This window comes from Puma concolor, chromosome A2 (genome assembly GCF_028749965.1).
Source record: "Puma concolor isolate L17-30 chromosome A2, mPumCon1.1.hap2, whole genome shotgun sequence".
Classification (NCBI taxonomy): Eukaryota; Metazoa; Chordata; class Mammalia; order Carnivora; family Felidae; genus Puma; species Puma concolor.
This window is the reverse complement of record NC_141668.1, coordinates 157,504,061-157,734,712: the sequence shown is the minus strand read 5'-3', so window position 1 is coordinate 157,734,712 and position 230,652 is coordinate 157,504,061. Positions and strand designations below refer to the sequence as shown.

The window sequence follows — 230,652 nt, the reverse complement described above, 5'->3', positions numbered from 1 at the left end:
GTTGAGCAACACATCCAGTTGGCCCTGAATGTTTACGAATTCAGTCACCTCTCTGTACATGCACAGCCTCCTGTGGCCCTGAACCCCCCCTAGTGGCTCCTGCCTGGTATCCTGGCTTCCTGCTTATCCCACACAGATACCAGAAGGAGCCTGCTTGCTGTCCTCCCTCTGCTCACAGCCTTCCATGGCTTCCATCATGCAGAGTAAAAAGCCAGCTTCTCGCTGGGACTCAACCTACCCTCATGCTCTCCTTTCCATCTTGCTCCCATTTGCTACACTGGCCACCTCACTGTGCCTCTAGGACCCCTCCCCCCACCCTACAGTCCAGCCTGAGGGCCTTTGCAACTGGTTATTCCCGCTGCCTAGAATGTTATTCCCCCAGGCGCTAGCAGGGATCGTAACTTCCTTCAGACTTCACCTACAAATGTCACCTGCTCGGTGCACCCTTGACTTTCCCATCAATCTTTTTGTTAGTCTGCTCACTGTACCTCCTACTCATTATTCCTGACCACGCACTCTGTGTGGGCAGGGGTCCGTCCCGCCCATCAGACCAGGAAGAGACAGGCCCAGCATGTGGGAGGTATGAGGCCTGCCTGGTCTGGTCAAGTATTAAGGCCCAGCTGGAGGCCAGAGACATGATTAATGCTGCAGCTTGCCCAGCAGGCAGAGGAGGACTCAGGGATGCTCAGAAAACTATACGTGTCCCCAGAGCCCTGATGGGCCTGTGGTGCAGCCCTGGATGTTCCAAGTCCCCCACCCCCGCCCTCCCACCCAGCACTATCTGGTCACCATGGCAGCCATCAGTAATGGGAGAGGCGCCCCCGCCCACCAGCCCAGTCCCAGATGTGTAGAGTTTCATCTTGGCGGGACCAGCTGGAAGGCCACCAACGGGTGGGGGCGGGGCAGAAATGAAAGGTGGCTCCTGGTGCTGGCAACTGAGACCTGACAAGGGGCTGCTAAGGGTCCCCTTCCCTGTTCCACCTGACGGCAGGCCTCTTCTCGCCCGAGGAGCTCATCCCCAGGCCATCCCTCCCCACCCCTGACAGATGCCTCTGCCGGGGGATTCTTCTGTCACTTCCCTCCCCTGCTGAGCTCCGCACCAGGCAGGGATGGGACAAGGGTGGGCCCTGCTGCTGGGGATCCCGAGCTCTACGTCCCGTCCTGGCAACCAAGCACCACCTCTGAGGTAGATGAGGCCAGACTCTGGCAACCCAGTATCTTATCTTCTTCCTGGAGAGGCCCAGACACTGACCTAGGGACAAAGAGCACAAAGCCCCGTCCAGCTCGCAGAGCCCAGCGCGGCCTCCGGGGACTCTGCATGGGCTGTTCAGGCGGCCTTGAATGAATGCTGGTCCCCCGGGAACCTGGCCTGGCAGCTCCTTCCAGCTGTTTGGGTGGATACAGCTCAATGGTGACCTCATCTAAGAGGCCCAGCCAACACCACTCCCCTGCTTGCCTACCTCCCTCTCTCTAGATAAGAGATTCCAGCTAATTCCCTGGCTTTCTCTTATGGAAGGGTGCTCACCATGGATTTCTCTCTCCAGGTAGAGAGCTCGGTGCCTCAGCCACTGTGCCCTCCCACGCCCACAGCCCCAGCAGCAGCAGGTCTCAGTCCTGGCTGAGGACTCCCCACAGGGCAGCAGATGGTTGGGTGGGGTTGTGGGGGGGGGGGGGAGGTATTTGCTCCCTGCACATACCCTCCCCATGTGGCTGAACTGAGGCCGGGGCACTTCCTACCTCCCTCACCACCTACAGACGACACCTGGATACGGGTTTTGAGCCCAGAATGCCCCTCGTAATGGCTGTGACCACCCTGTACCTCAGTTTCCCTGGATGCCAAGTGAGCTTGGGAGACACGGCTGTGCCACTTGTAGCTCAGCATCACAGGGTGGCTGTTCAAGGGGTGTGCACCTGCTGCTCGCAGACCCTGGTCTCCAGGGCTCCCCTCCCAGGAAAAACCCTGGGTGACAGTGCCCAAGACCGTCCCTTTCGAGCCATGGTTCCCACATGTCCCTCCCAAAGTGGCCAGAGCAAACATGGATCGGGGGGGTATACCTGTGGTGGAGACATTTATTGACAAAATGGGGCCAGGCTAAGCTTCTGGCCAGAAAACGTGAGAGAACAAGAGGATGGGTGCCCAGCAGGGCGGGTGCAATGCCTGGCCTCGCTGTGCCACGGCCCGGGAACTGCGTCAGGGGCCAGCCTCAGGCGCTGGGAGCGTACTGCAGCACCAGCCGGTCAAAGTCATTCTCCTTCAACACGGATTGCGAATGATGGGCGCAGAAAGAGAAACAGAGAGAACATGAGTTGGGACCCCAGTCACGGGCCTTCCCTGGCCCAGCCTGAGGGGGTCTGGGGATCTGGGACACACCGCCAGCTTGGGCTCACCTTGGCCTGGTACTCCTTGATGAAAGGGTGGGACCTGTGTGCATCCTTCAGCTGGGACAGGTAGCGGTTTGTCACCTGCAGGAGAGGTGAGGCGAGGTTAGGTGCTTAGGGGCCCCCCAAGTGGCTCTCACACACAGGGCAAGGGGAGGGGTGGGGTGGCGACCTCCCAGCTGACACCAAGCAAGAGCCGTGGTCTCCCATTACCTCTATCACCCCACCCCGAAATCAGGCTGACAGAGGACCATCAGGGGTGGGGCGGGGCGGGGGCGGGGGGACCACCTGGAACAGCGCCTGGCACAGAGCCCAGGCTTAGCACACAGCTGGAGGATGTGCCACAGAGTTCAGGGTGAGGAGACTGGAAGGGACCAGGGACCCAGGCCCCAGAAGAGGGCGGAGGGCCAGGAGGAGCACAGGGCAGGTCAGGCGGGACAGGGTTAGGAGGGGAGGTGGGTTTGTTCTGGGCACACCGTACAGAGAAACCCCAGAGATCTTGGTAATGGAACCTGGACCCTAGGCAGACCCCTTGCCCCCAGCCTCACCCCACCTCCCTGGGCCTAGCCCTGACTGCACAGGGCGGGGGCATCTGTCTTCCCGAGACCAGGGGTCCATGCTATTTCTGGGGTGAGTGAGAGTCGTCCTGTCTGTGCTGCACTGCCCTAGCTCTGGGGGCCCTTCCACAAGGGATGGGTGACTGACAGGAAACCCTGGGAGGGCCCCTGGCCAACTGGGCCAGTCAGTCCTCCTACCCTCCCTGCCCTCCAACAAGGTGGGCTCACAGGGATTGTTCCCCTGGGCCCCTTTCCTCTGTTCTTTTGCCCACCCCCCACCCAGAGGTGGCACAGGTGGGGGTCCCAGCTCGGCTCACCCTCTGAGCCACAGCCCACTAGTTTGTAGGGCCCATGGGAGCAGCGGCCCTATAACCCTGGCCAAGGTACGACCCTAGGGGTGCACCACCAACACCAACTTCCCAGGGCCCCTCAGGCTGATGGCAAGTGACCCCCTCCAAAGGAATGGGTTTCTGCCCGAGATCCTGAGCTTCATCTGGAGCGGGGGCCACATCACAGAGCCCTGCTCACTTCAGGATGTCACCGCGGGGGCCAGAAAACATCCCCTGCCCCGGAAGGTCCTACCTCAGGGGGCTTGCCCAGGTGCTGTGACAGGACGATGAGGTTGATCAGTGTCTCCGGGTGGCCACTGTCCTGCAAACATGGGGGACACCAGGCGAGCAGGGTCAGCTCCCCCAGGCCTCCAACTCAGCCGGCCTGGCCCCATATGAGGCAGAAGGATGCCTTCCACTGTCCCAGGGTGAAGACGCGACCCACACAAGGTCACACCCCCAGAGGCGGGGCAGGGGGTGCTGCAAGACCCAAAGTGCGCCCACTGGCCACCCTGCAAGGCAGTGACCTCGAGGCCCTCGAGGGAGCCCCAGCCCCTCCCTACCTCCCTGAAACAGCGGCTTCCCCTCTGTGCCTGCTGTCTCATCTTGCAGACTAGGATGGGACAGAGCCCCGTGGCTTATCGCTTGTGGAACGGGTGTGTTTACCATACCAATCTCAAAGTAACAGAGCCCAGGCCAAGACAGTGTCCACACCCTCAGAGCCAAGCTGTCCCTCTTGCTGTAAAAATGAGGTCTAAGACCCGGGGCAGACCCCACCCGTGCCTCCTGCTCTCCAGGGGCCTCGGCAAGAAGCTGCCGGGAAAATTACCAGAACATCCAAGCGGCTGACCTCACCCCACCCGCCCGCGCGGGGCTCCAAGGCAGAGGGAACCCTGGGAACTGGCCCAGGACCCCCTTGGCCAGGAACCCCAGACGGAGCCCCTGGTGGCTCTGAGGCAGGGACACCGCAGGGAGCCCTGAGGGGCACATGGAGCAGAGACACGGCAACTCGGACACACAGCGCTGTGGGCTCGAGGACCCCAGCCTCCCGCACAGACCGGGCTCCACTCCGTGGCTGCCCTTCTTTGGGGAAACTCCCCTTCTCCCGGCCTTAGTCGCCTCGCTGCTCTAATGGGGGACGACGACACGAGCTCACAGGAGCAACATTCCAAAAGGAATGGGGAGAACGGTCAGAAGCATGGGGTGGCCCACAGGCACAGGGTTGAGCGATGCCATGGAAGACCTACGGCCATCAGGGGGTCAGGGCCATGGGGCAGCAAGCCAGCCCAGCTGGTGTCTCAGAGAACGAGGACAGATGGGTGTCATTTGACTGGGGACCCTACTGCCCTCTCCTTCTGGGGCAGAGACGCCCCACCAGGCGGGCCTTCCTGACTAGCCCTAACTGCATACAGAAGTCCAGCTATAGTCAGACCCTGTCAAGGAGGCGTGGGGACCCGCGCAGGCACAGGGCAGGGGGCGGGGCCGGGAGCTCCGCAAGTGTGGCCCGAGGAGCACCTGACGCCCGTCCCTGATCTGCACATAGCCTTCCGATGGTAACTCAGCTCCTCCCAGAGATAAAGGAGAGAAGGCCTCCTACCGGTGTCCATTTCTCGTTATATCAAGAAATGTGTTCCAGGGGCGCCTGGGCGGCTCAGTCGGTTGAGCGGCCGACTTCAGTTCAGGTCATGATCTCACGGTTTGTGAGTTCGAGCCCCGTCTCGGGCTCTGTGCTGACAGCTCCTGTGTCTCCCTCTCTCTACTCACACTCTGTCTCCCTCTCAAAAATAAACATGAACAAATTTTTTAATTAAAAAGAAAATGTTTTCCAAAAGTGGGAAAAAAAAATCGATGTTTCTACTGATTATAAAAATAACACACGACTTCCGATACTGGTTGGGAGAAGACAGCTGGGGCTACCCTGAGAGGACAGTGCCCTTGGTCCCTCTTCTAGACGAGGACAGGCCAGGCAACGTCTCCCAGTCTGCGGCCTGCTCTCCCCTTGGTGATAAACGGCAGGTGTCTCTTTCAAGTACAGGCTCAGGTGACAATCACGTCGAGGCCCCCAGACCAGGTAGTCAAGGTGACAGAGAGAACATTTGCTCCGCTCAAGCCAGCGGAAGCCCAAGCTGATGGGATCCCTCGCATTTCCGAGAGAAAAGAGAATCAACGTTTTCAGTTGCGATCCCAATTTTTAGCTGACCTGGCATTAAAATACAATCCCACGTGAACACAGCACAGGCCCCCGGGGTCTCCCTCTGCCCAGTGTGCCTCCGAAAAAGCCCGAGCCCCGCGCCGCCTGCACCAGGAGCCGGGGTGTGGGCTGGGCCCGATGTACCTTGTCCAGTGCCTCCTGCAGCACGCCTTCGGCGGCCTCCCAGCGGCCCTGGGCCATGTGGCAGGCCGCCTGCCCGTTGAGCAGCAGCAGGGTGGATGAGCACTTGTCGGCCATCTCTTGGAAGATGTAGTAGGCATCCTGCAGCTTGTCACCACCCTGCAGGGACGGTTCCAACACCACTGGCTCGTCACCCTGCCTCCCGGCCCGACCGCTGCCTGCTCCCTCCTAGAGCAGGATGCCAGCACTTCGCCGAGGTGATCCCGGTACGGGCGGCCCCTCTCTGTCACCGGCAGTCCTGACCCCAACCACTCAGGTTCTGTCTGCCTGTGAAAGACGCAGCAGCACTTTCGTGGGGGAGCCTGAGACCAAGATGTGCTTGTGGAAACACCACCAAGCTGGCACAAAGAGTGGGCAGGGTTCACCCTACTGAACCGGACAGATGTTGGAAAGCGGCCTGGGTGAGGCCTCGGGCCCCCAAGGGCAGTGCAGGCGCACGAGGATGGGGAACACATTTTAAGAAACCCATACAAAAATGGCTCAGAGAAAGGAAGCCCAGCGCCAAAAGCCTGAAAAGAGGCCACTGCCAAGAGATGGGGGCAGACGTGCGGGAGGGAGGGAGGGGCTGGGTGGAGGGGAAGGTAGGAGGGGGACACTGGCAACTGCCCAATGCCAAAAGCCCAGAGAGCAAGCTGAGCAGGAGCCAAGCCCCGGGTCAGCCCCATGAGGAGGCCACACTGCCAGGGTGGCCCAGTCAGTACACCAGGTCTGGTTCCAGAGCCTCCCAGCTCATCCGCTCTGGCTCTGGCTAAGCCACTCGGCTAGGAGGAGCCGGGAATGGGGTTGGGATGAACAAAGTGGGAAATGAAATGTGCAAGGGGTGGGGGGCTTTCCTGGGGGATGGGCCCTGGCTCCAAAGGAAGCAGAGATCCGATGTGTCCGCAGAACCCCACACCGGCATTCTCCCCACGGGAGCGGCCAGCACTGCAGGCAGGGGATCCTCCCAGCTCTCTGATGCTCCCCCCAATCCTCCAGCACGGCCCAGGGGCTCACCACAGCCAGATTGACCCATGCCGTAGCCAGCTGGGTGAGGGTAGCATCCTCGTCCTGGTCCTGCATTTTCTTCAGCTCCTTCCTGGGGACACAGGAAGGGTGGGAGGGAGCCCCCCGCACCGCTTGCTCGCGAGGCACACACTGGTGCTGGCTCCCGGCTCTGGCCCGACAGCCCCCACCGCATACTTGTGAAGCCCAGCCCAACTCTGCAGATCCCACTTCCCACGTCACATAAGGAAACTGAGGCACGGACAGCTCCACCCCTCATCCCAGGCAACATCCTGCAGGGGTGGGCAAGTAGATGACAGTGCATCACCACAATGGACTAGAATTAAGTACTAGGAGAAGCGATCACAGCACTAATACTCTGGGCCTCGGGAAGGGCGCAGGGAGGGTCCCCATGCTAAGCGTCCCCAGCAGGCGGAGGCCTGGCTTCTCGAGAGCATGGGGTCCCGATGTGGCCTGGCCCGCTGCTCAGACAGCCTTAAGAGCCCCAGGTGGGGCCAAACAGAGGCTTACCGGGCGAGGTCCAGGCGGTCCAGCTTCAGCAGGATCTGCACGGTCATGGCCATGCTGCGGGACACAGCGGACAGTCAGGAGGCACCCTTGCCACGCTACTGCGGCGCTCACTCCGTGTGGGCGCCACCTCCGGGAACATTCCTAGGAGAGCTCAGGCCACCGGCCCTGCCTCGCAGAGGGCGATGCTGGGCAGAACCGGACTCAGACCCAGACACTGCACGCTGGGCCAAGCCTCTCACCGCTTCCTGGGGCCCTGGCTCCCACATTTCACCACTGAGTCCGCTCGGGGCTGGAGCTCTCGCCGGGTCCCAAGGTGTCCGGCTCTGACTATCCTGAGGCTAGACGCCATGTCCGCACCCCACTCCTGGTGTAAAGGCGACACTGACAACTGCCAGATGCCGGGAGCCCAGAGAGCAAGCTGAGTAGCCAAGCGCAGGGTCGGCCCCCAGAGCAGGGTGTGAGTTCGGTCACAAAGGTGCTGCGGGGGCGGGGGGCGGCTCTTACCCCCTCCGTTACTGTACCCATGGCTTCCCTCTGCCTGACAGCTGTGCCCACTGATGACCTACGTAGACACTTGTTCCCACCTTTTCCCACCAGCTCGTGACCCAATAGCCAGCTCAGCCTCTGCAGGAGTCTGAGGAACAAGTGCAGAGTCCGCTGCCTTGTAGGCCGTGCGCCGGACCTACTTCTAAGCCACCGTGAATCCCTTTCTGGACTGACGGGGGATGTAAACAGATACAAAATGAATGTGTGGGGACCAACCAACAGAGGGACAGCAGGCAGCAGAGTTTACAGAGGACGGTTGTTGCTCCCTCTGGGCCAGAGCCCTGGACACAGCAGCCTGGACGCGATGCTGGCCCAGAGTCACCCCCGGGGCGGGGGGGGGGGGGGCGGCTGCGCGCTGCAAGGGGCTTCAGCACCCCAGCCCTGGAGTGCCCCGAACGGTGGGCCAGCCTCAGGGGAGGGCCTGGGGGGACCTGGGGAGGGCAAGGAAAGGCCAGGGCCCAGGGCCCAAGAACACAAAGGCTTCATGTGGGGGTGGGGGTGTAGAAACCACAGGCAGAAACAAAGGTGCTTTCTACTCTGCCATCGGGGACAGAGGGTTTCCAGTCCCAGGAACCGTGTCCTTGGGAACAGCGGTCCAGTCGTGCAGAAAGGAGTGTCTCCTGGACCGAGAACGGGCGCTGCTGCCTAAATGGGAAGCCTGGGCCCCACCAGTCTCTCAGGGCAGCCCCCACCGTTCCCATGACAACGCCAACGAGGCCTCGAGTCGCCTGGAGCCCGGAGGGGCCGCTCAGGCCTCCAGGCCTTCCCCCAGGGACAGGGCGGACACTCACCACTCGAGGCCGTCCCCCTGGTGCAGGGCACGCAGGGCTGCATCCGGGTTCTGGTCATGGAAGTAGATGGAGGCAGCCATCAGCAAGAAGGTGGTGTCGGTCACATCCACGCTCCTGCTCATCTCCCGGTCCAGCTCGGCAACAATCGAGTCCCTGTAACACAAGGCTGTTCAGGGCCTGCAGGCAGGGGTGGGCAGCAGCCTCAGCCCCCGCAGGAGCAGACGGGTCCAGAGAGGCGGAGTCAGGCCCCCAGGGGAACACAAGAGCTGCAAGTGTCTCCGGCGAGCCCCACTGGGTGCCAGCTTCACCGCCTTCCCACAAGGCACTTCTCACCCTCACACAGAAACCGAGGCTGGGTGGTTTCAGGCCTGGTGAGGGGACGTGCTGCAGGACGGGCCATGTCCACAAAGCAGCACAAATGACCGCCAAAGCCTACGGCTCTCCTGGCCCTCAGAGTTGGGGGGCTGTAGTGTCTACACCACCCCTGGACGTGGAGGGACAGGCTGACTCGCCAGAGGTGGCTTCTTGGAGACTGGAAGTGACACAGATGAATCTCACACCAGTGACGTCGCTGCCTCTTCAGTGAGGCCGGCTGCACTTGGCAGGTGGGCAACATGCTGGACTGGGGGCCGGGCTGGGGTCAAGGCTTAGCCGAGGATCAGCCAGTTCCCCCACAGGCCACAGGACACCCGAGCCATGATCTGCTTACAGAAAACAGTCAAGACCCCTCGTTTCAAAAGGACGCTGAGCAGTGGACAAGAGAAGGGAAGCAAGGGCCAGGACCCGAGTCGCTGTCGGACAAAAGCTGCTGTCCAGGGTCCACGGGATCTCCGCAAATGTGTGCGTGTCACGCGGGCTGCGGGGGGGGGGGGGGGGGGGCTACTGGTCAAGGATCTGTGTCTGAGGGCCCCTGGAGATGGTGACATGCCAGGTGCCCGACAGACACACGACTTCAAATCAGAGACTATGTCCCGCTCTGCACACCTGAACCGCATACAGGGTGCGACACAGAGCTGGTGTGGAGCCCTCAAGGCCACCGCGTGAAGTTTCCTGCCTGGTTTGTGGCACCGAGAGGAGACACGCTGCGTGCTGTTACTGTGACGTCAGTGTCGTGACGCTGTTACCCTGACAAACCATTGTTAACCTTCTGGTTCTGGTGCTTTCTCCACAGCCTGCTTGCTGGGCTAAGGGGCAGCAGTTTGTGCTGCCAGGATGGACGCAGCCTGAACCACTGTCTTCCTGAGGCCCTGCTCCGACAGGGTCCCAGAGTCCCCTCCTCTTCTGAAAGGAGAATGGCGCCTGTCATCCCGGCTCATGAGGTGCAGAGGGAGACATGATAGCCTCAGGGAGCCGCCTGTCTTGCTGTCCTGGGGCTGCCGTCACAAAGCATCACAAGCCGGGGGGATGAAGAAAACAGAGACGGACTCTCACAGTTCTGGAAGGAAGAAGTCCGATAGCCAAGTGTGTGCAGGGACGGTTCCCTCTGAGGCCTCTGAGGGCAAATCCATCCCGGGCCTCTCTCCTGGCTGCCCACCGTCCTTGGCATCCCTTGGCTTCTGTGTCACCCCGATTCTACCTCCCTCTTCACACGGCCTTCTCCTCTGTATCTTCTCCATCTTCTCTCCGGTCTCTTATGAGGACACCAGTCCCTGGATTCAGGGTCCACCCCATATCCAGGATGCTCTCAAGATCCTTGACTAGTTCTATTTGCAAAGAACTCATTTCCCATGATGCTCCATTCACGGGTTCTGGGGGTCAGAACCTGGGAGCCCCCATTCAGCGGTCACTGCCGACAAGTATATCCCCCTGAGCCTCGCGCTTCAAGGGCGAAGGAGCCCAATCAGAACACGGGACATGGAACGCTGTCTTCTGTAAGAGCAGTGGTGGGGGTCACAGCAGATGGTCTCACCCATGCCTGGGACCCAAAGACTCGGGCCTATGACAGTAGCATGGTCATCAACGAGGTCATAATCAGGTCCTGGCTAAGAAGTTCCATCGGGCAGAGGTTGGGAAAGGCCCTTCTCTGAAGCTCCTTGCCGCTATGCGGGATGCTCCAGGGTGGTGGTGGTCTCAGGGCCGGGCAATGGGGCAGGGGAAGACCCACAGAGCAGAGCGTCTCCATGTCATGGGCTAGGCTGCTGCCCTATCTCAGGCACCCCCTGGGGAGCACTTTACCTTCCTGATCCGAGGGGGCCTCAAAACCAACCATTCCTGGGGGGGCGGGGAACGGAAGTGCAGAGGAGCCACGGAGCCTGCCGTGTCATGCTGGTGCTCCACGCAAGGGAGAGGCGGGGCCACATGGCTCCCCCCTGCAGAGCCGAGGCAGGGGCAGACCCAAGCACCTGGGCAAGCATCCTGCCAGCAACAGACGGAATGGCTCAGGCAAATGCCCAAGCGGGGTAGGAATGTGCTTTCACTGAGGTTCAGGGAGGTGAGGAGGTGGGGAGAGACGCCCCCCCCAGCCCCCCCCCCCCCACCCCGTCCTCACCTCTGGCTGTCGTTGGCCAGGTACTCAGCGAACATGCGCACGGCCTGGAGCTCGGGGGCTGAGGAGGGCTTGATCTCCTCTAGGACCACACCGTACTTCCTCTGCAGTGAAGACAAGCGCACCATCAGCTTGGCCCGCTCTCCCTGCGGGGTCGACACCTCAGTCCCCAGGAACACATGAGAGCTTTTCAGGGCTCTAGCATCACCCTGGCAGAGCCCCAACACCTGGAACCAGCACCCACCACCCCCAGGGACCCCTTAGCCTATCAGGTGCTGGCCCTGCCACAGCACCTGCTTGGAGCCAATACAGTGTCCCTTGTCACCTGTCAGGCCACAATGCCCTCCACTCTAGCCGAAGACCCTGGCTGCTCACTGTCCAGCCCCCAGTGCTGAGGTGACAGGGTGAGGGCCCTGGCAGCTCTGGGCGGGGGGGCGGGAAACACGTCGCCCAGGGGCAGGGGGTCTGGGCATGCACTTCTATAAACTGGGACATATACCTCTCCCTGCTGACACTCAGAACTGGTGGTGGTGGTCACTGCGGGGAGGGGAACTGGAGTCAGGGGTCCATTTTTCATCACACTCCTTTCCAGGTAGTTTTAATGTTTTTGCATCCACGTAGAGGTGTTTGTTTTTTTTTTTTTAAATGCAGGTATACATCCCAGGGAGATTCCAAGGTACACCGGGGCAGCCCCTCTGCTGGGGGCCACACACACTGTTCACCCTCAAGGTCAGGGGGGAGGGGGGGTCTTGGCCAACAGGAGGGCGGAGGTCCCATCAGGCCCCAGAACACTCCACAGAGGGAAAGATATGAACAGAACCAGGAAACCACTGAAGGCCTGATGTGAGGTAGAGGCAGCTGTGAAGCCATGTGCCACAATCCAAGGCGGGGGGGCAAGGGACAAGGGAGGCTGGCTGCCTGTGGGCCTTGGGGTGGGGGTGGGCATGTGGGATTCTCTTTACCATCTACTTGATTATTCTGCAAACCCGAAGCTGTACCGAACAAATGAAATCTGATTATGTAACAGAAAAAAAAAAAGAAAGAAAGAAAAGGGAGAAATCACTACCCTGGCCCCCCGGCCTGGTGAGCCTATAACCTTGGGAAATGGCCACCTACTTGTGGAGGCCACAGCAACTGCCCCTGCCATCCTCTGTCTGCCACCCCCCCCCCCCCCCAGGACTCTGTTCCTCTCCTGTCCCAGGGACACCGGAGGTCACGGCCTGCACTCACCTGTGCAAGGTATGCTCTGTACAGAAAGACATCCCTTTCCACGTCTCTCCCTGGGCTTGATGGCTGAGGAAACAGAGGCCGGTCAGGACACTTGGGAGTTGGGTGCCAGACAGGTCTTCAGTAGAGGCCAAGAGCAGGCAGCGTCTCCAGTGGATTCCAGGCCTGAGTCCCAGCCCTGATCTTGTCCCACACGACCACCACCCCAGGAAGGGGCTCAATCCTCACCCCTGTTCGTCCAGGTGAGGGAAAGTGGAGCACCCACTCCCGCTGCACAGCAAGGGGCCAGGGTGGAGCCCACACCTTTAACCGCGGGACACATGGCCACTCATACCGACAGGGGCCCCCAGGGTGCAGCAGATTGAGACAGAAGTTGCTCGATGGTACACGTGGTCCAAGATGTTGGGGGGAAAGGCCCTAGTGCCTGGGTTTGTAAAAGTAGAGAACACAGGCCCACGAGGGTTCCCATCCAGAGGTGGACGGGTGATTCTGCAGAACTGATGAGACCCAGGAGATGTGCAAAGGGGACTTTATTTTTTTGTAGCAAATATTTCTATGGGGCATGTTCCTGTCTTGTTTTTGTCCCCAAACCCTCTTTAAACACGCAAAAGAGAAGAAACAAAGGTTTGCTTCACTCAGAGGGCCTCTCTAGGAGAGCTCAGCTGGGCTGTCCTGGTGCAGTGACATCGGTGTCCAGCCTGGGCCATGCCCCCCAGCCCCACTACCGCAGAGCTGGGGAGGTGACATCACACAGTGGTCACTCTGGGACTGTGTCCCCAGCCAGGCGACGAAGTTATGGGGAGGCCGACCAGAGCCAGGAAAAGAAGAAGGCTCACAGGACTTGGGCAGAAGCCGTGTGCGGAGGGCTGGGCAGACCTCCAGGTCTAAAGAAACAAAAATGGCATCTTTCTGAACAAATGCTTCTCAGCCGTTTCCTGCTTGGGGATAGCTCGTCAGAATGACCTGAGAACAAAGCCAGGAGGCCCATACCCACCAGTGATGGCCAGCTCGAGTGGCCACTCACCACTCCCAGATGGCTCAGAGGCGCAGCCAGGCCTGAGGATGAGTGCCATCGGGGGGCCAGGGATGGGGTGGGGGCTACTGTCAGTATGGTCACACTGGACCTTCAGCTTCTTGAGGCTGTCTTCACTGCTCTGTCCCCAACACCTGGGCAGTACCTATTATCTTGCAGGCACTTAAGAAATGTCTGACAGAGGAGCACCTGGGTGGCTCAGCTGGTTAAGCATCAGACCTCGGTTCAGGTCATGATTTCACGGGTTCGTGGGTTCGAGCCCCGCATCGGGCTCTGTGCTGACGGCTCAGAGCCCGGAGCCTGCTTCGGATTCTGTGTCTCCCTCTCTCTCTGCCCCTCCCCCGCTCATGCTCTGTCTCTGTCTCTCAAAAATAAACATTAACAAAAAAAAAAAAAAAAAAAATGTCTGACAGGGCACCTGGGTGGCTCAGCCGGTTAAGTGTCCAACTCTCAATTTCAGCTCAGGTCACGATCTCACAGTTCATGGGTCCAAGCCCTGCGTTGGGCTCTGTGGTAATGGCACACAGCCTGCTTGGGATCTTTCTCTCCCTCTCTCTCTGTTCCTCCCCTGCTCTCTCTCTCTCTCAAACACAAATAAGCTTTATTAAAACAAACGAACGAACAAACAAAAGGAATGTCTGACAGATAAGGGAAAGTCTTAATGGCGACACAGCACTACATCTAATCACTACATCTATAAGGGCAGTGACCCACCACGTGTTCTACCTGGGGCCACCTCAGAGCTGGCAGAGCTTGGGGTCACTGTAATGAATTGCCATAAACTGGGTGGCCTGAAATAGCACAATTATTCTCTTAAGGTCCTGGAGGCTAGAAGTTCAAAGTCAAGGTGTCAGCAGGAACACACTCCCATCAAAGGCTTATCCTAAATGCCAGATGATCTCATCTAGAGATCCTTTATGGAATTATACCTGCCATGATCTTTTTCCCAAATGAGTCACATTCACAGGTTCTGGGTGAACATATCTTTTGGGGGATACCGTCTAACTCAGCACAGGCTGCCCAAGAGGGTTTAGGTGGCCCATGGACCACATCAAATGGCCCAGTGGGGACAGTATTCCCATTCTGGATGCATCAGGGAGAATGTCATAGTTTCGGGCCAGTGCGTGTTTCCCACGTCCCCAAAAAGGAAGCGGCTCCCTGGCTCAGAGGCTGGGCTGCGGCCTGCCTCCACCCGCAGTGACCGTCACCTCTTGTTTTCAGTCATTCCCTTAGTACAGGAGGTCACACTGGTCCTCCCTTTCAGCAGCGACGGAAAGTTTGCACGTTATGACAGGAGAAGACTCGAAAGAACGTATTGCTGTGATGTAAGCAGAACAGACGCACGAGAGGAGCCAGACAGCAGAGCATGAGTGTGACACTGAATTTCACAGTGACCCTAGTGAGACAGGTGCCATTGTTCCCGTTGGACAGACAGGGAAACAGGCGCAGAGAGGTACAGCGACTCAGGCCTGGCTGCAGAGAGTCGTAACAGGGCCAGAGGCTGAGCACGGGTCTGTCTCAGTCTTCTTACCGTCTATACTACCCAGCAAGGAGGCGGGCACACAACTGTGGTGGTGAGCCGAATAAGGGACACCCCCACCCCCCGGCCCCGGCCCAGTGAAGTCCGTACCAGGCCCTGGAATCTGTGAACAGCTTACATGTCACAAAAGGGACCTCACAAAGGTTATGGACCCTAAAATGGGAAGAGTGTGCCGGGTTACGGGGGAGGGCCCAGCCTAATCACAGAATCTTAATGGCAAGAACTTTAATAGCAGAGAATAGACAGAAATAATGCAGCAGCAGGAGAAATCCAAGCGAGCCCAAGTGTGAGAAGGATTCTGTGGCTGGTTCTGACGTGGGGAGACCACATGCAAGGTTGAGGACTGGAGAGGGGCCTGTGTGAACTAAGGCTGACCCTGGGGCTCAGAGCTAGCAACCTGAATGAGTCTGAAAGCATATGCTCCCCTAGGACCTCCAGAAAAGACAGAGCCTGGCCAACACCTTGATTTTAGCCTGCTGCAAGCCATGGAGAACTTCCCACCTGCAGAAACCGACCGAGAGATAATGCATTTGTTTTGTTGCAAGCCTTTGTGGCCATTCATCATGGCAACATCAAAAAATGAATATAATCAAACAAGTGTTATTTCACATGTAACAGCTTCCTGAAGCCATTTCAGGCGTTGTCCCCGTTATACAGATGAATGTCAAGGAAACCAGGTATACCGTCAGAGGTCAAAGGTCGGAAGCAGGAGAAAGGAAGCCTTCCCTCCTTCAAAGTCCAAATTCCTCCCAAGCCTCTGGCGGCCTCAGTGAAGAGCTCTGCCATTCCTTTGCTTGGTGTGCCAAAGGCCTCCCACACCTTCAGAATAAAATCCAAACCCCAACTGTGGCTCCCAAGGCCCTTCCTGTCCCCCTGCCCACTTCATTCTCCATCCCCCCCCTCGCTCACCCCACTTCTGCTACACCGGCCTTTTATGCTTTGACTACACGGCACTCATCTCTGCCTCGGCACCTTTGCCGCAATTTAGGGGGTTAGATGCTTCTCAAGGTTAAGTCTCAGGTTCAAATGACAGCCAGTGAGGCTGACAGGCCACCAGGGGCTTACCGGACCACTCCCACCTGGAGCGGCCTCCTCCCCACCATTTTCCAACTCAGCACTGTTTTGTTTTGTTTTTTTTTAAGAGAGGTGTATGTAGGTTTTTTTTAAGTTTATATATATATTTTTAAATCATCTCTACACCCAACGTGGGGCTTGAACTCAGAACCCTGAGATCAAGAATTGCATGTTCTTCTGACTGAGTCAGCCAGGCGCCCTTCGCTCAGCACTCTACCTCACCTTGCCCCCTTAAGCGCTCAAGCTGTTATTACATATTCACTCACTTCTTTACTTGTTTAATCTCTTTGGAACACTAGGCCATGTACAAGTTAAAAAAAAAAAAAAAAGACTCCGTTGAAAATAGAACCACGAGGCCAGAAGGGGGCGCTCTCAAGCCCTGACATTCCAAGTCAAAAGCAGACCCCAGCAAAAGAGAGGTACCATGATTCCCCCCAAGAAGACTACACTTTAGTACCCCCACAGGAGAACAAAAGATCTCCTCCCGGGGTAACTGCCTAGCCAAGAAGAGACTGTCACAACTCAGGCAATGAAAAGCCACTACACTTCAAGCTCCCAGTTTACTCCAAAGGATTTTCTGTTTATAACAGCCCCTCTCAACTCCCCCCTTTCCTCTGTGAAAAAGCAGTCCTCTCCTTTGATCTCTGGACATGCCTACGGTTTTGCCATAGGTTACATGTCCCAAACTGCAATTCTCCCTTAATCCCCAATAAACTCATTTTGCTTATAAAATAGATGAGTTTTCTTTTTAAGGTTAATAACCATGAGGGCAGGCATGACCCTGTCAAGTTCACTGCTCTTAAAGACTCGCCAACGGTTCACTCTCAAAGTGTCTGTGACGTCCGTGTCCCTCCCTAAAAGTTCCTGCTAAAGGACCTGTCAGGCTGGGCCCTGCCTGACAAGGCTATTTTCTAGCTCTCAAAAGGCCAACCTCATTCCCATCACTATCCATCACACCACCCCCTGACTTCTTGTTTATTTGCTCAGTCACTGTCCCCCTTGGGAGCCTGAGCTTTCCAAGAGACCTCGGAGTTTTGTCACTGCTTTGAGCCCAGCACGAATACACCGCCTTGACCCATTGGGAAGCTCAATGAGGAATGAAAGAATGAATGGGCAAGTACGGGGAGATATAACCAGGCTGGTGGGGCAGGCAAAGTCGGGGAAAACATTTCTCTCTCGAGCGGCGGTGCTAGCCTTCCAAAATGACAACAAACAACAGTCCCTGCTTCACGAGTAACGAGGGTACGGTGGCACACGTGGGCCCTCCCCAAGCGAAAATTACTACTACTATTATTATTAATACAGTAGTACAAACGCCTCCCTTACTCAAATGCCTTCCATGGCGCAGAGCAAGCTCTCGGAGTGAGAAGTATCACAAACTGTCACGGCTTTGAGTTTTGTCATAAGAAAAGGGTAATTCCTCACAGCGCTCTGAAGAGATACGTGGCGGGGGGGGGGGGGGATGCCGCGAGAAGAAGGAAGATTTTTAAAATCAGGGCGCGACCAGTGGCCACCAGGAAGCGGCTTTCGCCGCCACCTTCCCTCGCCTCCAAGCGGCCGCACCTTCACCCGCTGAGCCTCGTTAATGCACTGCTGGTAGCTGCCAATGTAGAAGGCATTCTTCACGTCGAACAGCTCGTCCACTTCCCCGGAGCCGCCAGAGGCCGAGACCGGAGCCGGAGGCGCCATATCGCTGTGGTCCCAGTCGTTCCCCTTCCGGAGGGACACGTCGGACGGAAGCAGGGATTCGCTGCAAAGCGCTCTGGGAAATGGAGTTTACTCGTTCCGGCCTGGAAATGAGCCAATGGGAGACTTAAAGGGGGGGGTTAAAGGACGGGAGTCGCACGTGCGATCCGCAGGGCATCTCGGGAATTGTAGTTTGACTTGATCGCACGAGCCAGTGGGACTCGGGGAAACATAGTAAGCATGTGGTCGAGGCTGGGAATGGCAGAGTGAGCTAGAGGGGGTGGGACCACGCGGCAGACTACCCAATAAACTATAAGGTTTCCGTGACGTCATCGGTTCGCGCCGGAAAGCGCAGCTCAAGCGAGTGGTTCACCCGGAGCTGGCGGGGAGGATGGCCGGCTTCGCTTCGCTGGGGCTGTCATCGTGGCTCGTGGAACAATGTCGGCAGCTGGGTTTGAAGCAACCCACGCCTGTACAGCTCGGCTGCATCCCCGCCATCCTGGAGGGTAAGTGTGGCCCCGCCTCTTCCCCAGGAAACCTCCCCACTCCTATCGGCTCCCTTTCCTTCTCGCAGCCTTTGCTCGCGCCAGTTCCGCGAGTGGAGGGATAAGCTTGGACGTTACCGGCGAGCTTGGATCCCAAAGGTAGACTGGACGGTGTTGGCGTTCGGGCTGCACAGTTCACTCCCTGTGTGTCCATACACAAGTGATGTAATCTCAGAAACTTTCGTGACCTCAGAGCACAGGATGAATCGATACTGCTGGGAAAATTTGGTTGCGGTACCATCTTAATTTTACAAATGGACTCTGAGGTTGTCAAGATTGCTAGTAAATGCAGAACTCTGGTCCGGTGAATACTCTGCTCCCCACTCTAACGGCCCAACCCAGTTTGCCATGAAAGAGATGCCCTTAGGAAACCTTAGGAAGTGACGAGTGGAGGGATTAAATAAACAAAAATGAAGGAATAAGTAGGGGGCCTTAGGATGCAAATTGGATGAGGGCATTCAGGTTTTCCCAAACTCAGATGCTCTGTGAGGGGGTCAAAATGAGATCGTGGCATCTTAGGTCAGGTGGATGTAGATTCCAGTCCAGCCTGCTACTCACTGGCTGTGTGTCCTGGGCGCATTTCTGAGACTCGTTTTCCCTTTCTATTCAATGGGAACAGTAATAGTCTCACCCTCCTAGGATTTGTCAGGATGCCTAGGATGTAAATGGCATGGGCCAGTATGGGCACATGGTAACTGCTCATTAAACATTGACTGTTGCAAACTCTGCCCGATGGAACATTTGTCTACACCTGGGGTGTGTTAATGCCGGTTCGCTCTCTACCCAGGTCGAGACTGCTTGGGCTGTGCCAAGACAGGCAGTGGCAAGACAGCAGCATTTGTCCTGCCCATCTTGCAGAAGCTGTCTGAGGATCCCTATGGCATCTTCTGCCTTGTCCTGACACCCACCAGGTGAGCACCCCACAGGCCTCCTGGGTGAGTTAACCATCTGTGTTCTCTTGGACAAGCACCTTTACCTCTCTTAGCGTGCTTTCCCTGTGTTTAAAATGGAGACAGAAATCATGCCCGCCTCTCACGGGAGGTATAGAATTAACAAGGATGATGTATGAAGACTGCTGAGTACAGGGCTTGTCTTACAGCAAGTGGCTGGACAGGAGCTATCAATAGTCTTATAGCCTAGGATATAGACACATCTCCTGTTCTTGGGCCAACAAATATGGAAGCTGACTTGGTAAGTCCTGTAACAGTCTGTAGGAGAGGTAGGCACTGCATGCTGTGAGGGTGTGGCCTGGAGAAGGGACAGTGGAGGAAGACTTCATTCATGGGGTGCCTTAAAGGGACAAGTTTGGGGAAGGATATTCTATAGGCAGAGGGAACTGCTATAGTGCATTTGTGCAGAGGTGTGAGAGAGGCAGGGAGCAAGTCGGCCTATGAGAGACAACTTGAGACAAGCCCAGAATGCCAGGAAGAGAGTTAGAATCAATTCTATGGGTATGTGAGCAGAACAGGGCAAGATGGAGGATAGGAAGTGGGCACATGGGCCAGGGAGAGGCCCGGGCAGAGATGGGGTAGAGAGGAGGGGACTTGGACATTGACCAGTCCCAGGGAAGAGGGGACTGACGCTTAGGTTTCAGGCTTTGGTGATTGTGGTGTCGAGGCCACTGCTGAAGAGGAGAGGCCAGTTTGGGTGGCACTGGAGGGAGAAGAGCCATGGGGTGTTGTGGGTCTCAGCTTGGTGAGAGGGCAGGGTCCACAACAGGGTTCCAGTGTAGTTTCCGAGCCTTTATCCCAAGGGCACTGGGAGCTATGGTGGGTGTGTGAGCAGGGGAGGACCAGTTGGGAGGTCTGAGACATACACATGGGAATGGGAAGCAGGCACAGAACCCCCATCTAACCCAGCCTGGCCCCTTCACATCCACAGGGAGCTGGCCTACCAGATTGCAGAGCAGTTCCGGGTCCTGGGGAAGCCTTTGGGCCTGAAAGACTGCATCATTGTCGGCGGCATGGGTACAGGGGGCCCAGGGAGGCTCTGGGTAGGGGACCCCTGCAGCCTCAGACCCCCCTGCCCAGACCCACCTCTCATATTCCACCTGCAGACATGGTGGCCCAGGCCCTAGAGCTGTCCCGGAAGCCACATGTGGTCATCGCCACACCAGGGCGCCTGGCTGACCACCTCCGTAGCTCCAACACTTTCAGCATAAAGAAGATCCGCTTCCTGGTGAGTCGGTCTGGGGCACTGATTCATCCATTTAGGACATGTGTCTCACAGGCCATCCAGTAGAGCATTAGGAAAGGGGTGATTAGGACAGCTGAGGGATCAACAAGAAGGGGACTAGCCAGGGTGGTTGGGGACAGGGCCTCTCTGAGGAGCTGAGATGGTTGAGGGTGCAGATGTCTGAGAACCGGAGGGAGAATGTTTCAGGGCCCCCGTCCAAGGCTGGGCAGGAGGCGTGTGGGAGGCAGGCCAGGCTGGGCACGTGATCAGGCCCTGGCCGGTGCCCTCACCCCAGCTCCACTACTCCCTGCCCCCCGCCGCCTGTGCTGCAGGTGATGGATGAGGCCGACCGGCTGTTGGAACAGGGCTGCACTGACTTCACTGCGGACCTGGAGACCATCCTGGCAGCCGTGCCCACTCGCAGACAGACGCTGCTCTTCAGCGCCACACTGACTGACACGCTCAGAGAGCTTCAGGGTCTGGCCACCAACCAGCCCTTCTTCTGGGAGGCTCAGGCCCCGTGAGTCCACAGCCAGGTTCCAGGGGGCAGGGCAGGCAAGGCATAGGGTTGGGGGTCACACTCAGCAGAGGTTATTGCCCACGGATGGTGTGGGGCATGGGCTCCGTTCGGCAGTAGGGGAAACTGAGTCCACCCATCCCCAGGGTGCGTACGGTGGAACAGCTGGACCAGCGCTACCTGTTGGTGCCTGAGAAGGTCAAGGATGCCTATCTGGTCCACCTGATTCAGAACTTCCAGGATGAGCACGAGGACTGGTCCATCATCATCTTCACCAACACGTGCAAGTGAGCATGGGCAGGTCTGCCCCTCTCCTCCCCCCAGATCTCCTCCCATAGCTCTTTCTGAAGGCCCGAGAGGTATGAGGCACACAGCCCGTCTTGGCACTCCAGGGCCTCTGCTCAGACCAGAGATTTCAGAGGATTTGCTCAAGGAGGCCCAGAGAGGTCAAGCAGTTTGCCGAGATCTCCCCTCGTGAAGGTGGAGCCAGGATTTAGGGCTTCTCACACCTGCTCTTAACCAAAAGGTCTAGGGGCCTCTGGCCCTCCCCGGAAAACCCCTGCAGCGGCTGGGAAGGCCTTGGAGCAGCCTCTCCTCTGTGTCTAGGGGTGTCACTAAGGCCTGGCATATCAGCTCCAGTACCCAGGGCTGTCCTCTCTACAGTCACAGAGGCCTTCAGAATCCTTTGAAGCTCCTGGGGAGATTGTCGGGAGGCTGTAGGCTATTCAAGCATGAGCCAGAGTAGATAACGCAGTCTACATGACATCGAGGAGACCTCCTAATTGGCTGCTGCCCTCCAAGAATGTATTGGCTACCAGAAAAGTCTGGATGTAGGGCCGGCTCTCATTGGTTTAGGCCAGGGAAGGGGTCGGCAGAGAGGACGTCAGCAGGCAGGATACCCCTCACCCCTGCTTCTCTTTTACCAGCCGTGCAGGGTCACCTACTTGTGGTCTTGGGGGTGCTGGGGCAAGAGTGCCTTCCCGAGGCCCTGGCTCTGCAGGGGCTGACAGTGTGTCTTTCCCACCAGGACCTGCCAGATCCTGTGCATGATGCTGCGTAAATTCAACTTCCCCACCGTGGCTCTGCATTCCATGATGAAACAGGTGTGGGATCAGGCCGCCCCTGAGACCCCCACCCCACCCCCAGCCTTGCCCTGGAGACTCGTCCCAGCCTCAGGGCCTTTGCCCAGGCTCTTCCTTCTGCCTAGAATACTTCCTGCCACCCTTTTGCCTCGGTGTGGCCTTCTCATGGGTGAGCCCTGTGAGGGTGGGACTGTCCTAGACTCCACCCTGTCCCAGGCCTCACACAGTAAGTCCTCAAACGCTTGCTGAGATGCTGCCTGACCCCCAATTCTCTCCCCAACTTGGCACCAGAAAGAACGCTTTGCTGCCCTGGCCAAATTCAAGTCCAGCATCTATAGGATCCTGATTGCAACAGACGTGGCCTCCCGGTGAGTGGCCCCAGGGTCTTCCTTCCCATGTGTGGGACCAGAGAGAGGGCTGACCTTGGGCAAGAACTGGGGCAGCCCCAGCTTCACAGCTGTGTGACCTTGGGTGAGTCCCCATCTTGGTTTCCACGTGTGGACAGGGGCCTGGACATTCCCACAGTGCAAGTGGTTATCAACCACAACACCCCCGGGCTCCCGAAGATCTATATACACCGCGTCGGGCGGACAGCCCGTGCAGGTAAGTGGACGGGGCGGGGTGGCCCTTGGACAACTGTCCTTCCAACCTGCCCACACCATAAGAAACCAAAGTCACGGGCTGGTCGAGAAGATGTGGGGATATAGCCTGCAGGTGAGAGGCAGTGCTTAAAAGTTGGAAGAATCATCCTTTCAAAAGCAAAGGCAGGGAGTGCTCTGGCTTACGAGATTCTCCCCTGTTCTGTGGTCCTGGGCAGGTCATATCAGCTCTCTGGGCCCACTTCCTCCTCAAACGACAGGTAACACGAATGCTGCTCCAAAGGTCACGGGCCTCATCAGCTGTCAGTGCTGTTCCAGCACCAGTCACCCTCACAGAAATGAGGAATAGAGAAACTAGCGTGCACAGATCTGGGCCAAGGCCCGTCGAGGCTTATTGCCGACATAACTCCCTGGTAGCCACGCCCCAGAGGGAAGTCGGCCATATCACCGGCCCCCGTGTAAAGCCAGCCTGACAGGAGAGCTGCCTCTCCTGCTGTCTCCTCTGGGATGGACTTGCCCTCACCAGCTCACCAAGCTCTTAACTCTGTTCCCATCAAGAGGAGCCCTGAGCTGCCTAGCGGTCAGAACTTGTCTTTCTTGGCCCCTAGCATGCAGCAGCTAACTATGGCACGTCCTTGCAGGGCGGCAAGGACAGGCCATCACACTGGTGACGCAGTATGACATCCACCTGGTACATGCCATCGAGGAGCAGATCAGTGAGTAGAGGGATGGGAGTGGGGGAGGCGGGTGCCTCTGGGCAAGATGCCCACTCACCCCCTCAGACACCTGCTAAGCTGCTCACGTGAGCAGGCTTAAACGGCACTTTCCTTTCTATGCAATCCCAAATGAAGGCTTTTAGCCCAGTTATCAAAACAGAAGCTTCCCACAGTGGTCCTCAGCAGCTGAAAGCCACATCCGGTGGGAAGGGACTTAGGTTTCTCAGACTGGGGTGCATGGATGGTCCCTGTGGATGAGTCGGAGGCCCCAGGCACAGGGTCTGGATGTGTTGAACACCACCTCTCTTCCCCCACCAGGACGATTTAATTTGTAGCCCAGTCCAAGAAATCTATAATCACTGCACAGACTGTCCTAAAACTCAGAAATCTCTGCCCTTTAGAGGACAGTGTTTAAGTCACATCTACACCCAACATGAGGCTCAAACTCAGGACCCCCAAGATCAGGAGTCACACACTCTTCCGACCGAGCCAGCCAGGCAGGCACTCCTAAAGGACAGTGTTTTTAAAGAAAATACTTCCAGTCAAGTTCCTAGTGCCGCTGACAACAAAAAAGAACAGTCTGTCTATCTTCCTTTGGTCTACAATCCCCGTTCCTGCTCGCCTGACCCTTACCTGACATGACCTAGTCTTGCATGCCCCACTGCGTGAGGAGCTCACTCCAAAGCCAGAATCCCTCCCCCTGTCATGTCTGCCCTCTCCGCCCCTACAGAGAAGAAGCTGGAGGAGTTCTCGGTGGAGGAGGCCAAGGTGCTGCAGATCCTTACGCAGGTCAATGTGGTGCGGAGGGAGTGTGAGATTGTGAGTATCGGAGGCCTTGGGGCCCAGGGGCGCCCTTCGAGACAAGGGCCCCCGTGACGGCCTCTCCTTCCCACCCGCCAGAAACTGGAGGCGGCCAACTTTGATGAAAAGAAGGAGATCAACAAGCGGAAGCAGCTGATCCTGGAGGGGAAGGTGAGGGCTGAGCTGGCAGGGGGAGGGGAAGGGTTTCCAGGAGGCCGATTGCCCAGCTCAGCCACCTCCCGGTGTTCCCCCTGCCAGGACCCCGACCTGGAGGCCAAACGGAAGGCTGAGCTGGCCAAGATCAAGCAGAAGAACCGGCGCTTCAAGGAGAAGGTGGAGCGGGTGCTGCAGCAGCAGAAGGGTGGCGGGGCGGGCCGCAGGGGGCGTCCACCCAGGGCCCCCCCTGAAGGTCACTCGGCCCCAGCACCCACCCAGGACCAGTCCTGAGCCCTGTGTGGCCCCCGCCTGGCCAGCCTGGGATTCCTTCATGGAACCAAGGGTCAGAGGGGTCCTCCCCTCCCCCGGACCTGCTCTGTCCCCGTCGTTGGAACCCATGGACACCCACGTGGTGCACCGCACGGCTCTTCCCGCCCTGCGGCCCCTTCTCAGAGCCTCTGCCCAGAGCCAGGCTGCAGAGGAGGAAAGAATACCAGCTACAGAGCTGAGCTCAACTCCACACACAGTGACCCGGCTTCAGAGTCACCTCGGCAGGGGGTGGGGATTGCCATGGGGCCCCGAAGCCAAGATGTGTTGGTTGTACGAGTCACTAAATAAATGGGTCTCTCCACTTCCCCATCCGACTCTGTGGGAGTGGGGGCAGGGGAGGAGGGTTCAGCTGCTGGTGCTTCCCAAGTCCCCTAGAACATCATGTCGCCCCCACCGCACCCCAGTTCTCCATTCCCATCAGGCCAGGCCCAAAGCTTGGAACTACAGTCTGGCCATTCTGGCCAGGTGACCCTGGGTTTGAGAAGCCCTCTCTGAACCTCAGTTCCCTCATCTGGAAAATGGGCACACCAATGGCACCCCTCTCCAAACAGAGCCATCAGGTTCAGTGAAATGACTCCCATGTGTAGTGAACACTACCATGTTCTAGGAGCTTCTCTATCTGCTCACCTGGTGGGATTTGGGGTTTCTAGCCAGAGTAAAGGACGGGGGGGGGGGGGGGGGGCGGTGCTTAACCAAGGGCCACCTAAGGGCAAACCGGTCCAGACGTGAGTTGAGCCCGGGGTGGGTAGGGACAGCTATGCTGGGCAGAGCCAGGTTCCTGGCTGTGTGACCCGGGCATGCTCGTCAGGCTCTGAAACTCCCTCTCCTCACTGGCAAGTGGTTTACTAAGCCCTACACAGCCTAGAGGCGGCTGAGGTGCATCGCAGAGGAACCAGGTAGAGGGGTCCAGGGACGGCGGTTAGATGCTTGGGTGCCCGCACAACACACACAGGCACAGCCACTCTTAGAAATGTAATGTGGGCACCAGCACGCGCCCTGGGGATTCTAGAAATTCTACACAACGAAAAGCCCCAAGACAGCCCCTGAGCTGCGAGCGGCCAGGGCCAGCTGAGGCATTATGGCCAGGCCCTCCCCGGGCTGAGTTAGGCCCCCAGTCCCTGCCAGGGTGAATGGCCCACTGTGCCGCAGGCGGGAATCCTGCGTATAAAACCAGCTCCTGCAGGCCCCGGCTCCCACGCAGACCCCGCAGCCAGGTTCAGGGCGTGCCCTCTGCCAGGCGGGCTAGGCCCTCCCGCAGCTCGCTCAGCTCAAACAGCCTGACGTCCAGCAGCTGTGCGGCCCGGCCCACCTCAGCCCGTGCCCGTTCCCGCTCGGCCCGCGCCTCTTCCAAGCTGCGCTCCGTTGCCCGCAGCTGGTGCTCCAGCTCGGCGTTGCGGGTCTCCAGGTCCTGCAGGGAGACGATAGGCAGGATTTGAGGCCCCAACAAGCCTTAAGCGTCATCAGCCCTGCCTGGGGCATCCAGCCTCTGAGTGTCATCCCATCAGACCCCACTCTGGGCCGTGCCTTAGTCTCTTATCCTCCCTGCAGCTTCTACCCAAGACACTCCATGGGGCCCTTGGCCAATCTGAATGTCATGGAACTGATCACATCCCTCTTCTGCTCAAAACCCTCCTGTGACCCCATTAGGCTGGGAACAAACTCCACTCCCCTCCTTCCTCTCCTTATTCATTCCAACTCAGCCTCGCTGGCTTCCTTGTGGGTCCTTGACTATACTGAGCGTCTCCCCACCTCAGGGTCTTTGCACATGCCGTGCACTCTGCCCAGGAGGCAAGAGGGAGCATTTCCCCAACTTTCTCTTCTGGGTCACTAGAGCCTTTGACATCTTCACCTGCAGGACTCAGAACATGTCCCGTGAACATTTCTCAGATAAATTCTACAATGAAAGCCAGGCCAGGGGCGCCTGGGTGGCTCAGTTAAGCATCCAACTTCGGCTCAGGTCATGATCTCAGGGTTTGTGAATTCCAGCCCCACATCAGGCTCCCTGCTGTCAGCCAGCAGCCTGCTTTGAATCCTGTCTCCCTCTCTCTCCCCTCCCCCAAACTCTCTCATGCACTTTCTCTCAAAATTAAATGAACATTAAAAAAAAAAAAAAAAAAAAAGCCAGGCTAGTCAGACTTGGGTTCAAATGCAGTCTCCTGATCTCAGGCTGGGGATGTGTGAGGACTTGATGGGGTCAAGCATGGGAATTCAGCAGGGACTCAAAAACGGCTTGTTGAATGAAAGAATGTGAAAAACTGTGCTGATGATCATCCTTTCCAAAACACTGGCTGCAACTGAGGCTTTCCATGCACCTGGTCGTCCCAGTCCTTCACAACCTTAGGTAACTGTCTTCCTGATCCCACCTACGGGTGAACAAACAGGCTCGGGGAGGCACACAGCTGCCCAGGACCCATCGGGAAGGAAAGATCCCAGGTCTGTCCCACCCCCGGGGGCTGGCTGGCTCTCGACAGGCACCCCACACCCCCCAACCCCCCCGCAACGACACACACCTGCACCTTCTGCTGCGTCTCCTCGCGCTCGGTGGCGTCCAGGGCGTCGCGGGCCCCACCGGTCTGACTCTTCAGTGTCTGGATCTCCTAGAGAAGAGTTCCCAGGGTCTCTTCTGGGGTTCCTGGCTCCCTCGTGAGGGGTCAGGGAAGGTGAAGCCCAGGGACACGCACTCAGCCCTCACCTGGTCCTTGGTTTGCACTAGCGCCTCCAGCTGCTCCAGTGACTGGCCTGGCCCTTCCTTCTCACTGACTGAGGGTGGCTCCGCGGCTGCCTGGGCCTCCAGCTCTGCTACCTGTGTGGACAGGCATGTCAGCCCCTGAGACCCCCAGCCTGCGCTCTCCTGACCCCCGGGGAATCTGCCCCTTGCTCAGGCACACCTGTGACTAGGTACTCATCCCCTCTGATTCAGGCCACCAACTTGAAGCAGGCAGGACTTCAGGGTTTGACAAAGAGTGACATGATCTCAAACCCGTACTACAGAACAAGAAACTGAGGCTCAGGGGAACAGCCTTGAGATCACACATCCAGTCAGTGAACCCAGGACGGAGGCAGGGGCTCCACAGTTGCCCGGGGCCACTGAGCGTCTCTGGGAGGGAGGGGTCCCCTCACCCGCTGCCGCAGCCTTTCGGCCTCTGCACGCTGGGCCTCCAGCTGCTGCCTCCACTGGGCGGCGGCGGCGTTGGCTTCTCGCAGGGCGCCCGCCAACTTGTTGTTGCTGTCCTGCAGCGCGAAGAACTCGGCCTCCCACTGCACCTCGCCCACGGAGCTGCAGGGACGCGAGGGTTGGCTGGGGCGAGGCTGGGCAGCACTGCGTTTGGGGGCAGGGCAGGACGGTGCCGGAGGCGGGGCGGTGCTGGGGGCGGGGCCGTGGGTGGGGACTTCGCGGGGTAGCGTGATCTCGTCGGGGGCGAGGTGAAAGTAGGTGCCTGGTGTCGGCTCAGGGAGACAGACGGAATGGGGAGCGGGGTCAGCCCATCGGGGTGTGCTCAGAACGGGGTGAGGGTGGGGAGGCACCCGGGGGTTTAGAATTTGGCCGGGGAGGCGTAAAAGAGGCAGGGTTAGCCCCGAGGAGCCGGCGAGGTAGGGGCAGGGTCCGCCCCGAGAGGGCGTGGTCAAAGCGGGAGCCCGTTCCAGGGGCGAGGTCGGCTCCAGAAGGGGCAGGATCGGAGTCGGCCGCCTCTCCTTCCCCCGGCCTTGGGTACACAGATCCCGCCGCCCTTCGACTTCAGAGAAGTCCCTCTCCGTGCCAGTAGTCCTGCCACGCCCTATGCCCGGCCCTACCCCCTCACCCCTCGGACAGCATCTTCTTGAGCCGCTCGCGCTCTGCGGGGCCGGGGACGTCCGCGCTCTGGCTACGGAACAGTTTCTCGTCGCCGGGGCCGTTGGCGCTGACGAGAGGACTTGGGGGCACCTAAAGGCGTGGGCAGAAGCGGGGTCACACTGGGGGGGGGGGGTGGCTTCAGCCAAGGACCAGTCAGGTCATGGGGTTGTGACTGAGGACAGGGGTCCTTTCCAGCACTGGGATGGGAGCGCGCCCCTCCTCTCCTCTTCCACCCTCTCTGGCTCCCCATGGTCCCTGGACCAGAGTTCTGAGCACCGTACCCCCACCTTGCCTGCCTGGGCTCTCACCAAGCTCCCAGGAGCGCACTTGATGCCTGCTGGTCTAAATAAACCCACTGAGATATTCAAAATCTGCAAGGGGGTGGGGGCAATGTGAAATCTCTATGCTATTCCTTCACAGCAATGCCCTTCCCTGGGGCCAAATTTCAACATGCTTTTAAGATTCTGACAGGAAGCCTTCTACTAGGCTGAATTCATTATAAATCCCCCTCCCAGCCTGGACCATGAGCCCTGAGGGCAGGGACCAGCCTACTTTTTCAACTCCCTAACCCTCTTTCCCACACAGTAGGTGGTCAGTAGATCATGCTGAATAAATTAATAGGGGAAAGTGCCCCAGGGACAATTTTTTTACTCTACCCCTCTACTTAGCCATTTCAACCGTCAGGTTTTTACTCTGCCATCTAAGCTGATTTCTTTCTCTTCCTTCCTTCCTTCCTTCCTTCCTTCCTTCCTTCCTTCCTCCCTCCCTCCCTCCCTTCCTTAATGTTTATTTTTGATAGAGAGTGCGAGTGGGGGAGGAGCAGAGAGAGAGGGGGACAGAGGATCCAAAGCGGGCTCTGTGCGACAGCAGCAAGCCTGACGAGGGGTTTGAACTTGCGAACCCTGAGATCATGACCTGAGCTGCAGTCAGACACTCAACCGACTGAGCCACCCAGGTGCCCCAAGCTGGTTTCTAGGCCTCCCCTGATCTAAGGCTAGGCCAGCCATCCAGAATGTGCTCCTGCCACGTTTCCTCCAAGGCTTCTGCTACAGGTCTAGCTTTACACAATCTGTGAGCATATGGTCTTGGGCACGCGCACAGCACCTGGACCCTCAATAGCAGTTGAGTGACCGGCAGGCATGGGACAAGGAGTGCTGACCTGGTGGGAAGTGAGTCCCAGGGCTGGACTGGTGAGCTCCCCGCCATCCTGAGATTTCTCCCTTGCCAGCCTCGCTGCTTCCTTTACTTCCTGGAACTTCTCAGCAAACTGGGGTGGGGTTGGGGGAGGCGGGGGGGAAAGGCAGAACAAACAATCAAAGAAAACCCAGCCCCCTCTCCCAGAGCCCCATTAGGTCACCCTCACCCCCCACCCCCAGCACCAGCCGTGTCACTATGGAGGCGACTTCAGGAGCATCTCATGAACTAGTTCATCTCATGAACTAGAAGAGTGGTAAGAAGGCTTAGAAAATGTCCCCAGTGATCAGATTGAGTATCATGGCGGAGGGTGGGATGTTCACGGAAGTGTATTACATTGAGGCACCTTGAAAAAGGGATCGATCCCCTATTCCCCTCAGTCAGGCTTATTTCAGCAAGGAGAGCCTCAGGTGAGTGCTGTCTGGAATGCCTGGGACACTTGTGAATATCTTTTTATAACAAAGAGAAAGCAGGTCTTGGGCTCAGAGCCTCTTAGAGGCACCTGTAGCCAGTGGGCAAGTAAATCACCCTTTTCTCATTTTCACTGTACTTATGTTTACATTTACCACTTATACACCGGTTTTCCAGTTGGGGTAGGACACACTCACTGTTTTTCATTTTAAAATCAATGTCCTTAGTGTGAAAATACATTCTTTAAAGAAAATATTTACATACACACAGTCACTCGATTGGAGCAAAGGGTCCAGTGCAATTCATTGCGGTGGGGGGGGGTAGGGGGAGGGAAGGGGGATGATCTTTTCAAAAAACAGTCTAAGAGCAACTGAATACTCAGTGGGAAAAAATACTCCTACCTTATACCACCCACAGAAATTAATTCAAGACCTAAATTTGAAAGGAAAATTGAAGCTTCTAGAAGAGAAGAAAATCCTCACGATCTCATTAGGAATCAGAAAGCACTAACCATCCAGGGAAACAATGGATGAGACAATACTGAAGCCTCGAGACAGCAGAGGGTGGAGGGAGGCAATGAAGAAGGTAGGGCTAGGGTGTGTGAGGGAACTCTTAGCCCATCCCAGGCACCCAGAGAAGGGTAGGGTGTGTCCAAAATCGGAACAAGTGGCCAGCAGAGCTGAGACATGAGCCAGGGAACCAGGAAGGGACTTCCGGCTTTTTCTGATACCCATTCTACAGCTGGGAAGACTGGAAACCCAGTACCTCCAGGGGCCCCAGTATACCCAGAAGACATAGGCCCAGCTCCATCCCTCCCACCGTGTCATCCTACCAGCCCACCTGGGTCAGATGCTGCTCAGAAGCAAAGCCGAGGCCATAGACAGTGTTGGCACGACTGTCTGCCCACTGTCCAAACTTCTGGGAGGTTTTGGTAAAGGTCATGTTGGGGGTGACAGTGCTGTTGATGATGGCCTGGGGAGAGGTGGGGAGCAAAGTTCAAGGTTGATGAGACTGACGATAATAATGAATAGGAAACCCCCAGTGGATCACTTTGTCTTAGCTCCTCAGAGATCCTTGGTCTGAGCCATTTCGGGAGGGAGACTGATCCAGGGCTCCAACCCCAGCCCCCAGGCACCCCACAAGGCAACGACGAGACCCAGGCCTGTTGCTGAGACCCCTTGGGCCTGCCACCCCACCCAGGCCCTGCCAGGACCTTGGCACCCCCAATGCTGATGATTCGGTAGACATTGCGGGTGGCATCATAGAAGTAGGAGACAGTGAGCGCGTGCTTGCCCGCTGGGATCCAGTTCCGCTTGGTGGCCGGGTCAATCTGGAACACGTGCGCCCTTGTGCTGAAGATGGGCTGCTCCCTGCATGGGGAGAGTGTTCTCAGCAGGGCTGGGCATCCCCGGGATGGGGGTGGGGGTGGGGGACTCAGGGCCAAGCTGCGGAGGCAGGGACTCACCTGGCTGTGGACATTGGTCAGGCTGGGCTGGGTGGGCTCCAAGAGGCAGCCAGAAGGATGGCAGGAGGTGTGGTTTCAGCCTCTGTGGGGGACAGGGGGCTTGTGAGTGTCTCCCCAGGACAGGCTTAGGGAAACCAAGCGGGTCCAACCTCAGGAAGCACCACCAAATACATACACCATTCATAGAACCTCAGTCAAAAAGGTGAGAGAATCAGCAGATCACCCAGAGCAAAACGGCCCTGGAGGAAGCTCTCACAACACCTTGAGCAGGAGATGGCTCTCTAAGAGGAGCCAGGTGGCCCCTGATAGCCCAGTGTAAACTTCTCAGCATGCTAGGTACTGAAGTCCCAGAGAAACCCCCTCAATCTTGGGGCTGGGTAGAGAAGGGCCAAGGCCAACTCCCGCTTGGGATTTTCTGCCACATTCACTCATCACTCCCCAAACCAGGATCTCTATCAAAATGTAGGGCATCACCAGGTGCCTACTGGGAGACCAGTCCCCCCACCGAACCCACAGAGAGACACCTCGGCTTCCACTCTAGGGCAGACGCACATCTTGGAGTCAAAGTCCAAACCCCCAGGTAGCTCCCAGCCTAGTTAAAAAGATAAGATGTAGCCAAACAAGTTTACTCTGGTGCCAGATGGCCCATGACCACTCAACCCCAATACCATCCATGCAGGGCTGGGTGGGACCAAGGATTGGGAGAGGGGGCTCCCCAGCCTCTCTTGGTTCCTCCAGCCACAACCCCACAGAAAGCAGGAACAGTTGCCCTGGAGAATTCCCGACCCTCACCTCTGTGCCCCCAAAACCTGTACCAGGGGGATCTGTGGAGGATCCAGGAGGGACCTGGCGGAAGGAGGTGGCAAGGTGGGGGAAGGGAGGCCCCAGGGGAGCGGCCTCCTTGGACAGAGGAGGGATGCCCCCCCACCCTGTCCTGGGCAGCTGCTGCCCCGGTCACAGGGTCTGAAACCGGAGCCCCTGGGTGGGGGAGGGGCGGCAGCTCTGGCCGGGGCTGGGAGCGGGTCCTGGGTCGAAGCAGGGTTCCAGGGTGCAGGGGTCCCAGGAACACAGGCCCTTCCGGCCCTGACAGTCCTGCCGAGACTTGCAGCTTTGGGGAAAGTTACTCACCAACTAGTCACGTGCCTCAGACGCCTCCGGCCGCGGGGCTCCCGAAGGAGGCCCCGACCCCGCCCGGTGCCCAGGATCCCCAATCGCGTGTGGGGGCGAAGCCCCACCCCATGCGTCCCAGTCCGGGGGGCCTGATATTCAGTAAGGAAGCAGTTCCCATCCGCGTCAGAAGCGGGGCGCCCAATGCGCGCCCCAACTTCGGGAAGTGCCACCCTCGACCAGGGAACTTCCGAGACGGGCGCAACGCCCCCCAACTCCGGGTCCAGAACTTCGGGGACACATTCTCCGCCTCCTCCAACGCCAGCCCCAGAACTTCGGGGATCCCTCGCGCCACCTCCGACTGCTAAATTTCGGGGATTCCCTGCCACCCCTCCAGCCTCGGGTCCGGAATTTCGGGATCCCCTCGTGCCGCCTCCCTCTCCCAGGCCCGGAACGTCGGGGACACCGCAGTCTCCTCCAACGCCGGGTCCGGAACTTTGGGAACCCCTCGCACGGTGCCCTCTTCGACCCCGACTCCGGAACTTCGGGGCCCCTGCGCCCTCTCAAGCCCTGGAACTTCGGGGCTCCCCGAGCCGCACCCAGCCTCCGTGTCCGGAACTTCGGGGACCCCCGCGCCCTCCCCCGGCCCTAGAACCTCGCGGGCCCCCGCGTCCCCGACGCAGGCTCGGACAGCCGGGCTCACCCTGCGGGCTCGGCGCCCCGCGAGTGTCCGGGCGCGAGTCGGGTGCTGCCCCGCGGCGCCGACTCCCCGCAGCCGGGCGCCCCGTTCGCTTGCTGGCTCCGGGGCCCGCGCCCTCCGCGCCGCCCTCCGCGCCGCCCTCCGCACCGCCCGCGCCTTTGTCTGCGCCTCCGCCGCCGCCCGCGCCGCCTCCGGTCCCATCGCGGCCGGTCCCGACGCGGCCGCCGCCCGCCCCGCCTCCCCGGGCCTCCGAGGCTGCCCCGCAGCGCCCCCTGCCGGCCCTCCGCGGCGGGGGGGGGGGGGGGGGAGGGGGAGAGGGAGGGGCGGAAGCTGGGAGGAAGGCGGGAGAGGACAGGCGGGGAAGGGGTTAAGGACGGGGAAGAGGGACAGGGGGTGGGGATGGGGACAGAGACCCAGACCCAGAGATAGAAAGACCGGGGAGAGACACAGGAGACAGAAGGAGCGTGTGGCTTCATCGTCCCGTCAGGGGTGGCCTTGACCCTCCAGGTCACTGCTGCCCACGTTTCTCACTGCCTGAGGTCATGATCTGCTTTTGATGGGATTCCCTCTCCCCTTGACAGGGATCCAGGGGCAGGGGCCTCTCTACCGCACAGAGGTGGGTGCCTGCACACAGTAGGTGCTCAGTAGGTGTTACCAGGAAATGAAAGAGAAACAGGCAGGGAGAGCTGGAAGAGGCTGAGAGAGAGAGACAAACAGCAGGCACTTAATGAGGCTTCATCAGGGGAGCACCGTTCAGAATCCTTCCTGCTTGACTTCCCACCCAGCTCTGATCCCCAGTTGGGGACGGGCTTCTGTCCACCTGGTCTCCCTCAAGAGGATGGCTTAACAGTGCCAGCCATGGTCAGATTATCAGTACTGCTATGCTATAGGGTCCCAGAACCTAGGGCAGAGGGAACATTGGGGCCTGGTTGCCACCGAATGAGTGAATCCCCAGGAGGTCCTCGGGCCTGGGTCAGAAGGAGCCCTTCATGCACTTGCCAGGAGACGGTCCTTCTGGAGCTGAGCCAGGCTCAGCCTCCCCAGGCCCAAGTCCACCTGTGGGGCCCGCTGGTCAATCCTGTGGCTGCCCTTTCTCTGGACTCCTCCAAAGTCACACAGTGCCATTGGGTTCATGGACAGAGGCACGGCAGCTCCTCAGAACCAAGGCCCACAGTTCCCTAAAGTTCTGAACCTCACGTTTTGTTTTGTCTTGTTATGTTTTCGGTGCAAAAAAGGCGATTTTATTAAAGCAAGGGGGCCGGGATCCATGGGCAGAGAGCTGCCTGAACCTCATGTTTGAGCTTGCCGACCACCTCACCGGTTTTGTTTTTCACCTTCTTCGTCCCGTCTCCTTTCTCTGTTCCTTTATTTCTGTTTCCCTGACAAGAATCCTACATCTAGGCTGGTAGCTATCTTCAAATTACTTTTAGGTGAATTCCTGGTCATGTCGTTTCCGGACACTTATTCCCAGGCCAAGATCAGGGTTTATTTCGCTTCAGGTCTTTGCCCAACCGGATCCTTCCACCTTTCTGCAGGCATATACTCCGCCTTGTCCTTCCAGGCTCAGCACCACTGCCCCCTCTCCGCCTGGAGACTTCTCTGTCTTGGGCTTGGAGGGGGATCTCGCTGTGTTCTGCGCTATGCCCCCATCACTTTCTGTGCGACCCCTGACCTGTACTACCTGTTTATTACTTGGGTCATGACCAGATCTGGGCATTTTGGGGAGGGCTGGCCCATCCTGGAGCCTCAGCCTCAGCCAGTATGAGAGGAACTGCTCACCAATGCTAGGGAAACGGAGCCTGCGGCCTCAGTTTCCCCAGCTGCTTCTAACTTCACAAGGCATCTGCACAAGCAAAGGATTTGGCTTTGCTTTCAGGCCTGAAGCCACAAAACGCTTTGAACATTGTGGGGAACAAAGAAAATACCGTCTGTTCTGTGCAAAGAGTGACTTTTCCTTATTACGAAAAAAAAAAAAAAATTAAGTAACCGGGAAAGGTGCCGACAGGGCCAAGGCTCCTGGTAGCCACTCTGGGTGTGCCGAGTGCTGGCCGGCTGCAGGGCCACGGCCATGTGGCCACTCTGTGGGGGCGGCCAGGAGAGGGGCCCAGGTAGACTTTACCCCTTGTGTGGGCAGAAGGCAACGACATGAGAGAGAGTGGGAGTTGAATCACTTCCCAGGCCCCCCTCAGGCTTCCGGGAGGGGTTGGGCATAGACTGCCCCGAGCATGGCTGCCCCAAGCTGCCACCTCCACCCCGGCCTGAGACCTGCCTGGGGATGTCCTTACAGTGTAGGCAGAGGCCACCACCCCAGGGTGACTGATTATGAGCGACAGCTTTCCCTTGGTGCTGAGGGAGGATATCAGAAAATGAACTTCCTGTCACAGAGGGGACCAAGCAGAGAGCAGAACAAGTTTATTTGGCTCTAGAGAAGCTGCATTTGCAGAGTGGCTCTTCCGGGTTAGTCTCTGGCCTCTGCCTAGTTAAATCGGACCCACCTTTGGACTGAAGCTAAATTGCCTCTCTTCCCTGGAGGGTTCCTGTCCCACCAGATCAGGGGAAGTCTGTCACCCTTCCCCAAAGCCACATGCCCAATCTCATGGTATGGAGGACAGTGGCCACTTCGATCCGTTTATGACATGATTTGGTTCCTAGCCACCTCTTCTGTGGTTCTGTCCCGGCACCTAGAGCAGGACTGACCTGCAGCAGGAACTCTTTAAATGCTTCAAGGAGGAGAGGCTCCCCAAACCCCAGTATTGATCCTTGATGGTCTCCAGAGTCACGTGACCAGGGAGTGCATCTCAGCCCTGCCTCTTACCAGCAGTGTGGCCTTAAAGAAGACATTTTCCCTCTCTGTGCCTTAGTTACTCCATCTATAAAATGGGCATAAAAATGGTACTCGCTTCTGAAGTTTCCTGTAAGGATCCAACAAGTCTTTGTGTGCAAAGGGCATGACCCCAGGAGCTTAACAAATGCTGGTTGTTACAAACATTATATTTATTCTTGGCCGTCTGGGCATGTGGTTTTTGATCCTGAGCCAAATTCTTAAGATTTTCTTTCAGGGGTTGAAGAATCCCAACTAGGCATGAGCTTTCAAGGACAGAAGGAGGTCCAATGGCATGATGATTTCTAAATCTTTATCTCTGGGACCCTTATATGCTCCCCCAGCCACACTCCTCCTCTTTCTCCCCATTCCCCCAGCCGTGGCCAGTTGGGCCAGCCACCAGAACTTATCCTCCTGAAAAGCTCCTATTCGTCCCTCAAAGTCCCACCTCCAATACCCTCTTCTCTGAGAAGCCCTTCCATGTCTCCCTCTGGACCTTCCCCAACACACTCCCTCCTTCTGAGCCAACCCTGATCCCTATGGACTAGGGGTGCCTGTGTCCAGCTCTGACTCCCCCAGCCTGAAGGTACCTCAAGGGCGGGGCTGAAGCTTCTCTTGGGCTTGGCATCTCCCAGCATGGGGGTCATGGCGTAGGAGAGTTTGGTGACTCAATTTTGGTGACTTTTCATCACTTGAAAGTGATCCCACCTTAAATTCAGATCCAACTCAACTTATGCACAGGGACAAAGTAAATCCATTAAACAAGCCGCCTCCAGGAAGGCATGAAAGGGCTAAGGGGAGGGGGTCTGACACTGGGTTATGGACTTGAGCTCCCAGGACCTGGGAGGGGTGGGGGTGGGGGTGGGCAACACTTGAGCCCCCTCCAAACTCCAAACCTGGATCTGCGGTTTGGTTCCCACAGACCTAATTACCCTCATTTGCCACATGCACTAATTACCTCCGCGGTGCCAGGTGGCTGGGCGGGGCTGCCCCACTTCTGGGAGGTAGGTCGGGGCCCGATTATTTTTGGCTGTGTCGTCCTTGAAGACTCTGCCATCCTTCTGTGTGAAGGGCAGAAAGTGGGGCGGAAAAATTGCGGCCACATCAGTAGGGACGCTTGGAGACTTAGGGGTCAGGTTGGCCCAGGAGCTCCCTGAGCAGCGGGGTTTGGGTCCGAGGCCTCAGGGTCTTTGGTACCTAGCTGGAGGCAGCAAGACCTAAAGGGGCTGAGAATCATCCAGATCCATGGTGCACTGGTTTGGAGGCCTGTCTTAAATGTCCCACGGGTGCGACAGGGCTTGAGTAGGCAGTCAGATGGGCCTGAGTGCAAATTCTGACTTCCACCAATTTGATGCATGTTACTGAGCATGTGAGCTCCTCTCTATGCACCTTTCCTGACGGATCAGATGGGGATAATAATTCACAAAGAGTACTCTGGGCAGAGGGCACAGCATATGCAAAGGCCCTGAGGTGGGGATGGGCTGAGTATGCTGGAGGAACAGTGAGGGTCCAAAGAGGAGTGAATAGGAAGAGAGTAGGGGTCACTGAAGGCGAAGGAGGTCACAGGAGCCAGGTTAAGATCTCATAAGCGGAGATGTGGTGTGTGGGTTTCACGCCAAGGGTGCCGGGGAGCCATGAGGGAGTTTGGAGACAGAGAGGAAGGGACGTGATCAGATTTACATTGCAGGCTCCAGGCCAGGTTTCAGCTCTTGAGAGAGAATCCGGTATCTGTACATGTACAGAATGGGGACAGACCCTCCCTTTCTTTGAGCCTCAGTTTTCTTATCTGAGACAGAGTCCTGAGGCTCAGACAGCCCCAGGACACACTGGACCGTTAGTCAGGGAAGTTCCCTTCCCCCGAGCTCCCAAATTCCTACATGCCCTCCTCTCTGCCTGCCCTTTCCTCCTACTCTCCTTCTGTGGCCTTAAAGGAACAGCTGTGGGAACAGAGAGCGGGAAGCCGCGGGGAAGGCAACACGGAGGGGCTCCGGGGGCCGTGTTCCCGATTGGTGACAGCCCACATGGGGCCAAATGTTCTTACAGGAACCCGGTGACTCAGATGCCACAGCCTCCTCCCTCAGTCTGCTCGGGGAGGCCATTCCTGGTCGCTAGGCATAGGTGAGAATCAGCATGTGCCCCTCTGGGTGGGCCCCAAACCAGTCCGTCCCAGATGCATTGCTCGCTTTCCTGCTCTCATAGCTTCTCTGGCTCTGCTGGAGGCTTCAGTGGGAGAATCTGGCTCCTAACTGCCATTGGCCAAGGAGCTGAACCCCGTCTCTGAACCTTTACCCTTAACCCCACCACTGAGCCTTCACACTCAGCCCCACCTATGACTGGAAATGTCAGCTCTAACACCCTCTCCTTCAGGAAGCCTTCCCAGATTCCCTCCACTGCCCCAACCGGGAGTGTCTGTATCCAGCTCCGTCCCGGATGCAGACTGGGGGTTCCTTAGAGTCCTGGCCCAGCGCAAGGCCTCTCAGGGCCCCAATTGTTGTCCAGTGTGGGAAGGCTCAAAGAGACCCTGGGGGAGGAGGAATCTCCATGGCCCGGCCTTTAACTCCATTTTTATGGAAAAGGAAACTGAGGCTCAGGGGGCTTGCCCAATTAAAAACTGGCCAAGTGGAAAAGCTTGGCCTCAAACCCGGGTCTGAGAGACCAAACCCTGTTCTCTGTAGCTTTTGGAAGCTCATTCACTTACTTGAAAGTAGATTTGGTACAGTCTGGGCTCAGACTCCAAGGGTCTGACAGTCCGTCTCCATGGATGCAGGGGGAGCCTCTCTGGGGGTTTTCTTCTCTGTAAGATGGGGGTTCTTCATCTGTTAACTCATGCTTTTTTATTTTATTTTATTTTATTCTTATTTATTTATTTTAATGTTTGTTTATTTTTGAGAGAGACAGAGCATGAGCAGGGGAGGAGCAGAGAGAGAAGGAGACACAGAATCCGAAGCAGGCTCCCGGCTCTGAGCTGTCAGTACAGAGCCCGACACGGGGCTCGAACCCACAAGCTGTGAGATCATGACCTGAGCCCAAGTTGGGTGCTTTACTGACCGAGCCACCCAGGTGCCCCATTTTGTTTTTTCTTTAACGTTTATTTATTTTGAGAACAAGAAAGGGTGAGCGGGGGAGGGTCAGAGAGAGAGAGAGAGAGGAGAGAGCAAGAATCTCAAGCAGGCTCCAAGCTGTCGGTGCGGGGCTCAGACTCGTGAACTGTGAGAGCCGAAGTCAGACACTTAACCAACTGAGCCACCCAGGTGCCCCATAAGTAGAATGACTGCTGACAGCATTTTGCAAAGGAAAGAAAAACAGCCAAAGCAACAAGCAAAGATGGGTGGTCAGTGAAGGTTACTCTGATGCGGTAGTGATTCAGGGGAACAGCACGTGCAAAGGCCCTGAGGTGGGAATGTGCTCAGCTCCTTGGAGCATCATCATCAAGGAGGTGGATGTGACTGGAACAGGGTGAGTTGGGGGGAACCTAGTGGGGGTGGGAAGGGCATATGGGTAGGCAGACCCATAGGCTGGGTCACAAGGGGCCCTATGGGCCCCAGCAGAGAGTATGGGCTTTATACTTGGAGCACTGGAGAGCCACGGGAAGCTTTTGACAGACTGATTTTAATACTTGCCTTCTCTATTATCACAATGCAGAAGGTATCCTGGGCTGTGCTTGATAAACAAATGACATTGTTATTAGCATTATCATTATTTCTTTGGGGATGTCCACAGGCTCTGAGTTTATATCTCCCAGGGCCTCAGGGAGGAAGTCCATCTCAATAACCGTCTTTCCGCCTTGTCCAGCTTTCCTTTCTCTCCCACACATTAGCTCTGATGCTGGCCCTGGACGTATCGCTGCAATCCCAGGCCTTTGAGTAGACGGAAACATCTGCTTCCCTGAGCAGCCCCAAAGGAGGTCACAGAGGAACCTGCTGCCCCCCCTCCGCCCAGCTGGGGGAGGAAGACCACTGAGGGAAGGGTAAAAGAGCACACATTGGGCACCAACTGCATACACAGGGGAAGGCAGTATGTCCAGGCTGCAATCAGGGGCCGGGGGTGCCCGGGAGCACATGACCCCACACTCAGCTCTAGTGAGAAGGGTGAGGGACGGGAAGGCAAACCCGGACATACAGATCTTGGAGAATAGCCGCTCCTAGGGGTTGCCCCAGGGGGCTGGCCGGTCCTGGGGGCACCTCTGAGCCCAGCTGGGAAACTGCAGTCGTGTCTGCATCCAAGACAGGGTGCGGCTGGCCACGGGGACCTGTTGAGTCACACCCGCCGGTGCCCTCCACCAGCTGGCGGTCGTAGCGCCCTGCCATGGCCTCTGTGGTGTTGAGCACCATCAGGCCGGTTCGAGAGCAGACAGTCATGTGGGTGAAGGGGCTGGCCCTTCCAGAGGCACCTGCGGGGGCCAGGTTGGAGATGGACGGGGCTGCAATGTAGGCAGCTCTGTGGCCCCTCCACCACCGTGACATTCTACACTGGGGTCTCCGGGACGAAGGTGGTGGTGGGGTGCTGACAGAGTGTAGAAGCCCAAAGCCGAGCTCCTCCTCTCCACTCCCAAACCTACTTGTCCATCTGCCCACCCACCCAGCCACCCATTCACCCATTCACCACCCGCCCTCCCACTCATAAATAAACTTTAAAAACAATAAAGCTTTTAAAAAGGCGATTCCCAAAAAGGGTCCCTGTAGCAAGCAACCTAGGAGCACCTGGGTGGCTCAGTTGGTTGAGCTTCTGACTTGGCCCAGGTCATGGCCCAGGTCATGATCTCATGACCACCCATCCCCCCACCTGCCCGCCCTCCCACCGATGCAGGCATAATCCATGATTCGCCTCCAGCTTCCCCATCCGTGCATCTGTGCAGCTATTCTCCCACTTCTCAGTCTAGCACACTCATTCATCAAGCCCCAACTCTGTGTCCCCTCCTCCGGACTCTTCAGACAGAGCACCCGGCTCTTGCTTGACTCAGTGGAGCTGAGAGCGAATGTGTCTGACTTGGCCTCCCCAGACTGGGGCTCTTCGAGGGCCTGGGACTGAGGCTTCTCGGGGGCCCGGCGACACCAGTGTGAGGTGGGTACCGAGGAGAAGTACAGTGATTTCGGCCTGAAGCTTGTTGAGAAATCAGACAGGCCTCCACGTGGGCTGTCATGGAGGCACAACCACAGGGCCACAGGGAAGGAAAGAATCAGGCTTGGCCTGCAACCGCTTTAAGGGAGACAGAAGGAGCTCTGAGGGTAGACAGCTTTCCCTGAAACTTACGCACTGTGTGACATTGGGTAGGTTTCTGTACCTCTCTGAGCCTCAGTTCCTCCATCTGGAAATCGCTCCATCTCATCTTTTTTTTTTTTTTTTTTTATGTTTATTAAGTTTTGAGAGAGAGAGAGAGCACAGTTCGGGGAGGGGCAGAGGGAGAGGGAGACACAGAATCCGAAGCGGGCTCCAGGCTCCTAGCCGTCAGCACAGAGCCCGACGCGGGGCTTGAACCCACGAACTGTAAGATCATGACCTGAGCCGAAGCCGGACGCTCAACCGACTGAGCCACCCAGGCGCCCCTCTCTGTCTCATCTTAATTGGTACATTTTCCCAGACCTGCTCCAGGCCCCACTCTCGGTGAGAAGCCAGGAGGAGCCAGGCTGGAGGAAAGGAAGGGTGGCTGGGAAGACAGGAGGACATGTTGGGGGGTCAGGGAGGGCATGGGACACAACGTGTACGTTTTCCAACAGAAGCCTCTTTACATGTTTTCTTTCCTGAGCGCCGAAATAATTTTTGCTCGGTGGAAAAACAGTTTCAGAAAACACAGACATAATGTAAATAATCTAAATAGCTCCCTCGTCGTAGCATTTAATTTCCTGAAGAATTTTTATTACGCACTTATGATGTGCCTGATGCTCACTGGTAAGTTAAAAACCCACTGGCAAAAGAAACGAAACTCAGACGCGGTCCCTGCCCTTGGCATGGGTTGGCACACACCAGGTGCTCCCTAAATATCTGTGGAGTGAATGAAAATTTTAGAATAAAATCAATGCCCAGGGGCGCCTGTGTGGCTCAGTTAAGCATCCGCCTTCGGCTCAGGTCACGATCTCACGGCCCGTGAGTTCGAGCCCCTCAACAGGCTCTGCGCTGACGGCTAGGAGCCTGGAGCCTGTTTCCGATTCTGTGTCTCCCTCTCTCTCTGCCCCTCCCCCGTTCATGCTCTGTCTCCCTCTGTCCCCAAAATAAATAAACGTTGTAAAATCAGAGACTCCGAAGGAGGGAGTGCGGAGTGACTGCTTCATAGGTACAGAGTTTTCTTTGGGGGGAATAAAAATGTTCTTGAATCAGAGGTGGCGGTGGCGTGACACTGTGAATGCACTAAATGCCACAGAATTGTATACTCGAAAGTGGTTAGGTGTTTTGTTTTGGTGTTTTTTTTTTTTTTTTTTTTTTTAGTGTTTATTTTTTTGAGATAAAGACAGAGCATGAGCGGGAGAGGGGCAGAGAGAGAGGGAGACACAGAATCTGAAGCAGGCTCCAGGCTCCGAGCTGTTCAGCACAGAGCCCGACGCGGGGTTCGAACCCACGAACCGCGAGATCATGACCTGAGCCGAAGTTGGATGCTCAACCGACTGAGCCACCCAGGTTCCCCAGTGGTTAGTTTTATATAATGTGAATTTTATCTCAAAAAAAAAAAAAATCAGAGGAGCCATCCTGGCGTCCCCCAAACTCTGCTCAAAAGCCACCTCCTCCAGAGACTCCCCAAGCTCTCCCCCCATATATCTTCTAGCACTTTCCATTTGTCCTCTTATTGTCTTCATAACTCCCATTACTCCCCGGCATTGTTTCATTCATTTCTTTATTCATTCATTCACTAGCCTTGCTGGGCACACAGTAGGTCCTCAGTAATGACAGGTTGAGTAAATGAAAGCTTACGGAACGATAGTCACAACCCGACTGTTGGCTGTCCTGTCCACCAAAAAGGTCGGGCACGATATACAGCAGAGAGCGGGATCAGAGCCAGGAAAGGAAAAGCCAAATCCACCCAGAAAAAGGCAACTGGCAAGGTGAAGTGTGGGGCTCCAGGGGCGCGAGGTACAGCACACAGTTCCTATCTCCCCCTGCCTGTGTATTTCCCTCAACTTCTATGCGTATAAACAGCTGGAGGGCAAAGGAATTGTGTGCATTTAACCACACAGAGTGTGGGAGGTGGCCTGCAACTCTTCCAAAGAGTGGCTCCCCGAGGTAAGGGAAAGAAGGTGTCGTGGGAGGTGACAAACTGGGGGTGGCTGTCACTGATACTACCAGAGGGAAAATGCTCATTTCTAAAGCACCTACCCTGTGCTGTCACCAAGCCCCCGTGGGTGATTCCCCTTTGGCCTCACTGCAACCTCACAGGCCCATTTTGCAGATTAAGAAACTGAGGTTCAGTGCCGCCCTGGGACCCCAACCCACTGGTTTTTCCTTCAGCCAGCCCCCTCCAACCACTGCCTCTTTTCTGCGTCTCCCCTCCTGGACCAACTGAATCAACAACCCCAAACACTTCTCCAGAACCGGCTGTATGCTGAGCGTCCAGCCCGCATCCTCCAAGTTCGCCCCTCTCAACAGCCCACTGTCAGTGAGTAAACTGAGGCAAAGAGGCAGTTAAGACGCTCGCCAAAGCTGACAGAGCTGGGAAACGAGGGGCAGGGCTTTGAAGGGCGAGGTCGACCTGCACCCATCTTAGAGAGGGGTAAGCTGAGGTTCGGGGAGGTGAAGTGACGCGTCCGAGGTCACAAGCAAGAACGTGCAGGGGCAGATCTGGGGGTAAGGCTGTTTTCATGTCCACTGCATAGAGGGGAAAGGTGCGGCACAGAGATCAGCCGGGTGTCAGAGGCCGCGCTACTGGGGAGTGGACTTGAACCCAGACACTCCTGACGGGTTCTAGGGGGGCCAGATGGGGCGCGCCTATGCTGAGGCCTTGAGCAGGAGTGTGGGTTTCAAGGGTGGGGGGGCAGGTGGCGAAGTTTCCCAGAACCACAGGATTGCCCTTTAGTGGGCGGGGTTGGGTGGAGTCGCGCCTGGTGGGCGGGGCCTGGGAGGGGCGGAGAACAGGGGTGCAGTTGAGATTCGGAGAGCCGGCCGCGGGTGGTCGCGCACCAATTGCGGTGTCCCCTCTGACAACTCCAGGGAGCGGGTGTAGATGAGGCTGCCGGCCCACGTGGTGGTTCACGCAGTAGGAGAGGCGAGGAGGCCGCCGGGCTAAGCTCCTCTTCAGGGAAATGGGGCCCGCGATCGTCACCCCCTGACTGCGCTCCATTCCCCCTCGACCCTCTAAGCCTCCACATCTGACAAATGGCACGCCTTACCAGGGCCAGAAGGGGCCTTTCGTGCACCAGGGCTGGTCCCTTCTCTGCGCCCTGCAGGCTTCAGAATAAAGGCAAACATCTCTCCTTCACACCCTCTTTTCCCTCCACACTCCCTCGTTCACTCCGCTCCGGCCAGGGACATCCTTGTTGGTGCTCGCGCAGGGCAATAACATTCTCACCTCAGGACCTTTGCACATGCTGCTCCCTCTGCCTGAAGCTCCTTCCCTCAGCTCTTCCTCCTGACTAGCTGTTCCTTCAGGCCACTCAGTTCAAATGCTGCCACCCTGGCCAAAGTAGCCTCCCTCCCCCACCCCCCACCCCCGCCCAGTTTCAAATCCATGAGAGGAAAAAAGGATGTTGGGCCAATTGCACAGTAATACAAAAATGTATAAAATTGGGTCCATACCTCACCAGGTGTAGTAGGATAATTCCTAATGGATCAGAGATGTAAACACACCCTACAAGCACTAGAAGAAAATGTGTGTGTACTCTTCTGTCTGGGAATGAAGAGAGTTTTCCTAATGATCATTCGGAGCCCGGAAGTCATAAGGGAAAGGATGTAGGCGTCAGTGAACATGTAAAATAGAACAAAGGTTTTGTATGTCAACATATGTCATTATCAATGTGAGATGATGAATGAAATGGGAAAAATACTTGAAACCTGTATTACAAAGCGTTAATATACCTAATATACAGTTTCCAAAAACAAATAAGAAAATCAACTACCCTATGTAAAAAAAAAAAAAAAAAGAAAGAAAAAGGCAAGAAATCACAGTAAATAAATGCAATTGCCTTGGAAACACGCTGTAATGAGAAATACAAGTTAAAATTTCACAGAGAGTGCCCTCTTTGACGTTCTCTGTCTCTCCTTCCTGCTGCCTGGGATGCAGATATAATGGCTGGAGCTGAAGCAGCCATGTTGAGCCCGGTGTCTTTTGGACAGGAAGTTTCAGGAAGGATCTTGAATCTCAGAGGACTTCGTGGAACAGCCACCGTGCCTGCCCTGGACCACGTACCTCTGAACTCTTACAAGAAAGAAGTTACATTTCCATTTTGTCTGGGGGGAAAAATACATGGAAATAAGGGTGTGACCCTATATCCTGGGTGAAGCCATGGAGAAACAGGTGCTTTCGTTCATTGCGAGTAGGAATGTAAAATAGTCTAATGTCATGGTCAATGAAGGGAATGTGAAAGTGTGGAGCAAATCTGCATGTTCATTTGCCCTTTGTTTTTTGTTTTTTTTTTTAACGTTTATTTATTTTTTTGGGACAGAGAGAGACAGAGCATGAACGGGGGAGGGGCAGAGAGAGAGGGAGACACAGAATAAGAAACAGGCTCCAGGCTCTGAGCCATCAGCCCAGAGCCCGACGCGGGGCTCAAACTCACGGACCGCGAGATCGTGACCTGGCTGAAGTCGGACGCTTAACCGACTGTGCCACCCAGGCGCCCCTCATTTGCCCTTTGAACTAGCCACTCTACTTCCAAGGATGTCGTCCAAAGAGATGTGTGTGAAATGCTTGGTTATAACAGAGACTGGAAACAACCTACAGGGGACACTTATCAGGAACAACCAGAGTAATCCCTAAATATGTCACAAAGAGCAAAGCAGGGAAAAGTGCACGTAATATGCTATCACTTATCTAAAGGAGGATTACGAGTGTATATTTATTGCTTATACTTTAAATGGAAAAATAAGCCTCAACACTTAAGAAACAGGATGCAAGGGGAAGTCTAAGGAGCTAGTTTCTCTGAGTTTACCTTGTTTGATAAATGTGACTTTGGGATCACGTAAATGTTTTGTATGGTTATAAAACAAAATTAAATGACAGAGGGCGAGAGAGAGGCCAAATAAAAACCACTTGAAATAAAAATGAGACAAATTTGGGGTACCTGGGTGGCTCAGTTGGTTGAGCGTCTGACTCTTGGTTTCGGCTCAGGTCATGATCTCATGGTTTGTGGGTTCAAGCCCCGCGTTGGGCTCTGTGATGACAGCACGGAGCCTGCTTGGGATTCTCTGTTCCCCCGCCTCTCTGCCCTTCCTTGCTCTCTCTCTGTCTCTCAAAAATAAATAGATAAACCGTAAAAAATATGCTAAAAGAGAGAGAGAGAGAGAGAGAGAGAGAGAAATTAACCTAACCCTGGTTTTGAGTTGGTAATTTCATGCCACAAACAGGAATTACTTCAGATGACTTTAAAACGCGATCATTTGAACACCGTGCATGGTTCGCACAGCACATTCCCTGGTGAGCTTTACCCCAAGGACAAAAAGGATTACAAAGAAATCTTAAGCCGTTTTTGACAATTGTTAGTAATAATATTGATGTTGCTATTCTGAAACTACTGTGTTGTTTTGGATAAAGCAAATAAGTGATTTTGCTAATGTTCGCCAGCAAGATTTTCAGTGTCAGAGGAAAGGTACGAATATAAAAGCAAGGCAGTTAAGTAAAATTCTGCAATCCTAAGTAATTTTGGAAAATCAGTAGGAACACAGAATGGATTCTCTTCCAAAAAGGAAAAGCGTGCTTTGGGTCAGTCCACCAAGAAGGTCTAGAAACAGGGACCAGACCTGTAGCAGTGAGAACCCCTCCTGCCAGCTCTGGTCTCACTTCCCACGAAAGAAACCAGGGCTCCTGGGGGAAGAGCTGGTTCCATATCTGGGCAGGAGATGCTCCAGAAGAGCCTGAAGTATATTGTGAGACCAGAAGACAAGGAAGCTTCTAAAGGTCATCGAGGGCCTGTCAAAGGGGCAAACGCCGACAGGCTCCTCTAGCTAAATGTGAGACAAGTAAACCTGAATGAGAGTAAGAGCTCATGGGGTGCAAGCCCAGCAGATGTGTTAAAAATTCATGAATTCATGTTGATGCTCAAAGGAAGGAAGGAAGGAAAGAAGGAGGGAGGGAGGGAAGGAGGGAAGGAACAAGACAGGGAGGGAAGGAGGGATTTCCTGGGTGTCCGATGGAAGGTGCTCAGAATCCTCTCCCTTCTTTTTTTTTTTTTTCAACGTTTATTTATTTTTGGGACAGAGAGAGACAGAGCATGAACGGGGGAGGGGCAGAGAGAGAGGGAGACACAGAATCGGAAACAGGCTCCAGGCTCTGAGCCATCAGCCCAGAGCCCGACGCGGGGCTCGAACTCACGGACCGCGAGATCGTGACCTGGCTGAAGTCGGACGCTTAACCGACTGCGCCACCCAGGCGCCCCAGAATCCTCTCCCTTCTACAGTCTGGGCCCATGCGTGCCGGGCACTCCTCGGCACTCGGAAGCAGGAGTGTTTGGTTGCTTTTGCGCTCATCCTGCAGGGTGCACAGCCAGCCTGGACCCCCTTGTATCAGGAGGATTCTGGTTTTGACCCTCCCCGTTCTGTGCCTCTGGGTGGGCAAGGCCACCTCCCTGGAGCCTCAGCCCCCTGGGCCCATCCTCAGCCTATACCTGACAGGCCTGGAGAGGTGTCGCTGGACAGGTAGGGAAGCGTCTCTGGGCCTCAGTTGCCCCATCTGGGCTGCCATGAAGGGGTGGGGGTCCCCAAGGCCCCAATTCCCCATCTTCTCCCAAATTGGGGGTTCAGCAGGGGCCAGAGAGATGAATCATCCCCTCTGGGGCAAGGGAAGGAGGAGCAGAGAGAAGCACTAGGAGATCTGCAAACTAAGACCTAAAAGAAGGCAAGACTCCCTTCAGCATCGATTAGGCACCAACTGTGGCTCCCAGGCCTCCCAGCTCCCCAGTGATGACAGCAGCTGACATGCCTGGACCCTGCCCTGGCCCGACCCAGGTGGAGGAGGAGGGTGGGAGAGGTCACAATGATCACTATGCCTGTTTTTCCAAGAAGGAAACTGAGGCTCAGGGTGCTGGGGTTGCCCCGGACATCAAGCCAGCTGAGCGCAGGGCTAAATCCAGCCGAGTGTACCCTCACCCCTCACCCCTCACGCCCACCTGGCTGCTTCCAGAGGTGCCCGTGTCCAAACTGGGGAAGGTAGAAACAATCCACCTTGTAGCTGGGCCTCAGAAGGGGTTCTTATCATTTCTGGTCCCTTAGCTGCCTCCGTTCGTTCATTCGTTCGTTCATTCATTCATTCACTCACTCATTCTACAAATATATGTCAAGGCATAACTACCTCATGGGTTCTGGGCTGGGTGTGGGGGATATAATAAGCATCAAAGGCAAATATACAAACAAGGAGAGGTCACATGGCAATATGTACTGAGAAGGAAATCAAACAGGAAATGGGAGGTGACAGGGAGAGCATGGGGAGGGGGCTGTTCTGAGGAAGCGACATTTGAGCCGAGACCTACCCGAAAGAGGGGAAGGAGTCAGGCACACTGAGATCAGGGGGAAGGGTGTCCCAGCAGGCACAGCATGTGCAAAGGTCCTGAGGTGGAAAGGAGTTGGGCACGTTTGAAGAAAGGAGCTGGGTGTGTTTGAGGAGCTCAAGGAAGGTGCCGAGGCTGGAGCAGGGTGAACAAGGGGGAGAGGGAGGGAGAGAAGGCCAGGGAGACGGGCAGGGGCTGGGCCTCCTCCCAGGGCGGTAGGGAGTAAATGGGCTCTATTTTAGGATGATGGGAGCCACGGGCAACTTTTGAGTAGGGGGGTAACTTGGTGTGCTTTTTAAGTTCTCAAACGCTCCCTGTGGCTGCTTTTGTAGGGTGAAGGGACTAGGTGGCGGCAGGAAGCACAGAGTGTAACTGTGGCTCCATTCAGCATTGATTAGGCACCAACTGTGGCCCTCGGACCTCCCGGATCCCTGATCATCCCCAGACCAAAGATGAGCTGGAGCGGCCTTAGGGGAAGAGACAGCCTACCTTTGGGAGAAGGGGGGAGCAATCATGAGACATTGGCCGGGGCGGGGAATGTTCTGGAGGGTGAGGGAGGAGAGGAGTCTAGGGAGACTCTGGGATGTCTGGGTTTTTGATGAAGACTCTTCTTGATTTGGGGAGACTTGGCGGGGGTGGGGGGGCACTGGGCAGGTTTGAGAGTGGCCCGGGAGTCTCCCATCCACATTTCCCAGTGGACGAAGGCACTGGACCTGGGCGTGAGCTTGAACTTCCACTTGGCAAAGACACGCTGGATCTTCCGCACGGGGAATGCACACGCAGCTAAGACATCCACCTTTCCCCTTGGAAGAAGGCAGGAAAAGGAAAAAATAAGAATAGGTCGGGTCAGGGCAGGCAGGAGGCAGAGGGAGATGTTTCATGGTCCCTGTAGGAAGGAAGCAAGTTAGAGCTGGCCTGCGCCTCCCCACCCTGCGTCCTTTGGCAGCGCTCTAAAAAGCCACTGCATTTTGCTGATGGGGCAGAGTGTGCTCAGCCGGCTGGCTGTTAGGACGGGCCCACGGGGAATGTGGAGACTCTTCCCGTATTGAGTCAGACGGATCTGGGTTGGAATCCCTGTCCCTTCCCTGGTTATCCGTGTGCGCTCAGACACGGAGGGCCTTTCCAAAAAATTTCTCTGGAGCAACCAGACATCCATGTGGGCCAAATCGGACCGTGATCCCTACCTCATGCCCTAAACAAACTTTCAACCTTAGGCAAAGCCCTTTCTGAGTCTCTTCTGGGAGATCATCCCACCTTGCAGAGCTGTTGGCTTCTATGAGGCACGATGCGTGCGCGTAAGACTAGGGAAATCTGTATAAAGTCTCTTGATTGTACGAATATCAACTTCCTGGTGGTGATAATGTATTACAGTCACACAGGAAGGATGTTGCTATCAGGGAAAGAATTGGGTCTCTCTGTATTCTTCCTTTTTTTTTTTTTTTTTTTAACGTTTTATTTGTTTTTGAGAGAGACACAGAGACAGAGCATGAGTAGGGGAGGGGCAGAGAGAGACACAGAATCCGAAGCAGGCTCCAGGCTCCGAGCCGTCAGCACAGAGCCCGACTCGGGGCTCCAACTCACGAATGGTGAGATCATGACCTGAGCCGAAGTCAGCCGCTTCACCGACTGAGCCACCCAGGCGCCCCATCAACTTTTGACTGTTCTAAATAACACCTCTGTGAATATTCACGTCCAAGTTTTTGTATGAACATATGCTTTCAATTCTCTCTTACTTTTTACAACTGCATGTGAATCTAGCATTATTTCAAAATAAAACGTTTAACAAAAGGGAAGAAACAAAACACAGACTTGCCGGGGCACCTGGCTGGCTCCGTTGGAAGAGCACAGGACTCTGGATCTCAGGGTCTTGAGTTCAAGTCCCATGTTGGGCGTAGAGCTTCCTTAAAACAAAAAACAAAAAAACTTGCAATACTGAAGGATTAAGATCCCCTATCGAAGATAACAGAAAATAATAAATATTATTTTGTAAAGTGGGGGACAACCTTTGTGAAGATAGTAGAATGCATATAGCTATTTGGAACAGGATGATGTATGGGAGGGGCACACAGGAACCTTCCAGGTTGATCTGGGTGGTGGTTACCCAGGTGTGCCCATCTAAAAAATTAACCAAACCCCACACCTAAAATTAGTGCACTTCACGCATGTTCTTGGGTGTATGCCATACTGAAGTAATAGAGAAAAATGAAAAATGTAAATTTACATTTCACCACAAATTTGAAAAAATATTACCGGGGTGCCTGGGTGGCTCCATCGGTTACGCGTCTGACTCTTGATTTCGGCTCAGGTCATGATCCCAGGGTCCGTAAGATCGAGTCCCGTGTCGCGGTCCACACTGAGCGTGCAGCCTGCTTAAGAATCCCTCTGCCCCTCCCCCACTCTCAAAAATTAAAAATTAAAAAATACATTACAAAAAATGTGAAGGGGGGTAAGGCAGTCCATTTAAGGGGAAAAAATGAGGTAGATCTATGAGGAAAGGGGTGCACGTGCATTCACAACGCAGAGTTGGGAGACAAAACAATTTGCAAATAATAAGTAAAGCAGAATCACATTTTAGTAAAATAAAGTACACACACACACACACACACACAAACTTCTGCATCTGTGTGTTTATTCCTGGCAAGAAGCATGTCAAACTGTTCTCCAAAGGGCATAGTGGGGGTTCTCTCGTTCTTCCACAGAACTCTGTAAATTTGAATTTTTCACACTGAGCATATATTAATTTTTGTTGAGATATAATTGAAGGGTAACATTATATTAGCTTCAGATGTACACAGATTTAATATTTGTGTATATTACAAAATGATCACCATAGCAAGTCTAGTTAATTTCCACGACCACACATCCTTCCACAAATTTTTTTTCGGGGTGTCTGGGTGGCTCAGTTGGTTACGTGACCGACTTCGGCTCGGGTCATGATCTCGCAGTTTGTGGGTTCGAGCCCCGTATCGGGCTCTGGGCTGACAGCTCAGAGCCTGGAGCCCGCTTCGGATTCTGTGTCTCCCTCTGTCTCTGCCCCTCCCCTGCTCATGCTCTGTCTCTTTCTGTCTCAGAAATAAATAAAACATTAAAAAAAAAAAGATAAAAATGTCTTAGGCACAGGGACTACATTATCTCAATCTCCCCTGTGGCCTTGGAGGAAGTCAGCATGATTGTCATCCTTCCTGTTGTACAGACAAGGAAACTGAGGCTCAGAGAGAGGAAGCTACCTGTCCAAAGTCACACAGCCAGTGGGAGGAGCTGGGATTTGAACCTGAGCTGTCCGGGTCCAGGGTCTTTGCTCATAACTACTTGATGCTATCTTTCCTCTCATGAGCGTTCACAGTCTGAAAAACCATAAAACTGGAGTTTAGCAGAGCTTCTCTCCAGGTGGAGGAACAGGAAAGCAATTTCTCTGCTTTTGACTATTCTGCATTTTCTAAATCGTCTGCAGTAGATGTGAAGTGTTGCATACTAAGAAAAAGAAATTCAAATATTAACAGTTCTTGTTGGGGACGTGGTAGGTAATTTCTGTTTATTTTTTCTCTCTGCTTAGCTCGTCGGTTGCTTTTTCTCCAGTGGAGTCACATTACTTGGATAACAACAACAATGAAAATAATAAGCCCATTTTTCAAGTGCTGGAAGGCAGGGCCTGAAAATACCGACAGAGATTATCTCTGTGCTGAGCGATTATGGGAGAGGTTGTGACTTTTTCCGTTTGTTTTCTTTTCTGCTTCTTCGATTCTCCATCAGGAAATTGCCCAACATTTTTATAATTAGGGGGAAATGATCCTGTAAAACCCTGGGGGCGGGGCAGCTACCCTGGGTGCACTCTCTCGCAGGGACTGGTCTCGAGCGTGGGGTCTCGGCCCCCGTGCCCAGTTTGAGCTCCTGGGGACCGATGGGTGCAGGTGGGGGTCGTGGGCTCTGCATCTCTCGGAGGCCCCAGCACCGTGGATCTTTGAGCAGGAATGCTCTCTTGGAGCCTCTGTAAATGGAGGTCAGACTCTGTCACCACCCCCTCCCTGTGTTGGGGTGACGATGACATAAAGTGATGCGGAAGAAGGCATGGTTCCTCCCGGCCCAGGCAGCAGGTCAGAGTTGCCCCTCCCTGCAGTCCAGGGTTCCAGTCCAAAGCCGAGAAGCTCCCTGAGCTGCTGTTTCTGCCTCTGACAGTGAGAGACTGCCATGCAGCCAGCATGCAGTAGGCGTCATATTATTGCTCGCGAGAGGCATAGGGAGGATGCCCACTTACCAAGGCAGTGTGAGGATCCTGGTAAGAGAAAATATCTCTCTTGTAGGACATTGAAGAGGAAGCTGGTCTCGGGAGGGAGCAGAGGAGGCAGAGAGGAAGAGCCGTCCGCTGTTTCTGTGGGAACCGCTTCCCCGAGGTTTTTCTGCAACCTGAGCCACGCCCCCGGCCTCTGTGTGCCCACCTGCACACGCTTTCCCATGTGTACTCCATGTTCTTGCACCACCCCCATTACCTTGCCGCCTGCCGAACTCCTATTCATCCTTTAAAACCCAGTGCCGGTTTCCTAGGAAGCCTTCTCTAACCCCCCCAGGCAGGGCCTAGCCCCCTACTCTGGGGTCCCCCAGCCTCGATTCCTCCCTTCAGCCTAGCCCTGGCCCTGCGGGGCTGGGAGTGTCTGGGTTTGACTCTGCACTTCAGCTAGGGTGGGGTATCTTCAGGACGGAGGCCTTACATGGGTCCGGAACCACTGGGCCCCGGGGCCGTGCACAGAGCAGAGGCATCCATAATATCTGGAAACAAACGAGGCGAACGTAAGCGGAGTGGCACCAGATCCCGGAACTACCTTCTTTTTCGGGAAAAGTGCAAAGCATTCGTTTGTTTCCAGGCTGAATGTGGAGCACTGGTGACGCCTAACTTTGTAGCCAAGGGGAAGATTTGAAGGGAAATCAGCCTGCAGATCCCCTGCGGGAGTGGCTCTTGGGGACTGCCCCCAGGGGAGGCCAGACGGCCCGTGGCGGCAAATACTCCTGAAGCTGTCATGCTGTGAGAGGCAGCTGAAGTTTGGCTCAGCAATGCACAGCTCGATGAGATTTCTAGTACTGAGGGAAACGGGGGAATCAGAACAGTCCTCACACGAGGGAGATCAGGCCCACACCAGCAGCTCCACGGAAACAGGACACAAATGTGCCTGGTCACCCGGACCAGAATCCCCCCAAAATGCACCTGCACGGGAGGGTGGAGATACTGTGCTTGAGGCATTCTGGGGAATGCTATACGGCCGTGAAAAAGCGCCCTCTGCCAGCCCGCAGCCACGTGCAAGGACCTCAGGGTCATTACACCGGAGAACTGTTTCCACCTCTGTGCGATTCTACCCCAGGCCAAACTAATCCACAATGCAAAAATCAGTGATACACCGCCTTAGCCGAATGAAGAAGAAACATCGCATGATCCATCACAACCGATGCGGAAAAAAGCGTTTGACAAAATCCAACACCCGTTCGTGGGAAAAAATATTCAACAAGTAAGAGAGGGTGAAGCCATAAAGAAAAGCTCACGGCTAACATCGTAGTCAGTGATAAAGGATGGAAAGCTTTTCCTCTAAGATCAGGAACGAGACAAGTGTCTTAATCCATTCAGGCTGCTGTCACAAAGTACCATAGATTAGGTGGCTTATAAAAAAACAGAGATTTATTTCTCACGGTTCTGGAGGCTGGAATTCTGGGATCAGGGTAGCAGCAGGGCCAGGTTCTGGTGACCACCCTCTTCTGGGCTGCAGACGGCCATCGTCACACAGCAGGAAGAGGGCAAGAGGGTTCTATGGGGGCTCTTTCATAAGGACACCGATCCCACTCATGAGGGAACCACCCTCATGATCTCATCACTCCCCAAAGTCCTCAATTTCTCATACCATCCCATGGTGGGTTAGGATTTCAACATATGAATTTTGAGGGGGCACATTCAATACGGAACAAGACTGCCCACTTTCTATGATTCTATGCAACTTAGTTCTGGAAGTCCTCTCCAGAGCAAGTAGGCAAGAAAAAAGAAAGAAAAGGCATCCAACTTGGAAAAGAAGAAGGAAAATTATCTCTGTTCACAGATGGCATGCTCTTAATATAGAAACTCCTCAAGATTTCACCACAAAAAAACCTGGGAGAGCATTCAGCAAGGTGGCAGGATACAAAATCAACACGTAACAGTCAGTTGCATTTCTACACACTAACAGTGACAATCCGGAAAGGAAATTAATTCTGTTTAGAATGGCCTCAAAAGAATCAAATGCTTAGGAATGAACTTAACCAAGGAGGGGAAAGACTATACAACGAAAACCACAAAATATTGCTGAAAGACATTTAAAAAGACATAAATAGATGGAGAGACCTCCCAAGTTCATAGGTTGGGAATTGTTAAGATGATGATATTATCCAAAGGGATCTACAGATTCAATGCCACCCTATCAAAATCACAATGACATTTTTATTTTTCAGAAATAGAAAAACCCATTCTAAAACTCCTATGGGGGGGAGGGCGCCTGGGTGGCTCAGTAGTTAAGCATCTGATTTCAGCTCAGGTCATGATCTCACAGTTCATGAGTTCGAATCCCACATTGGGTAAACTCGAGCCCTGATTGGGGTGATCATGAGCCCCATTTTGGGTAAAACACAAGCCCTGCTTTGGGTGAGCCCCACTTCTCTCTCTCTCTCTCTCTCTGTCTCTCTCTCTCTGTGCCCCTTGCTCACTTGTGCCCTCCGCTCTCAAATCAATCAATCAATCAATCAATCAATCAATAAAACGCATATGCAGCCCTGCATACCCAAAACACTCTTGAAAAGAAGAAAAAGTTGGAGGACTCAAATTTCTTGATTTCAAAACTCACTACAAAGCTATAGTCATCAAAACAGTATGGTACCAACGTAAGAACAAATATGTAGACCAGTAGGATAGAATAGAGAGCCCAGAAATAAACCCTCAAATATACGCTCAAATGATTTTTGATAGAGATGCCAAAACCATTCAAGTTTAGGAAGGGAGAGTCTTTTCAACAAATGGCCTTGGGGAAACTGGATCTCCACATGCAAGAAAAAAAAAATGAAGTTGAACCCTTACCGTATGCCGTGTTCAAAAATTAACGCACAATGAAGAAAAACGAACTCAAAATGGATCAAAGCCTTGAACATAAGAGTAAAAATAAGAAAACATAGAGCAAAAGCCTCACAACTTTGGATTTGGCAATGGTTCATTGCGTATGACATATGTATGTATATATGCACGCACACACACACACACACACACACACATATATTGGAGTTTATCAAATCCAAAGAATTTATCAAAGCTAAGAACTGTTTTGCATCAAAGGAAACAATCACGAGTAAAAAGGCAACCCACAGAATGAGAGACAATATTTGCAAGTTATATATCTGATAAGGGATTACTATCCAGAGAGTATAAGAACTCTTAGAACTCAACAAGAAAAAGACAAACAGCCCAATTTTTACACGGGCAAAGAATTTGAATAGACATTTTTTCTCAAAGAAGATATACACATGGCCAATAAGCACATGAAAAGATGCTCAACATCATTAGTTATCAGGGAAATGCAAATCAAAGCCACAGCATGAAACCAACCATTAGGGTGGTTAAAATAAAACCAAAGGGAAAGTAACAAGTGTCGGTGAGCATGTGGAGGAATTGGAGCCCTTGCGTCCTGCTGGTGGGAATGTGAAATGTACCATGATGGAGCGGTCTGGTGGTTGCTGGAAACATTAAGCACAGAATCACCACGTGATCTAGCAACCTCACTCCTGGGCGTATCCCCAGAAGAACTGACAACAGGGATTTTAAGAGATATTTGTGCACTGGGTTTATGGCAGAATTATTTACAACAGACAAAACATGAAGGCACCCCACGTGTCCATTTATGGATGAATAGAAGTTTTAATTCACGGAGCGCCTGGGTGGCTCAGTCGGTTAAGCGTCCGACTTCAGAGAGAGAGAGAGACACAGAGAGAGAGACACAGAGAGAGAGACAGAGCATGAGCAGGGGAAGGGCAGAGGGAGAGGGAGACACAGAATCCGAAGCAGGCTCCAGGCTCTGAGCTGTCAGCACAGAGAACGATGCAGGGCTCGAACCCACGGACCGTGAGATCATGACCTGAGCTGAAGTCGGGCGCTTAACCGACTGAGCCACCCAGGCGCCCCTAAGATGGTGAAGTTTATGTCATATGTGTATTTCACCACCAGATGAACAAAAAATCATTGTAATAAAGAAAATTGAAAATTTTAATTGAAAACTTAAAAAGTAATAATAACAATAATGACCCTGCCTCGTGTGGACCCCCAGGGCCCCTCCTCACCGAGTTGGAGCACGGTCCCCTTTACTCAGGCGACAAACGCGAGACTTGGTGATGTCCTGTGTCCTATGATGGGTCAGAGCAGTCAAGGCCGGGACACCTCCCACGGGGGCGCTGTAAGGTGGCTGTGCTGTCCCCTGGTCTCCCAGAGTCTCCAGCTTCTCATCTGTAAGATGAGTGCCCAACGAGTCTGCTTGAGGCTCAGGAGCACAGCGCCTTAGGCAGGATCCTTCCATTAAATCAGTACAACCTCGGGCGCCTTGGGTGGCTCAGGTGGTTAAGTGTCGACTTCCGCTCAGGTCAGGATCTCACAGTTCGTGAGTTTGAGCCCCACATCGGGCTCTGGGCAGGTGGTGCGCAGTGTGCTTGGGATTCTCTCTCTCCCTCTGTCTCTGCCCCTCCCCTGACTGTGCTCTCTCTCTCTCTCTCTCTCTCTCTCTCAAAATAAACTTAAAAAAAAATCAGTACAACCTCTTGCAAGAAGCTGTGGTTTTCCAATTCTTGTCAGTCATACGGAGCAACTGAATGTCAAAAAGACAGCATTCCAGAGAGGGACTGAATTCTCTAAGACGCATCCGGATGAGTGTCCTTCACCCGTGTGGGGCTTTTGAGCTTTTTCACGTTCCTTAGGGGAGAGTTGACAAATTGCAGAACACTGGAGAAGGATCACAGCTCCTAGAAGAACTGCAACTTCTAAAAGAATCTGGAAACACCTTGAATCTAGTCCCCGCTGCAAAAGGAAAGGACGTGCTTGGCGGCAGCAGGTGAAAGATTTGTACGCTCCAGTCCAAGTAGAAATGTAAGAAGGCCTTATGGAAAAAGAAGAAGCTATACTTCAGGGTAGGGGCCAAGGGGCATCTGCCGCAGACGTTCAGGGTCAAGTCAAGGACCTTATACAGCCTGAGGGGTATCTCTGGCACCGAGCTCAGAATGATGGTTTAGCAACTCCCGTTCATACATCGCAGGCTGACCCCGTCCACCCCCAGGATCTCTTGAATCTGCCCTGTCTCTATGCCCACAGCCCTTGGCACAGGCCTTGCCATTTCCTGCCTGGACTGGGGCCCCGACCCCTGTTGCCCTCCCTCACCTCAGGGTGTTAACGGACCCATAATAGCCAGGGACAAGTCTTGCAATAGTTAGTGTCCCTAACTATACCTCTGCCTTGCTCCAATGCCTACTATGGCTCCCCATTGCCTGAGCTCCTTGGCTGTCCCCGGTGAAATATCCACTGCCTTCCCACAGGTACCCCTCATGCCTGCCCTGCTCAGTCTCCTTCTGGCTCCCTCTGCTCAGATGCAGCCAGTCACAGAATTCTGTGTTCTCTCCTTTGTGATGGGGCACAACATGGAAGGCTTCATCGCGGAGATGGCATTCTAAGAGTGGTTTATAGGGGTGGGGGGTAGGGGGCCACACCGATGGTTAAAATTATGCATCAACTTGTTCAGACAATAGAGCCAAGTTGTTTGGTCAAACACTCGTCTAGGTGTTCCTGGGAAAACATTTTCTAGGTGTGATTAACATATCTGATGGGTTGACCTTAAGGAAAGGAAGTTATCCTTGGCACTCCTGGGTGGGCCTTGTCCAATCAGTTGAAGGACTTAAGAGCAAAAGCCGAGATTTCCTAGGGAAAAAGGCATTGTGTTTAAGACTGCAACATAGAAATCCCTTCCTGAGTTTCCAGCCTGTTGGAAATAGATTTCAGATTTCTTACCTCCCACCATTACATGAGCCAATTCCTTAAAACGAATCTCTTCATGTATATAATAAACATATATTGTGTTGACTCCATTTCTCTGGAGAGCCCTGGCTGATGCAGACACCCAGATGCCTGACACTGGGGAAAGGCAGGGCTTGCTGTTCAGAGACAGGCTTCTCTTGACAAAGTGAGAGCGTCCAGAAGCAGACCTCAGCCACTTACCTTGGCCTTTCCCGGCTGGGCGCAGACCAGGCTCTCAGCCTCAGATGCTACCCAAGACACCTGCGGGCCAAGGACACGCATTGGAGGCCTCGGGTTTCACAGTCCTGGGCAGAGGCCGCCCCCAAGGTGCTGACCCAGCCTGCCACCCTCGACCGAAATAAACCCAGGGCAAGGTGCTTAGATCAGCCACTCCCCAAACCCCATGGCCTGATCCGGGTTGCAGATCCGGCCACTGTGGGCCCCGCGGAAAGGGCCATCTGTGGCCCCAAAAGGCCCGAGACGTAGACCAATTGACCTCAAAGAACAAAAAGGTCATTCTGGAGAGATCCAGGCAAGAGGAAGTGATTACAGCAGCTGACAGCGAAAGAACGCTTTCCAGTCATGGGGTCCTCAGGTCTCTCCAAGGCGATCGGAGGAATCCAGGACCTGTGTGGTCCCCTTCACAGGTGAGTCAGTGGGGGCCGATTCCAGCCCACATTCCTGATTTCTAAGCCTGCAGGGTTGGATCTCTCATCTACCCAATTCAGGGGACTACTGACAGCGGAATATCACTCAGCTGTAAAAGGAACACAACGTTGACACGCGCTACAACACGGATGAACCCTGAAAACATCGCACTGGGTGAAAGAAACTAGACACAGGAGGCCACACGTTGTAGGATCCTATTCATCTGAAATGTCCAGAACAGGCCAATCCACGGAGACAGAAAATAAATTAGTGATTGCCCAGGGGCTGGGGGAGGGGTGGGTGGGGAGTGACTGCTAATGGGGACAGGGTTTATTTGGGGGACAGTTTAGTTTTCTAAACTTGTGGTGATGGTTGATGATGTCTGTGAATAGCCTAAAAACCAGTGAGCTGTATACTTTAATGGATGAATCGAATGGTATGTGAACTACATCTCAGTGAAGCTGTGTCTAAAATGTTCCCCCAAATCTCTACATTTACTGAGTATCTGCTGTATACCAGGCACTGAAGTGGGTACTAGAATAGGGCTCAGAAGGGGAGGGTCATAGACAGATGACCACAGTGCTGCGGGATTTCCTCCCTTACAGCACAGAGAGGGGAAAGACGTAGCATTTGTGTGGACGTGTGAAGGATGGGCGAGGGCGTGTGTGCATTGGGTTTTGAAGAATGAATAGGAGTTTGCCAAGTTGAAGGTGGGGGGCTGATCGTGAACTCAACTTTATCAAATCTAGTAAACAGAATAAAATAATATAGCTTTCAAAATGAAAATGAAAACGGGTGCATCGTCTTTTGTCGATACGAACTGAAGGAGTCTTTATGTTTAAACACCTCGCCACTCACCCTGGACCACGCCTGGCTCACCCAAGCCAGGGTGATGTTGTTCACGTCCGCAGCAAAGACAGTGCTGTAAACAGCATTTCAATCTCTCCCTTCATTAGGAGTGTGGAGAAATCGGAAATTTGGGGCCACCCATACCCCTCGTGGTTGTCTAGGAGGATAAACAGGAGGTCAAAGACCAGGCCTGACCTAGAACCTTCCCCAAGACGCTGCCTCCTCTCAGCTAGGCTAGATTCTTTCTGGCCTCCTTTCTCCTGGTGTGGCCAGTGCATGGCTCTGGCAGGTGGCCATGGAGAGTGAGGAGGACGGACGTTCTGGTCCGAAAATAAATCGTAGCCCTGAATGGGTAAACAAGAAACTAGGGCGGAGGAGGGGGCCGGGGAGGGGCTGAGGGGAAAGAGAGAATTGTGCCTTTCCTAGGAAGATGAATGCAGCCTTCAGAGGCTGGCCTCCCAGTGCTGGGCTGGTGGCCACGTGCTCCGCCTCTGCTGTGCCCCCAGCTGCTCCCAAGCGCCTGGCACCCACTGTACCTTCCCTGCTGAGTCCTGACCCCTGGATGGGACACCTCTTCCCATGTGGACCCCATCGTCGCTCAAAGAAGTCCTTTCCTCGCACTCTCACTGTGGATCTTGTTTTTTGTAATCCCAGGGTGACCTTTGACCATTCACCGAGTGCAAGCTGCCTCCTCCCTATGACCCATTTTACAGATGAAGAAACTGAGACGGGGGTGGGATGGGGTGGGGAGGGCGGGTATTGGGATTCAACGGCGGCGGGGGACTCGAGGGGTCCTCCCCAGGCCTGATGATGGCAATTTTGAAGCTGGAGGCGTCTGAAAGGGTGAATGTACCGGGACAAAAGGGGCTGAGATGACAACATCTCAACGGTGAGGTTCTGGGTTTGGATCCTGGCTCTACCCCCTTGCTGGGTATGTTTCCGTTTCTCCTGGGATCAACATCTTAGTATGTACAGGCTTCTCCCTTCTCAGCGAGGTCACCCAGGCACTGCCCATCAGTCTAGAGTGGCCCTTTGGTCACTATGATTGGTTCAGAGACAGTCGTGTGCTCCAGGCTGAGTAAGTGAGATGCAATCCTGGCACTTCCGTCATAGCTATCAGACAACAGAGCTTTTTAAACGTTGCTTAAGTGGATAAGGGTCAGTTCAGAGTTTCCGGCTGCCATCTCGTCCGGCAATGAAGCTGACACAAGGACAGCAGAGCCAAGAGACGGAGAAAGATGCTACCCTGTGAGGTTGGTTAAGTCCCTTGATCCAGCCGAGCCTGAAGCTGTCATTGTCTATTCCATTAGCCACTTAGTTCCCTTTTGGCTTTATGCAGCTAGAAATTCTCCTGGATACAGCCTTTATTAGTGGTGTGCTAAAGATTGTTAAACCACCTCTCCGGGCCTCAGTTTCCTCATCTGTAACACAGGTTGTGATGAAAGGACGATGAAAGATGAAGGCAGCCTGTGTGGTGAGTGCCCTGTGCTGTGCCCGATGTTCTAAAACATCTGATGTCATCCAGGACACTCCCAGCCCACCTAGGCTCCTGCTTACTCAGACACTGGAAAGTTTTCTGAGGGACACAGCTGAGCCCAGCCATCCCCGCCCACTGCAATAATCCACCAAGAATGCTGATGACCAGAAGATGGAGTGAGTGGACAGCTCAGGTCCGGGCTCCGGGGGAAGGGTCACACAATGGCCTGAGGTCGAGGCTGCTCCGACAGAGCTTCATGGAGCGGAGGCATCACTGCACCAATGGAACTGCTTGGAAAATCCTTCCTGGTAACTGTATCGGATCATTTTGCCAAACAGCTGCCCATCCAGCACGCAGGGGCCGCGGCTCTGTTTCTCTTGGCCCACTTCGGGGCAGGAGAGGCATGTACAGGGGACTGGAGGACATGACACCCTCCCCCCTGGCCTCTAGCACCTGTGGCCTGCCCCTGGAGCAGAGCCTGGGAGAGGATTTGCGGGTGAGTGATTTTTAAAGAAAGCTCCGGGGCAGACAAGGGCGGGGAGTCTGTGCGGTGGGGGGGGGGGGGAGGGAGGGGTGAACACGAAAGGGGGTGCCTCCAGCAGAGTTCCTTTGGCTGCGGTTAAATGGGGGTAGGCATCCAGGGGTGTGCATGGCACAGCACAGTGCCTGCTTCCACTCCTGCCCTTCCAGATTACTCTTTTACAAGTATAAATTGAAGAAGCCAGACACAAAAGGTTACACGGTGTGTGATCCCATTGATAGGAAATGTCCAGAACAGGCAAATCCATAGAGACAGAAGGCAGAGTGGTTGCCAGGGGCTGGGGGTGGGGGACTGGGGAGTGATGAGTCATGGGCGCAGGGTTCCCTTTGGGGGTGATACAAACGTTCGAGATGATGACTGTACGATGTCGTGGATGTGCTAAATGCCATGGAATTGTTCACTTTGAAATTGTGAATTTGATTGTGGGTTTTATGATTAAAAAAGTATAAATGGGGCTATTCCCCTGCTGTGCTCTGAAGCCTCCCATGGCTCCCCATTGCCTCCAAACATAATAGATATTTGTCTCTCACCCCCCCCCCCAAACCCCTCAACCTTGACTCCCTCCCGCCCCTCCCTCCCACAGCCAGGCTCATTTGTACCCCAGAGCCTTGGCACGTGCCATCCCCTCTGCCTGGCATGCTCTTATTCATCCTCATGACATGTAACCTCCCAGACCGGGCGCCACGCCTTCGCTTTCTTTGTACCTTGGATGTTCCCTTCAAATCACTGACTACGCATCGTAGTTTCATCGTGGGGTTTTAGATGCTAGATAGAAAGTTCCCCCAGTTAGGCGTGTGGCAAACGAATGAATGAGTGAGTGAGTGAATCAACAGATAGAGGGAGGAAGGCAACCGAGAGACTCTGCCAGGGAGAAGCTGGAGAGACTTTCACGTAGACAGAGGTCCTGAAAGGAAGCTTTATATCCAGGTCGACGCGGAAAGAGACCGTCTCCGTGCAAATCTGGCGCTTTTTTTCCTCCGAAAAGCACAGCTGTCTCCAAAACAAAGACCCACAATTGCTGCCAGCATGGGCTTCGTCATTTTTACTTCCTTTGAATATTCTTCAATGGATTTTTTTCAAACCGCGCAGGCATGCATGTGCACGCGACAGGCGGGGGGGGGGGGGGGGGGGGGGGGGGGGGCGGGGTAGGAAACACCCCTCCCCCCCTGCCCCCGCCCACTTTCCCAGGTTAGAAGCTCTGTCTTCTCGGCCTCTCCGTGTCCTCCTATGTGGGGATCCTGTCCACATTTTACAAAAGTTTTGGAAAAATCACACCACCCTTTGCGACCGGATTTTCTCTCCCAGGGTGTAACTGCTTTGTTCAAAGCTGCATCACATTTCATATCGGAAGTTCCCTTAATTTTTCCCTTCCTTCCCTCTATTTGCTTTGTCCCCAGGATTCTGCCAGCACCAGCTCAGTGGGTTTGCCCTCAGTGGGTTTGCCCTTGCGAGGGACAGAAACAGGCTTTAAAAAAAAATTTTTTTTTTAATGTTTATTTTGGAGAGAGAGAGAGACCCACACAGTGCAAGCAGGAAAGGGGCAGAGAGGGAGACACAGAATCTGAAGCGGGCTCCGGGCTCTGAACTGTCAGCACAGAGCCCAACGAGCCCGATGCTGGGCTCGAACTCACCAACCATGAGATCATGACCTGAGCCGAAGTCGGACACTTGACCGAGTGAGCCACCCAGGTGCCCCTGCGAGGAACAAGGCTCTTAAAGACATCGGCTCAGATAGGTTGGCGGAAAGTCCGATGTAGGGTACAACCCCCTGTGGAAAATGGCTCGGCACTTCCTCGAAAGGCTAAATGTAGAGGTACCTCATGATCTGGCAATCCCATTCCTGGGGATAGACCCAAAAGAAGTGAGAACAGGTGTTCACACAAATCCTCGTACGCCCCGTTCACAGCAGCCCTGTTCGCAATTGCCAAAAGGTAGAAAGTGCCCAAATGTCCATCAATGGATGAACGGATAAACAAAATGTGGTCCATCCCTGCAGTGGAATATTATTCAGCCGGAGAAAGGAATGAAGCCCTGACACGCGCTACAACGTGGAGGAACCTTGGAAACGCGCTCAGCGAAAGACACCAGACACACAAAAAACCCACATAGTGTATGATTCTATCTACGTGAAAAGTCCAGAACAGGCAGAAAGTCCAGAAAGTCCAGAACAGTCCAGAACAGACTTAGGAAGGAGATTAGTGGTCGCCAGGGGCTGGAGAGGTTAGGAGAAATAGGGAGTGACTACTAATGGGCCCAGGGTCTCCTTTTGGGGTGAGGGGAATGTTCTGGAACCGGACAGATCTGGTCGCACGACATTGTGAATGTACTACCCACCACTGCATTGTTCACAATCAAATGGTTAATTTTATGTGATGTTTACACTGGTTAGAAACCAAAAGGTTGGGTGATCCCAGCAGGGAGGGGATGTTGCCCTCTCTCACCAACACAGGCAAGTATTTGGTGTTGGCAATTCTTTTTTTTTTTTTTTTTTTTGATGTTTTTATTTATTTTTGAGACAGAGATAGACAGAGCATGAGCAGGGGAGGGGCAGAGAGAGAGGGAGACACAGAATCTGAAGCAGGATCCAGGCTCTGAGCTGTCAGCACAGAGCCTGACGCGGGGCTCGAACTCACGAGCTGTGAGATCATGACCTGAGCTGAAGTCGGAAGCCCAACCGACTGAGCCACCTAGGTGCCCCTGGGTGCTGGCAATTCTCACATTTACTTTTTTCTTCTTCTCTTTTTCTTTTCATGTTTACTTATTTCTGAGAGAGAGAGAGAGAGAGAGAGAGAGAGAGTCCAGGGGAGGGGCAGAGAGAGAAGGAGACAGAGGATCTGAAGTGGGCTCTGTGCTGACAGCAGAGAGCCCAATGCGGGGCTCGAACTCACGAACCGTGAGATCATGATCTGAGCTGAACTCAGACGCCTCACTGACTGAGCCACCAGGGCACCCCGCGATTCTAAGATTGAGCCGGGCTCGTGGTCAGAGGGAGGGCGCTTCTTCTCGGCCATTTACTGGCTGCCTGCATTGCCGTCCTCCGAATTCCTTACACAGAAACTCTTCTCGGTGAATACAATCCTGACCCTTCCGCTATAGCTATCAGATGACAGAGAGGGAGGGCGGGAGGAATATCCTTATTACACAAATGAGGAAACTGAGGCACCAAGGGGTGAAGTGAATTTCCCAAGGTCCCCCACTGTGACCCTTGTACCACATCACAGGGGCTAGGTAAGGACTGGGGACCTTTATCCGTAGCAGGAAGAGCAAGCGGATGGGAAAGTGACAAGTCCGCAGTGACTCAGGACGGTCATCCTGTGCAGCTGACGTCTGTGAGCTTCGCAGTGTCCTGCCTTTGATTCTCAGAGCCCTGGTAGGAGACACTACTTCCCCTGTTATCAATGAGGAAACTGCGGCTCAGAGAGGCGCATCACCGGGCGGCAGGTCACACAGCACAGTGAGGACACGTTAAGACAGGGTGTCCCAGACCTCAAGTTCCCCTTTGCTTTGAGCTGCCTCCAGGCAAAAGAGCCAGTCATTTAGACGTGGATGTTGAAATCTCTAAGCGGAAACCTCACCGCTCCCCCGGGACCAGGAAACTCCAGGAACTGAGGGCGGCACTCCCACAAGGCCGACCTGAGAAATCTCTGGAGAAAACTGGAGCAGAGCAAAGCTCAGCTCGTGAGGCCCCCTCCTGGGGTCTGAAGGAAGTGGCTGGTGCCGGATGCATAGGAGAGTTGCAATTCCTGGAAACGGCCAAGTTCCCAGGGCCGTGAGCATGGGCTTGGTGGGAAATAGAAACGGCGTGTTTGCGTGTGCATGTGTGTGCGTGTCTGCGCGTGTCTTTGAGCCTGCACGCGCACACGTGTATCTCTGTGTATGTGCATGCATGCGTGCATATGTTTGTGGCTGCGCATGTGAGCACGTGTGTGTGTATGGGGAGCTTCAAAACCAGATTAGATCAGGTGGAAATCCTGGCATTGAGTGTGGGTCTGGAGTCAGATTGTCCAGGGCCTCAGTGTCTCCACTGAGAAATGGACCAGCTTCTGCTGGATGTGAGAATTAGAGTCCGGGGGGCCAGTAACTATCAGAAGATTGGTCACAGTAAACAGTCTGCTATGGGCTCTGAAGTTGACACTTGTGATCTCCTTTGATTCTCAAAACAAATCCAAGGCTGAGTTTATCATCCACATTTTCATCGACACTTAATTTTTTGTCATTCAAAAACCATAACAAGCAAAGACTTCAAGCCACACAGAAATGTATGCGGTAAATAGTGCAGATTTCATCCACGACCCAGCCCGCTTTGCGAAGGAAGTTCTGTTAATAGGCGGGTGCGGGTTTTTTCAGAATTAGTGACCTTGCATTTATATATTTGAGTTTGGGGGTGTTTGAGTGGCTCAGTCGGTTAAGTGTTTGAAACTTGATTTCAGCTCAGGTCATGATCTCACCCCTCATGAGTTTGAGCCCCACGGCGGGCTCTGTGCTGACAGTGTAGAGCCTGCTTGGGATTCTCTCTCCCTCCCTCTCTCTCTGCCCCTCCCCTGCTCACACACTCTCTCAAGAAGAAACAAACATTAAAAAATTAGAAAAAGAGTTTGTATTTATATTTCTAAGTAGTCCAATATATTAATACAGTGATGTAAATACCATAGAAAAGTGGCTTTTCAATCAATAGGGCATTCTTGACTCTCCTAGCTCATGCTTCATTATCCAGTGTTATGGATGAAGGAAATGGGGGCCCCAGAGTGCATAGAGCTTGCTCAAGGTCACCTGTTGTTACACCCCCAAGCTGAGACTCGACTAGAGTCCACCCGTCCATCCCAAGGCGGGTCCCATCTGTAGGAGGGAACTTTAGACAAAGTTCCCTTGCTCATTGTCCTTTCATTAAACATTCACTTAATGCTGAGGGTTTATTATTTTAAAAAAATTTTTTTAATGTTTATTTATTTTTGAGACACAGAGAGAGACAGCATGAGCGGGGGAGGGACAGAGAGGGAGACACAGAACATGAAGCAGGCTCCAGGCTCTGAGCTGTCAGCACAGAGCCCGACACGGGGCTCGAACCCATGAGCTGTGAGATCACGACCTGAGCCGAAGTCGGATGCTCAACCGACTGAGCCACCCAGGTGCCCCTAACGCTGAGGGTTTAAAGATAAGATGCAGTCCCCTGTGCAGGAGGCCCCAGCCTGGGTGACACAGAGCCGGGCAACCTCAGCTCAGGGCGGTCAGGGACAGGTCTGCGGAAGCCAGAGGGGCAGCCAGGTCTTGGTCTGGAGAGAGCAGGGTGGGCTGCCTGGAGGGGATGTGGGAGGCGGGCCCTGGAGGTTGAATGGAGGTCCCACAGACGTAGCGGAGTCTGGGGGCATGGTGAAGGGTCACCTACCTCCACTGATGGCCAGCTGGGCGTCTTAGGAGCCTCCTCAATACTTGACATTTATGAGTAGGAACCGATACCTGACCCTGGGGCTAAATTCTAAGTCCCCACCACTGGCTGGAAAGGCTGCTGCCTGTTGCAACACAGGGCTGCCCCCCCCCCCCCCCCCAGACGGGGAAACAGGGCGCAAAGGCTTTAAAGAACCGACGCAGCCTGGGGTCAGGCTCTTCCTCTTTCTGGACCGCAGTTTCCCCGTGTGTACAATGGGGGGACGGCGGGCAGAGTAGTAGCCGGGCGAGAATTTGACTCCAGCTACAGCACTGTCACCTGCCCTCCTCCGGGCAACCGACACCCGATCCCCCAAACACATGGGAGTTCCGCAGTTTACCCCTCTCTGGCTGACCCTGGGCCTCGACCCCGCCTCTGCCAAAGGTGGTTAGTTTGGAGGTGTGACCTTGAGCCCTCCAGCCGGCAAGGGGGCAGGGGCCGGGGGTACCATGACTAGGCTTGGGGATCCTCACGCGTAAGGTCTGCCTCACAAGGGGAAACAAGCTCAGAAACGAGACCAGCCCCTCTAAACACTCTCTCGATGAGCGTTCCTAGATTACTGCTTTTAACTCTGCAAGCCCAAGGCCCCATCTCACTGGAAAGAAACCAAGGCTCGAAAAGTCCCGCCGCTCACCGCCCGTGGGGAGGGTTGGCTGTGGCCTCCTCCCTGCTGGCGCATCTGCGGCCTTCAAGATCCCCCTCGCCGTGGGTGGGCATCAGGCAGTCATTGCAGAGAGGGGACATCAAGACCCAGAGGGCCAGGGTCCCCTCTGCCCAGGCCAGACAAGGTCACCGGCAGCTAGGTGGGCACCGGCTCTGGGAAGGTTGAAGTTGGGGGGGGGGGGCGGCGGTTGTGGCGGGAGTGATGGGCTCAGAGTAGGGGAACCTGGAGGAAGCAGAGAGGGGTGCACAGCTGGGTCCCCAAAGGGAGCAGGGCAATGGGGACAGGGTCTGGAGGCGTCAGGGCCCGTGCTTTATGGTTCAGTCCACCTGGAGGGCAGAGCCTGCCTCTTGCGGGGACCACAGCCCCCCGTATCCTGGAGAGGCAGGCACAGCTGGGGAAAACCAAAGTGCCGACAGGGTCACCTCAAAAACCACATGGCATGGGAATGCTGTGGAGGCAGTGAGGTGGGGAGACGCCGGGGAGCACCCCCTTGGTCCCAGAAATGCGATTTCTAGGGCTTTAGCCACAAAGAGTGTTCTGGGATACAGGAGCCAAGGCTTGGGAACGATTCAAATGCCTCTGGGTGGGGCACTTAAATAAATGGCAGTCCATTTGAGAAAGGTTCTACCTAAAATATGCCTGTGTATGCAGTCGTCTACATGTAAGGGATCCGAGACCTGGGTGCTGGGGGGTCGGGGAGACATTTTTCCATAGAACACACTTCTGTACCTTGTGATTTTGGCCAGGTGTTACTTACTCACAAACAGTACTAGAAGTTTCTACTCCCGTGAGAAGACTGGAGACCTCCAGTCGTATGAGGACACGTGTCTCCAGGCAGCAAGTATGCGGTCTTATTTTTTAATTTTTTTCTAATGTTTATTTATTTTTGACAGAGAGAGAGAGAGAGAGAGAGAGAGAGAGAGAGAGAGAGACAGAGCATGAGCGGGGGAGCGGCAGAGAGAGAGGGAGACACAGAATCCGAAGCAGGCTCCAGGCTCCGAGCTGTCAGCACAGAGACCGACACGGGGCTCAAACCCACAGACCGCGAGATCATGACCTGAGCCGAAGTCGGACGCTCAACCGACTGAGCCACCCAGGTGCCCCTCAGTGTCCAGCAGCACCTTCTGCTTTTGTCGGGGCCCTAGGGCATCCAGAAGGCTTCCAGGAGGGGATGCTGGAGAGAATGAGCGAGGTGGGGCCCTAGAGGCCGAGAATGACATATGAAAGGTCCCAGTTAGCTCTAAATTAACAAGAGAGCCGAGGAAATTTCACCTTCCAAACTGGAAGAAATCCTTCCCAGATCGCAGAGGCGAAATAAGCCTGAGGTCAAAGCCTAGACGGGTGTCCCAGGCTGGAGACCCACACCTCAGGTGTCCTCATCTAAGGAATCTTCAGTAGCCCCGGAGGTGAGAAGAGGAGCTGTCGGCCAGTTAGGGGCATCTGCTGGAGAGTTCTGCTCACCCCCTACCTCCAGTCTCCCAAGAGGGGGTGGGAAATGAGGTGGGGTGGCTGTGGGGTTCTGGGGGACTTTCTCAGGGAGGGCGCTAAAGCCCAGTCAGACACTGCCCTCGTGGGTGGGCTCTTGTGAAGATGAAGGCAAGGGAGGGACATTCTTGACTGGCAACAGCTCCCATCACGGTCAAATGGACCCCTGCCACTCCCGTGTGTCCTCCAGGACACAGCAAGGAGAAGGGAGGCTTAGGTCCCCACACCAGCTCCTAGGGGGCCGGTTTCACCTGCCCCTAACCGGCCGACAGACACCCCAAACCCTTCCTGGGCAACCCCCTGCGCTGGGCACAACAGCAGCCTGGCTCCTCCCCATTACTCTGCTGGCACGTGGAAGCCCCTGCAGGTCTGGTACGTGCCTGCTGTAGCCTTTGCCCTCACCCCTTCCCCCAAGGGCCAGGCGCTGTCGGTGGAAGAATCAGACACAGGCTGGGCAGCACATGGGAATAGCAGGGAGCTTTGCAGACAGTGCACAGGCCATCCTCAGTCAGGGAAAGCCTGGGTGGGCCCTGGTCTGACAGCTGGAACCCCGACCGTGGGAGCGGGTAAAGCCTGAGGGGACAGGAGAGTCACCGGCAGCAGGGCATGTCTCTCCGACACTCTGTCCAATGTAGGTGTTACAACATCTCTCATGTGTTCCCTGGCCAGCCAAGTTTTAAAAACACAACAGAGACCATGGAAAATTGGGTTTCCTCTACATTTATTGCAACTGCTAAATGATTAACAACATTCACAACTTCTTAGATTTAAAAAAAGGAAAGAAAAAAAAAAAAAAGAAAAAACCCAAAACTTCCATTTTGTAACATCACAAATGTCTTCTAGGTTTTACCAAGGACCAAAACGCTAAAATTCTCTATATGATTTCCAGTGATGGAAACAAGCCAGAGACAGTAAGCACCCAAAGTGGTGAGTTAGTACTTTCCGGATGCCTGTCGTCCTCACGGAAGAGACCCTGGAACTAGAATGACAGAAAAGACACTGTGACTTTGACAAGGCTATGCAACCACACACCACACTCGCACGCACGCTCCCCGTGAGCAGACTTCGCCAGAGGGAGCAAGGGCGAGCTCGGAGGGCCAGTGCTGGTCCCTGGGCTGGTCCCTGGCCGACAGCTGGCACAAGGACTCGCCACCAGGCTCCGCCCCGGCTCCTATGATACCACACCCACAGGAAAAGCATCGCCTGAGTGCTCAGAGGACTTTCCAGGATCAAGAAGGAGGTGTTCTCTTTGACGTGTGCTAAAGGCTCACGGGGTCAGCTCGAAGCGGGATATCCCCAGGAGAAAGGGTGGCAGGAGGCTGCGGGGACAGAGCTTATACCCTGGTAATTCCTAAAGCATTTTACTCACAAACAAAAGCGGAGAAATCCAAGAACGAATATACTAGCACAAAGTAAATATGATGGTCAGAGCTATCTATGCTGGAGAGAAAGAGCTAGAACCTATTTGGGGAGTGCATGCCTTGCTCAGGGCCGATGGGCACTCTGTGAAAGGCCAGAGGACAGAGGCCCTGTTCTCAGAGTTCCATCCATGTGCCCAACCCACAGCCAACAAGGAAGGCTACTGGAAGGATTAGGAAAGAAAAGAGATGAACCCCTACGGCTGCGGTTCCCCCAAACCACACCACCTGTGCAGGCTGCTTCAACTCTGCGGAGGCATTTCCAGCATCTCCCTGGCCATAAAGATCTGCCTGTTGCCCATGCAACAGAAGCAACCAGAAGCAAGCAGAGCCTGGAAGAGATACGGCACAGGCTTGTGACGGTGGGTGTGGGCCCGACAAGACAGAGCTGGAGCAAGCTGGGACCACAGTTGGGGCCTGTGGCTTTAAAAAAGTGAAGACTGGCCAACTCGGTAACTCGCTGCTGTGTCCCCCAAGCTTGTAGTGTCAGCAGGATCCCAAGTTTCCCAGGTTTTCGCACGTATTTAAAACTTCAACACTGCTGCTTTATGAGGAAGGGCTGAGATTCCCACAGCCTGAGAACTTCGCACGTAGCTGCGAGGAGCGGAGCGCCGGGAGAAGATGGAAGGGAGGCAATCACGCGCCTGGAAATAGCAAACAGCTGCGGAGCCCGCCCCAAGAGGATGCTTTCTGTTCCGTACAAAGGCTCTGAGAAAACAATTCTTTACCCTACTGCACATGCCAAAAATGAAGCGTCTTGAAGAGTTTACACCCCCAGCCCCTTGTAGGAGAGACTCCATATGTGGTTTTAAAACGAAGCACACTGTAGTTGGTGGATTCTAAGGAGCCATGTGAATTTGGGGGAAGTTTCATCAATGTAATGATTACTCCCCAGCGAATACGGCTCTATTATACTGTTGCTAAACTTCCATTAAGTCTGTTGGGATGCACTTAAGAGCTGAGACTCCATAAATAACTCGTTCATCGAATCAAGTATCTCCACTTGTTCAAAGAGCTCCGATGCTCCGACAGGCAGGCCGCACTACCAGCATGGACTTGGCTAATACTGAATTCTGTCCCCCATTTACAGTCTGCAAGCCACACAAAGACACAATCTGTCATCAGTTTGGCATCAAGTTTGCTAACAGAGCACTTCTAGAGAGAGTTCCCTGGGACGGGAAACCCGACAGGAGCTGGCTCTTGAGCACTATCCAAGGGCAGTACCCCTTCTGAGGGGGGACCAGGAAAGACCTGCAGGGGACTGGCTGCCACAAGCATTTAGAAGAAGGGGGGAAAGCAAAAGCAGATGGGGAATGATGCACTCTTTTATCCTTTAAGAAGAAGAAGAAAAGCCAGCGGAACCTCCGTACAGGACCTGCAGAGACGTTCTGTTTCTCGTGGACACACCAAACCTACTTGGGCACTGGCTCCAGGGCAGATCCAGGGCAGAGGTGGCGCTCTAAGAGTAAGTGCTCCTTCAAGCCTGATCTTTCTCACCAATGGTTTCATCTATTCAGGGAGAGAACGATTTTGTTCAAAACTGAGTTGGAAATTACGGGTGGGGAAGGCAGCTAAAAAGAGAGCAGAAAGAACGGGATATTTATATGGGCCCAAGGCCCTTGAGAACGAAAGGATTTGAAGATGCTCAGAAAGGGATGTGGCAAAGCCACTGCCCTCTGCAGTGACGGCTTCCAGATCGCCCTTACACGTGCAGGACGCAAGGCCATTTCCGCGGTGGCCTATTTCCCCGGGATGGCCGCGTGCAGTTGAGCCTGGGAGCCCTGCACCAAGGCCCGCTGTTGAGCTGCACATAGCTGTGCGGCCACGCTTGGTGAGCGTGGGGCTCGCTCCTTCAACCAAACCTGGAAGGTGAGAGGCGGGACACATCCATGTCTAAACGCTCCTGGTTACCCTCATAGAATTTTTTGATTTTTTTTGTGTATGTGTGTGGTTTGACGTTTGGTTTTGGGAACGGGGATCTCTGACTTTTCTGGAGAAATCGTCTCTACGTACCAGAATGTCAACTTAGGCAGAAAGCCCCACGCACTAGCTCACACACATACCTATTTGTTGGCCCGTTTGTGTCTGTACATCTGCATCATCCTCTGACGGAACACGTCAAATGTGTCTTCCTTGCGCTCCTGCCCGTCGGCACCTAACCCCTCCCCTTCCGAGGCAGTTCCCCTAGGAGCAAAATGGAGAGTTAGCCACACCTGAGCACAAAGCCTGGCCACCAGGAAACTGGAAACGGCACGAGCGGTCAGAGTGGGATGGAAGCATGTGGGACACACAACAGGGACAGCAAAGGAAAGGGAAAGTGAAGACACGATTCACAGCGCGGAACAAGGGGTACTCACCTGCGCAGGTGTGTGGACCTTCTGAGGAACGAGCTCAGAAGCCCCCGATTATAGCAGAAAGCCTCCCCCCGCAGGTGACAAGCTCAGTTTTAAATGAAATGCCTGCTGGATGTTAATGGGGCCTAACAAACCCTGGGCCACGTTTTCCCTGGCTAGCCTGCTTAAGGGTTCCAGGCAAAGGGAAAGTGGTTTTTATTGTTACTACCTAGAATTACCATTCAGCTTTTATGACAATAATGAATGTGGCTGAAATGCCAGGGGCCAAGGAGTCATTTAAATAGTCTGTGCAAGTGCAGCAAGGGGCCTGTAGGAACACCTGCATATGTAAACGATCTGCTTCTCATCTCATCTGAAGACTCCCTTTGTTAGGAAAACAAACCTGCCAGCTTTAAGCCATGTTTAACATGACGGGAGCCAAGAAATCAGGCTGCAGATCAAAGGACTTAGGACCAGAATCCCAAAGAAAGCTTCTTATCCCAAGCACGCTGCCCATTCCCACCCCGGGCCCCAGCGCCTGCTGCGTACACGCTGACGGGTTCCCTGATGCCCTTCCCACAGGAGCCTAGGCCATGGCCCTCCTTCCAGCCCATCTTCTGCAGCATCTGGAACCCCAGGTTCTTGTCGGTTAACTTCTGCTGGGCAAAGTCAAAGTCCTTGGGTTTCTGAGGAAAGAGAAGAATATGGCAAGTGGGCTGCAGCAAGCACGTGGAGTGAGAGTCTGCCTGTGCTGCTCCTGACACGGTCCAGTACTGCCCCCCACCCCCCATCCTGGACTCCACAGACACTTGGGATCAAGCCATAGGCCCCTCCCCAGTTCCCAGCAACATTCTCTGAGGTGCTAAGACCATGAGGAAAACCCCACAAGAGCCAGGGGTGGGGGGTGGCCCTGAGGCCAAGGGGTTAGTAGAAAGAATCCTAAGTGGTGATAACTTGCGATGACCAGAGGGCACACCCCAGGCTGGGGGTAACCAGGACAGGGCATAGGTTTGAGGCAGGAAGGCCCCGGGAGTGCAGAAGTCAGAGGGGAGACGGGGCTGAGGCAGGAGGGGGCCAAACAGGCCATGAATCTGCTGCAGAGACAGACTGTGTGGAAAACTGGCTTGCAAGGTCCTTTCTACTCCATCTTGAACACTCTTGTGGGCTTCCAGAACTCTGAGCAGTGATTCCATCCCAGAAACCTCTCTGGCCGCCCTCAGACATTGCTCAGCAAACCCAAATGACTTGTCTATTTGTCCAGCCGGCCCTTCCCAGATCTGGGAGCTCCCCAAGGGAAGAGACTAGGTTTTACTGGCACTCTGGGATCCGTGGTCTAGCACAAAGCAGACCTCACTGAGAACTGGTACAGCTGGGAAGAAGGACAGGGCTTGAAAAGAACCTGCAGGTAAAGCCCCAGACAAGATCTGGGCCCCAGAGCTGGCTGTGGGAAGATAGGTTAAAAGGCCTGGGGGTTCGGGGGGACCTCTGGAGGAGGGGCCTGCCTGGTGTGAGCAGAAAATATTTCCATTTACTCATGAATATTCATGAGCACCCACTGTCCCTACCACCCGAGCCTGTTTTTTAAAAACATTTACTAAATAAACACTGAGGACAGCCTGGGGAGGCTGAGAGGGCCACACGTGCTTCTGGGGAATGGACTCGTCCATCCTGATCCAGGCAGCTGGTGCGGGGGGGTAATGGTGAGGTTCTGAGGATCTGAGCAGGGAACAAGTATGGGAAGGAAAAGGGTGGGGAAGGCAAGGGAAAAGCTGGCCACAGGTCCCCAAAAGGCTAGCCTGCATCCCTTTAGGAAAGCTGCTCGGCTAGAGAAAAGCTGTGTGCGAAGGCCAGGCTGAGGTGTGCACAGAGAGTTGCAGGGGAAGCTTCCTCTGGGCCTGCCATCGCCCCAAGGAGAGATGCTGTTTGCAGGGCACTGCTGCACACCAGGTTAACGTGCATTTACTTTCACTCTCGAGGTATCTCCGAACCAAAGGTAGGTGCGACTGCCCCACTTTACAGATGCACAAACGGAGACTCAGGAGTTAGATGCCAAGACTAAGTGGCCAGGTTGAGCCTGAACCTGGCTGCTGCCTCACCAGGTTGTGCCCTCACCCGGGCCACCTGATGGGCAGCCGGGTGCCAGCACAAATTCAAACTGAACACGTCGATTAGGACCATGAGCTTTGGGCTCAGAAAGTCCCTCCTCCCTGCTGTAACCGGGGTCACGCCGACGCCTCACCTGGCCACTGAGACTGACCGTCCATTTGCAACCGGTGTCCACCACACAGGCTTTCTTTTCCTCACCACTCGACACCAGTAGAGACCTCACCGGGTGGCCGGCTCACCTCCCTGACCTCTGAGGACCTGGGATATCCCCACATACGTCCCAGGTGACCTCACCCAGCCTTACCTGCCCCCGCACATATCCGCCTAGCTGTCTGGAGTGCAGCGCATCTCCTTCAAATGACCTGCCCCCACAGGGGCTCTCCATTTCACTCAGCGGCAGCTCCATCCTCCTAAGTGCCTGTAGACAACCGTGCAGGTGCCCAGAGCTCTGGGCTTTGGCTCTTCCACACGCAACCCATCAGCAAGTCTCACTGACTGTGTCTTCACCTTCCCAGCCCTGGGCTTCTACCAGCCCCCCAACCACAGGCTGCTCTCAGCACAGCAGCCACCGCGGCCCTGTCTTCCACCCAACTGCCACCACAGGTCCCCAGGGCCTCCCCCAGAGAAGGAGCCACGCTGCTAACTTCCGTCTACAGGCCCTATGTGACCTGGGGACTCACTGCCTCTACTTCCTCATCTCCCCACCCCCATCTGGGTGCCACAAAGGGCTGCTTGTTGACACAAGACCAACCTGGGGCCTCTTCCAGGCCTCCTTGAATAAATGGCACCCCCAACCCCACATTACTCCCCATCTCCCTTTGACCTGCTTCTCCGTACCCATAGCACACAGGCCACAAGACTCACACACATTCCTGTCACTGTTGGCCCTGCTTGCTGCGACCTCTCGTTGGGCAGATGGGGCCTGGCACACAGGAGGTGTCCATCAGTTAATACACAAGCACACACATATTCCCTTGGCTTACTAGCAAATTAGCATGCTCTTGAACCACAATTATAGTCCACTAAATCTGAACTTAAGGGCCGGGACATTACTTTGTTCATCTGTCCAACACTTTGCACATATCAGACCTCACCTATTTGTTAAATAACTAATTACTACCCTCCTGTGCTTTGGGCAAAGCAAAACAGTTCCAAGAAATCCCTGAGAAAAAAGGCTGTTTGTTGTGCTTTGTACATTATGCCAGTCTGAAGCACGAGTGTACCTTAGTGACAAGTCACAGTGTCCTTTGAAACACTGACAAATTCTAACTAACTATGTCATACATGGGAACTGTCATGCTCACCTTCTTTTTGGACACGGGACGACCCCGAGGTCTGTCATAGGCGATGCGAACTGGCTCATGAACTGGAAGACATAAGAAACACGTATATACACACACACACACACACACGTACTCTTTCCAAATTACTCAGAAAGTGAGGGCGCTGCAGTTTAGGCTAACAACCCCTCTGGTGACAGAAGGCAGCTACAACCCAGACCCCAAAGCCAGCTGTGCCCCTTGCCAGGGTCCTCTCAGGAATCATGTGATCCATGACCAGAGAGCAGGATACGGCCCAACTGGGGGCTGCCTCCATGTGGAAGAGGCTACTTAACACAGGACTCCCTGTGTTTACGACAAAGGGCTCAATGCACGGATCGTTTTCCTGACTGCAGAAATACGCTTTGTTTCAACAAATAAACTATTTGCAACCTCGTGCCCTCCTAGTATCTCTGCAACTGTTCTGCTGATAAGGAGTTAAAGTCCACATAGAATTTCCAGTAAAAAACAACCAACCATGCTTCTCACACAGAGCACCGGATCACATCATATCATTATTTTTGATGAAGGAGAATCAGCAGGTCTGGTTTTTTTTCTCATCAACCACCCAAGGAAATGAGAGCTTCCAAAATAGAAAGAGCTCCCTCCACTTCTCTCCCACGAAGGACGTATGAGGCATTCAGATAGGCTGCTGCCATCAGCAGTAAGCTCTGAAGGACGTTAAGAGTAGGGCAGAACAGCTGGCAATCTGTGGTAACGCCAAGGTTTCCAAACACAAACCACAGAACTGTTCTGTTAGCAGGAGAAGCTGAACTGATGCTCCTGGGGGGTGAGTGTGACCATCTCAACAACGTAGAGCACACTGGTGACACAAGACAGGGCACCGTTCGCTACAACCACCTCACGCGAAGGGACTGCGGCGTCAACCCCATGTGTAAAGCACAGCCCAGGCCTGGTTGTATGGAGACACCTGGTGGGGCGGGAGGCACAAGGAATAACCTGGGCCATAGCCAGGCCATCAAAAGGCTGCATATGATGCCGTTCTGCCTACTGACAGTCTAGAAAAGGCAGAACTACAAGGCCAGAAAATGGGGAGGAGACCACAGGGAAACACAGAGACACTTCTGGAGAAAGGCTCCAGCTCCACTGCACTGGAGAAGTTCATGCCTATACACATTTGCCAAAACTCATCAAACTGTCCCCTTAAAAAGGATGCATTTTATTGCTATTAAATAGAATCTCACGAACTTTGACCTTCCCCACAGGAAAGGAGATGACCTTCCACGGCCAAGGCAGCAGACCACATGGCTCCCACCAACCACTGCCTGAGACCAGCCCCACCTGTGTTCTCCTTCCTCATCATTACTAAGCAGGCATCGCTGCCCCGGGCCTTCCAGGGGCTCAGAAGGCTGGGCACTCCCCAAGGTCAAGGGCAGGAAAGAGCTGAGATGACCCAGGCCCTTGCCCTCCACAGCCAGGGCCCCCTCACTGGACTGTGAGCAATAATGGGAGCACCAAGCAGCACCCACCACAAACGCACCGCTGCTGCACTAACACAGCAGCGTGTCCTCGGAGTGCTGACCTTACACCAGCTGGCAACGTGAGCCTCACAGGAACATTTTGGGGTGGTGTGCAAACCCGCTAGAATTATTCTAGGTTAAAAACACAAGACCAAACAACCCCATGTTCTGTTGGCCCTGGGGGAAGCTGGGGAGGGAACATCCAGGTCAGCAAGTGTAATCAGAGGCAGGAAGGGCGACAGGGACCAGTTTGGTCATCTTGCGGCTGAGCGTGGGCTGAGGGCAAGTAAATTCTTCCAAACAATCGGGCGACATCGCCTGATCTCCGCAACTTTTCATGGTCCACAACTGAGCACCACGGTTCCTCCTCAGGTGCTAAATGGAAGCTCCACGCGAGGGGGGCCGTGGTGACGGCCAGGTACTCACCTTTGGGCTCCTGGATGAGACACAGCCTCTTGGGAGCTGGAATCATGCCAACCTTCAACGACTTGCTGCTGACCCTCTTTCGGGGGAAGCAGGCGCCCGAGGAGGCCTGTGACAGGGCAGGCGCACCAGCTGGGCCATCTTCGGCCGCCTCGCTCGGGAGGCCATCTGTGGGGGGACTGCCCTCAGAGCACTCAGACTTGGCAGCCGCTCCTGCTGGCCTGGAGGTCCCTCTAGGAGCGGAGGCCTCTTCGCCCCCCTCCTCCTCCTCCTCCTCGTCTTCCTCCTCCTCCTCTTCCTCATCCTCCTCCTCAGGCATCACCTCCGGGCTCTCCAGCTCAGCCTCGTGCTGAGGGGGATCATCTTCAAACTCTCCTTCCCCTTCCATGGGGTCATGGGGGCTCTCCTGAGAATCAGCACTCTCACCGGCGTGGAGGTTCAGTGGAGATGACGTAAAACAAATCGATGGGCATAGTTCAAATACTTTCTTTCGATAGAATTTGAAGGCTGAACTATTTTGGTCATGGAGAAACCTGGGATAAGGATGAAATACACTGGTTAACCAGAGGGTCCTCTGAACGTTCATATTTGCTGACAATGTCCAGAATAGATCTGACAAAGCTGGGAGTGGGACCAAGGAGCAAATAACCTGACCTCTTTCTACCAGCTACAGTTGATGGCGCAGCTTCACAATGAGACAGAGAAGTCTGAGGAATATTAGTAATTTAACAAAGGAGCTAGAATGTAGGAGGCCTGATTGCTTTTCAGGGGAAGAGGGTGGAGGAAAAGGTTTGAGGGAATGACCAGGGCATGTGCTGGAAAAAGCGCCAATGCTGGAGCCAGAGATCCAACCTGGCCCTCGCCTCATCCCTTTCTAATCTGTCACCATCCACCCTGGGCCTCTGTGTGTTCACCGTGACTGCCTGGTTCTTCTCACACTGCCAGGTAGGAGATGGAGGAAGGGGTGTCACTTCCACCCCTTGTTTTACAGTGAAGCTAAGTGAATGTGGTGGCGATAACGCCTCTCTGCACCTCAGAGTCCTGCGGCCACCGTGACCTGGGGCTGTGGCTAGTGTGAGAAAACTGAAAACATGCCCGAAGATACAAAATATACTTGGACCCAAGGAAAGAAGCCCTTGTTCTTGGCTGGGACAACTCAACCTCATGACTATGTTGATTCTTCCCTAATATATTAATGCATAATCCTATTCTGATAAAAGCATCATTTTTTTTTCTGGATTTGAACACGATTCTAGACTTCATAGTTAAAAATAACTATGTAAAGATATCTGGGAGAACTCTGAACAAATCAATGAAGGGTTCCAGCCCTACCAGGTATTATAAGGTGTATGAAGCCTCTATAGTTAAAACGGTGTGGTACTAGTCCTTGGACACATGGACAGAAACACCAAGAGAAAGGCCAGAAACAAGGCATCTGATGAAGGTGGTCTCTCAAACCAGGGCAAAAAAGATGATCTTTTCAACAAATGGTGTCAGGACAACTGGGGAGCTTTCCAGAAAAATATTTAATTGGATCCATGTAGCACCCTCTGCTCTGGAATAACCCCACACAGATAGGGGATCTAAATGTAAAACTGAAGCCATACAAGTGCTAGAGAAAAAGATATAAATGTCTTTATAACCCGTGTATGGGGAGAGAATTTCTATGACTCAGTATCCAGGTGCAATAAAAGAAAAAATTGAGAAATTTGATTACATGAAACACTTCTGCACTGCAGAACAAAGCATAAGCAAAAGGAAAGATAAACATCAAACTAAGAAGGAAACGTGCAACTATTTCATAGGTAAGAGCTCCTAAAAACTGAGAAAGAAGAGGAACCTGGCCAACTCAATAGCCAATAGGACATGGGACTCGTGATCTCAGGGTTGTGAGTTTGAGCCCCACGTCGGGTGTAGAGATTACTTACATAAATATTTTAGAAAAGATTTTACTTTTAAGTAATCTCTACACCCGATGTGGGCCTTGAACACACAACCCTGAGATCAAGAATTGCACGCCCTTCCTACTGAGGCAGTCAGGTGCCTCAAAAACACAATCTCTAAGAACTTGTGCCCCACAAAAGACTGCTAGGATGAGAAAACAAGTCACAGACCTGGAGGAAATATCTGCAAATCACACACCTGATAAAGGACTCATACAAAGAACATACAACGAAGCCTCCAACTTGATTAATAAGTAAATAAATGTGGTCCAATCAAAGCTGGACCACAGATCCAAATGGGACACTTACATGTAGAAAGCACACAGGCACACTTGAAGCACTCAGCATGACTAGTCCTTGGAGAAATGAGAACCAGAGAGTGACACCGCCTCCCCGCACTGTGACACTAACATGGACACTGACGCTAACAAGTGCTGATGAGGACGGGGAGGAACTAGAACTCTCATCCAGGCTGCTAAAAATGAAAAATGGTTGCAACCACTTAGAAAGGCAGCTTGGCAGTTTCTTCAAAAGTTAACCATGGACCTACCATGGAGCCAGCCTTTGCTCTCCTTGGTATTTACTGAAGAGAAATAAAGGCCTATATGCAAAGTCTCACAGCGGCTTTATTTGTAATCATCCCAGACTGGAAACGTCTCAATGCCATCAACAGGTGAATGGGTAGATAACTGGTCCGGCCACACAATGGTATACACTCAGCAACAAAGAGGCGTGAACTGGGGATACATGCAACAAACACCGCTGAATCCAAGTAATCGTGCTGAGTAAGGAGCCAGACAAAAAGCAAGAACAAGGTGCACTGACACAAAATTCTAAAAAAGGCAAACTATTTACAGCAACAAAGCTGTTTTTTAAAAGACAATCTTTTTTTTTTTTTTTTTTAAGGGACAAATGAATAGTTTACAGAAGGATACACAAAAGACACTGAAGTTTATGAAAAGATGTTCATGGCACAAAAACAGATATTCAGATCAATGGAACAGAATAGAGAACCCAGAAATGGACCCACAAATGTATGGTCAACTAATCTTTGACAAAGCAGGAAAGAATATCCAATGGAATACAGACAGTCTCTTCAGCAAGTGGTGCTGGGAAAACTGGACAGCAACATGCAGAAGAATGAACCTGGACCACTTTCTTACACCATACACAAAAATAAACTCAAAATGGATGGAAAACCTAAACGTAAGACAGGAAGCCATCAAAATCCTAGAAGAGAAAGCAGGCAAAAACCTCTTTGACCTTGGCCGCAGCAACTTCTTACTCAACACGTCTCTGGAGGCAAGGGAAACAAAAGCAAAAATAACTATTGGGACCTCATCAATATAAAAAGCTTCTGCACAGCGAAGGAAACAATCAGCAAAACTAAAAGGCAACCAATGGAATGGGAGAAGATATTTGCAAATGACATACCAGAAAAAGGGTGAGTATCCAAAATCTATAAAGAACTTATCAAACTCAACACCCAAAAAACAAATAATCCAGTGAAGAAATGGGCAAAAGACATGAAGAGACACTTGTCCAAAGATGACACCCAGATGGCTAACAGACACATGAAAAGATGCTCAGTATCACTCATCAGAGAAATACAAATCAAAACCACCATGAGATACCACCTCACACCATGGCTAAAATTAACAACTCAGGCTGTTGGCAAGGATGCAGAGAAAGAAGATCTCTTTTGCATTGCTGGTGGGAATGCAAACTGGTGCAGCCACTCCGGAAAACAGTATGGAGATTCCTCAAAAAATTAAGAATAGAACTACCCTATGACCCAGCAACTGCACGACTAGGTATTTATCCAAGGGATACAGGTGTGCTGTTTTGAAGGGGCACATGCACCCCAACGTTTATAGCAGTGCTATCGACAATAGCCACAGAATGGAAAGAGCCCAAATGTCTGTCGCCAGATGAACGGACAAAGATGTGGTATATATATACAATGGAGTATTACTTGGCAATCAAAAAGAGTGAAATCTTGCCACTTGCACCTATGTGGATAGAACTAGAGGGTATTTGCTAAGCAAAATTAGTCAGAGAAAGACAAATATCATATGACTTCACTCATATGAGGAATTTAAGATACAAAGCAGGTGAACATAAGGGAAGAAAAGCAAAAATAATATAAAAACAGGGAAGCGGACAAAACATAAGAGACTCTTAAATGTAGAGAACAAACAGAGGGTTGCTGAAAGAGTTGTGGGAGTGGGGATGGCCTAAATGGGTAAGAAGCATTAAGAAAGACACTTATCTGGAGGAGTACGGGGTGTTATACATAGGGAATGAATCACTGAAATATGCTCCTGAAATCATTGTTGCACTATATGCTAAGTAACTTGGATGTAAATTAAAAAACAAATAAATTTTTTAAAAATTACCAAAAAAAAGAAAAAATGTTCAATTTCACTGATAAGAAAAATGAAAACTAAAATTTCACTGCGGAAATTAGAAATTTCTCATGAATCCTATTGGCTCTAAGGTATGTCAAAAGGTAAGAGGTGGGGACTGGTACTCCTGACACTGCGTGGGGAGTGGCCCTTGGGGAGGAGAAGCCGCATTATTTACTGAATTACGTTTGCAATGATCTTGGACCCAATAATCCCCCTTCTGAGAGATAATGGAAGATTTTTTCCACAAACACAAAGCCATTGTGCATGAGGCCATTAAAGGGGCCATAAGAGTAGTGTGAATGCCTGCAGCTACGGAGTGACCCTGGTGTGGCTGCATGTGGAGAATGACACAGTGGACAAGAGAAGGAGGGTACACGTGGGACAGGCAGAAGGGGACTTCTGGATAGGTTGTGAAAGGAAAAAAACAAGGTGCAAAAGTGTCTACTACATACAGAAGGTCATTTGTGGTGTAAGAACAAAGAGGGAAAGGCACACACACTAGAAATGAATGAAAACAGTTTCCTACTGATAGGTTGAGGGGATGAGGCTTCTCTGAGCTTATCTTTTGTTAATTTTTACTTTAGAACCATGCAAATACCATACTTATTTTTTACATTAAATTAAAAAGGATAGGAAAAATAGTCTCAAAACTGAACCTCTGTAGAAATAAACCTGACTATATGTCAAATTGTTGACATGACCACACCCACAAAATGAATGAACTCAAACAACTACTGAGCACATCAGAAGTATCATTTTTCTAAAGGAAAAGAAACAAAAAGTCACCTCGGAAGGTCTTTCCTAAATAGGCGTGCTATTGGGTGCCATCATTCTCAAACTACTCAGCACTGGGGGACAGAGTAAATCATTCCACCTAATGTTACTGTACAATGAGGGGCTCTCTGTATGGGCAAGGTGGGGACAGAGCCTTCTAGGGAACACTGCTGAGAAAAGTCTGTCAGAGAGGGTGACAATGAACCAAAACCATGGCAGTGCCAGGTGCCCAGGATGATGGAGTTCTTGCTGGGGAAAACAGCCAATGAAATGCTCCTGGGCTGTCCCCTTCAGCCGGAACTGCCTGAGCGAGGTCGTGTGTGTAGCAGGTAGCCCAAATACGAGAACTGTAAGGCCCAGCAGGCCCCAAGGTCACCAGGACTACAAAAGACAGGATCAGGCTGAGCACCCATGAAACCGTCAGTGCTCCAAGGGGCTGATGTGGGTCTCACAGGAAAACAGGAGGCATGCCAGTGCAGAACTTACTCAAGGTTCCCATCAAGCATGCTCGGTCACAACTGGGTCCCAGAAATGCTCTAGAAAATGTGAAGTTTTCAACAACAGTCTTTTATTTTTTTAAGTTTTATTTATTTATGTATTTTGAGAGAGAGAAAACTTGATCAGGGGAAGAGGCAGAGAGAGAAGGGAGAGCGAGAATCCCAAGCAGGCTCTGCACTGACAGTGCAAAGTCCAGATGCAGGGCTCGAACTCACAAACTGTGAGATCATGACCTAGGTGAAGTCGGAGGCTTAACTGACTCAGCCACCCAGGCGCCCCTCAACTGTAGTCTTAATTAGACTAAAGCATGACTCTCCAGCATGGGAGGAGTAGGGCAAGGGTCCAGAGTTCCCAGGCAACTATTGGATACAATTCACACAGCATGGCAACGGTGCCTGCGATGAGTGGAGCCCAGCAGGGTTACGGCTCAGTACCAGGAACACATGGCTCCCAGGTAGCCTCCCTCTGGAGGGGAACCTGCACCCCTCAAGAAAGAGCAGGTTTCTGGTTCTGTCACCTGCAGGCTGTGTGGTATTGAGTGGGCCACCCCATCTGAGGAATGGCGAGGGTAATGGCACCCCTTCCTGGCAAAAAGATACCAGGCCACCACTACACGGAAGTGCTTGCTGCCCACAACTGGAATAGGACCCATCCATCACTGTAGGAGCAGCAAATTCTCACCATCCGCCCACAGCACTGATGTGACCAGGGACAGTAGCCTGCCCTCTTCCTCCCACTACTCCACACTACTCCACCTCTGCAAATGTTCTGGGGAATCTATTAGCCTCTCTGTGTGGGTGCTCTCTCCCCCGCCCCTGGTCAAAGCCCAACTGACCTTCAAATACAGCTTAAACTTCCCTCCAGGGGAGGTTTTTCCTGATGTCCCAGAAGAGGGCAGCACCGCCCAATACCACTAAGCAGATGCTTCCCTCTTACAGCCCTGAGCTCACCAAAAGTGAAGCCAGAACTTATCCTGGGGTGCCTCTTGGGGCAGAAGTGTGTCTGCCAGGCCACCCAGTGGGTTCTCAGGACACTTGTGGGATAAACACACTCAGTCAAAAGGGCATGATGGCTACATACCATAAGTCAGGGTTGTCGGTGCTGTTTTCTATGCTGAATTGTTCGATCTCTGGTCCCACCTGAGCAACAAATCTGGCCAGTTTCTCTGCAGTCTCCATTGTCTTGATGTCAACTATAAAACAAAGCAACTGTTGTGTGTCAGTTCTAGGCTGCTGCTTCCAATTTCAACTTTGGGGGACTGTGGAGACTAATTACAGAGACAGCCCTTGTGTCCCCTCACTGCATCCTTGCCCTTTGCCATAGGACTCTGCAGCTCTCTCCACAAATTGGGACTGGCCCTGGGACTCCTGCTGACCAACAGAATGTGACATAAGGGTGGAACCTGGGCTTCGGAGGTCTCGAGCCCCCCTACTGCCTCTCCTGGAGGCCCAACCCCAACTGTCAGGTGAACAAACCCAGGCTAGCTGCTAGGGGGTGACAGGCATGTGGCCCCCATAATCCTGCTACCCCAGCCGATGGCCCCAACCAGTTGCTGCCCATAGACACAAATATAGGCCCAACTGAGTTCAGCAGACTCAGAGCAACACTGGATACCCCCAGTTTGAAGCCACAGTTTGGAATGTTTCGTTATATGGCAGTAGCTAGAGAATGTAGCACTTGTGGACATTTTTTTTCCCCTCTCATTCCCACCTAGTGCTAAGTGACAAATACTGGTCAGGGAGGGGCAGGCCTACTGCAGAGACAAAAGATAATAGCCAGGAGAAACCAGAAAGTGCAGGTCAGCTAACCCTGAGGATAGCAGAGATCCTAGGGGAAAAAGAGGCAGCAGAATGAGAGACAAGGGCAGCCCAATGGAATGTAAAGAAGGGCAAGAACGGAGTGAGAAATGGATCAAGGAGCTTAAAGCCCCAAGCATGGGCACACGCCACAACCTGGTAGCCAGCAGTAGGACCTTGCAGGGAGGCACAGTCACCAGGTAGCTCGCTGAGTCAGGTCCACCCTCAGGACAGGAGGAATACTGCCACGGGACTCGAGGGCGAGCCCCTCTAGGAAACTAGAAAAAAGAAAGTGCCTCCACGTGCACCTGTCCTGGCCAGGTTCCTACTGCTTCTGCCTGCTGCTCAGACCATCCAGGTCGTACCCCCCCAACCCTGAAGATTGGTGAATCAGGGCTGAGGCCCAGAAGAGGGGGACAGGAATGAGTACTCACCGTCAGCAGATGGGCAGGGAGAGGAAGTTTGAGGGGCTTCAGAGACTTCCACTCCTGTTAGCTTGGGGGATGGGCCTGAGGCTTCTGGGCTGGGGTCCCCAGGAGAGGGTCCGGCTGGGTCTGGTGGGCAGTCCTTGGCAGCAGCATTTCCATCTGGCTGGGACAGCTTTCCCTGCAATGAACCTGGAGCCTGCCGGGCATGGTGTTTCAGTCTGGCACCCGAGGACAGGAGGGTCTGGGTCCCAGTGGTTGCTCTCCTCGCCTTCCAGCCCCGGAGCCCTTGAGTGCGGAGCAGCCCCCGCCGCCGGCTGGGGAGGAGCTTCTTCTTGAGGCTCCGGATTGCCCGAGCATACAGCATGGCCCGGACTGCACACTCTGCTGCTGTGGGCTTTTGATCTGCTCCTGGTAAGGTATGGCTCATCCTCTGCATTTCTGCCAGCTTCAGTTTGTAATATTTATACTCCAGACTACTATCATCAGACAAAAACCTGTATAACAAAACAGGCACCGAAGGATATTGGTTAAAACACCACCCGATACCAAATCATTGCTACAACCACATTTCTGCACATCCTTTCTAAGTGGCAGTCTCCCTGCTGCGTGAGAAGCTCTGCTCCATGGACGGCCCAGGTCTCCCATCCTGCCCAGAGTAACGGTAGGGCAACAGGGAGCTCTGATCCAGCACTCGATTCCTCTTTGGGTCCCACCATCACCTGCCATGAAGGAACTCCCAACCCCTGGTGGCCTTGTAACACAAACCAGTCACTCTGGAGCCACAGAGACACTGCCATTCTGTCAATTGTAGAACCCATTTTTGGGAGGTGACACCCTTCCAAGGGCCCAGGGCGGCTGGGTGCTCAGTAACCCTTCAACAGCATCACTGAGGCCAGAGTGCCATGGTTGTGAAATCGTGTGCCAGAGCTGTAACAAGAGCAGTACAGGAAAGAGGAGGAGGCTGAGTCACGAGTACTGACATAGAAAGACATCCACCATAGGGCCAAAGAAGACAGCAAGCTACAGAGGAACACCAACATTGGTAAGGACCCCATGAACTTGCTTTGTGTACACACATCCACGTGTATTTACTTTTCTCACACAGGTTCAAAGAATTTAAATCAAACTTAATTAGCTCTGGGGAATGGATAGAAAAGAGGCATGGAGGGAAACTTACACATTCTTCACTTTGTTTCCCATTTCACTGGCCCCTTCTTTCATCTCTATTAACCCTTCCCTTCTAGGGTCGGGTTTTTTTTTTTTTTTTTTTTTTTTTTTTTTTTGCCATTTCCTTCTAGCTTCATGTGGTGAATGCTTACGTTTACTCTTATTTCTGACAGATGCGTCCCAGTTTGCACTTTTCTCTACATGTGGTTGCAGCTGCATTCGGTGTATAGACCTCCCATGGCTGCTTCCCTCTAAAGAGTTTCCAATATCAGTTCTGATTCCCCTTCACTCAAAAGTTATTTAGAAGCAGGTTTTATTTTGGTTGTTGCTAGTTTTGACTTTTATGCGTTGGGTAATGTGACCCACGTGATTTTCCTTTCTTGGGATGTGCTGAGATTTTCTCTGTGACCTTATATATAACAGGTTTTTGTGAATGTTCAATTTCAGTCTGTGTTAAAGAAGAATGAATATTATTTGGTGGGTATGGCAATATTTCAGGTGGCCTTCAGACTGTGAGACATTAAGAGGCCACTTACTAGGTGAGGTTCCTGATCACCAAGGACAGAAATCGAATGGATGCCAGCTGCCTGCATGAAGCAGGGTGCCAGCAGCACCACGGGACATGGAGTGTCCCTGGCGGGCAGCTCCATGGAACACTCCTGCTGCTGCTATCTGCACAGTTAAAGTCTGGCTGGATGTGAGGAAACAGGCTACATGCTGCCTGAGACACTCTGCTGGGCCAACAGCAGCATCCTGCCAGATGGCACCCTAAGAAACAAGGATTCCTACATAAAAGAACACTGACCAACACAGATGGTCTGGTTCTTTTATCAAATGCAGCCCCAGCAAGGGTACCCTTCACCTGGGGCAAAAAGCAGAGTCAGCACCCAGGTCATCCAGAACCCCAGGATGCAGGTCCCTTTCCCCTGGACAGCTCTGATGCCAAGTTCAGTCTGAGGATGTCAGTCACAAATTAACCTCCCCAAGTTCTAGTGGACCATAATGTTAAAAGCATACAACAAGGGGTGCCTGGGTGGCTCAGGTGGTTAAGCATCCGACTTTGGATCAGGTCATGTTCTCATGGTTCACGGGTTTGAGCCCTACATCGGGTTCTGTGCTGACAGCTCAGAGCCTGGAGCCTGCTTTGGATTCTGTCTCCCCCTCTCTCTCTGCCCCTCCCCTGCTCGTTCTCTGTCTCTGTCTCTCTCTCTCAAAAATAAATAAACATTAAATAAATAAATAAATAAATAAATACACAGAACATTCCCAAGCCAGCCTGCTGGGTTCAAATCCCAGCATAGCCACTTATTAGCCACGAGATTTACTGAATTTTTCTGTGCCTCAGTTCCTCTATCTGTAAGATGGGATGGACAGATGGTAATAATAAACTACATCATCACGTTGTTGTGAGGCTTGAATTATACACTTTTACTTGTAAGGAAAACCCTTTAAACACTGCTTGGCATTCATTACTGCTCAACAAACATTAGCACATCATCTTTACCTGCTTATACCCGCTCACTGTGTTGTAACTATTCCCTTATTTAGATGACATCTACCCATTTCAGAGAATTATATTCAAGTCTCCTGACATGATACAGAGCGATCAATTACTCTTGCATTTCCAAATGTTATTTATTCACACAACTCTAAGCTGCGTAGTTCGGGCATCAAGATTCCCAACTGTTGCAGCGAAGCAGCACCTGGAAATTGTGCCTGGGACTTCCAAGTCTGGATAATACCTTACCCAGAGGGTTTGGCCTCTGCTTTCCCTTACCAATCTGAGCCTCTCTAGCTTCCTTCCTTCAGCATGCACACTGATTGAGAACAAGAGCCTGGATGAGAATCTCAACTCTGTCTTACTAGCTTTGTACTCTTGAGGTAAAAGGACTCCCTAGGCCTCAAGTTTCTGGTCTGTAGAAGAAGGATGGCATCAGACCCGTCTCATGAGGTTTACAAGGATTCAACCAGTTAGTGCTTAAATCTATAAAGCACTGAGAAGAGTACCAAGTACAGAGAAAGCAAAAGTGTTTGATAATGAAGTTTTCAATAAATAACGATAGAACAGTTAGGTTGCTGGTTTGTTTTTTTAACTTTTAAGTTATATGCTCACCTCATTCTAAACATGAAAATAATCCAAATGAGTGCAAGAATTCTGTAAAAATAAAACCAAATAAGATCCAACCGTTCCCCTTCATGCTGCTTAAGACCAAACCTCTGGTACTGTTACATGGAAATTTATGCCTTTCAAGCATCTTTAGTAATTACAATAGCAAGAATACTAAGTCCTGGGCGCCTGGGTGGCTCAGTAGGTTGGGCATCTGACTTCGGTTCAGGTCATGGTCTCATGGTTCATGAGTTTGAGCCCTACATCGGGCTCTCTGCTGTCAGCATAGAGCACACTTCTGATCCTCTGCAGCGCCCCCCCCCCGCCCCTCCCTAATGGTTGGTCTCTCTCTCACTCAAAATAAATAAACTTAAAAAAAAAAAAGGCAGGGCGCTTGGGTGGCTCAGTCGGTTGAGCGTCTGACTTTGGCTCAGGTCATGATCTCACAGTTCATGGGTACAAGCCCTGCATCGGGCTCCCCGGTGACAGCTCAGAGCCTAGAGCCTGCTTTGGATTCTGTGTCTCCCTCTCTTTCTGCCGCTCCCCCGCTCACACTTTCTCTGTCTCTCAAAAATAAATAAATGTTACCAAAAAAAAAAATAATTAAAAAAAAAAATACTAAGTCCAGTATAGGTACAATGCTGATCAGACAAGGCCTGAATAAACACTGAAAAAAAGAAACTACAACTAGATGTACTATGAGGAAATGTGTAATCTTTGTTAATTAACAAAGGAATATGAGGTAAAACATCACACTATGAAATTATCTCAAAGTCAAAACACAGTTGAGGGCACAGCATGCTTACAGAGGATAGCGAGTGTCAACTGGGACAGATAACCCACAAAAAATAACCTGATGATAAAGATCGACGGTCTCCACCAGGGACAACTCCTGCCCCAGGTGGGTAGCATTTAGGAGGGAGGATTCTACTGGCATCCAGCATCTGGGGGAGGCCAAGGATGCCACTAAATAATCTGCAAAGCACAGGACAGTCCCCACCACAGAGGCTTATCCAGAGTCAGAAGTCAATCATGCTGCAGCTGAGAAACGGTGACAGAGATCAAAGCCTCTAAAGTTAACTTTGTCTTTAGCCCAGCAATTTCATGCCCAGATATTCCCCTAATAAACTGCCAGAAATGTAGACAGAAATACAAGCAAAATGTTGTTCATCATAATAGTATTTACAGTGGGGAAAAACTAGAAAGTATCTAAGAACCCACCAATGGGCAATGGTCAAGTATGCTATGGTACCTGCATACGACGGAAGGAGTGCAACCACCGATTAACAGGGACAGTGATGTTACATTTGAAATGCAGGACATACTAAGAGGGAGAAACGGTGGAAGTGAGTGATGGTATCTTTACCTTTTTACTTTTCTCTGTTTTTACAAAGGGCGTATGCCACTTTTAAAATATTTTTCACTTGCAGCAATCTAATCTAGAGATAATCCTAAACACATAAGAAAATATGAGACGTTAAGTGATTCACTGAAGCAGTTTCAGACAGTATATAATCAAAATCATTCTGAAAATCCAATAAGAGAGGAATGGCTAAACTCTGGCCACCTTCTCTATGGAGTATAAATGCAGCTCTCTGAAAACGCTTACGAAGAATAAAGAATATGAGCATTTTCCTGTGTTCTCTAAAACGAGCAGGAAAAATACATATAAATACATACATACAAATAAAAATAAAAACAGGACAGATCATAGTAAAACCACAGCTACATTAAACAAAAACCCAAACAGCCCACAGTGAGCAGGAAGACTGGAGGCAAACATGCAAAAATGTCAGTAGATGTTGGTGGGCACACAGGTGGCTTCCCCCTACTATCTGTTGTTCCTGATTTCCAATAAAAAGTACTATATTTATGGACAAAACTTTAATTTTAAAAAGTTGTTCTATTCATGTGAAGAGTGAATAAGGCAAAAGGAAAGAGTTTAACAAACAGTAGCAACAAGTCACAAACAACTGCTGTGACACATTCCTTATCTTCATGTGCTCTGTGCATATACCTCTCACCTCATCCTTAAGTCAGTGCAGAGGGTTGAGAGGTTCCATGCCCGGATGAGAGAAGGCCACATGGCATGCCTGCAGGAGGGCCAGGGCTTGAATGCAGGTGAACCTGACCCTCCCTCATGCTCTTCCCACTGGCAAATACCAATGCTCAAAACAGATATCTCACTCACCCTCTGCACTGGACACCATCACGACACCAAGTTTGCCATGTGTTCTATGGGAGGGATGTGGAGGGCCAAAATTTAAAGACCTACCAGTAAGCAGGGTCCTCCTTGAGAAGAGTTCTCTCTTTGGGAGACAGGCTGCCTCCGACAATACGTGTGACCAGCTGGTCGATAGTGTCCACCACCTTGTGATCTGCTCGCTGAGGAACCGCTGGAACACACAAAAGGGCTTTTCTGAGAAACGCACTGGACCGCGTGGGGCCTGAGACAACCAGGACAGAGCCAGAGGCTTAGGATGGAACTTAAGCAGGCACCAGTGACCAAAATCCTCATTCCCGAGAAACCAGCGTTGAAAAGAGGAAAGCAGCACAGTATTTTAAAAACCAATATGTAAAATATCTTCCCAAAAGACAGAACAGCATAAACACTAGGAAAGAAAGTCACAAGCTCACGAGGACTATACAGAGCAATGTATGCATATATTCTATAGAAGGAAATGATTTGCAGCAACTCAATTCTGTTTTTCATGTATCGCTTAACTAGAATGTTCACATTCAGGAAAAAATATAAAAGATATAAAACATGTCTAGGTATAAAACACATAAAAAAATATTTAGGTTATGATTCCCAATACAAAAGAGGTAAGAAAAGATATATAAATACAGACATGTAGTAAAAAAGATTAGAAGGAAATATTCCAGAATGTTAATAGATGTTATCTATGAACGGTAGATTTACCAGGGACTTCATTTTCTTTGTGCTTTAGCTATAAAAAATAAATATGTAGGGGTGCCTGGGTGGCTCAGTCGGTCCAACTTCAGCTCAGGTCATGATCTTCTGATCTGTGAGTTTGAGCCCCTCATTGGGCTCTGTGCTGACAGCTCAGAGCCTGGAGCCTGTTTCAGATTCCACGCCTCCCTCTCTCTCTCTGCCCCTCCCCAGCTCATGCTCTGTCTCTCCAAAATGAATAAACATTAAAAAAAAATTTTTTTTAATATGCATGCTTTATAATCAGAAAACATATATATAAATTTGCAAAACAAAATTCCCTAATCAAAAAAGTGAGTGGCCCTAAGGTAGATGTTCATAGAAAATATTTGAATATATGAAAAGAAAAGCATTTCCTAAAGTATAAACTTCCTTCAATATGAATTTTAATTTACAATGCCACCAGCAACACAGAAGAGCATCTGTGCCCTCAATTAATAAGACTGTTAATATTTAGTTTTCTCATATTTGCTAATTTTAATATCACAGAATGGTCTGTTCGGTCATTTGATAAAAACCACTCCAGGAGGTACCTGGGTGGCTCAGTCAGTTAAGCATCCGACTTTGGCTCAGGTCATGATCTTGCGGTTTGCAAGTTTGAGCCCCACATCGGGCACTGTGCTGTCAGCCCAGAACCTGCTTCAATCCTGTCACCCTTTCTCTCTGCCCCTCCCCTGCTTCTGCACTAAGGTAAACATTTAAAACCAAAAAAAAATCTGCAAAAACCACTCCTGAACTGGAGAGGTTTGCCCGTTTGTTGTGTCGAGTAACTAACTGCATTGTCCTGTCCTTGCCTATGTCCAAGATACACCTTTGAGCTTATTTTAAATATCAGTGTAAGCTTTTTATACCGGATAAATTGATTCTTCAATCGTCGTGCTGTTGCAAGTATTTCCCCTTTGATTATTGGCTCTCATTTTATAGAACTTTTAGTTTTACATGACTTTACAGAGGAATAAGAGTTCAAAGTCAGAAGCTTTCAAAAACAATACAACTTTTGGATCACTACAACCACCTCTTGAGAAGGTAACCACAAGCAAGGGCCCCAGCTTTGGCCCCATAATCCTCCTCTTGAGACCAAATTCTACAGAGAACTTAAAAAATAACAGGAAGAGTCATCAAAGCATTCAACCGAAGATGTCATCTCAGCATTTCTAACAGTAATGGAAGCAGCAGCAGAGCAGTGCCCCACAAGACATGGGCTCTGGTGCCATCTACCTGCTGTCCAGACAGCCCAGGCTTGCAGATGTCAATTACTAGGGAACCCGCCTCTGCCTAGCCTCAGAGGCCTCTAGTAAAAGGCAGCATGAGTCCCACATCAAGGGAAGGGTGAGGTAATTTACGTTAGGTCAGTATCATGATGCAGCAATTGCTGTAGAAACACAGAAAAAGACCTTTGATAGTCCTGTAAAAGAACAGACTGTAGTGTTTTCAGTACAGCAAGACAGTAGCTGCGGGCAAACCTGTGAAGCAGCAAAACCAGGGAAGGGTGGTGGGCAACTTTAAGTTATGGGAGACTTTTTCATACAAAGTTCTTCAGTACTGACATTACACTGACTTTCCATTCCCCCACTTTGGGGGGTGTGGGAAGGAGGGGTCCTGCTTCGGCCCTGAGCCCACTTCTGGAAGGCTCCCTCTCCAAGAGGTAGGTGTGGCTGCCCATCCATAGTGGGACCTACTCTGTGCCTGATGTAGTCAGGGTTCCATAAGTGTATAGGGGAGTAAAGAGATTCAGGGACAAATAAGGCTTTCCCACATGGCTGGGGCAATGGAAGGTGAAAACTGTCTTGGGGGGAAAAGGACTTCCTCCTCTGGAGGTAAAGGGGGGAAAAGTGCTTCCTCGCCGGTCACAAAGCCACCACATAATGCTCATGATTTCTGGGTCAGGTCTGGACTATGACAGCATTCATCCTGGGTGCTAAGCAGGAGAGAGAAGGGATACCAAATAGCCAGTGTTTATATTACCTCTTTGTTGGCCTTTCTGGAACCTCCTCAAAGCTGATTCGTTAACTGCAGGTTACCAGATGTACCTAAGTGATCTATCGATCTTTAGCCATTCTAGAAAACTGAGTCACTCAGGGTGGAAAGGTGCTTCTACTACCTGGGCAGACCTGGCTAATCTCTGCCAGTCCCTTGACACAGCTCAAACACGGCCTCCCCAACTCCCCTGGGCTGGGATCTCTTCCATCCCCCTTAATCCTGGCACAGGAGAAGCTGGGTTTTATGATTTCTGTCCCTTAAGAGCCTGGGGACTCCCCAGAGACAGAGCCCAGTGTTTACTTTCCCCTCTAGTAATACCTTAGGGTGGGAAAGAGGGGGATGCTGTAACAACAAGGGCTTCTTAACCTTGGCTGTAGAATGGTACAACACCCCCCCCCCACACACACACACACCTGCCAGAAGGCAGAGGCAAAATTGTGTACAAATACATGTGCATTTTTCCTGACCAGGGCCACAGCTTTTGATCAGGAGTCTGTGACCCAGAAACATCTAAGGACTTCTGTGGTAGACAGAAGATTCCTAATATATGCTTACAGAATGCATGGCAGACATGTACACTGGCCAATCGGAGTTTTCTACTAAAATTCTGATGTCTCCAGTTGGCTAAAAAATTCTGTGTAAAAATCTCAAAGAAAATAAGAGACATTACAAGAAAACATGACAAACAAACTAATCACAAGAAATAGGAACTTTCGCTGCTTTCCTTACCATCACTCAGCCCACTTGGAGACGTGGCCTGGACTTGGGGTTTGGTAGGAGGAACCGTTTTCTCCTCATCTTGGGTTGGCTCGGGTTCGGCTTTCTTGACCTGGAGGGGACACCCACTGCTGACCAGCCAGGCCTTCAGGTGATCGATGTACTCTCTTCCAAACAGAGTAGAGTCCTCAAAATTTGGAAACGCGGCAGGAGAGGGAGCTAGATCTTGGAGGCCAACAGCTTCTAAGATTTTCTCTTGCCGGAAAGAAGAGGCCAAGGAGAAAGTCTGTCCCAAGAGGGCTAGAGATTTCCGGCAGAGAGAATTGGTGGTCTCCAGGGCAACAGCCAAGTCCAGGGGATTGCTGAGGGTCTTCATTTTGACACTCAGCTCATAGGCATTGCAGGCCATGAGGAGGGGTGTGACACTCTTCAGAAGCCGGTCTTGAAGCCTCATTATATACTTGTCAAAGGGCTTTATGATTTCAAAAAAGCAATTTTTGGTCTTCACAGCACCTTTGTCTAAAAGCATATTTAAAAACTCGTTATCAACTCTGGGTGTTTTCAAAGCAGAGTGCTTTAAAAATTTGATAGTAAAAAAGCAAAAATCTCTGTGCTCTGGTTTTAAGGAGCATTTGAATGAAGCGAGCATTTTAGCACAGGTTTCGGTTTCGAGTTCAAAGAGAGTCTGGAAAAGCTGGGAAAATTTAACATCATCTTTTATGGTGTGGAATCCTGCCCATTTGATTATTTCTATCCCAAATCTTGAAAAAACATCAGACTTATCTATGAGGTCAAAGCTCATCTTTCTTCTGGGGAGCCGAATATCCTTCAGACTGAGCCCCAAAGGGATCTGAGTAGGAAATTGGATATCTTCTGTCCCTGGGTTCGTCCCCAGGGTCACATCAGGACTTGAGGTGGTTTTCTGGATTTGGTTGGTGCCCTGAGTTTTGGGAGTAATACGGTTTACAGTGGGTACTTTTTTCGTACTCACACTTCTTAGTGTGACAAGCTTTCCAACTCCCCCTTTAGATGGGAGGAGGCCCTGAGTCTCCCCCTTTCCTAAAAGGGCCCCCTCCTGGTCAACGATGTTTAGACCCCGGCCTCTGCCCTGGACTTGGCCACTGCCCCTCAGCACAGAGTCTGTCTCCCCTGGACGGTCCACGTCGTAATCTCGACTTTCTTTCTCCAGACACTCTTTCTCAATCAGCCTGGAGGAACCGAATTCCCCCAGTAGTGCAGAAGGACCAAAACTATACTCCTGCGACCAGGGGGATTCTTGAGAAACAGGGTGGCCAAAGTCTTGTTCCCAAGAGCCACGGAGTGCAAATTTCCAGTCCTGAGAACGGAAATGTCCCAATTTCCGGTGGCCAAAAACTTGGTCTCGGGAATCAGAGTGGGAAAATTCCAGATCCCGGCCACATTCTTTGCGAAAGAAGCTGTCTTCACTTACAGAAGGGTTGCTTGATCTGAAAGAAGGTCCTGGAAATACATCACCTCTCAGGCTTTCTCTCCCAGTGTCTCGAGGGTGGGCTACAGATCCAGCCAGAGTGTATCTGCTGTCACTAGGAATGTCATCATACATATCTGCTCTGGCTCGTGGGACTGTCCTTAGAAGATCTGAAATAAACGATCCAAAGAAGAACACAAAGGTAATTTAGACCAGAGGCTGCAAACGGACAGTCCACAGACCATCAGCCAGCAAGGGGACTTTATCTGCTAGAGCGCAGTATTTATTTCCAACATTTAAAATAAGTGTGGCTTTATTTAGACATCTGGGTTTACTACTTATAAAAACAGAAGAAGACCTACAACCACTGGGCACACACATGCCCTGATGACAGTCTACAGAGGCTGGGCAAAAGTGCCCCTCACTTATTTGGGCTTCCTGTCCAGGCTCTGTAGGGATCTTCTTTTAAACTAACGGAAGGGTGTCTGGTCCCCAAATAATCTGGGCTTCTTTACTAAAACTGGAGCGCTTGTATGTTTCTACTTCTACCACACAGAAGACAGGTTTACAGGAGGCTATTTGCCCTCCCTGCGTCTAAGGAGTGTTGGACCACAGTGCCACTGAGGCAGAAGCCACGGCTGATACTTCACACCCCATAGCCGACCACAGCGGAGCACTTGACCCAAAGGTGGCAGATAGGCTCCCCGTGGAAAGGTCCACTGGGCCAACCAATCTTCTGAAATAACAAAGGAACTAAGAGGGGACACAGAAGCTAAACAAACCACAGCAAGAGAGGCCATAATGAAAACTGAACAGTGTGTGCAGAAATGAGAAAAATAGGAATCTAGATTTGCATTTGCTTATTCAAGTAACCAACTCTTGATTTTGGCTCAGGTCATGATCCTAGGATGGGCTCCACACTGAGTGTGGAGGCTGCTGAAATCTCTCCTCTCTCTCTCCCCTGCTCATTTTCTCTCTAAAATAAAATTTTAAAAATTTAAATAATTAAAAGAAGTGAACTATGGGCATATGAGAATAGCAGACCTCAGGGAGACTTTGCAGAGTAGCTTCCTAACGTTCTAGCTTGTGAATCAGAACCTATTACCTAGTCAAGAAGTCAAAAGAGAGAGAAAGATACCAGGAAGTAGTAACGGGCCAAGAGGCCACAGGAAGCTAAAGCTTTACATAAACCCAAGTTTATGCATTCAACAAGTACTAACTAAGCAACTAATATGTATGGGCACTGCTCCAGGCAACATAATTATAGCAAGGAAAGGAGACAGTAAAGTCTCTACCCTCCTGGATTTGTCAGTTGAGGGAGCCAAACAATAAACAAAAATCCATCACATGTAAGAAAGTTCCAATAGGAAATATCCAGCAGGAAGGAACACAAACAGGGGAAGCCATTTTCAGACAGGCTGATCAAGGTGGGTAGCTCTAACAATGTACCTGAGCAGCAGAGGCCTGGTGTGAGAGGCCAGACCGCGCGGTTATGGAGGAAGCCTTCCACACAAAGGGAGCATGAGCACAAAGCCCTGCAGCAGGACTAGCAGGGAACGAGTGTAGCCGGAATGGAACAGAGGAACAAGGGGCAAAGCAGTAAGAAGGCAGCTCCTAGATCCTGTCGTACACTGGAGCCCTTAGGGACCCCCAGGCATCCTGATTTAATTGATTAGGAGAGGGTGTGGCCTGAGCAGTAGGGTTTTTAAAGGGTCCCCAGATAATTCCAACAAGCAGCAAAGTTACAGAACCACTATGACACAAAATGTGAACAGAACAGGAGTACCAGATCAAGTTAGGCCCTCGATGGACTCTACAGTTTACTCTGAACAAGATGGAAAGCCATGAAGGGGTTTGGAGTAAAGGGATGACTTTGTTGGCTGCTGCTCAGGGACTGACCACAAAAGACAAGAGTGGGTATGGATGTTCCAGCAAAATCCACCGGGATAATCCTGGTATTGACAGCTATTGATGGCATGAATAGGGCACAGCATTAAAGGAAGAGTAGAGGCTGGAGTCTGCACAACAGGATTTTCCAATGCCTTGTAAACCAATGCAGACTAGAGCAGATACAGTGAAAGGCTGACCAATGGACCACACGGCTAGCTCTGTGACAAAGTGGTGGTTCCAGAACCATCCAGCATCCTATTGGTTTCCGAGTACAGATCCCGCCCCCCCATTTTTCTTGACAAAACTAAGATACGTATTGATGTTTGAGTCTCTAGGTAAAGATAAAATCTCCACATATACGTGTATGTGTGTACATATATGTATAAGTATACACATATACACACGTGAGGACACATGTCAACATGTAAGTATTCAGGATTACACGAACATATCACTAGAAGAACCGAAGGATGCGCAAATCTGTGGTGACACAGATACGGTTACTTCAGAGGGCTAAGGAAGCAGCTAAGAACTTTTAAATTTTTACTCCTAACTACTTTATAATTCTTCCAATCCTTCGTAACGGGAATGTATTTGTGTACCACTCAAGCAATTCTGAAAAACTCAGAAGCTGAAGACAGCTTCTAACCTCCAGCTTCTCCACATCCAAAGCACACAAGTTATCCCTATCCCAAGCACTTAATTCACTCAACCAACACTGAGGAAGTTTCCTCGGTGGAGACTGGCTCAGGGGTGGGTGCGGTGAGCAGCACAGACCTGAAGGAGGCCTGGGGGAGGCTGGCCCACCTCAGAAAAGTAAGGGCTCAGCACACTGCCCTAGGACTCGGAAGAACAACCAAACCAACCTCAAAACCTGCAGGAGCTTCCAGGGGGAAGGCACCAGCAAGCTGGGTCTTAGCGCCTGAGGGAATTAACCAGGCTGGGCTGGGGAGGGATTCAAAGGCAAGGACAGGCAGCATAGTGTCCCTGAAACACGAGCCTCGAGGCAAGAGATGAGGGCTGCGACCCTCGAGCGCCGCGGTGAGGAACCTCCCTGTCATCCTACAAACTCCGTGCACACCATTTTTTATTCTGCTGGCATGACATTTCAAAACTTTCCAAAGGGAAGGTTTTCAGGCAGGGCCTACACTTGGCAGCCTCCCATGCCCTTGTCTCGCACACATCACTGTTACCTGGCTGTTCCCGTACTTGTCTGAGGATGTGACCCCAAAATGGGGGGGCCCCAAGAGTCCAAGTAGGGCCTTGGCCCAGCAAGGCCGGCATTAATAGATCAGCGGGGAGGGCAGACTTGAGGGGAATGAAGCCAGAAGCCGAGAGACTGTTGAGGAGATTATTGCAATAATCCAGGTGAGAACTAGTAAGAGCTCAGATCTGGGCAGCAATGGTGGGGATGGAGCCCGGAGACTGATTCAAGAACCCTCCTTTAGGTGGGGGAGGATGCCTGGGGCGGAGAAGCTTCCGAGAATGACAATACCCACTTCCGCGTGATGAGCTGACAGGGGGACCAAGAGAAAAGTTTATCTCCCCTCGACAAATAAGGAAGGTAGGATCAGAAGAACTCCAGAGTGTGCCCAAGGTACCGATATCCTCCTGCCCTGACCCTAAAAGCATGCCCCGTAACTACCCTCCCACCAAAGAAACCAAGCACTTTAATTCACCTTGAGCTTTAAACTGAAGAGCTTCACCTACGGCCTCACCACTGGGGTCCATGTGATATCGGTTAGCTTTTTCTTGCAAAACAGCATCAAAAGTCTCCTGTGCAATTCGCCTAGCTGCCATGTTTCTCTGACCTGTAGTGAGAGGGGAAAAAAAGACACTAAGAATGACAACTAATGCTCACATGGCCCGCTCTGTTTCACCTAACCCTCAAAGTAACAGGACAAGTAATCGATAACTCAACACGGTGCTGCAGAGGGAGGCCAGATTATTCTACGGGGGCTTCTGCCCTCACAGAGTTCACAGGGGCGTTGGCTGAGGAGCAAACCAAGCATTGTGATCTTAGACAATTTATTTTGCTTCTCTGAGCCCATTTCCTCAGAATCCCTACCTGCTGGGGTTACTGCACCTAAGAGCGTAGGCGGTGGGACCATACCCCTCGCACGTGGGATCTTTAGGAGAGCTGCGATCTTTCCCATTTCCATTTCCTATCTCACAGACACGCAAAGAGGATCTGAGGACTGACTTGCCCTCTGAGAGGAGCCTCTCAACCAACAAGTGACTGGAGGAGTCCCTGACTGGTGACAGAGCTTGCTCTGTACCAGGTCCTCTGGTCGGAAAGGGACTCTCACAATCTCGTTTACTTCTTCCAACAACCCAGTGAAAAGCGGGTGCTGTCAGAAACGACACTATACAGAAGAAAAGATAGACTCGGGCTAAATGACCCACCCAAGGTCAGACAGCCCAGACTGAAACCTGGCAAACAGGGCACGGGTAGTGGGGACAAAGCCCTGAACGCTGACGGGAAAAAGACGGGAGAAGCAACAATGAGGAATCCAGCGGCTACCTCCGTAACCAAAATATCCCTTCCATCTTGAAACATCCAACCTCAAGACTCAAACCTGCCCTACCTCATAGTCATTTCTTACACCCATCACCCCCTTTGCTCATCCTTAAGCCCTTTTCTGGGGCGCCCCTTGTTCGGTGCCATCGAAGGGCAGGGTCTCCCAGCCAGGGGGCTCCGGATCAAATCGAGTGACCTAACCTTTTTACGCCTCCATTTCCCCATCCATGGAATGGGCAGCTCGTGGTGGGGGCTGCTGTGGGGAGTGAACCAGGTAAAAAATGGTAAAGGGCTCGATACAGCGGCTGGCCGCCGTAATCCCCGTACGGGCTGGGTGGAATGAATGGACGAAAGAACCCTTCGGGCGTGGCCCGCCTCCTACCGGCCTAGCCTCCGAAGACGAAGAAAAGGGGGCGTCGGGCCTGGGAGGCCGAAGACCGCCCCCCAGGCCGACCCGGCCGGGACGCCGCCGATGCGCAGCGCGAGGGCCGTGCTCGCGGCACACGCCCCGCGGCCCCCGGGGCCGAGCCCGAGCCTCCCACCCCGGGGCCCGCCCACCGACGACGCCCGGGCCCAGGCCTCACCCCGGACCCACCGCGCGCGGAGCCGCCCCCGCCGCTGCCTCAGGCTCCTCACCCGCCGCCGCTGCCGCCGCCGCCGCCGCCGCCGCGCGAGGCGGGGACATGCAAATGAGCCAACGGTCTCCGCAGCGCCGCGCCGCGCACGCGCAAGCTACAGCCGAGCTCTGGTGCGCAGGCGCAAGCGGCCGCCGCCAAGTCCTCTTGCGCAGGCGCGCTGCTCGCTTCTACAAGGCAGACGCTCCCGAGGCAAAAGATTAATTTGTTGGGGGCGGCGGCGACGGGGAGCGGCCGTCAAAAGACGGCACAGACGCCGCCTCTGCACACCTGTTGGCTCTCTCAGCTTTACCCGTACTCGAAGTCACCTGTGATCACTCCGGGAGCGGTCCGTGGAGCTGAGGGAGGCCGAGGCGAATTGGCGCCAGCGCGCCTGCGCGCGTACGGTGGCCGGAAGGGACCAGAGGTGTCTCTGCCGGGTGACAGTCGCGAGCCCCACCCTTTCCCCACGTGGCTGCGAAGACCGGGTGAGAAGCTGAGGCTGCGGAGTCCCTTTGCGCGGGGAGGGGAGTGGGCGCCCCCGGGTCGGGCTGGTGACTGTGGCGCCGCCCTCGCGGACCTGGTTTTGGGGAATGACCCTTACAATGACTCTTACAGCTGCCGGGGGACAAAATTCTCCATTTCCCTGGCCTCTGCTTTCTTTTCATTCATTTATTCATTCATTCATAACCTATGTACTGAGTGCCTGCTGCGTGGTGGTGAACAAAGTTGACTGGACCCCAGTTCTCCTGGAGGTTAAATTTGAGGAAATGCCTCGACAGTAAATGCAAATGAAATAAATGAACCATGTAGCTCCAGGTAGATACAGTATTAAAATAAAAGGATGATGCAGTAGGAGAAAGGGGGCTGCTTTAACCAGAGTGGTTATGAAGAGGGTCCCTTTGGTAGCTGGGAAAGATGAGAAAAAGGTGGGAAAGTGCGGGTGGAAAGGTGTAGGTAAGAGACCTATAAAATCCACGTAGACAAAGGGCTGGTAAGGAGACTGGATTTTGTTCTGAGAAGGTTGGGATGCCACCGCAGGATTTTGAGCAATGAGGTCTCTTTGTGATTTCAAGTTTCTGTCTGGCACTAAGTGGAGAATAGAAGTGCAGTGTGGCAGGGAGGAAGCTGCAGACTGTGCCTGAACCAGGGTGGGTGTGTCCAGGTGGAGGAAGATGAGGAGTCATTAGAGTCCCTGCTGTGTCAGAGCGGTGTTTTCTTGATGAGCAGAACCCTGACTTAGAAAGGAAAACTGGGTGTCAGTTGGGCCTTGCTAACTCCCTTTCTTTTCATACCTTGGACCCATGAAGGGAGCTGGTAATGCTGTTTCCCCCCTTTCTTAGTGTGACCTGTTCCCAGGTGGCTCCCAGATGACCATTCCTAGGCACCGTCTTTCTCATGAGCTCCAGATCTGCACTTTCATTCTGCCCCCTAGCCCTGTGCCTGACCTGGGGGACTCCTGCAGGACTCACCCTAGAGGTGGTCCCAGAGCTAGACATTGATCTCCCCAGCTCAGGGAGCTCAGGACTGGGTAGGGGGAAGTTCATGGGGCAGGGGAGACAAGGTCAGAGAGCACATACAGGTCCTAAGTGGTCAGGGGAGGCTCCCAGGATGAGGCAGCCTGGAAGAGCTAGCAGAAACTCCTCAGAGAACCCAGGTGGAAGGAAGGTATTCATGAAGCAAGGTGGCATGATGGCCAGACCTTTTACTGCTTGTGTGATCTCTGGCAGGTTCTTCCCCTCTCTAAGCTTCAGATTCCTCATCTGTAAAGTAGGCGTAATGGCATTTGCCTTTAGGATTGTGCCTCTGTGACAGAGTGGCCACTCACTGTTGGCCTACTCGGGTCTGAAGCGTGCCTAGGGTGGTGGAGTCAGGAACAGAGTCCCTCCAACAGCCACAGCTGGGAAGTTCTTGCCCCTTGGAGCTGGTCAGGAACACTCCTCACGCACATACCAGCCCAGGTGTTTCACTGAGAAACTATTGAAACAGAAAATCTTCACTTTTTTCCTTCACCTTTGACCTGGAAAATCCTTAGCAGTCCCTAAACAGGCTCCTTGTTCTTCTGGGCCAGAAAGGGGTGGGGGTGGGGGGGCGGCTATCTGCAAGGGAGCAAGGTGAAGTGTTTGATGCCCTTATGCCTCGCCCCCCTCTAAGTAAACTGGTCTAATTACCTCTAAGCAACAAAGGAAAGGAACAATAGCTAATGTTTACTGAGCTCTTACTCTGTGCCAAACCCTATTCTAAGCACTTTATGGAATTAACTGACTGAGTTTGCATTGCAGCCCTATGAAGTAGATTCTCTTTGTTTATCCCTATGTTACATAGGAGAGAGTTGACTTGACCAACAGTGAAGTTAAGTGGAAGGCCTGGGATTCAAGTCACCCCGGCTGGCCCCAGAGCCCGTCCTCCTCCTCCCCAAAACATCTGCACAAACACAGATGGAATATTCACATCCTGTGCCACCTCCACAAAGAGAAACATGGGCTTGAATGGCCTGTTTCCCACATGGCCCAAATTTGCACTCGAATTTTTGTCACATTCCCCTACTGCTGTCCTAGAACTCCCTGTGCCTTTGTTCCCCTAACGTTTTCTGTGATGTTCAAATTCTATAACAGACCTGGGACCAGAAACAAAAAAATTGTTTTGGAAGACAATATTAGGGCAATTGAGAAAGTTGATCATGGAGCGTATATTAGCAAATAGTATTGTATCACTGTTAAACTTCCTGTGTTAAATTTTCGTTGTGCATTGAACATGTAAGAGCGTCCTTTTCTTTGGAGATTCATGCTGATGTCTTTAGGAGGGAAGAGTCTGATGCCAGGAGCATATTCTCGCATGGTATGTGTGTATGCAGGAACATACAGTGTCTCCAAAAGAGATTAACTTGGCCAAATGTTAACAACTGGTAAAGTTAGAATGGAACAGGTGTTCTTTGTACTATTCTTGCCACTTTACTATAAATTTTTAAAATGATGTATTTTAACGGAAAGTAGTACGTCAATAAATGAGGTAGATAGAGTAAAACAAGCAAAATGAAAGGAGTTGTTAACCCCAGGTGGGCTCTGGGCCTGAGGCCTGTTTCCCCCTTTGTTAAAACGAGAGGGTGGTTAATATTAGGTGTTAAACCACTTGTACCCCAAAGACCTCCTTGTTGAGATCATAATCTGTTTTTACTTAGGGTTCTGTCTTACTTGACTCCGTGATTTACCACTAGTCTCGCAGAGGAAAAGATATTGCCCAGGGTTGCTGGGTCATCCAGCTGTTGATACAATCCTCTGGCTTTCAGCCTTTGCCTGTGCCGGGTTTCATTTGCTTTTGTTTTTAAACAGTACTTTTTTTTTTTTTTAATGTTTATTATTTTGTGAGAGAGAAAGAGCGCAAGCTGGGGGAAGGGCAGAGAGAGAAGAGAGTCCCAAGCAGGCTCTGTACTATCAGCGCAGAGCCCAAGGTGGAGCTCGATCTCACAGAAATAAGGAGCCGAAATCAGGAGTCAGATGCTTGACCAACTGAGCCAATCAGGCGCTCCCAAATAGTACTTTTTAAATTGATCTGTTACTTACATACCATGATATCCACCCATTTTAAGTGTACAATTTAGGGGCACCTGGCTGGTTCAGTTGGAGGACCATGCAACTCTTGATCTCAGGGTTGTGAGTTTGAGCCCCACGTTGGGTGTAGAGATTACTTAAATAAATAAATCTTTAAAAATAAATAAATAAATAAATAAATAAATAAATAAATAAATAGTAAAGTGTACGATTTAGTGATTTCAAGTATATTCATAAAGTTGTGTAACCATCACCACTGTCTAATTGTAGAACATTTCATTACCCCCAAAGGAGACCCTGTACTCATTAGCAGTCACTGTCCATCCCCCTTCCCCCGCCCCTACAACCACTGGTCTGTTTTCTGTTCCTATGGATTTGCCTGTTCTGGACATTTCATATAAATGGAATCACACACTATGTGTGTGGACCTGTGTCTGGCCTCTTTCACTTAGCATGGTGTTTTCAAGGTTCTTCCACGTTGTAGTGTGTGTCAGTGCTTCCTTCCTTTTTATGGCCGAGTAATATTCCATTGTTCAGACATAACTACATTCTGTTTGTCCATTCACTTGCTGATGGACGCCCCGTCCTTTTCATGGCTGTCATGATTTATTTGTTGACAACACCAGGTGTTTGTCCTGTAGTTTAAGTTACCCCCCTCCTGAATGGTGATTTTTGCAGACCCACATCACCATAGTATTGGTTGACGTGTCCCTCTGACCTTGATTTCCTACAAACTGTTCATTAGCTCTAGATCCTTGCCTGTCCAGTATGATAGCCACGAGTCACAGATGGATGTTACATTAAAATGAATTACAATTGAAGTTAAAACATACACAGTGCCTCAGTCACACTAGCTACGTTTCAGCTGCTGGAACTCACATGGATGGCACAGATATAGAATATTCCATCATCACAGAAAGTTCCATTGTATGCATGGTCATATTGGGTTTGAGTTTTTGGCAAGATACCTTCATAGGTGCTTTTCATTCTTGTCCACGGGCAGTGGTGATGGGTTTCTCTTCTGGTGATGTGAAATCACACAGTGGACCCAGGTACTACCCACTCGTTGTCAGGTTCCTTATCAGTTTCGCTCCTCGCAGTTTTGCAGCCTGTGTGGATGGTTGTCTAAATCTGTCTTGTGGATAATTAGTTGGAGTTCATCTACAAAGCAGAACTTTTCCTCATCCTCTCTTTCTAACCTGGTAATTATATGAGGGACATAGGATAAATGTTGGATTCTTTATTTGCTGGTTTTCAACAGAACGAGCAGGGTGTGTTTTAGTACTATTATGAATGCACAGATTTTGATTTTGATATCAAAATACTGTTTTTTATTTTGTTTTCTTTTACTGCTCACCTGTCACATCTTTGGCCCATTGATGACTCTTAGGGTTTGCTCCCAAGTCCTTTGACGTGACCCTGTCTGTTTTTAGAAGCTTCCTTGCTTTCTGGTCTGACAAGATGTTCCTGGCTCGTCTCCTCTGGCCTGTTTTCTTCTCAGTCCTAGAATCAGCCATTCCTCCAGGAGCCCTGTCTTCTTTGGTGGGAAATGGGACTAAGGGACCACAGTTGGTGTTCAGGGTGTTCACTTCCTCAGGGTGTTATTTCCTCAAGGTATTTTCAGTTGATATCACTAGAAAATTGGTTCCTATTGCCTAAGAGAAAATACATCATGAGTTCGTATTAATAATTCCAGTCCGAATTTAGTTCTAAGTGTCTTTTTTTACCTTTTTGTTTGTTCTGTTTTGTTTTGTTTTAAGTAGGCTCCATGCCCAGCGTGTAGCCCAGTGTGGGACTTGAACTCATGACCCTGACATCAAGACCTGAACTGAGATCAAGAGTTGGACACTTAATCGACTGAGCCACCCAGGCATCCCTATTTTTTGGATTTTTTAATGTTAGAATCTTTTTTCTTTTAGGCTAGTTCCTAATGACATAAGTATTATGACTCACTTGCCATATCCACATTAGCTTCTGAATAGCATTACTAATATCATTTTTGATAACGTGATTTCTGAAAACTGTTGAAGATTTTCTTTTGTAAATTTTTCTTTTCTATACTTATTGTACATCCCAGTAAGAACATATGGTTCTATCACTGCATTAGTGATAGATGTGCAATATGCATCGTAATATGTAAAAAAAAAATAAATTATATAAAATATTAATAAAATAAAATAATAAAACAAATTAAAATAATAATAAAATTAATAAACATATTAAAAATATATAAAATATTTAAAAATTTTTAATGTTTATTTATTTTTGAGAGAGAGAGACAGACAGAATGCAAGTGGGGAGGGACAGAGAGAGAGGGAGACACAGAATCCAAAGCAGGCTCCAGGCTCTGAGCGTAGAGGCCGATGCAGGGCTCGAAGTCATGAAACCACAAAATCATGACCTGAGCCAAAGTCAGACACTTAACTGAGCTACCCAGGTGCCCCAATCACTGCATTTTTTTAAGTTTATTTATTTATTTATTTATGTTTGAGAGAGAGAGGGAAGGAGGGAGGGGCAGAGAGAGAGGGAGACAGAGAATTCCGAGCAGGCTCTGCACTGTCAGCATAGAGCTCAATGTAGGGCTCAAACTCAGGAACTGTGAGATCATGCTCTGAACCAAAATAAAAAAGTGGGACACTTAACTGACTGAGCCACCCACATGCCCCCATCACTGCATTTTAAACTCCATGTAGATAAACGGTTAGATTCATGGTTTTCATTTTATTCTTGATTTTTAGGAATTGCTTTCATTTTTATTTTGGTTCATATTGATTTATTTATTTTCCTAAGCATGTAAAGCATTTACATGAGTTCTAAATTTAAACCAATGAAATAAGGTACATTCGGAGAAAATAATCCAGCTTCTAGTCTTAGTCTTGCCCACATCACCCTCTTCCCTACCTCCCCTTTTGGGAAACTATTTCTATTAGTTTTTGATTTAGTGTTCCATTTTACTTATTACTATTAATTTTTATTTTGAAGCTTTTATTGGTATAATAGCGTACCATTATAAGTAAGTTGTTTTATTATATAGTTACATTATGGAATACCTAGTTATATAATGAAGTATCATATAGCTATAACATTACATATTACGATGCATATTGCACATCACAGATAACACAGGTTACGTATAATATAGTATTATAATCATATATTATTTCTTTATGATGGTGTAATAACACATAATGTTGTTAAGGTTATTTTATCCTTTCTTTGTTGTTTACTGTAAGGACACATATTAATGTCTCCCCTTTCTTAGATAAAATGTAAACTACCTGCCCTCTTCTGCACTTTTCTTTAATGTTTATTTTTGAGAGAGAGAGAGACAGTGCAAGTGGGGAAGAACAGAGAGAGGGAGACACAGAATCCGAAGCAGGCTTCAGGCTCTGAGCTGTCAGCACAGAACCCGACATGGGGGTCGAACCCATGAACTGCGAGATCATGACCTGAGCCCAAGTCGGCCGCTTAACTGACTGAGCCACCCAAGCACCCCTGCACCTTTTTTTTTTTCAAGAGAGAGAGAGAGCACAAGCACACACAAACAAGCAAGGGAGGGGCAGAAAGAGAGAGGAAGAGAGAGAATCCCAAGGAGGCTCTGCACTGTCAGTGCAGAGCCCTATGTGGGGCTCAATCTCATGAACCGTGAGATGTTGACCTGAGCCAAAATCAAGAATCCAATGCTTGACTGACTGAGCCACCCAGGCATCCCTCTTCTGTACTTTTAGAAGCTCTGCACATGGTGGGGTATCAGCCTTTTCTGTGATCCAGGTTGTAAGAATTTTTCCTGGTGGGTCCTGGACTCTGGCCCCTGGTTCCCTAAATGATAGCCAGGCTCTCAGTTGTCCTCTCACCCTCAATGAAACTTTCTTCCTCTCTTGACTTCTCAGTTTGGGAGTGTCTATCAGGCGGGCACCTGCCACTCCATGCACAGGAGATGAAGATGGCCTCCAAGCGCATCACCCAGGAGACCTTCGATGCAGCCGTTCGTGAAAACATTGAAGAGTTCGACATGGGACCAGAGGAGGCAGTAAAAGAAGCTGTGGAACAATTTGAATCGCAAGGTAGGGCAGCATGGCTCTGTCCCAGCGCTAGTCTGGCTCTTTGCCCGATAGTCACCTCCAGTCCACAGCTCTTAACATACAGGAGTGATGTCCTACCGTGGCTCTGTCTTGCCTGTGTGGCAGCCCTGGACCTGTCCCTTCTCTGCACTCTGCCCCGGATAGGCTGGCGGTCTTCTCCCACTTGACTCTCGCCCTCCCTCTACTTGCCTTGACCCCACCCAGACATCTACAGGGCTGAATCCTTCAAAGTGGGTTTCATTTTAATTGAAATCGAACCCATCGATTTCAGGCTTCTCGTGACCACCTCTCAGGAAACAGGGCCACCTGCCTCCCTGCCCACCTGCATTCTGGCTTGAGTTCATGGGGACAGAAAGGGGTATTGTCATACCTGTTGTCACACAGGGGACCTGTTGTCCCCTGGCCACAGCAGGGACCTCCCCTGCCCCACAGCGGTCCATGGCTGGGGATGGAGAGTCATCTGATAGTGGCAGAGGCAGGGAGCTGGGAATGAGTACCCCACCGTACCGCTCCTGATCTCCAGTCCTGGTCCCTGTTGGCCAAGCCCAGTCAGATACCAGAGGGCAAGGGAACCCAGGGTCCAACGTCTGTGTCCTGGGCACAGAGTGGGGTATAGACACTGGACAGCGACTAGAGGAGTACCCAGAAGTGTTCTGTGCAATGGGGCCTTCCTTGGTGGTGCCAGGGTGGGTGAGGACACAATGGGAGGATGCAGGGTAAGGAGCAATGGGAGCCCCAAGGGATAAGTCTGTGAGGTCTTCTCCCATCTCCATTCACCAGGTAGAATGTGTCCCTCACTGCAGTGTGGCCTGCAGCCTCACTACTGCTCTGCTCCCATTGGTTGGAGAGGGTCAAAGGGCAAAGACCACCCCCTTGCCACATCGTTATACCCCTGTATGGATGTGGCTACTGGGTCCTGGTGCAGAGGGTTTGGGGTGGGGAGCTGGGTAGACCCCCAAAGGTCTTCAGAGTGGGGTGGTCCCTGAAGAAGAGACATGAGGTATGTTCCAGCAGGCCTATCGGGATGATGGCTGTCACTTGTTTCCTGATTCCCCCACCCCCCACAGGGGTGGATCTGAGCAACATTGTAAAGCTGGCACCCAAAGTCTCTGCAGATGGACCCCAGGAGCCTACACATGACATCCTCCAGGTAGGAAGGGGTGGCCCATGTGGACAAGGCTGGCCTTACACATGTGGTTCCACCTTTTAACGGTCTGTTAGGGATACCTTTTCATTGGTTACCAGACGGCAGATGCAGGCTCTGAAGGGCAGGCACCCAGCATGTACACGCAAGCCTGAGCTGTAGCCAGGGCTCCTGAGTTAACATTTGAGGGCCTTTTGGGGCTGGACGGTGTTCATGGTAGTCCCTGGTGTTGGGAGCTTTGGGGGATAAGGAGCCATGGAGGAGTCTCTTGGGAGGAGCCTCCCAACCACTGAGTTTGCTCAGAGACGGACAGGAATTGCAGGAAGAGAATGGGACCCTAGTAAGACTGTCACCTATTAAGCACTGACTGTTCACCAGCACATTACAGCCTGCCCTCTTAGCACTAAAACTGGCCTGCGAGGTAGGTGGTCCCTGACTTACTGATGGGGAAACAGAGACCCAGAGCCTGTCCTCACTCTCCAGCACCCAAGCAAGGAAGGTAAAGTTCACAGAAGTTAAATGCTTTCCTTAAGATCATCCATCAAACACTGATAAAACAGCTCTTGATAAAACAGCAAAAGGCTCTGGTGTTTATTGAAAACTGACTATGGAATCAGTTCTGTGCAAGGTGCTTTCTTTGTGCTATATCAAGTTATTTTCCCAAAGACCCAAGGTTGAGATTATTATCCTTATTTATACCCACAGATGGGTACTGCAAAGAGGAAAAAAATGATTTACCTGACAACAAGAGAGTGTAGTGATAAAAGAGGAAGTTAGAAGACACAGCCCTGGGTGTGAACCCAGCTCTGCCCAAGGCAAGGTATTTACTTCTCCCTGCCCCAGCTTCCTCACCATCTCCTGCCTCACAGAGGTTTTGAGAAAATTCTCATTGTTGTTTTGACTTATTTGCTAGTAAGGATGAATATATTTTAAAATAAGCTTGCTGTCTTGGCCATTTTTTTATTGGGCTGTTCATCGTGTTCTTATTGATTTGTAGATGCCCTTTACATATGAACCATCTTAGTCACAATAGTCTTTAGTAATCACTGAGTATTTCTTAAGTGCTCAGCATTGTGCTAAATTCTTTTTTTTTTTAATTTTTTTTTTAATCTTTATTTATTTTGAGAGAGAGACTGAGTGTGAGCAGGGGAGGAGCTGAGGGGAGGGAGACACAGAATCAGAAGCAGGCTCCAGGCCCTGAGCTGTTAGCACAGAGCCCAACGCAGGGCTCGAACTCACGAACCCTGAGATCATGACCTGAGCCAAAGTCGGACGCTTAAACAACTGAGTCACCCAGATGCCCCTGTGGTAAAGTCTTAAAACATATTATTTCAATCTGTTGTTAGTCCATTTTGCTGATCAGGAATCTGAGGCTTCCCAAAGATAACTGACTCAACTGTGATCATAGCCAGTGAGGGACAGAGCTGGGACTCAGACCCAGGTCCCTCTTCCAGTCAAGCTGGGAACAGCTCTGATGTTTTTACCAGCAGTATAGGAAACTCCATTTATTTACAACCTTTGCTCTTTTACTCCTCTTAATTTGACTTTAAAATTTTTATTTTTCATTATTGAAGAAGAATGTGAACGTATCTGGCATAAAAGATTTAAGTAGTAGTCAAGCATTTATAGCAAAATCTGAAAGTCCCTGTCATATCTCTCCCATCAACCCCTTCTCTCCCTTTCCATGTGGGAGGCACCACACACATTGGGTTTCATATCCTCCCAGCCTTATTCTCACCTTGAAGTTGAACGACCCCCTTCTCATGCCACAGCACCGTTGACCTCAGTTGTTGTGGCTCCCATGTGTGAAAAAGGCTTATCTGTAGAAGGAGAAAAATTCAACTCCGTGATGCCTTTTGAAAGGAATCTACCAGAGTCATGAAACTTGTTGCCCACAGACTTGTAGAAACAAAACCAAGAAGTCCTGGAACTCTCTGAGTACAAATGAGCCAGACCGGTTTGATTTTATTATTTTACTATTTTTTTAATTAAAAAAAAAATTTTTTTTTATGTTTATTTATTTTTGAGGTGGGGGGAGGGGCAGAGAGAGAGAGGGAGACACAGAATCCAAAGCAGACTCCAGGCTCTGAGCTGTCAGCACAGAGCCCGATGCAGAGCTCGAACTCACCAACCATGAGATCATGACCTTAGCTGAAGTCGGATGCTTAACTAACAATGCCACCCAGGCACCCTGGACTGGTTTTATATGTGAGGAGTTTCAGAATAAAGGCCATCAGTCATAGAGAGAAGGACCCCAGGGTGGAGGACAAAACCCCTATCACAATGCCGAGTTGTCACAGGTGGAGCACAGTTGGCTCTGCCACCTTCACGTTAGCCACTGTCCTTTCCTCAGCCATCAGCAGGGTCACAGCACCTAGGGACCGTGAAGACCACCAGCCAGCTCAGAGACTCGCCTTCCTGATGTGACCCAGGACAGGAAGAGATTCCCCATAAATTGAATGGTTACTAGGATGCCAATTTTGGTCATTTTCTTTTTCTGTCTTACCTTACTAAACCCAGAGTATGAGAACTCCAGCACTATGCATCCTCAATGGCACTTGTGGCCCAGCTTTTCAAGTTTCTTGCAGGGTTCCTGCTAAAATGCTACATTCCCTGTCTTGGGTTTATGGTAAAATATATATAACACAAATTCACCATCTTAGCCATTTCTAAGCATATGGTTCAGCAACATTAAGTATAGTCACATTGATGTGCAGCCATCCCCACCATCCATTTCCAGGACTTTCTTGGATTCTCAGACTGAAACTGTCCCCACTAAACACGAACTCCCCACTCTCTCCTTCAGCCCCTGGCCATTCTACTTTCTGTCTCTATGACTGTGACTCCTCTAGGGACCTTCTGTAAGTAGAGTCACACAGTATTTATCCTTTTGGGTCCTGCTCATTTTCCTGAGCACAAGGTCCTCAGGGTTCATCCATGTTGTCACCTGGGTCAGAATTTTGTTCCTTTTTATGGCTAATAATATCCCATTGTGTGACTGGACTACCTTCTGTTTATCCATTCATCCATGGATGGAAATTTGGGTTGTGTCCACCTTTTGTCTACTGTAAGTAATGCTGCTGTAAACGTGGATATACAAATATCTCTTCAAGACTGCTTTCAGTCCTTGTGAGTATGTACTTGGAACTGGGATTGCTGGATCATATGGTAATTCTCTATTTAATTTTTTGAGGAACTTCTAGGCCATTTTCCACAATGGGTGCAGCAATTCACATTCCCACCAGCAACACACAAGGGCTCCATTCCTCCACATCCTCACTAGCGCTTGTTATTTTCTGGCTCTGTGTGTGTGTGTATGTGTGTGTGTGTGTGTTTATTGTAGCCATCTTGTAATGGATATGAGGGTATCTCATTGTGTCTTTGATTTGCATTTCCCTATTGACTGGTTATGTGGAACATCTTTTCACATGGCGATTGGCCACCAGCGTATCCTCTTTGGTAAATGTCTATTCAAGTCACATTCTCTGCTTCTAGTCCATTAATATTCCATGTCATTGAAACATATGCTCAGGTAACTCTACAAATCTAGCTCAGTGAGGGTTGTCCATTGGGCATCCTAGCCTTTCAGGGCAGTTGTGGCTAAATCAAAGCCCTTTGGGTTGGGTTGATGGTTATCTGTAGAACTGCCTTCCCTGGGGCCAGGGGCCAGTGATTTCCTGAGCTCCAGGAGGCTTGGGCTCATCTTAGACTCATTGCTGAGACAGGTGTGGAGGTGATGGAGTTAAATGGTGGCTAGACTTGTATGCTCTTTTTTGTTTAGTTTATATGTGAGAGAGAGAGAGAGACGGAGTGCAAGTGGGGGAGGGGCAGAGAGAGAGGGAGACACAGAATCTGAAGCAGGTTCCAGACTTGGAGCTGTCAGCACAGAGCCCAATAGAGGGCTCGAACTCACAAATCATGAGATCATGACCTCAGCCAAAGTCAGACGCTTAACTGACTGAGCCACCCAGGTGCCCCTGTATACTCTTTTCAAATTGTTTTCTCTTGTTATTACTTTTTCCCCCAAGGGCTTTGTGTTGAATTGGGGTAAATCAACAGTATGTCTGGTGTGGTTTCATTTGGCAGATATATATCTGTGGAGTGAATGGGAGAGACAAACAGGAGACATCTGGTATCGGCAGGTCTGGCAAAGGTAGCTTTCACCTTCCTTGGAGAGCTGGCCACTGGAGGGTGCGTTAGTTACAGTTGCATGATAGGCAGCCCCAAACAGCAGCCGTTTTATGTTCCTTATGATTCAGCTGGGTTGACTGAGCTCAGCCAGATGGTTCTTCTGCCGGTCTCTCTTGGACCCTCTTGCAATGGCAGCTGGGGCTAGAATGTTTAATTTGTCAGCATTCATGTGTGTGGCTCCTTGGAGGGACGCTGAGATAGCTGGGTCTGTCCTTCTCTATGTGGCCTCTAACACTGAAAGCTCCTAAAAGCACAAGGTGGAAGCTGCCACAGCTGGACTGAATTTCCACCACAGCCCTAGATCCCAGAAGAGGGAAGCGCGCGGGGGTGCGACACTCACCGTGGAACCTCTTCGGGCTGAGCTGACACTGAGGCTTCTCCCGTGTCCTCTAGGCCCTGGATGATCTACAGGAGTCCGTGGCCCACTCTCGCCCCCAGGAAGTGTCAGCGCATCTTGCCCGCTTTTTTGAGCAGTGCAAGCAGCACAAACCTTGCCGCTTCCTGGCAGCCCAGAAAGGGGCCTACCCCATCCTTCTCGCTGCCTGGAAGCTTGCTGTAGTGAGTGACCAGGGCCTCCTGCTCCAGGCCCTCAATGCCGTGTCGGTCCTGACCGAAGGCCAGCCCGATCTCCTAGACACCCAGGGCTTGCAGTTGCTGGTGACCACACTGGCCCAGAATGCCGATGCAGCCGATCTGACCTGTTCTGGGATCCGCTGTGTGTGCCATGCCTGCCTGAAGCACGAGCAGAATCGGCAGAGCCTGGTGAAGGCCGGTGTGCTGCCCCTGCTGACCGGTGCCATCACCCGGCATGGTCACTGCGCCGATGTGGTCAAGGAGGCCTGCTGGGCCCTCCGAGTCATGACCTTCGATGATGACATCCGTGTGCCCTTTGGCCGTGCCCACGACCATGCCAAGATGATTGTGCAGGAGAATGGAGGCTTGAAGGTGCTCATTGAGGCCGCCAAAGGTAAGAGCAGGTGTGAAAGAGAGAGTTGGGTTTTAAGATTACTTCAGGCTGGCCCCAGAAGATTACTTCTGCTTACCTCTTTTGGCTTACCCTCACCCACACGGCAGCCTTAGTGGAACAGTGTACCTACTCTTGGTTGCTGCTCTTGGGGAGTTCCAGACCAGTGCTCGTTGGCCAGGACCAAATTTTGTGCCCATTTCTGGAGCCATTTGGGAAGGGGTTTGGCTCTGTCCACTCACACAGAGTGGAGAAGGGAGGGCTTCCCAAGGGGACAAATGAGGGTGTTTCCCAAAGATGGTCCCCAGCAGAGGTTTACACTTTGGTTCATACTTAGCCACAAATTCTTAGGCATGTACATGTTCTTGACTAGGGTGATTGTGGCGAGCCAGCCACAGGAGGTCACAGTGCTAATGTTCAGACCCTAAATTCCCTGCCTCTTTCCACTGTACCCACCAGAAAAGGCCTGACTGGTTTGATGCATAGAAGATGCTAGAAGAATGAATTCTTCCCAGCCTGCCTGTGGCTCTGGCTCTATGGCTAGGCTTGTGTGTTTGACTCTGGCCCTGTCTTCTGGAGAGACAGGCTTGCCTCAGTTTCTTCTCCACACCTCCGGAGAGGGTGAAAACAGGTTCTGACTATCTGCAAAGTCCGGCTGCTTTTCTGAGGGGTAGTTTACATCTTTCTTGTTTATCAACAGGAATTCATACCAGTCAGGGTTCTACCAGAGAAGCAGAACTAGTGGGATATGTTTGTGTATGTATATGTATATTTATTTCAAGGAATTGGCCCATGTGGCTGTGGGGCTGCTGAGTCTGAAATCCATGGAGCAGGCTTGAGAGGAGCCAACACCACAGTCCTCCAACGAGTTTCTTCCTCTTCAGGAATACCTTAGTTTCCCTCTAAGGCCTTCGGCTGACTGGACAAGGCCCACCCAGACCATCAGGGGTCATCTTGAAGTCGGCCGTTCATAGATGTCACCACATCTAGAGATACCTCTACTCAGATTAGTGTTCATGCCATTGCTGGGTGCTGCACCCTATCCCGGGGTGGGGGTGGGGGGCATACCAACTGACTGTCACAGAGCTCTGTATAAATTATGGCTATCCGCCACCCCCCCATGTGGGCCTCAGTGCAGGCAGGCGTCTCCTCCCTCGTGCCTCTGAACTTAGTCTTCGGCATCTGTGTTCAATTTTGCCTGGGTCAACTCTATCCATATGTCCCTCTACAGTTTCTGGGTTTCCCGTTGCACTTAGAAAGGTCATTCCCACCCCAAGAACATAAAAATAGCCTTGGATGTTTTATTATAGCACTATTATGGTTTTCTTTTTTTAGTTGAGATCATCAGTTGGTCTGGAATTTATCTGGGACACGGTGTGGGGGAGGGCGTGTTCCTGTGTCTTCTCCTGTGGCCAGCAGGGGGCACTGCAGGTTTGGGCAGCCCTGGTGTCCACCGGAGCGCTCCTGTTACTGGTGGCCACCCTGCCTGGCAGAAGGGCCCAGCTTCCCAGGTTGAGCAGGATTTGTATCAGGACCGCCGGCTCCTGGCTCCAAGCTGGGACTGGTCCTCTCCCATGTGCTTCACCCCCCAGTGGTTCCTCTTCTTCGCCCTCCACAGCATTCTCTGACAACCCCAGTGTCCTGAGTGAGCTCTGCAGCACCCTATCCCGCCTGGCTGTCCGCAACGAATTCTGCCAGGAGGTCGTCGACCTTGGGGGCCTCGGTGTCCTGGTGGCCCTCCTGGCCAACTGCAGCGACCACCAGGTGGGCCTCCAGAGCCGTCTTAGGGTGTGACGCCCCCTCATTTGGGTTTCGATTTGTCATTTCTCTTGATGCCAAGGGAGGGTTCCAGACTTCTCAGTGAACTCTGCCCCTCTGGGTCCCTGCCACCCAGACAAGCTTGAACCAGAACATGGTTGACCCCTGAAACAAAGTGCAGTTTTCACTTCTCATTGACCTGAGGGTAGGAAGTAAAGTTTTTGGGGAAAACAAATCCACCCACCCTCTCTTACTGTTCTCTAGCACCTTTGTATTTTCTGCCAGCAGGGGGAGGAATGCAAGTGGGTGTTGGCAGGGGCTGGCCCTTACCCTGGCTCAGGTGTGTGAAGCTTGAGTGAGGCAAATCCTTGGTGCCTCGGTTTCCCCATCTGTAAAATGGGGCAGGGACCCCTATTCATTATTCTTTCATTTAGCTGTCACATATCAACCCTCTGTGTACATGCCTGGCCTGTGGCAGCAACAGTCCTGTTGTCCCCAACCCCCGCTCATGATGTCACCCAGGCTCCTTCTGTGCAGGTGACAGAAAGCTGAATTTGACCCAGCTTAAGCAAATGAGGGGATGGATTTTGTTTGTACTTCTGCACTGCCGGGGGTGGGTGGAGGCTTGGTTTCCCTCCTACTGTTTTCTCTTTCTCTTTCATGGCTCTGCCCCTCACTGGGGAGGTCAGCAGTCCCAGCAGCATCTGGTCAGCTGTCCTCAGCTCAGGTTGGTTGGCACTCACCTGAGGACTCAGCTGTGGCCAGAGGACCCTGTGCTCTAATTCCTGGTCTGAGCCATATGTCCCCTCTGTGTGTGAGGGGTTTCAAAGTTGTCCAAATGCCTGGCCTGGACTTAAATGTAATTCACAGGGTCTACCCTGCTAAGCCTCCCCTGCCTTTTTTTTTTTTTAACCTTTTTTTTTTTTTTTAACATTTATTTACTTTTGAGAGATAGAACATGAGCAGGGGAAGGACAGAGAGAAAAGGAGACACAGAATCTGAAGCAGACTCCAGGCTCTGAGCTGTCAGCACAGAGCCGGACACGGGGCTTGAACCCATGAACATGAGATCATGACCTGAAGTCGACGCTTACCTGACTGAGCCACCCAGGTGCCCTGCTCCCTGCCTTTTTTATGCAGCAAGTAATAACCCTGCCATTACACGTTGCTTGCGTGCCCCAGGCTGGCCCCACCAATTGTTCAAATAGCAAAACAATCCTAGACCCTCCCTCAAGACCCCCTTCCCACCAACCAGCAACCAAGCCGTCAGCGTCTGGCATAGCACAGGAGGATGAGCTGGCCAGAGGTGACCCCCACATTGCCCTCCCTTTTAGGACCTTGTGAAGCAAGTGTTGAGTGCCCTGAGGGCCATCGCAGGCAATGATGATGTGAAGGATGCCATTGTTCGAGCTGGTGGGACAGAGTCCATCGTGGCTGTCATGACCCAGCACCTGGCCAGCCCCCAGGTACCTACCTCAGGCGGGACGCACACAAGGTGGGGCACAGTGGCTGTATCTGCATGGTGCTCCTTCCCATTTCCTCAAGCAGGGCTAGGGCTGGAGTGGGGCACACGAGAGGCCTGGGTTGAGACCTTCAGAGCGTGGTTGATGTTTTTATCCCTTGGTATCACTCTGGTTATTACTGATCTGGTATATACATGGGCTGGCAGCCATCTATCCAGGTGAAATTGCAGGGCACTCACCTGGGGGATTAACTATGGGGGCCCGCCAGGGCATCTGACTGTCTCAGCCATTCCCATGACGCCCACAGGTGTGCGAGCAGAGCTGTGCAGCCCTGTGCGTCCTGGCCCTGCGAAAGCCAGAGAACAGCCGGGTCATCATGGAGGGTGGCGGGGCCCTGGCTGCATTGCAGGCCATGAAGGCACACCCGCAAGAGGCCGGAGTGCAGGTGAGCCTGGGGATAGGAGGAGGGAGCAGGACTCAGGCCCTCCCTGTCCCTGTCCCTATCAAAGCCCAGTTCTCTCAAGGTCTCCACTTCTCAGCCCCCCGAGTCCTATATCTGTTTCCCAGTTCTGCCCACGGCTGTCTTCCTGTTCCTTTGCTGTTCCTGCAGTGATCTTTTCCTTTCCTAACAGTCCCTATAGAGGGATAGTTCGAGGAGCGGGAGATGGGAGGAGAGCAGGTGGGGATCTGCTGGAACTTTTGGAAAGCTCCTTGCTGACCATGGCCACTCCTTCATGTTCTGCATGCAGGACCCACTGTCCGTACCTTACTGGGAAGTCAGGGAAGCCGAGCAGTAGACAAGGCTGTGCGTGCCCCTGCCGGAGACCCACACACCTCCCTGTATCTGCCAGGACTGTCCCCACCTCCCCCACTCCCACCTCTTGCACCCTCCCAGCACAGGGGCCTCCTTGTTGGTCCTTAGACACACCAGGCTCTGTCCCACTCAGGGCCTTTCTGCCGATAGTGTCTCCTCTGGGACACTGTGCCCTTGGCTCGCTCATCACCTTGCCCACGCTTGATCACCCTGGCCAGACAGCCCCTCACACCTCCCTTCCTCATCTAGCCTCCCAATGGTGCGGTGCTTTGTGGCACCCACACATGGCAGAGGAGCAAGGCACAGATGTTGGCTGAATGGGTGATGATGTAATTGACAGGTGGACCCCGTGCACAACCCCCCTATTCCCACTGACTCTCTGCTGGCTCTTGCCAGCCTCAGGGGATCTTGCTCTGAGACAGAGGGTCCTACACCTGAGGGATCTGCCCCACCTGCCAAGTACTTGGCTGCCCCGAGCTTCAGTTTCCTCGCTTGGGAGATGGGGAAATCAGCCCTGCCTCCCGGGGCAGCTGAGAGGATGAAGTGGAGACATGAACCTAGCCTGATGAACCACAGCGTAGGTACCTGCTGTATGTTGGTTGTGGTCATCTTTGCCCCGTGTTATGGTGAGGGCCCCAAGGTCAGAGTAGACCCCATGCACCAGCTTACAGCCACTCACCTTCAGTTCTCCCTCCCAGAAACAGGCCTGCATGCTGATCCGTAACCTGGTGGCTCGAAGCCAGGCCTTTTCACAGCCCATCCTGGACCTGGGGGCTGAAGCACTCATCTTGCAGGCCCGTGCTGCCCACCGTGACTGTGAGGACGTGGCCAAAGCTGCCTTGCGGGACCTTGGCTGCCGCGTTGAGCTCCGGGAGCTGTGGACTGGCCAAAAGGGCAACCTGGCGCCATGACCCCAGGCTCAGTCTGGGCCGTGGCTCTGGATGAGTCATATGACTCAGGAATAGGGAGGAGGTCTGTGTCCTGCCACTCTACTCCCCGGATTCCTCCCCCACTCAGCAAGAGGTGTTTTCTGATGGGATCAGGTACCAGGCACCGGGCTAGGGTGTGAAGGGAGCATTGGTGAAGCATCTACACAGCAGAAAGCAGCTCCTGGGACCTGGTCTCTGTTCACCTCGTTCCCCTCACCAGCCAACAGCATTGGTGTTACTCATCCTGCCCTCTCACCCCCACCCCATGCCCCTTCCTACCAGAATGGCCTCCTTAGCATTGCCCAGGGGTGATGTGCTGATTGAAAGATTGAAATTTAGAAGCCTGCCGGCCAATCTCACAGCAGGGTGGGGCCCTGCTTCAGCTCCTACAAGTCTGTTTTCTCCCCTGCTGGTCTCTCACTTGTAATATGGGTTGCAGGTGCCTTGCTCTGCTGGACAGAGGGCGAGGACCAAGCTCTTCTGCCTCCAGGGGTCCCAGACCAGTCAGTACTGCCCAGTAATAAAAGATTGTTAGCTGAACAATGGAGGGATCTCTTCCATAGTGCCGTGGAGTATGGAGGCTGCATCCAGCTGCCTAAGAGAATGGGAGAGGAGCAGACATCTGGGGAGGCTGTGGGGTCACTAAGGAAAGCAAAGGAGTTTTTAGAACAGCCTGGGATATATGATCTGCTGTCACTCTCAGACAGTCTGCTGGGGCCATGGTTCACACTTAGGGTCTCTGGGCCCCAAGGCCACTATTTCTGAGTTTGTATCATTCAGTTCTGTGGCCTTGAGCTAGTGACGTAATCTCTCTCAGCCTTGAATGATCCTCTGTAAAATGGGGGGGCGAAAATAAAGGCTCCTCTCCGGGGGTTCGAGCAGTTAGGCACATGGGAGGTACCCAACTGTCTTAGCTTCACTACCTCAGTTACCCTAGAAGGACTGACCTGTATCCCCCTGCCTGGGGACTTGAGGTCATTGCTCTTTGGGTGGCTTCAGCAGCCTGCCTGCCTTTTTTGAGCCTCACATTCCCCATCTGTAGTATGGACATCACTGTAGCTGCCCCCAAATGCCCACCGCAACCCCCAGGTGTCCTGGGGGTCCCCAGGCAGCTGTGCCCAGCAAACCCCAGCTCTCCTCTGCCTTTCTACTTGGGGGTCATGTTGTGGTCATCTGGCAGCTTGTGCAGCCCAGGCAGGGTCAGGTAGCTTCAAGACCCCTGGTGGGCTCCGGGCGCTGTGCCTGACCTCTCTAGACCACACATTGGGAACCCCTCGCCTCTCTTGGAACGCTCAGCCTGTCGCTTGTCATTCGTCTCCCCTAGCTTGAGAAGGGCCTGAATTTGGTCCTTGATATTAACTCACACCCTTTCCTAGAAGCCTCCTGGTTTCCATGGCTGATGCAAATAGCTGGGGCAGGGGTGGCATCACCCTGGTCCTAACTCCCTATGTGGCCAGTTCTCCCCAACCATCGACTGGGAGGACCATGCCAGCTCAGGGAGGCTGACATGAACCTCAGACCCAATCACCTCATTCTGACTCCCCCACTGGGGACTCACCAAACACGTACAAGGATCTTGCATCCGCTCCAGGAACTGCTGTCCTGACTTGACTTCTGGGTGGGCCACCCATGTGACCTTGGGGCAGTCTTCAGGCCCTGTGAGCCTCATGCCTCATCTGTCTAATGGGAGGTGGGTGGTGCCAGCCTATTTCTGGGGAAGCCTGAGGCACCATTCCTATGGTTCCTGCCCCAGCTCTGCTCTCAATCTGCCCAAGGCTCCCCATTGCCATCCCCATAAAACCAACTGTTCTCCAGGCTCTGCCCACCTCCCAGCCTCATCTTCCCCATACTCCTTTTTAGTTGTCTTCCTAGCCACATCAGCCTCCCTACCTCTGGACCTTTGCACATGCTGTGCCTTGCATGGAGCACCTTTCCCCCAGCCCTCCTCATGGCCAGCTCCTTTCTGGCACTAGGTTCCAGCTCACATGTTGCCTCCATGGGGATACTGCTAGTTCCCCTTCACTGGCACACTCGTCCCGTCACCTTGTGTGCTCTGTCTCTGAGCTGTAAGCTTGTCTGAGGTCACCTTGCTTATGTGCTTTCCTGTTTGTCTGCTCCCTTCTGTCCGTGAGTTCCATGTGGGCAAGCTCCTATTTTCCTTCTTTTCTCCAACTTCCTGTGCATGTTTTTGAAAATACACCTAAGTAATAAGGGGGTGATTTGGAGGGAAGGCCTCTGCCCCCACAGCTCCAGTGTTCTCCCCTGGGCTCCTGGCCAGCCTTCCTCCAGCTGCAGGCTTCTTTGGGGAGGCATGGCTCTAGCTTATCAGCCCTTCACACCTTAGTCTGAGAAAATGGGCTTTGTCAGTGGGTGTGGCTCGGGGTCTGTTTGGACCCAGGGTGGGTAGGCATATCACTGAGGTTGGGTTCCAGGCTCTGCTCTGCCACCTGAGGTGAACCTCAACGTCCTCTCCTGAAAACGGGTTAAGTGTGTTGCTACACAGGGCCACGGCTCCCAGCAAGGCACACAGCCCCTCTCTAAGGAGTGCTTGCCATCCTTGTGGACTGACAGGGAAACCAGGGCTGAGGAGGAAACTACTGCAAAGGAGGAGCCGGTATACTCAGGCAATGACCCTACTGCTGTGTGCTCAGTATAGCTGAGCTGTGGCCCAGCCTCTCTGAGCCTCTGGAAGGCTGAGTGAAACTGCCTTGAAACCAGTTGGGTTTGGCTGTCAACGCTGCTACATTCAGCAGGTGTCCCTCCAGCCAGAGGAGGACCCAGGGTCCTGGGTTATAAACACATCTTTGAGAGGCAAGGCCTATGAACCCCATTTTCCAGATGAGAAATAGACTCCTTGGCATTTGAGGGGCCACAGTGGGATGAGAACCCAGCTTGGCCTGCCTCCACGCTCCTCCTCTTGCCCGCGTTGCTAACCTGACCTTGGGCAAATGGCTCTCTGGCCTCGGTTGATTAAGCCCTGTCACTATGCCCAGGCCTGGCTCACAGCCATCGTGTCAGATGATTCCTGGGATCCCCGCGAGGCAGAGGAGACTGGGGGGCAGAGAGACAGTGTCCTGCCCAGAGGCAGCCAGGCTGACACAGAAGAGTTAGGATCCCAGGCACCCTGGCCAGGCACAGCTGAAGTGCCCATAGTGGGGGTGTCAGTTGCTAATGCCAAGGGGCATTACTGGCCATTGTTGGAAGGCAGAAGGGAGGTTGACCGGCGCCAGCATGCTGACAAGCAGACAGAAGCCAGAACCCAGGCATTGCCTTTGGCACCCTCTGGAGAGGCAGCCTAGTGCTGGGCTGCTGCCTGACCCTTGTCTCAGTTGGCACTGTACCTAGGGGTACCGTGGGACCTTCCAGGAGCTCGCTGCCTTCCTCCCAGGGCCTGACAGGTAGGTGCTGTGAGCAGGGACTCTTGTAGCATAAATATCTCCCTCTTTGGGTGGTAAACCCCACCCATAGTTGGTCTATGTCCACATTCCATGAAGCGCTATTTACAGAAAGGGAACAGGCCCCGAGAACAGTTTATCCATCACCAACACTCAGCAAGTCCTGGCTGTGGACCAATAAAGTTGTCAGTGTTTCACTTCCATTCATTTTGTTAGTGCTGCCATTAACCCTGGGAGGTAGTTGGAGAAACTGAGGCAGAGAGTTTGAGTCACTTGCTGAAGGTCTGGTAGCCAGCAAGTAAAAAAGAGCAGGGACTCAAACCCAGCCTCAGGCCCTTCCAGCAAGGAATACCTGTAATGTGAGGATCAGTTTTCTCATCTGCAAAGTGGGTGCTGTCTCCCTCCTTGCCCCCCGCCCCCAATCATCTGGAAATCAGGTCACGAGATGGTGTTAGGGAAGCACCCAGCCCAGTAAGGACCTGATACCCATTAGGTGTTCAGCAGACCTCAGAGCCCTCCTCTTATCCAGAGAGCAGAATGGAGACCAGAGTCTGGAAGTTGCTGGAAAGCAAACCACAGCTGGGAGGTATGGAGAGAGGCCCAGGTGGGAATATCATGAATCAGATGGTGGCCTCAGGCTAGTGACATCCACAGTGTGAGCCTTGATGTTTTCCCCCTCCTCCATACTAGGAGGCCGTTGTGCTGTTGTGGATTAAGCACCTAGCAGGGGGCTTGCACAGCCCTGAAATGTGAACCCTTATTAAGGTCATCCTCAGGTTTGCTCCCTCCCAGGATTCTTTGGCTATGAACTTGATCTCCACCAACTATACCCTGCACCTCGAGGAAATAAGAGCCAGTATCTGGGAACATTTATAACCCTCTCCACCCTGGCCCTGGAGATTAAGGGAGTGCACTTAGTGAGTCAGGAAACTGGGTGGGCTTGGGCGAGGTGCCAGTGACACAATGGAGCGCTGGATGGCAGGTGTCTTCTCTAACTGCTGGCGTCTATCTGCAGAGAATCCCATGAACCGCACCTCACAGAGAAGCTGAGGCCCATAGGCCAGACAGACCTGCTGAGGGTCAAATGCTTTCACCAGAATAAGACAAAGGCTGGGATAGAAGTTCTCACAGGAAAGCCACCCAAAAAAGGAAAGATTAAGGTGTAGCAATCATTGTCCCCTGAGGAAACAGATCCACAAACACCTTGACCAAGGTTGTGTGGTGGGCGTGTAGCTGGACATGGATTCGACCCAGACCGCTCAGGCCTCTGGTGGTTCTTCTCTGATACTGCCTTACCCCACTTGCAAAGAGCAGGTTGCTCTAAATTCACCCCCAGATTTAGCCACTTGAAGCGCCGTGGGCATGGAGCTTGACCTCTCTGCCAATGGTGGCTTTGACCTCCTAGGATCAGGATTAGTTTTCAGTTAATTCACAAAAGGCTTATCCGGGAGAAGGCCTGATGGGGATATCATGAACTCAGAGAAGTCAAACATTTCCAGAAACCACAAAGCTCGTAGGTAGGATTCCACCTGTTTCCACATCTTCACAACAACCTGGAGCTGCAGAGGACAAGCCCGAGTGACCTCAGAGAGTCTGCCCTCTCCGTGTCTTTAGCAGAGAAATAATGGAGAGTGAAAGAATGGAGAATTATCCCAGGAATCTTTCAGCCGCGATGGCCCATGTTCACAGCCAGAGTTGGAGGTCTTGCTTCTGTGCTGTGTGGTCAGAAGGACAACCTCTTTGACATAGCCTCAGGGGACCCTGCATGGGGCGTCCGAGGCCATCTACGGCAGCCGCCCTCCGGGCCAAACTCTGCACCTTGCACACGCCCGCCGGCTCGGAGGTGCACCGCCCACTGCCCCTGCGACCGGCCTTTGGGCCTGCCTGTCTTCGACTTTGTAGCCAATCCTCATCGCCCTCCAGGCTACGCCCTCCGTTCTTCTCGAGCCAGCCGCGCCAGCCACTTCTCTTGCCCCCCAGGGATTGGTCGTCAGGGCTGCTCGTCTTCCGCCAAAGTTCCAATCTTCGCCTACCTCCAGGCCCTCACCTCCTGGCACCTCGCACCCTGAGGGACCACCTCTGGGACCAAAAACCTCACCCAATAGCCCGCCTTTGCCCCTCAGTGATTGGCTCTAGGGGCTGCCTGTCTATTTCATGCTAACCAATCCCAGTCTTTCCAAACGCTGATTGGCCAACGCGCAGCCAATCGGAGCGTGGCGTGGACCCCTCCCGCGGCGCGCGCTGAGGGTGCGCGAGGCGGGGCCGTGGTGGCCGGAGGCGGCGGCGGCTGCGGCGGTGGTGAAGGCGACGCGTCCCAGACGGTGAGGGGGAGCAGGGGGCGCGGGGTGGCGCAAGCGTCGGAGGGTCCGCTCCCCTTGGGCCGAGCGAGGGCGAGGCACGGTCCTGTCATGTGTCCTGGGGCGGGGGCGGACGAGGCAGGGCGTGACAGCAGCGTCAAAGGGGCGGGGAGAAGGTTAAACCCCCCCATCCCTGCACCCCGCATCCGGTGCTCCCTGGGGACCCTCCCAGCCGAATCTGAACCTTCACGGTCAGTCCGCGCACACCTGACACCACGTCCCTTCTTGTTGACAACCCCCCCCCCCCCCATACACCTGATACTGCCCACTTCTCTGACATTCCCCACACCTCTAGAGCCATGCCCCCAGGAGCTCTGCACAGTTGAGGCTTCACACCCACAGGCATCTGAGTCTGTACCCCCACTGATATTCTCTCACACACCTGACATTGCACACCCCCACATCACCTAAGATCGTCCCTCTTGGTGACATCTCCACACCCAGATCCATGCACCCCCACCTCTGCAACAGGGCCTACATCCCCTACTATACCCATGCCTGAGCCTGTGATGCTAAACTCTGGCCCCGCACTCACACCTGGTCCGGGTCATATCCCCTCACTGACTTTGCTCACATCCAGGTCTGTGCCCTTCTCACTTGCCCCCTCCCTTCAGCAACTCGGGTCAGGGTCCTCAGGTACTCTCCCCCTACCCCTGCATCTGCCCTGTGCCTTTACAGTTCCTCTCTCCATCACACACCCTCAGTCTGTGTGCCCACCCGTACCTTCTTACAGGTGCACCCATGTTTGTGCCCCTCTCTGTAATCCTTGAACCCTTCCCCCACCCTAGGTCCTCTACCCTCCCCCACCCAAAAGAAAAGCCCACCCAGATGTTATATTTTCATTTATGAGAGTCTAAAAAGTAACTTCTAGGCTTAGAATAATCCCTTTGGCCGGACGAAATTACAATTATCTCCATTTTACCAGCAACAAACCTAAAGGGACTTCAGTTGGGGAGGCAGAGCCCATCCCTCCCTGAGCATTGCTGACTCTTCTCTGTAGACCTTCCCTGTTTTTGCCCATCTGTTGTGCTTATCTCTGAGGGATTGGCAGGGGGAGGGACCCCTACCTTCCCTGCAGCTGTTCCTCAGGAGTCATGACTTTGAGTCCAGAAAGACTGAGCTGGAAGGGGTGGCCCCTGATTGTTGCTGTAGCACGTGTCTCCGAGTCCTGGGGCTGGGTGGGGGTGGGGACCTTGCAGGAGTGGGACTTCAACACCTGGGGTGCCACCAGAGGCTAGGTCACCTGGGAGGGAGCCGCTGGCCTCCCGCCTCTGGCTCCAGCTCTTGCAGACTGAAGCCCCTCACTGACCCTCAAGACCTCCTTGGGCCCTTAAAGCTGATAAACCTGGAGAGTAAGGAAACACTCTTCAGAGTGAGGCGAGCTAATGTTACAGCCACTTAGAGCCAAACTGTAAAACTGGAGCCTGGTGTGGTGCTGGGACTAATGATTTTTCTGGAACTTTTCAAGTTCCCTGGAGTGTAATTTGCAAGTGTGCAGCGTAGAAGGAGCGGGTGGCTTTGTTGTTGAAAAGTAGTAGTGTGGTGTGGTTTCCTGTAAGGTTTGCATAGTGCCTCTTACGCCCCTTCGGTCTCTCCCTGCAAAGATGGTGCCAGAATATTCTGGAGGGTCACCTTCAGCTTCTCCTGGGGAAACTGAAGCCATTGGGGTTTTCTGTCCAAATTCAAAAGGAGTCATTTAAAACGTGTGTGTTTACGTATGTGTATGTATATGTCTATAAGTAGATATACACATGTATGTACATCACACTCATATATGCATAGACACACATTTTATAAATACAGATGTATACACATTTCTTATATATACATACACAAATCTATAAAATTTGACAAGGTAATTGATGTACGTGGTAAAAAAAAAAAAAAGTCCAAAAGGGCATCCAGTGAAAATTAAGCACGTCTCCCCTTATCTGCACTCTGCCCTTCTAGAGGCATCCATTGTTAATTGCCCTGTTTCCTTCCAGAGATAGTCTATGGCATGGGGGAAAGATGTATATCCCCCACCTCTTCTAAACCCCTGATACATTTGCATGAGCTTTTTATCAAATGGGTGTGCCAGTGTAATAGCCAGTCCCTCGCTGATGACTGTTCAGGTTGTCACTCGTAGCTTCTCTTGCAAACTGAGCTTCAATGAATAGATGGAACCATGCATGAGCAAATATGGAATGAATGTGCGTGGGGCTCCAGCACAGACCCTCCGAAACCTCCCTGTCTTCCTGGAACTCCCATGCCAAAGGGCATGTCCGTTTAAATGGTTAATGTTCCTCCAGAGAGGCTGTGCTGCCATCAGTTGTCTCTCGGCTATGAAGGTGGAATTCTTGTTTTCTCTCCCAGCATCCAGAATAGATATTATCAAGTGTTTTGGTCTCTCCAGTCTGATAGGTAAAGCACAGCCTACGAGATCCTTTTGAACACTTCTGTGCTTTCTATCCATCTCTTTGGCGTTCTAGCCCGGGTGGTGGTGATTAAACATTATACTTCTGTTTCTCTTCCACAGTTAGACTAACGTTCAGTCCAAGAACTATTTGAATCCCTTCTCTGTGGAGCTCTGGAGGAAACCTTGGGTGTGTGTGTGGGGGGGGGGGGGGTCCCTGCAAGACAGAGACATGGGTATTGGCCACAGTCCTGGGAGGGGAGGTCTTAAGATGTCTAAAATTTTTTTTAAGAGGTGTAAAAGTTTTTTTCCCACTCGGATCCAGCAAGATCACTTGGGTGTCAGATGAAATTGAGATAAGTCAGATGTAAATCTTTTGGGGAAGCTGTCTTGAGATTCTCTCGAGTCGTCGGCTGTTGCCCACTCTTGGTGCCAGGTGGAGAGCACCTTTTGACTGAGGCCAGGCCTTTTCGCACCTGTCATCCTGTTTTTCTGTGCTTCTGTTTTGGCAATTAGACAATACAGGAATACTGAAATGGTCAGAACTTTCAGCTTGGTTAGGTTTTGCAAACCAGCTCTTTTTAAAAACACATATATTCTTTATTTTTATTGTGAAACACTTAATAAAAAGTATATGATGTGCACATGAAAAGAAAGTATAAAGGATAACGAAGCTGATACTTAGTTGAAGAAGTAGAACATTGCCTCCGGCGGCCCTTCCTTCATCACTGCACTATTTTTAAAATATGCTTGTCAACGTGTGTTTTCTTCGCTGAGTACCTTTTGCTGCAGCTGAATGCTTGGCTTCTAGGGTCTTAACAAAGATCAGCAGAAGCCAAGTTTTCTATCAAAGCTGTGTCAATAGGATGACCTGAGAGGTCCACGGAGGGAAGCAGTGACCTCAGGTTCATGGGCAGGTCACCAGCCAGTACCAGGAGCTTTGATCTTAGAAGACTCCTGTCTTGTTAGTGTCCTGGGCCTGCTGTGACAAATTACCACAAGCTGGGTGGCTTAAGACAAGAGAAAGTTATTCTGTCATAGTTGTGGAGAGCAGAAGGCCAAAATCAAGGTGTTGGCAGATGCTGTAGATGGAATGCATCTGTCTCCCTAAAACTCATATTTTGACTTTTTTTTAATGTTTATTTATTTTTGAGCGTGAGTTGGGGAACGGCAGAGAGAGAGGGAGACACAGAATCCAAGGCAGGCTCCAGGCTCTGAGCTGGCAGCACAGAACCTGATGCGGGGCTAGAATTCACGAGCTGCAGGATCATGACCTGAGCCGAAATCAGACGCTTAACCAACTTTGCCACCCAGGCACCCTAAAATTCATATTTTGAAACCTAATCCACAACGTGATGGCATTAGGAAGTGGGGCCTTAAGGAGGTGAGTAGGTCATGAGGGTGGAGGCCTCATGAATGGGATTAATGCCCTTATAAAAGAGGCCCTGCCCCTTCTGTTTTATGAGGCACAGCAATACATTAGCTGTCTGTGAACCCGGAAAAGTGCTGTCACCAGACACTCAGTCTGCTGGCACCTTGATTCTTGGACTTTCCAGCCTCCAGAACTGTGAGAAATACATTTCTGTTGTCCATAAGCCACCCAGTTTATGGTCTTCTGTTACCAGCCCAAACAGACTGAGACAGCAGGTCGGTTTCTACTGAGGGATCTAAGGGAGAATCTTACCAGGCCTCTCTCCTGGCTGTGGTAGTTGTTGACAATCTTTGGGGTTTTGGCTTGGAGCCACATCATCCCAATCTCTGCCTCCATCTCCACACAGCCTTCTTCCCTGCGTGTGTGTCTTCTTTTTTTTTTTAATGTTTATTTATTTTTAGAGGGGGGAGAGAGAGAGCAGGAGTGGAGGAGGGACAGAGAGAGAAGGAGACACAGAATCCGAAGCAGGCTCTAGGCTCTGAGCTGTCAGCACAGAGCCCGATGCGGGGCTCGAACTCACGGACCGCGAGATCATGACTTGAGCCAAAGTCAGATGCTCAACTGATTGAGCCATCCAGACACCCCCCTGTGTGTGTGTGTGTGTGTGTGTGTGTGTGTGTGTGTGTGTGTGTGTGTGTCTTCCTACAAGGACACCCATCATTGGATTTAGGACCCACCATAAATTCAGTATGAGCTCATCTCAGTGTCCTTAACTAATTTCACCTGCAGAGACCCTATTTCAAAATAGGGTCACCTTCTGAGGTTCTGGTGGGACATGAACTTTAGGGGACACCATTTAATCCCTGTAGCTGCAAAGCCAGAATTTCTGTCAGGATGTTATGCAAAGAAATGCTTGTCTAGTGGCGTCTACTGCTTCAGGAAGAAGGGGGCGGGTAGGGTTGGAGCACACGGCCGCTCACTCACCTGCCTCCCTACTGGAAGGTGGAGGCATCTGCCCAGAGCTAGCAAGGACCTGGGCACGTAAACATGTATTTGCTAGCCCTTGGCGCATGCTTACAGGACTGTGAGCTTGGTCCTAGATCATCTCAGTTTATAGAAGGGTCATCAAGACTTAGGGGCCTTTGCCCCACCTGCAGGGAGAACAGAAGGGGAGCCAAGATGAACCTAGGTCAGCCCAAATCCAGACCCCTGTCCTTTAAGCAGTCACCCGTGGCATGCATGCTTTCTGCCTCTGTTAGACACTGATGTCTGTGAGCTGTACTGAAACACCACAGGCAGTCTGCCTCCAGGAATGGAACAAACTTGAAGCCTGACCACCCCGTTGTTTTACAGTCTGTAAAAATCTATGCACCGGGGACAGGGACAGGTGCAGAGGAAGCAGAAATACTGGGGCTCTGAAGGGTAGGGGACACAGATGTGGATCCCCAAGTGGTTGGGGCTCTGTAGTTGATCAATTCTAGCAGAGGATTGAGGTGCTAACTCAGCGAGGGGAAGGTTCTCGGATATCTGAAAGCCAGCAAGGAGCCAGCCAGATGGCGAAGCGTTGTCAGCAAAGGGAACAAGTGAGCCTGGATGTTGTGGGACCCAAGGCATGGAATTTGAGAGAGGATTGAGGGACCTGGTCCATGGAGCCGGCAACAGGCACAAGAGGGGACTTAACCTTGAGGCCACTTCAGGCAAGGCATCGCCAGCATACCTTAGCTGAGAGCCTCTAGCAGCCTGTGCTTTCCCACCCGTGAGATGAGGCCACCTTGTGAGTAGTTGCAAGCCTTCCCTGATCAAATGTGCCAGTGAAGGGCTCCCAAAAGATGTCAGTGCTGTTCCGTCTGCAGGTCGCATGCCTTTGCCATGGGATGAGTTGAAAAAGCGAGTATGTATGTTTCAGTTAAGTCTTAATTAGCCACGCAGACCCAAGCCCCACCCAGGCTGCGGTATTTGTCCTGGCCCTGTCTAAGGGGTAGGCTCCCAGACCTCACTGTGGCAGCTGTGACTTAATATGCCTGAGGAGGAGCTCAGGAATCCTGCACAAGTGTCCTGGAGATTCTGGGACAGGTGTTCCTGGAAACACCTGGTGTAGCAGCTCAGAGCTGGAGGAAGATGCTAGACCCTGCCTCTCCCCTGTGGTGGTGGGCAGGTCCCCGCAGCCAGAAGAGGGGAGGGAGCTTGGCTTACAGCACAAAGGGGAGACAGGACCCCTTACTGGCCAGGCCTTAGCCAGTGGCTAGTCTAGCCTTGGGCTGGCAAGGCGATGTATAAGAGCCAGGCCTTGAAGAAGGGACAGGTTTGGGGGCTGTGAACAGCCCCTTTGGCCTGGAGCACACCGGTCAGAGCCAAGTGTCGGCCAGCCCTGAACGTGAGAGTCAGAGACTGCCCCACCTGTTGTGCCGGACAGCGGCACTGGCGTGGTAGTGTTTGGCGGGGAGCACGTGCTTCCTAAACCATTGTCACCTGGTGGGCAGTGGGGCGCCACTTTCCAACTTCCGTTTAACTCTTTGGGGAGATGAACCTGGAAAAAGCGCGGAGTGGCGCTGGAGACCAGGGACCAATGCTCAACTCTTTTAGAGACCCTGGCATGGGGAATGCAGGCTGAATGGTGAGATCCAGGAACTGGTGAGGCCTGCTCAGTAGGGCCCTTAGTAGGGCCTGTGATGGGCTCCATCCCAGGTCCATCTGACTCCTTATTAGGCAGAACGATACTTACCAATACTTCACCAGTACCCATGACCCACTTGAGCAGCAGGACCCTGGAAAGATGGTGATGGGTGGAAACTGAGCCCTGAGGAGGTTTAGTAACACGTCCAAGGTCACACGCTGGACCCCATCTTCCCAAAACACCAGCATGGTGTAACTGGGAGCCTGTACACGTTCCTACTTAGGGAATGAGGCAGACAGTGATAGAAAAGGTACATTTCTGCTGCCACATGAAGGATGTCTGAAGGGCAGGAAGGTGGACAGAAAAACCACCTGTGTGTAGGTATATGCTTCTGACTTCTTGCTAAGCATGGACACTGAGCGCAGCCCAGGCCATTGCCTTCCGCAGACACCCCCCCCACCCCAAGCCTAGCAGAGGAAGCTAATGGAAAGTGACCCCTCCTGGTGCAGCAGGGAACCACGGGGTGCTCAATGTAGGGCAGAGCAGCTAAGTTTTGGGAGGTGAGGCCGGGACATTTAGGGAGGGCTTTGAAGGGTGCAGAGGAGTTTGCTAGGCATGGGGTGGGGAGAGTGCAGCCAAAGCAGAACTTGGTGTGTCCTGAAAGTGAATTGCCTTATCCAGCAAATAACTGAGTGGATACAAGCAGCTGTGGAACTGTGCTAGGCTCCACATGGCGAGTGAGAAAACAAGACTTTTGGGGTGAGGGCTTTACACAAGTGCACCCTCTTATTAGCGGGACCTGAGTACCACCGCGTGCCTCGGTTTGTTGTAGATCACTACGGTGCAGTTGGTGACAGGTGTTGGCAACACTTTCTTGCAAGGGCCGAGGACAGTGATTGACGATAGGATGTTCTGTATCTTTTAGGACTTGGATGCCTGAGTGTCTGACCCATAGAGACTGCAACACAAGGTGGTGGTGACCAGTTTGTCTGAAAGGCACGAATAGAAGGGAATGCAGCAGGGAGAGATGGGCAGCAGCTGGTGGGGTCTGGGTTAACAGGGAACAGCCATTATGTAAGATGCTACCGCTCTCTTAGGCAGAAGTTAATGCCCATTAACTGGAAAAGAAAACAGCCTTTATCAACAGGCAGATAGGATGTTAATTGGCTTCCGTTTACTGAGAGATTACAGGATCTGTCCACGAATGCTTGTAAACTCCATCAGCCGAGAACCCCCCCACCCCCCCGCTTTATGTAAACATTTCCTTGGCCCCATGGGGTGGTGCACACAAGCGCTCATGAACATGAATGGTGGCCTTGGTCAGGGAGCTTCTGAGGGAATTGGGCACAAATGTGTGTGTGCAGGTGCGTGTATTAGGACGGATGCACACGTGGAGAGGCTGCTGCGTGGGGCTCATAGCCTAGGCTACCTAAGATCCCAAAGCACCCGGTTCACATTTCCTAGACAGTGCTGTTCAGTATGTTATATTGCTGAATTGCCTCCCGACCCTGCTTTGCTTTGTTTTTTGATGAGTGGAACAGAAATATGGTACAAAAAATGAATTTTTGTGGATTGGGGCTGGTCTATGAATGCTGCCTGCCCATGGCATGTGGGGGGTGAGCCCCATCTCACTCCACTTTTAGCAGAGACTCTGGCACCTGAATCCCAGGCCATGGGTACCTGTTAGAGGTACGCCCAGAGAACATACTGAGGCTGGGCACACCGGGGCCGCAGGATGCCATTGTCCATGGTTGGAAATGCAGCACGGGCCCGGAAGAGTATAAGGGAAATACACAGATCAGGGCTCTGGAAGGCTGTGCAAGGGACAGAGACCCATCCCAAACTGGCTGAACTAGAAAGGGAGCTTTGTGGGCTCCAGGGTGAAAAAGTCTAAGTGCTTCTAGCACCTGCCAGGTTCTTCGTCAGCTCCCAAGTTCTGCTAGAACCATTGGGCCCCAGGGCATCCCGAGTCATGAAGACATATGTCCACCTCCCTCCCTGGCCTTGGCTCTGTCAGCTCCCCTTGGGGCCTACCTGTTTCCCCTCCTGAGAGAAAGAGGACTTCTCCGGCCCAGTGGTTCCCTCAGAAATCCCAGTCTTTGGGTCTGGTGCTCCAAACTGAGGGTCACCCTAGAGTCAAGGGGAGGGTCAGCCCCGCCTTTCTCCCAGGTGACAGAGACAGAGTGGGTGTCTGCCCAGTGTGCTGTCTCCAGAAGGGGGGCAGACATCCATTGTACATGTGGCCTTCCTTCTAGGAGCTTAGGCATCTCCTCGGACTTTTAGTCATTGCCAAAATCATCAGCAGGCGTTCTCCGCAGGTGAGGGGAAAGGTGAGCATCAGTGAGCAATGCAGATCACCCCTCTGCTGCCATCAGAGTCCCCTCGGAGTTAAGAACACAGTACCCAGGGGCGCCTGGGTGGCTCAGTTGGTTAAGCGGCCGACTTCGGCTCAGGTCACGATCTTGCGGTCTGTGAGTTCGAGCCCCGCGTCGGTCTCTGTGCTGACAGCTCAGAGCCTGGAGCCTGTTTCAGATTCTGTGTCTCCCTCTCTCTGACCCTCCCCCGTTCATGCTCTGTCTCTCTCTGTCTCAAAAATAAATAAATGTTAAAAAAAAAATTTAAAAGAACACAGTGCCCAGGTTCAGGGTCAGGTGGTCTAGGAGAGGCTGGCCAAGTTTGGGGATTCTCTTCTTTAATGTTTAATTTTTTTCTTGTGGTATAACTGACACACGGGAAAGTGAGTAGCTTCTGTCCACAGCTCAAGGAAGTTTTACATGTGTGTTCACCTGTGAAATCTGATCAACATGCAGAACGTTTCAAGCCCCACTCTGGCTCCTCCGTGGCCCTTCCCTGTCCTACCTCCCACAGCAAACCCCATTCTGATCTTTATCACTGCTGACGCTTTATTGTCGTGCTTGATCTATTTTATTTTACTTAATTTTTAAATGTTTGTTTATTTTTGAGAGGGGTGGGGGAGACAGAGGGTCCGACGAGAGCTCTGCGCTGACAGCAGCGAGCCCGATGTGGGGCTCAAACTCATGAACCGTGTGATCACGCATGACCCAAGCCGAAGTCAGATGCTCAACCGGCTGAGCCACCCAGGTGCCCCTGATTTTTTAAATTGTGATGAAATATATACAACTTAAAATATACTGCCCCCACCTTTGCTTTGCATATAGTTCACTGACATGAAGTGCGTCCTCATTGCCGTGCAGCCATGACCACCAACCAGCTCCAGAACTTTTCCATCTTCCCAAACTGAAACTCTGTCCCCATTAAACACGAACCCCCCATTCCCCTTCCTCGGCCCCTGGCACCCACCATTCTGCTTTCTGCCTCTATGAATTTAGGGACTCTAGAGACGTCACAGAAGTGGATTTCAATCTTTGTCCTTTTGTGACTCGTTTATTTCACTTAGCATGATGTCCTCAAGGTTCCTCCATCCTGTAGCCTGTGTCAGAATTTCGTTGCTCTTGAAAGCTGAATAATGTTCAGGTCACCTGGGTGGCTCAGTCGGTTAAGCAGCCGACTTCAGCTCAGGTCATGATCTTGCAGTTCGTGGGTTCGAGCTCCATGTCGGGCTCTAATGCTGACAGCTCAGAGCCTGGAGCCTCCTTCGGATTCTGTGTCTCCTCTCTCTGCCCCTCCCCTACATGTGTTCTGTCTCTCAAAATTAAATAAACATTTAAAAAAAATTTTTTTTAAGCTGAATAACATTCCACTTGTACAGAAGGCCACTTTGTGTTACTGTGCTTGGATGTGACTTAGACTCACTTGGTGCACAGTCTTTTGTGTTGGCTGCTCTTTCTCCACTGTTTTGTCTGAGATTTGTGCCTGTCAGTTGCGTGTGGCAGCAGCCGGCCCTTCTGTCTTGTTGTGTGGACCGGCTGTGTGACCCTGCCGCCTGCGAGAACTTGTTCTCTTGTGGGTGGCTGCCTGGGTTGTGTCCCCAGAGGGTGCTCGTCATCACTGTGAGATATGACAGGCTACCACGCAGGTGTTCGGAGTTCCCAAATGCCATCTTAGGGTCTCAAACACTGAGGAGAGGCACTGGGGGAGGGATTTGGGGGATCATCCTGGCTGGGGTCCAGAGGTAGAAGAACCAACAGGGATGTTGTGGGATGGGGGTGTTTTGTGCTCTCCTCACCTGCCTTTATTTCCCTGATCAGCCTGAGCTGGCTCCAGCCTTGGGGGAGCCCCCCTTTTTACTGCTCTGGCTACACGGGGTGCTCCTTCCCAGACCCCAGGACATACCCTGCCCTGCACCTCTCCTACCACAGAGCCCCGCTCACCAGCATCCCTGTGGGTCCTCTGCCCACACTCCCCGCCCCCCACCACTGTGGTGCCGTTTCCCCAGAGTGTGTACTTGGCAGGCACACAGTTAATCAGACTCAAAGGAACCCCAGAGGGTAGTGTATATTGGACCAGAGCAGGACAGTCCTTAGGGCTCCCCTTTCCAGGACCATCCCTTCAAGGATCAGGACAAGAGGATTCTAGAACCTTCAAGCCCCCACTCACAGGCTCCCAGACTGGCCAGGCCTTGGCCCTGCCCAGTGGCACCTTTCCTCCTTGCCTGGGTTCCTCTTACTGGGAACAAAGGAGTGAATTCCCTTTGGTGCCCACTGCCCAGCCACCGGGCAACCCAGAGGGCCCTGTGGAAGGCTGGGGCCACACGAGCCAGAGGAGCACAGTGAGCAAGTGGGGTGGAGGGAAGACATGGGAGCAGCAAGGACCAGGATGATGAGAAGCAGAGCTGGGCCTCAGACAGGAGCTTGCACCCTGCCCTGCACCACCCTGCCTCACCTCTGTATCTACAGAATCAGGCTTGGGGCCCACAGGCACACGTCAACATCTGTCCCTTGAGCACACTTAGTCCAACTCCTGCAGCTACTTTGGACCACCCCTTGTCATCTGCGGCATGTTGTTCCCCCCACTGCCCTCCACCCCCACCACCCTCCTGCCAAACCTGCCCCTCCACCTCCAGTGGGTGCAAGACATCTTGGCCTGGGGCCAGCATTAGAAGATCAAAGCAGCCAATGAGTAACAGATCATCTTGTTTTAACCCAGAGCATGAAGTGGTCATCTACAAGGTCATACTGATATATATATTTTTAAACGTTTATTCATTTTTGAGAGAGAGGGAGAGAAAGACAGAGTGTGAGAGGGGGAGGGGCAGAGAGAGGGAGATACGGAATTGGAAGCAGGCTCCAGGCTCTAAACTGTCAGCACAGAGCCTGACGTGGGGCCCGAACCCATGAACTCTGAGATCATGACCTGAGCTGAAGTCGGACGTTTAACCAACTGAGCCACCAAGCACCCCAAGGTCATACTGATCTGAATAAATGACAGAAAAAGTAAATTAGTTGGGGAGAAGAGGCCACAGTTCCTGTGTAAGAATACCCAGTCATGTATTCTCCCCCTCCAGGAAGAGAGCTTAACTCCCCCGACCCCCAAAGGTAGGCTGGTTCCAAAGAGAAGAGTCTGGAAAAGTGTCACTCAGCAGGGGGACAGACATCTGGCAGACCCCACCTTAACCAAGAGGTCCAAGTCAGTCTCACCTGGATTAAGTCTGTGTTCTCAGGTATAATGTCATGAGGAGGGCTCACCTCCAAGGTCCTCCCAAGACCACACAACGCAGGCTCATGGTGAAAAAACACATCAGACAAACCCAGATGGGCTGGGGCATGAGGGAGTGGGATTCTGGGGCAGAAAAGGAAGATTAGGGGAATAACTGGAAAGCCTGGAGTTCTGTGGACAGTCATGTTAGAACAGGAGGAGGAGTAGGCTCACTGACCAGACCAGCCCAGGTCCTCTCTTCACGGCCAACAGCTCAGGCTGGGCTCCCTTTCGTGGTCACCCTTCTCGAATCTGCGGGCTGTGACACTTGAGGGTCTCAAGAGGCCTCTGCTTCTTATTTTTCCATTTTATCAGATACCACCATGTGTCACTGTCCACTGTCCCTAATTCACCTCTACTGCCAGGGGACCAGAGCCTCGGAGGCACTGAGCAATGTTTCATGTGGGGCCCCACGTCTGGAAGGTAGGGCAGCTGGGGTTCTTCCCAATCAGACGTTCTGTGTTTTCAAATGTCTGTGTTTCAAAATATGTTTCAAATGCCCAGCCTGCCCATGTGCCTCATTATCTTAGGTTTAAATTTTTTAAGTCAGGCAAGGCCCAAGGTGTCATCTCCCAGACATGATTTCTGCTGACTTCTTCCAGGCTTGTGGGAGCCAACAGGCCAAGGCTATCTTCCAAGTTCAAGACTGGAAGTTCTCAGGCCCCCAGACACCAGGCCTTGGTCCCTCAGGGATCTCCTCCCACACCTTCCTTCTGCCAGGTGCCAGCCCATAACAGGGACTGCTTACCCAGAGCCCCACCTTGGTGATACAAACTCTGACTTCTGTCCCGGTGGAGTGCCAAGCCAGCCCTTGACTGCCTCTTCCAGGATCATGTCCTAGGGACAGAGCCTTGGGCACCTCCGATCCATCACAGCCCAGGAACCCATGGTGTCCCTTTAGCTCTGTGAACAGGTTGTTTGTGTTCTGCTGGGCTTTGCAAGTTGCCTTCAGGGGACTACTGAGTACAGCCAGATCCTCTTCCATCCTTCCCTTAAGCCATTGTTCCTTCAGGTTAAACAAAGTCTTAAGAGGCACATGGTTCTCCAGGAGAATCATTTGGGATGAAATGGTGTTGAGGCTGGCCTAGGGGCCATGGTTTCTTGGAGAAGGATATGGCCATGACTTTTGGAGTCCTATGTCAAGGTTGGAGTTCCCTCTGCCGTTGGTCTGACCAGGTTTTTCCATGTCTCATCAGCAAAATGGAGAGAGAAACCAGTGACTGTGACACCCCTAATTGTTAGTGACAGCGATTGTCACCATTAGTGGTCTCTAGCAGGGAACGCATGCTGCCTTAACTTCCCCATTGGTAAAGCAGCACCTATACCCAGTGGTGAAGGCTGGCCAGATGAAAGAACACAGGAACAAAGGGATTTAATAAACAATAGCTACCATTGTGTCATTGTGTTTATCGCCTGCCTTCACTCCCAGTTCTCATCCCACACTCCCAGTTCTCATCCCACACTTAGGGCCAGAGATGACCTTGAGCAAAGGCCGTGGCCTGGGGCCCTGCAGCTGCTGACCTCTAACACCCTGCTCCAAAGAGAGACCAGGATCAGGGGGTGCCTGGGTGGCTCAGTCGGTTAAGCGTCTGACTTCAGCTCAGGTCATGATCTCATGGTTCGTGGGTTCAAGCCCCTCGTTGGGCTCTGTGCTGACAGCTGAGTCTGGAGCCTGCTTTGGATTCTGTGTCTCCCTCTCTCTGTGCCCCTCCCCTGCTCATGTTCTGTCTCTCTCTCAAAAATAAAATAAAAACATTAAAAAAAATTTTTTAAGAGAGGCCAAGGTCAGGCTATGCCTGCCAAGAAGAGCATTGGTCTCCCCACAAACCAGGCAGCAGCCCCAATCCCTCTCACGGGGCTCCCATGGCTGCCAGAGCCCTTCCCCAGCCCAAGATACTAAGCTGCTGACTTGGAGGCACCAACTGGACAAGGAGGGGCCAGACCAGCCAGCCAGCCCCTTAGCAGCCGCAGACCTCTGAAATTGGTTTCTCCGAAACCTCTAGCAAATCCAGAAGGTCATGGTTACCTTAAGGCATTTTTTTTTTAGCTTTTTATTTTGAAATAATTTCAGCCTTACAGAAAAGTGACAAAAATAACCAGAGTTCTGGTAGACCCTTCATCCAGCTGCCAATGTTAGCATCATACAGGATATTAGCATCATACAGGATACAGCTACCTGAACCAGAAAATACCATCGAGGCAACTTTGGAGCTCACCTCCAGCCTGAATTCAGATCTCCCCAGCATTTCCCCTAATGTTCTCATTCTGGTCCAGGCTCCCACATTGCATTTCGTCATCCGATCTGCCTAGTCTCCCCTGATCTGTGATGTGCCCCAGTCTTTCCTCATCATCCACAAGCTCCACGCCTTTTTTTTTTTTTTTTTTTTTCAGTGTCCTTTGGTGTGGACTGTGTGCTGTTTACTCATGGTTAGCCTGTGGGGTCCATCTTTGGTAGGAATCTCACTGCAGCAATGTCGTGTCCCTCCTAGGGCATCATGTTGGGGATGCAGGCTGTCTATAGGCCCTGTCACCGGTGGTGTTGACCTTGCTCACTTAGTCAAGGTGGGCTGTGCTCATTAGTGACAGGCTGAGTGGCTTCTCCCCATGGGGATGTGAGTTACACATTCCCTCTGTCACCTCCCTCTGCGTCGCTTCCCTTCCAGGCCTTTGCTGGGACCAGCAGCTGACGGTGGCCTTAGGGCCAGTGAGTCCTCAGGCTCATGTACTGGGGTAGCACACATTCCAAAGTGTTTGCCAGACCACCTGCAAAGAGGTGTGCCCCCCGCCACCGCCCCCTCCTTGTCCACCCCCATCTCCTGGCACAGTTGTAATACTTGCAAACAGCCCTTCAGTGAGGGGTCAGCCTGACTTTCTCCGTTATCGGTCTTTTTTGTTTTGTCATATATTTTTTTAAGTTATTTGTTTCTTTCCTGGTGACCTGGTGTTTCTTTGTTTTTTTGCCTTTTTTTTTTTTTTGTCTTGGGCTGTTTTTTGTTTGTTTACTGATTTTATAATAGCAAGGAGCTCTTTATTTCTTAGATTAACCTTTGGCCTGAGGGACAAAATCTTGAGATCTTACCCCCTTCATTCCCCCAGGGTAAGGATCTCCTCTTCATCCCATGATCCTTGGCGAGTTGCCAGGAGGCTCTGGACCCTGGTGAACAGCTGGCAGCCTGAGACCTTTCACTCTACTGGGGTGGGGGTGCCTGGAGCCCCCCCCCCCCCGTCTCTTCCCTAAAAAGGGCTCTTAGTCTTAGTTTCCTGTGGCTGCCATAACAAATCACCACAAACTGGTGAGTTTTATTCTCTCATAATTCTGGAAGTTAAAAGTTCAAAACTAAGGTGTGTGACCGTGCACTCTGAAGGCTCCGGGGCAAGATCTGGTCTCTGCCAGCTTCTGGGGGCTCCAGCAGTGGCCAGCTTGTGGCCACGTCACTCAAATCTCTGCCTCTGTGGTCACATGGCCTTCCTGCCTATGTGTCCTCTTCTGTCTTATCAGATCACATTGGATGTAGGGATGATCCAGGATGATCTCATCTCAAGATCCCTACCTTAATTACATCTGCAAAGACCCTTTTTCTAATCATATCACATTCACAAATTCCAGGTGGAGATGTCTCTTGGGAGCTACCCGTCAACCCTCTGTCCCAGCATGCCCTATGACTTGCTTTGGGCGCCCTGTCACCTGCAGCGACACACTCTTATAGGTCTGCATGGGTTTGTTTCTGTCTGCATCCACCACACCCGGGCCCCTTAATGAATTCTCTGCGCCGAGTTCCTGCAGCAGGTCCTGCTGCCAGGCAACCGAGGGAAAAAAGGTCCAGGGGGCTCCACGGGCCGCCCCCACCTGAGCTTGTACATCCCTTCTGTGCAGAGCACCACCTGCCTGCCTCCAAAGCAGCTATGGCAGGAGTTGGAGGGAGGGAGGAATGGAAGGAGGGTGAGGCCACAGATCAGAGCCTCGTGTGGCTGGGACCAAAGGGCTGGATGCTGTCTCGGGAAGACACTTTTGCAGAATGTGTCCACACTTAACATGCCCATGCCTCGACACAGCCCTAAGGAAGGCTGCACCACCCATCCGAGCGCCCAGATGTGGGGACCATCCCCTGGAATCCGTAGCGTCAGGGACGGTGCGGAGCCACAGCCGTACACGCTAGGGGGTGAGGGGACGAGACAGTCTCGGTGCACCCTATAGGCCGGTACCCCAGCAGCTGGCTTCAAAAGGTCCCTAGAGCCTAGCTTCTCGTTGTTGGTATGTGAAAAGTTTTGGATTTATATAAAAATTGGCAAAGACAACAGTTCCCCTACACCCCACACACCTAGTTTCCCCTCTTAATAACATTTTACATTACTTTGGTACATGTTTTACAAATGTATAAATACTGATAGGTTACTATTAATTAAAGGCCATAGTTTATTCACGTTTCCTCAGTTTCCCCTAATATCCTTTCCTTGTCCCCAAATCTCACCTGACATCTAATCCTCACATCTCCTTAGGCTCTTCTGGGCTGAGACAGTTTTTTGGACTTTCTTGTTTTTTTGATGACCTTGACAATTAAAAAAAATTGTTTTTAATGTTTATTTATTTGAGAGAGAGAGAGAGAGAGAGAGAGTGAGCGAGCATGAGTGGGGGAGGGGCAGAGAGGGAGAGAGACACAGAATCCGAAGCAGGCTCCAGGCTCTGAGCTGTCAGCACAGAGCCCGACACGGGGCTCAAACCCACGCACTGTGAGATCATGACCCGAGCCAAAGTCAGACGCTCAACCGACTGAGCCACCCAGGCACCCCTTGACCTCGACGATTTTAAGGAGAACAAGTCAGGTATTTTGTAGGACGCCCCCCAACTAGGATTTGCTTGCTGTTTTTTCATGGTTGGCCCTGTGTGATGGGTTTAATGAGGACCACGTGGGTGAAGTGCCCTTCTCATCATGATGCACACCGTGTCCACCGCACAGGCCACCAGCATGACTCATTTGATATTGACCTTGATCACCTGGCTGAGGTGGGACCCGTCAGGTGTCCTGTACTCCTTGGAAGGAAATCACCACACGCAGCCCACACCTGAGGGGTGGGGAGCCATGCACCCATGCCCCCTCAAGAGTGGAGTTTCTGCACAAAGTATTTGCCTGGGGGATTTGTCTCTTCTTCCCATTTATTTCTGTATTCAATCATTTCTTTCTTTTTTCATGTTTATTTATTTATTTTAAGAGAGAGAGGGCAGGGAAGGGGCAGAGAGAGAGAGAGAATCCCAAGCAGGCTCTGCATTGTCAGCACAGACAACAGGCTTGATCTCACAAACCACAAGATCATGACTTGGGCTGAAATCAAGAGTCAGACACTTAACCAACCGAGCCACCCAGGTACCCCTATTTCTTTATTTTTTTTTTTTTTAAAGATTTTCTTTTTAAGTAATCTCTACACTCAATGTGAGACTCAAACCCACAACCCTAAGATCAAGAGTCATATGCTCTTTATAAACAACTGAAAAGTGGTGAATCCATCTCAAAAATGATTCGAATGTTACTGTCCTAAAATTACCATAGAAATGTTATAAAATTCCCGATACATTCCTAAATCCCAACTAATGTTTTATAAAAAAAAAAAAAAAAAAAAAAAAAATGAAGGCACCCCTCCTCATTTATTTCTATCTGCGGACTTGTGGATATTTAATTTATATGTTGGAGGATAATCCAGTACTCGTTGCTCAGAGAGTTCCAGCTGTGGGCCACTGGGACTTTGACTCCCCTGCCTGTCTCATTGTCACACCGCCATTGGCTTTGGTTCCTCCCTGGCACCTTAGGGTGCTCTGAGCTCATTTTTATGCTTCCTGCCATCTTGGAAGCAGCCATGCTTCCTGGAGCCAGGGCCCATTTTAGGTAGGAAACAGCAGCAGAGGACAAGTGGAGGGGAATCCTGTTTGTGCTGTCTAGGACCTTCTGCCCTGGGATTGACCTGGGAGGGCCTGGGAAGGCCTGGAGGGCAGGAGAGGCTTTAACAGTCTGCATTATTTTGTGGGAAAGTGTATTGATTTATTGGATGATTTTTTAAAGTTTATTTATTTATTTTGAGAGAGAGAGAGAGGGAGAGAGGGAGAGAGAATGCGTGCATACACACATGGGTGAGGGGCAGAGAGAGAAAACCCCAAGCAGGCTCTGCACTGTCGGTGCAGAGTCCAACGCGAGGCCTCAAACCCACGAACTGCGAGGTCATGAGCTGAAGTCAGACTCTTGACCAGCTGGGTCACTCAGGCGCCCCAATTTATTGGCTGATTTTAAAGCATGGGACCCGAGCACCCCCGCTTCCCCCCATCCCCCAAACACCAATGCACAGTCGGCATCTTGGTGGCACTAGTCTTTCATTCTTTTTTCCTTCTGTTCCTGTCACTGTGGTTTGCTGGGCTTTGCATGCACTTCCACTCAGAGGTTAAATATAGGTTCCAGGGAGGAATCCTCAAGTATTAGGACCCTTTACTGTAAGCTTGGCCAGAAACATCAGGCAAACTTACAGTAGGAAAACGATTAATTTTCTAAGTGTTTCTGTTGATAGATACTCAGGTCCAAGCTGACAAAAGCCCAGTGGGTGCTTGGGTCCAGGCAGGTGGGACCCCCCCCCCCCCCACAGCCGGCCACACCTCTGCCTCCTGCTGTGTGACCTTGCAGGGGTGGCTTAACCTCTCTGAGCCCATCTGCCTGGGGTTGTTACTCGGTTCAAAAAAAACAGACAACTCAGAGGCTTGTTTGTGATGAGCAAATCAAAGATGAGAAGGGCTTTTGTGAATGATTAAGCCAATGCTGGGGACTGGCATTCAGATGCAGGTGCCAGAGTCCTTCCCCTGCAGGGAGACAGAAGCCAGGCTGGAAAGAGCACCCAGCTAGGGCAGTTCTCGCTTCAGGTGACTCAGGGATGAGTCACAGGCCTAAGGCTCGTGGGGGAGGTCTTCCTCTCACTGGGTCTCACCCTGCCTCCCTCTCCCAGGACCAAGTCTCCTGCTGCCTGGAGCTGGCCTGGAATGGGTAATGGTGTGAAGGAAAGTGCGGTGCGTGTGCGTGAGGATGCCGAGGCCGTCCTGCCCTCACCTGTTAATTCCAAGGCAAGTACCCCGCCTCCCCGATGGGCGTTTTCATGAGCTCTCTCTCTTCTGTGTTCCTGCACCCCATTACAAATCACACACACACGCACACACAATCCTTTCAGAGCTGTGTTGTTGGGAGGCCATGAGGGGCAGGCGGTGCGGGCTGGCCACCTTCTGTTCCATTTGAAGTCCCGTTTGCCATGTGGTTCCAACCTGCCCAGCCGCTTAGTAAGAAGCCAGAACCTCGCCCAGATTTGGCTAGAATGTCAGAAAGTGTCCTTTTTTCTCACTCAGGTTCTAGAATTAATCACGGGCAGGGCCAGCTGTTGGGGGGGGGGGGCTCGCGTGTGGGGTGTGCTCTCAGCTGCCAGTTTTCCTCTCTGAAGCTCATCTCGGATTCCACCCTTCAATTGAAGAAAAGGTATGTTCCCCTTTAAAGAAATTGGATCGGCTCCATCCTTGTTCACCATAGAAGCCAGTAGAAGTTCTTCCAGTGGAACCTGGAACACAGACTGCCCCAGCCCACACAGAAACCCAGCTCCAGGGCACGTGGGCCATTCTCCAAAGTCCACAGCATCAAAGGCCGAAGCAGCATCCTCTGGCCCTCCCAACCTCTCCTCCAATTCTAGGTCCCCCTTGGAGCACCGGGTGGGAGGGAGGACGGCCACACTGGGGGTGGATGCAGGGAGAGTGAGGCCAGACCCCAGAGCAGGCACACCCATCCCTCACAGGTTAGTGAACTTCCCCACAGAACAAGAGGGAGATGTCACCCCCCTGCCTCTGGCTGGCTCCCTGAATCCCACCAAGTGGACGTGCCCAGCAAAAGGACCAGCGCCCGTTGTGTGCCAAGCCACGTGCAGTGCCGGTTCTCCATGCTAGCCAGCCACTGCCACCAGTCTTGGTTCACTTGACCAGTCAGCGGTGGGGAGCTTCCTCTGTAAAGCCGTTTCTTTGGTTAAGGAGCTGAGCATCTTCTTGTGGTGTTCGCAGCCCGTGTGGATCCTGTCTGGATTGCCCACTTTCTGCTAGGCCGTCCGCCTCGTTCTTCATTCGCAGGTGCTCTCCATATGATACCTACAGAGACTGACAGCTCCCTGGTGCCTGGGCCGAGCTCTTTCAAGAATAAGCCAGGCATGGTCGTTTAAGGGTCACCGGAAGCGTTGGCCACAGGCAACAGCGGCCTCATCCGCCGCGCATGTGAACTGGGCTCCCAGCACATCCCCGGAGCACCACATCCTGAGTCAGGGCTGACAGCCGTGTGTTCCCGACGTGCAGAAGTAGCTTTATGACCGTGAGAACTGCAGGCTGCGCAGGAAGTTGCCTAGTGAAGGGCGTGGAAGGGACGCGTTGGCTCCACCTCTAGGACCAGGAGGGCACGTGGCCTGTCCACAGGGGACTCCCTCTGCTCTCAGCGGCCCGCGAGACGAACGGTCATCACACTGATTCAGAGAGGAAATTGGGAGCCACTTGGGCCTTGGAGCTGCTGCCAGGAACACCACTGAACCTCACGGCTTCTGCCGTCCACACTTCTCAAGGTGGTGGAACCAGACCTCCGGAACCTTCTGTGTGATCCAGAAAAGGCATGGGGGCCCAGTGACAGGCTTCTGTAAAGCGAGGAGAATATGGAAGCCCACGGTGAAGCTCTGCCACAGAAACTGAGAAGGGAAAACACTGCCATGAGAGATTGTTTCTTTAGGGAAGAGAGGGCCAAGCTGATGGGGGAGGTACTGGGGGCATTAAGGAACAGGAGGTGAAGCCCTCCAGAGACAGGGCCAGATCACAGGGCACCACGGCCCCTGGAGGCACCCAGACCTGGCCAGGAGACAACACATCAGTGTCAGAGATGAGAAAAGGGACATCAGAAAGGCCATGGTCAGTGCAGGCAGTTAGGACAGAGCCCAGGTGCAGGCCAGGTGTGCAGACAGACTTGGAATCCAGCCCTTCACCCTTGATCTACCCACTGAGCTGAGCAAACTCGGGGAGTGACCCTGGACTCCACCATGCCCACTCAGACCCAGGCTGCCAGTGTACCCCCCAGATGCCTCTTACCCATCCCCTGGGCCTGGCCTCCGTCTCTCCACCCTGAGTTTCTGCAGGCGCTGTCTCCTCTCTGGTTACGGTTACAAGCAGGCCCTGTCTGCTTGCTGGGCCCCCAGGCTCCCTGGAGTCCAGCCCCCACTTGCCTTTGATCTCTTCTCTCCTCCCTGCGCCCCCTCCTTTTCCCTGTGTCAACCACCCTGCCTGTCTTGTGGTCCCTCAGGAACCCCCACTTCTCATCAGGGCCTCTGGGTGTTCCATTCCTCCCCCTGTAATACCATCTCACATACACACGCATCCCCAGTTAGCTGTGCCTCATCCTTCAACCTCAGCCCCTCACCACCCACCCCATGTTCTCCCGGGACCCTAAGCCCCCTCATCACAGCCATCCAAGATTGGTGACTCAACACATTTGTCTAAAGATTTAGTTCCTGTCTGGCTCTCCCCGTGGACTGACAGCCCCAAGGGGAGGGGGAGCTTGTACATATCCCCCCCATACGCACTGTGTGTCCCAAGGATCCTCAGGGCACTTGGTTCCTGTCGGACTCCGGGGACTCCGGGGATCACTGAATGGCCTGCCCCTCCCCCATCCTTCCTCATTGTGGAGCCAGGAAAGATGGGAGCACCGCCAGGCCCTAGTGCTCCCCTTGGTGGCAAGAGTTCTGTGGCCGAGTCAGCTGAGGGAATGGAGACTCTAGCAACATGGTAAGCAGGTGACTTCTTGTATAACTCCTCACAGGGAGCTTTGAGAAGACTCGGGAACAGTGCTGGCTCTGAGGCTAGCCTCGTGATGCAGGCCAGCACCGTCACTGTCACCCTCACCTTGGCTGGAAAAAGAACCACAAATGCTGGCCTCTGGCAGTCCTGATGGAAAGTTGTGGAAAGGGGCCACACTGACACAGAGGGTCTGCTTGCCTCACACCACTGCCTGATCTCCAGCCCACAAGGGCCCTGGTGACTTTGCTTTAACCACTGCAGCACGGGAGCCCAGGGCACACAGACGGTGGACGCAGCCAGGGTTTGCACTGGGGTGCAGTGATTCTTCTCTTTGGGGTCGGTCCTATTTTGGCTGTCTCTGAGAAGTTGGAAACTCATGGGACAGCCCAGCCAGTGGGTCACCTCTCACGTGGATGGTCTCTATCACCCAAAAAGTTTTCACCGTGGCCCACACAGGCTCTGTGGCCACTGGACTCATGACGGCTTGCCCTGTGCCCCACTGTGCCCAGGGCCCAGCAGGGCTGTGACACTTGGACAGCTGTGCAAGTTACAGCCCTCCACCAGGAATAGAAGGAAGATGTTCCTCCTGAGTGAGGTCCCCAGCGGAGCAGACCCCTTTCCCTTTCTCTCTCTCTCTCTCTCTCTCTCTCTCTCTCTCTCATGACAGACTGTGTCCACGTGTTTTCTTGCAGAGCGACCACAGGCAAGTTCTCAGCTCCCTCCTGTCTGGGGCCCTGGCTGGTGCTCTGGCCAAAACGGCGGTAGCTCCCCTGGACCGAACCAAAATCATCTTCCAAGGTAAATGCTCTCTGTCCGCCTGTCGTGTACGATAGAGATGCTTCCAGGTGCTTGCCCTCCTCTGCAGCCCCCCAAACTGCACTGCAAACTGGCTTTAAAATGCCTTTTTAGGGGCACCTCAGTGACTCAGTCGGTTAAGCATCCAACTGCTTGATTTCAGCTCTGGTCGTGATCTCACGGTTCATGGGATCAAGCCCTGCATCGGGCTCTTGTGCAGAGCCTGCTTGGGATTCTCTCCCCCTCTCCCTCTGGCCCCCTGTCCCTACTTCTCATTTTTTCTCTCTCTCTCTCTCTCTAAATAAATAAATAAACTTTAAAAAAATGCCTCTTAAAAATCCACTTAGAAACCCTGGTAGCCCCCCAGGGCTGCCATCACAAAGTACCATATATGACTCAGCTCACACTCCAGAGGCCAGAGGTCTGGAATCAGGGTGTCATCACCAGTCGGTTCCTTTTGTGGACTCTAAGGGAGGAGCCTTCCAGCTCCCGGGGCTCCAGGCATCCTTGGCTTCTGGTCTCATCTCCCCAGACTCTGCTTTGCCCTCTGCGTCTGTGTCCACTCCTCTTGTAAGGACACTTGTCATTGGATATAGGGCCCACCCGACTCCAGTAAGCTGTCATCCTAATGTAATCACATCTGCAAAGACCCTGTTTCCAAATGAAGTCCCATTCACTTCTACTCGGCATGAGGACATGGACACTCCTTTTGGGGAGGCCCAGTTCAAAAAACCTTCACCCTCTCCTTGGGGCCAAGCAGCCACAGTGTCCCCTGAAGAGGAGGCCTTTCCGTCCCATAGACAGTGACCAGTGCCTACAACAGGGCAGTCACAAGCAGGGACCCCTGCCCCTCAACTGTTTGGGAGGAAAGGACTGCAGATTCAAGCCAGGCCCTCCTCGAGCTGGTCCCCGAGCCTCCCTGTGCCTCAGTTTCCTCATCCACAAAACAGGACTCTAATATCAGCCTCCTCCCAAAGGAGTGAGCTGACATGGGAAAGAGCATGCTGTTACCTGGAGCGTAGTGCCCTGCGGGGAGCTGGGTTTAGCTCTGAGGGCAGTAGGTGTGCGCAGCTGTCCGCACCGATGAGACTGTGACGGTGTCCTGAGAACACGGCAGACGGAAAAGTGAGGAGAGGGAGGCTGCAAGACCCCTTGTGGCACAGGCGCCCGAGGACAGAGCACACTGTGGAATCGGGGAGCGAGGCGGCAGCCATCAAGGGTGCGGGAGGCTGGTTGGGGTGGCCGCCTGCACCTGTGAGAAGATAGGGTCGGCTCTGGGCAGGGGACACCTCCCAGGACTTGTTCTGAGAGGACCAAGCCCCTTGGCTGCTCTGCACAGCTGGAGGCAGGGAGGCCTTTCCCAAAGGGGTTTGGTTGAATTGGAGTCCGGCTGGGTGGGCCGAGCTGTCAACCCCAAGGGGCAGAAGCCCCTGCAGAGACCCTCGCTTTTCTGGGGAGTGAGGCGGCAGCTCCCTTCCCTGGGGAAAAGTTCACAGGCAGGGGGCCCTGAGCCAGTGAGGAAGTTCCCTGGAGGAGACTGACCCTGCTCAGAGCGCCCCCCCCCCACCTCAGCCTTTGGCAGGGAAGCATCCTCAGGGGCTGTTCTCACTCCCCATGCTCAGACCTGAGCCCAGCAGTGGGGTCCCACAGACCGAGGTCCTGTCCTTCACATCTAATGGTCTCTATTGTGTTTTTGTTTTCTTCCAGTGTCTTCAAAAAGATTTTCTGCCAAGGTGAGCCACTGGGTCACTGACTCCTGGCTCTGGGGCCATCACCCTCTGCCCTGCTGAGCTGGCAGGAGGTGGTGGCACGTGGCCAGGGGTGAAGGAAGATGCTTTTCAAAGTGTTTTTTCCCTTTCATCTCCCCAACAAGCCAGTTCCCAGGCTGCCAGGTGACCTGAGGCCTCCCCCACCAGCCCCAGGGCCGCCTGTCCTAGTGCCCCGACCTTGGCCTGGATGCAGCCCACCCCAGGAACTGACAGGAGACACTCATCCTTGGGGCGGTGGGGAGAGGACTTGAAGTTCTAAACCCACAATTTCACACTTGATTCATTTTTAAACAGAGAGCAGGCATCACCTTTGTAATACAGGAAGAGATAAAGAACATCTTTGAAAGCTAGACTACCGGCCAGACCCTCTGTGTGGGGCTCTTGTCTGCAAACCTTGTTTCCCCTGGCTCGTGACTACTCCTCGGGCCAGAGGAGCAGGGAGAGAGGGGTCCCTGGGTGGGGCCCAGAGAATGTGGGGGCTAAGGTGGGGTGGGTCCAATAAGGTGGCCCCAGTCACAGTGCTGGACAAAACAGGGTGTTCTCCATGGATGGAGCACAGGGCAGGCGAGGGTGTTGACCTTGCCCCCCTCTCCAGGAGGCCTTCCGGCTCCTCTACTTCACCTACCTCAACGAGGGCTTCCTCAGCCTGTGGCGCGGGAACTCGGCCACCATGGTGCGCGTGGTGCCCTACGCCGCCATCCAGTTCAGCGCCCACGAGGAGTACAAGCGCATCCTGGGCCACTACTATGGCTTCCGCGGAGAGTGAGTGGCCGCCCCCCGCCGCCCCCAAAACCCGTCTCAACCCTGCACCACCACCCTGTCCTCCTGTCTCTGCACGCTCACCACGGCAGAACTCTCGTTTGCCCAGGCTCCCCTCAGAACCTAAGTCCAGGGAGGGCCCCTGATCCCCACTGCGCCCCAGTGTCCGCAGGGAAGGAACACGTCATGACTGCATACAAGCAGATGCCAAGGAAAGGCAGCTGTGGGAACCTCAGAATGATGTCCACCCAGGAGACCCATCACTCCGCCATAAGGCGGCCAGGCCCTGCCCGATCCTTGCTTCTCCCCCCTGGCTGAGACCTGTGGGCACCCCAAGTCTTGGGGGGGGGTCCTCATTTTCTCTCGTCTCCTCCCCCTCTTTTAGAGCCCTGCCCCCTTGGCCCCGCCTCCTGGCAGGCGCACTAGCTGGAACAACAGCTGCTTCGCTGACCTACCCCCTGGACCTGGTCAGAGCAAGGATGGCCGTGACCCCAAAGGAAATGTGAGTTCCTAGGCCATGCGTTCTGTTCTGCCGCTACTCTCCACACGGGCAGTGATTGGTTCTCTTAGCCGATACTAGGACCATTACTAGTATTGGCTCTCGTTTGAACTTATATCAAACCGAAAGTCTTCATTTTTATTTTTTTTTAATGTTTGTTTATTTTTGAGAGAGAAAGAGAGAGCACGAGTCGGGGAGGGGCCGAGAGAGAGAGAGAGACACACACAGAATCCAAAGCAGGCTTCGAGCTGTCAGTGCAAAGCCCAACGTGGGGCTTGAACCCACAAACCATGAGCCAAAGTCAGACGCTCAACGGACTGAGCCTCCCAAGTGTCCCCCAAAGTCTCCATTTTGGATTGGCACAGATACATTACCAGTGCCCACGGTGAAAAGACAAGGGCTGGGCATAACAGAGTGACCTGGGAGGTGAAGGTGGGGTACGGCCTTAGGCACGCATTTCCCCCTCCAGTGCCAAAGCTTTTGCAATGTGGCTGTGTTCCTTAAAGAAGGAAGGCATCAACATCCAGACCCTGGCCCACCCGTCTTCGGGAGGAGCAGAGAATTAGTCAAGGCCAGCGGCCCCTCTGCGTGCCCATAGCCCACGCACGCTGTCACTCTGTCCTGCAGGTACAGCAACATCTTTCACGTCTTCATCCGCATCTCCCGAGAAGAGGGCCTGAAGACCCTCTACCACGGGTTCACGCCCACCGTGCTGGGGGTCATTCCCTACGCCGGCCTGAGTTTCTTCACCTATGAGACGCTCAAGAGCCTGCACAGAGGTAAGGAGACGGAAGCCAGGGCAGCACCTCCCAGGGTCACACACACTCCGAGGCGGGACCCTAAGATCCCCCACCGGGCCCGGTCAAGGTCCGAGTCAGAACAAGACCCATATCAAGCCACCACTGAGGCTGCTAGACTCCCAGCCTTTCGTGCGGCGTTTTGAGACCAGCTTTGTGAAATCCAGAGTGTCATCCGGAGCAGTGGCAGCCACTTGTGCACAGAGCGTCCCGGGTATGGTCTAGACGGCAGAGGGAGTGCCCTCTCGTGTTTAGGTAATTTTGAGAAATTCAAAAAGTGCAGAAAAACAGAGAACAATATGCCACCACCCATACCTGCTACCCGCCCCCGCCCGGTGCAGACAGGTGGTGACGTTGCTCCGAGATGTTTTCTGTTAAAGAAAATGTTCCAGGTGAAGCTGAGGTCCTGTGTTCCCCACCCCCAGCCCCGCTCCCCCCTGAGGCCTCTTTACAAGAACTGCATCCCTCACGCTGGCTGCTGCTGCTTCCACACGCATTTCTATGTGTAGCAGGAACAATACCTTGTAATGTTGTAAACGGTGACCACAGTTGAGTTACCTACACCCACGACGAGTGCAGCTGGGCCCCAGCTCTCAGTTCACCCTGCCGGATCTGGGCCGGAGGCTCTGAGTCCACCCTGCCGGGTCTGAGGCTCTTCCGTGCCTTTTAGCAGTGGACTGGGCCTCCCCTGCCGGGGGCTGCTGGGTGTTCCCAGGTTTTCAGTGATCAGACACCCAGGGTGTGAGCCCCCAGTTTGGGGACGTACTCCGCTTGCCCCCCGGCCCTGTCTCCATGCGCTCACCCAGCGTGGGTGCCGGCGGATTCCTTCCTGTCCAGCCAGCATGCTGAGTGAATAGCGGTGTCCCACTGTTTGTAATTCCTAGTTTACCTTTACAACCACACCGTTTTTGTTTTGTTTTGTTTTGTTTTGTTTTGTTTTAATTTAAATTTTTTTTTTTCAACGTTTATTTATTTTTGGGACAGAGAGAGACAGAGCATGAATGGGGGAGGGACAGAGAGAGAGGGAGACACAGAATCGGAAACAGGCTCCAGGCTCTGAGCCATCAGCCCAGAGCCCGACGCGGGGCTCGAACTCACGGACCGCGAGATCGTGACCTGGCTGAAGTCGGACGCTTAACCGACTGCGCCACCCAGGCGCCCCTGTTTTGTTTTAATTTAAAAAAAATTTTTTTTTAATTTTTTTTTTAATGTTCATTTTTTGATAGAGACAGAGCGTGAGTGGGGGAGGGGCAGAGAGGGAAGGAGTTCGAGAAGGGGCTCGAACTCACGGACCGTGAGATCATGACCTGAGCTGAAGGCGGACGCTTAACCGACTGAGCCGCCCAGGCGCCCCTTAATTTTTTTTTTTTTAACGTTTGTTTAGTTTTGAGAGAGAGAGACACAGAGTGTGAGTGGGGGAGGGGCAGTGAGAGAGGAAGACACAGAATCTGAAGCAGGTTCCAGGCTCTGAGCTGTCAGCACAGAGCCCGACGAGGGGCTCGAACTCACAGACCATGAGATCATGACCTGAGTCGAAGTCGGATGCTTAACCAACTGAGCCACAAGGCACCCCTACAACCACACAGTTTTAAAGAACCCCTCTTGTTTGGCTGCTGCCCCTTCCTGTGTCCCACATGTCCCGTCCACCCAGCTGCTCACCTCACCGCATCCCTGCAGCCCTGTGGAGGGTACCCACGGAGCGGGCTGGGTGGTGGAGAGGGTCGCGGTCGCCCCTATCACTTTCCTTCTTTGCTTGATGGGAAAACAAGAGTGATCAGATGGGAGTTCATTCTGGGTCGTAGGACTTGGTTAAAGGGATTATTTGTGAGTTTCTGCCTTTTTAGAAACTTTTCTTCTCAAATTTGATTAAAAGGAATAGCCGGGAGGTGAGGAGGCCAGGGTGGGAAGGCCCAGGGGAGCCAGGGGAGTACTGAGCCACGGCAGGGACAGAGCACGGGCCTGTGTGAGTGCCGGCCGTGGGGGTGCACCCACAACGGACCGGGCCGTGTGCCCCCTTGTGATGCCCTCACACAGCCCCTCTGTCCCTCGTCCACAGAGTACAGCGGCCGCCCACAGCCCTACCCCTTTGAGCGCATGATATTTGGGGCCTGCGCTGGCCTCATCGGGCAGTCAGCCTCGTACCCTCTGGACGTGGTGCGGCGGCGCATGCAGACAGCCGGGGTCACAGGTCACCCGCACGCATCCATCGCGCACACGCTGCGTGCCATCGTGCGGGAGGAGGGCGCCGTGCGTGGCCTCTACAAGGGCCTGAGCATGAACTGGCTCAAGGGCCCCATCGCCGTGGGCATCAGCTTCACCACCTTCGACCTCATGCAGATCCTGCTACGGCACCTGCAGAGCTAGGGAGCCCGCGGGCCGGCTGCTCTCGAGACGGGGAGCCGAGCTTCCACTTGCAGCGGACCATTGACCCCTTTCGTTTCTGAGCCCGTGGAGTGAGGGTGCGCATGGTTCCACTCTGGGAGCCATGTCGGGAGCACCTTGTAGAATAAGCTGGGGGACCTGGCCTCGGTCCCACCAGCCGGCAGCCCTTGAAGTGCAATGTTGAGGCTGGTGGGCGGGGGCTACCACACTCTCCCATCCCTCCTCCCTGGGGCTGGCACTGTCTCCTGGAGGCGTCACCCTAAATGCCCTGAGCCGGGAGTGACCAGCACCACCTCCTGGCACCCTGTGACCTTGGACATGCTCCTGGTTCTAGTGACCCCATGCCCACTGAGCTCAGAGCCAGACTCCACCTGCCCCTGCGCCCACAGAGGGGAGTCCCAGAGTGTTCGGAGAAGCCTGTCCAGGCCCTGGTGAGGTGGGGCCAGACTTCTGCTCAGCTGGGGCTACAAATACAGCCTCTTGCCCCGCCCCGCCCCACCTGTCCCACCTTTGCCATTACTTCCCAGGTGACATGACTCCTCTGTCACCAGAGCCTCCTGCTTCGGAACAGCCTTCTCCCAAGAGGATTATTTGGATCCTGGACTCCGTGGCCATAGTAGGGCACCAGGAGTGGGTCTTCCTCTCTGTCGCCCACCTGTCTGGTTTGTAATGTTTCCAGGAGGGTCACATCTCCTCCACACAGCAGGGTTTGAGGAATTGCCACGAGTTTGGGTCTGAGTCCTAGCCGGAGGGCATCTGCTGGAAACTGGGCACCCAGGTCACCTTCTCTGGACCTGGAAGCTCCCACCCCTATCGCTATCCCACAGGCCGCACCAGTAGAGGCCTGGCCTTAGGCCCTAGCCCTCTGCCCCTAGGCACAGTGGCTCCTGTGGGTATGTGTGGCATCTGGCATGTCCCTGGCTCCCCACCTGAGCAGGCACTTGGCCAAGACACAGGGCAGTTTAAGACCCACAGGGTTGTCAGATTTCCATGAAGAGAGCGCATGGAGGCAACTTGCAGCCTTGATCTTCCCAAAATGGGGGCCCCTGAGACCGTGTGTAGCCCAGGGGGGGATTCTCGGAGAAATTGGGGAACCCCAGGGCACCTCTAGGGAGCTGGTCTCATGGAGAAGTCCCCTAGGGTCTGCTCGGTGTCACATTTCAGAATGACTTTGGGAGTTTCTTGATTTCTTTTGGTTTTGTTCTTTAATCTGGCTGACCCTGGGTCTAGTCACAGTAAACCCCGACCCGTGTGATCTGGTTCCAGGCAGAGGTGACCAGAGGGTCGGTTTTCACAGAGAGCTCCTCAGCGCCGATGTGTGAAAGGGTCTAAGAGGGCGCGTTTGCCCCATGCACATTTCCAGTCGTGACCTTCATTTCTCCCCTTTGTTCTGTCCCGTTGGTGTCCTTGCCTGGGACCCCTGCAGGTATGAAGACCCCTCTCTCTGTCCTTCCTTGCATGTGTCTGCCGGCCAGCCTGACTCTCATCCCCAGGGTCTCAAGGCTGTTTTGTTGGGTGGACTTCGCTCCTCCTGTCCTTGCCCTGCCCAGCGCCCAGTCTCGGCAGGAGAGGCAGGGACCCCTCACAGGGAGACGGGCTGGGGACCCAAGGGCCAGCAGGCAAGAGAAAGCAGCAGGGGCTGGGGGGTCCACCGCAGGCAGGTGAGACCAAACGAGTGGCTCTCTGAGCCTCAGGCCGGGTGGCAGAGGGGAGGGGCCCCCAGGTCCCGCCAGCCCCACCGTGCCTCCCCAAGGTGGCTCCCAGTCGAGTGGGCCTCAGCCACACACACAGCTGGGCTGGTGCCCTCCGTGGCCACACCCCTCCCACCGGTGTCCATCTTGATCTGGAGTTACATTTTGATGCCATGAAGACACTTTGTTTATATATAATGTTTATATATTTTAAAAGATTTGTGCCAAGAGAGTATATTTAATAAAAATTAAAATGACTTTTTCTTCTGCCCATGTCTCTTCTCTTCGGCTCTAACCCCCAACCCTCCCTCCCTTTCAAACCAAAAACAGGGTTGAGGTTATTTTGACAGATTTTTAAATATATTCTTGAATAACCCCCACCCACCCACCCTTTTTTTTTTTAACTAGGCTCCCTGCCCAACGTGGGGCTTGAACTCAGGACCCTGAGATTTGGGGAGGACATTACCAGCTCTACCAACTGAGCCAGCCAAGCATCCCTTGAATAAACCTTTTTAATGTAATAACTGTCTCAATTATTAATACATAGCATGGTCTTCTAGAAAACTCAGACTGTAAAAGAGTTACGGTGAGAAGTAGGTCGGCCTGCCCATTCCCTCCGCCAAGGTGTCTTCTGTTACCGGAGCCATCCTGTGCATAAACAGTCGTCCCTTTTGTTGTTGTTTGTTTGTTTTTACATTTATTTATTTTTGAGAGACAGAGACCGCGTGAGCAGGGGAGGGGCAGAGAGAGAGGGAGACACAATCCGAAGCAGGCTCCAGGCTCCGAGCTGTCAGCACAGAGCCCGACGTGGGGCTCGATCTCACGAACCGTGAGATCCTGACCTGAGCCAAAGTCGGACGCTTAACCGACTGAGCCACCCAGGAGCCCCAACACTCGTCTCTTTTGAGGACACGGATGACGAGCCACCTCATCAGTCAGGATGGGTTGCATCCTGCTGCAGCCAGCATGGCCGCAAAGTCCTGTGGTTTCTCTCCCATGCCCTGCCTGTCTGCCATGTGCTGGGGACTCCGCTCCCTGGCCGCTCGAGGCTTTAGGAGCGAGTGTGGCTGTCAGCAGGGGCACGAGGATGAGGAGGCCACCAGAGGTCTCAGTGGCCATTGAGACTGCAGCCCATTACCTGGACCAACTTGTAGGGCTCACCTGAGCAGAGGTGGGGAGTGGGAGCCTCCACACGCCAGGGGAGGAGGGGCGACTGGATGTGCGCACTCGTGTGGGGGTGTGATTCGAGTACATTCTACCTTGCTGACCCTGAACTGCTCTGCGAGCTGCTTTCAATCAACCATATTTCTTGCACGTTGGTCTCTACTGTGTACTGTTTGTCTCAGTTTAGCCACAGGTTGGCGTTTCCCTGGGGCGGTGGCCTGTGATGACATCCCTTATTGATGGTCATTGAGGTTGTTCGTGATCTGTTGCCATGACAACGAGGTAGTGGCTCCTGGGGACTGCTGAGCTTGCCTCTCACGTCCTACTGATTTCTGGTCAGTCCCACCTCTTGTACCAGCCCCTAAACTTGGGAGGGTCTGGGTCAACTCCCCACTTTCCCCCAACCACTGTGGCATCCCCTAAAATATAGAGGTGGGCACGTGACTCCATCTGCACCCATGACAGCAGAGAAGATATTTACTAACCACTTCCAGATAGTACTTCTGGAAGCACCCTTTCTCTCTCCCACTGGCCCTGTGGGAAGAAACACCAGCCCAGGCAGTTGTTGGGACTGTCCTGTGACCACAAGGTAGAAAGCCATCCCAGCGTGAAACTGACACTGCAGAAAATGGAGCAGAGATGAACAGAGGGGTTGGCGTGTTTGTGACATTGTCTGGGCTGCTGGATCCAGCCTTGCCTGAAGCTCTCAACTGCCTCTCAACTTCCGGCAAGATGAGTCGCGTTATCCTGTTTATTGAAGACAGAGTTGAGCTTCTTGGCACTCTCTGAAGCAAGTCTGTTACGTGCCTCTTTGTGTTCATGCACTAGTGTGGCTGTGGGTTTCCAGGAACGAAATTGCTAGGTAGGGATCAAGGGATACGTTAACTGATGCTGCCAGTGCCCATTCCTAAGTACAGCAGTCACAGCTGCCACCAACTGCTTTTGGCTGTAAGCCGCTGCAACCCAGTCTGGGGGCTTCCGCGTAGGAGCATGACTCAACACCCCAGGAGCAGCCCTCGGCCAATGATTGTGGACAGCCCTTCACCACTGGGGTGGGTTCACTCGGGTCAGATCTAACCGTCCCCCCAGGTCCCCAGCAGGACCAAGCCCGGGTTGCCCACTTAGTCACCTGTTCATTGGCACCCCCACAGGGCTCCTCCCTCCCCGTTTCATTTCTCCATCCCCAGGGAGTCTCCCTGGGGTGACCTCCCAGGCAAACCATGGGCCCTGAGTCCTCGTGACAGGGTCATCTTTTGGGGAAATCTATCCAGAGATGAACAGAAATGCCAGATACTCCTGCAAGGAGATGGTAGCCATTTATATCACATACCCTCACTGTCTTGAGTTTCCTGTGGCCGCCTTAACAAAGTACCCCAGACCGGGGGGCTTAAAAACCCAAATGTATTCTCTTACAGTTCTGGAGACCAGAAGTCCAAAATCAGCGTGTCAGCGGGTTTGATTCCTTCCGAGGGCATGAGGGAAGGATGTGTCCAGGCCTTTTCTTGGCTGCCGGCTGTCTTCCTATCGTCTTCCCTCTGTGCTTTTCTGTATCTAAATTTCGTTGTAATAGAAAAAAGAAAAAAAGCAAATTTCCTCTTCTCAGGACCCACCTTCATGGCCTCATTTTAACGTAATCGTCTCTTTAAAGCCCTGGTATCCAAATCCGGCCCCACTCTGAGGTCCTAGAGGTTAGGACTTCTGTGAATTTGGGGAGGATGTCATTCAGCGCCTATCCTCACCAAGGCCTGTCACCCGCCTTGCAGATCCTCACTATTCTGACGGGGGAAGCAGCAGGACATCCAGGGCGTGGGTGGTGGCCAGGCGGTGACAGGGGAAGAGACAGCAAGGTCAGGAGGAGGCCTGAGGACTGGACAAGGTGGAGGTCCCAGGGACCCTGACAAGAGTGGTTCCAAGGTGCATCTTGGGTCCTGCTTCCAGTTTGTTTTGTGCCTTTTCTTTCCGCTTTCTCCTTTGCTCGTTTCTCTGGAGTCATTGAAAAGTTTGACTTGCCATTGGGTTTTCCTTTTTCTTTTTCTTTTAAATCCTCTTTTCTTCAGCCGGTTTAGAAATGACACATTGCGTTTCTTGTAACGTAGGGCTTCTGGGCCGGGGGCATTGCGGACTTCCGGGGTGGGGCCGTCCTGGGCACCTCAGGTTGTTGAGCAGCACCCTTGGCCTCCGCCCACCAGATGCAGTAGTGTCCCTGTCCCCTCTCAATCATGACAGCCAAAAATGTCTCCAGAAAAAAATGCCTCCAGACATTGACTAGTAACCCTTTGGGGCAGAATCATCCCTCCTGTGAGAAGGCCTGAGGTGTGGTGACTACCACTGACATGGCAGTTAACAAGGTAATACTTCCCCTCCTGAAAACACAGGGTCCTGACCACCCCCTTCTATCTTCCCTATTTTTCTCTGTGGCTCCTCCTTGTTTCTCTCAGTCTTTTTTTTTTTTAATTGTGAAATGTGTCCCCAAAAGAGACCGCTGTGGTTTAACGCACGGCAGTGAGAGCCTGTGACCGTCATGGGTTCTTCCTGCCTTGGCTGTCCCATGTGCGCCTTGTGCCGGTCACTCTCTTGCTTTTCTTTAGGTGTTTTCAACTTCCTGTGTGTCCCTAAACCACGTGGTGTTGAGCTCTGAGAGCAGAGAGCACGCAGAGCCCTGGCTGAGCAAGGGAAGGGCCAGGTGGCCAGAGGCACCACCGCCGGGGGTCTGTGCCAGTGGGCTCAGGGCACCGGTTTCGGGGGCTCCCGGGGTGTCGGCCATAGTGCGGCACCAGCAGAACGAGGAGGCCACGCTCCATCATCTCGGAGTCCTGGGCCAGTAGGTGTGGCCTGTTCTGTCCTGGCTGGGACTTCATTCTGGAACTTCCCGGACACGTGCCTAGGGATGGGGTTCTCGTCCCGCAGCACCTGGAACCGTGGGGTCCTGGGGAGTTCCCATTGCCTGGCTCCATCAGCGTCTCCCTCTGCTCGGATGTCTCTTTCCAGAACTCTCTTTCTTTGGAAGATTCTTCTGGGTCAGTCCCCTGATTTCCTTTGTCCCCTCCCTTGTTTTCCATCTTTTATCTTTCTGTTCCTCCTGCAAGATCTCTACAACTTCATCCGCCACCTCCATTTCCCTCCCTTCTCTTCCTCTGTATCCACTCCCTGCCGCTTCCGCCCTCTCCTCCCTCTTGCCCACCCCCAGCCCTGACTGCCTTTCTTCCTTCTCCAGCCCCTGTCTTCCTCTTCTCCCCTGACTTGTCGCCTCCAGACCTATTGGAACTGGAAGTTTTACAACACTTGCGTTTCTTCTCCCCACCTTTCCTCCTCTCTTCACTTCCTGCTTCCAGGCCTTTGCTCTGGGTCGCCCTTCGCTCAGCACGGAGGCTCATCCCCCAGAAGCCCCCACAGGTACCCAGGTGGCCTGAGCCACACCAACATGCAGAGAGCCGCCTCCCAAACCACTCCAATCCTCTTTGTAAAAGCAGTCTGCTCTTTTATTCAGAAGAATGAACCCCCACTTCTGCCTCAAATGGGGGAGGGGGGCGTGCCATCTGGGAACAATGGCCCTGGGATCCTCTGCCAGTGGGCCCAGGGCAACAGTTTTGAGGCAGAAACCCGGGATCCAAGGGGGCCACAGCTCAGGCACTGCGGTGAAGTGGACCCGCACAGCAGGCGCTGCGGGGACTCCCAGGCCCGCCTTGCACCTGAGGACACTGAGGCACACACGGAGGAGGCGGCCGGGAACCGCTAGCTCGGCCCGGACCTCGGGGCCCCAGGAGCGTCTTCTGCGGGCGGCTAGGAGCCCGCCAGGTACCGGTGGAAGTACAGGCCGAAGAGGCTGGAGAGCAATTGGCAGGCGGCGGTCCACCAGATGAGGAAGGTGAGGACGCCGCGGAGGAAGAGGGGCGTGAGCAGGCTGCCCAGGGCCCCTGCGATCCGGGCCGCCGTCTGCTGGGCCTCATCCTCCCCGGGGCCCACCAGGCGATCGTGGGCTGAGGACGGGGGAGGGGACAGCATGGGAACCGGGCCCAGGCCCCAGGAGTAGCCGCCTGTGAAGGTGAAGGCACAGGCGGGGTTGGACCGCTGGGACCCCCACCCATCGCCACCATCCCAAACTCTGACTCCTGGCCCCTACCCCGACTTCGGGCCCCTCCTCCCCTCTCCGCGTCTCCAGGCCCTCGGGGCTCCACCCCCACCCTACCCCCACCCTACCCCCACGTACCACCAGGTCGGGTCTCCGGCTCCACCTCCTCCACCTAGCTCAGCTCTAACACCAGCGGCGGCCCGCCCCGCCCCGCCCAGGCCCCGCCCGCGCCAGGCTCCGCCCCCGCCCAGGCCCCGGCCCCGCCCAGGCTCCTTCTCACCCAGCGTCTTGAGCAGCAGCGTGCAGTTGAAAGTGAGGATGAGGGGCGTCAGGTACTGCAGGCTCACCACTGTCACGTAGCAGTAGACCCGCACCACCTAGTGGGCAGGTAGCAGTGGCTACGGGGCGGGGGCAGGTGGCAGGGGGCAGCCTTCTGGGCTTCGGGTGACGCTACGCCCCAGGGATCGGGATCCTGCCCTGAGCCCCGTGTTCCCTCCCAACCTCGGGAGCCCGTACCCGCCTCTGGATCTCACGGGCCTCTATGCGGCCGGCCTCCCGCCGCAGCTGCTCCACGCGGGCCTTGGCCAGGCACAGGTAGGCCTGCAGGTGGGGCCGGGTCACGGCCAGCCTTAGCAGGCACAACGCCACCAGCACCCAGAGGCGCAGTGAGTCGAAGGCCGAGTCCGACAGCCTGTGGGGAGGGGAATGAGGGGGTCGGGAGGCCGCCCCTGCCCTGGGATTTTCCCCCAGGACCCAAGGCTCTTCCCTGAGCCTCAGAGACTGGGGCACACAGAGGGGCCCCCAGCTGCCCTCCCTCCCAACCCCACCAGATTCGCACAGGGAGAAGGTCATCTCCCCAGCAGGTGCCTGGTGCAGGAAGTCCCGTGCAATGGGCTTGGTCCAGAGCCCCAGGATGATCAGAGGGGACAGGAAGCTCATCTGCAGAAGGAACCTACGGGGCAAGGGCGCAGAGGAGTGAGTCCTGGGCACCCACCATCCCCCTAGCCCCTCCTTTAGATTCCCAGCCGCCCTCCCATCTGGCACTCCGCATAACTGCAGCATGGGCCGGTCTTCCGACATGGTCAGCGCATCCAGGTGTGTCTGGGCCAGCCGCAGGCCTGGAAAGGTGAGGAAGGCCCCCAGCATGGATCCCACGAATGCCAGCCCCATGCGGATAGCCAGCTTGGCCAGAGGGAGCCTGAGGAGAAGAGGAGGGTCAGAAGGCTCTGAAGCCTGTCAGTAGCCCACCTGCAGGTCACAGCCTGCCCTTGCTCCACCTCACTTCCCAGGACTCACGCCCAGTCCCAGCCCTGCATCTTCAGAAGTGGCTCCAAGTTCTGGGTCATACTGGCGAGGCCTAGGGAAGACAAGGAGAGGGCAGTGTCTAATAACCGCTGGAGCCTCAGAGTGTGCTTCTACTCCCCAGATATGCTTCTACTCCCCAGAGAGGAACGAACCAGTGGGAGCCAGGCCCGGTGCCAGGCAAAAGGACTACTTTGTGCTCTGGATATGGGCGATTTTTTTTTTCAACGAATAGGAAGCTCTACCAGGCAGACACCCTTGATTGGACTGGGGAGATGGGGGTGGGGTAGACTACTGAGTCTGAGCTTCCTGGATTATACCAGGAATCCAGAGGGGCATGAAGGACTCCCATAGGAGAAAACCAAAGTTTTGGAAAGAATCCTCAATGCAGGCCCTTGGATTTTCCACAGAGTAAAAGCAAATAAAAATGAGCTCACAACCAAAATCATCAAACACACCAGGGAATAAATCACAATAAAGGAGAGTCAGCAGAAAGAAAAAAAAGAAAAAAGAAAGAAGGAAAGACAAGTTTATACCCTGCAGACTACAGAAATTTTGTAGGTGTTATCATGTGTGAAACGATTGAGGAAAATAAAAGTTGGAGTCACAGAAAGGTGACACGAGGCTACCTCAGATGACCAGGTATATTTGCAAAGGAACCAATTAAGCTCACCCAAAGGGAAAATACAATTACTGGAATGATAGGTTGTTAAATGGCATATTCAAATCAGCCAAAGCAGGAATGAATGAATTGGATCCGAAGATCACTCAGATTCCAACTCAGAAAGATAAAATGGTAGGAAATATGAAGGGAGATTACGAGCATAGAAATTGCAGCATCAGTCAAAAAGGAGGCCAAGAGAGAGAAGTGAAGAGAATGGAGGAGGAGAGATCTTGGAAAAGAATGACTGAAAAGTCTGCAGAATGAATGACACACACAAAGTATATCAAACTGGATAAATACAATGAAATCCATACCTAGACACTGTAGTGAAACTGGAATACCAAAAACAAAGAGATCGCAAAGCAGCCAGGGATTTAAGACAGATCACCTATAGAGGAAAGACAATTAGATTGGCAGCCAATGTCGACAGCAATCACAGAAAAAGAACAAATAGAAAGTGAAAAGGCAAGATGGCAGAAACAATGTCAAATATGTCAGTAATCATACTAAATGTAAGCAGGTTAAACTTTAAAGTTAAATGACACAGACTGTCAGACTTGATTGAAAATACCCAGCTATATGTTTTAAAAAAAAATTTTTTTAATGTTTATTTGTTTTTGAGAGACAGAGTGTGAGTGGGGGAGGGGCAGAGAGAGAGAGAGAAAGACACAGAATCTGAAGAGGCTCCAGGCTCTGAGCTGTCAGCACGGAGCCCGATGCGGGGGCTCTAACTCACAAGCCATGAGATCATGACCTGAGCCGAAGTCAGACGCTTAATGGACTGAGCCACCCAGGAGCCCCGCGGCTCTGTTTTTTAAAGGAGACATACCTCGACATAAGGTTCCTGTAAGGTTGAAAGAAAAGGGATGTTAAAAAGTCATGACAAATACTAATCAAAAGAAAGGTGGTATTGTGTATTTGAGAGTTGCTAAGGGAGTAGATCATCACAAGAACAAAAAAAGTTATAACTGTATGGTGATGAATGTTAACCAGATTAATCCTAGGGATCATTTTGTAATGTATACAAATATTAAATCTTGATGTTGTATACCTGAAACTAACAATGTTATATGTCAATTATATGTCAACTGAAGAAAAGAAAGCTGGAAAGGCTACATTTTTGCCACACAAACTACAGTAAGACAGAATGTATTATTAGAATCAGAATACATCCTAATAAAATGGTTGATTCACCAGGAATATGTAGCAATTCTAAACTTGTAAACACCTTGTCAGTTAGCCACAAAACATATAAAGAAAACACTGATAGGGGTGCCTGGGTGGCTCAGTCGGTTAAGTGGCTGACTTCGGCTCAGGTCATGATCTCGCGGTCTGTGAGTTCTAGCCCCGCATCGGGCTCTATGCTGGCAGCTCGGAGCCTGGAGCCTGCTTCAGATTCTGTGTCTCCCTCTCTCTCTGCTCCTCCCCCATTCACACTCTGTCTCTCTCTGCCTTTAAAAAATGAATAAATGTTTAAAAAATTGTAAAAATGTAAAAAATGTAAAAAAAAATGTAAAAAAAAAAAAAACAAAAAACCACTGACAGAATAATCTGGAGAAATTGAGGGCTCCACCATCTCCAAGGGAGATTAACCCTTTAATGACTGACCAAAAGTTAGGAAGGAAGGAGATTTGAATTTATTGGGTAGAGTCAGGGAATAAATGTTCTTTAAAAAGTCACTAAAGGGGCACCTGGGTGGCGCAGTCGGTTAAGTGTCCGACTTCAGCCAGGTCACGATCTCGCGGTCCGGGAGTTCGAGCCCCGCGTCGGGCTCTGGGCTGATGGCTCAGAGCCTGGAGCCTGTTTCCGATTCTGTGTCTCCCTCTCTCTCTGCCCCTCCCCCGTTCATGCTCTGTCTCTCTCTGTCCCAAAAATAAATAAACGTTGAAAAAAAAATTTTTTTTAAACAAAAAAAATTAAAAAAATAAAAAGTCACTAAAACTGATCATATTCTAAGGCTATGATGCAAGTCTTAACAAATTTTAACGGATTTACTTCAAGTAGACCATCTTCCGTAAGCATACTGCAATTAAGCTAGAAAAAAATTTTTTAACAACTTAAAGTTCCACATTCAAGGGGCACCTCCTAGCTCAGTCCATGGAGCTTGCAACTCTTGAGTTCCAGGTTGTGAATTTGAGCCCCATGCTGGATGGAGAGATTACTTAAAAAACATAAAATCTTAAAAAAATAAATAAAGTTCCACGTTCGAAGTTTCTTAAAAAGGTTAAAAAAGAAATCACAGGGGCGCCTGGGTGGCGCAGTCGGTTAAGCGTCCGACTTCAGCCAGGTCACGATCTTGTGGTCCGTGAGTTCGAGCCCCACTTCAGCCAGGTCACGATCTCGCGGTCCGTGAGTTCGAGCCCTGCGTCAGGCTCTGGGCTGATGGCTCAGAGCCTGGAGCCTGTTTCCGATTCTCTGTCTCCCTCTCTCTCTGACCCTCCCCCGTTCATGCTCTGTCTCTCCCTGTCCCAAAAATAAAATAAACGTTGAAAAAAAAAATTAAAAAAAAAAAAAAAAAAGAAATCACAATGGAAACTTTAAAATACCCAGAACTGCCTGATGATGAAAATTACAAGTCAAAACTTATGGGGTGGACAAAAGTGGGACTCAGTAAAATATTGACAGCCGTATATGTGATAAATGCTAGAAATAGAAGCAGCTAAAAATTGATGACGTAAGTAGCCAACTAAGAAATTGGAAGCAAGAGAAAGAAGCCTACCAGAGGAGTGCTATATAATGCAAAAGCCAGAGGTCCTAGCCACACAAAAGGGAAAAGTTGGACAAGATGAAAGAAAACCGCGAGAACCCACAATTCACTAAAGATACAATTGTATAGCAAGGTTATCCCATGGAAAACACTCAGTTTGATCCCTATCTCATAACACAGTAGTGAACTACCGGGAGTTTAAGGGTTTATGTGAAAGGTAAAACTTGAAGTATATACGTATATAGTATTTGCGAGATGGAGAGCACAAGTGCAAGTGGGAGAGAGGGGCACTGGGAGGGAGGGAGAGAGAGAGAGAGAGAGAGAATCTTAAGCAGGCTCCACACTTAGCTCAAAGCCCGACCCAAGGCTCGATCCCATGACCCTGGGATCACGACCTGAGCCGAAATCAAGAGAAGGATGCTCAACTGACTGAGCTACGCAGGCACCACCCAAAACTTGAAATATTGTGTTGGAAAATATAAAAGTCTTTCTGATTGTAGGGAAAGGAAGGATATTTCTTCAAGACAAAAATCAGCTAAAATAATGAATTGCTTGCTGTCCACCAAAGGACACCAGAGGTGAAGGTTACAGCTGTATTCAATGGCTCAGCCCAAAAAAGTGTGGTGTGTGTGCGTGTGGAGAAAAGATAACGCAAACATGGCCAAAGGAAGCGAGGTCAAGGGCGTATGGAGTGTCATTAGAGGATTCTTTGAACCGTTCTGTAGGTTTGAAATTTTTCAAAATACGGCATTTGGGGACAATTTCTTTCAAGAGGAAAACACACCACAAAGAAAGTGAAAAGCTGCACCACAAATTAGAGGATACAGTTCTCCCCCGCCCACACCCACATTTTAACTTCTTTAAAATTGGGATACATAGGACCATTGATGGCATATAATACTTTAAGTAAGTGTTTTTTATCTTCTTTCAGCAGTTCATGAACTAATGGTGTGTCAGATTTGATAGGAGGAAGTATGTGCAACACATGTAACGAAGGTTCAGTTTCCAGAATATATAAAGAAACTCTGAAAACCAACAAGAAAAAAAAAATAAAGATATATAGCCCAAGAAAAGCTTCATAACATTGGATTTGACAATGATGTCTTGGATATGATACCAAAGGTACACACAACAACAAAAAAAGTAGATAATTTGGACTCATGAGAATTAAACATTTTTGTACATCAAAAGATACGACTGGGTGTCTGGGTGCCTCAGTCAGTTAAGCGTCAACTCTTGATTTTGGCTCAGGTCATAATCTCAGAGTTCATGGGTTTGAGCCGTGGGTCGGGCTCCACACTGACGGTGTGGAGCCTGCTTGGGATTCTCTTTCTCCCTCTCTCTCTGCCTTTCCCATGCTCTCTCTCTCTCTCTTTCTCAAAATGGATAGATAAACACACACACACACACACACACACACAATCAATTGAGTGAAAAGGCAACCCACATCACTGGAGAAAATATTTGCAAATCATACATACGATAAGGGATTCATATCCTGAATATAGAATATAGAGAGAGAACTCTGAAAACTGATCACGAAAAAAATAGGTTCAAACAAAAGGCAAAGTGGGGGGCGGGGTGGTGCCTGGCTGACTCAGTTGGTAGAGAGTACAACTCTTGATCTCAAGCTTGTGAATTCAAGTCTCACGTTGGATGTAGAGATAACTTAAAAATAAACTCTTTGTGGGGTGCCTGGGTGGCTTAGTTGGTTAAGCATCTGACTCGATCTTGGCTCAGGTCATGATCTCACGGTTCGTGAGATTGAGCCCCACAACAGGATTCGCTCTCTCCCTCTCTGCCCCTCCACTGCTTGCACTCTTTATCTCTCAAAATAAATAAAATAAACTTCAAAAAATTAACATAGAATTACCATATAATCCAGCAATTCCACCTCTGGTCTATACCCAAAAGAATAAAAACCAGGGTGGCACACAAACAGACACTAAGATCAATGGAACAGAATAAAGAACCCAGAAATGGACCCAAAAATATATGGCCAACTAATCTTTGACAAAGCAGAAAAGAATAACCAATGGAAAAAGACAGTCTCCTCAGCAACTGGTGCTGGAGGAATTGGACAGCGACACGCAGAACAATGAACCTGGACCACTTTCTTACACCAGACACAAAAATAAACTCCAAATGGATGAAAGACCTCAATGGAAGACAAGAAGCCATCAAAATCCTCGAGGAGAAAGCAGGCAAAAACCTCTTTGATCTTGGCCGCAGCAACTTCTTACTCAACACGTCTCCGGAGGCAAGGGAAACAAAAGCAAAAATGAACTATTGGGACCTCATCAAAATAAAAAGCTTCTGCACAGCGAAGGAAACAATCAGCAAAACTAAAAGGCAACTGACAGACTGGGAGAAGATATTTGCAAACAACATATCAGATAAGGGGGTAGTATCCAAAATCCATAAAGAACTGATCAAACTCAACACCCAAAAAACAAATAATCCAGTGAAGAAATGGGCAAAAGACATGAAGAGAACTTCTCCAAAGAAGACATCCAGATGGCCAACCGACACATGAAAAGATGCTCAACATCACTCATCATCAGGGAAAGACAAATCAAAACCACAATGAGATACCACCTTACACCTGTCAGAATAGCTAACAACTCAGGCAACAACAGATGTTGGCGAGGATGCGGAGAAAGAGGATCTCTTTTGCACTGCTGGTAGAAATGCAAACTGGTGTGGCCACTCTGGAAAAGAGTATGGAGGATCCTCAAAAAATTAAAAATAGAACTACCCTACAACCCAGCAAATGCGCTACTAGGCATTTATCCAAGGGATATGGGTATGCTGTTTCAAAGGGGCACACGCACCCCAGTGTTTATAGCAGCACTATCAACAACAGCCAAAGTATGGAAAGAGCCCAAATGTCCATCGATGGATGAATGGATAAAGAAGATGTGGTATATATATACAATGGAGTATCACTCGGCAACCAAAAAGAATGAAATCTTGCCATTTGCAACTATGTGGATGGAACCGGAGGGTATTATTTTAGGCGAAATCAGTCAGTCGGAGAAAGACAAATATCATATGACTTCACTCATATGAGGACTTTAAGACACAGAACAGATGAACACAAGGGAAGGGAAGAAAAAAATAATATAAAAACAGGGAGGGGGACAAAACAGAAGAGACTCTTAAATAGGGAGAACAAACAGAGGGTTACGGGAGGGGTTGTGGGAGGGGGGAGGGGCTAAATGGGGAAGGGACATTAAGGAATCTACTCATGAAATCGTTGTTGCACTATATGCTAACTAACTTGGATGTAAATTTAGAAAAAATAAAAATAATTTTTTAAAAAAGAAGAAAACCCAGGGTTTTGAAGAGATGGTTGTATACCCATGTTCAGAGCAACACTGTTCACAATAGCTAAAACATAAGGCAACATAAATGTCCATCGATACATGAATGGATGAGCAAAATGGGGTATATTCATGCGATGGAATATTATTGAGCCTTAAAAAGGAAGGAGATTTGGACATTGGTTACAACATGGATGAACTTTAAGGACATTACACTGAGTGAAATAAGCCAGCCACTAAAAGACAGATGCTGCACGATTCCCCTCATATAAAGCACCAAGAGTGGTCAGATTCATAGAGACAGAAAGTAGGATGGAAGGAGCCTGGGGCTGGGGCTGGGGGATGGAGAGTCAGTGTTTAATGGGGACAGAGTTTCAGATTCGCAAGGCGAAAAGGCAGGAAATGGATGGTGATGATGTTCGCACAATAATGTGAATGTACTTAATGCCACTGAAGTGTATGCTTAGTTAGCATACACTAAAAGGGTAACTTTTAGGGGCGCCTGGGTGGCTCAGTCAGTTGGGCGTCTGACTTCGGCTCAGGTCATGATCTCGCAGAGTGTGAGTTCAAGCCCCGCGTTGGGCTCTGTGCTGACAGCCTAGAGCCTGGAGCCTGCTTCAGATTCTGTGTCTCCATCTCTCTCTGCCCCTCCCCGGCTTGCTCTCTCTCTCTCTCTCTCTCTCTCTCCACCCCCCAAAATAAAATTTTTAAAAATGCTAAAAAAAAATTTTTTTTTTAAAGAATATTCCCCATAGCGACTGTGAAAAGCTAAAATCTGGAAACCACCTAAATGTCCATCAACAGGAGAAAGAAAAAGTAAAGTGGTCTCATGAGAGAACATCATTCATCCATGAGAAGAGATGAACTAAAGCCACCCAGACCAATGTGGCCTAGTTTTGTAAACAATACCACCGAAGACAGAAAAGTACCAGCAGGCAGACTGCACACTCAAAACTGTATGATGAATTCTTCAGGGACAGAAGCATGAGTGACGAAACTTTGTTTGTTTTTTAAGGCAAAGGAATGATAAACACAAAGTTTGAGAGACTGGTTGGGGCTGTGAGTAGGGGAGGAAGGTTGGTGGGATTGGGAAGCAGCACCAGAATCACGCAGGAACGTTGGGAATGTTCTAGTATTCATTTGAGAGGTGAGCTCATTACATTGTTATTTTGCTTTGTAATTTACATATACATGTTCATCGATGTGTGCGTGTTTATATATATAAAACAGTATATAATTTTAAAAATCAAAAAGCAGGGAGAATTGGTGGAGATGAAGCTCAAGGAGCAGGCAGAGAGGTGTGCGGACCATGGTGAGTATTTTGATCTTTATCCAAAGATACTAGAGTCTGGTATTAGGCAGAGAGGTGATGTGTTCCAAATTCTGTTTTTAAAAGATCGTCCAAAGAGTAAGTCAAAAGAAAAATGAGCAACTAAGAAAAAATATTTGCAGCTACTATCACACACAAAGGCTACTGTCTTTAATATACAAAGAGCTCCTACAAATCAATAAGAGAGCCAACAACCCAGTAGAAAACTGGGCAAAAGAACAGAACTTTTCTGGAAGGAAGATAGAAATGACTCTTCAACATATGAAAAGGTACTCAACCTCGCTTATATTCTCATCCATCAGGTTACCCAAGACAAAAAAAGTCTGAGGAAACACATTGGAGAGAATTTAAGGAAACAGGAACTTCATTCATCTTTTCCTAAATGGTAAGTTGCAACATTATCAAAATTACAAATGCACTTTCTCGCACAGGGCCACATGCGTAAGGCTATTCCCATATAACACTGTTTTATAACGCAATGTTGTATAACATTGTTTAATAGTGAGAGACTTAGATGTCTGTAAGTAGCAGACTGGTTAAATAATCATGGGACATCCATTAAATGAAATACTATGTGGGTACTACCAAAAAAACTGCACCGTATGTAGCATCAAGGGACAAACTCCAAATTGATGTTTTTAAGGGGAAAAGGCGGTGTAGGAGCCATAAACTCTACCACTTCATGGGAGCAAAGGAAAGTGGCCCCCCAGGTTTCCTCTCGGAAGGAGAGGCAGTGTGGGTGATTTTTCCTCGATACGTATCCTCTTGCACTTTATGAATTTCATGCCATTTACCCATTTCCTTCACCAGATTAAATTCGACTAGGTAGATATTAAATCACAATGGCTGCCAGGGAGAGGACAGATGAGGGGAACAGAAGTGCCCTGTGGAGAAAGACAGCTGCAGGCACCCATCAGAGACAGTGAGACAGGATATCCTCTTGCCCCCAAAGCCCCGGGGGGTGCCCAGGGTAGCCAGCATCCATAGAGACACTCAGGCCCAAGAAGTCCCCTCCTTCACCTGTTCCGTGCCGCTTAAACCCCACCCTCACCAACTTCCAGGAGGGAGTGATGGGCGTGGGGACCCCATGCCCCAAAGACTGCACATACCTGGCTCCAGGCCCAGCTCGAGAGTCTCCTCCCGCACCACCTGCACCAGCATGGCCAGGAGCAGGAAGAGGAAGGCAAAGGTGAGGCACACAGAGCGTTCACCCCCCTCCTCTGCGCTGAAATACAGCCGGGTCACTGTCAGGAACATCTTGCTGGGGGCAGGGCTAAGGAAGCCGTGAGCAGCTCTAGTGCCCCCTCCCCCACTCCCAGCCGGTGATCCCCCAGCTCTAGAACCCGAACACCACAGCTGGGGTTTGGAGTCTCGGGGGGGGCGGGCAGGGCAGTGACCGAGGAGGAGAGTAAGTAACCTGCTGGACAAGCCCAGGACACAAGGTCCGGTGCTGCTCATGCCTGTGTCAGCTGGGTTGGGGTGTATGGGTGGAAGGCAGGCCTGGGCCTCCAGCTCGGCCTCATCACACTACCTGTGGCCATTTCTGACTAAAATGGCCAGCAAGTCTGTCTCTTTAGGAGGTCTGGCCTCCTGGCTGCATTCACAGCAGGTGAATTTTCCCTTTCCTCTGAGAAGCCATCAGAGATCCAAGGGCTGCATCTCCAATCTGCTCTGAAAGAGACCCATGGGGCTTTCCAGAACCAGTGTGGGCTTCAGGATGGACTTCTCTTCTTCCCATGCCCATTCCACAAGGGCATTTTGTCAGACTTGGGTCCTCGGTGTCACAGGCTTGCCTCTGTTCTCTGGGCACTTTCATTAAAAAACAAAACAAAACAACATAGCAGAGGGGCATCTCTTTTCCTGCCCCTGCGTCTGCTCTGGTGAGTTGCTTTGGCCAAGACAAGGGACAGGGATGGGGTGGGGGCTCAGGAGGCCTGCGGCACCCCTTCTCCCTCGCTGGTGTTTCTGCTACCCCCAGGAAGCTTGGCTTAGCCTGCCGGAAGGTGGGACCCCTTTGGCGCAGAGATGAGGCGGCCCAGCTGAGCCCAGCCCAGGAGGAGAGCAAAAAAAAAAAAAATAGTGACTGCTTTATACGACCCAGTCCTGGGAAGTTTTGTGGCAGGGCGGCCCATGACAGACCAATTGGGGGCAGGGGAAAACAGGGGGGTGGGGGGGGGAGGAAAGCTCAAGTCCAGCTCCCACCTGCCTCCCTCCTCCCTGAGCGACTGGGGCGCCTGAGGAAGGATACATGGAGAAGGCAACGGTGAGCAAGCACCAGAACACGGCGATGTTGGTCTCCTTGGCCGGGCCCAGCGCATAGTAGTAGGCCTCTGTGAAGACGTACACGCCACCCGAGTACACCGCAAAGTCCACGAACCACTGGTACTCCAGGAAGAAGCGCAGGACTGCGGGGAGCGCGCAGCTCAGCCCTCCGCCCAGCGCCAGCGCGGGACCCTCCCCTCACCAATCCCGCCAGGGTGTGGGCTCAGGTTGGGGAGTTGGGGACTCAGCTGGACTGTTACCAAGGGCATCAACCGCTGTGAGGGGGCAGGTCTCCAGCTGGAAAGGGGCGTCTCGGGGCACAGACAAGGGCTTCTCTTCACTATAGCCATTGGCCCACCTGGGTGGGGGGAGCCATAAAGGGGGAGAATCAAAGCAGGATCCTCTGCTCTCTCCTCCCCAGTCAGCCATGGCGGCCCACCCCACACCATCCCGGGAGGCTGCCCGGTGCCAGGCTCAGAGCACAGGAGGAGCTGGCTTGGGAGTTACCTTCCCCCCAAGCCTCCGTCTCCGACACACCAGGGCGAGGACACCACCCGCCCCCTGCTCACAGGGCTGGTCCAGAGCAAACTTCCAATGAGCATTAGATGCCCAAATGGGTGACAGTGATAGCTCCTCAGCCTGGGGTGTCCCCTACTCCCCTCGATGCCCAGAGCTGCACCTGGAAGGAGAGCCGCTCACCTAAGGCCGGGGGCTCACTCACCGCTCCTTTGTGCCTCTGGGCTTAGGCTTTCCCTCCAGGGCCCGAAGCTCTTCCTCAGAAGGGTGCTTGTACCGGAAGAGACTGAGAGCAAAGACCAGAAGTCAGGAAAACTCAGGCACAGAGGGATCAAGGCAACGAATCCTCAAACCCGGGACTGGAGTCAGGAGGAGAGCTGGACCCAAAATACATGGGGACAGGATGGGCAGGGGCCATGCAAGGTCAGGAGAAGGCCCGGGACGTGGGCTGGGAGGTTTGCTGAGGGTGGGGGGGGAGGGGAGTGTAGTGAGAAGCTCTGGGGAGACGGCAGGGTGGCGGGGATGGGGGAGGGGTCCTGGACACCCCTGAAATCTGCTGACAATCTCTTCTGGCAGAGAAGGCATGTGCGTTGTCGGGGAGAAAAAGTTCACAGTTCCCACCGGATCTCAGAGTGTCCGAGATCCAAACAGGGACAAAAAGCATTGCAGGAAACAGATCTCCAGCGAGAGCAGTGTGGAAGAAGGGGTTGGACTGTGTGGCAAGGCAGGAGTGGGGGGAAGCAGCTACTCTTCCACGTGTGGAGATGTGGTCTCATGGGTGTGGACATCTGTCAAAACGGACCCAACTGTGTGCTTCAGACATTTGCAGTTTATTGTACGTCAAGCACAACTCAAGAACGTTGTTTTAAAAAAACCAGAAACACTGCAGGACGTGAGGCTGGGGGGTGGGGGGGCACAGGGGGCGGGGCCCGGTGGGGCTCCTCCCACCACCTGGGCGGGGCGGGGCTGTGGCTCACCTGCCATTGCAGAGCAGCCAGCCTGCGAAGGAGCAGTGCGGTGCCAGCCTATGCATGAGGGTGGCGGTGAGCAGGGTCACCACCAGCTGCACTCCCAGGACCGCCTGGGGGGAGGGGACATGAAGGGCAGTGCCTGCCAGAAGGTCACAAGCTCACTCCCTTAGAACTCAGGCTATTTATAGAGGCTGGGGCCAGGTTGGGGAGAGTGCACCCCCCAGACTCCAGCTGCACCTTGGAGGGCCTGCAGTGGGCTCAGACTCAACCCTGGGAGTTCCTGCTGTGTGTGGATCCCCCCACTCCCTAACACCACCACCTAGCTGGCCTGTAAGGTGGTAGAGAGCACACGCTTGAGTAGAGACTGGGGTTCCCTTCTGGCCTCTGCTGTGGGTTTTTCAGGTATTCGTCTCCCTGAGACCTCGGTTTCCGCATCTGGAAATGGGATGCTGCCTATTTTGTTTCATGTGCTGTGAAGACCACCTTCCGGACCTACAGCGAGCCTGGCACAGCCAGGAAAGAGGTTCGTCTCCCACACATCCTAGTTCACCTTGGCAGTTCTGTCCCCGTCTTTCCCACCTTAAATTATCCTGATGATTCCATCGCCTTCTCCTTCTCCCTCCCTTTGTAATCAACCTCTTTGGAAAGCCTATTTCCTGGCCACTACCAGTTTCAGGACAAAGACTGTACATTTGAGTGGGATGACTTTTTCAATTAGGAATTTCTCATCAAGGTCTACATAACAAACTTTCTAACAATTCATAACACGTTTTCAGCTATTAATTTGTAAAACGTTCTAGAAGAAACGCTTTTGGTAATCAGTCTGATGCTGGGTTTTCCTGCTTGAATGCAGTAAATACCAATTTGGTATCAGTAATTATGTCATTATATAAAATTATGTGCTCAGGAGAGCTGTCGACTAGTATTATCGTATGATAATTAACAACAAAAGGGAACTAAAGATTACTTTAATATTAAAATTAATATTTTAGATTTTATGATATAATATTAAATTTTAATTTTAACATTAAAGTAATTAATATTAAAATTACTTATTAAAATTACCCATTAATCAGGCAAAAACATGCTAACTTTAATAGGAAAAGCTCTAGTGTGATGGGTAACAGGATAGCACAGGAATTCAGAATGACTGCTGAGAAATCCATCATTAAAATAACTAACCGGGTATTTTCTCTATGCCTATAACTTGCTTTTTTATTTTATTTTATTTTTTAATTTGAGAGAGAGAGAGGGCAAGCAGGGGAGAAGGGCAGAGGGAGAGTGAGAATTTCAAGCAGGCTCCACGCTTAGTGGAGCCCAATTGGGGGAGGGCGGGGATCGATCCCATAACCCTGGGATTATGACCTGAGCTGAAATCAAGAGTAGGTTGCTAAACTGACTTAGCCACCCAGGCACCCCTCTAGGCCTGTAACTTGTAAACTGAAACCAGAAACATTTGCTCAGTAATAAGGTCAGGTCTGTAAATCACACTAATCTCCTATTCTCACTGCTCACCCTCCCTAACTAACCCCCAAGTGCCGACTGGCTAGCGGTCACAAAAGACCCTGTGCACGGTCAGGGTCAGGAGGCTCCCTTCCAAGCCCAGTGAGGAGGGCCCGCCCCTCCTCCTAGGATCCTCTTCCGCCCCTCCCTGCGCCCAGAACCTCCCATCCACGCCTCCTCAGACATCAGATCCTGGGGCTCCCCTGCCGACTTTTCTCTTCCCTCTGCGGCCTCTACTTTGGTACTCAATCCCCTGTTAGGCTTTTAACCACGTACCGCTCAGCACGACCCAGCAGAGCAGCACCTCTAGCCTGGACCTCTCTGTGGAGCTCGCAGATCATCTCGGGAGGCCCCAGTACCCGCGCATCACTGCCGCGGACACAGCACTCTGCTCTTCCAGGGGACCCAGGACGTCAGTGAACATCCAACTCCTTTTCGCAGCCCGCAAGGCCTGGCGGGCCCAGCTCAAGACACCCTGCCTCACTGCCTGTAACTGCCCGGTTCTCTCAGCAGCCCTCCCAGCGTCCAACCACTGAGGTCTCAGAGGCCCTCCCAGACCTCCGGGCTTTCCACTGCAGACCCCATCACCCTCTGATACCTCCCAGGGAGGGGACTCGTTGTTCTAACTTCGGTTCCAGCACCTAGGACAGGCCGAGCGGAAGGAAGGAGGAGAGAGTAAGAGGGAGGGAAGAAGGAGAAAGGGAAGGGAAAGAGAGGCAGGCATCCCTCCACCTGAGGCTCCCGAGGTCGATCCAGGGATGTTTCTCAAGGCCCGCCCCCCAGCAGCCTCCGGTCTTGCGGTTTTGGCTCTGCTGATCTCCAAAGATATCTGGAGCCTCCCATCAGCCTATGTCCCTCTCCTGCTCAAAGCCTTTCCCGGGATCTACAATCCGAGAATACAAGAATCCTACTATCTGCTAACACCAATGAGACTTTCCTCCATCCTGTTCCTGAGAACCCCTCCGCTCACCTCCCACAGCTTCCTGCACCTGGGCCTGGAACCACGTCCACTTTTCACGTTCAGGCGCACCTCCAACCCCCCCTGGTTGGGGATTCTCCCAGGCAGGGTCGGGTCATGTTCCAGGGCCCCTCCTTCTGCCGGTCTGAACACCTAGGTGTTGGGAGTTCCCGCTCTCGCCCCGCATCAGCCTAACCCACAAGTGGCCAGGCTAAATTTTAAGGATAAAGTCAATAGGTTGGACCCAGAGCCACGTGCGACCTGAAGGTTCCAACTGTGCTGTGTCCAGCTCTGAGACCCTGCCTCGCCCTGCGGCCACCCAGATACCTTCGACTTGGCGCCTCCTCCCAGGGCTCTCCCTGGCCCTTCCACACACCCCAACACACGCAGCGGCCCCATGTTTCTGCAGGACCCACGTCGCCAGCGTGGGCTCCAGGAGGACCCCAGACCTCCCTAGCGAGGATCCGTACGTTCTCGGCTCCCCAGTCCCCTTCGCAGGGCTGCGACCCTCCACATGATTCCAGGCCCCTGGAGGGTCCCCGGAGATCTTCCAGAATTCCCGAACGCTGAGGGGCCTCCAGTCCCATAGGCAGAACCCTCAACCCCCACATAGGTCTGGCAGCGAGACTCTGAACCCAGAGAGGGACACAAGGCCCTCAGCGCAACCCAGAGTCCCTCAGAGCTCCCAGTCCCCACAAAGAGATCCCCGTCCTCTCGGTGTCTCCCTGGACCCCGTCAGAGGGTCTCCCACCCCTCAGGGCGCCCCATGCAGGGGGCAGCCGGCTCACCATGTCGCCCGCGGGAGCGCGGTCCGCTGACCTGCGGCTCTGAGCACCTCGAGGGAATCTAGCCAATCAGGATCCGACTCCGTTCTGACAAACAGCCCGAAAGACCAATCGTCAGGCTTGGAACTGGAGCAAACCAAGAGGGAAAGGGGGTCGCTCGCGTTGCATGCCGGAAGTTGTAGTTTGAGGACGCTCGGTAAGCTCAGACTCGGTCGAGTCAGGACGGTCTCTGGGACCTTGTGTGGTGGCTGTCCTCTCTGAGATTCAGTCTTCTAGCGTCTGGACCTATCTCTCAGGTCGGAGGCAAATACATTAATTTATCCACGCACTGCCTCCCGCTGGAGAGTTCTGAGTGTGGAACTCCCCTGATCTAGAAAAATCGATGGCTCCCAATTGACTAGATTCTCAAGTGTCCAGACTGAATTCGTACACTTCTACCTGACTTCAATCGGCTGCCAACACTATTGTACACACTATGGTACAGCTTGCCACTGGCCATGCTGCTATTTCATACCTCCAGGTCCCTGTAAATTTTATCACTCATCTCGGAATATCTCCTTTCTCAATCTTTTTCATTTGGCAAAGCCTTATTCATTTCTATTAGCCAGGACTCTGATTGTGACACACACACACACACACACACACACACACACACACTCCAACTCAAATGAGCTCCAGCAAATAATAATAATAATAATAATAATAATTAAAAAGGAAAATTTTTTATAACAACAAAAACTCTAAAAGCATAGTCAGATTCAGGCATGGCTGGATCAAGGATCAAAAAAAATGTCAGTTTCAAGAATCTGGTATTTTAGGGGCGCCTGGATGGCTCAGTGGGTTGAGTGTTGGACTCTTGATTTCTGCTCAGGTCATGATCCTAGGGTCATGAGATCAAGGCCATCATCAGGTCCAGTGTCGATTATGGAGCCTGCCTGAGAGTCTCTCTCTCTCTCTCTCTCTCTCTCTCTCTCTCTCTCTCTCTCTCTCCCCCCGCCCCCACTCCTCTGCTCACACATGCGCTCTCTCTCTCTCTCTTTCTCTCTCTCTCTCGAAAAGAATCTGATGCTTTGTGTTTCAAGGCTTGGAGGAAAAAGGCTGATAGTCTGGGAACCTAAGTTTTGCATCTGTGTTTTTATGGATACGTGTGTCTGCCTGACATACATGGGGGTGTGATTAGATGTCTGAGGGTTTTTATGAGGCCCGTGAATGGGACCTGTATAGTTGATTACCTTGTCCCTGGATGTTTTTGTCTTTGTTTATGAGCATGTATGGATGTCTGTTTGGAGGGGATTCACTGTGGCTTCAGTCCTCTGGACACAGAGAGGGGCCTCTTCAGAAAGGATGGGTGACAGTGGTGGTGAGGGTCACAGGACTTCCCTGGACCGACATGGGGGCCATGAGCTGATTTATGAATCCACGAAGGATGCAGGAAAGCTGGGATTTAGGGAAGGTGTGAGGAAAGGGGGAGTGGAGGGAGGGGTATTTCATGCAGGTGCACTGCACGCCAGGCTGGGGAGGTGGGGTGGTTTACTCATGCGCCCCCTCTAGTAGGCTGAGGTGGCAGGACAATTGTCTCCATTTTATTGATGGAGGCTCTGGGAGGCCCAAATCTCTACGTCACACCTTGTCCTCTCCCCCTGGATCCAGGGCTTATGAGTTTAGGTATCACAGCGCCCCCTAGGCAGTGAACTACAGGAAACTCCCACACATCCTGGATCTCAGGGGGTCCTCATCTTCCATCCACCATCCTCTACCTCACCCCCAACAGTCTATTTTTCCCTGAGCAGCTTGAGAGTGCCTCTTAACACTAGAGCCAGATAACGTCCCTCCTCTGTCCTAAAACAGGCACTACTGGGGCGCCTCGGTGGCTCAGTCGGTTGAGCGTCCAACTTCGGCTCAGGTCACGGTCTCAGGGCTTGTGGGGCTGAACCCCACATCGGACTCTGTGCTGACAGCTCGGAGCCTGGAGCCTGCTTCAGATTCTGTGTCTCCCTCTCTCTCTGCCCCTCCCCCACTCACACTCTGTCTCTCTCAAAAATAAACAAAACATTTAAAAATGAAAATGAAACAGACACTCCTCACTCTTTATTCTACGTTGGATGCACATGTGGTCTGTTCTCCATTGGATGTTCCTTGTTCTCTGTTCTCCATTAGGTGAATCCACATTCTCTAGGCCACAATTCCCATGATGCTTTCAACCAGTGGCTGAGCTCCTGAGAGATTCAGTGACCCTCTGGTGGTGACAGTGGCCCTGACTGACGTCACCATGGTGTCTTTACAAAGACTGGCAGAAGACAGTTCCACACAACCCTCCCTGTATCCTCCTGCACAGAGCCAGCACGTGCAGAGCTGGAGTCTGGATGCAAAGGTGTTTCCAGAAGCCGGTAGCCTGCTCACTGACCTCTCATGGCCCAGGTCACCCCAAGCTGTACATGTAAAACCACACATGTGCACACAACATGTGACACAGCCCTTCTGAGTCCCCAGGCTCAGAGCCTGAAAACATGGGGTGGAACCCCTGGAAGCCAAGAGGGATTTTATTTATTTTTTAAAAGTTTATTTTATTTATTTTGAGAGAGAGAGAGAGACCATAGAAGAGGGGCAGAGAGACAGGGACAGAGAGAGAATCTCAAGCAGGCTCCACGCTGTCAGCACAGAACCCAATGAGGGGCTCAAACTCACACACCGTGAGATCGTGATCTGAGCCGAAGCCAAGAGTCAGAGGCTTAACTGACTGAGCCCCCTAGGTGTCCCGGAATTTTATTTTTTTTTATTACTATTTCTATTTTATTTTTTATTTTTGAGTAGGGAGCACAGAATCGAAAGCATACTATTGGGTGCCACCTGATGGAAAATGAAGAGAGTGCAGCCTCCTGGGATGGGTATACAGAACCCCACCCACCGGCCTCACCACTCAGTCTTTGAAAGCTGTCCACATTTTAATGATCCCCACACTGGGCACTTAACCTGTGGGCACTGACTTCAGGGACAGGTCTGACTTCTTGTCCACAGTGAGGGTGAGATCCAGAGGCTTAGAAGGGACCCTCTCCAGCCTTGCCTCCATTTCACCCAGCCAAGTCTTGGGACTGGAAGTATTACTAGGGGGGCTCAGGGCAGGGGACACAGTGGGCGACAGGGGCAGACGGAATAGAGTGGGTGGGGGCAGTCCGGGAACTCGGGAAGGTCAGGGATCAAATCTGCATGTTATAAACATCCCACTGAGACCACCTCGGGGTGCCTGGACACCCATCCTCGAAACCTTGTCTCAGGGTAGGATTCTCATCTCCCAAACCGAGACAAGGCAAGGCTGAAGTCTCTTGGGAAAAGATGGGAGGACCCGGGAGTGGTGGTGGCTCTGAGCAGCGACAGACAGATAGTTTTGTCCACGGACACCAGAAGTGTTTTATTGGTGGATACACACACAGGAAAGGGAGAAAGGAGCCCCCCCCCCCCCCGCCCCGACCGTGGATCCGAACGCCAGGCCCTCACTTCGGAGGGTCGTAACTGCTGGGTCTTCTCTAAGGACGCGGGGAAGGATGCGGGGAAGGGACCCCACGTGCCCTAGCCCAGCCCCGCGTGGGAAGAAGGACCGGTGCCACCCCTGGGTCCACTACCGGGCCCAGCCGTCCGCAGTGGGCAGCCGGCGCAGGGGGGGGCCTGGCCGTAGGGGCTCTGCCAGGGGCCGGGACAGGAGCAAGGGGTAGGGGAAAGTCTTGGGAAAGTCGCCGGGGCCCCCGGGGGCTGGCGAGAGGCGCTCGGACTTGATGCTGACTGGGGGGGTCGGCGGGGAGGCGCCGCGGGTGGGGGGACCCTCTTCACCCAGGCTTCGACCCCCACTGCAGGGAGAGAGAGAGAGGAGAGCCATGAGCTCAGCGAGGAAGGGAGGAAAGCCAGGGAGGTGGCACGGCGTGGGCAAAGGCTCGGCAGGAGGACCTTGGGAAAGGAGTGGGTGGCGATCCCTCTTGGGGCTTCCAAAATAGCCACCCATCCTGAGCAAGAACAGTCGGGAGGGGCTGAGTGTAGAACCAGAAGTGGCCACCAGGGGTCAGCTTTGGCCAGGGGCTTCAGAAGACGGAGGGACCCCCCACAGCGACCCGAATTGGGGAGGGAAGAGAGGAGAGGCAGTTAGGGTACTTACCTGGGCTGGGGAGGAGCGGCTGGGGGCCCATCACCCCTCGAGTGCTGCCAGGGAGCCAGGGTGGGGGGCTGCAGCAGGCCAGGGGGCGGCGGGGGGTCTCCCAGGCTATATTCTAGGGGGTAGGAGGAATAAACTGAGGCCCTGACCTCAGGGAGCCCTTGCCCAGCCAAGTCTGACCTATCCCGCCCACCAGTTCAGAGTTCTGGCGGGTGGGGAAATGTTGACACCCACCCCCAGCGGGGGTAAGGATGTCTCCCACGGCAGGGCAAGTAGAGGGTGCATACCTGGGGGGCCTGCGGGGAGAAAGGGGAAACTCCCCAGTGGGGGTCCCGGAGCTGTGGCAGAGCATGGACTCTGTAGGCTACCATAGAGGCCTCTCTGTGGGGAGACAGGGAAAAGGGGAAACTGAGGCCCACACCCCAGGCCATCCTGTCTTCCCCCATCAGCCCTGCCATACCTTCCCCTCACTCACGGAGGTGCTCAGTCCCCCTCGGGCCCCCGCCAGGCCACCAGGCAGGTCCGGCCTCCGCCCATCTGCTGCCAGGTACAGGGGTGGTGGCGTCTTGTTGGCAAGGTGGCTTGGTGAGAAGAGAGGGTGTGCCAGGCCTGAAGAGCAGGAGACCCCAGAGAGAGGGCACGTGGCCTGTCATCTAATGAAGTCTGAGGTCCAGAGGTGATACACACAGACAAGCAGTGCCAGAGCCAAGATCCCCCCCTACAAGCCTCCCTGGGACTCCCACCTCCTTCTCCCCCAGGGCCTATGCCCCATGCTCACCTGGGGGCCCAGCTTTGGGGGCTGCTGGCCGGAAAGGGGATGGGCGGCTCTGGGCCGGCAGGGCCTCCCCAAGCCCACTGGGGTCACAGCCTGGTGGGGGCAGGGCCCCATATACCATGTCCGGGCTGGGCATAGTAGGGGCTGCTGGCTGAGGGCAGAGAGGACGGGATTGGTTGGAAGCACGTGGAGATGAGGGGATTAAGTCCAAGACAGAAAATCAGGGGCCAGCCTCCACCTCTGGAAGCCTTGCTCCTCCTCCCTCTGGCCTACCCCCGTAGGGCTGAAGGAGACTGTCTGGGGCCGTCACTTCTTGACAGGCCCAGAGCTGAAGCTTCTTCTTCTTTTTTTTTTTTTTTTTTTTTTTAATTTTATTAATGTTTATTTATTTTTGAGAGAGACAGAGCATGAGCAGGGGAGGGGCAGAGAGAGACGGAGACACAGAATCCAAAGCGGGGTCCAGGCTCCGAGCTGTCAGCACAGAGCCCATTGTGGGGCTCGAACTCACGAACCGTGAGATCGTGACCTGAGCTGAAGTCAGCCACTTAACCGACTGAGCCACCCAGGCGCCCCTGGAGCTGAAGCTTCTTACTCAGCACAGACTTGGCACTGAGGAGGCTTCCCAGAGTGTTTGATGAATCAAATAAATACAGTGGGAAGGAAATGGTTGTCCACTGAACTCTTATTCATCCTTCAAAGCTGCAGCTATAATGCCTACTCCTCCAGAAAGCCTTCCCTTTCCACCTAGGCAGAGATCTGCTTCCAGACTCTAGGCTTCTTGGCCTTAGGTCCCTGTCTTAGTCTCAGCCCTAACCACTTGGGCCTAGGAGGTGAGGGAGGGCCCCTTCATAGTGGCACAGGGAGTCACTTACATAGAGCCGGGGCCGGGGCAAGGCTGGGTCACCCCCATCACCTGCCAACCTCCGCACCTTCTCTCCTGGCCCCTCAGGCCCCTCATCTGGCTCCAGCTCTGGTCCATCGAGGCCCACACCTCTCCGCTTCAGTGTCTGTGGAAAGAGGAGACAATAGGGTGACTCTCCCTCCAGCCTAGCCAGGGAACCTGGTTCTAGAGGAGAGGGGAGAGCTCTACCCATCCAGCTCTGTGGGTGGACAGGAGTGCAGGCACAGCCTGTTCCAGCCAGATCCCATTGGCCAAAACCCGAGTGCCTGATCACCCAGTCAATTCCAGAGAGGCCCAGGTTACACGGTGGGGGCTGAGATCCACCAGGACCTGCTGGCACTGTCCTAACACTCCTCCTGAATATGACCCTGGTGCTTCTGTTCTGCACTCACATGCAACGTCGGGGCCTGGAGTGCAGTAGGTGTTTAATAAATGCTGGCAGACTGAGCACCTGAGGACAACTTGATAGGCCTTCCTGAGCTGCTTCCTCCTGGACCTGCCCATTCCTGGACCCCTGCCTCTCCTTTGACAGCTTCTCCTCACCCTCCTGAAACATTAGGGGTCCCCAGGCGCCGTCCTAGGCCTGCTGGTCTCTCCAGCTCTGTGGCTTTAGCTTCCCAACTTGCATACAAATTCCCATATCCAAAGGGACAGTGATCTTGACCATCCGCTTGTGCGCAGGCTGCTTCTGCCTCTTTCTCCTGAGGACCCAGCAGCTCAGACAAAAACACTCCTGGACTTCAGTGAGGTGGGCTTGCTCACTGGGACACTGGGACACTCAATGTGTCCTTTCAATTCTGTTTCTGGACACCCCAAACAGGTGACAGGATTAAATGAGATGATGTGCGAAAGAGACACAGCGCAGCCCTTGGTGCACAGTGACTGATGTTTTTATTTCTACTCTTCAGGCAGCCGACCCTGGGAGGGACCCTACATGACCTTGCACCTGCTTTTACCGGCAGTAAAGCCAATTTGCAACACTCATCTATTGTGCAAACCAAGAGTCCCCAGGCTCCAAGCGAGCACAGTGAGCTGGACCTCAGGGCGCTGGGGAGGAGGGCCCCAAGGGTACCTCGAGGATATCGGTGTTGGTGCGGCTCTCGTGGGGCTCACTGTACTCCGTGTACTTCAGGAGCACGCGGTCCATGTCTGTGCTGGCATACTGGAAGAGGCGATTGGCGCTGTTGAAGATGATGAGGGCGATTTCACAGTCGCAGAGCACGCTCAGCTCATAGGCCTTCTTCATCAGCCCAAACTTCCGCTTGGTAAATGTCACCTGGACCCAGGACCCACAGGCAGAGTGGGAGAAGACATGGATTTGGGGTGGCACGGGGGAGACAGAGGGGCCTCACTACTCCCTAAGCAGGCCTGACGATCCCGTGCCTGGCACCTGCTCCCTCTTTCACACTTCTCAACCTGACAAACTCCTAGTTTTTAAAATTTTTATTTACTTTTTATTCATAGAGAGAGCACACGCGGTGGGGACAGGGGCAGTGGGAGAGAGAGAGAACTTAATAAGCAGTCTCCAGGCTCAGTGCAGAGCTCGATCGATGCAAGGCTTGATCCCATGACCCTGGGATCATGACCTGAGCTGAAATCAAGAGTCAGAAGCTCACCCGCCTGCGCCACCCAGGCGCCCCTCAACCTGGCAAACTCCTACTGGTGCTTCAAAGACCCAGCCCAAATGTCCTCTCCTTTTGGGAAGTTTTCTTGGTCTCTAGGACAGAGCCTACATTCTCTCTCTGAGCTTCCTCAGGTCTGTGCCTCCCTCTGGACCGGCCCTGTGCGTTGGGTGTGTTTGTGTCCAGCTCCATCTCTCCTATGACTGGGGCTTCAGTCATCAGGGAGAATAAATGAATAAACCATCATGAAAATGAGCAAATGCTACATTTCAAACTGCGGACACCACATCAAGTTTCTCCAATCCCCTGTAGCTCTCCCAGATGGCCATGCCTTTGCCCAGGCTGTATCCACTGCCAAGAATGCCTTTCCCCTGACCACTGTTGTACCCACTGAACTCACCTGCCGATTCCTTTGGTCCAGAATGCGTGAGATCTGGATTTTTTTCCTCCCCATTGTCCCAGGCTTGGTGGAGAGAACTTGGCCTTGGGGGGAAGGAAAAGAGGACAGAGTGGGTACAGGAGAGAGTGAGACCAGGCATCCAGCCTCCCCTCTGTCTTCCACCTGCATCCGCCAAGCACTGAGGGGAAGATGTTGGGGGAAATCAAGGCAGGCTGGGTCACCTCCACAGCCCCCACCCTCAACCAGCCCAGGATAGAGTACATGCTCAGTGAACACCTTTGGACCAACTCCACACGAAGAGAAGGCTGACCAAGGGCAAAAGATAGAGGCACAGGGGCGCCCGGGTGGCTCAGTTGGTTGAGCGTCTGACTTTGGCTCAGGTCATGATCTCATAGTTCATGAGTTCGAGCCCCACATCGGGCTCTCTGCTGTCAGCAAGGAGCCCGCTTTGGATCCTCTGTCCCCCTGTCTCTCTCTGCCTCTCCCCCACCTGTGCGCATGCTCTCTCTCTGTCAAAAAAGAATAAATATTTTAAAAATTAAAAAAGAGAAAGTTATCCTCTTTAAAAAAAAAACAACTTTGAAGTTTATTTATTTATTTTAACGTTTATTTACTTTTGAGACAGAGAGAGACAGAGCATGAACAGGGGAGGGTCAAAGAGAGACAGGGAGACACAGAATCCGAAACAGGCTACAGGCTCCGAGCTGTCAGCACAGAGCCCGACACGGGGCTCGAACTCACGGACCGTGAGATCATGACCTGAGCCAAAGTCGGACGCTTAACCGACTGAGCCACCCAGGTGCCCCTGAAGTTTATTTATTTAGAGAGAGACAGAGTCAGCACAAGTAGGGGAGGGACAGAGAGAGAGGGAGACAGAGAATCCCAAGCAGGCTCCACACCATCAGCACGGATCCTGACACGGGGCTCAAACTCACGAAATTGTGAGATCCTACCCGAGCCGAAATCAAGAGTTGGACACTTAACCAACTGAGACACCCAGGCGCCCTGAAAGTTATCCCTCTTAAAAAAAAAAAAAAAGAGAGAGAGAGAGAGAGAGAGAGAGAGAGAGAGAGAAGAGTTACAGATGCCCCGCCCCTACCTCTAAAACACAAGCTGGTAATTGTAGGACCTCCAGGGAGCCTGACCTCCCTACGCCCCCCTGTGTGTGCAGTGGGGATAACAGTGTCATGATCAGCCCAGTGTTGTCAGGAGATAAAATAAAGTAGCCCATGTGAGGCATTCAGATCTGCCCGACACACAGGTGCCACATATGCACCGCTATTACGAATACTGGCAACAGCCTAAAAGCCCTTGACAGGCCAGGTTGGAGGGACCTCCGATACTGATATCTGGTGGCTCTAAGGATACATTGTTCACTGAATCACTAACCCTGAGCCACTGGAAGAAAGCCTGGTCCCCACGTTGGACACCTTTAACTCATTCAATCCTATAACAGCTCCCCAACAAGCAAGATTGAGGGCTGTGGTTACAAGTAAACACATATTTAAACATTGCATTGAGAGGGGCGCCTGGGTGGCGCAGTCGGTTGAGTGTCCGACTTCAACCAGGTCACGATCTCGCGGTCCGTGAGTTCGAGCCCCGCGTCGGGCTCTGGGCTGATGGCTCAGAGCCTGGAGCCTGTTTCCGATTCTGTGTCTCCCTCTCTCTCTGCCCCTCCCCCGTTCATGCTCTGTCTCTCTCTGTCCCAAAAATAAATAAACGTTGAAAAAAAAAAATAATTAAAAAAAAAAATAATAAACATTGCATTGAGAGTAGAAAAAAGACTAGAAGGAAATACACAAGATAGGAGTCACTGCTGGGTGGAAATTTATGGGTGAATTTTCCCTCCTTTTTTAAAAAGTTGACATGCGATCACACAACCTAAAATTAACCATTTTAAAGTGTGCAGTTCAGGGGCACCTGGGTGGCTTGGTTAAGCATCTGACTCTTGATCTCAGCTCAGGTCATGATGTCACCATTCGTGAGTTCAAGGCCCCCTTTGGACTCTGCACTGAGCATGGAGCCTTCTTGGGATTGTCTCTCTCTCTCTCTCTCTCTCCCTCTTTCTCTGCCCCTCCCACACTTGTGTGTGCTCTCTCTCTCTCGCTCTCAAAATAAATAAATAAATTTAAAAAAAAGTTCCTTCTAGGGTCACCTGGGTGGCTCACTCGGTTGAGCATCCAACTTCAGCTCAGGTCATGATCTCATGGTTTGTGAGTTTGAACCCTGCATCAGGCTCGCTGCTGTCAGAGAAGAGCCTGCTTCGGATCCTCTGTCCCCCTCTCTCTGCCCCTCCCTTGCCCATGCTCTCTCTCTCTCTCTCAAAAATAAACATTGAAAGAAAAATACCTTCTAAAGTGTGCAATTCAGTGGCATTTAGTGCATTCACAGTGTTGCGCAACCACCACCTCCAGGTGGTTCCAGAAATTTTTGATCCCCCAAAAGGAGACCCCATGCCTATTAGCACTCACTCCCCATGTCCCTCCCCCAGCCCCTGTCAAGCACTAATCTACTTTCTGTCTGTATGGATTTGCCTGTTCTGGACATTTCATGTAAATGGAATCATGCAATGTGTGGCCTTTGGTGTCTTTTTTCTTCCCTTTTTGATTTTCTGAATTTTCTAACTTTCCCCTCTCTTATTCTTTTTTTTTTTAATTTTTTTTCAACGTTTTTTATTTATTTTTGGGACAGAGAGAGACAGAGCATGAACGGGGGAGGGGCAGAGAGAGAGGGAGACACAGAATCGGAAACAGGCTCCAGGCTCTGAGCCATCAGCCCAGAGCCCGACGCGGGGCTCGAATTCACGGACCGCGAGATCGTGACCTGGCTGAAGTCGGACGCTTAACCAACTGCGCCACCCAGGCGCCCCTCCCCTCTCTTATTCTTAAAAGAATAACAGGTTGGGGTGCCTGGGTGACTTAGTCGGTTAAGTGCCCAATTTTTTATTTCAGCCCACGTCATGATCTCATGGTCGTGAAACTGAGCCCTACGTCCTGGGCATAGAATCTGCTTAAGATTCTCTCTTTCTCCTTCTCCCTCTGCCCCTCTGCTGCTGTCTCTCTCACTCTCTCTCTTTCTTAAAAAAAAAAAAATTATTTATTTATTCATTGATTTTTTTTTTAATTTTTTTTCAACGTTTATTTATTTTTGAGACAGAGAGAGAGACAGAGCATGAATGGGGGAGGGGCAGAGAGAGAGGGGAGACACAGAATCGGAAACAGGCTCCAGGCTCTGAGCCATCAGCCCAGAGCCCGACGCGGGGCTCGAACTCCTGGACCGCGAGATCGTGACCTGGCTGAAGTCAGACACCTAACCGACTGCGCCACCCAGGCACCCCTATTTATTCATTGATTTATATGTAACAGGTGGGAGGAGGTCTGGACAACCAGAAAAGACCTCAAGTTTGGAGCCCAGACAAGGGTTTGGGCCCGAGTTCTGCTTGAGAGAAACCTTGGAACGTTCTCATGAGGACCTTGGATCTCCCTGGAGGGGTGCTCAAGGGTGAGAATGGGTAGGCCTTCCCCAGTGCTCCCCATTCAGCAGGGGTGCTGGGAACAAAGGAGTCACATTGCCCATAGTGGGGCACTCACCCCACTCTACAGCCACTCCACGGCATCCAAGACCCCCTCCACCAACTCTATGACCACATGACCTCCCAGCCCCTCTCATGTCACGGGTGACTGAGGCTTCAGGTGAGTGGCGTGCCCGGGGTCAGGTAGGTGGGCCTGTGCTCAGGTCCCAGACGGCCTCTGACCCACTTGGCACTCCTCAGCAAGGGAGGCCTCTCCCTAGGCCTCAGTTTGCTGTTCTGTGGTTGGGCTGGGTATAAAATGCAGAGCACCTGATACAAGGCCTGGGAATGAGCTCTTGGGAAGTGGAGGAAAATGTGGGTCCATCTCCAGGAGCAGCCATACCTGCTTCCCAGATTCCAGTCTCAGGAGTTTGGGCAGGACCCTCAGAGTCCCAGGGCCCAGGAGTGTTAGACACTGTCATATGCGGCCTGCTGTGTGACCCTAGGTGTGCCCTCCACTCTCTCTGGTCTGTGTCTCTGAGTAGTCACAACTATGCAGAGCCAGGACCCATGGGAGCCCCAGCCCCGGCCCCCTAGCTCCAACTTGACTTGCTAAATTTAACTTCCCAGGCTAATTTTAATCCCCGGCCGGAATCGGGTGCGTTCCCACGACTGGGACATGTTGCCCCCGCCCTGACAGGTCCCTGGGGACCGGAGGGGGGCACTGGTCCGGAGGTCCTGGTGCCAAGGTGGCTCCGGAAATGCCCCCGTGCCTGGGGTCCCATGGGAACAAGGGACTTAGACGTGAGTCTCCGGGCCTGGAAGATTCGAATCTTGACCCTTTTCAAACTGGACCCTTTCCTCTCCGTCCCCAGTTTAGACAAGGACGTCCTGGCCAGGGCAGAGTTCACATGACGAGGGAGCCCCAAGAGCCAGAAGGCCGGGGTTGGCGGGGGGGTGGGGGTCTCTCTGCACTGAGACTCAAAAGCGGAGACAGGAAGTGAGTTCCATGTAGAAGCAAGAGCAAAGGCCCTGAAGGACACACTAACAAGGAGGCCAGGAGGAGAGGCCACAGACGCAGGGCCTCTCTGGGTCCTCTGAGCTGTGAGGAGGACTGTGGGTTTTGGTCTAAGAGTGACAGAGGGCCCTGAGAGGGTTCTCAGCAAAAGGGGATGGAGGTTTGATTTATCATTTAAAAACTTTAGCCACAGCTGCCATGGAGAGCAGCAGGACTGTTGGAAGCCGGGCTAGAGACGGCAGGAGACTTGAGGAGTAGACCAGGGCTGTGTCCATCTGGGCAGAGGCAGGGGGTGAGGCCCCCTCTGTCCTAGGCTGGCATCATACGCTTTAAGTCACTGTGCTCCAGGGGTCTTTGGTTCCTCCGGATGCCACCAGACCCTATGGCCTCTCTGGGGCCAGGCCTGACAGATGCCGGTGGGCTTATGCAGGGCTTTGACTCTTCTGAGTCTTGTGATCCTGAAACCCCCAATCCTCACCCAAGAACCAAAGTCATCTCCATTCTGGCCCTTAAGGGATCTACCCAACACACAGCTCTGATCATACCCCTTCCTGCTCACACACTCTCCGTGGCTCCCCTCCGCCCTCAGGGGAAAGTTCTAGTCCCCAGCCTGGCATTTGAGGCCCTGCCCCAATCAACCCCTGCCCATCTTAATCTACCTTCAATGAAATGACTCTGCTTGGAAAGCCCTTTTTTCACTTGGCCAACTCCTATTCACACTTCAAAACCCAGCTCAAAACATTTATTCCTCCACGAAGCCCTCCCTGCCCTCACTCTGGATTCCTACAGCTCCCGAAGTTTCCCTCCAGTTTTGACCCCATGGAGCTAGGGGTACGTATATCCGGCTCTGTCTCCCTCAGACTGGAAGCCCCTCATAACCAGATTTAGTGAATGGAGCAGGTCAAGAGAGACTCTGAACTCCCCACAGCTTCCCTCAACAACTTCCTCTCAGACTCCCCCAGCTGACTCCCTACCCAGAAATACATGGGCATGCAAATCCAGTCACTCAGCGTTGACCTGTCTCAAGCCCAGGTGTGAAGGGCCAGCCAAGGAATGCGGAGGCGGAAGGCCCAGGGTGTGCATATATATTTGTACTCACATGCAAATCCCCACTGAGCCGCAGACAGACCCGGTGGCTTGGTCTCCAGATGTTGGCGTGATCGGAACTGCTGGGGGGAGGTGGCAGCACATGCTGAATGTGCCAGGCACGAGGGGGGAGGCCTCTTCTGTGCACACATTCCCCACCCCCACCCCCCAAAAGATATCCCGCCAGAAAGCAGAGAGCTTGTAACATCTGCCCAGCAGAGAAGCAGAGAAATGGACCCATTGACCTGGGAATGGAGCAGCGAAGGAGGGTCAGGAGAAACCCAAGAAGGCATCTCAGAGGAGGAAGCATGTAGTTGGGCCTTGGTGGACAGGCTGGATGGGGGCCTGAGCAGATGGGCAGGGGGTGGGCATTTGAAGCCGAGGGTCCAGCACCTCCCTCCCTTTTTCTTCACATCCTCATACTTAGCCAGTATGAAGTATCAACCATGTGCCAACCACTGTAATAAGCTGACCACAAAGGAAGTAGAAAGTTTAAGTAGACCAATGACCATAGAAGATTAGAAAAGTGACACGAGACCTACCATTAAAAGGACAACAGGAAAAAAAAAAAAAAAAAAAAGGACAACAGGACCAGATGGTCTTAAAGGTTCTTTTATCAAACCTCAAGGAAGAGGCAAGTGCAATGTTATTTAAACTAACTCAGACCTTCGCAAACAATGGGAATCGCCCCAGTCATTTTTATGAAACTATCGCATGTCAGAACCCGACTAAGTCCAAATCAAGAGAAGTATTGACCATGAAAGGGGTGAGCCAGGGATTTCAGAAAAGACCTCTCCGAAGAGGTGAGATTGGAGCCAAGACCTGAAGCACGAGAAAGAGACAGCCAAGCAAGGGAAGAGCCAGTAGCGGGAAGATAGAGGGGGAAGGGTGTTCCTGGCAGGGGGAACTCCAAGGGCAAAAGTCTGCAGCGATCATGAGTTTGGCATTTTAAAGAAATCGTAGAAGACTGTGTGGCTGGACAGCATGGCAGTGGGGAGAGGGAGAGAGGTGGTGGGGGGGAAGACTGCAGGGGTGAAGACTGCAGGCTTTACTCCGAGGTCAACGAAGAGCCATGGAGAGTTTGGGGGCACAGGACATAATTTTACAGTTTAAAAAATCCCCGTGCATTCTCTTACATTGCTGGTGGGAAGGGAGAGAGGTAGAGCCACTCTGGAAAGCTATCTGGCATCTGCTAAAGCTGAATATACATCTTCCCTATGACCCAGCGATCTCTCTCCTCAGTATTCACCCAAGAGAAATGGATCCATATTTTACCAAAGGACAACACCGACAAGAGTGTTTTCAGTAGCTTCGTTCACCATGGCCCCAAGCTGGAACCCACCAAATGCCCTCAATGGGAGAATCAGTTAGTACTTTCTGGTAGATTCTATGATGGACTACTACACGGCACGGTAAAAGGATGCACTCCAGAGCCACGCAACCACACAGGTGAATCTCTCAGACCACACGCTGATTCAACAATGCTGGACTGGACAGAGGGGACACGCTGTATAATTCCACTTACGTGCAGTTCTAGAGTAGGCAAAGCTCACAATGATGAACGTCACACGGTGGCCATCCCAGGCAGGGTGCCATGACAGAGCAGTGGGAGTTTCAGGGGTTCCTCCCTGGTCCAGAGTCCGGGTACACAGACGTGTTTAGTTTGTGCCAATGTATTAACCCTACTCCAATGATTGGTGCATCTTTCTCTCTATGATTTATCTCAACCAAAAGATTTTTTTTTCTAAAGCTTCTCCTGCTCATGACTGCTGTGGGGAGTAGCGTCTAATAAGGAGGACAAGGAAAGGCCCAGACAGGTGTCCAGTGGGAGACATGAGGCCTGAACTAGGACGGGGGCAGAAGCGGAAGGATTGCTTGGCAATCAAAGGGCCAGGATGCACTGGTGGCACGCTTGTGGGGGGAGAGGGAGGAGCCCAGGGTCCCAGGCCTGAGCACTGTGCAGGGGAGGAATGGAGAGGACAAAGGAAGATTTCATGAGTGCCTGGTGGTCACTAAGTCAATCAACAAACACCTCTGGGGTCCTTTGGGCCATAGACTGTCACCTCCCAGGCCTGGCAAGATTATTTAGCACTTTGGTGATAGAGATATGGGGCTGAGGAAGAATGCCACCCTCCCACGGATGGTTCACCCGTGGCAGTCTCCCCAGCGGGGGGCTCAGTTTTCTCACCTGTAAATGGGGGTGAGAATCCTTCTGCCACCAGTTGGGGAGAAGCGGATGGTGGATGGCTCTGCTGACCTTATCTTCTGGCCTTCCAGAAGCCAGAAGGAAAAACGGCCGGGCCTTGGAACGGGGGGCGCTGAGTCAGCATGCCATCTTGCAAGACCACAGCAACACTCACACGGTGACACGCTGGGTGACATCGAGCCCCCATTTCCTCCCCCCATAAAATGGGTCACAGAATTCTGACCTCGAAGGCCTTGAAGCAAGGGTTTGAGAGAACAGATCAGGGGTCCATCAAGTTCCCCTTCTTGGTTCCCAGTGGGGCTTTAACGAGGGGACGAGTGGCGAGTCACACTGCCAGACCCCTGAGCCCAGAGGCCACAGCTTGGTGGGGCACCCGCACCGGGAAAGGAGGGGAGGAAAGGAGAAGTGAGAGGCAGGTGGGTGGCAGGGGGGAGGTGAGGGCCCGCGGGGACGCGGCGAAGCGGGGAGGGGGCGCTGCTCCTGGGTGGCTGCAGCGAATCAGGCCTGCGGCCCCGCCTCACGCAACCCAGGCAGTGGTTTCATCACCTGCTCCCCAAGTACCTCATTACAAGCAACAGGAAGAGCCCCTTGGAAATCCGGGACACCCCCCCCCCCCATCTCTTGAGGGCTCAAGCAGTTCTGACCCCAGCTGCCAGCGACCCTCCCCTCCCCAGCAGGAGCCCTGGGTCCGCCTCCTACCCTGGGGGCCTAGGGAGATGGTGCCCCAAGTGGGGGGCCTCTGTGGGTGACCTAGAGGCTGGCTCAGCCCACAGTGGTCCCTGAGGGTAGGTGGGTTCTGGCAGTGACTCTGGTGTGGCCAAACTTCTGTGGGCCTCAGTTTCCTCCACCAGAAAATGGGGAGAGTCAGAGCCAGTGAGCTCGGGGACAAGGCTTCACAGTAGGGGGTCTATACATGCCCTTCCCTCCTACCCTGCCCGGGGAGCTTTTCTGGTCACTGGGCCCTGACCTTCGGTCATCTCTACTCAGCCCTGGGAGGTGCCCAGATTAGAGCAAGGGTCCTAGGCAGATCCAGGCAGGAGGACTGAGGAACAGGGACGCAGGGATAAAGCCCATTCCTCAAATGGACAGATGAGCGTAGGGAGATTCCATACATAAGGAGACCCCCAAACACATGCAGAGCCCCTCAAAATCCACAGATGCTTAAAACATATACAGATCTGGGGGCGCCTGGGTGGCTCAGTCGGTTGAGTGCCCAACCAGCTCAGGTCATGATCTCACCATTCGTGAGTTCGGACCAGGCATTGGGCTCACGGCTGTCAGCGCAGAGCCCGCTTTGGATCCTCTGTCCCCCTCTCTCTCTGCTCCTGCCCCGCTCACACTCTCTCAAAAAATAAACATTAAAAATAAAACATATACACATCTCCTGGACACACATATCACCTTCAAACACATGTGGATCACTCCATGCAAAAGTCCCCCGAAACGCACGCAGTCCATAATAAATGCAGACCCCCCCCAAACCCATACAGCTATCCAAACACACATATTCCCAAAAGACACCCAGATCACCGTGTATATGCAGACCCCCAAATACACACAGACCTCTCCAGTCACACACACTGAGACCACAACACATTCCGGTTCTCCAAGTGCACACAGACTCCCAAATATGCACAGACACCCCCAAACATACCATGCCGCCCCAGTACAGGCATGCTTGTCGTCCATTTCCCATAGATGCCAGACACACGTAGGGCCCCCATACCTGCGGTGGTATTGCCCAACCTTCTGGCTTCTTGAGGAAGAGTGGTCGGCAGCTCCAGGGGAGAGATGGGGGTTGGGGAATCTGTGGGAAGTGAGCGTCTGTGGGGGGGACGTATATGGACGCTTCATGGGAGTCACAAGCTATATTGGTGCACGAGGCAGGTGACTGTATGGATCTTCGTGGTGTTCCTGGGAACTGTGGGGGGTCTAGGGGTGTGGCATGTCACCCACAGGTGGCTCTGAATCCCAGAAACTGAGAATGTTCCAGTTGGAGAAGGCCCCTTATGGTCCTTTGTCCATAGGTCCCTTTGGCACCCACAGGGGAACTGAGGCCCAGCGGCGTCCCTCAGACCTCGCCTCCCCCAGTCTTCTCCTTAAGGGGCCCACTGTGGCCATGTGCTGAGAGGGTTGTGGCTGTAGGCCTGGCCAGATGAGGGTTCAAGGGTTCAATTCCTGGCTCCATGCATATTCGTTGCCTGACATGTTCTGAGCCTTAGTTTCCCCATTTGTACTACGAGTCCCTGGGAGCTCCCCAGGTGCCCACTACCTGTCCTTCCTCTTTAGAAAGGCCTCATCTACCAGCAAATACCCAGCACACCTTCTGTCCCTTTTCGGGCACCTGACACACCAGCCCCAAACAGACCTGCTACATTCCCATCACTAGGCCTTTGCCCAGGCTGGGCCTTCCCCCGCCGGGAAAGCCCTTGTCAGGTTTGAGGAGATACCTCATATCCTTTGAAACCAGGCAAAAATCCCTTTTTCTGGAGGAGCCAATTTTCCCAGGAGAGATTCATCTCTCCCTGAGGCACTTAGCCCCGTTGTGCTTCGTTGTTACTTTCTGTGATGATCATGTTACCCTAGCATGTTCACTCAGCGAGGGCAGGGTGGAGCCTTCCCAGGGCCCTGCACACAGTAGGCCCCCAGTCACCCTTCCTTGAATGAACGAGCCAACCGCTTAACAAATGGAAGGAACCCGTTCAGTTTCTTTTCAAACACCTTGTGGCCCACAAGACAAATTTGAGCCCCACCCCCTGCCAGTTTGAGACCCTTGCTCTAACGGCCAACAGCACAACCCCCCACTGGAGGTGCTCAAGTGCCTCTCAGACCAAGGTACGACTGTTCCATTTGGGAAGGAAACCATGTCCTTCATCTGCCAAGAAGGCCAGTTTCTCTGTCACCGTCACTGCAAATGGAAGCCCACCACTCCCTCTTACCTCCCCGAGGGGGTTGGGTCCCTAAACCCCTGGAGCCGAGAGAGACTCTACATTCAGAACCCAACTTCCTGTCCCAGATTGGAGTCCAGGGTCACCCAAAGCACCCAGTGATGTCCCCGAGCCATAGGAGCAACTGCAGGGAGAGCCCAAGATCTCTCTCTTTGTTCCAGAGAAACAGCTCCCCATGGGAACCCCAGAAATTCATCCCCTGAGGCCAAGGCCTCCCTGCTTGGGAAATTAACACATCTGTCAGCTCTGAGCGGAAGGGACTCAGCCTACAGACTGACAGACCTGAGATGTAGTCATCAAGGACCCAAAGACGGGGTCTTGGGGCATCCCTGGTCTCCACTCTCTTCCCCCGGAAATGTCTGAGAGCCCACCAGGTGCACGGGACACAGGGGTAGGGAGTGAACAGACCCAGCCTGACTTCCTCCATTGCCCAGTCCTGTGGGAGAGGTGACAACAGACGCATAATCCTTTCAGAGACAGAGGCCTTCAAGGAAGAAATTCAACAGGGGGAAGGAGTCGGGGTAGGTGGCAGGGGAGGGAACTGCTTTGGGCCTTTCTGAAACGGGGGTCCTCAAGGACGAGAGGACATCAGCCATGTCAGGATGCGGGGGAGGGACTGCCTGGTGGAAGAAATGGCAGGTGCAAAGGACCTGAGGTGGGAGCGTGCTGGTCAGGTTCCAGGTGCAGGGGAAGTCAGTGTGACTAAAGCACAGTGAATGAGGGGCGCTACATGGGGCCTCAAGGGTGGGGATGAGAGGGTGGACTGCAGAGCAATGGGGAGTCATGGAGGGTGCATGAGCAGGCGAGGGCTGTGGTCTGATTCAGGATTTTCAGAAGACCCCATGGCTGCTGTGGGGAGAAGTCCTGTCAGGGCAGGAGGCCAGGACAGCAATTGGTTGGAGACAGTGGGTGCTGTGGGTGTGGAAAGTGGACAGAAGCAGGCCTGTGCCCATGGCAGTGACTCCTTGTGCCAACCCTCCTCAGTTGCTCCCTTCTGAGGGCCCTGCCTTGACCCCAGGCAAACCTGGACCTGGAGGAGATCAGGCCAGGAAAGCTGACAGGCCTGAGGCCTCCTTGGCCCTGGCAGAGGGTGGGGTGATGGTGGGGGGGCCTAGATGGTGCTCACAGGTACCTCCACTTGTCACAGTTCAGATGTCACCTCCTGTTACTGAGCGCCTACTGTCTGCCCAGGCCCACATGCCACCTCATTTACACACAGGACCTGCCTGACCCACAGACAGCCCAGTGAAGCGGAGATTGCTATCTCCGTTTTACAGAGGAGGAGCCCGTCTTTCCCGGGCCACACAGAGAGACCCCCAGATTCTCACTCCAGCCTGGGCTTGAGCCCTGGGGCTATCTGGCTGTAGCCCAAACTCGCCACCCCTGCACGGTCTGGGAAGTGAGCGTGGAGCACTGTTGGGATCCTAGACACTCATTCCTCGGCCTGAAGATGACCGGGAATCCTCACAAGCTCCCAGGGCACGGGCCCAGGAAGACCCTTTTGGGGGTTGAGAAATGGGACCCAACCTCTGTGTGTACCTCACAGGGATTCAAGGGCCAGGGTTGGGGTGAGCTCTCTGACCCCAAATGGGATCTCAGTGTATGATAAATCCTCTCTGAAAAATGACATCTGTGCATATGTGCCTCCAATCTTCTGGAAGGCCAGACCCCTAACATTTCTACACTCCTTGCATCTGAGTTGGGGGGTCCCTTTCCCCTCTTAATTTGCATCTTCCGTATGTCTGCCCGGTTGGGTAATGATTTAATGAAATAAATCATTAGTTGGAGATAGGATGTAAAACTGAGCTCAACTGGCTCAGGTCACAGGGGCAGCCACAGAGCTCAGAGAGGGGCAGTGATCTGTCTGAAGTCACAAAGAGAGGAGTGAGAGAAGGCTGGGCCCCCCGCTCCTGGATTTTATTCTTTTGCAGTGGCCCAGGAATAGCATTGAGCCTATCTTTTTTCTGAGGGGCCTGAATGTGTCCATCTGGCCTCAGTCTCCCCTCCCTGCAAAGTGGGGGCTTCAGACCAAATAAGCAGCTTCCGACTCCTGAAGGTGAGGCTCTGGGCCCTAAATGTTCTGAAATTCCATTCCCTGGAATCCAAGATTCACTCCTTGACTCAGACAGGCAGTGGTAGGCAGACAGGGGGACAGGATGGAGCAAGGCTGACTTCTCCCCAAGTCCCTTTGACCTTTGTAATCAAACTCCACACACTTGTCTTTCCAACTCTAAATACTGTTTTGAACCCACTTTCTTTTACCCCAATAGTCTGAAAATTCTTATCGCTGGATGCCAAATGTCCAGAGGTCCTGACCTTCCCGAGTGGGGATTCTAGGCCAGGACAAGCATGAGGCCTCAGCTATTTCTGACTTCGCAAGTCAGCAACAAAGGGACGGGAGATAGCCAGGTGGACGGGTCGGCCCTGTCTGCAGCCCTGGACCCTGAGAGAGGCGGAGGGGGGTGGGAGGAGCTTAACTGCAAAAGTAACACTTTCATGTCAGCTTGTCATGTGCTGACAGTCTCGCAGGGCTGTGACTATCGTTCCTGTACCCATTTCCCAGGTGGGAGAACTGAGGCACAGGAGAGGGGGTGGCCCAGGCAGCTGTGATCCCCCACCCAGGGCTCCACACCCCCTATCCTGCCCCCAGCCATACAGGCACCCCATGGGCTGTAGGGCCCGCATTCTCCTCGTGAAGCTCAAATCCCACGGGGCAGGCGAGGGTCATGGCAGTCACAGGCACACATGCATGGTTATGCCACACGCAGGTCTGGGGCAGTGACACAAAAGAGCACAGCCATAGCAGGAAGGCACCGGGCTGTGTACAGGGGCTTGGAGGGCATGCAAAGGAGTGCATCCCAGGAGAGGAGGACACTCCAGCTCACAGACCAGACATACAGCTCACACACACATACAGGGGCTCATGGCCCCCCAGCTCCCCAAATGACATCAAAACCCTCAGACACAGGCCCCTTGGGCATACAACCTCTCAGAAACATAGCCCTTGGACTCACGATCCTTTGGACACACCCTCCCCCTCGAACACACCCCTCCGACTCACACCCTTTGGACACATAGCCTCTCAGGACACACAACCTCTCAGACTCACATCCTAGGACGCACATCTCTTAGACACACAACTCTGCAGCACACAGCAGCACACTTGGACCTCCAAACCCAACCCAAACCACAGATGCCGTTCTAAAGACACCACACAAACCTTGGCCCGACGCGACACGCACCTGCTGGGCCTGGGCCCTCTGGACGCTCAAGTACCAGCCGGGCAGCAGCAGCACAGAGCTCGGAGCGCAGGGCGGCCACAGGTGCCTACGGGACGGGCGGCCCCGCCCCCTCGGGAGCTGATTGGGTGGGGTGGGGATCATTTGTATATAGGGCGCGTTCATGAGCCGTGATGGGCGGGCACTTGGGCGCGTCCCCGCCCCGGGAGTTCTGGGCACTCGGATTCAGACCCCGGAAGACGCGGAAATGGGGAGGGAGTGTAATGAAGAAAGGAGACCGGAGAGGGGGCTGGATCAGACCCACCAGACTTCCCCCACCCTCACTAGGCGCCTGTGACCTTACTACTGTGACCCTGGCGCTAATTCGGACCTTGTCTCTAATTTGGACCACGGCTAGCCCCAACTCTAGACTTACTCTAAACTGAGTGAAATACAACTCTGACCCAAGACCCTGAAGGCCCCAGAGACGGAGCCCTTCTCGAAGCTAACATTGATCCTTGCTCTCACCCAAATGGAGGGATTGCAGAAAGCTGGCTCTGGGATCGCCTGTGCGGGCTCGCTCATCTGTGCCTCCTGTAGCTAGATGTGTGCCTCTCGTGTCTTGACAGGAAGGCAACAGACCCCTCGGCTTCTAGGCGCCCTCCTCCAGTTTAAAGGTCAGCTGTGTGTAGGGGGACTGGCTTCCAGAACTAGACTCCAGCCGAGACCTCTGCATCCACTCCCTCCATGGGATCCCAGCACCACCCAGCACACGTCTAGGCCCAGAGGGGAAATCAGAGCAGAATTAGTGAGTGAATCAATGTGAAAAGAATTACAGAATGAAGATGATTTTTGGATTGTGTAATCCAGGAGAAACTCCGAGCCTGGTGAAGGCAGAGCTGCCACACACTGCCCTGGCTCTGGGGAGTCAGGACTGGGCTAGAAGGGTTGGGGAGGGCTTCCCAGAAGAGGGGGCATTTTACTGGGCTTTGAGGCATGAACAGGAGTTTGCCACTGGGAGAAGGGTTTTCCAAGAGGCAACAGCACTCGCAAAGGTGCGGAGGCAGAGTGCGGAGCATTTTTTGGTGGAGGAGACGAGGCAGATGAAGCCAGAGAAGTGGGCAGAAGTAGGTTGGGCTGGGCACTTGAAGGGAGGCTCGGAGAAAGAGAGGAGGGGGTCAGTTTGGGGCAGATAAAATGGGAGAGCAAGTGGGTTGCAATGGCTGTCTGTTTTCCACCTTCTTGGAAGACAACAGGGGATGGCTAGACTCTTGGATTCTGTGGGGAACATGTAGAGATATCAATGTGTGGGGGACACTGAGGCAGGGAACTGGGGTTCTGGGAGGCCTCTCCTCAAACCTCAATCTACCCATCTGTGACATGGGCAGTTTGGATCCCTAGTCTGGGCAAAGCTTTCATCTTTGGACATGTGCTAGGGTTCCCGCTGTCATAAGAAGGTCCAGGGGTCCTGCCTCTGACCCCACTGCGCTGTCCCTCAGTGCCCAACACCAAACCTCTGGTGTCCCAAGGACACACCAGAAGCCAGACTAGGATGGGGGTGTCTGCCTTGGCTCCAAGGCACAGAATGAGGCTTGGGGAGCGTGGAGGTGGCTGGGGAGCCCCGGGCCCCCCGAGGGCTGCTCTGTTTACCCGTGGCTGCCCGCCCGCCTCTGATGCAACAGGCAGGCTCTGGTTACGTGAGGGCAGCAGCCGGAGCAGCTCTGGGAGCAGCCAGGGTGTGTAGGGAAGGGTCTGCCTGATCTGAGGTGGCTGGGCCTGCCCCCCCACGCATCCTCCTCCCTGCCCCTTCCCACCACTAGGGCTCCCTCCCATGTTCCTGCCACTCCGTCCCTGCCCCCACTCATACCCCATGCCTCTTTCCCATTCTGGCCAGTTCCATCTTCTATCATTTGCACTCTGTTTCCTATAACAGCCCCTCCTTTTTGTCTCTACCCCAATTCCTGTCCTATACCCTCCCCCTTCAATGGCTATGTCACCCCATGTGTACCTTCATCCCCCATCAGGGCAGTCAAAGTCTCCACCTCCGCCTTTTCAGTTGAGGGGACACCCTTAGTTGCTAGAGTAAGAGGCTGGAGAGTAGAAGGGAGGGTTGGGGGGCAGGGGAGAAGAGAGTGGAAAGGGCCACAGAAGGGGATCTGGGAAGGGGGCCTAGAGGATGGGGTAGTTGGGGGTGGGTGGAGGCAGGAGTGCGAAGGTAAGGAGGTGGAAAAGCTGCTTCTCTCAAGTCCCCGTCTTCCAGATCCTTTCCCACAGTATCAGAAGGGGAAGGCTTTGACGGACGCTTCATGGCAAGTGCAGTGTGGTCCAGCAGGCAGGGCCTCAGGGTTGGAGAGCCTGGGTCCCCATCCCAGCTCTGGTTCCCACTCACTGCATGACCTCAAGCTGGTCACTGCACCACTGTGAGCCTGTTTGCTCATGTGAAAGTGGGGGAAACAGCAGCCCCTCCTCCTGGAGGCTAGAATCATTTCAAGGCCCACCTTCAAAGCCCTCTCCTCCCATTTGGGGCTTCTCTACCCCCATCCCTCCTTCCAGCCCAGCGCTGACCCAGGGGGTTGGAGATGTCTGTGTCTGACTCTGTCTCCCCCATATTGGAGGCTCCTCTGCCTCACGTGTAGTGACACCAAAGGGGTATCTCTGAGGGTTTCTTGAAGAACTGGAGAGCCCCGGAGAGGGTCTGAGTGATGGCGGGGCATGGGGACCAAGCTGGAGGCATTCAGAGACCTTTCTGGGGGGTGTGGCAGGGCTAGGAAGGGGTTTCTCAGCGGTAGTACCCCTCTGGGAGTGTACAGCAGGCCTGAAATAAAAACCAGAACCTAGATTTGGGCTAAGGACAAAAAGCCAAAAGTGAAGTCTGATTCCCATTTTGACCACTGTGGACCAACTGGGGGCAAGTCACTGCCCTCTTGGGCCTCCTTTTACCCCATCCACAGATTTGAAAGAGACTGGGGTGGTCCACAAGATCCCTTCCAGGTCATCCCCACCCTCATGGGTGCTAGGCTCCAGCTTGAACGCCCCATGGCACAAGGGAGCTCATTGCCTCTCTCCAAGCTTCCCCCACCTCCTGTCTCTGGGGCTCTCCTGGGAGCAAATCCTACTGAGTCAGGTCTGGGAGTGCCCACACCTCCACCCTGGCAAGGAAGGGAGGCTGCCAGAACAGCCCAGGAGCACATGGGGGCAGGTGCAAGGTCCTGCTGGGTAATCCTGCCTCATGGAATCTTAGTTCACTCTCTGAAAAATGGGAGCGAGGGCGTATGGGGTGAAAAAGGATGGAGGATCACAATGCACCTACCAGGACCGGCCAGGAAAGTGGACAATGACCACTTCCGAGGCCTGACCAAGGGTTTGCCTCTTGCGCCCCCTGGTGGCCCAGGGGGTGTGGGCGTTCTCTAGGTGGGAAGTGCAGGGATGGACATGTAAATGAAATGCAAATAAACCAGCCAAGTTCAGAGCCCTCTGACTTGGGAGTTGTGAGGGGTCTTCAGTCTAAAGACCTGATCTTTGAATGGAGAAGACTATTAGTCACTAGTTGAGATCGCACCCAGGGACGGTGGGTGATGGGGAGCCCTGGGAGGGTCTGGGGCACCCCAAGACTGCACCCTACTAGCTCACAGAACAGGAACAGTCCAAGGCAACCCCTGGAAAATATGCAGTTCCCTCACTTAGCCGCCTGTTTCTCCTGCCGGTCTGACCCCTAGGTCTGACAAGGCTGGCCTGTCTTGCTCACCAGGGCATTCCCCGGGCAGGGCCTGGCCAACAGAGGGCAGTCAATGACTGCTGGATGAATGACTGTTTGATGGACAGGTAGAAGGACAGAAGGACGAGTGCCTTCCGAGCGGGCAAACGGTGACAGTGACTTGGTGGGGGGCTACACACCAGTCAGGGCCTCTTATCAGGTGGACCAGAGGATTCTCCCTCCCCACAACCTGGGCTGGGGCAAATGGGGAGGCAGGATGGCGGCACAGAGGCCCCTAATACACCCTAGAAAGGGGAGAGAGAATGGACTCCTATTTCCTGGCAGTGGGAGGTGGTCCTTCTTCCATATCTCCTGTGTCCATGAACCCCTTCCTAGGCCCTCAGGCCCCTCCACAACACTGACACCCCACCAGGACCCTCTCTCTCTCCCGTAGGGTACCCCTGACCCTTGTCGCCTCTCTCTTCCAACCACTCACAACACCTAGGGAAGTGTGGGGAGATCCTCTCAGACCAGTCGGCCTGGGACTCACCCGGACTATACTTCAAACAACTCCATTCTGATCTTTCTGATACCTGGTGCTGGATACTGCACTGGCAGCCAGCGGGCCTTGGAGGTGTACAAACTGCAGACCATGATCTTCCAGGCTTGAAATTCACAGTGGTCAGTGTGGGCTTTTCTGCAGTCAGCAGAAATGGACTCAAAGCAATTTTGGCAAATACAGTTACGTTAGAGACCAATGAAACTGAATAATCAAGATTTACTGGTGTCAGGTACAGTTGGATCCAGGACTCCATGCAGTGTTCTTGGGTCTCCCCTTCCACCTGCCTAGTTCAACAACCCTAGTGGGAAGACAGTGACTTTCCCAGGCTTCCCAGCAAAATTCTTTTTTTTTTTTTTTTTTTTTCCCAGCAAAATTCTCGAGTGAGACCTCTCACAAGGTCACATGCTCATTTCTACCCAATCACTGTGACTTGGGAGGTGGTGGCTCTGATTGGCCAGGCCAGTGTCCCACATCCACACCTGGAACGGGACACTCCCATTCCAGGCTTTTCCATATGGCCTGAGCCTCGGGTGGGCATTTCTGCTCAAGACAGAATGCAGACCGTGCAGGCAGATACACAAATGTCCATCTCAGCCTGTAGAGAAGGTCCAATCCAGGCTTCTTTGTCCAGATGGAGAAAAGGAGGACCAGGGGTGCCTGGGTGGCTCAGTTGGTTAAGCATCTGACTTTGGCTCAGGTCTTTATCTCATGGTTTGTGGGTTCGAGCCCTGTGTCAGGCTCTGCTGACAGCTCAGAGCCTGGAGCCTACTTCAGATTCTCTCTCTCTCTGCCCCTCCCCAACTCGTGCTCTGTCTCTCAAAAACAAATAAACATTAAAAAAAAAACAGAAGAGAAAGAAAGAAAGAAAGAAAGAAAGAAAGAAAGAAAAGAAAGAAAAGAAAGAAAGAAAGAAAGAAAGAAAGAAAGAAAGAAAGAAAGAAAGAAAGAAAGAGAAAGAAACCCAACTCGTGCTCTGTCTCTCAAAAACAAATAAACATTAAAAAAAACAGAAGAGAAAGAAAGAAAGAAAGAAAGAAAGAAAGAAAGAAAGAAAGAAAGAAAGAAAGAGAAAGAAAGAAAAGGAAGAAAGACCAGACCAGAGAGGCCCAGCTCTAGGCCCCATGTTATACAGCAGGAAGCACAGTAGGACTCAGTCTCTGGAGTCTGCTGTGTGACCTTGTACAGGTCATGCCACCTCTCGAAGGCTCTCTTTCCCCATATGTATTTGGGGGTAACACCTGCCTTACCAGGCTGAGGATGAAAGATGAAAAGATAAGCCTTGAAAAGCCCCCAGTGTAGTTCCAGGCACACAGTGGGTGGTTGTTCAGGATTAACAGAGTGGCAATTACCGGTCGGGGGGGCCGTGGCCATGACTGTGTCCGTGATCAATGGGGGGCAGGTAGGAGTCCACAGGCAGCAAAGCCTTGTCTCCAGACATTCACAGAGGGGCCCAGAGGCGGCGCTGAGCAGAAGCAAGAGGAATGTGCTGGCCACACCTGCTTGGTCTTCAGTCCCTGCCAGATTCCACAAAGTTGTGTCCAAAGGCCCCAGCTTTAGTGGGGCTAGGGGATGGAGGGACAAGGGTCAGGGAGAGGTCTGAGAGACCGTCAGGGTGGCAAGGTCACCCTGATGAGATGGCACCTGAGGCAGGAGGTACTAGGTGGGATGGGGGAAGAGGTGAAACCCCAGGGTAGGACTCCCAGCACTTCTGGTCAAGGCAGTGACTGTGCCTGGCCTCTCTGAGCCTGCTTTCTCTTCTATAAAAGGGAACTGTGCTAGAGGCCCTGGACTGGAGAGGCAGGTGAAGTCAGATGCCAGGGGAGACTGTGACTTGACCCTATAAAGGTTACCAATCACCCTGTAGGGAACAGTTTTGGGGGAAAGTGCGGGGTGGAAGGCTCTGAGAGGGGCAATGGGGCAACAATTCTGAAGAGGAAGGGGGCAGGGTCTGTAGGGATAAAGGCGGGATCAGGAGAAGCCACAGAGAATTTTATTCCAAGGGGGCGCAGCAGCAGAGGGACAGCAGATGACAACAGGGTGTGGGGAGGGCAGCAGGGCGGTGTCCTTGAGGCTGGATGGTGGGAGTGACGAGGGCAAGGAGAAGGGAGTGGAGAGATGGTGGGGTGTGGGCCCAGGGCTGGTGGGCAACACTGCGTGGGCCATTGGGGTGAGTTGCTGACCCTCTTGGTAGCCCCTCCTGCCCCAAGTCCTCCCAGATGCTCCCTAGGCAATCCCACAGCCAGCGGGATTCCTCACTACCCCCAGCCGGAGAGCTAAGCCTGGCACACAGCAGGTGCTCAAAAAGTACTTCAACTGCATACACATGAATTCTGCTGCCTCTTGTCTCTGGAGACTGTGGCTCGGGGGGCTGTGGAGGCCCCATCCCACTCATGCCTCCCAAGCCCTCTGAGAGGGCCTCTGTGGCACAGAGCGCCATCGCAGCGCCTGGCAAATGGGCGGGGCTTTGAGAACTACAACAGCCAGAGCTCAGGAAGTCCCTCAGATGCCGCCGATCTGCCGGGGTCGGCCCTACATGGGCGCCGAGTAACAACGTGCCAGGCCTTTCTTGGTACCATGCTCTCCTCACACAGTCGATCACACCTCCCGGTATTGAGGCCTTCCTGCAGTCCTCTCCCATCAAGTTCTTGGCCTGGCCACATGGCTGGCCTCGACCAATGGAGCATCCGCAGTGTGAAGCAAGAAGAGGTCGGATGGGCACAGGCACACGGGGGCTGCCCTCTGGGCACCCGGTCACCAGGAGAAGCCTAGGTCGGCCTGCTGGGGAGGCCACGCGGAGGGGAACGGATCCCCTGCTGCTGACGGCACGGGTCCAGATCCAGATGTGTGAGCGAGGCCACCTCTGACTATGAGCCCCTTTGAATTCTGATGAGTGCCAGATAGTTGTTAAGTCCAGAAAAACTGCCCAGCTGAGCCCAGCCCAAATCGCAGGACTGTAAGCAGCCAAATGACTAGGGTTGTCAACCACTAAGTTTGGGGATAGTTTGTCATGCAGCAGTCGCTGATTGCTGCAACACACATCACTATGCAGCAGCACCCTCTGCTGCCTGCTGAACCACTCTGATGGAAGGGAAAAGCAGAGACCAGAGAGGGGAGGGACTTTCTCAGGGTCACACAGCTGGCCAGCAGTGCAGCAAAGATTCCTGAGCTGGGTGGGTAGCCATCATTCTGGGCTCTGCCTGAGAGAACGCGTGTGAGTAAAACAACCAAACGTGGGCTCCCCTTTCTGTCTTGGCAGGGGGAACACGGGATCGAGACAGGGCCTGCGGCCTGGAGAAGGGGCAGGGAGTTGGCACAGAGAGCACGAGGGAGACGAGGGCTGACAACGTCCTGCGTAGCAGAGGGCTGAAGATCCCTACCACCCCGAAGCCTCCCACTGATGAAAGTATCCTACAAGCCCGGGGAGAAAGCCCAAGAGGTTAGACGAGCAGGTCCCTTCTTGGACACCGAGAGGGTGGGTTAGTTCAGAGCATGGAGTACAGAGGTTCACGTCCCCACTTGACACTGACCTGAGCCAGAGGGGCCAAAGCACCTCCAAGTCTCTTCCGGGATCAAGCTGAGGAGGGCAGGGGTGGTTCGTCAGGGCTGGAACAAAACATGGGCAGCGTCCTTGAGGCCAATGTCAGAGGCCATGGGGCATGCTCAGTTAGGCTGGAGATGGGTTTGGGTTACCTTCCAGTCCCCTAAGACCCCTGGCCTCAGCCTTCAGGGCATCCTCTGTAAAAATGGGACCAGCCACCCACTTCAGAGGTCGTGGTTGGGACTCATGCAGGACTGGGCACTTCAAACCCACAGGGCTTGCCAAGAGAAGTGTTAAGCAGCACTTTAAGCTGCTAGAAGCATCTTTCAGAAGCAGGCACAAGCAAGGCATCTAAAGCACTTGGGAAACCATGAATTAAAAATAAAAGGTATTGGGGGGGGGCGCCTGGGTGGCTCAGTGGGTTAAGCGTCCCACTTCAGCTCAGGTCATGATCTCACAGTTCGTGGATTCGAGCCCCACCTCAGGCTCTGTGCTGATAGCTCGGAGCCTGGAGGCTGCTTCCGAGTCTGTGTCTCCCTCTCTCTCTGCCCTTCCCCAGCTCACGCTGTCTCCCTCTCTCAAAAATAAACATTAAAAAAAAAACTTAAATAATCAATCAATCAATCAATCAATCAATCAATAAGGTATGGGGGAGCCTGGGCGGCTCAGTCGTTTAAGCATTCGACTCTTGATATCAACTCAGGTCATCATCTTGCGGTCATGGGATCAAGCCCCACGTCAGGCTCCACACCGAGAGGAGCCTGTTTGGGATTCTCTCTCTCCCTCTCTCTGCCTCTGTCAAAATAAATAAATACACTTAAAAAAAAAAAAAAAAAGGTAACAGCTATGGCTTTTTGAGGCCCTACCGTGCAGGGGGCGCTGTGCACACTACACAGCAAGCTCTGGCCCCAATGGCTTGCACCAACCTACAGCAGGGCAGCCCAAGGCAGACAGTTCTTTAAAGCAAAAGAGCCCAGATCAACCCATGTCGTGCTACCGTCTGTGAGAAGATGGCTGCACGTCCATTCTTACACATTCACCAGGCTTTTTTGTTTTTGACAATTCCTGCGTCTCAGTTTTCAGAACAGTAACACAGATTTTTTTTTTTTTTTTCTTTCTAAATGTCTGGTGGGGGACAGGCATGCCAGACCCAGTCCCAGACTGCAGGAGCCGGACATATATCAAAGCAGAGTTACAGCTTACAGCACGTGCACATGTGCCCAAGTGCATGTTTATTAAGTTATAATGACAGTATGACAAAAACTCTCTCCCCAGGGTGCGAGGACTGTAAGTGCTTTTCATTTTTAGGCCATCTGGTCCTTGGCTTGAAGCCTCCTTCAGCTCCGGGCAACCTCCCCTGCAAGCCTCGCGGGCTCTGTCTCCCTCTTTCTCACCCACTCCAGCCACACTCGCCTCCTAGATGTTCCTCCAACACACCCAGATCACCATCCCCAGGGCCTCTGTCCTCACCGCTGTCCAACCCAGAACCCCCTCCCCGGGCCACCTCCCATCTGCATGGTGCTCCGGCCTCTGCTCCCACCTCCTCAGAGAGGCTCCCACCTCCCTTTTCTTCCTTTGCACATCTGAAATGCTCGTCTGTTCCATGTTTACCTGGTTGCCGTATGCCTCCCCGTGAGACCACAAGTACATGCATATTGGCCACCGCTGCATCCCCGGTGCCCAGCCCAGGGCCGGGCACACAGCAGAGCTCAGGACCTGGGTGCTGGGTGGCTGTACTCTCCCGTTACAGACGCCAAAGGACGAGAGGAAGCCACCAGGAACCATGAGATGAGGAAAGGGAGCTGTCTAAGGAGTGAGAAACAGCAGTTCCTGGCTGAGAAGCAAAGGTCCTTACAGCGAGGAGGCTGAGAGCAGGAGCGGGTGGTCCCGGAGCTACCTGTGGCTCTGGGCGGCAGCATTCATGTGGTCCCGAATGCTGATGGCCTGTTTCAGAAGACCCTCCACGCTGCGGAAGTAGACGCTGCTGTCGACAAGGTTCTTCACAGCACTGAAATGGGAGGATGGACCCAGTCGGTGCCACCCCGCCTTACCCTCCCCTCCCTGCGCCTGCCCATGTAGCCTCCCAACCAGAGGTTGGTGGGGGCGCCTGCACGGGCTCAGTGCTCAACAGGCACCCCAGGTATTCTGTGGGCTTATCCGGGGTTTAAAGTTTTGATTTCCCTGCCACACCTCAATGACATCTATGCGACAGAGCGCATGATGGCCAGAAGCAGCTATTTTTTTGAAAGTTTTTATTTATTCATTTAAGTAATCTCTACACCTGACGTGGGGCTTGAACTCACGACCCCAAGATCGAGAGCGAGTCACATGCTCTTCCGAGTGAGCCAGCCAGGCGCCCCGGGTGCAACTTTTACATCCTGCTGCTAGACCACCTAATGTTTTGAAGAAGCGATAAATGTGTAAAAATGGCCTTTTAGATAACCTATTCCTGCCTCTGAAGGAAGCTTATCAACTCAACTGTGAAGAGCTCTGGAGGTGAGCTTAGAGAGAACCAGAATAACTCACTACTAATTAAGGGGACACCACTGCCAAGCTGTGCTAGCCTCTGGTGTTGGTGCCAGACTAACAAACATCTAATGAAAATGCCCCTTCCAACAGCACAACAGTAAAATATTCACCAGGCCACCCAGGGCCCTGCTAATGCCAGCAACTCACCTGCATAGCATCTGCAGTAGAAATAAAAGTGTCATTTTAAAGCGGTTCTATTAAAGACAAAAAACTCACTCCTATTTATTATCAGTCAGGGACCTGCTGGAAAACGGCCATGAGATCAAAGCGGGGATTGGGGGGCTATCGCCTGCTCTGTTAGCTTGTTCGTTTTAGCACTACCAAAATGCAGTCAGCTTTTCTAGTGTTTGCCCACCTGGATGAAAAGCTTGTTTTTATGGGAATGCAAACTGGTGCAGCCACTCTGGAAAACAGTATGGAGGTTCCGCAAAAAATTAACAATAGAACTACCCTACGACCCAGCAATTGCCCTACTAGGTATTTATCCAAGGGACACAGGTGTGCTGTTTCGAAGGGACACATGCACCCCCATGTTTATAGCAGCACCATCAACAATAGCCAAAGTATGGGAAGAGCCCGAATGTCCATCGATGGATGAACGGATAAAGAAGATGTGGGATGTATATACAATGGGAGTATTACTCGGCAGTCAAAGAGAATGAATTCTTGCCATTTGCAACTACGTGGATGGAACCGGAGGGTATTATGATAAGTGAAATTAGTCAGAGAAAGACAAATATCATATGACTTCACTCATATGAGGAATTTAAGATACTAAACAGAGGACTATAAAGGGAGGGAAGCAAAAAGAATATAAAAACAGGGAGGGGGACAACAGAAGGGGGACAAACAGAAGAGACTCTTAAATATGGAGAACAAACAGAGGGTTGCTGGAGGGGCTGTGGGAGGGGGGATGGGCTAAATGGGTAAAGGGCTTAAGGAATCTCCTCTTGAAATCATTGTTGCACAATGTGCTAACTAACTTGGATGTAAACTATGAAAAATAAATAAACTATAGGGGGAAAAAAGCTTGCTTTTTTAAGTTCCCTCTTGAATAGTTTATCCAATTTAGTATCTATAAATTCTGCATCAACTACATAAAGCATTGTCAACAACCAAAAGGGCTCTTTCATGTCCATAAAGGAAACATGGTCCCTTAGCATAGAGAAATTCACATCTCCCTAGCGAGAAGTGCTCAGAGCTCAGAATACACTGGCCTCATGCTTACCTCAGCATGGCCCGGTGGAACTTTCTGGAACATGACGGACACATTCTTTATCCGCTGACATGGCTGCTAAGCCCTTGAAATATCGCTAGTGAGACAGAGGAGCTGAATCTTTTATTTCATTTTAATGCATTAAAATTTAAGTGTCACCCATAGCCCGGACTCCTTCACTGAATGGGGCAGCTAGAGGAACCGGGACAAAGTACAGACTCTGACATGTTCTTCCTTTGACCTGGGCCTTGCTGGTGAGCCCACAGCTGCGCAGGAGCTGTTCGGCAAACGTGAGAGAGAAACTCCTATTTCTTTTCTACTCTTTCTTGAGCTAATGAGGGTGTCTGAGGCCACCATCCTCAAGAAAATGCCATCCGTCTGGAATGCCTTCTGTCCCAGTGGAGGGGCCAAGGCGGCTGATGGTAGAGCAGTCAGCTCAGTACCCTCAGCAGCAGGACCTCCTGCCAAAGAACCTTCGTTCGCACAACAGAAACAGGCAAGCAAACCCCGTGGTTCCACAGCTTGTACTGCTGGGGTGTGTCCAGCCTCCATGAAAATGACTTAGTCCACGCAAAGGGCAAACGGCACTTCTAAATAACATTGCCAAACTCGCGAGGCAAACGGAACAAGCCAGGACGTTAAGTATAGTCAGGGGAACCAACTGAAGAGGGGGAGGCAAGGCCAGGAAAGGTGCGATGATGAAAAGAAACACTGGCTACTACTTTTTACTCTGACACACATCTTTCCCTTGGGACTGGGAGGTGGGGGGGGGGGGGTGGAATCTGAAGACTTAGAAAAAGCTAAACACAAAATAATAATAATAATAATAATTAAATGGTACCCTCACATTCACAGCAGCATTATCCACAGTAGCTAAAACGTGGAAGCAACCGAAACGTTCGTCGACAGATGGATAAACTGAGGTGGGTCTACGCAATGGAATACTACTCAACCTTAAAAAGGAAGGATAATCCAACACAGGCTACAGCATGGGAAGACCTGGAGGACATCATGTTGAGTGAAAAGAGATGGACAGAAAAGCCAAATACTGTCCGACTCCATTTATGTGAGGTCCCCAGATTCATACACAGAACACAGAATGGTGGGTGCCAGGGGTCAGGAGAAAGGGGGGGGGTTAGTGTCTGACGGGGAGAGTTTCAGATTTGCAAGATGAAAAAAATGCTGGCAATGGAGGGTGGGGATGGCTGCACGTGAATGTATTTAATACCACTGAGCCGTATACTTAAAAATAGTTAAGGTGGCAAATTTTACGTGTCTGTTATACACTGAAAAAAAAAATTGGAAAGAAATAAAAATGTAAAAATAATCAGCTGTATTTGTGCTGTGGCCCTCCTCTCAGCTGCCGTCCACCCCACTGGCCAGTCTGTGGTCCTGGATGTGGGAAGGAAAAGTCCCTTGAGGCACTGGCTCCCTTCCCAGATGGCATCTCCCCTAAACCTTTCCACCCCTTCCTACGACACACGGGGAGGGGCTCCACTCGGGAAGAAGCCTGCCTGAGGCACGTGGGGGATGGGCAAATGCTGAGAAGCGCAGGCCTGGATTGGAACCTGCTGTGTGGCCAAGTAAGTCGAGATCCACATGCCTCAACTCAGATGCGTTTGGCAGGAGAAGGTTCACTGGAGAGCTGGCTGAGATGCCCCGGAATGTCCAAGAGGTGACCCTGGGGCATACGGGGACAACCCCGGCAGTGGGGAGGCTACAGGGCTCACCTGCAGGCATACTCCACTGTGTAAATGGCTCCCTGGCTCTGCTCCTCCCATCGCTGCATGTCAGCCTGTGGGAGACAGGAAGCTGTTAGCAGGAGGGCTGCTACCTCCACCCTCTCAGTTCCTGGGATGGAGCACCTGATCACCCATCACCATGGCCACAGAGACCAGCCCCCTCCATCCTGATCTTTCCTCCTGAAAATCCCCTCCCTCACCGGTCTGAGCTTTCCGCCAACACGTGGCTACCATGCCTCAGGGCCTTTGCACCGGCTGTTCCCTCGGCCTGGCACATCGTTCCCTCGGGTCCTCATGCGGATGCTTCCTTCTGGCCATACAAGTGACAACGAATGCACATCCGGCCACCCCCTTCTTCCATATCTGCCCCCAAATCTGTCCACCCATGGCCTCACCCTGTCTCAGTGACCTCATGCCTCCTTGCTGCTGTCCCAGCCTTGACTCCTCCCCCAACAGCCCCTGTTCCATATAGCAGGCCCCAGATCATGAGGTGAGGACTCTGGGGGAGGTCAGTGCCAGGGGTCAGTGGGGCTCACCTTATGCTGGGCCAGCTCAGGCAGAGAGCGGCGCACGTGCTCCTGCAGCCGGTACAGGGCCACGGACGGCTCATTGGCCAGGACATAGACACTCTCAGTGAACTTGTCTGTGACTGGGCCGAGCAAATCAAAAGTTGGGGGCCGGGGTGGGGGGTGGCAGAGCAAGGGAAGGGCGGCAGAGACACAAAGAGACAAAGCATAAGACTCTTGACTGCTTAATCCGCGAGTCCAGCCAGAGCAGCGAGGGGTGTCCAGTGTCCACTCAGGAGCTGGGTCACCTGTGGTCCCAGTGATGGGTTGAAGGAGATAATCAAGAAAGGCTTCGCTCATCATGATGTTAACACATCCAGTGAACTCATGGTTTCCCCCCCCCCAAGCCCACTTGCGGTAGACACTGCTTCTGCCCACTTGGACCCTCTCACATTCCCTTTACCCCAAGGAATGAATCTGAGACTCTTCTTCGAGGGTCCTACCAGTTACTGGACCTGAAAATGCCTGGAAGCTTAGATCGCTGGGTGGCCTTCAGCCATGACTGACCATCAAGGGGTATTAAAGGCCACATCTCCTGCTGTGTGTTGGGACAACGTGGAGGTGTAAATCATCCTTCTGAGTTCTCCTGAAGCATCAGGCTGAGGATCTGCCCTGAGATCACTCCTTGCTCAGCTTCCCCTATCTCCCTTGTGAGGTTCTCCTGGTAAGTTAATTACACAGAAATCCTTACCCCACGGTCTGCTTCAACAAATGACATTCCCAGCCAGTCAGTCATCTACACCCTCCCATCCATGACAGATCCTGCTGGTTCTGCCTGAAGACAAAGTCTAAATCTCACCTATTCTTACCACTACACTGCCCACGCTGGTCCAGGCATGGCCACCTCTCGCCAGGACGCCAGATTCAGCTCCTTCCTGGTCTCCCTGCTTCCGCTCTGCCAACAGTCCAATCTCCAAACAACGGATGGAGTGATCTCCTAATGAACATATCAGATATGTCCCTCCTCCCTTATCTGAAACCCTCTTATGGCTCCCATCAGCCAGAGCGTAAAATCCACCTAACTTACTATGGCCCATAAGCCCCTGTATGTTCTTCCTGCTGTTAACTTCCCTGCCTTCCTCACCATCCAAGGCACAGTGGCCTCCTGGCTGTTCCTTGGACACTCCCAGTACTGTCCAAAAGAACTTTCTGAGATGACCGAAAGGTTCTATAATCCATAGTGTCCAATAATGTAGCCACTAGGCACATACGGCTGGCTACTGAGCATGTGGCTGAAATGTGAAATACGACTCACAAATTGAGTTTTATTTTTTTGTTTAAAGTTTAATTCCGATAGAGTTAACATACAGTGTTATGTTAGTTTCAGGTGTACAATATAGTAATTCAATAATTCTACACATTACTCAGTGCTCACCATAAGAATTTTAAGTTTTACCTAATTTTAATTAACTTAAATACCCATAAATACTGTGATCAGTAGCTGCTGTATTGCTGCACAGCTTGTTCTGCCACTGACCCTCTCCTTCCCCCATGGGCTTCTCTTTATCCCTCATGTCTCAGCTCCTGGGCAACGCCTTCCCTGATCACCACGCTTAACCGGATGTCACTTCCATCTCATTCTCAACCTCAGCACCTCGTTCATTTCTCTTGTAAATTCTCATTCTTTATTACATTACATTTTTATAAAAAAACAAAAACAAAAAAAGTTAAAGCTTGGATTCTTGAGGGCAGGGGCTTCTGGGAGCCTCAGTTTCCTTAGCTGTAAAAATGGAATAATAGTACCCACCTCAAGGTTTGCTACAGAGATGGACCCCATGCTGTGCCCAGTGGAGTGTAGTTAACAAGACAGAGAACTCTGGTGCATCTGGGAGTCAAGGGAGGCTGTGCATGAGTCTGGCTAGTGTCAGCATGTCTAGCTCACTGCAACGCCCTCGGTAGGGTAGAGCCCATCCTGCCACCTCCAAACTGAGTGTACTCTTATCCCTCTTAGTCCTCCTGGTTTGGAAAATAAGCATAAGAGCTTACCCTTCAGTGCTGCTGCAAAAAAAGATGGAATGAACTATACTTGTGCCTTCTAAATAATTAACTAGAGGGGTGCCTGGGTGACTCAGTCGGTTAAGCAACCAACTCTTGATTTCCGCTCAGGTCATGACCTCACAGTTGGTGAGTTCAGCCCAGCACGGGGCTCTGCGCTGACAGTGGGAAGCCTGCTTGGGATCCTCTGTACGTCTCTCTGCCCCTCTCCCACTTGTGTTCTCGCTCTTTCTCAAAAATAAACTTAAAAATAATTACTAGAAATAACGTGTGTCATAACAAAAACCTTTATGATTTAACAAGTCTGTGGCGTTTGGTAATTTGTAACTATGCGACTTACAAATATTCGATGTTAACGTAAACCTAAACAAACACGTAACCATATACGGAAGTAACACGCACAGCGATTGCCACGTCACAGGCGTTCTTTCAATGCATTACAAATAGCAGGTCATTGAATTCTCACAACAAACCTATGGGGGCGGGGAGAGACTATTATACTTCCCATTTTACAGATGACAAAATCGAGGCACGGAGACACTCTAAAGGTTTTTAAACTAGTCAGCGGCCGAACCAGGATGCAATGGTGGTCCAATTAGTTCCCCCGCATGCTCCCTCCAAGCCTTTGCCCCCTCCTGCACTCTGTCAAGTCACCCTTCTGTCCAGCCCGGGGCTCAACACAACCTTTCTTTCCCTTGAGTTGCATCTCCGGTTCCTCCATAACGACCGCGTACAGATTCCGAGGACCGGAAGCGGAAGTGGGGCTATGGGGAAGGCTTCTTAAACCTTCCCCTACGAAACCAGACGCCTTGGTGCTCCAGTTCCGGTGCCAATTGGCCTGCCCTCCTCACTACTTCGTGTACCTAGACTGGAGAGGAACCCTGAGTGAGAGACTGGGGAAGGAGGCACACCAGTAGACGGGTGAGGAAGGGGCGGAGACCCCCTGAAGCTCCAGGAGGGACACCCAAGCAGGAAGGGGCAAGGGCACGCTCCCTTCACGAACTCTTTTCCGGGAGCAGACGAATTAGGGAAACGCTCCAAACATTGTCCACTTCGGGCCACATAAACGGCCTCTTTGTACCCTCCTATTGCCATCAGATTCTTGCACATGCTCACACGCCCCCAGGACCGCAAAGAAGACATTGTTATGAACGGGGGCGACAGTAGTGTTGCCCCTTTAAATCCCGACACCTCGACTTTTCCCCGCCCACCACCTTCGTACAGGAGAGAGCCCCGCCCGTCCTGGAGCAACTGGAACCTAGCGTCTCCCTCAGGAAAAACTTATGGGTGGAGCTGCGGGGGTAGTGACGCAAGACTGTCTCAATGAAATCCTCTGAGCCCTCTGAGGCTCCACCCATCCCTTCAGACCCTGCCGGGCTCCCTCCAGAGCTGCCTGGACAAGAACGCGCAGGCGCAACAGCATTGCTTGGGCCCCAGCGGAAACCACGCCCTTCCCCCAAGTCTTAAAGGGCCAGTAGCAGCTTCTACTGCTCTTGCCTTTCGGCACTTTTGGGGAGGCAGGGTGCGCAGGCGCAGTGGGGTGCTCTGAGGTGGGGGTAGCGGTCGCGTATCAAGTTGCTCTCTGTCCCGGCAGAAGAAACCAGGGCGCTGAGGATCCAGGTTCCAGCTTGCTCCCTCCTATATCAATTGAAGGAGAAAAGTTTGTGAATTGGGCCCCCAAGTTTTGGGGGACCCGGACTTGCGGCGTGGGGTGACAGACGAGGCTCGTTAGAGGTGAGTGGACCTTTCGGATCTGTTTGGGAGGGGCCGGTGGGATGGGACCGATCACACTTTGTTGAGCAGTCACTTATTCCGGGGATCCCCCCCACACACACACACCACGCAAGAAAAAAATAACTACAGTGAACGTTTATTAAGCTCTGCCCGTTATCAGGCCCCTAGCTTTGCTATGTACAGGCACGGTGCTAAGACCTCATTTCCCCATTTGATTAATGAGAAAACTGAGGCTCAAAGAAGTTAAGTCATGTGCCCAAGTGCTCACAGCTTATAAATGGTGGGATTCGAACCCAGATAGCTGAACCCATTTTAAGTAAAGCATGTTGTATGTGCCCCGGTAGCGGGGGAGGAATGAGCCTGAAAAGCAGTTGGACTGTGGTTTTAACTTCCCCCTGAGCTTGAGTTTACCCACCCTCACCGTGAAAGGCCGGGTATGCTGTTGGTGCCTACTTAATAGGAGTTGTTGATAATTAACTGTTATCTTTTGGCGCTTCTGCCAGCTTCCCCCATGGAGCCCACCCAGCCGGCAGAGGACCTCAGTCTGACCCAACAGCTCCCCATCCCAGAATTTGGGGACCCTGAGGACCCCAGCGATGAGGCCCCCGATGGCTCAGACACTGTGGTGCTTAGTCTCTTCCCCTGCACTCTGGAGCCTGGGAATCCTGAACCGGATGCTGGTGCCTCCTCACCGCAGGGTAGGTAGGATGTTTCCCCTGGACTCCTGCCTCTGGGATGCAAGGACAATGGAATGTCAGGCTCAAGACAGGACCTCTGTCTTTATGTTCCATTACCCAGAATGTGTCTTCCCTCTCCACCCAGTGAGGAATTGCTTTATATGTATATATATGATGGCTAGATCCCCATAGCATAAAAGTTGCTATTTTAACCAGACTTGCATACAATTCAGTGGCGGTAAGTACATTCACATTGTGCGTAAGCCCCCCACCCCCACTCTCTCTGTTGTTCCAGAGCATTTCCGTCACCCCAGAAGGAAACCCAGTCCCCATGAGGAATCATTCTCCATCCCTCCTCCCCTAGCCCCTGTCAGTCACTAATCTTTCTGTCTCTATGGATTTCCCTGTTCTGGATATTTCATATAAATGAATCCTACAACATGTGGCCTTTTGTGTCTGCCTTCTTTCATTCAGCATGATGGGTTTTTTTCACTGTTTTAAGTTTGATTTATTAAGTTTGATTATTAAGTAATCTCTACACCCCATGTGGGGCTTGAACACATGACCCCGAGAACAAGAGTTGCATGCCCCTCTGACTGAGCCAGCCAGGCGCCCCTCAGCATGATGGTTTGGAGGTTTGTCTGCATTTGCAGCATGTGTTGGTGCTTCATTCCTTTTTATGACCCAATAATATCCCATTCCAGACCACATTTCTTTTATCCATTCATCCATCGATGGACCCTTGGGTTCTTCCTCTTTAGGCGATTGTGACTAGTGTTGCTGGTACATTTGTGTACCGGTGTTTGTCTGAACAGTTGATTTCAACTTTTGGGGGTAGATACCTAGGAGTGGATTGCTGGGTCAGGTGGTGATTCTGTTAACCCTATTAAGGATCCAAGGATTTCTTTTTTTTTTTTTTTTTTTTTTTTGAGAGAGAGAGAGAGAGCATGAGCAGGGGAGGGGCAGATTGAGGGAGAGAGAGGATCCCAAGCAGGCCCTGCACTCTCAGCGCAGAGCCTGATGTGGGGGTCAAACTCACGAACTATGAGATCATGACTTGAGCTGAAATAGACCAACTGAGCTACCCAGGTGCCCCTCAAGGATTTCTTTTGACTGGAGTCCTTGAACACGTCTAATTCAGTCCCTCCTGGGGCCTTGGTCCCTGCTGTTCCCTCTGTGTGGAACATTCTACCTCTTCCCAGGGCTGGTTTCTTCATCTGGCCAAGCTCTCAGTTGGTATCACCTCCTCAGAGTGGCCCTCCCTGACCATCGTGTCTGAAATGGACTCACCCCTGGCCCTCCCCTCTTTCCACTCTCTTCTACCTCCTTCTTTTTCTTTTGTTTTAAGGATACTCTTTTTTTTCTTAAGTTGTTTTTATATATTTTTTTAATGTTTTTATTTATTTTTGAGACAGAGAGAGACAGAGCATGAGCGGGGGAGGGGCAGAGAGAGAGACACAGAATCCGAAGCAGGCTCCAGGCTCTTAGCTGTCAGCACAGAGCCCGACGCGGGGCTCGAACTCACAGACTGTGAGATCATGACCTGAGCTGAAGTTGGACGCTTAACCGACGGAGCCGCCCAGACGCCCCATTTTCTTAAATTTTTTTTAACATTTGTTTATCATTGCGAGACAGAGAGACACAGAGCGTGAGCAGGGGAGGGGCAGAGAGAGGGGGAGACACAGAATCTGAATTAGGCTCCAGGCTCTGAGCTGTCAGCACAGAGCCCGACGCAGGGCTCAAACTCACAAACTGCGAGATCGTGACCTGAGCTAAAGTCAGTCGCTCAACCAACTGAGCCACCCAGGTGCCCCTCTTCTACCTCCTTCTTATTTCTCCTGAATACTTAGTTCTCTCCTTCTGTCTGACTCCCCCCTCTTGTCGATGTACCCCTTGAGGGCAGGGACTATGTATCGTTTGCCCAGAACATCACCAGGTGTAGAGGAGAAAGGTGCACCCGGGTATCCAGGAGGGCAGAGTGAGTGAATGGTGGAGTGAGGCACTGTCTTTGGTAGCTCCAAATCCCGAGGGTCTGGTCTGAAGCCTCAGAGACATACTAGGAGCAAACTGAGGCCCTTCCTCTCTCTTCTAGGAGGCAGCTCCCTGAAGCACTCCACAACCCTCACCAACCGGCAGCGGGGGAACGAGGTTTCGGCCCTGCCAGCCACCCTCGACTGTAAGTGGGCCTCCAGTCCCTAAGGCGGGGAGAGGTAACAGGTGCTAGTAGGTAGCAGGGGCCGGGAGGAGCAACTTCGGATGGGGTAAACTGAGGCATGGGGCAGGGATGGGACAGGTGAGGACTCTGCCTCTCTCTGGCCCCTAGCCCTGTCCATCCACCAGCTCGCGGCCCAGGGGGAGCTGAGCCAGCTGAAGGAACATCTGAGGAAAGGTGTGTGTCCACACGAGTACTGTGGTGTGTCCGAATGTGTCTGACCACACGTGCTGGTGTGTGCACGTGGGTATTGAAATGACCTGAGTCTCCACAAATGTGCCTGTGTCCACCCGTGTGCTCCCCGTCATGTCTGACCCCAGCCACCCGCCCTGTCCCTGCTCCCACAGCACTGGGGAGAGTGGGCAGGGGTGCATCCCAGTGGTACCACCCCCCTCCTCCCAGGCGACAACCTCATCAACAAGCCGGACGAGCATGGCTTCACCCCCCTCATCTGGGCCTCCGCCTTTGGAGAAATCGAGACTGTCCGCTTCTTGCTCGAGTGGGTGCGTCCCAGCCCAGCTGAGGGCTTCCCAGGAACTTGAGGGTGGGCTGGGGTCTCGTCTGAGTCTGCTGGTGCCATGTCTATAAGAAGGGGCTGCCATGGGTACCCCAGGATTCCAGGGGATGCCCCCACCCATCCCATCACCACTGTCTCTATTCCCCCTACCACAGGGTGCTGACCCCCACATCCTGGCCAAGGAACGGGAAAGCGCCCTGTCCCTGGCCAGCATGGGCGGCTACACAGACATCGTAGGGCTGCTACTTGAGCGTGACGTGGACATCAACATCTACGACTGGGTGAGGCACCGCCCACTGGCCCTGGGCACCTTGCAGGGTACCAGGCCTGCTGTGGGTGCTGAGAACACAAGACAGCCTTCTCTGAGCCTTACAGAGCTCCTAGTTTGCAGGGAGGGCAGCCGACACAGAAACAGCTGAAATGTAGTGAATGGCACTGTAACAGCAGACACACAGGCAGCCGCAAGAGCCCGGAAAGCGGCCTCCAGAGTCCAGGGAAGTCGAGGAGGGTTTCCTGGAAGAAGGGGTATCTAAGCTAAGACCCAAAGGGGGAACGAGGCCAGGTGTTGAGCAGGAGGAAGAACCACATTACATTGGAGGGCTGGGGCTGTTGTGAGAATTTGGAAAAGACAGAATGTCGGTTGCCCTTGCCCCTGCCTTTGACAGAATGGAGGGACGCCACTGCTGTACGCCGTGCGTGGGAACCACGTGAAGTGCGTAGAAGCCTTGTTGGGTAAGTGGGAGCCCCAGCTGGCCCCACAGGAACCCTGAGGGCCAGGGAGGGGTCCAAACTCTGCTCGAACAGCTCTTGGGATGAACGGTCACTACCTGAGTTTCCCAAGAGGATTGATCTGGGGACAGGAGATGGTAGGATAGTACAGGGGTCTGGCTCACCGGATTGAACACCACACCCTTCATGCCTCAGGGACCCTGGAGGTGGGGATTCTATTGGCCACATTCTTCAGAGAGCTCAGGTTCTCATCCAAGCCTATAAGGGCAACCAGCAGACCTGTGGCTATACCGTGAGGGATCTACTGGATCTCCCAAGTCTCCATGCCCCATTCTGGGCTCCCAGCCCCGCTGCCTCTCCAGTAACACCTGCTTTGCTCTGCAGCCCGAGGAGCCGATCTCACCACGGAGGCTGACTCCGGCTATACCCCAATGGACCTTGCCGTGGCCCTGGGATATCGGAAAGGTCAGCCTGAGACACATAGGGCAGTGACAGTGTGCCGTAAGCAGGTGACCACAGAGGGGTACACAGGACATCCCTCTCAGCTGTCACATGCTAGCGTTGAGAGTGTTCACATTAGCAAACACATAGTGCCACTGTGTACTCACCTGGGCGTGTGCGGGAGGCTGACGAGTGTCAGTGACTGGGTTCATGATGAGATATACACAGGCACTGGGAGGCCCAAAGGGAGGGAGGGTGGGATTCAGGCTGGAGGAACCAGGCTGGGAGTGGGATCCTTGCAGAGGCCTTGCAGGATAAGGATGCCAGGAAGGAGGGGCCGGGCCACAGAGGGTCACTGAAGCCAGCCCTCTCCATGGCAGGACGTGGGTGTAAGTAGGGACCATAGGCTGACCCCAGTTTGTTCCCCCACTTCCCCCTTCAGCTTCCCCATCCACAAAATGGGGAGATCCTAACAGAACTGACCCCTTGGGGTCATGGAGAGATTGAGAGCCTGGGACATTTCTCCTCCTTCCTTCAAGTTTTATTCCATTTGGGACAGAAGTCATTCCTCACAGCCCCTCTTATCCTTTCATAAAAGTCACCAGTCGAGGATTTTGTTTGGTAAAGATTTTTTTTTTTTCTTGTTTTTTACTCTAAAAAGCCTCCAAAAATGCATTTTTACAGACTTAGGGAAAATTGAGTTTCCTGGCCTGGGGGCCTCAGTCTTCTCAGCTGTACTCTGGGAAGGGTGTGGATTTCCCTGCATATGAATTAGGTCCTCTGTTTGTGTCCCAGGACTTGGAGATCCCCGTTCGTTCCCTGAGAGGCGGGTGCAGTTCTCATGCTGGGACACCCCGGCTCATCCCCCAAAAGAGGTGTACAAATGGCCTCTGTCTCTGCAGCCTGCATTCGATTCATGGCCCACCTTTTCCCTTTCCTGTTTCCAGTGCAACAGGTGATCGAGAACCACATCCTCAAACTCTTCCAGAGCAACCTGGTGCCCGCAGATCCTGAGTGAAGGCTGCCTGCTGGGGACTCAGATACTCAGGGAACAAAACAGTTGACGCAGAGCTGGGGGAACCCAGAACTGACTTCAAAGGCAGCTCCTGGACAGACGGTGGGAGGGGATCCTTCCCAAGAGGAACCAATAAACCTTCTGTGCATAACCTGAAGGACTTCACCGTGCTTCCCCAAGGGCTTCCTGGAGGAGTTAGTTAGTACCCGGTGGCCTCACGCCCTCTCCCCCAGCACGCGCAGGTGGTAGATGACAATTCGGCCAAAAAAGTCAGCGGCGTCCTCAAATGTCACCTTCAGCCGGTCCACCTCGGCAACTGGCACAGGGAAGGTGTGAGCATAGGCAGTCAAGGGAAATAGGTAGTTCATCATTTCCCATCTGGCAGCCCCAGCTTAGACACCACCAGTGTGCTGGGTGACGGGCCACACTGTGAGCCCTTCTGAGGCTCTCACACAGAACCGCTTACCATCAGCTCATTTTACAGATGGAACAATGGAGGTCCAGAGCCCACTTGCTCAAGGTCACATACCAGGGCCCACGGTTTTCAGAGGCACAGACCACCACCCCTGCCCCTCCCCAGAGGCCCAGGAAGGATATCTGAAGTGAGTTGTTGTCCTCAGGGTAGAAGTCCACAATCTTGCTAAGAGCCTCATTCCCCTGGGAACCTGCAACAGAGAAAGGGGCAGGTTGTGAGGCTGGGGTGCCCTCTCCAAACCCCCACCTTCCAGAGCCCTCCAGTACCTTCCAGGTGACCCCGGCGACTGGAGAAACCCCCCTGGAACTGGATCTGCAGCTGGGAGACACGGATGCGCTGAGGAAACTCTAGTATCACCCACTGGGAGGGGCCCTGGAGACAGACAGGGAAACTGAGGCTCACAATCTGTCCAGGCTCAGACAGAGCTTGCTGTGTGTGTCTTATTCCCACAGTCGATGGGGGGAGAGGTGGTGCGAGGGGCAGCTGGCACTCGTTCCCTCCGTGACCAACTCTACTGTGCCCAGCTGGAGTGCTCCTTAGTTCTCAAGGCACCCCGGCCTCCTGAATCTGATTCACAGGATGGGTGGAGGGTCCAGGGAGAGGTGCCTCACCTGGTCCGAGTTCCAGCACGTTTCCTCGTTCTGATCGAACAGATGCTTCTTTCCAAACTGCCGAGTGTTGCGATTCAGTACTGAACTCACCCTGGAGGCACCAGAATAAGAGCGAAAAGACTAGAGGTCCCGCCCACCGGTGGGCCCGCCCCCTCCTCGCCTCCAGCTTACCCCGGCACCCCCAGCTCGGTTAACCCCGGGCTCAAGGGCCACGCCCGCCACTGCCCGTCCCCAGGGTCTCACCTGGTCACTGTCTCTGGACAAACCAAAGAGTGGGTCATCTCGGCTCCACAAAGCCTCGCAGGGCTCAGCCGGTGTAGCCGGTGTGCGTATTCCGACGCCAAAGCAGCCACAGCCGTTCCACCTTGACCACGCCTCAGAGTCTACAAAGGTTTCAAAGAAACTGCAGTGACCCGCGGCTAGATTCTCACAGCAGGTTCAAGTAAGGGAAACAGGTTTCCTGTGGGTTTCCGGGGGTCGCTCGGACTCCGAGCTTCAGTCTCTGCGAACAGCGCCGAGAACCAGAGCAGGACCCGGAACCACGAGGACACCGCGCAAGCGCACTGTGACTCAGACCTGCCCCTCCCATGCTCTCAGGGCAGGCGGCAATTCGAACCCCGCCCCTCCGCGCCCGCCTCTTAAAGGGCCTTCATCCAGTGCTGAGTTTTCTTTTGGAGCTGGAGGAAGAAGGGAGGCACCTGAAAGAATTGTTTGCCAAGTTGTGTGCGGGGCGCCGTCTTCTGGTGCCTGCGGGTATAGAGCAGGGTATAGGGTATAGGAAGTCTGAGAGACTTCCTATAACGATATCTCCCTACCTGGGGAAGTCAGCCAAAACCCATTCCGTAACTGCTAATGCTGCCGAGCGCTTCATTGCCTCCCAGGGACCAAAGGAAGAGTTGAGAAAGAGGCCACGATGAGCGAGTCTTCGTCAGCCTCGTGTATCCCAGCTGCAACACAAGAAAGAGGCTTAGCCTCCAAATCTTTCTTCCTAGTAAATGCTGCCTGGGACAGGCTTCATGGAGGAGGGGGCGTGGGAAGTGGGTTTTGAAGGATGAACTGGGGGGAAGGAGGGGGTTGGCCAAACCAGATTGCACAAAGGCTAAAGATTTGGTTCACTGATTCGCTAAACAAGAATTCACTCCCTGCTGCCCAGCCCTGTGCTGGGTGGTGCTGGGGACTGTGAAAAGCCTCAGCGAGAAGCCTCCTCCATACCTGAGGAGCCCTCAATTTTGGTAAGACAGAGCTACACACACACACACACACACACACACACACACACACACATGCAGTCAGGGCTGAGCCAGACATAGGGCTGGGAGACCAGAGGCTCTACCTGGAGGAAGGGCTTCCTGGGATAGGGGATCTTGTGTCTGTACCTTAGTGGGTGGGCAGGAATTCATCAGGGTAAGAAAAATGGGGGGAGATCTGTCCGGCAGGGAAAACAGCATAAGTAAAGGCCTGGTTGGGTGAAAGACCATGAATCTGAATAAAATATGTGGAGCAAAACCCTGCTGAGCCTGAAGGTGTTTGAGAAAGGGCAAGACACCATCCCATCTGCATGAATGGAGGGTTCTGAGACAAACAGCTACTGGCAGAAGGCTGCAGGTTCCTGGCTTTAGCTGAATGGTCTAGAATCCAGCCCCTTTCTTCAAGGGCTAGGGGAATGGTTCTCCTGGCATCCTGCTAGCATCTTCCCAAGCCCACTCCAGTAAGGGGGTGGGGGTGGGCTGGCTGGGAAACTGGGACACCACCGGAAGGGCTGCCCCATCAGCCCCTGCCTGCCAGGACTTCCTGCATTCAGTCATGGCCTGGTGCCATCTAGACCTGGCTCTGCTGGTCTCAGTGCTGGGGCCAGGACTGCGGATGGCAGAAAAGACCTCTTTACCCCCAGAGGGAGGTGGGAAAAGCATGGACCCTGGAGGGTCCAGATCCAGTTTAAATCCTGGCTGGGTCACTCACTTACTGGCCATGTGATCTTGGACAAGCACGTTGACCTTTCTGGGCCTCAATTCCTTCATCTGTGAAATGGAGGGAATTCTGTTTATAGGACTGCTGGAGAATTTGGTGGGCTCTTTGGGGGACACATAACAACAGTGGCTGACCTTTGTTGAGAGCCCACCTTGTGATTGACTTGAAACCACATTTTGCTGGTTGTTCATCCACTGGTTCATTGAACTTGCTGTGCTGGTCCATGTCACTTCCATTTTATAGCTGAGGATATATATACCCAATGTCCCCCAGGGAGGATATTCATGGCCTTAGCCACCCCCCCCCCACCAGCGCCACTCCTGGTCTTGGCATGGAGCCACCTTGCCCACTGGTATGAGGCCAGCTCAATACCCTCTTCCCGCCTCCTCACCCCACTGGCGCCTGGGCATGAAAGAGCCTCCTGTTTCTCCAGGGAATTAGCAGCTCTAAGCTCCCAGCAGGGCAGCCAAAAGTGGTCCATTCATTTGCCTGAGTGAGGAAAGACCAGGCACTCCCTCCCCCCCCTCACCCAGAGGATGGAGCAGAGGAAGCTCTGGAAGAGCCAGGAGCTGCAACCCTGGTTCACTGAGGGAAACTGAGGCACAGAAAAGCAAAATCATTTGGCTAAGTTCATCCAGGGGGAGAAGGATTCAAATCCCAATCTGACTCTGGTGTTCTCTCCACGGGCTGAGTTTTGCACTTGTCAAAAGAGGCAATAGAGGCTCAGAGAGAGTCAGGTATTTGCTGAAGTCACACAGCAAGTATGGGTCAGCAGGGACTCTCCCTGGGGATGCAGCCCCACCCATGGCAAAAACCAGATCCCACTTCTCATGTGTTTGTTATGCTGGAGCAGGGCAGGGAAAGGTCTTCAGATAGCTTCAAGCCTTGGTTCCCTCTGGGGGATCAGTGTAATGATCGCCTCAAGGCTCCAGCCTGGAGAGTATGTGGGGGTGGATGTGACAGTTCCGTGACTCGCAGCCCCCAGTGGGGCAGGTCCAGGCCTGATTTTTCTGCCGGGGTCTGCCTGGGTTCAACAAGGCCCACCTCAGAGTAGATGGATGCCAGCTGGACTTGTCAGTCCTGGGACGGTGCAAACCTGGGAGCCTGGGCAAGTGGAGGTGACAGTAGAAGCAGGGGTGGTGGCGGTGGCCAGGCATCCTGGAGGTGATCTCATCAGGGGACCCCCCCCCCAGGGCCACTACAGGGGGAGTGATGAATGGTGAGCATGAGTGGCTGTGTTGTGAGGTTGGACCCAGGAGGACTATATGTATCCGTGTTGGTGCCCGTGTGCCTAGCGATCATAGTTGGGTGCTAGCTGCCTGTAGATGTGCCCACAGCTGTAAACATGGTTGAGTGTGAACAATGTGGGGCACATGTGGGCTTGTTTGTGACTGCCAGGAAGGCTAAGGTACTGCAGGGCACGTATTCGACCGTGAAGGGACTAGAGGTGCGGTTTGAATCACAGCTGCGGGTTTGGTTGTGCAAGAGGCATGACGTGTGTGCAGCCACATGAGGTCGTATGTGGTCTGTGTGACTTACGTGTGGCCTTGTCTCATGTGGTTGTATATAAACCACCTGTGCGCTCACTGTGGGCCTGGGACGTGACTGTGGGTTAGTGGTTTGTTGGGGTCATCGTGTGACACACGTGAATGCTGTTGCATGTGTCACGGCCGTGTGTCACCTTGAGTATGTTAAGAGGCACTTTGGAGGGACACTGTCCACCCTTGAGATCCAGCTCTCCTGGTGGGTCCAGCCTCCCTGCTCCTGCTCTGGCCCACTAGCCCCCTCCCTTGCTCCATCCCCCAACTTGGTTCTCAGCCCCTGGCCTGGGCCCCAGTGTGGGGGGCACAGAGAAGGCACTCAGGGCTGGCAGGGGGTGGCTCACCCAATCCCAGTGCAGGCCTATAAATAGCTCTTTGAGCCCAGCAGATTCCCAGGCAAGGTTGCCTCATTCAAGCCCCCAGCAACAGCCTGCCTCCCCCACCGCCCTGGGCCCCAGGCCAGCCCCTCTAAGCTCAGCCCTGGCGCTGGCCAGGGGGACCTAGGGGTGGAGAGGAGGGGGTGTAGAGAGGTGGGGGCAGTCAGGAGTGGGGGTCAGCTTGGCTCTGAGGCCATGAACCTAGACTCCCACTTGACCAGTACCTATACTGTACAACCTCAGGCAGGTGGTCCTGTGCCTCTGAGCCTCAGTTTCTCCAGCTGGAAAATGGGCAGCAGCATGATAGCAGCTTACGTGTTTACTTCCTGTTTCATTCTCCCAGCAACCCTGTAAGATGGGGAGTCTTAATTATCCTCCTTTTTTAGACAGGGAAACTGAGGCACAGAAAGACAAAATGGCTGGTCCAGAGTCACTCTGTTAGGAGTGGAAGGTTTGAACCCTGAACGTGTGGAAACAAAGCTGCCTGGATGCCTTACACATGACACAATGCGACCCCGGACCCCCGGCTCCCCCACCCTAACCAATGCTGCCACAATCACCCCCTCACCCAGCCTGTAAACTGTGGACACTCATGTCAATGTGATCCCTGACCTCCAGCTTTCCTCTGTGATGAGGACTGAACAGTAAGCATAGCTCCCCAGTGTATCACTTTTTTTTAAAGTTTATTTGGGGCCCCTGGGTGGCGCAGTCGGTTAAGCGTCCGACTTCAGCCAGGTCACGATCTCGCGGTCTGTGAGTTCGAGCCCCGCATCAGGCTCTGGGCTGATGGCTCAGAGCCTGGAGCCTGTTTCCGATTCTGTGTCTCCCTCTCTCTCTGCCCCTCCCCCGTTCATGCTCCGTCTCTCTCTGTCCCCAAAATAAAAATAAACGTTGGAAAAAAAATTAAAAAAAAAATAAAGTTTATTTATGGATTGGGGGGGGGGGGGGGTATTTGTGCCCGTGTAGGAATAGCGGAAGGGCAGAGAGAGGCCAGAGAGAATCCCAAGCAGGTTCCAAGCTGTCAGCGCAGAGCCCAGTGTGGGGCTGGATCCCACAAACCATGAGATGATGACCTGAGCCGAAATCAAGAGTGAGATGCTTAACTGACTGAACCACCAGGTACCCCCTCCCCCACCCCAGTGTGTCACTTTGGCCCCTAGAGCCATCACTGCCCAGTGCATCCCATCCTAAGCTGAGAGACAAAAACCCTGGGAAGGAAGGTGGGGGAAGGGCTGATCTCTTTAAGCTTTTGTCCCCACTTGTTTCCATTACTTCCAGCTTTCATTGCGGTAAAGCACACAGAACACAAAATTTACCATTCTAAAGTGTACAATCCAGGGGCATTAATTATATTCACATTACTCTGCAACCCTCACCACTATCTAGTTCTAGAACATTTTCATCATCCCCAAAGGGAACCCAGTACCCACTTGCAGTCACTCTCTATTCCCTTTCTCCCCATCCCTGATAAATACCCATCTACTTTCCGCCTCTGGATTTGTCCGTTCGAAACATGTCACATAAACTGAACCGTCCTGTGGCCTTTTGTGTCTGGCTTCTTTCAATCAGCGTAATGTTTTCGAGGTTCACCCATGTTTAGGGGGCGTTAGTACCCCCATTCCTTTTCATGGCTGAATAATATTCCATCGTGTGGCTCTAGACTTTTTAAGGGTGCGGTCTCCCTGCGAAGACACGCACGTGCCCCCTGCCCAAAGCAAAAATATTCCTGTGACAGCAGGACTCCACAGTCAGTGCTCCACAAATGCTGACTTTTGTGGAGGGTTCAGGGATCAAGGAATGAATGAAGAGAATGCTATGTTCTGGCTGCAGGCTGCAGCTGGTGGAAACGGCTCCAGGGTGCGACACATCTGGGCTCCAACGCTGGGAGTCTCTTACCA

At 52.7% G+C, this 230,652-nt stretch overlaps 11 protein-coding genes and 1 long non-coding RNA gene across 42 annotated transcripts; 4 read left to right on the top strand and 8 right to left on the bottom strand.

Annotated features, from left to right (window-relative positions):
* Positions 1-2,052: 2,052 nt before the first annotated feature.
* On the bottom strand, positions 2,053-17,604 carry COPE (coat protein complex I subunit epsilon). The gene is made up of 10 exons (XM_086698531.1): positions 17,429-17,604; positions 12,222-12,284; positions 10,995-11,095; positions 8,507-8,659; positions 7,170-7,223; positions 6,651-6,732; positions 5,601-5,756; positions 3,519-3,587; positions 2,389-2,463; positions 2,053-2,252 (listed from the first exon to the last, which is right to left on the bottom strand). Exons 1-10 carry the CDS (start codon positions 17,552-17,554, stop codon positions 2,205-2,207), a joined length of 927 nt encoding a protein of 308 aa, XP_086554657.1. The 5' UTR covers positions 17,555-17,604; the 3' UTR covers positions 2,053-2,204.
* A 295-nt stretch (positions 17,605-17,899) lies between these two features.
* DDX49 (DEAD-box helicase 49) lies at positions 17,900-24,765 on the top strand. Its single transcript, XM_025916446.2, has 13 exons — positions 17,900-18,057; positions 18,884-19,007; positions 19,978-20,063; positions 20,153-20,274; positions 20,604-20,791; positions 20,935-21,075; positions 21,816-21,891; positions 22,162-22,238; positions 22,376-22,473; positions 23,111-23,185; positions 23,916-24,004; positions 24,086-24,157; positions 24,245-24,765. The coding sequence occupies exons 1-13, from the start codon at positions 17,943-17,945 to the stop codon at positions 24,431-24,433; spliced, it is 1,452 nt and encodes a 483-aa protein (XP_025772231.2). The 5' UTR covers positions 17,900-17,942; the 3' UTR covers positions 24,434-24,765.
* A 666-nt stretch (positions 24,766-25,431) lies between these two features.
* Positions 25,432-33,376, bottom strand: HOMER3 (homer scaffold protein 3). 2 transcript variants are annotated; one of them, XM_086698529.1, is made up of 10 exons: positions 33,185-33,376; positions 31,375-31,456; positions 31,123-31,279; positions 30,750-30,881; positions 29,464-29,571; positions 28,273-28,394; positions 27,593-27,749; positions 27,165-27,275; positions 26,983-27,069; positions 25,432-25,880 (listed from the first exon to the last, which is right to left on the bottom strand). In XM_086698529.1, the coding sequence occupies exons 2-10, from the start codon at positions 31,386-31,388 to the stop codon at positions 25,689-25,691; spliced, it is 1,080 nt and encodes a 359-aa protein (XP_086554655.1). In that variant the 5' UTR covers positions 31,389-31,456; positions 33,185-33,376; the 3' UTR covers positions 25,432-25,688. The 2 variants fall into 2 exon arrangements, with proteins under 2 accessions (XP_086554655.1, XP_086554656.1); XM_086698530.1 differs by lacking the exon at positions 33,185-33,376 and adding an exon at positions 32,503-33,083.
* Positions 33,377-70,454: 37,078 nt separating this feature from the next.
* On the bottom strand, positions 70,455-102,467 carry SUGP2 (SURP and G-patch domain containing 2). Of its 10 annotated transcripts, XR_015248445.1 has the most exons (12): positions 102,099-102,237; positions 100,621-100,752; positions 95,617-97,221; positions 92,230-92,350; positions 86,687-87,174; positions 85,537-85,648; positions 78,834-79,363; positions 76,912-76,973; positions 74,051-74,187; positions 73,232-73,352; positions 72,585-72,677; positions 70,455-70,729 (listed from the first exon to the last, which is right to left on the bottom strand). XR_015248445.1 is itself a non-coding variant. In XM_086698515.1 (11 exons), the coding sequence occupies exons 2-10, from the start codon at positions 100,739-100,741 to the stop codon at positions 73,232-73,234; spliced, it is 3,297 nt and encodes a 1,098-aa protein (XP_086554641.1). In that variant the 5' UTR covers positions 100,742-100,752; positions 102,368-102,467; the 3' UTR covers positions 70,455-72,677. The 10 variants fall into 10 exon arrangements, 9 of the variants coding, with proteins under 9 accessions (XP_086554641.1, XP_025772264.1, XP_086554636.1 ...); XM_086698515.1 differs by lacking the exon at positions 102,099-102,237 and adding an exon at positions 102,368-102,467 and having other exon boundaries at positions 70,455-72,677; XM_025916479.2 differs by having other exon boundaries at positions 70,455-72,677.
* ARMC6 (armadillo repeat containing 6) lies at positions 102,431-121,511 on the top strand. 3 transcript variants are annotated; one of them, XM_086698520.1, is made up of 9 exons: positions 102,450-102,564; positions 107,388-107,521; positions 109,515-109,688; positions 110,774-110,856; positions 115,435-116,008; positions 117,624-117,769; positions 119,097-119,228; positions 119,533-119,670; positions 120,738-121,511. In XM_086698520.1, the coding sequence occupies exons 3-9, from the start codon at positions 109,562-109,564 to the stop codon at positions 120,948-120,950; spliced, it is 1,413 nt and encodes a 470-aa protein (XP_086554646.1). In that variant the 5' UTR covers positions 102,450-102,564; positions 107,388-107,521; positions 109,515-109,561; the 3' UTR covers positions 120,951-121,511. The 3 variants fall into 3 exon arrangements, with proteins under 3 accessions (XP_086554645.1, XP_086554646.1, XP_086554647.1); XM_086698519.1 differs by lacking the exon at positions 107,388-107,521 and having other exon boundaries at positions 102,431-102,564; XM_086698521.1 differs by lacking the exons at positions 102,450-102,564; positions 107,388-107,521 and having other exon boundaries at positions 109,597-109,688; positions 110,721-110,856.
* On the bottom strand, positions 105,987-120,858 carry LOC147583646 (uncharacterized). Of its 2 annotated transcripts, none has more exons than XR_015248447.1 (4): positions 120,719-120,858; positions 119,465-119,571; positions 112,589-119,318; positions 105,987-107,279 (listed from the first exon to the last, which is right to left on the bottom strand). It is a non-coding gene; the product is annotated as an uncharacterized LOC147583646 (long non-coding RNA). The 2 variants fall into 2 exon arrangements; XR_015248446.1 differs by having other exon boundaries at positions 106,839-107,279; positions 112,589-112,670.
* Positions 121,512-126,595: 5,084 nt separating the features above from the next.
* SLC25A42 (solute carrier family 25 member 42) lies at positions 126,596-157,493 on the top strand. 4 transcript variants are annotated; one of them, XM_086698524.1, is made up of 8 exons: positions 126,596-126,684; positions 145,693-145,807; positions 149,236-149,341; positions 151,046-151,071; positions 151,703-151,869; positions 152,252-152,368; positions 152,993-153,144; positions 156,072-157,493. In XM_086698524.1, the coding sequence occupies exons 2-8, from the start codon at positions 145,727-145,729 to the stop codon at positions 156,212-156,214; spliced, it is 792 nt and encodes a 263-aa protein (XP_086554650.1). In that variant the 5' UTR covers positions 126,596-126,684; positions 145,693-145,726; the 3' UTR covers positions 156,215-157,493. The 4 variants fall into 4 exon arrangements, with proteins under 4 accessions (XP_086554650.1, XP_025772251.1, XP_086554648.1 ...); XM_025916466.2 differs by having other exon boundaries at positions 155,219-156,214; XM_086698522.1 differs by lacking the exon at positions 126,596-126,684 and adding an exon at positions 142,325-142,424 and having other exon boundaries at positions 155,219-156,214.
* Positions 157,494-161,851: 4,358 nt separating this feature from the next.
* On the bottom strand, positions 161,852-178,878 carry TMEM161A (transmembrane protein 161A). Of its 2 annotated transcripts, none has more exons than XM_086698508.1 (12): positions 178,796-178,878; positions 175,553-175,656; positions 174,781-174,861; positions 174,320-174,417; positions 174,046-174,202; positions 172,907-173,058; positions 163,765-163,825; positions 163,523-163,666; positions 163,307-163,420; positions 162,985-163,159; positions 162,749-162,845; positions 161,852-162,433 (listed from the first exon to the last, which is right to left on the bottom strand). In XM_086698508.1, exons 1-12 carry the CDS (start codon positions 178,796-178,798, stop codon positions 162,180-162,182), a joined length of 1,440 nt encoding a protein of 479 aa, XP_086554634.1. In that variant the 5' UTR covers positions 178,799-178,878; the 3' UTR covers positions 161,852-162,179. The 2 variants fall into 2 exon arrangements, with proteins under 2 accessions (XP_086554634.1, XP_086554635.1); XM_086698509.1 differs by lacking the exon at positions 178,796-178,878 and adding an exon at positions 177,326-178,727.
* A 3,211-nt stretch (positions 178,879-182,089) lies between these two features.
* Positions 182,090-200,753, bottom strand: MEF2B (myocyte enhancer factor 2B). Of its 6 annotated transcripts, none has more exons than XM_086698503.1 (10): positions 200,640-200,693; positions 192,257-192,323; positions 186,629-186,711; positions 185,679-185,882; positions 184,635-184,712; positions 183,709-183,856; positions 183,406-183,539; positions 183,218-183,311; positions 182,934-183,045; positions 182,090-182,631 (listed from the first exon to the last, which is right to left on the bottom strand). In XM_086698503.1, the coding sequence occupies exons 3-10, from the start codon at positions 186,680-186,682 to the stop codon at positions 182,406-182,408; spliced, it is 1,050 nt and encodes a 349-aa protein (XP_086554629.1). In that variant the 5' UTR covers positions 186,683-186,711; positions 192,257-192,323; positions 200,640-200,693; the 3' UTR covers positions 182,090-182,405. The 6 variants fall into 6 exon arrangements, with proteins under 6 accessions (XP_086554629.1, XP_086554628.1, XP_086554631.1 ...); XM_086698500.1 differs by having other exon boundaries at positions 182,093-182,631; positions 184,578-184,712; positions 200,640-200,691; XM_086698502.1 differs by lacking the exon at positions 183,218-183,311 and having other exon boundaries at positions 182,092-182,631; positions 184,578-184,712; positions 200,640-200,692.
* A 6,086-nt stretch (positions 200,754-206,839) lies between these two features.
* On the bottom strand, positions 206,840-217,262 carry BORCS8 (BLOC-1 related complex subunit 8). 7 transcript variants are annotated; one of them, XM_086698497.1, is made up of 7 exons: positions 217,142-217,261; positions 215,262-215,399; positions 214,433-214,545; positions 213,885-213,949; positions 210,307-210,417; positions 208,399-208,474; positions 206,840-208,159 (listed from the first exon to the last, which is right to left on the bottom strand). In XM_086698497.1, the coding sequence occupies exons 1-6, from the start codon at positions 217,176-217,178 to the stop codon at positions 208,441-208,443; spliced, it is 498 nt and encodes a 165-aa protein (XP_086554623.1). In that variant the 5' UTR covers positions 217,179-217,261; the 3' UTR covers positions 206,840-208,159; positions 208,399-208,440. The 7 variants fall into 7 exon arrangements, with proteins under 7 accessions (XP_086554623.1, XP_086554622.1, XP_086554624.1 ...); XM_086698496.1 differs by having other exon boundaries at positions 206,840-208,068; XM_086698498.1 differs by having other exon boundaries at positions 206,840-208,064.
* RFXANK (regulatory factor X associated ankyrin containing protein) lies at positions 217,253-223,933 on the top strand. Of its 3 annotated transcripts, XM_086698493.1 has the most exons (10): positions 217,253-217,378; positions 218,052-218,191; positions 218,695-218,889; positions 220,961-221,044; positions 221,192-221,257; positions 221,483-221,583; positions 221,753-221,878; positions 222,263-222,329; positions 222,711-222,791; positions 223,715-223,933. In XM_086698493.1, the coding sequence occupies exons 3-10, from the start codon at positions 218,703-218,705 to the stop codon at positions 223,783-223,785; spliced, it is 783 nt and encodes a 260-aa protein (XP_086554619.1). In that variant the 5' UTR covers positions 217,253-217,378; positions 218,052-218,191; positions 218,695-218,702; the 3' UTR covers positions 223,786-223,933. The 3 variants fall into 3 exon arrangements, with proteins under 3 accessions (XP_086554619.1, XP_086554620.1, XP_025771934.1); XM_025916149.2 differs by lacking the exon at positions 217,253-217,378 and having other exon boundaries at positions 217,950-218,191; XM_086698494.1 differs by lacking the exons at positions 217,253-217,378; positions 221,192-221,257 and having other exon boundaries at positions 217,948-218,191.
* NR2C2AP (nuclear receptor 2C2 associated protein) lies at positions 223,192-225,436 on the bottom strand. The gene is made up of 5 exons (XM_025916556.2): positions 225,112-225,436; positions 224,869-224,959; positions 224,524-224,629; positions 224,380-224,447; positions 223,192-224,114 (listed from the first exon to the last, which is right to left on the bottom strand). The coding sequence occupies exons 1-5, from the start codon at positions 225,147-225,149 to the stop codon at positions 223,998-224,000; spliced, it is 420 nt and encodes a 139-aa protein (XP_025772341.1). The 5' UTR covers positions 225,150-225,436; the 3' UTR covers positions 223,192-223,997.
* Positions 225,437-230,652: the final 5,216 nt, after the last annotated feature.

Coding starts and splice junctions, on each gene's coding strand:
- HOMER3 (XM_086698529.1), bottom strand. Junction 29,572..30,749: donor CTGAGCAGCATCTGACCCAG/GTGGGCTGGTAG, acceptor ACCCCACCCCAG/TTTGCTGAGAAGTTCCAGGA. Junction 27,276..27,592: donor CCGAAAGGCTGCGGCAGCGG/GTGAGGGGACCC, acceptor CTGTCCACACAG/GTAGCAGAGCTGGAGGCCCA.
- TMEM161A (XM_086698508.1), bottom strand. Junction 174,862..175,552: donor TGGCTGCTCTGCAATGGCAG/GTGAGCCACAGC, acceptor CTTTGCTCTCAG/TCTCTTCCGGTACAAGCACC. Junction 163,667..163,764: donor ATGCAGGGCTGGGACTGGGC/GTGAGTCCTGGG, acceptor TCTTCTCCTCAG/GCTCCCTCTGGCCAAGCTGG.
- SLC25A42 (XM_025916466.2), top strand. CDS start 145,727: ATGGGTAATGGTGTGAAGGAAAGTGCGGTGCGTGTGCGTGAGGATGCC. Junction 145,808..149,235: donor CCTCACCTGTTAATTCCAAG/GCAAGTACCCCG, acceptor GTTTTCTTGCAG/AGCGACCACAGGCAAGTTCT. Junction 151,870..152,251: donor TACTATGGCTTCCGCGGAGA/GTGAGTGGCCGC, acceptor CCCCTCTTTTAG/AGCCCTGCCCCCTTGGCCCC.
- SUGP2 (XM_025916479.2), bottom strand. CDS start 102,147: ATGTCCCCGCCTCGCGCGGCGGCGGCGGCGGCGGCGGCAGCGGCGGCG. Junction 97,222..100,620: donor TCTTCAGTTTAAAGCTCAAG/GTGAATTAAAGT, acceptor CGTTTATTTCAG/ATCTTCTAAGGACAGTCCCA. Junction 76,974..78,833: donor TCTCATCCAGGAGCCCAAAG/GTGAGTACCTGG, acceptor TATGTCTTCCAG/TTCATGAGCCAGTTCGCATC.
- COPE (XM_086698531.1), bottom strand. CDS start 17,554: ATGGCGCCTCCGGCTCCGGTCTCGGCCTCTGGCGGCTCCGGGGAAGTG. Junction 8,660..10,994: donor CTGGCCAACGACAGCCAGAG/GTGAGGACGGGG, acceptor CTTGTGTTACAG/GGACTCGATTGTTGCCGAGC. Junction 5,757..6,650: donor CATGGGTCAATCTGGCTGTG/GTGAGCCCCTGG, acceptor CCGTCCCTGCAG/GGTGGTGACAAGCTGCAGGA.
- ARMC6 (XM_086698519.1), top strand. CDS start 109,562: ATGAAGATGGCCTCCAAGCGCATCACCCAGGAGACCTTCGATGCAGCC. Junction 117,770..119,096: donor CCAACTGCAGCGACCACCAG/GTGGGCCTCCAG, acceptor CCTCCCTTTTAG/GACCTTGTGAAGCAAGTGTT. Junction 119,229..119,532: donor AGCACCTGGCCAGCCCCCAG/GTACCTACCTCA, acceptor TGACGCCCACAG/GTGTGCGAGCAGAGCTGTGC.
- MEF2B (XM_086698504.1), bottom strand. CDS start 186,682: ATGGGGAGGAAAAAAATCCAGATCTCACGCATTCTGGACCAAAGGAAT. Junction 183,857..184,577: donor TGCCCCGGCCCCGGCTCTAT/GTAAGTGACTCC, acceptor CTCTGCCCTCAG/CCAGCAGCCCCTACTATGCC. Junction 183,312..183,405: donor GAGGGGGACTGAGCACCTCC/GTGAGTGAGGGG, acceptor GTCTCCCCACAG/AGAGGCCTCTATGGTAGCCT.
- DDX49 (XM_025916446.2), top strand. CDS start 17,943: ATGGCCGGCTTCGCTTCGCTGGGGCTGTCATCGTGGCTCGTGGAACAA. Junction 20,064..20,152: donor CATCATTGTCGGCGGCATGG/GTACAGGGGGCC, acceptor TTCCACCTGCAG/ACATGGTGGCCCAGGCCCTA. Junction 24,158..24,244: donor AGCTGATCCTGGAGGGGAAG/GTGAGGGCTGAG, acceptor TCCCCCTGCCAG/GACCCCGACCTGGAGGCCAA.
- BORCS8 (XM_086698495.1), bottom strand. CDS start 217,178: ATGGAGGAACCGGAGATGCAACTCAAGGGAAAGAAAG. Junction 215,400..217,141: donor GCAACTCAAGGGAAAGAAAG/GTTGTGTTGAGC, acceptor TATGTTCATTAG/GAGATCACTCCATCCGTTGT. Junction 210,418..213,884: donor ACAGTGGAGTATGCCTGCAG/GTGAGCCCTGTA, acceptor CTCCCATTTCAG/TGCTGTGAAGAACCTTGTCG.
- RFXANK (XM_086698493.1), top strand. CDS start 218,703: ATGGAGCCCACCCAGCCGGCAGAGGACCTCAGTCTGACCCAACAGCTC. Junction 218,890..220,960: donor TGGTGCCTCCTCACCGCAGG/GTAGGTAGGATG, acceptor TCTCTCTTCTAG/GAGGCAGCTCCCTGAAGCAC. Junction 221,045..221,191: donor CCTGCCAGCCACCCTCGACT/GTAAGTGGGCCT, acceptor TCTGGCCCCTAG/CCCTGTCCATCCACCAGCTC.
- NR2C2AP (XM_025916556.2), bottom strand. CDS start 225,149: ATGACCCACTCTTTGGTTTGTCCAGAGACAGTGACCAG. Junction 224,448..224,523: donor TCGCCGGGGTCACCTGGAAG/GTACTGGAGGGC, acceptor TCTCTGTTGCAG/GTTCCCAGGGGAATGAGGCT. Junction 224,115..224,379: donor AGGACAACAACTCACTTCAG/ATATCCTTCCTG, acceptor GCCTATGCTCAC/ACCTTCCCTGTGCCAGTTGC.